This window comes from Tribolium castaneum, chromosome 1 (assembly GCF_031307605.1).
Source record: "Tribolium castaneum strain GA2 chromosome 1, icTriCast1.1, whole genome shotgun sequence".
NCBI lineage: Eukaryota > Metazoa > Arthropoda > Insecta > Coleoptera > Tenebrionidae > Tribolium > Tribolium castaneum.
This window is the reverse complement of record NC_087394.1, coordinates 26,101,683-26,390,040: the sequence shown is the minus strand read 5'-3', so window position 1 is coordinate 26,390,040 and position 288,358 is coordinate 26,101,683. Positions and strand designations below refer to the sequence as shown.

At 33.9% G+C, this 288,358-nt stretch overlaps 17 protein-coding genes and 1 long non-coding RNA gene across 34 annotated transcripts in view; 9 read left to right on the top strand and 9 right to left on the bottom strand.

Annotated features, from left to right (window-relative positions):
• Window positions 1-2,165, top strand: part of LOC103312759 (uncharacterized) — a 4,514-nt gene extending 2,349 nt beyond the window's left edge. Inside the window, exon 2 of the long non-coding RNA XR_511408.3 lies at window positions 1,473-2,165. This is a non-coding gene — a long non-coding RNA (uncharacterized LOC103312759). The remainder of the gene's footprint in view (window positions 1-1,472) is intronic.
• Window positions 2,166-28,997: 26,832 nt separating this feature from the next.
• Galk (Galactokinase) lies at window positions 28,998-45,244 on the top strand. The gene is made up of 7 exons (XM_966809.4): window positions 28,998-29,242; window positions 29,292-29,462; window positions 30,719-30,920; window positions 33,208-33,316; window positions 36,710-36,867; window positions 41,625-41,880; window positions 44,836-45,244. Exons 1-7 carry the CDS (start codon window positions 29,112-29,114, stop codon window positions 45,186-45,188), a joined length of 1,380 nt encoding a protein of 459 aa, XP_971902.1. The 5' UTR covers window positions 28,998-29,111; the 3' UTR covers window positions 45,189-45,244.
• Window positions 45,245-49,735: 4,491 nt separating this feature from the next.
• Window positions 49,736-161,855, top strand: LOC103312561 (uncharacterized protein). Of its 2 annotated transcripts, XM_015978018.2 has the most exons (9): window positions 49,736-49,899; window positions 51,193-51,344; window positions 88,627-88,771; window positions 88,987-89,072; window positions 89,126-89,221; window positions 89,273-89,335; window positions 89,383-89,466; window positions 160,935-160,988; window positions 161,073-161,855. In XM_015978018.2, the coding sequence occupies exons 2-9, from the start codon at window positions 51,270-51,272 to the stop codon at window positions 161,412-161,414; spliced, it is 945 nt and encodes a 314-aa protein (XP_015833504.1). In that variant the 5' UTR covers window positions 49,736-49,899; window positions 51,193-51,269; the 3' UTR covers window positions 161,415-161,855. The 2 variants fall into 2 exon arrangements, with proteins under 2 accessions (XP_015833504.1, XP_008191717.2); XM_008193495.3 differs by lacking the exon at window positions 160,935-160,988 and having other exon boundaries at window positions 49,737-49,899.
• A 1,432-nt stretch (window positions 161,856-163,287) lies between these two features.
• Window positions 163,288-170,479, bottom strand: DUBAI (Deubiquitinating apoptotic inhibitor). 2 transcript variants are annotated; one of them, XM_064355780.1, is made up of 3 exons: window positions 170,117-170,479; window positions 168,837-170,053; window positions 163,288-164,645 (listed from the first exon to the last, which is right to left on the bottom strand). In XM_064355780.1, the coding sequence occupies exons 2-3, from the start codon at window positions 170,047-170,049 to the stop codon at window positions 163,852-163,854; spliced, it is 2,007 nt and encodes a 668-aa protein (XP_064211850.1). In that variant the 5' UTR covers window positions 170,050-170,053; window positions 170,117-170,479; the 3' UTR covers window positions 163,288-163,851. The 2 variants fall into 2 exon arrangements, with proteins under 2 accessions (XP_064211850.1, XP_972008.1); XM_966915.5 differs by having other exon boundaries at window positions 170,218-170,478.
• Window positions 170,480-172,947: 2,468 nt separating this feature from the next.
• Window positions 172,948-182,920, bottom strand: LOC660763 (uncharacterized protein). Its single transcript, XM_966969.4, has 3 exons — window positions 182,489-182,920; window positions 174,664-174,820; window positions 172,948-173,424 (listed from the first exon to the last, which is right to left on the bottom strand). The coding sequence occupies exons 1-3, from the start codon at window positions 182,601-182,603 to the stop codon at window positions 173,319-173,321; spliced, it is 378 nt and encodes a 125-aa protein (XP_972062.2). The 5' UTR covers window positions 182,604-182,920; the 3' UTR covers window positions 172,948-173,318.
• Window positions 182,921-194,147: 11,227 nt separating this feature from the next.
• Window positions 194,148-195,073, top strand: LOC135266675 (uncharacterized protein). Its single transcript, XM_064357830.1, has one exon. It carries the CDS (start codon window positions 194,313-194,315, stop codon window positions 194,901-194,903), a length of 591 nt encoding a protein of 196 aa, XP_064213900.1. The 5' UTR covers window positions 194,148-194,312; the 3' UTR covers window positions 194,904-195,073.
• A 2,721-nt stretch (window positions 195,074-197,794) lies between these two features.
• Window positions 197,795-205,761, top strand: LOC660868 (uncharacterized protein). The gene is made up of 4 exons (XM_015977780.2): window positions 197,795-198,215; window positions 198,267-198,481; window positions 198,535-198,607; window positions 203,205-205,761. Exons 1-4 carry the CDS (start codon window positions 198,024-198,026, stop codon window positions 203,910-203,912), a joined length of 1,188 nt encoding a protein of 395 aa, XP_015833266.2. The 5' UTR covers window positions 197,795-198,023; the 3' UTR covers window positions 203,913-205,761.
• Jarid2 (Jumonji, AT rich interactive domain 2) lies at window positions 205,750-216,539 on the bottom strand. Its single transcript, XM_008194238.3, has 7 exons — window positions 216,220-216,539; window positions 215,285-216,166; window positions 210,802-213,598; window positions 208,904-209,341; window positions 208,653-208,848; window positions 206,104-206,795; window positions 205,750-206,057 (listed from the first exon to the last, which is right to left on the bottom strand). Exons 1-7 carry the CDS (start codon window positions 216,297-216,299, stop codon window positions 205,842-205,844), a joined length of 5,301 nt encoding a protein of 1,766 aa, XP_008192460.2. The 5' UTR covers window positions 216,300-216,539; the 3' UTR covers window positions 205,750-205,841.
• A 1,735-nt stretch (window positions 216,540-218,274) lies between these two features.
• Window positions 218,275-222,759, bottom strand: LOC660982 (peptidoglycan-recognition protein LC). Its single transcript, XM_008194325.3, has 5 exons — window positions 222,605-222,759; window positions 221,896-222,560; window positions 220,679-221,096; window positions 219,687-219,884; window positions 218,275-218,980 (listed from the first exon to the last, which is right to left on the bottom strand). Exons 1-5 carry the CDS (start codon window positions 222,636-222,638, stop codon window positions 218,445-218,447), a joined length of 1,851 nt encoding a protein of 616 aa, XP_008192547.2. The 5' UTR covers window positions 222,639-222,759; the 3' UTR covers window positions 218,275-218,444.
• Window positions 222,760-222,894: 135 nt separating this feature from the next.
• Window positions 222,895-228,881, bottom strand: LOC103312794 (peptidoglycan-recognition protein SC2). Of its 3 annotated transcripts, none has more exons than XM_008194315.3 (2): window positions 228,578-228,881; window positions 222,895-223,760 (listed from the first exon to the last, which is right to left on the bottom strand). In XM_008194315.3, the coding sequence occupies exons 1-2, from the start codon at window positions 228,879-228,881 to the stop codon at window positions 223,033-223,035; spliced, it is 1,032 nt and encodes a 343-aa protein (XP_008192537.1). In that variant the 3' UTR covers window positions 222,895-223,032. The 3 variants fall into 3 exon arrangements, with proteins under 3 accessions (XP_008192537.1, XP_064215075.1, XP_015833415.1); XM_064359005.1 differs by lacking the exon at window positions 228,578-228,881 and adding an exon at window positions 224,350-224,407; XM_015977929.2 differs by lacking the exon at window positions 228,578-228,881 and adding an exon at window positions 223,899-224,281.
• On the top strand, window positions 224,500-225,648 carry LOC103312792 (uncharacterized). The gene is made up of 5 exons (XM_008194301.3): window positions 224,500-224,597; window positions 224,648-224,671; window positions 224,725-224,736; window positions 224,790-224,822; window positions 224,967-225,648. The coding sequence occupies exons 1-5, from the start codon at window positions 224,529-224,531 to the stop codon at window positions 225,531-225,533; spliced, it is 705 nt and encodes a 234-aa protein (XP_008192523.1). The 5' UTR covers window positions 224,500-224,528; the 3' UTR covers window positions 225,534-225,648.
• Window positions 226,870-231,566, top strand: LOC103312790 (uncharacterized). 6 transcript variants are annotated; one of them, XR_010335472.1, is made up of 9 exons: window positions 226,895-227,007; window positions 227,076-227,099; window positions 227,166-227,177; window positions 227,236-227,274; window positions 227,686-230,244; window positions 230,302-230,374; window positions 230,438-230,528; window positions 230,588-230,626; window positions 231,168-231,566. XR_010335472.1 is itself a non-coding variant. In XM_064359011.1 (5 exons), the coding sequence occupies exons 1-5, from the start codon at window positions 226,942-226,944 to the stop codon at window positions 231,513-231,515; spliced, it is 489 nt and encodes a 162-aa protein (XP_064215081.1). In that variant the 5' UTR covers window positions 226,870-226,941; the 3' UTR covers window positions 231,516-231,566. The 6 variants fall into 6 exon arrangements, 2 of the variants coding, with proteins under 2 accessions (XP_064215081.1, XP_015833423.1); XR_010335473.1 differs by lacking the exon at window positions 227,166-227,177; XR_010335469.1 differs by having other exon boundaries at window positions 227,166-227,274; window positions 231,175-231,566.
• Window positions 231,567-232,798: 1,232 nt separating this feature from the next.
• LOC103312564 (uncharacterized) lies at window positions 232,799-235,098 on the top strand. The gene is made up of 5 exons (XM_015978093.2): window positions 232,799-232,915; window positions 232,965-233,012; window positions 234,273-234,600; window positions 234,654-234,873; window positions 234,925-235,098. Coding segments are annotated over exons 2-5 (618 nt in total). The 5' UTR covers window positions 232,799-232,915; window positions 232,965-233,011; the 3' UTR covers window positions 234,994-235,098.
• On the top strand, window positions 233,019-234,255 carry LOC135265206 (tubulin delta chain-like). The gene has a single exon (XM_064357823.1). It carries the CDS (start codon window positions 233,042-233,044, stop codon window positions 234,221-234,223), a length of 1,182 nt encoding a protein of 393 aa, XP_064213893.1. The 5' UTR covers window positions 233,019-233,041; the 3' UTR covers window positions 234,224-234,255.
• Window positions 235,099-235,606: 508 nt separating the features above from the next.
• Window positions 235,607-276,893, bottom strand: bma (black match). Of its 8 annotated transcripts, none has more exons than XR_001574622.2 (17): window positions 276,671-276,893; window positions 267,213-267,493; window positions 260,716-261,063; window positions 257,931-258,051; window positions 256,162-256,257; window positions 254,393-254,538; window positions 253,185-253,315; window positions 251,301-251,415; window positions 250,850-250,995; window positions 249,769-249,922; window positions 248,446-248,695; window positions 246,052-246,402; window positions 245,739-245,989; window positions 241,662-241,724; window positions 241,427-241,444; window positions 240,743-241,228; window positions 235,607-238,730 (listed from the first exon to the last, which is right to left on the bottom strand). XR_001574622.2 is itself a non-coding variant. In XM_015978077.2 (17 exons), the coding sequence occupies exons 2-16, from the start codon at window positions 267,390-267,392 to the stop codon at window positions 240,992-240,994; spliced, it is 2,607 nt and encodes an 868-aa protein (XP_015833563.1). In that variant the 5' UTR covers window positions 267,393-267,493; window positions 276,671-276,893; the 3' UTR covers window positions 235,607-238,730; window positions 240,990-240,991. The 8 variants fall into 8 exon arrangements, 7 of the variants coding, with proteins under 7 accessions (XP_015833563.1, XP_015833566.1, XP_015833562.1 ...); XM_015978077.2 differs by having other exon boundaries at window positions 240,990-241,228; XM_015978080.2 differs by having other exon boundaries at window positions 241,088-241,228.
• Window positions 276,894-282,931: 6,038 nt separating this feature from the next.
• Window positions 282,932-284,244, bottom strand: LOC661254 (serine protease P41). Its single transcript, XM_967427.5, has 7 exons — window positions 284,113-284,244; window positions 283,997-284,058; window positions 283,855-283,946; window positions 283,666-283,807; window positions 283,378-283,491; window positions 283,175-283,327; window positions 282,932-283,121 (listed from the first exon to the last, which is right to left on the bottom strand). Exons 1-7 carry the CDS (start codon window positions 284,198-284,200, stop codon window positions 282,972-282,974), a joined length of 801 nt encoding a protein of 266 aa, XP_972520.3. The 5' UTR covers window positions 284,201-284,244; the 3' UTR covers window positions 282,932-282,971.
• LOC100141789 (serine protease P40) lies at window positions 284,241-285,491 on the bottom strand. Its single transcript, XM_001813951.4, has 7 exons — window positions 285,345-285,491; window positions 285,226-285,290; window positions 285,091-285,182; window positions 284,893-285,040; window positions 284,729-284,842; window positions 284,528-284,680; window positions 284,241-284,470 (listed from the first exon to the last, which is right to left on the bottom strand). Exons 1-7 carry the CDS (start codon window positions 285,397-285,399, stop codon window positions 284,318-284,320), a joined length of 780 nt encoding a protein of 259 aa, XP_001814003.1. The 5' UTR covers window positions 285,400-285,491; the 3' UTR covers window positions 284,241-284,317.
• A 2,541-nt stretch (window positions 285,492-288,032) lies between these two features.
• smid (smallminded) overlaps window positions 288,033-288,358 on the bottom strand; it is a 6,090-nt gene continuing 5,764 nt past the window's right edge. Inside the window, exon 9 of the mRNA XM_008194259.3 lies at window positions 288,033-288,358. This exon is cut by the window's right edge and continues 147 nt beyond it. The gene's annotated coding sequence lies outside the window, so the exon portion shown is untranslated.

Sequence of the window (288,358 nt, the reverse complement as noted above, 5' to 3'; positions counted from 1 at the left end):
ATGCGAGTCAGTCTTTCACTGAAAAATGTCGTAAATTTAACAAAAAAGTCACTAAAAAGGTTTCTAAATTCGGAAAATTTTTTGGAAAAAATTTCAAACTTGATTTAAGTTTTAAGTATTTAAGTATTAAGTTTCTCGCCGGAAAATAAAGTCTTAGGACCGGTTTATAGAAACATCAATAGTTTAATCTGCAATTAGATGCATGATTAATTGATCACGTGACCACGTTAAAGCAATTTGATTAGTCCAATCGCGTTGATAACCTTTAACAACGAGTTAATTTCAACAGAGCTATAAACCGGCCTTAAATTGATGAAAATAACACATTTCTGTTAATTTAAGAATTTTTTGCTTCGTTTTTGCAGAATCTTTACAAAAAGTAGAGAATTTTTCGTCAAAAAATGCTCTAAATCTAGTGAAACATTACATATTACAATGAATTTATTTTGTCTTTTTTTTTAAATTCCAAATGTCGAGCACAAAATACACTTCAGAGCTATTTTAACATTTTTCCGTTTAGTATTATCAAAATCTTTTACATTTTGTATGTTCATATAGTGAAAAAATGATCCCAAATAGATCATAGAAAGTCGTATAATATCTCAATTTAGCAAATTTTTTTATAAATCGGGTTGAGTTTAATGAGTTTCTTTATAAAAATTAATAAGTTTGTCGGGACAAGAAAATATTTTCTGCATAGTTTAAACAAAATTTTTCGACTTGAGTGAATTTCTGTTTAAAAACGCCAATACAAGCAAGTACCGCATTTCCGACTTTTGTATTAATTAGTAAAAAAACTCACACAAAATAACACATTTTAGACATGATTTAACAATTTTGTTTTAATACAAAAGTTACCTATCCTATCCTTTGTTATAGTAAAATATTTCAAACTATTTTTTCAGCGATTTTTTGCTTTTGTTCTGAGTTTCTAGACACTTCGAACTTAATGCTATGGTTTCCTGTCTTTTTGACCTAAATAAATTATGTCTTAAAACATTGAATTTTAAATGGAAGACACACAGTTAAATAATTATTTTTTAGGGCAATTAATTGTGACACTGTGATAGAAGGTGTAACAAGTTATTATTCGTAAACAATTGTTATTATTAGAGTTCGCATTTTTTGCGTTCTTTGCTAAATATTATTAATATTGAAAAGGCCACTGAACTTAGAACAAGACTACTGAATAAAATGTAGTCTGAATGAAGCCTGTGAGAAATTCTAACTTTATTTGAGAACTAAAAATTCACAAAAAACGTAATTAAATGGCACTTAAGATTAAGCCAATAGTAATTTAGTCTTGTTCCTCTAATTAAAATAACATGTTAATTACTCAAATAAGACAAACTAAAAAGCTACGTAATATGCCTGAACCATTATTATTTCCATCAAAAAATATTTTGATAAATCATAACTTGATGTTTTAGTTTTTCTTTTATTGTCTTCTATTTTGAATTTGTTGTTTTCAGGATGACGGTGATTGAAATAGAAACTGGGTAAAGCCCTGAAAACGTGGTTGCATTGTCCAGTGTTCGATGTTCGAAATCTCGCAATTTTCAAACGCAAACCATTCTAATCAATGTTGGAACAAGCAACAGAGGAACACAGAAACAGCTAGCACAACATCGACCGACCCTGAGGCACAGTTTGATCAACTTCTCTCTCCAGTCATTTGTACGACACGGGTGCCAACAAATCCAGTCGCAGTGGCTTTGTCCTTCAGTTGAGCGAATTTTCCGTCGGAGTTTCAACATTACGCTAATTTTCCATCTCTAGCTTTTCCGTTGGCATGTCACGAGTGGAAAAAAGACAGAACGTTTGCTAGTTTGAAGTATCTGAAGCGGAAAAGCCCGTTCCATCAGATATCACTTGTAAAATGGCTCTCTACGTTGGAGAAATAGGATCTATTGTTACCGCCAGGTGAATAGCGTTAGACATGCTGAAATCTGTAAATGAAACTGTTATCGGCGGCGAACTCGGGAGAAGTTTCCACCAAAGGAAAATGGGAGCTTTCAGAGTGCCAACTTTCCATCTCGTATTAGTTTTAAATTGGAAATGTACTTAAATGATTAGATTTGTAAAATGAACACCAGGGACTTCGTCAAATGTATTTTTCTCTAATTAATCTTGATTAAACCATTGCGTATTGAAAATCTGATGAACACCTGTCGCCTGTCACATTTATAACAAAACCACAGAAATTGGTCATTACAATTCGATCGTTAATGGTAATTGGACCAAACACTAAATAAACGAGAAAAAAACATTAAATTCTTATTTATGGTAGTAACATTAAATCCGGCTATGTTGTTTTATGTCACTCGCACATAAAAAGCAAGATATTTAACATAGAGCAATGCTGTAATTGTAGATATCCATCCCTCGACTTGCTTTATATCATGACATTTATTAAAGGGCCAAGTTCACAACACGCAGCAATTAGGTTTAATGTAGTGCCGGCCTGATAATGTGTCTGGGCTGTACTACACATGTAAACAGCACCGCCCTCTGTATACCGGAAGTAAGTGGAAGCCATTACGCAACACGTATTTCGATCCGGTTAGCGGTGACCACCCCTTATTTTTATTATTTTTAGAACAAAAAGCTCGAAAGCTTGCAGTTGTGCGAAAGCTTTTGAAATAAATTCACCCACATTGCGAATAAATGTACGGCTTTTTACGTTATGTAATCGCATGGAAAATAGTATTTCTAATCAAGCACAAAATTATGTTCCAGAAGGAAAATCTACATTTTCTTAACAAAAACGACGAAAAACACTTCTTTATGTAAAATTATTCTAACATGAAATTAAGTTATTTTGTTTTTTTCGAAAATTTTTATCACAGATTTACAAAAACAGCTTGCAGTTGTGCACTTACACCTACTCGCTTGGAAAACAGTATTTCTAATCAATTACAAAATTATGTTCCAGAAGGAAAATCACCATTTTCTTACGAAAAACTACACAAAAACAGTTTCTAAATAGGTACATACCTACATTCTTTTTTATGTAAAATTATTATAACATCACCAAATTACTTTTACGTTGTATGAAAATACGTAATTTTGCTTTTTTCGAAAATAATTTTTATCTCAGTAATTGAAAATTGGTAATAATTTTGTTTTTTTTAAAGAGAAACAAACCTAACACGAGTACCTAATATTCATTATAGTAGTAGAAAAGTTAAGTTTTCAGACCATTTTACTGCAATCAAATTTTAATTTTCAATGGATTTGTTTAATCCTGAATTTGAGTTCCATTCGTTTTCTGTAAAAAGAGCCTAAACAAATTCGTTTAAAAATATACTAGGTAATAGAATACATTATAGGTAGTATAATAAGTAATATGTTTGCTTAATATTTTACAAAATTTTAAGCATTTTATTGCAAAATTTTATTATTAAGGGTGGTTTTTACAATCGTCAGATTGGCTAAGTTATTTGTATAATTAATTACTATGGTTACAATTGTTATAACAATGTAGTTTTCAAAATACATTGCCCGACGTTTGTAAAATCTACCCTTAGATAAATAATTGTGTGTCTAATATTATTGTCAGTTAAAAGTTAACAGTTTTTCCTCAGATTTTTCAGAAACATAAAAAAATTCTCGAAGGAAACTCTTCACCTTTGTGAACAAATCGCTAGTTTACAGAAAACTCTTGGCATAACTAAAGTTATACGTATTATATGTTTTTTTTATTTAACAACCCTTTGTGGTGCAATTAACTACTCATATAAAAGTTAATGCCAAGATCACGTCACTTGCACTACAATGGATTTTTAAATAAAAAAAAAACAGATATTGTATTATTTCAAGAGGCAACAAAACTTAAAATCTTTATTAACTTTTATTTTTTAATTTAAGAAATTTAAGTTGCTTGTGTAAAAGCACCACAATAAAATTGAGAGCTTAGTTTCTATTATTATTATTATTTCTAATTTTTATAGAATATAATACAAACTTCACTTTCAGTTCGCCTGCTTTAGGCATGTTTCTAATTAGGTTTGTATTCAAAACAAAAAAAGTTACCGTTTCTTGCATTAGACGTATAAGAAGAACACCTGTTTTATTTTTATGGCCATGTTTTACAAATATTTGTTAATTTTAATGGTCATTTTCGTCTCAACATTTTAATAACCCAAAAACGTGAAATCATTTTACTAATTATAACAGAAAAAAATAATTACATCGCTATAGCAATAAATAACATGATTCCGACTATAAGAGTCTTTGAAATGATAAACCCAACCAACATTATAAATTATTAAAATGTATAAAAATTAATATTTTATCGCTCGATTCGAGTAAAAAAAATAAAAAACGAATCAATTAAGTCGTTAACGAAACGTTTTAATGTTTTAAATAAATAACAAGAAGCTAAATTTATAACCGTGTCAAGCGGTGCTTCCACTGGAATATCAAATTAAAACCGTGAATGTTTGAAATTTTTAATTATGATTTATGTCGGTGGAAATAACATAATTGGGTGTGAAATCATCGTTTACTGCTTAAGATAAATCGATAATTATAGCCCATACGTTATATTAGAAGTCCGCTCAAAATCTGATACGGGTCTAACACATGTTTCCGGTCGAACACCTCGCTCGAAATGGACTGAATTGTGACATTAATCATTATTAATTCTTGCTTGCTAAAATTTCGATGAAAAATGATAAGAATTAGGCTCAATTTAGTGTCGAATGATGGAGCGAAGCAGCATCGATACTCGACGGTGCGATAAGAAAAACAAATTCGCCAAAAAAGGTGAAATTTAAACCAAGCCACCAGAATAAAGTTAATTAAAGTTGAATAAACTACCCATGTATATTACGGTTTGATTATCTTAATGACTGTATTTTAAATGATACGAAATTTGGTCGAAACGACCGGTTTCTGGTAACAGATAAGAAGGCAAATGAATATATTTTTCGCCGCAAATGATCGGTTGTAAAATTTCTAATTGCTTTTAAATGAACTTAAGAATAGTGTAAGGAGCTGGCGGCACGCAACGCTCGCTGATGCATAATATCGAACTGAATAATTGCCAGCTTTTTGCATAAAACGCGATTTATTCGACTCCTAATGATCGACGTGTTTATTTCGCAATCGGAGGAGCAACCGGTCGCTATAATGAGATATTTGTAGGAGAGCAGAGGACAGGTGGTGCTCTCTTTACACCTGTTCTGACACATACACATGTCATACGCTGCATATTTAATGTGAGCTGAGTTTCTTCTAATTTGCTGCATGCAACTAGACCACCAATTTGGATAATTAATTTAATCACTTCTTTGAACTTAGAGACAGGTAAGCTCCAGACGCTTTATGCGCTAAGTCGCAACACGTGTTTTCATCAATCTTTTTAATAGCTTTGCACATGAACGGTGCGTTTATGGTACCACTTGTAGCGATTTGTAACTACAACTTGCACCTTCATGACGACACCGCAAAAGATCTCTAATTAAAACGAACATAAATCCGAGGTGGACAAAAAACTGATATGCTGATTTATGGGTGAAAAGCTGGTTTATTACCACTTTGCCAAGGAATTATCGTTTTTGAAGGAATCCTGTTCATCCTCTGCCATTATAAAATTCCGAAAGTTTTTTCTGAATCATATCCTCCGGATGCGATGCAAAGTTTCGAATACCTTTCAACATAGTTTACACTCCAGACGATGAAAAATTATTGATTTATGGCAAAACCTAGCGAATTGTTTAATACATACAGGGTGACCTAGGGGTGCCACAACTGTTTTCTATGCAAACTATCATTTTTTTACGATAGGGCTTACAATAAGGCACATTCTAAAAATATTCTAATTTGTATATAGAGTGTTCCAAAATAAAATACTCAACTAAGTTTTGTTTTTTAAATGAAAACCCCAGTTTTCTGTGACTAAATTGTCTATATAACGCACCCGGTTTCTTAAACTTATCTGTCATAGGTTTTGACCTATGTCAGTTTATTTGTGCAAATATCGTCGTGCACAGACTCACAAATAAATGTATAGCTTCAAAACCATTTAAGATAACTTAACTAACTTTTTTCCACTCGATTTCCTAACATTTAAGGCATCTTTCGCAATAAAAGTGAACTCTCGGAGTCGATATTTCATCGCCTACTACGATTTTACGAAAATGATAAACAACAAATGGCAATAACTCAATTTTTTTAAATGCAACACCCTATATCTTATTGCATCGTTGAATGGAATTTTTTATGAACTTTTTGTCGATATAAGGTATGTGGGGTATAATTTGTAAAATTTGTAAGATTTTTGCGAAATAAAAAATATTGACGGTTTTTTAGGAAAGAAAAATAATCGGGTAGGCTGTTGTAAAATTTAACACTCTCATACAATTCTGAAAAGAATATCTTTTAACACATTCTAATAGAAAAAGAAACAATTTTATTATTTTTTATAAAGCCAGGTAAAAAAGAATACAATGTACAAGTTTCAGGAAAAAGCTATTTATAAAAAAATGCTTAAAATCTGATAAATAAGCTCTGACCTCTAGCAAATAAGAGAACACGATAGTGATCTATTTAAGCATCTTTTCTAAGTAGTCTTTTCTCAAAAGTTTTACATTGTTTCCTGTCAATCATACTTTTCTGTTTTTATAGACTGCTAAAATTATTTTCTTTGTGATGTACCCTTGATTCTATTACAATTTACAATTTGTTGAAAGATATTCTTTTAAGAATGTTAATATATTTTACGACAACGGCTTACTCAATTTTTTTTTTTTCAAAAAAACATTAGTATTTCTATGTTGCAAACATTTTACAAATGTTACTAATTAGACCCCACAAACCTTAAATCGACAAAAAGCTCATAAAAAATGCCATTCAACGATGCAATAAAATATAGGGTGTTGCATTTGAAAAAATCGAGTTATTGCCACTTGTAGTTTGTCGTTTTCAAAAAATCGTAGTAAGCGCTGGAATAACGACTCGGTGTTCGCTTTCATAGCAAAAGATGCCTAAAGCTTAGGGAATGAAGAGGAAAAAAGTTGGTTAAGTTGTCTTGAACAATTCTGAAGTTACAAATTTTTTTGTGGGTCTTTGCACGACGCTATATTCACACATAAATAGTCGTAAGTAAGTCAAAAACTATGACAAATAATTCTATGAAACAGAAAACAGAAAACAATTTACTCTTAATTTCTAAAATGTAACAAAAATTTGGGGATTTCATTTAAAAAAACAGAACTTAGTTGGGTATTTTATTTTGGAACACTCTGTACACAAATTAAAATATTTTTAGAATGCGCCTTATTGTAAGACCTATCGTTTAAAAGAAAATCAATAGATACTTGCAAAGAAAAAAAGTTACTTAGCCTGCACGCACCCCTTGGTCACCTTGTATTTGTTGAGAAATGCATTGTTTTGAGTGTTAGGATAAATTAACATAAATTTTTAAGAATCTTATAGCCTGGAGAGACGATCAGTTCGTCCGATTATGAGACGCGTTTTTTGCTTTAAAAAAAGCCCTTGTGTAATACGTCGCGGTTGGTTGGAGTAAATCCCTTCGTCGTACGAGAGAGCTCGTGGTAGTACATGGCAATACATCGATAATACACGGCCCTAGCGGGGGGCAGGGGTTGGACACGTGTTGAGGTGCCGTCGACTACTGAGACGACATGAAAAGCACATTAGAAGCTGGGAACCCCCCGAGCTGCCCCCCGGACATCAGCATCTGCATGTAAGTAACAGCTCTCCGTTCTCAGGATGAAGTGCTATCCGGTCCTTAGCATGGCTCCGGACAACCGAGCGCCTCTTTCAACCAACCACCGGATCCGTGACAGGAATACCGGATCGCAACCTAATCCAGAATTCAGTGGCGAACCCTTTCAACAGTCCTGGATTATGCGGCGAAACGCGATCATAGTGCAGGGAAAGAGGTGATTTGAGATGGGATGGCCACCGGAAATTTGGCACTGTGGAACGGTTATGGCGATAGGCACGCAGAAAGTGAAGGGAAACACAAAGACAAGCAGAAAACAGGACTGATTTAGCTAAAAGTCACTAAGATCTGCAGCATAAACCAAGAAATTTCTCCATTGTACAATTATAACCCTATTACAGTTATGAATTACTAACATCTTGTTAAATAAAGTTTTTAGAAAAATATTATAAAAGAGTCTAATTTTTTAGAAAACTGTACCTTTAAAAATAATAAAAATAAAGCCCATACCTAATATCAAAATTTCCAACTTTAAAATTTGATCATAATTTTGCATTCAAAACATGCCTCTTTGAAAACTAAACTGTGATTAAAATGGTTTTCAGTAGATATTTCGAAATGGCAGCTCAAAATTTATAAAAATTCGATAAACCTTTCACTTTTACATAGATACACTTCAAAGCTCAAAAGTGCGAGAAGTCCAAACTAAATTTTGAACAAAATGTTATGTATTTTCGACATTGACAAAAAAAGGACAACAGATTATTTTTATTAACACAAATCAAGAAATTCAGTTTTAAGAAAAAATTCAACTTCAAGAATTATTTGATGATGAAAGCTCGGACAAAAGTACGACTCATATTTTTAAAGACTTAATTAAAAATACCGCAGTTTGTACAATAAAAATTAAAAAAGCTGTCAAAATACTGTTCAATGTGATTCGAAATATCAGCTTTCGGTTAAAAATGGAAAAACACGTGTTTCAAGATTTTCAAAAAATCAACCCCTAAGGTTAAATAGAGTGCTAAAATTTGAATCTCAAACCGTCGTTTAATATCCAAGAATATTCGTATTTGGTGTTTTAAGTTAAAAATAAAGAAAAACATGTTTCAAGATTGTTTTTAAATTAACCTCTGACTGGGTTAAATGAGGTGATAAAATTTGTATAAAAATCCTTAACTTTTGGAGTTGTTATACTTATTTAAGCTTTCGGTGAAAAATGAAAAAGGTATTTTAGTTTTTTTTGTTGGAAGTAACACACTCTCAAGGGGGTTAAGAGGAGATGGGATTTGTATAAAAATTTGTATTTTTTTTGTATTCATGCATTTTGGTACTTGGGCTTTCGGTGAACTGCGAGTTTTAGAACTTTTGGAATTTCCAGTCCTAAGGAGGTTGAATCTAAAAATTCGTCATTTCTTAACTTTATAGATATTTATTAGAATTAGGAATTGGTATTTTTGTGGACATGTGTGCAAAAACTGCAAAACCGCAAGAAACTATTAATATTTAAATAATTATTCAAGGTTTGATGAATATTCGGATTTTTTTCACTTAGAAAACTAAAGAGGTCTCAAGAAGCTTTTTAGTGTTTCAAATTAGCTGCTCAAAAGCTCAAAGCTCAATAGTCTGGAAAGTCTCAACTAATTTTAAATGAAATACCATTGACCTGTTGACTTAGGAAATAAAAAAAATCGTATACATGAGTCCTGTAGGTATTATTCCTAACAAAAAAAAATCAAAAATGAAAAATCTGGCAAACCGATTTTTTTATCGTTAAAACCACGTTTTTCTAAATTAGAATCAAATATTTTTTTTTATTGTATTAATGCAAACTGGTACTTTGGCTTTCGGTGAACCGCGTGTTTTAAGACTTTTTGAATTTCCACTCCTAAGCGAGTTGAATCTAAAAATTCGTTATTTTTTAACTTATATTTATTAGTATTAGGAATTAGTATTAGGGCTCTGTAGACATGTGTGCAAAAACTGCAAAACTGTTGGAAACTATTATTGTTTAAATAATTATACTTGAACATTATTCGAAATTCTTTCACTATGAAACCTAAAAAGCTCTCGAGATGCTTTTCAGTGTTTCAAAATAGATGATCATAAGCTCAAAGCTCAATAGTGTGGAAAATCTCAACTAATTTTTACATGAAATACTACTGACCTACTTATTTAGAAAAATACAAAAAATATCGTATCCATGGGTCCTGTTGGAATTATTTCTAACAAAAAAAATCGAAAATGAAAAATCTGGCCAAACGATTTTTTTATTATTAAAGCTACGTTTTTCTTAAAAAAGTATCGAATAAAAGTTTTTGTTTTTGAATAAATGTTTGGTTTCGGAATTCGTGAAAGGATGTAATGTTGCAAATTCGGTGGAGTTTTATCTCTCTGAAATGAGTTAAGCTTGGCAAGAAGTGGTGGCTTAAACAAAACAATCATACAACAGTGAGCAACAGCAGTAATCTGTTTTTATTTTATTTCGTATTCATCACATCTCCCCGTTGTCAGTTGTGTCAGCAGACCGCCGGCGCGGAAAATTAAAATGCTTCGTTGAAAGATTAAATAAGTCAAGATGAGGGACATGCTTTCATCTCGAAAAGTAGCATCGACCATACAAACCCCTGATACGTTCCATTACATCATGTATTTTATTTCCCACATGTAGTCCAGCAGGTAGCTAAATTAGCACTCCCGCTGAGAAATAATACGTTATTTAACATCTTTTTTACATAAACGACATGTCGAAACTTGGGGTAATTGTGTTTGAAAACGGTAAGTAAACCTCCACCACCTGCTAACATAAACAATTATTTAAAACCGGTAGCAAAATATTCTTTTATCCCAAATTAGCGAGTTATTTAAATTAGGCAACTAATTGGCTCTGCTCCTTAACCTTATCGTAATTTATTGACATATTAAGTATATTTGTATGATGGTTGGGCTCATTAAGCCTCATGAATTTTTCTTCCCGAGTCAATCGCTTCACAAGAACTGCTGTGTCGAACTAATTGGGTGGCGGGATGAGCACTAGTTTTTCAAACGAATTAACGAACACTTTGTGATTATTGTGCGAGCCAGACATGCGAGATTTTTTCTCCGAGTGGAAATTTGGCCAGAAGCCGTGTTGTTTGGGGTTAAGTGGGTAAATAATTTGTAAGGCACGTGGACCGATCGCCTGGGGCTGTGTATTAATGAGGCACTCTTTGACGGAGTTTTCCATCGTTTCACGGTTTGTTCCCTACATAAGATGTTCGCATTGTATTTACATTGTGTAGAAACATCGACGCTGTTTTTGCGATCCGTTCGGAACACAGCAGCGCACATTTAATTTGGCCCCGGGACCAGTTTGTTTATCAATATACTCTGAAAACATGTCGGATCGTTAGTGATGTTGTCCTCGGGCCCTGATCATTTTTTATTCATGTACATTTTGCAATTTAAAATTTTATAATACAATTTTATATAATGGCGCGCATTGAGGGATTTTAATTAAAATTTTTGCCGGATTTTCGAATACACGCCATTGTGCACTACTCGAATTTATCATGAAAATGTAAATGCATTGTTTTAATGGACCCGTGTTTTTGTTTTCGATATTCAAAACACTATAATCTAGCCGAATACAATTTTTTAACAAGATTCGTTCATTAACATTATTCCGATATTGGGGGATTATAAATTGCGAAAATTGTTTTTTCCAAAGCTTTTCCCACATAATTCTCCCTCGTTTGTTCGGTCTGAGCATCTCTCAGTTTTCAACTAATTGCCGCCTGAAGTTGCTCGCTAATGGCGCACAGGAAGTAAACGTCTACACTAAGAACATCCATTTACCTTTTAACAATCGTCAATAATGAACGCAAAACTAGTAAGATACAGCAACAGGTAAAAGCGCATTGTTCACTTCACTCGCTCGTCATTTCCAAATGTTCTTGAGAATCTACATCATTATTAGATCCTGCAGGAAAGGAAGTCACTAATTACACAGAAATCGTTGAAAAATCGTATTCTGCTGCCCCCTGAATGTATTAAATAGCCCCTTAGGCACCTAAAATGCCCAGATACAATCACAGCCACTTTTTCGCCACATTCTTGCAGTTCATAAATATTTAGCTCCAACAACTGTTTGATTTATTTAACAAACCCACATATCCGGATATTTGCCATTAGGTTTTTGCCCGTCGTGGACATAAATTGCCGACATGTGTTTTGTATGTATCTGCGATCTAAACGCATCAAATTTGAGGAATTTATGGCCCTTTGGTTCGAAAATTTGGCAAAAAAGTGTCTCGTTTCGCGCGTTTCTCCTCCGAGTAAAAATTTATTTGGCAATGGTAATTGTAAATAGAATAGAAAAGTGACATATGTTTGAAATAGGATAAGATATTGTCGTATCATGAACACATTTTGTTAATTGCTGTGAAAACATACGACTGTTTGCGATGTAAAATGGTAACATTATTTTAGCATAAGTAACGTCTGTCATACAATTGAAATATGTTGTTTCTGACATATGGAACATATATTTCGTATTAGATCAAACCCAAAACTACTGTTTAAATAATGAATATTTATGTGTTTGCTGCTTGGTTTTATAGTGGTGAAGGGTTTAATGTCAATCAAACGTCCAGAACCGGAACCAGCGGTTTTGAGCTGAACTTCTGGGCTCTCACTCTACCATCACAGATTACAAGTGTCACAGGACGAAATACCACATATTATTAAGTAGGAAAGGCTTTATGGGAGAATTACACTTGGATGGACTTTGTATTACAACTATTTCAAATGTCAGAGAATATTTTGTCTTCGCTTGGAGAGATTAGAATAAGGGGATTTGAGTGACGGTTATTAGCTACGAAAAGGTGAAGTTTTATGTAGATACGGACATCAGCTGCAACGAGGTTTTGTCAGCACAGAAATCTTTATTCTACTTAAACTAAACCACGCATTAACATTCCGACAAGACAAAAAATGATCCTCATACACGGTGTGATTCATACGAATCTATAATCTTACACAGCACACTACATGAAAGGGAGGAATAGAAAAATAGAAGTTCGGACTCAACAATTCAATGATTTATTTATTCCTGTCTTAATGTTTCTACATTTCTAATGTTTTTTTATCTTTTGGCCTAGTTTATGGCCTCACGTTTATCGCCACTTTTATCCTAAAAATTAAACCTAGAATATTTTAAACATAATCAAACACACTTAAACAGTAGTAACAGTTTCCGTAAAAAACTTCAATTTTTGTTAAAACAGTGATAACAAATACCAATAACAACTTTGGTTAAAAATATTGAAATAAAATTTCAAATATTACCAAAACTACCGCAAATTCTCTGCGAAGCAAAACACATTATTTTTTTACTTTGGAAATAAAGCTTTTTTATGTCTTGTGGGATATATTTAATTTTTGTAAAAAATCTTATTAAAAAAATGTTGTTATTAATAATGATAACTGTCGATCAAACCTTTGAAAAGCTCTCCGCGGTTCAAGGATGAGTGAGTTTTATTTCTTGAATCAGTCTCTAGCGAGTAGGCATTACAATTATTTCTGCTTTTTTTCACAAATTATTAAATTAAGTTCTTAGGCATATTTCGAAAAAGGTTCATGGCGATAGACTTATTTTTAAGAACCACAACACTCATTTTTCCATTCGCTTTTCCACCGATATCGATTATGATATTTGGCTTTGTCATATTTAAATCGTTCAACAGAAATGGGTTTCCTTGTTAGCTGTCCAAACTATTGCAAAAATTTTAAAAAATATCCATTTTTTGTGTGCCCCTACGAAAACCATATTGTCATGTTTTTATTTATTTATTATTTATTTATTTTCTAGAAAACAAAACTTTTTGCGTTGTACTAATTAATAGTGCTGCCAGAAGAAAAGTATTCTTTACTAAGTTTACCTCAAAAACGAACATTCACACAGAAATCAGCGTTTGCTATCAAAAACTTGAATTTTTTCAGTATTTTTTTTACAATTTCTTCAATAAATATTAATTAACTAACAGTACTTAATAAAAGTAAAAAATACTAAGCAAAAATGACAGTTGTCATATACAAAAATTATAAATGTCGTAATTACTCAAAAACGAATGACGACAAAAATTGTGGTCAGTACCTAGTGTCAAAATGTAGCATTTAAAAAAGTAAAACGGATTTGTTTGCAGATTTTTTTTAAAAAAGACTTTTAACAAAGATATGAATTTTGAGCATTACTTTTGATTGTTACGACCTATCAACATTAAGTAGTAAACAAAATATATAAAAATAGAATAAAATAAATCAGAAAAGAAAATTAGACTTGTTATCCACTAGACGTGAATATTTTTTTCAATCGTACATTAATGAACATTTTACTTATAATTTTCATGCCGGAAAGTAGCATTTTCCCGGACTACTCCGGTAAAAACGAGACAATGAAGTTGAAAGTTTAGTGATTTATTTATTATAAATATTAAATGTACAGTTATGTGCAGAAATGCTATATGAAGCATGAGGTATTGCAACTGCAGTCGTGTTTTTAATATTGTGTGGCGCCCTCTGGGGAGGGGACGTCAGTTCTCAAGTCCCGCAAAAACAAAACCGCGTGTCGCGTAATCAGCCTCCATTTGTTATTTTATATGGTTGTACGAATACCGTGTGTGAATAAACCTTGTGTAAAAGAGAAACGTATTTTAAGTACCTCTTAAACCTCCATAACTGGTGACCCCGACGATAGTTCAAGAACACAAAACAAAAAGAAAAAACCGTGCAACATGGCGACCGTCGAAGAGCAAGCCGCGACTATTCAATTGCTACAACAGCAGTTAGCGGACGCCCAAAAACTTTTAACAGAGCGGGGAGCAAACGCAAATCCACCTGACGCCGCACAGGGTGATCCCCCAGCGTCAGGGACACCCAGGCCTGAAGTGGAGGAAATCAATAGTACCCCAAAACTGCCGCCATTTTGGCACAAAAATCCAAGCCTGTGGTTTGTGCAAGTAGAGGCCCATTTTCACGCCAGCCGGGTCAAAGCAGATCTAACCAAGTACTGTAACGTGGTCGCAGCGCTGGACTCTTACACCCTGCAGGCGATAGAGGACTTCCTGCGGAACCCGCCGCAAGCTGACAAGTACGAACGGCTGAAGGCCAAGCTCATAACGACGTTTACGGAGTCCCAGGAACAGCAGCTCCGCAAATTGTTAAAAGAAATTGAGCTGGGGGACAAAAAGCCATCACGCCTCCTTTGCGAGATGAGAGCGCTTGCCAGGGAGCAGGTGAGCAGCGAGGTGGTGAGGACGCTGTGGCTCCAAAGGCTGCCCCCACACATCCAGTTGGTCCTTTCCACTATGGACGGGATGGATGGAGAGAAATTGGCCTCCGTAGCAGACAAACTTACGGAAATTCCAATGGCGAATGTAATGGCGGTAGGCGCCGACGCCAGCGACGCCAACGGCATCTGCGCCGTGCGCACCTCTCACAGCGCATCCGCGCATCAAGCGGCAGCAACTTTAAACGCTGGCGCCACCAACGCGCTTGCGTCTCTACAAAAACAGGTAACTGAATTATCGGCCAAGCTCGACAAACTTTCTGCGACAAAATGGCGGCAGCGTAGCCGTTCTCAATCACGAAGCCGCAACCCTCTTCAACAGCAACAAAATGGCGACAATGTCTGTTTCTACCACAATAAATTTGGTGCTGAAGCCAGGAAATGTCGGCACCCTTGCAGTTTCCCGCAGGGAAACTAATTGCACCGTCCCCAATCGAGGCAATGGGCGACGGTCTCGAACACCGGACACATCGCCTCTTTATCACCGACCCGCCGTCAAACATTCGCTTCCTCATCGACACCGGCGCCGAGGTGTCAGTGCTGCCCAAATGTTTCGCTACAAACTCGGCAACACCAGGGGAAAACGTCCTATTCGCCGCCAACAACACCCCTATTCGAACATACGGCACCCGACGCCTGACCTTAAGTTTAGGGCTCCGCCGGGCTTTTAGATGGGAATTTGTAGTCGCCGGAATTGCCAAGCCAATCCTAGGGGCAGATTTCCTCAACTTCCACAACTTATTGCCAGATCTCCGGAACCGGAAGCTAGTGGACGCTACCACGCAGCTACACACACGTGGGGTCGTCGCCGCAGGACAAAGTGAGGTAATCACCACGGTGGCGAGAACAACCCCATACCACGAACTTCTGGCCGCTTACCCAGAAATTACCAGACCACATACCCCCAAGCCCAAAAGCCAGAGCACCGTGCGACACCACATCTTCACCCAGGGCCCCCCAGTGGCAGAAACCCCCCGGAGGTTATCGCCGGAGAAAATGAAAGTCGCGCGAGCAGAGTTCGAATTTATGAGCGAGCAAGGGTGGTGCCGACCTTCAAACAGCCCGTGGGCAAGCCCGCTTCACCTGGTGCCCAAGAAAGTTCCCGGACAGTGGCGTGCATGTGGTGATTACCGGAAACTCAACAGCATCACTGTCCCGGACAGATACCCAATCCCCCACGTACAAGACTTTGCATACAAATTGCAAGGAAAAAAAGTGTTTTCGACAATAGACCTAGTGCGTGCGTACCAACAAATCGCGGTCGCGGACGAGGACATTCCCAAAACCGCAGTGTGCACCCCATTCGGTCTGTTCGAATTTACAGTGATGTGCTTCGGTCTCCGAAACGCGGCTCAGACTTTTCAGCGTCATGTTAACGCAGTGCTCGGTGACCTGGACTTTTGCCACGCATACATCGACGATATTTTGATAGCCTCGGAGTCCCCGGAGGAACATAAACAGCACCTGAAGGAAGTATTCGAACGGCTGAGGCAGCATAACTTGGTGGTAAATCCTGCCAAGTGCGTGTTCGGTGTGGAGGAAGTGGAATACCTGGGCCACCGAATCACCCCCTCAGGCTGTCAACCACTGCCCAAAAAAGTTGAAGCCGTCACCAATTTCCCCAAACCTAATACGGTGAAGGAACTGCGGCAGTTTTTGGGTATGATAAATTTTTATAGACGTTTTGTGAAAAACGCGGCCCAAATACAAACCCCGTTACTCGAGTACCTCAAAAATTCCACCAAAAACGACAAGAGGAAAATCGAATGGACCCCGCAAGCAGAAGCTGCTTTCTCACTGTGCAAATTGGAGCTGGCAAACGCAGCCCTCCTCGCTCACCCAATGGAGGCTGGCGCGCTCACGTTGACAACAGATGCCTCGGACAACGCCGTAGGTGCCGTTCTCGAGCAGAAGACCGAAGGCACATGGCAGCCTCTGGGCTTCTTTTCAAAGAAGCTGAACCAAGCTCAGAGGAACTACAGCACGTACGACCGCGAGCTCCTCGCCATTTATGAAGCCATAAAACATTTCAGATACATGGTGGAAGGTCGACAGTTCGTGATCAGAACGGATCACAAACCTTTGATTTACGCTTTTCAGCAAAAACCGGATAAAGCGTCCCCGAGGCAGTTGAGGCACCTGGACTTCATCGGTCAATTTTCGACCGAAGTCGTGCACATCGCGGGGGAAAGTAACGCCGTCGCCGACGCGTTGTCACGTATCGACGAGATTGTAACCCCGACAGCCCTCTCGCCTGAGGAGTTGCAAGCAGAGCAAGAGACAGACCCCGAGCTGAAGGACTTGCTCAAGTCTACCACAACCTCACTGAGATTAAAAAAGTGTACGCCAGTGGGAACGACTGCATCATTTTACTGTGATACGTCGACCCAATTTGTCAGGCCTTACGTCCCTTTTCGCCTGAGAAAAGCAGCGTTCAAACTCTTCCACGAGCCCGCGCACTCAGGAGTTCGAGCTACCAGTCGGGCTATAAGACAAAAATTCGTTTGGCCTAGAATGGACGACGATGTGAAGAGATGGACCCGAGTTTGCATACCTTGTCAACGCAGCAAGGTAACAAAACACACCCGAACCGAGCTAAAAAAGTTCAACGTTACAGGGACTCGCTTTGAGCATGTACACATCGACATCGTGGGGCCTTTGCCCGAAGCAGAGGGACACCGATATTGCCTGACTATGACAGACAGGTTCATTTAATGACGTTAGACGCTCTTTCGAGATGAATATATCCTCATCACGGTTGCAAAAAAAATATTGTACTTTATTTTCTTCTCCAAGAAAAATATAGAAAAGAACTGTAATAAAACCCACCTACAACACAAAATTTGTCCGATCTTAATAAAAAACTCAGTGACAGGACTTTCACCTCTTTAGTACAGACACCTCTCTGCAACATTATGCTGTATTCTGCTAACTACCCCTATGACTTTCCAACTTATTGAATTTATTGCATGAAGTAGATATTAGCTAGACTCTACTGGTTTCCAAAGTATGAAGTGCCAAATTTTATCTATAATTTTTAGAAACTGTAGAGATTTAACATTTTACTGTTTTTCTTACTGTTCCACTGATTTTGACTTTGGAATACAGTTTTTCGTCTTCTTTTTACGAATCGTTCGTATATTTTGTTAAATGAGTTAAAACATTGTTATTTTTCTCTTTGACGCAAAAATTAAGTATCCATAATCATACAACAATGTTGTTTTTTTGGTTTAGCACAAAGGCGATTTAATCCCCTTTCAGCCACTCATCTAATTCATAAATTTGATTCTGGCTGTACATTTGCGCTGCGTATCATGGACGAGATGAAAATCCCTTACAAGTGTGAAGGATTAAGGATGCAATAAAGTGGCAGCAACGGTACAACAAACAATAACAGTGTTGGAGCATGCAGCACGTGACGGTAATGAATATAGCTGAAGGCGATGGCTGTGAGGGAGGCTCGTTTACTTTCTGCCGCGTGGCGATTCCATTTGTCGCGCCCTCCAAACCACTGAACCGAGCTAATGCATCCAGCAGCACTAAACCTCGAGACTTTGAAAAAAACTCCTCGCTGATTTTGTCATAATGTTATGGTTTATGACAAGCAGGGCGACGGCTCCGTATTATTAAAGCCTTGACTGTGATTAATTCTGCTTACAAATTGATTGATGATCGAGAATTTCCACGCAAAAAACGCCAATTTGCATCATTAACACGCGTCGAGGGTAATTTGGCAATTAGAATTTCGGCGTCTTTTCAATGCATTAACGGGGGTGTGAACGGCAAGAGTTTGGACCGTGGGATTGCAACGGGAAAATTCCTCTGGGAGGAATTTTATGGCAAAAGGAGCAGCAAGGATTGATATCAGACACGAGTTATCTCAGTACGTACATAAAAATCAACGACTGATTGGTGTATATATTATGTAGCGGTGTGTTATCGAGAAACATCAGTTAGCGGTGGCCAATTTACATGAAATTATGCCTTAGTTGGGAGCGGCGTACAGGTTGTGCCTAATGGGGTTTTTTGTCCGGCGATGATAAGCAAAATTGTCAAAAAGCAGATTGTTGTTCACCTTTTAGGATGCGATTCGCTGGGACACGCTGTATACAAAATGTGACGACCGGTTCAATTCGCTACAACGGAGGGGGACGAATGAATATTAACGCAATTTTAATTAGTTGGAGAAAAATGAGCGCGCGCGCTGACAGTCGAATTAAAAATTCAAATCCGCTTAATAATTTTTATATCCAGCATCAAGGAGCTGATAAAAGATTTGTTTGAGTTGTAAAAGTTAGACGGTTCCAGAACGACGATGGCTAATGTAAAATATCCATTAAAATTCTCCGGAATTAACCAAATCCAATTAAAAATTGAGTGCTTTTTCATTTCGCGTTTTCCTCTCGAGAGATTGTTAACGGAATAAATTCAAAATAATATTATTAATTAACGAAGCTGTCGCTAATCTCGGCAATGACACCGAAACCATGCATTTCACATTTAATTTGCAATTTGCCTACTTTAAAGCCTACATTCGTGTAAAAAGCTAAAGCCACATTAGATCATTATAACGATCTGCATGTTCAATTGGGACATCAAAATGAATTAAAATTAAAGCGAATGCATTTAACTCGTCGCTTGTCTATTTAATATTCCATACCATATAACGCTATTAACCCTCACTCCTTTTATTCTTTATAGACAGCAGATAATAATACATCAACACACTGTAACAACCGATGCAAACACATTTTTTATTTGTCTCTGATTATTCTGTTTAAAAACTGCGCATGGATGTAAAGTTCGCCGTGATTAAAAAGTTTCAACCTGCATGTAAATTTAAAACACGCCGAGTTAATAAAATTAATAGGTTAGTTGCGACCAGGTAACTTTTATGCCAAACTTTTTAAGGATTATAACTTAATATTTATGACGGGGCTGTTGCAGCAGCTTTCATAAAGTTTATGCCTCGTTGGGCGCACTAAATTTTTCTTCGATAATTGCCACATTTCGGGGGCCGTAATATACTTGTTTCAGCGGTATATAGAGTTATGGTGTTAAGGCGGTACAGATAGCTTATCATTTATACCGGAACATGGCGGCGCTCCGCCCCGGAAGTAAACTGCGTGACATATTTCATTATATCAAATTGGTGTCGAGGCAGGTAATGACTGCTTCGGATCAAAATATTGTTCGAAAATTGATAATTAATTTAATTAAAGGAAGCGACGAGGGTTAATCTAGAGACGGAATTCTTTTAATATGGATTATTTGGGATATTTTAATGCATTTAGAAACACGTTCGCTGTTGAGATGCTTATCGGAAATGTTCACAGGCATTCGATTAAACGAATTTAGGAATGTTGGGAAATATTACCGGGTCAGAGCACATGTTATGTGACTCGAACGTTAATACCAGGTGACCCACTATTAGGACGGTGATTGTTTCAACAGAATTGCTACATTTTATCTCCGGTAACTACTAACTGGACATTTTGTTGAGGAATGTCCACGTTGGTTTTAGTTAGAGGAGATAATTAAATTTACTGGCTATCGACTATAAAATATAATTAGAAAATTGTGGATAATTAACGTAATTACGTTAAAATTTGGAGCTTTCGCTAACAAGTATAGGTATACTATATGACAAAAAAACCTACTTTTTATTAGCAATTCCAGAAAAAAACAGAAAAAATATCACTACAGCATAGAAATGGCAGATACAAAAACTTGATATTTTATAGTTTAATTGACCAAAATCTTTGCAAAAATCGAAAAAATCTAACATCTTAAACAAACGTTTCAAATACAGTACGATAAATAACTTTAGAACAAAAAATGGTTTAAAATTGTTCAAACAACATGCTGGAGTAAGTTGGCTCATCAGCTAAAGTTTAGGCAAAAAATTTCAAAAAACTAAAATAATACGGAAATAACGTACATTAATACCTTAATACGTAACATAAACCATAGAATAATCCGTTGAAACAAAACGTTATGCTCTAGGATAACTAATTTTGGAATTATGTCGTATTTTTTTAGTGAAAAACAAAGCAGCCTCAGTGAAGTGAGTCAAAAAACCATCATACTTTTAAGCAAAAAATTTTAAAAAATCAAATTCCGTAAACCTGACGGTTTTTTTATGTTGAAATTTTTTTTTATTTTCTCAATTACAGCAAAAATAATCGAAAAAATAAAACCATGTATTTAAAAAAATCAAATCCAACAAACCAGGCGGTTTATTTTTTTGAAGATTTTAATTTTTTTAATTCAATTATGGCAAAACTAATGGAAAAATAAAATATTTTTATGTAAACCTATACCTATAAAATGATCCACGGAATCGATTGACATCGAACAGTTACAAAATTTTTAACAGTTTTCAAATTATCAACACAAAATCCACCTATAAACATTTGTTGTTTTGGAAATTTTTTAGTCGGGGGAAAAAGATCTTTTTTAAAAAGGAATTATAATTAATAGAACTTTCCAAAGATAATAAACTTAATGGAACACATTTAATAGTTCCGAAATTATTATCCGATAAATGCTCCAAGTATCTACCGGAAATCGACAAAAATCTAGACAAAAATCGGAAAAATCAAACGTTTTCAAATCAAACCTATTGACGTTTTGGTGCACTTTCAGAAACTTTAAGGAGATCTAAAGACCTCGAAAAATCCATAAAACTACAGTATGTTTAATTTTTTTAAGGTACCTAAAAGGTCAGTTGAAATGACCACTATAGATAGTTTACCTAATTAGTTAATTACCTAATTTACCTTATTACAGCTAAATTAAATGTTAAAAACTAGTATAATTCATAAAATGAATGGTAGAATTCGCCGTCTGACACTTTTAGATTTCGAGTTACAATTTTTCTATTGAAAAATTTAAAGTGCCTCTGTAACAACCCGAGGTTTTGACCATTCGATAGATAAAAAAATCTTTTCTTCTATTGTTCCGAAAAATAACTAAATTTACAACAAATTATTCATAATTAAAAATCACTTCTATTATAAAAACTATAATTGCTCTTTCATAAAAACTCCCTAAGACATTATGACATTATTCTACGTTGTTTTGTTAAATTTTAATATTCAAGTTTGTTGACCATTAGACCTTTTTTGACCTGACCTGACTTAGTGTGACCTTAATTTAATTAAAAAAATTGACTTACCATTATTTTGGAGCTTCTGATTAAAAAAAAATGATTTAGTGGCTCTCGAATAACATTTCTGGACACAACAATTCTCCGGTTTTTTGTATATTATGAGAATTAGTCGTTGTGAACGCCTTAAAGCTTTCCGTATAACTGACCTATTCCATTTAATACATTGCGATAAAAGCAGCATTTAGGTGACTAACTTTTTAAAAATGTTAATGTGTTTGTACTTAGTAATGTTTGGATTTTTCTTTAATCAAAAATTTGCTAGTGGTAGCATATGGAAGCGGCATTTATCTCTCCCATCTCCCATATAGTATCCAATCTCTACAGCACAATCCTTTGTAGCCTCCTCACAGCATTTAAATATTTTATTTATTGTAGTCTCGTCTCGAAAAGTTGTACTTCTCGCGCTATGCAGCCTCTAAATATCATCTGATAACATTTGTTTGCATATTTTCCACACATAAGCATTCTGCAGACTGGGAATCTGCGGCAAGTAAGATGTAACGTACTCCTACTAGAAGGCAGATCTCGGACTGATAGGAGCGCACATACCGTTCGCATTCAATGTGCTGATTTATGCCGAACTGATAATGTATCAGCGACACCACAATGTAAATTACAATAGGCCAACGCTGTAAATATGCTGTTTTTGTATCCACCAAAATATTCTAGCCGCGCTTTACACGCACCCGATCGCCGCTAGATGGACCACAGGAGCGGAATCAGATTTATTCAAATTTATTAGGTTCGATTTTCGAGGCACAAAAAGCCTGAAATTTCAGTAATTTCAAGTTGGACGGCTTTTTCGGAATAAAATTTGTTTGGTTTCGAAATTGTTTCGATTCTTTGAGCGAATTCTGTGGGAATACCGTCCTGTGAACAAGCATTTGCCTTCGCACCGCATGTTATTAGTAGTTTTGTAAGGTAACAAACTACCTCGATCGGCTAGCCTTTGTGAACTTTGCCATTTCTTTTTGTGATGTACGATAAGCAGTTAAGCTCAAGAAGTCTGAAAATAAATGAGCGGACATCTAATAAATATTGAAACAGCCAAGTAAGGTTTGAAGAAGCATGTCAATGTGACAGTCGGTGGTACTGACTGGACCACCCGTATACTATAAATCGGGGCCGTGGAATGAAAAACCGCGTAAGTAATTCCATTAAAAATAAACAATACCGTAATTTGTTGCATACTTTTTAAAATGGCACGCATCCAGATTCTTTAAAACGGTAGTTTCCAGTTTCTTATGTCGAACGAAAACAAATTTATCTTTAATATAATGAGGCGAAACAGGATTCTCTACGTGATTAAAAAGATAAGCAGATTTTTAGCCGATCGACGCTCAAAAATCGAAATTAGTATCCACCGCGATGGAACGCAACCGACTTTAATTGGGTGCTGTATAAATTTGCAAGTGTAACACCATAACACAAAAAGCAACAGAAAAGATTTTAATTGCAACTACAAGCATTTGGATTCAGTAAAAATAAAGAGTGTCTTTATTTTTTTAATTTATGTTCTCCACCAATATAAACAGAGGATACTACAATACTAAAAGCTTTAAAACTTTTTTCAAAATGGATTGAATTGTAAACATATCTTTCTCAAAACTTATTGTGATGACCACTGTGAGCACTTTTGAACTTTAGGTAATATGACTAAATGTCACTCTGTTTGTAATTGTGCTTTCAAATGATGAATTTACTATAAAAGCAGTTTGAAACCGTCTACGTCTTTAAAAAATCTTTTCTCGGTTTTATTTTCTTTTTTACATTTGTCTTTTTTAGTTCTTTCTTTCGTTTTGGTTTCTCTCTTGCATTTTTTTATATTCCATTTCACTTACATTCATACTTTATTTTATTAGCTATATTTATAATATCACTTTTAATTTTTCGATGTTCTTCATTTTTTTCTCTTCGTCCTTAGATAGTATTTATTATCCATTTTTTCTAAACCTAAAAATAAATCTTCTTAAACGTTACTCGTCAAGCATTGAACAGTTTTTGAGTTTTCGTTTTTGAATTCTAATTCTTTTATCTTTTGGTCTTCTTTTAATCCTTCTTCTACATTTTGTTTCCTTGTATGTTCTTATTTTTTATTTTTTACTAATTTATTGTATTCAATAGATACGGTGACCACAAAGGTGGTCGTAATTCCCTTGCGGTAGTTATAGGAGGGAATTATGAATCCTTAATTCCCTCCAACTAGTTTTCTTCAACCATTCCTTCTTGGGCATTGTTTCGAACTTTGCCGGAACCAAAACTGAACGTGTTTTCTTCGTCTTTTTTCCAATTGTCCAAAATTTTACTTTTCTAACTCACTTGTATTAAGCGACAAATTTTTTATACTAAATTGTCGGTCATTGTCAATACAGTCAAAAATTGACAATTTTTTTATATTTCGTAGAAATTTATTTTAGCAAGAAATAAATGAAACACAGGCCTCTCGCGGCCCTCTGACCAGTAAACCCATTGCCCACGATTATTAAGACCCATATACCAAATTTCCTTGGTATATAAATAAAATAACTACTACAAGTAGAAGTAATTCCTTAATTGTTTCCCAGGCTTCTCACTTGCTTTATATTATTTGTTCTATCCTGTGCAAATAATTAACCTCCTCTTTTAGGCGTTTGGATTTTGTTAGTCATTAACACCAATCTGTTTACAAGTCTTGTTTTTTCTTTTTTCATTGTTCTTCGTATCTTCAATTTCTTTTTTCAAATTTCACAGCTTCTCAAAAATAATAACGTTTCACTTTTGTTCTAGTCAAAATACGAGTAATATTGAAAAATGAGCATTCAAACATTTATAATTAATGAATTGTTTGAATTGTAGTTGGTGAGGTGAGTGTGGAGGACGGTAAAAGTCCATTAAGCATTTAAAAGTACAAAAGGTGAAGATTGGAAAAGAGTTTGTAGGTTTATCGGTGATCTAACGCGTAATGAAGTGGAGACATTGATTAAGAGCCTATTTTAAACTCAATCTTTAATTCAATCGCATTAAACAAGGCGATCGCAGACAGGATTGCATTGAGGACAACTTTTTTAATCAGTTGATTCCGGAGATTACTTCCTTTGATAAGAATTGATGTTAATGGAATTACTATCGATGTTTTAATTTCGCAGCCTCCAACGTTGAAATATAGAGCTTAGGTCTTAATTAAAAAGTTTCATCTTCTCCGGAACTTACATTGTATTTTAACCCGGAGTTTTTATCTGACAGCTTATTGTAGCACAAAAGAAAATTATGGATGGATGGATGGAAAAATTTCAATAAAATTCTTTAGCGAACCATAAGAGTCATAATTTTCTGGGAAGAAGCCGTACGTTAGTTGACCGGAAAGCGGTGGTAAATAAGAAAAGCGGCTATTGTTTTCATCCTTGTGCCATTATTCAGTTTCCGCCACAAAAGCATTGTGAATCACCCCCGAAAAGCATTTCCTCTGCGGTCGAACATTTTAAATCGGAAGTAGCCATTTGCTCCGAACGCAGACAAGTGTCATAAACCGGAACCGTGATTTTGAATTATGTAATTTTTAATGTTATTCGAGAGTGGTTTAGGGCGTGTTTTCCACTTTTTGCGACCATAACTCTGCCGGTTCCGTAATGAAAAGTGGTCGCTTGGCGTCAAGCCAAAGGGAGGCCCCGGACAGACCCCAAAAATTAACCGCGAGATTTTCTCATATATCAAGTGATTACGCGCTGCGATGATTTTCGGCACTAGGCTATTTACTTTCCCACCCCAATGGATTACAATCGAGTTAGGGACCTCTTCCTTCGCTATTAACTCGAGTAATACACACAACACAGAAGCACACATCATTCTAATCGCTAGGAAATAGTTTTGTGTCCGAACGCTTTTCGCATTATTTATTGATATTGCCATACTAAGGGAACAACGGTATTTAGAACACAACTAGACACAGATTCATTGCCTCACATCACAACGGCCAAAATACACCCAGACAAGCACAGCAAACAACATTTTACAAAAATCGATTTTTTTATTTCATCATTTATTTTGTCGCTGAAGGGGAATCATCAGAAATGATTGTAACACTTAATATGGTTTAAAAGCAAGAAAAGTCACAAAAATAAGCATTTCCTAAAAGGTAAAATTGCTCAATAAGAAAGTGCGTTATTAAGTCAAAATTTACTGCGAAAATAAAGTTCTACTGGCGAATTTTAACATGGGCTTAAAATATAAAAAAATGTTTATTAAAAAAATGTGCAATCACCAAAATGGTCATATTACAAAATGACCATTTTGAATTGCATCTTTTAAGCGCTACCTACTCATGTATAATGTCCTAAGAAGACGAAAAACAGAAAAAGTAAAGAATTTTTGATACATTAGAACATACTTGTATAGACGGAAACACAAAACACAATCATTTTATTTCTCATACACACTCAAATCTTATTAAAAGACAATTAAGCGTAGCAATATTTTTTATAATGCAAGTGAAAAGTAAAAATAAAAATCTGAGCAGTGGTTTTTCTGAAGGTACAATAAGAAGTATGTAACAAACGTGTTAAAAAATTGATTTTATCATATTTTCGAGTTTTATAAGTTATTGGATAAATAAATGAAAATAATGACAAAACACAATATCTATTATGCAAAACAATTAGTGCAAAATCAACGAATTTAGAAACAATAATATCTTTTAATTATTTTTGTATTAATTTTTTTGTGACTTATAGGGATCATTTGTTTCACAACTTTAAAAACAACAGTCACTTTTCACAATTGGTTTTCTCATTTAATTAGTGGGTTTTCATGAAGTTAAATAATTACTAAAGTCCACTTTAACAAAGAATCACTCGCAAAACAATGAAAGTCTTAATTTGTGACCTATTTGACACCAAAAAATGTAAATTCGCTGTTGTGATTTTTTTTATAATTTTTAAATAGATGAAGGCATTATATACGTAAAGAAAAGTTGGCACAATCTGCTCATGATTCCTCTCCTTTTGATTGTAAAAATTGTGAAAATAAAAGTTCGTTGTAAAGTGTTTCACCAGTCAAACAATTTTATGTTCGGAAAAAAACTCTTCGTTCAAAATATTAAATTTGTGAACTAAATTGTGTTAGAGGCTTTTTACGACAGGTATAATTATGTTTTATTCTGACCTTATTTCCTTCATAGTAGAAACAATTGATATGCTTAGTTATTAACATAATAAAATTTGCCAAAGATATTTTAAAAATTAATGAAATAGACAAAGAAGTAAGTGAGAGTACACTTTTTTAAGAAGTCATTTTGTATAACTCAAATATTTTTAGTGTAATGTTACGTACAGTTTCATAAATTAAAAAAAAAAGGTCATAATACTCGTATATAACATAGCTAAGGATTAAGAAAATCTACTTTTTTACTTAACTCCTTCTATAGGAAACATGGGTACAGTCAGAGCCTTTATAAATGCGACCCCACTCGCGTCGATTCTACTCTCGAATTCGGTCATATCGATATGAAGAAGATGACATTCAAGATGTCTTTGAGTGTACGAGTATATAGTTTGCGAAAAGTATATCATTACTGCATCTCAAAAACTAATAATCAATGACACAAGAATTTTTCTACAATTTCTTGTAATGAAAATTAATTAATTATTTATTGATGGGTTGAAAAAATATTTTTGTAAACAAGAAGAACAAAGCATTAAAACAAATTCTTGTTACAAAAGTATAGAGAAATATTTTGTTTTTTTAATAAACAAGAGGTGCAACATGGAAAATGAAAATTCATGATAATAGCCCCTCGGTGAGCAAACAATCTAATGACATTTATGTAAATACGCGCAACCCAAATTGCGTCAATTTCCTGCGGTCATGAAGATAACGACACGGAAACAATCGACATGAATAAATGCCTGCCATTATACGAGAAAATCCAAGAATCAAAATGTGGCGTAACGAAGTTATAGTCATAATAAAAATCCTGTTTCTGCAAATACAGCAGTTCTAACCCCCTTACACTGATAAAACGCGAACGGGGGGATTTGCTAAAGCTCCCTGAAATCGGTTACATACAATATGGATACAAGCACCCGACCCGCTATATTTTCCGCGTCGCTAAACGTTAATTTGCTTGCACTGTCGTCCCAGTTTTGACCTTTCTTCCATCATCGCTCACGTGGAAGATGTTGGGATTTACTCTGCACGCAGTTTAAAATTGGATTCTACACGAGGACGAGCAAGGCTATGATTTTTAAACGCTTTTTGATATTTTACGAGATTCATTCATCATCCACCGCTCGGCATTGAATCCGCAAAGAAATATGCGGCGATATTACACTCTGAGCCAAGTTAAGCAAAATTTACAACCCCAGTACGATATCAAAAACTCCAAAATCCCTTCAAAATATTCTGATAAAAGTGCTAAAAAATTGGAATACGACAATTTTTTTCAAAATGAACGCAATTTTCTCTGGTGGAGAAGAGCAAAACTAGAAATGTTATAAGAGTTGAGCTTTCCTACAACCTTAAAGATCAAAACAACATAGTTCTCCTACTCGTCGGTAGAGGACCAACCAACTACGAACTTCGCATTTTCAAGTGAAAGACAAAATAACTTTAAAAAAATTGCTAAAGTCTGTAAGTTATCACATGCGACATCCTTGATCTGAAAGCCCAAATTCGAAAAATCAATATTTAAAAGTCCATATTGCGCAAAATCATTGTTGACGATTACAGAGCTCGCCTCTGCCTTGACTTTGCTTAAGCTACCGGTCGCTAGATGCCTCCGTACTTACAATTCGTCCACAATTGTTAGCCGATAAGCTAGGTTATGTTGTCTACGTGTAAAATGATAAAATTCCACAAAATTCCTCTCAATAATCGCGTAATTTAATCATTCACTAAACAAATATTTTCCAAGATAGACGTAAAGTTTCGCCGCTTCAACTATGCCAAGTGAGAATAGCGGCAACGTTCCCATTCGTGAACTTCCGCAAACCGATCGTTTTAAAGAAGTGGCGCAATTATTTGCCGCTCATTATGCGAAAAAACCGGATTTTTACGTCCGGGTTCCCGGAAGGTAAGTAATTTGATGAAATTAACTAGTAATTAATTTTTAATTGAGACAGGGTGAATCTTATTGGCGAACATATCGATTATTGCGGATATGGAGTATGTCCAATGGCTTTGGAACAGGATGTTGTGCTTGCTGTTGCGGTGGACACAAAAAAATCAATCCTGCGACTGCACAACGCTGAAAAAATCTACGGGGATTTTGAAACCGATTTGAAAAAATTTTCGTATGTTTTTTTTTCAATAGTGTCACATTGAGCCAATTTGGGCGGGTCTCCCCTACGACAATTGAATTTTTGTTGTTATTAAGGGCACGATGTTTATCTTTCGCAACTAGATATCGATAACATTCTAAAACTGATTAACAAAAATTTGAACTCAATTCAGGTGTTTACACTTAGTTTTAAAATATATTTTATCGCAATTAGTTGTCAACAAAAGACTTGATTTTAATTATTTGTTGACAACACTACAAAATCGGTCTTCAGTCTTAAGATGAAATATTTTAAAACAAAATCATAAAACATGCCTTTTTAATTAATTAAAGAAAGGTAGCGCTAAATGCCACCTATAGGGTTTGTGGAAGATATGTTTTTTTGTTTTAAAGGCAAAGATAATATTTTCAAAATTGAATCTTTTCGAAGCGTTTTAGACAAATTTTAATTTGCTGTGATAAAGTTTATAAATGCTTTTTCTTAGATTTGGGCTTATAAAAAATAATTACTTTTATCTCAATTAATTAATGTCAACAAAAGGCCCGATTATGATTCTTTATTGTTTTATTGCCCGGCACTTGAATCATTACAAAATCGCTCTCGAGGTGAAATATTTCCACTTGGATTGGAAATTAATTGGGCGCAATCGTCGAGCATTTCCGCTTCTCGTTGCATATAAATTCAGCGTCTTGAACACATTTTCAGATATCAAAAACGCGAATTGCTTTTCGCAGCAAGCAGCAAAGTATTGTTCGTTTATGCAAAAGTCTGCTCATTATTGTTGTATTCCGAGACAAGTCTGGATCGACTGATTTTACGTGCTTCATTGTATTCCACCAGGAAATCAACGCAGATGAAAGAAACGTTGTTAACCCATTTCATGTCGATTATTTATTATTTTATTACAACGAAACGAAATTTATTTTCGTTGCGAGATAATTATTTTATTAAAAAAATATTCCACACTTGTTTACCTTCGGGGATAAAAATACTTTTGTGGGCGTTTTAATATTTATCAAATTTATAAATCAGCGATTTAATCCCATTTCAACATGTTTTCTTCCCTCTCATCCACTCCCATCTTCTAATCGAAATAAATGTGGATGCTGAGAGTGGAGATGTTAGATAAGAACACTGACACAAACATAAACATTTCTGGATTACATTTTTCACCCCAAATTCTCAATTTCTTGTTTGGCACACTAAAGGCAGCAGCCGTATTTAATTTTATCGATTGATTAATAATTTACGACCCGTTTCCTCCCAAGGATATCAATCGGGGACGGAGCACCCGACTGGCATCAATATTTCCTGTGTGGAATTAAGGGAATTTTTGATATTTTGCCTAAGGACGTCGATTTGCAAGGAATGAACGTCGTGGTTAGTGGCAAGATACCTCCAAGTGCGGGGCTTTCAAGCAGCAGCGCTCTTGTCAGTGCTGCAGCCCTAGCAACTGCTCATGCACACAATGTAAGTAAGACACGTGCCCCCTTTACTACGGTCAAGGTTAAAAAAGTGAACGAATGTTTTCTTAAACTTTTTTTTATAACTTTTTAATAACTTTTCGTTGGCCGTCTTGCTAATGTCAGTACCTACTAATGAAGTAATGAAAAATTTAGTCCAAAGAAGCATATACAGAGTGGTTCAAAAGAATCGGGCAAAACTATTGAATGGTGATAAAAACGTTCCGTTAAGTAGAAAATTGTACAGATTTTTTCAATCAACTTAATTTTTTATTTTTAATATACATTTTTTAATTTGTTTTCCTTAGCAACGGTATTGATTGTTAATCTTATGTTTTCTATCATGCCGAATTTAACTTATTGTCAAATTTGCAAGTTATTTAAAAGTTTTATACATCATAACTCATAAGATATTAATTGGAGACTTAATTCGACTGTACATTAGTGTAAACGGTCCGTTTGGGCTCCTGGCGCCCAGTTCTTGAATAAATTTTCAGAAAACACTGCCCGCATTTAAAAAAAATAAAAATTATGTCTTACACAGTTTTTTAACAATTGTGATCACACACAACTGATAATTGCCAAATTTACACCGTATTTCTTGCATTTAATTCAGAGTAAATTTTAATCATCAGAATAAAAAAGTTTGCCGTCAGTGGAACTTAGTGAAAACATTTGGTAATCGCTCGTTTGTTAATAAAATTTAGAAAAAATACATTGTTTGGTACACAATGTAACTAACACACGTGTCTCTACTCTTTGCTAGGTTCAAGGTTGAAAATAAATACCTAAGTATATTTTGTTGGCTTTTGATGTGAAAGTAATTTTTCTTAAAGAACTTTTTTAATTGCTTTCGGACGAATTATCAAAATTGTGATTTAAAGTTGTTGCGGGTTTCTAATTTGATACACCCACTAATTCTCTCTCTTGTGCCACAATAAGGACATCAAGGGAATAAGTAAACACAAATTCTCTTTGAAATTTTGTATTTTAGACTAAATTTAGATTGCAACTCAAACGTAACTCAGACGTGCTTTAGCCATGTTTACATCTGCAAATGTAAACAAAAAATTGCACTGTGGAAGGGGAGAGTGGCTTATGTTGGACCTACTTGGACTTGATCGAAATTTTATCTGTCTTTAAGCCGATTTTACACGAAAATATAAACACTAATATAGTAATGAAGTAATAAGTAATTTTAGAACTATACACTCACAGGGTGTTAGAGACTTGGTTAGTAATATTTTTTTGTTGGTAACATTTAAACCTTCTTTTTTATATCTGAATGCTAGATTATAAAAACTATTTTAAAACACGCTTCGCAACGTGTTTTAAATTAAATTGTTCCAACAAAAAAAAAGTATGCAACGCATACGCTCATCGCATAACAATAGTCCTCGAACTTTAAGCTTGCATTTTCGATAATATACTCGAATTTTACTAAATAGATTCATTTTGCGATTCTCTATCTACCTTAAAATGTTTGCTGAACCATTCCCTAACACGCCGTATTTATGGACGTCTTTAGTACACTTTTTTATAACGTAACTCTTGTGATTTTTTTAATTCCTGCTTTATGACTTTATGAGGCTTGCGTATTTTAAAAAATGCCTTAAAATTCACCACAATTCTTTCAAGTCAGCAAATTTACATAAACTGTACCCTAAACAATCCGATGAGGTACAATTCCCGTGCCTCCTGACGATTCTTGGATAGAATTTACAAAAAATATCGCTAGTACTTGAAAAAACGCAAATATAAAAACATACAAAATCTAATCAAAATTTTAATCTTTAATTTTGAATTCTATTCAAAAAACTGAAATTTTGCTTCCATTGTTTGCTTTCTTTCTTAATCCCTTGCAATTACACGAGCAAATCGTCCAGTATTTATATTTGTGCCCATTTAGCGTCAGCAGTGAAATTAATTATATAAATTAATTGGATTTAAATACGATTGTGTTGAACCGAGTCCGGGGTGGTGCAGCATCCCGCCGTAATCCGGAGAATGTATAGCCGTGCCTCAATTATGTGAATTATACAACGGATCAATGGCTGGAAACGAGTCGCCGGATGTCGTTCGAAATAATTTCACTCAGTTTCAAATAATAAATTTCGTCTGAGTGAGAGAACGAGTCGAAAGTACTATCTCTCAGGAAATTGATATAGACGAAGCGAAGAGTAGAGAAAAAATACGGTCCGTGTCGCTGGTGTCTACCACCACAAAAGCTACATCTCGCTTATCTGCAAATTACTCGCGCTATTTGAATATTTACGGTGCTCATAATATTTTAGTTCCCAATGTCCAAAGAGAAGATCGCGAATTTGTGTGCGGAATGTGAACGTTATATCGGCACTCAGGGAGGTGGAATGGACCAAGCTATCGCTTTTTTAGCCACTGAGGGTAAGTTATCCTTTATATGTTTGTGATAGTGTTAAGTTATGAATTATTTATGAGACGAATTTCGACGAATCCTTTGTACGTACTAAAATCTATTGCGATATCTCTGTTACGTGATAAATGTCTCGACTTGGATTTAACTCTCCAAATTGCCCGGCTATTGACACATTTTTAGTATTTTTAGGGGATAATAATGTCACAGTTCCGATATTCCCGTATTTTCTTCCCGTCATTCCTCAAATGATTAATAGCTCCTATAACTTTGGCAAAGTTCAAAAATTAAACGCTTCAGCTGAGACAAATTAATCAACAAACACATTCGATTTTTAGTAAAACCTGGCGACCACTTTGATTTGCAAATTGCTCATTAAGTCGCATCTGCGGTTTATTCAGCTCGATAAAATTCCATTTTTCGTTTAAATCCTGGCGATATTGGCCCTGTATGTGACTACCGGATGACACGATCACGTATCTCATTAAAAGCAACTTCGTTACGGGACGATGTCAAAATGCATAAAATCGGAAGAAAGAGATTTTCTTAGCCAATTTCTAGGCGGGATATTAAGTTTTTTTGCGAAATGGATCGAGGAATTCAGATTATATATCGATCAATTACAGTTTCTGCTCGACTTTCTTTGCAATTTTTAAGAAAAAAGGACGCTTTTTTGTTGGGAATTTGAGTGATTAGAAAATCCAGGGATTCGAACATTAATTAACAGCCAAGAGAACGCGGCGTATCAGTGCGACGTTTTGTTTACACATTTTGCTGCTGGAAAGTGTGCAAATTAAATTTCTGTTTGTTCCGATGGCTGGGGACATTTGTTAGATACTTTTTTTAATCATTAATTTTATAATTGACTAAATATTAAATGAGAGTTGATTACAAACAGATACGGCACCCAATAGAACGGCAGATATTGCACCCTCTTGATTATGAACTATTCAACGTAAAATCTGCATTCCTGTTATAGGGAGAATACGTGTGATGTTATAACTGCAAATCCATTACTCGAGAGATATTCCAGGATCGAACTTGTGGTATTAAACGCGGTATTAAACATCTTGCAAATTGGTACTAAATCAAACAAATTCAAGCAATTAGCATAAGAACGTTACAACTTTGTAAGCTTCTTTACTTCTGAAAATTGAAACTCAAAAGCAAAAAAATCAATAAGCTTAAGAGAATGGGCATTAACAAGCAGTAATGTATTCTTTTGTTACTGATACGACAAAGATCGGGAATTTTAATGGCGTTACACACAATATTCGTATAAAGCCGCTTATAGACACAACAGTTTGTGTTGACAAAGCGAAATGAGCGTTATTTTTTTCCTAATACATGCAAAGTATTTTATACTTTTATACTATAAACTGCAGTGGAACTTTTTAAATTAGTCGATAAATATCTGTTGCCAAAAATATTCGAGTTATCGAAATATGAAATAAATAATTCGGTTTTATTTAAATATTATAAAATACTCATGTATACCAAAAGTAACTTCTTATGGTATAAAATACACACGATCGCTGAAAAGTAATAACCAATAACCAAAAATCTGACAGATATTTGAACATTTTTCTTAAATCTTTCACAAAATCAAAAAGTTGCCACTTTCTTGGCTTCTTTCTGTCCTAGATTTTGTCTTGAACTTTGTGCAAACATTGTTTGTCAAAAACCATTTGATCTTAAAATTGGACAAAATGCTCGAGAGGCGGTTACGACGTCATAATTCTAACTTTAAATCGAAATAACTCGAGTTAGAGAGCAGATATAAGAAACGGTTTTCACTTCTGTAATAAGCGTTGTCAGTGCTATTATTTAAGACAAAGTTGTTTTTTAAGTTGCCAATGCCTTTAAGTTTCGATTAAACTAAGACATGCATGTGTTAACCATAGAACCCAGAAAAAAATACTGATCTTAAAAATATTAAACATATACTCGCATATACCAAATTTCAATGAGCTTTGATAAACAGTTTTTATATTAAATAACAGCAGTTTTCAGAGTTTTCAAAGCGTTTATAGCATCTTTGACTGAAGGTATTGTCAACATATCAGGTTATTGATTTAAAAAATCAAAACAAAAAGCTTGAACACTCTTGAAGAATGAATTTTTAATTTTGTCTCAAAGTTCTGTATTCTCGAAAAAATTAATCTACAAAGATTTTTGCGCTGGGTGCTTGTATTTTCGCCCGAATAATTATACGAGAGCTGCCAAAGTTCTAAATTCAATTAGTTAAGTAATACTGTAGTATCTAAATGGAGAGTAAAATTAATTAAAAAGTTACCTAGAAAAAAGGACGACATCGGGGCCAATGCGTGCACTTTACGTATTAAAGGATGACCTAACCGAGTTTAATACCGGCTTAAAGTATTACAGCAGAACAGTACGCAAATGTGGTCAAAAAAATTTCTATAATAATGCCATCATCTTGGCGTATAATTGAAACAGTTTATCGTCGAATATACTCATGGAAGAACAGAATTGGGGTCCGCAAAGCGGCTTAGTGTGTATACACTAACCTGCCTGCCATCATTCATTGACCATTTCACGGTCTATAGCTTGAAGCTTTGGGCATATCACCGAATCGGCAATTTGTTGAACGGCTTCAAAAGCTTCATATGCCAACCCAATCATACAAAAAGCTCGCCTCTGTGTACACACTTTTCCTAGTCTCGTTTGATCCTCCAATTACAGCTGGCTTTTTTCAAATAAATATACTACATAAAAATTAATTGCGCTCAACTCGGCCCATCCTCGAGGAGTTATTACCGTAATTTGTCAGAAAACCTTGGTCACAACGTACTTCGTAACCCTCTCGAGGGTTGCTAAACCACCAAGAGCTATTGGCTTATTTGCTCGACGCTTTCGCCAATGTAATTATTTATCTTGATTTATTCGCACTGTCGATTTTGATAGTTTTAGTCTATATAATAAATTTGAAAATTAAGAACAAGAGCGGCGTAAATCCTGATTAAACGCACTAAACGAATCGGAAAAGTTTATTGCGAAATTTGCCAAAAGATCCCCAGAGACGAACTTATTTAATTTCTCCTAAAGCGGTAATTAGGCGATTTGGCTCCGAGGGAAATAACGCACTTATTCAATATTCAGCTCGTTTTGTAATTTTTTATTTTAATTATTAAACAAAATGCAAAGCCGGCAATTTACATAATTCTGTAATAATTTAAAGCCACAGGAAGCAATACAAACGGAACTGTAACAATGTTTTAGCTCTAGTTCAAATAATTACGAACCGAATTATTTGCATGGTCACAATTAATATATTCGTTGTCGTTTCTAAGCGCTCGTGGCAATCCATAAATCGGGATCATTTCGTTGTAAACGCCTCATAAAAATTTCCACCTTCCACATAATTATGTCAATATTTTCAGGTTGCGCTAAACTTATTGAATTCTCTCCCTTGCGATCGACCGATATTACGCTACCTCCAGGAGCTGTGTTTGTCATTGCCCACAGTTTAGCTAAACTCAACAAAGCTGCCACAGCTGATTTTAACTGCAGAGTTGTAGAATGTAGACTTGCGGCACAGGTAAGTGAATTAATGTAGTGAAAAAAAACCTTTTCTTTGTTGGGGTATTTACAAACGATTTTCATTTCGAATCCGGGGGAATTCCCCGAGGAATTAGAAAGCTAGGCGGAATTGCGTGTTGGGACCAGAAACGTGATTTAAATCTGACCGATGGGATGCATGTTACTGAAAAAAAGGATTTGGGCAAAGGATTAAACGTGAGCGAGGGTTTAAGGGAATTTAGTCAAAATCAAAGAACAAAAAGTGACTGAAAGTGATTTCTGATTCCAAAGTTTTGATTTACATTCGTAAGGAGATAAATGCAGGGAAAGTTTGGACGGAGTCTTGGCCATTTTTCAAATTTACTGAAGAAAAAAAATCATTTGGAAAGTGCATTGAAAATCAGTGGCAGAACTCGCCAAGTTGCAGGTTTTACTCGTTTTTACACAAAGGTCTCAAATATTTTAGTAAATTATCAGAATTTATAAAAAAAAATTTAACAATTGGTAAACCCGTGGGTAAACTCGAGTTCTGTTAGTTAGCTTCTAAAATAAAACTGCGACAAACTTTTAAATACAGATTCGTTATATATTTTCTCGTAAATAATTATAATCGTCATTAAAACAAAAAACTAAAAATCAGTTTTTAACGTTTTTTACCAATGGATGAAACCAATGTTTACCGGTAGAATAATTAACCTTAAGTTTTATACTGAAGTCGAAAAAGAAATAGGACGTCAAGTTTTTAAAATATTCTTTATAATAAGTATTAGTATTTTACAATATTTGCAACATCAAAAATGTTACAAACTGCTTCTTCTTTTGTTCTAACAGGGTCAGTTTATCTCAGTGTAGACTAGAAGTAAACGAATAACATAGTTTTATCCCAAAAACCTTAATATCTCTTTTCACAAGACTTTAAATCTTGATGGAAACATTCACGATGTTCATCGCTTTTCCAGGCTAGGATAATTTAAACACAAACAGAAAAAGTTGTTTGGAGTTAAAATTTACATTCACTTGATTATATTTTAAAGCAAATAATATATTTACTCAAAAAATTGTTAATCACATCAAAGTCGAATCGCAAAGACACCAAAACACCTTGGTATAACTCTTTTCATTAGACTTTAAACCTGGATGAAAATGTTTATCATTTGATCGCTTAAGTTTCTCAAGTTTTATTAGGATAGTTTTACCACAAACAAAACAAAAGCTGTTTTGGCTTAATCTACCTACATTCACTTGACGATATTTTAAAGCAAACAAAATGTTTAATAATTAGTTTATCACAAACACAACGAATGCCAAACTAGACACCAGAAACAAATTTTTTGTACTTTTAGTGAAAATATTAAATAAACTAGACGCGATAAATAAATGTGACATATATTTTAGTTATAAGGCAGAAAACAAAATTAGCATAAATTACTTCTTGGTAAAAAAAAATTAAGCTAGTATAACTAATAATTAAATTAGGAAATCAAAATTATTTGAAAACAGGTATTTGTACCTACACCTATTTAGGACAGTGGGTTTTCTCTGGTATGTATGTATTTTTCACATATTGCGCATTTCATTCCGGTTAAAGCCTCGCTGTGTCCCGACCATCCTGTAAATAATTTTCAAGCCGATGCACTTGTTATTTATTCGTGACGTGCTGTTAGAATCTATACGAGGCCGTTATAGTTCCAGTAACATAAATAGGTCAGATAGCAGTTTGCTCCACAACTATGCACCAACTTGGCAAGCTTTATATCTTGATAATAGACTTTGCGTTGCCGGAGTGTGCATAAGTTATTTCTCAGTAATAGAAGATGTTAGCAGCAAGCACAAGGTGAAGGCAGCATCAAGAAATTCTCTTCTCTAAAAGCTTGCAGCTGGATTTTTCTCCCTGCATAAAGCTTTCAACGGAACATCGATCGCTTTGTTCAAAATTATTTTAACAAGATTTTGCTTGGGAGTGTAATTTTTGCCCGGAGGGCCTCTTACCTGTGTGTACTTTGTACTTGTCTCCCGTTTGTTTACACAATACGTAGCTCGCTGTTTGCCAAATTGTAATTTTTGGGAATTCCGCTTTCGGGTATAAAGTATTCGTCTAATGGACTAATGTCCATTCGAATTCATTTAAAAGCACCCCACGTTACGCCCGCATAAACACTTTACAGCGATATTGTATGTTTCACCCTCGACTCCACTTAGGTCCCTACCAGTTTGTTTATTAAGGCAACGAGTGTCTTCTAGTGCACCGAGTGGCCGTTCTAACTTCTGTGTTGTTTAATTAAGTTTGAAGGTGCTTTCGAATTGCAACTGTCGTCTCGATTTTATTCCAGCAACGCAACAAGTCCGCTTCGATATTGCCGCAGTTTTCTAATAACACTAACAGAATGCGCCAATAACGAGCTAATTACGACTAAATGCCTTTTATTAAATTTTAAATACGGTTAACATCAAGTCATGCTAATTAAGCTAACGACTTTGTTGATGTTGCTGATATTAAAATTATCGTTTTATTGCTAACTAACCATATTATACACAATACAAAGACCGGTAGTACACAAATTTCCTCATAATGAAGTGCAACATGAATGCAATTTAGACGTATTGTCGACTGGGAATAATAAAAAAGGATTTTTTGTTTTCGAAATACCAGTTATGGCAGCCGCTTTATGGCATGTCAGATGTGAATATCCTCAATAGGTTCTTATTGCGGTAACGTGGGTTACTATAATTAAGCTACACAAAGCTGCGCTTAATTAGAAACTGAACTTATGCTTGACAATCGATTGTCAAAGCCAAAGGCTCAGGGGTTAGTTAATTTAAGTTAATTAATCAATTGACATAAACAAATTCTTGCAAAAGTTGCTGAAAGAAATTCAACACGATTGTATATAAAATCATATACAGTGTATACAGGATGACCGTTTTTGGAGCTACACCATGCGGATCTCAGTCATTATAACAGATACAAATTCAATTGTCTGCAAGAAAATTTGATGTGTCATTTTTTGTTTTTGAATTATTGGGAAAAATAAAAAAATTTAATTTTCATTTTTATTTTTTCAATCGAAAAACAAATAAAGTACTACGTTTTTAACCAGGACGTTTTTCAGGCATTTTTTTACAAAGAATCTAAATCTGTCATCGTATTTGCGAAGGAGTTCTTGATGTCAGATTTACAAAACTCAATTTTTGGTTTTTCTTATGAAAGCTATATTCGCTTTTTGTATTTTTGAAAAGTGGTTTTTCCACTACAACGATGTATCATCAATTCATCACATGATATAAATGAACCTTACATGGTGATCAAAATGGAGAAAAAAGCATTTTTGCGAAGAGTGCTTTAGAAAAAACACCAACAATTTTGTTTTTAAACAAACTAGATTTTGAAGGTCAGAATTTAGTTTGTTAAACAATATTTATCACGCTTTTCTTAATTTTAATCAGCATGTAAGACATGTAAGACAGATTTAGATTTCTTGTAAAAAAGTGCCTGAAGGATGTATTACTTAAAAACGTCTAGTTCTTGGTTTTCCCTTAAAGAAATTAAAAAAAAACAATTTTTTAATTTTTTTCAATAATTCAAAAACTTAAAACGCCTTAATTTAACCGACCTCGTATCTGTTATTACAACTGAGATCCCCATGGTGGAGCTCGAAAGACACCTGTATAGTCGTTTTTACTATTAAAATGGAGTTTCGGTTTTAATTAATCAATTACATTTGTACCTCCCATAGAAACATTCTGATTTTGAAATGCATTGTTTTGCAGTATTTGAAATAGGTAGTAACCTGGCCCATTAGTGTGGATTTAACGAAATCAAATAATCAAATTATGTAATTATTTGTGAATGTAATTGTTTCAACTCCAAATTGGCTTGTTTACGTGGTTTTGTGCTTTTAAAGAATTAAAATAAACTATTCAATTGACTCTAAACAAAACTTTGTTATGTTTGTATTTATTGATTTGTACTATATTAACAAATTTATTAAAATAAATTACAAATGAAAAAAACATTCCAGATTAAAGGTAATGAATGAAATTATGCATAGTTAGAGTGCATTTTGAACCAAACAAAATCCTTTTATAATTTCGGTGTAATCTCTCTGTCTGTTTCGAATTCAAAATGTAATTTATTTGTTAGAAATGTGTTTTCGAGCCTCGTCCGAAATTGGACACATCATGAAACGTAATAAAATAGAGGCGTTACACCGGAAAAGTTAATTTTCTCGAGACTTTCCTTCCGATGACCCTTCTATCTTGAAAATCTCTCGGATTTCATGTGGGAACTGACGATTAATTGACGTGTCGAAAGTTCCATCAGTGAAAATGTCCGAAATAGTTTATAAACCCTTTTTGTGAAAAATCAATGACCAGATAATCGTCACGTAATCCCATTATGACTTTCACTTTCAATTAAAAACAAACACAAATTTGCCCGAAACAAGAATAATATTAATCCGTTCCTCGCCCGATTTGATCCGTCCCAAATCCTGCCTTGTATCGATTAGACGACAATTCCCACTTAGCCTAAACACATTCGCACGAAAATCCCACTTCGAACACATTGATCTCGTTACGTTGCTAAACAGCATGAATATTTCACATTTTGTAAACAAGCATCAGGTGCAACCAACATTCAACAAGGAAATTTATTTCCCCGTGCTGTTAGTACATCTAAAGTCTATATTTACATCAACCAACACCCTTGTTTCAAAAATACCCATCTAGCCATTAAATGTGCACTGAAATGTGTAAGCAACCCTTGTAAAATTTCAGCTAATCGCGAAAAAACGCGGCTTGAATTGGCCCAACATCAAGCGACTCGGTGATTTGCAAAAAGCTCTCGGAGTCGACCTGACTCAAATGATAACGATTGTACAGGAGACAATATCCGAGGAACTCTACACGAAAGAGGAAATCATAGGAGAACTTGAAACTACTTCCGACCAACTGAGTCAAACGTCGCTGACGCAAAATACCACACATATACAGAGTTTCAAGCTGAAACAAAGGGCGCTCCACGTCTTCCGAGGTAAGTAAGACCGTTGTTTTTGCACTGTTTATTTTAAACAAAGCAGCCATTTGGGAAACGCACCTTTAATGGATCCCAAAGGCTAATTTTATTGCAACCGGCTGGAACAAAAGACTCGACAGGTCGGAGGTGAAACTTAATGATCACGGGATAAGAAACTCGACAGCGCTGTATTAGCAGATAAGGCCCATTTCCTGCCGTTTTGCAGGCTTTTATGTTTTAATCTTCCACAGCTTGAAGATTTAGTGCTTGGATTTTTTTCAAAAAATTTTAACAGAAAAACTTATTTTGGCATTGATTTTACTACACAACAAACTTGAAATTTTTCTTTGTTCCCAAAGCGAAATATAAACTTTTCCGATTTCAAATATGATGCCATTTTGAATTCATAACGTCACGTCTTATTTTTTTTTTAATTGAAGGGGTTAATGGATGAAGTGGCTATGTGCCTAGAACAAAATTTTATACTACGCTCTTCCAAGTTTCAATTCGAAAAATTTCTTTAAATTTGCTATTACGTTACCTATAAAATTTTCTATATTCAATATGAAAAAAAACACATATCAAAACATTAATTTAAGTTACCAATAATACGCAAAAATAATTATTTGATGTCAAGTTATTCGCATGAATTAGAAGTCATTTCGAATATTTTTTATTCTTACCTGTTGCTGTTAGCAGTAGATTAAAAATTTCAAAAAATTAATTCTTCGTTACATGAATAATCCTCCAAGATTTAATTGTCAGTTTGAGATTATTGACACCACATTGACCAATACTCGCAATGCATTGATGTGTTTTTTCTCAAATTGAACATAGAGAATAATGGGTATGTTCAGAGTTAAACAATAGAGTTAATAAGCGTTCGTGTCTTCAAAACTATGTGTCGTAGAGAAATTCTAAAAGCACATTTATGTCTCATTATTATTTTCTATTACCATTTAAAAGATTGTCCTTCCCTTTTGAATCACGGTGTATTTGTTAAACAAGAAAATAGACAGCAGCTTCCTAAATTTTAGTTTAAACTAAATTTTGAGCATACTTATGAAATCAGAAAGGGAATTTATTTTTACATTATTTATAATATTGATTAAAATTTTCACGGTAGACATGAGAAAAATATTTAAGAAATTTTAAATCTACGTTCCGTCCTATAGTTTCCGTTACGACTATTTGGATTTGTTTATTTAGGGCTGAAAATGGTGTTCTATGATTGAACCATAAAAATTACTGAAGTTAACAAATCCGCGGGACCATAATTCTTTCTTTAACGCTTTAGGCCCCAAAAATATTAAAATCGTTCAAGTGGTTCATTTTTACTAGGGCAATTATTATTTGATGAAAATTTAATTCTCTACAACTTTGTTCCTTACACTTTTTGCGCAAATTGAATTTTGAATTTTTTATGAACACAGTTTTCGATCAACTTCTTGCATTACCTTTATCTCTTAACATTTAGTGCTTCATCCACCTGTGATTTTTTTATTTTATTGGGAACCGCAACTAAAATTTTTAAAATGTTTTTTAGTGGCCAGGTGGTTTTGGAAAGAAGGTGTCTTGATTTAAGCCGTTTAAATGCGAAGCTCACTGTTTGCTAAAAATGCGAAAAATGGCTTCATGATTCTATTTTTTACAAAATAAATTTTTTAATACATTAAAACTATACAAAAGTTTTGAGTTTAGCACAAAACTCACTGTTTGATTTGACACTTCGGGTGCACTAATCCTTCACTTTTGGAACCAATTAAAACTGTAGGAAAGCGTCATGTGATTTTTTTAATTTTCTTACATCATTAATTACTGACATAAAAATTTAAAAAGAAAATTTAAGGAAGATTGCTCTTCTAATATTATTACAACTTTCCAAAATAGTTTTTCGCAAATATCTTAAAAATGATTCATTGTCAAAGAGTAAGTTTTGCATTTAGACGACTTATTTGTTGGTGCACGGCTCTTTACCACTTTTTTTACTTTTACTTAACATTAAAGTGCCAGTAAAATTGTTCAAAAAAAGCCCTAAAGGGAACTTTTATGGCATCGAATTTGTTCAATAAACACACAGTACAGAGTGTAAAGAAGTTTATTAATTCAAATCCAGTTGAACCAAAAATCCTTTTACAGTCGTAACAAATATTTTTTGATTTAGTTTTTTGCATTTCACGCTCATACTATGAAAATTTGGAATAAAACTACCTAGAGCACCAAATTCAAGCGTGGTAAAAACGCAAACGATAAAACTTTTTTCTTTTGGGCAACTAGAAGTAAGTATTTATTTTTTGACTTGCACCAAAACCTGAAACACCCTGAATGTCCGTAAGTAAATTAATACGCAATGAATCAACATTTTTAAGTTGTTATTTTAACGCGACACTAAAAATTAATTGGTCATAGCCTCTTTAGCAACAACTAACTTGAAACTCTACAAAAAATTGGAATGTGTATTAAAATAATTTAAATTTGTAAAACAGTTAATGTAAAAAAAATATTAAGTAGTCCCTTCATCCACTAACCCTTTCAACTATTGCTCGCAAAAATTATTTTAATACAATTGAACACAAATTGGCCCGCAAATGTAGCAGAACGAATTAAGATGATTTTTGCAAGTTATTTCCATTTTTATGATATTTTTACAGAGAAAAACGACTTGAACAGTAAACTAGTTTTTGCCAGAAGGGTAAATGCACACAAAAATTATTTTGAGAACTAAGGTCTTCAAGATATGTTACAAAATTTGCTATTATTATTATAGTTTTAATAAATTAACAAAACAAACGTTTAAAAGAAGTTATAGAAATAAAAATATCGTAACTTGGAGTTATAAAATGATAAACCAAGAAAAGAAGTGATGTGATATAACAAAATTTTTATCAAATTCGTAAATTATAGGCCAAGCAGTAGCAAATTTTACTCAAATTGTATTAAATAGTGATTTTTATGCTAAAAACTCCATTTCAGAGGCGCGTAACGTGGAGCAGTGGGCCTCCTTCTGCACCAGCCCCCCCGACTCCACAACCCTGTCAAAACTGGGCCTCCTCATGAGCAAAAGTCACGAGAGCTTGCGAGACCTCTACGAATGTAGCCATCCTCAACTGGACAGGTTGGTGGAATTATCAAGGGAACTGACCTACGGAGCTCGTTTAACCGGTGCCGGATGGGGTGGATGCATCGTGGCCTTAGTGGCTCCAGAGAACGTTGACAAATACATCAACATGTTGAAGGAGAAATTCTATTCGCACTTGCCACCGGAACAAATCGATTCGGTGCTTTTCGCAACATCGCCTAAAGCTGGTGCTTGCATCTTTCAATAATACATTTTTGTATCTAGGTTTAACAAAACCGCAATAAATTTTAATACAGATTAAAAGGTGTTTTAGTTTGAACGCAGCTGGGAATATCTATTTCAGTTTTTAATCAGAAACTTGGCTAACAGTTTTGTAGTAAAATTTTATGTCAACTAGAACAACTACAAAGTAACATTCTAGGGAATACTATCCGAGTTTATGGTTTATTCCGGTCTTTTACTAATATTTTATTATATGCAATTCACTTTTTATTGCGTACGTATTTATTAAACTGTCGGTATTTGATCGTTATCGCTTCTATAATTACGAATCAATAGTTTCTTTATTTTTGTCTGATTGTATGCCGGGTACAGCATACGTGGAGGTGTCAAAGTCCAACAATCACAAAATCCTCTACATTCGATTATTTTTCGATGCGAAGCAGGAAAATCACCTTCTCACCTTATGAATACAAAGGCGTTCAGTCTTTTGTCTACAGAGAGACTTTCCAACTACTGGAGTGATTTACGAGAGACATTTTTAAAATAAGTTGAATCGGAAATTAGATACATTATATTGGGTCCTAGTTCCAGACGTAATATATCACCTTATAAAAGCTAAGTGGTTGCATAACTCTTCTCACGTGTAAAATTTGACGATAACACAAGGACGAAAATTGCACTTGCTCCACGTTTTTATCAGCATTTTCGCTCGAAATATTTGTTGTTATGAAACGTAAACATATTGGTTAAAGTGGAATGCTCCTCGAAAAAGTTGTATTTCGTATTCTCGAGACAAAATATTATTACACCAAAAAGTAATCTAAATCCTTTACATTTTTTCATATTTCTCGAAAAATTGAATTAAACTCCAAACGCGCACATTTAGTATTTCGGTTCAAACTTTAAATTGGATGTACTCCAACTTGAAAATACGCTTCCTAAAACTAAAGCCACAAATTCGGTGCCGCGATATTTTAATTCCAGCTGATATATGAGGAAAAATCCTTTTTTCCGTGCGTGTCCTGTTTACTTCATAAATAATTCCACAACACAAATATTTTAAAATCCACCATACGTATCGGAATTCATCGTGATTTATGCCTTTCATTACCCACAACCTATTTTTAGCGACTTCTTCCTTGCTCCGTCACATTATAAATTTATCAGTGCTTTTATTATTAAAACTCGTTACTGAGGCACGCCTCGGCCACAGTCTGACCAACCAAATTTAAGCTCACTTATTGCCAAAAGTCACGACAACAAAGAAAATCTCCATTAGACGATTATTAGTCGGATCCGGCTTTCGATCGAAAAGAAATTGTTTTGCTTGCGAACGGAAGGAAGTCGTGAAAATACTCGCAATGTTCTTAATAGAATAAAGTCCACTTCAATTATCGGAAACACTTTCAGCGAAAACAACCTAAGATGAGGCGGTGGATAAAAGCCGGCAAAGCTGCCGAAAAATGATTTTTATGCAAATTGAATATCTGGACGAAATAACGCGAAAACAATTAATTTATTCAAAATTATGCGTATCATTTGTACCGTGAAACGATGCTATTTTTAGTTGCGAAAAAATATTTTGTCGGAAAACACTTTGTGATGCTTTTATTTAGTTTATGATATTACGTGAAGCACAGATAAACACTGTTATTAAAATAATAAAACAATAATTATTTTCGCAAATAAACGTTAATTAAATAAATGTGTGTGAAAACTGATACCGGTCTATACATACCCTTTTTTCATTATAACATACATAGAACAGTATCATTAGAAACATCTGCCTGCAAACGAGATATGCTGATTAAGACCGACGCTGTTTTTTGTTTGCTCCCGTCTTCTAATGTTACTATTAGCACGGGAAAACGTAATAAAATACGAGGGCTAAAAGTCTCTTACAATTTTCAAAACACGAACGTTGGCCACGACTTAAACCGCTCAAAAAATTTCATTACAAATTCAAGCGTGTTCATGTTTCCCGACGTTGGAATGAATACAAATTAATACAAACATTTGTGAAATCAAAACTATGCCGAAACAAAATCCTAAGTTTTTATAAATTGAAATTTCAAATATTTCGAACGATGACACCACGATTTGGAACATTCCTCACATTTTCAGGGCAGGTTAACTAATTACGTAATTAAAAATGTGTTGTTTTGTTTGTATGATATTGTCTAAAAATCGATAAAACAAATAAAATAACCGTGACGTTTGTCGTTATTTATCTGCGATAATTAATAATCAAGATAAACGCCGCAAACCTCAAAATCTTTTCACTTAATTAAAACGCCACTTTTCCTCCACTCCTCAAACACGCATCAATCTCTATCAATCAAAGAAAAATACAATGCCATTTTCAGAACACAGCCTTGTATCTTTACCAACTTTGAGCTCAACATTGATAATTTATTTTGATAAAAGTTCGCAGTTAGTTCCATTAGTGGAACATTGGCCATTTCTGCGTCGCATGTTACTTCACCATAAAGCGTCTTCGATTCCTAGCTGAGTGACAGAAAAATATTATTTGCAAAGTCTAGGAAAAAATGAATTTCTATCTAAACAGAAGAACAAAGAAAATTACATCATGTGCAAGGTTTAAAATATTGCGGAAAAAAATTGACGAAATCTAGTAATAGAAATTTCAAGTATCATGTTGTAAAAAATAAAAAAAAACAAGGATAAAGTAGCAACTAGAATTAGTATTTGATTTAAATCATGGAAAAATATAACGAAAAAATTAATTTGTGTCAAAAGCCATCTTGTCACCTTACGAAACATAACTACTTTTAAAATTGTTATTCATACCTGAAAATTTGAAAATAGGAAAAAAAATCATATTCATATTAAATAAAACAGTTTAAAGACGTCTGCAGAACTTAAATATGAAAGTAAAACTTCAAACCAGCAAAAGAATGAAGAAAAATGAAAAGAAGCTAAACTACTTCTTGTTGGATTTCCTCGATGTAGAAATGAAGAATACAAATTTAATTTAAACCGTCACCAAACTTTTATTATAAAGTTATTGAATTTTTCATTATTTAAAGAAAACTAGAAATCTAATTGCCTGTATAACCACGCTATTTTTGCTAAAGAGAAAACTAAAAAGGCTAGACATCTTCTGAAGTAGTAAACAGAAGAAAATTGCTAGCTAAAAAGCTAGCAGTTTCTTTTAGATCTTGAAGTAGTATCGAGTTGCCAAAAGAAAGAAAAAAGATGCAATGAGAACCATAGACTGTAGACATATTCTACCTTAAAAAGACAGAAGATTCTGGTGGTAAAGGACGTTTTACATTTCCTTTGAAGGTACACAGAAACTGAACAATAAATCTGGGAATAGCAACAAAAATTCTGAAACAATGAAAAAAACGAAGAAAACAAAACATATAAACAATACTAAGAAATTTCTAAGGCGGTAGAAATTGAAAAAAATTGTGAAAAACGATAGTAAAACATAATTTGCAAGCACTACAAAAGAATTAGTTATTATCCAAAGCTGGCAGAATTACAGCTTTGCCACCGCATCCGTGTCCTTAATTAAGCGGCGCTTAAAAGTGTGTAAACGACATGGAAGCTTAATAAATTAAATAAAAAGGGTTTGTTGGTCTCGTGTGTAATTTGTGGAGGTCATCGAGGACACAAAACCAAATCATCGGAATTATTTTTAAACTCGAATAAAATTGGTGGAGGTGCCGGGTTGGTGTTAACACGGTCAAACAGTTGTTACATGCTGAACATCTGGCCTTATTGACATATAACCACGTACTGTAACCTCTGATTTGTATCGTGCTCAGCCAATTCAACGGAAAAGGTTTGTAATTATGAAAACAGCCAACTCTCGTGTTAAAGTAAACGATCATAACTTAAATATTTATCAAACAACTTCACAAATTATTTATAAGATATAGAGGTAGCAAGGTTGTAAAAGTGATTTATATCGCGGTTAAGTTTAGCTAAATTTATTTTTGAAACGAAGCGAGTCTAATTAAGGACAAGTCGTAGAAACGTAATCGGTGATTAAACCGGCACATTCCAAATTAATGCTCATTTAACCTGGAACTTAGATCACCTGAAAGCGTGTCGCCTACACGAATGATTTCCTGTCAAAATTTATTACGCTGGAGGTAACTTAGTTAAACTTAAATCCACTTAATACCAACTGAAATAATCCAATAAATAAGTGCACATGTTTACGACTTCCGAAAACTAAATATTGAGCTTATTTCACGATGTAATTAAATTTTATTATATCCAAGTCTGACTATCGTCAAGTCGAGCTTTGACCAGCTTTCAAAGATAAATATTGGTAAAATTACCAAGTTCTATTTTATGTAAACAAACCGGAAAATTGCGTATCGGATACTTTGATAATTTGTTTCGAAGAATTAAGTGCTGTAATCGGATTAATTTTCGGTGGGTCCACAAATTTGGATTAATTTTTTTCACCACATCAAGAGCTTAAATCTCGGTTAACGGTTAGGAAATAGTTAAACTATCTACTCGTTCGGTTTCAACCACCTGCGGCATAAGCATGCGCTTGTGAAATTTCAGGATCGGCCGAATATAGCAGTTTCCTCCAGCGGCGGTTTCAGTGGTCTGTCAGATTTGTGCTCGACGACGACGGCTGAAACTTTGCTCTTACTGAAAAACACGTGTGTTTCAGTGTGCGATTTTTCAAGCCGACGGTTTAATCATGTAGGCGGTGGCAAGTTCCCACCTCTCAAAAGTTTATGGTAATTTTTTCATGTGTCGATGTTTGAGTGTATGTTATTTAAAAAAATGACTTGCTTTTTTATTTTACTCGTAATAAGCCACATGAACAAGAGCTGAAAAGACAGCATAAAAAATTAAAAAATAAATTTTCTCCACAACAAAACACGCAAAGTGGATACAAAGCGAAGTATTTTCTTTGATCTTTGAATTAGTTAACTAAAAATAAAATTCCAAATTATATAAAATGTAACGGTTCAAACGGGTTTTTTATGTTTTCAATTACGAATAAATGTAAATTTGAAACGAACGCACTTTTATGGAAACGAAAATAAAAATAATAGCGGCAATATTTGTCATAATTAATTCGCCTCTGAACTGAAATTTTTATTATAAAATTCTAATAACTGACACAGAAGCGAAACTTAGAACGTTCTAAATTTTAATGCAATTTTTCACATTTATTTTCGCTTGTCGCTCTTAAAATTTCCTTTAATGATATAAAAACGTAACATCGTTCATTACAACTCTAATTAATTATAAAAAAGCGGTGTGTTTGTTAAAGTGGGTTAAAATCCGTATTAAATATAACAAAGTTCAAGCAAAAAAAATTACATTAGGCTTAAAAAATACAAAGTTTTTATTCGTTATTTGCTTAATTATTGTTGAGTTTTTAGAATGTGCGTTTAAAACTAGAACTATAAATATTTTAATTTCGTTTGAGAAGTTTTGATAAGTTCTAACAATTCCCTAGGCTATTTTAAACGTAAAACGCCGTGAAACTTTGAAAGCTCCAGTTTTCGTAGTTTTTTATTTTGTCGATGCAATTTACCAAAGAATAAAGTGAAATTATAAGGAAGTAAAAAGTTAAGATGAACTTGCCTTATCAGAGTATGGAAACTAGTTACTGTCGGAGATAAATTAGCATAACTCAAACTTTTTTTATTTCCTGGTATTCTGACAGCTGCTGAAAATTCGGATTTATAAGTTGGCTGAAGAAACCAGGTACTAGACATCTGTTCAACTGAAATAACTCTTAACACCGCCATTTACACGTGTAATCATTTAGTAGCTCAACCTGAAAAACGAGTTTAAAAAATGTGTGCTTGATGTTTAATACTGAAAAATTTTCAGCAGCTGTCGCTCAAATTGTTCGCTTTTCGGGAAAAAGACTATTAAAAATGCATCACAATGCTTTCGACAAAAACATTTACATTAAGTCCTCGTGATAAATGTTGGCCATAACTCTTGCAACATGAGAAGACATTAATGAACCTTTTAAAGTCAGTCGTGAAGTTATTTTCTGTTATTTTCAGCTGACACCAATCGACCGGGAATTTTCTCAATCAACGACTATTACAATTAGGAAACAATGAAGTGAAGAAGACAGACGATGGCTATATTACACTCTTGGTGTTGTTGGAGGTCGGTACGAAAAGGGAGCTTCGCATGTGGCTTTTACACAGCTGTAAGTCTTGATTGCGAGGGTATTTTTAACCCGACTTTGATCCCACCATTATTTATTTACAATAAGCTTGATGAAACGTCCAACTTGTAAGAAAGTTGCCGTAATTACGCCGGAAATCAAATATTTGACCAAACTTGGGCAATTTTCAGCTTATTTTCAAGTCTTAACGACTTTATTACGTCTTAAACTGTTCACACAAATTGCGAAAATGTGTTTCCCTCACGAGACACAACTGTTCAATATTCCGCCAGGCAAAAAACTTCCATTATTGAAAAAAATTACACAACACACATTTTCCTAAATTAAAATTTCAGTCGGTGTCCGAGAGTGGAAAAAAATTAATTCCGCTTGTGTCATGTTTGATCAACTTTGTAAGAATTTTGGTTCTTTGAAATTCGACGCTGGAAACGAATTAGTGCTTCTTGTTGACGTTAATTTTATAAGACTTCTTCACTACAAAATTAACGAGCCTTCGGGCTGTCAAACAAACTGGAATCTTTTTTTGCCTCAAACTTGCGCCATAATTTCGTTTACTTCCGACATTACCTCGAGTAATTTCATTACAAGTTTGGATATTTAATTAAATCATAACTCACGTATGGCCACAAAGTAAAAATTATACTTACACGTTAGTTTGGGAGCATTTATTACAATTATTTACCCCCGAATCTCCCTTTCTGCCATTGCAATAACCCAATTACTGTGATAGTTTAGTTCCTTCTGTTCTATGAAGCCGTATAAAATGATTAAGTTGGGTTGCGAGCGAGACTTCAAACAGGCAGTTCCTGCCCTTAGTGTGCCATCAAAGCGACTTTGTCCCAAATTTAAATAAGTTCCTGATTGATACAGGTTAAAGAGCTTTATAGAAACTATCACGCCCAAAATCACTTCCAAACAACTCCGAATGATCCATCGAATATCGAAACAATTTGTCTTGTTGTTATAGGCACGAAACAAGCAATTTCTTTTTCTTTTTCACTTCGTTACCCGAATCAATGTTTGTGAATTTTTTCCTGTATGTTTGTGAATGTTGAACATTTATATAACAGTGTGTGTGTGTGTCGGATATTTTTTGCGCGCTCTATCCCTTGTCAACAAAACTACTAAACAAGAAAATTATTCGCGAGATAAATATCAGGAAATAAGAGTTTCGCATCGGGTTGCATGCTTTGTTCTTGCCGGTTTATTGTACCCAACAATAGACCGGGGTTGGATATCAAAAAAATTCAAGGGTGGCGACACTTCTTGGAACTTTATGGAAATTTGAACAAGTTAATTGGTTTTTTATTAAATTCGAGACATTTACCACACGCAAAGTACTCATTATTTCACCAACTCTAATTCAAAATTATTTGTTACAACCCACCCTGTATACAGGGTGTCCATTTTTTGAGCTCCACCATGGGAATCTCAGTACTTATAAGAAGTCGGTTAAATAAGGGCAAAGTTGCGCATTTTTATGCTGAACTATTTATTATCTAAAAGTAAATTTGATGTACCAATTTTAGTTTTTGAATTATTGAGAAAAATCAAAAATTTTTATTTTTATTTTTTAAGCAAAAACCGAAAGAGCTAGACGTTTTTAAGAAGGACGCCATATTAATACTTGTATTTTTGAAAAGTCTTTCCTGGTTATAACGATGTATCACATGATATGATCGAAACTTACATACTGACTTAAGTTAAGAAAAAAGCGTTTTTGTAAAGAGTGCTTTGAAAAAAATCAAAAATTTTGTGTAAGAAACTAGATGTTGACAGTTCTATTAAATATGTGAGCAGATTTTTTTTGTTTTGTTTTGCAAAGAATAAACTTAAAGCTTATCATTCATTTAGTTGTTAAATCAGTAAGCTTGGCGGAAAAGTGGTCCTTTCATATCCAAATTCAATTAAACCTCTAAAATCTAGTTTGTGTAAAAACGAAATTGTTGGCGTTTTTTCCAAAGCATTCTTCGCAAAAATGCATTTTTCTGCATTTTGATCAGCAAGATTCGATCATATCATGTGGTCCATTGTTGTAATTAGGAATAAAAACACTTTTCAAAAATGCAAAAAGCGAATGTAGCTTCTATAAGAAAACCCAAAGTTGAGTGTTGTCAAAAACGCTTTAGAAGATACGATGACAGATTTAGATTCCTTGGTAAAAAGTGCCTGAAGAATGTCTTAGTTAAAAACGTCTAATTCTTTTGGTTTTAGCTTGAAAAAATAAAAAAAGCTACAAATTTCCATTTTTTTCCAATAATTCAAAACCTAAAAATGACTTATTAAATCTTCTATCAGATAATTGTTCAGCATAAAAATGCGTAACTTTGCCCTAATTTAGTCGACCTCCTGTCTCTTATAATAACTGAGATCCTCATGGTGGACAGCCTGTATATTCAGTCGGTTTTATCACAATTTTTGTCTTGCTATATCCGGATGATTTGTTGGTTCCTGTCCCGGCCAAAAAGCCAAAGTTGATCAATAAATTTTAATTTCCGGCCGCATTAAATGTGTTTGTAAAAATTACCATCAATTTCAATTTTAATTTTGTGTTGTTTTTAATGCAGAAATAATACCACATGTTATTTCGGCCCAAAACTCCGCGCATGCAATAATAATGTGTGATGGGAGTTTGGTCCCATTTGAAATAAAAAACCACAAGTTTTAAGCCTCTTGTGGCAAATATCTTTGATCCTTACGAGGAAAAAAACCAAATAAAAATGTAAATTTGTGGATGTTTTGCTCTACTTTTCCATTAATCGATTAATCGTTTCATTAGGAACCGCCAAACTGCTTTCAATAGTAGCAAATTAAGTGGCACTCGCTTTGTGATTCTCAATTGGTGACACATAAATCTTATCATGAAAGGCACTTTTAGCGCTGCGACTGAAAATAGGTGAGTTTTTATCGATGTTGCAGATTCATCAATACATTAACGTAAATGACAAGTGGCGTTAAATAAATCAGTGATATCAGTACGAAGCAGAAGCTTATTACCATACATAGTGTTTGCTGTTTACTGCCACTAACAACCTTCCATCATGGCTAAGTTTAAATTAGTGGATGAGCAATTTTCAGTGTATTGTTTCTCGAGTAATTAGAAATCAGAAATTGACAATTTACTTTCTTAATTATTACACAAGTTTAATGAGCAATAAAGATGCAAACACCGTCCCGGCGCATCCACCATTATTACACAAATGGCAACAGTTTTTATTAGCTACTCTATAAAACTCAATTCTCAGTTACACGACAATCGATATTTAATTTTAAGTCAAAATTAAATTTCAGAGAGTTAAAAATTCAATTAAATTTAAAGCGCGATAGCAACTTCAATTCACAATTTGGAAGGTGTCAACATGAGAGCGTTAACGCTTTACACTGAAAATTTCATTCTTGCCAGTCAGTCACGAGAAACAATACAAGCCATTCAATTAACAGAAACACGTGCCACCACTTTGTTTATATTTACATTCGGTTAATAAAACCAAATTGGACGTATTATTACGTCCGCATGACATTTTCGCCAAACAAAATAATGAAGGTAATCTCTTTGTAGCCACCTTTTTATGGCACACATGAGGCGCTTGTTTTGTTAGTGGTGGGCAGTTGGACGTGGTTAAAAGCAGGGTCGCCCGGTTTGATACTAAAAATATAATCTGAACCACACAGGGTGTACCAGCCTTTTAAAAATAATCCAAAATTGTAATCAAGTTTAATGGATAAGAAAATCAGCTCGCAATAATATCTATTAATTTCAAACTCTTAAAAGTTATTGAAAATATTTCCAAACTTTTACAACAGCTTGTTGTTCGAAAGAACCTGAGACCGTAATAAAATCGATTTTTTCTAAAAATAAAGTCTAAACAGAGACATCAGTCTTATAACAAGAAAAATTCTCATCATTCTTGTGTGACATAATTGTGTATTTCGTTTTTTATTAATTTTTTTCGGAATGTACACATTTCATTTTGTAACTTGGTTTAAATGGGGTTTTGAATCCACTAATTAATTTAAGGACTAAAAACAAATTTTAACATAAGGAGCTATCCTGTGTGCGCTGTTCTGTGTACGCAACAACATTTTTTGCTGTGAAAATTGATTAAAAAAAGGATGAGAAACAAGGACTTTTATTTGAATTGGCATTTTTCCAGAGTGCTCGACTTGAACAATTCCAGTCACGTAAAACAATAAAAAAAATCCTAAAAATGTTATGTGGTGATTTTTAATTGAAAAATAATCGAAAAATTTAGGGTAAACATCCATTTAGCCAAGGCTAAACATTCTGGTTATATCGTGATGATTACCAGAATTTCTGAACAAACAATAATGAATAATAAATTTAATTTCCTTTAACACACAAAAGTCAAGATCGATAATATTCGACACTCGACAAACCATGAGAGTGCAAAAGATATAAAAATTTCCTCGGGTTTGTTACCTGCAATTATTTGTGTTTACAAAAGCATTGAATATTTGTTATATGGTTTCTAATTTTATTATTCATTTTATCCACCAACCTAGATGCGGCTTTACAGATTGATTTCGACTCTTTTATCTAATTCAAAAAAAAATTAAATGCCTCGGCTTTACTGTTTTACGATTGATTAATTGGTTGTCTGCCCTATAAATCTGTAGCATTTTGGTTATAATAAATGTTTCTAAGACAAAAGCAAATGCACATTTAGTGAAAAATAGATTAAAATAAATAAAGAGATTCTATTAAATTTCTTACTATCATACAAGGTGTCTCAAAATTAGCAAATTGCGAGTTCAGAGCGTAATAGAAAATCACTACAGTAGCTCAAATATAGAAAAAAATTAAAATTGGGGGCTTTCCCATCTGGGACACCCTGTATAGAGAAGTCTGTTTGTTCAGTCGAAATCTATTAACTAGAGTTAATTTCTCCTCCAATACTTGCCAAAAACACTCGTAATTAAATAAAACAACAAGGAATTTCAAACTTTGTTGCTTTGCAAACATCTTGGAAGATTTCTGTACTTTTTCCGTTAAAATTGTATGTCATACAGACAAAAGATCTCATTTTCTTACTACACATTATTAAATATTGCCAACTTAATTTTAAAGTCACATGCCACCCTGCTCAGAAATTTATTTAGACGTGTCCACGAAGCGACAAAGCCGCGTTTTACATTCAGATTCCATAGCTAAATAAATAATTCAGATATTTGTAAACATTGTGTTAACCTGTTATTAAAAATAATTGTTTTGACAATACCATTTTCAGATTAACAGGAGGCGTTGCTTTTAGCAATTTCCTGCGACTTTCATTTCAAAAACCCCGTTTATTTATTTTTCTACTTTTTCGTACTTATTGGAGAGTTTCACGTTCATAAAGACATGATCCACGTAAACATACAAGCGTAACATTATAATTTTTCATCACCCTGTACGAATAAACACTGAGAAAAATAATAAAAAGTACTTACATTTCTGCGATGAAATAATCCATTCCCATTTAATTTCATCACCAGCAAAGTCTTTCACTGCACACATCACAAATCACCAAAATGTCTTTTACGAACTGTCAAAAAGCAAAACTGAGAGCCGCCTTGATCTCTTTGATGGAGATTAAATCGGAGAAAAACGCAGGTCATTGACCTCCAAGGGTGCAACAAAAAAGTATTATTTCTCAAATAAATCAGAGTTTTTTGTGTTTTCCATCAATTCTAATGTGAAAATCGGCGATTTATACACACTTTCATCTAATTCAAACGCAAAAAATACTCGTTAGTCTGTGACGTCAATTTTCGAATTTTGGTTCCGAACACCTGAAATAATTAAAAAGTCACTCATAATTGTACTCATTAGTATAATATTTAACACGAAGTTTTAAATCTTTGCAAAAGTCTTTACCCAAATGTCAAAAGCGCGAGACTGCAAGACGCCTAAGATCACTTGATTGAAATTAATTCACTCTGTAACGTTACTTTTCCAATTTTGTTTCCAAACAACTGAAAAAACCGAAAAGTCACTCACAGTTTTGTTTTTTAGCACAAAATTTAGCACGAACTGCGACAAACTTGTAATAATTGTTGCAAAAAGTCTTTTCCGAACTGTCTGTCAAATGCGCGAGATTGCAAGACGCCTATGATCACTTGATTCGAATTAATTCCAGGAAAACCACAGGTCAATGACCCGCAAGGGTGCATCAAAAAAGCATTACTTTTCAAATAAATCGGCACATTTTGTATTAAATCACGGTGATTGCATTTTATTAAACCTATTTTCTGTTCTGAAGAAGGGACAAGCGATTTCACCGAACTTTCATCTAAATCAAAACTCGAAACCACCCCAAAAAAATGAAATAGGTTTACATCACATGAAAATTTTGACTCCAAATGACTCAAATAGTTATAAAGGCACTCACAATTTCGCTTTTTAACAATATTAAGCACGACACTAACTTTGGATCAAAATTTTGCAGATGGAAGTGGATAGGGTAGCGAGTTCAGGAAAATTAAATAAGTCCACATTGGTTTGTAATTTTGATTTTAGTTAATTTAAGTAGTGAAGTGGTCACAAAACACCTAATCGCTTCTCTGTACCCTATTAAACACAAACTGAACCAAATAATTTTTGCATAACTGTTGGAAGTGGATGGGGTGCCGACGGCCAAACACGGGCGCGTGATTTAAAAAAAATATTAACGAGATTAACAAAGTTATTTTTATAAAAAGGGCCGGCGCGTGTTTCCAATTTTATAAAAACTCGTGGTCTGTTTTAGTTAATCAATTTATTAGGTGTGAAATTGGAAGTGGATGAAGAGTGCAGGTAGGTGGAAAAATATCTATCTATTCAATCCAATAGAGGGGAGCTCTTAAAGAAATTAAAAAGAAATTGTTTAGGGGAGATATGGAATTGTTAGTCCGTGCTTTATATGAATTTAATTCAGTCGCTTGTGCATTCATGGTTAATTCACGAATATGCACATAAATCCTTAGCGCTATCTCTGAGTAGATAATATGGACAAAAATGGATTGTCGCGCCCATTTGTAGTGGCAATTTCTCACTCTCACAATACCCGACAAAGGATTGTAAAAAACAAACACTGACAAATATCATTTAAGTCTGAATTTATGTGATGCATTAGGGCCGATGTCGCTACATCGTTTAACGCTTTCGGAAAATACTTCCAACGACGTTATGTTCATTCGGCGATAAAATTCCTATATCAAATTTAGCCCTTAATATAAAAATTTATTTCTCCGATAGAGTGGAAAGCAGTTTAAGTTACCATCTATTATCAAGACACAACATTTTTGAGCAAAATGGGTCGCTACTGAACTGTGTATTCGGTAACTCGATTACGCTAATGACATAAATACGCTAAAAGCCTCTAATGTTATCTCCAACGAGGAGTTTATCACTCTTGCATTTCATGCACTGAATGTAATGCAGAGTTGGAATAATGATTCCGTGCTGATATTCTGCCAGTTTCTAGCGCAAATTTAATAAACAGTTAAATTGGCGCATGCAGACAACGGGGACAGGATTTGCCTCTAATCAAAATAAAATAAGGAGTCTTGAATTATTTGAAATCAGAAATCAAAGCGATTGTTACGTATCAGAAATGCCTTTCGACGGAGTTGGGAACAAGAGAACGAATGGAATTAAACATTGCTTTTATCCTGCAATATTTCAACAGAGAAAATTAAATAACATTTCATTGAAGCTGTCGTTCTGGTTATTAGTGCATTTTTCTTTTCATAAAATACACCTATACAATACAATTCTGGCAATTAACTAGACGAGACGGTCAAATGTAATACAGTGAAACCTCCCTTAATGGACAACTCCGAATAACGGACACTGCTTCACAACGGACATTTAAGTGAGCTTTTCTCCACAAAGGACATTTAAAAATTCTCCATCGGTGTTCCTTATTGAGGGGTTTTACTGTAAACACTTTAAGAAAATAGATGCTTTTTAGTTTGAAATAAAAATTACTCGTACCTAATATTCTAATAGGTTTGTTCTCTATATTTTTTTTCTTTCAAATATGGATTTTTCTGTGATTTTGATAAGAAACAGTGAACTGAATAATTAAATGATCCGATTTACTACATTTTCTAATAATTTTGAGGCAAAGCAACGTTTTTTTAACTTGTTTCGTCAAAATCTGTTAATTTCTGGCAGCAAAATGTGCCAAAAACATTTGATTTCTGGTTTTAGAAAGTCACAAAACTGCTAAAATATTGACGATTTTCGCCAAAATCTTTCGTATAAAGTCTATTTCTGAGTTAAAAAACCCTTATTCCGGCTTTTGTACTTAGTACTTGTTTTTTTAGAATCTCTCTCAACAGATTTTCGTACTTGTTTTACCAAATCCTCTGAATTTAAATTTATTTCTGGATTCAAAAAGTATCAACTCGCTTGAAATTGACTAAATAATTCGAACTTTTTAGCACAAAAATGACGGAAATAAGCGCTAAAATAAGCTTAAAATTTAAGCAAATGCATAAAAAATGCTCAAACAATGAACCTCTTTCAAAAATTATACTCACAATTTTTTTCAAAAAAACTTTAGCGCTTTTAAAAACAAAATTTATTTATTAAATGTATGTTTAACAAAAACAAACCTTTATAAATAAATAAACTGGTTATGTAATAGGTAGAAATTTTTTTTTAAATTCCATTTACTTTTCGAGTTAGCTATTAAAATTTTTTTAATGACATCTTACTATGGCAATTTTTTTAGTAAAAGATTTTGCTCTAATTTTAAAAATGACTTGTAATTCAAAATATTGCTTTTAATAAACCGCAGTGTTTTTATTTCATTCTCAACGGCGCCTCAAAACAACGAAAGTTTGTTGGTTCGAAAAATTATAAATTTTTTAAAGTATTAGATAATATTAAAGCTAAAAAGCCTGTAAACTATAAAAATTTGCATAAAAATAGCACAAAAAATGTATTTTAGCAAAAAAAAACACCAAATAAGCAATAAAAAATTGGTCTATTTAAACAGAAAACTGAAATTTGCCAATGTCGACAAAAAATGTACATAGCTTATTAATATAACGGATTAACAAAATACTAGGAATCCGAACTTTACAAATAGTTTAGTCCTCCTTTCCTTAAATTTTTTATATTTAAGTTAATTTTGAGCTCTAAAATGTGTGAAAAACACTTAAATTTGGTTGAAATACGGGTCTAAATAGCAAAAAAATACCAAAAAATTGATTAAAATGGCATTATTTTTCTATTAAGCAATACTTTTTGTACTTTTTTTGGTGAAATTTCTCTATTTGAATAAATTTCTGGTTTCAAATTATAACAAAATATTCAGCTTTGGCTGGAATATTAATTATTTTAATGCTTGTTTTGGCAAAATCTCTTATTTACAGACAATTTCTAGGTCCAAAAATCAAAATATAGGTCTACTTATCTATTTAATAAAGGCCAAAATGTTTCAAACATGGCTAAAATAACCTATAGTTTCAATTTGGTACTAATTTGTTTAAAATCTTTTAATTTTAGCCAGTTTCAAGTATTAAAACGTGAGAAAATTAATTGCACTTGGTCAAAATAGCGACCATTTTTGTAGTTTCTTCGCCAGAATTGTTCAACTTAACTCAATTTCAAGTACTAAAACGTAAAAAAACAATCGTGCTTGTCCAAAAATGTACCAAAAATTAGATAGGACATTATTTTTAACTAAATAGGGAATTCATTGCGATTTACTACAAAGTCTGTCTATTAGAGTTAATTTCTAGTTTCAAAAAGTGTTAAGAAATGTTCAAAACTGGCTAGAAAATTAACAATTTTTGTACCTCTTCCGGCCAAATTTTAAAATTTAAGGCGATTTTTTCTAGATTCAAAAAGTGTCAAAAACTTAAAAAATTTTGCCCTAAAACGACAATTTTCGTATTTCTTCAGATGAAATCTTTATTTAGGTTTATTTCTGGTACGAAAAAGTGCCAAAAAACGCTCAACATTGGCTGAAATATTGACGATTTTTTGCTTATTTTGACAAAATTTTAATTAGAGTTTATTACTGCTTCCAAAACGTACGAAAAACATGAAACGTTGAAATAACATTATCCTGACCTAAGATGCTGATTTCTACCTGCACAGAGACGATTTTGCATTTTTGCTAAACTCCGCAGATAGTGAATATTGACTTAAATAATAATTTTTACAATAATGTAGTTTAGGCCAGAAGATTAGAATTTTCTCGGTTTAAGATATTTTTATTGTTTATTTCGTCAATACGCCGTTATTGAATGAAACTTTAATTTGCATTTTACTGTAGAATAATTATCTTCTGTCCTAAGCTGCATTGTTTTATGATATATTATTTCAGTTAATCTTCGCTACTTGGGTTGAAAGAAAGTACTTGTTTTGCAAAAATCGTCGGAATATAACGATATAACGAGAATTTTTCATGTGCTTAGCCATTTTAAGTCAATTTTTGATTCAAAATGTGCCAAAACCCTAGGAAATAGCAAAAACAAGACAATTCTTTATATTTTTTCTATTAAAATATTTTTGATTTGATTTAAATTTCAGCTTTAAAATGTACCAAAAACTACCAATTTTTCGTAGTTTCTTCGTTTCAACTCGATATCTAGTACCGCAAAGTACCAAAAACCAAAATAGTCTTTGAGTTGAATTGCTAATGACTGAAAAAAATCGGGACATTTCAATACTTTCTTGCTTGCTTTGTTTTGAAGAAATAGGTCATACTTGTTATAATTCATCGCATGAAAGGCGTCACACAACATAACTGAAAAGTTAAGAGCGCAAATGAAGATAAAGTATCTTCATATTAAATTAATTTAAGTTGTTAGGTAAGCGTTTTGTTTTATTAAAAATTATATGAACACACTGCCACTAAAAATGAAGGCTTTAGATAAGGGGTCCGATTTCACGCTTATGAAATTTTCAAACAAACACAACTTTCGTTGATAATTTTCCGCGACATGTTGAACAACTTCAACTCAAGAGTCTTGTTACTGTTTAACATTTTGCGGAGGTGTTTATCTAAAAGTTTTGCGATTATAAGCTCTTGTTCCGAACCGAACAATGCTCTTATTGCGCCATACAAACATTTAATAAAATATGAAAAAGCTCAGCGGTTGGAGCACATATTTATTTCAATTCCATCACGAAATATCGGATTTTCAGGTACAGTAATTAGCTTTTGTCCAACTGATTTGCGCTCAATTTGCTCTCCCTTTGCACAAAATCACGGCTGTGTGTCCGCTCAAACCGCAATTATGAAAAAATGAACAAATGTGTTATTTGTATTTAAATTTTCAAAGATTGGGGTGCGGTCGGAGAGAATAAATCCACTGACCTTCCCCTCTACTATCTTTTACGAAACTGTCAAAATAAATTTGCACAGCCTTTTCAGAGTGAACGTTTTAATCTCGCAATATTTATTTATCGCGTTGGTGGACTGTATTTAATATTGTTTCGCTTTTTACGATTGCCGGTTTAATTGAAATTCAGAGAATGGCTATTTTTAGTTTAAAACGTTGGTATTAAGATTTCCCTAGAGGGTCTTAATACACGGGAACAAAATATGATTCACTTGAAAATTATTAATTTAATCTACCTACATGCACGCCCGTGAGTCATTTCAATTTTAACAATAAGGTTAAGCTTAATTAGAAAATCAGTCTTTGACATCTTCCCTAAGAGATTATTAACGCCGAACAAGTCAGCAAAATTCCTGTTAATATCTCGCAATTTTTATTTATTCCGCTTCACTCACAACGAATGATACAAATCAATAATCACGAAATATTTTCCTCCATAATTGAAATGTCTGGAAATTTGTTTCCAATTTTAAATAATTACACCGACAAGCTGATCTCGTCTCGGCACGAAAACAGCACTAAATGTTGTTCGGCGAAATTCCTCTCCGACTTTTCTCCAGTTTTATTTTAACGTCAGCCACGGAAATAATCTATCACGAGATCTTTACAACGCGACGAAAAATAAGACAATGTCAGAGCTCAAACCAACATCACTGAGTTGATCATGCAAAATCGCTGACAGCCGCTTTTCAGATAAGTTCAACCCAATTTCGCGAACAAATAGTTTTATTTCATTCGTTTTTTGCAATTTCTTTGAAAAGTAGAAACGGCATTACGACGGTTTTCGCGTTATTAACTTTTCATAAGAAATATTTATTTGCTGAAAACTGCTCTCAGATAAAAAAATTGCACATAATTGGTCTAAAACCTCCACCGTCAGCTGTGTTTCTGCGTTATTTTCGTACAGCCTTCGTCGATATTGGATTCCTGCAGAAACATGTAAAATCCACGTTACAATGTTGACATTGTGCGGGTTTAAGTGTTAAGTGAAAAGTTTAACAGACCTGAAATTAACATTAACAAAATCTCTCTGAGATAATTAATTTTTATCACATATTATTGTCTACAAGGCAAAATTAGGTCGTCTTAAATCGACAAGAAATATAAAAATTTGAAATTAACAAACTTACTTAGTTTTTAAATAAATCTGGGTGCCCAGAGCGCTCCGGAGTTGGCAGTATTTTATGCAAAATGGTCTCAACATTGTAAATTCATCAAAAGTACAAGGGAAATAAAATTAAAAATGATTTATTCTAGTTTTGCCAAATATATAGCTCAAACAGTTTTCTTATTTAAAATTAAAAATTAGGTACAATTTAACGACAAAACACTACTAGTAAAGCAGTATACAAGTGCTTCGTTTTAATTATTTTTTTCGAAACTTTCTTAATAATTAAGTAATATTAGTCACAGAACGATGATTTTTTTTGTCGTAAAGATATAAATTTAAGAGTGCTTTCCAACTAAAAATAATCCTAGAAACTAACAAAAATTTTCAAACGTTGCATATTTGTAAACAAGTTTGGTAAAAACCACTATAATTCTCCAGAAGGATTATGTAAAAATTATAAGAAATATTAAACAGTAAAAAGACAAACAAACTGATGCAATTGTTTATTGCAAAAAACACTAATAACAAGAAAAAACGCAAATAGATCATTCATAAACTTTCTCCAAATTCTTTCTTACAAGTACATTAGATTCTACTCAGTGTCATTTCAACTTTATTTTTTAGTTTTATTTAAAATTCTTATAATTTGTTCTTCTTACTTCATTTTCGGATTTACGTTAAGATGCTTTTGAGATTCTTTACTAAAGCCATTTCCAGATCTGAAATTTGGATTCTTTTCGAGATTGTTTTACAAATCTATCTTTAGATTCGTTTATAAATTCTTCTCTAAATTCTTCTATAGAATTATTTTGTAGACTGTATTAAAAATTTTTTTTACTTTTTTACTTTTTTACATACTCCAAATTTTAGTTTAGAGTCCACTCTGCGTCTTTTCAAAATTCATTTATAGTTCAATTTTGATTTTTTTGTTTAATCTTCATTGCTTCTGTACCTACCCTTCTCAAGATTTCCATTAAGATTCTTTGAAGAAATCTTTTCTAAAAACTTTTTAGCTTTGTGCCTAAAGATAGATTAATTCCGAAAGCGCGAGTGCAAATAAACTACATTTGTATTTGAAAGGGAAGACTTGAAGTTTTTTCATTTATTCTTTTGTTTCCTTTCTTTGATATCAACCGTATATATTTCCATTTTCTAAAACCGTCTGGAGAACTAAAATTTTTTTATAAATTTTTCTTTACAACAGTATTTTTTAGATTGTAGTCAAAATTATTTTATAAAAACTTTTTTTACAATTTCTCTACTATCGAAATCCTCTTTTATGTTTTACTCAGCATTTAAAATTGTTCTAAATTATTCTTTAGCATTATTTTTGTACTTTTTTCTAGCTACTTTCAGATTCATCTGTAAAGAATCTTCCAGAATCTATTGTAAAGCCGGATCTAGATTTAAAATCCGGATTATTTTTATTATACTCACAGTAATTTTTTTAACGCTTCTTCCACATCATTTCTACATTCTCCAAATTTTCTTTCAAATTCTACTCTGCATCTTTTTGAAATTCGTTCATAGTTACATTGAGAATTCTTCCAAATTATTTTTTGGCACCGTTTATGTACTCTTCAAAATATTCTTAGGATTCTTCTCAAATTATTTTATAAAGCCGTCTCTATACAGAGTGAGTTTAAAGTAACGCATAAAATTTATATTTTTATTATCATAATTTATCAGAAAAAGCTTTTTATTGTACATTTGTATATTATTGATTTTTTTCGTTTATGATACAAGTTATTTAATCTGTTTATGATGCCATAGGGCCATAATAAGCGGGTGTAATGATTTCGCCCGCAAATTCCTACTAATGCTGACATTTATAAATCACTTAATTTTCATATTCCAATTGGAAAATAAAACTGAAAGCCTTTGACTTTAACTGTTGCTCTTGAATATAAAAATCTTCATTATGCTCTTCGTAGATAAAATACTATTATGTAGATTATGTATAATTATGAATAAGTTTCTTTTACATTTTTACAGTATTTTTTTTACTTGTTTTTTAATTTAGCAGTATTTTTTCAATTTCTTTATATTTATCAGAAATATCAGATAAAAATGTGGTTACCATTAAAAAAAATTAAATATTACATCATTACTCAAAAACCATTGAAGTCACAAATGTTACAGAGGTGTCAAGATGTAGTATTTTTTAAAACAAAATCGATCTGTTTGAGAATTTTTTTTTAATGACTCACAACGAAAATATGAATTTTATGCGTTACTTTAAACTCACCTTGTGTAAAAATTCTGAACTTCTCTTTAGATTAAGTTATAGATCCATCTGTAGGTTATTTTATAAATAATTTTCTAGATTTTTTTTATAATTTATTATTATAATGGACTGTAGGTACTCAAAATTGTTTTCTAAACTCTTCTACATATTTTACGTTCATGAAATTTAATTCTTTTAAAATTCTGTTATAAGTTTATTTTAGACTTTTTCTACACCTATTAATTTTTAGCATTGTTCCTGTAGAAAACTTATCATTCTAAAAACATGGTTGACAAATTCCATTATATCAGCAAAATATTTGGAATGATATTAAAAAAAAATTCTTTATATGAGCACCATATTAGTGAATCCTAATCCCAAACGGTTTTAAATGTTCTTAAAATATTTTTCACCAAGTTAACACTACTGTCACCGTAATAAGCTATACAGGGTTTGAAAGTAACTATCTAAAAAAATTTGCAACTATTTTTTTAGATACCATTTAAAGAATTCGCCTGAACAAATCGCTACTGATAGCTTTGGTGTTATGAATTTTTCGAGTGTAAAATTTGCCATCAAAAAATTTGCACATAATTGGCCTAAAACCTCCACCGTCAGCTGTGTTCTCGCGTTATTTTCGTCGATATTAGATTCCAGTCGACAGAAAAGCTCCAAACATGTAAAATCCAAGTAACAATGTTGACATTGGTGGAAGTTTAAGTGTTTGTCGCAACGCGAGCAATGAATGAAAGGCCCGAAATTAACAAAACGGTGTTCTCGAACATCAGGTTACTGTTATTGCAATCTCGAGCTAATGAAATTATCCCGAAACCTGAGTTTTTTCGCAATAAAATCCCCCACAATACAAAACGATGCTAAATTGGTTTTAAGAAACGGAGAAAACGCCATAATATTTACAAATCCTGCGTTTCTTTGCACACGAATTCACATAAGGGTGGTTGTTATTGTCGAAGTTGCCTTCCAACTATTTCCTCCTCGTCCATTAAGTCGCTTGTGGAAAAGTAGGAGATATGGCTCAAGCTGCTTTATGGCCTTGTTTCCTACCTTAAAGTTCCAAATATTTCTAATGTATGTTGTTTTGAAACGACTGACATTTCGAAACATAAATAAATAATCACCTCGCTGAAACAAACTAAACATTTCTGCTTGCTACATACACAAATCCTTTGAGAGAGCCTCGGGCTTGATGTTTTAACTTATTGTTGCCAAGCTTAAGGGTTTCTTTGCCTTAATTCTTAATTGGCGAATTTTTAATAAAATTAAGCACAGATCGGTGCAAATGCATGCAGCTTTCAAACAAAGCAATTACAGCAGCACAAAGCTGCATCAGGCATTTGAGGAATTGCAATTAATTGATAGTTTTTACCAGCTCTGACATATTTTTAATATATATGCAAAAACCGTAATTTAACTGCCATAATTTACATTCAAATTACACAGTGAATCGAAATAACATATAAAATTTGGACGTTAAAGGGTAATTGTCCAATTACAGTTAATCGATAGTCATTATCAATAATAATGTAACAATTAATCGTGCATGCCAGTAGCAGATGTTTCAATCAATGCCATTTCCCGGACGTAACAATAATTAAAAAATTGTAACACAATTAAGGGGAAAGTTTTATTTACTCATGTTGCTGGAATATATTTTTAGAAATAAAAATCGTTGGCTGAAACCATAACATCTCGCTTCCTTTATGAAGTAAATGGCATAAAAAGAAAATCTCGTGATTTTCATTTATCGTCGACTTTTCATCGCGATATTACGTACTCCAAGTAGTGCTTTCATGGGTTTCCGAAAGCTTGGCTACAGTATTTCCAGACACAATAGTCTCGGCGATACCGACATAAGATTAAGGGCAGATGATTTGCGGGTTATTAGCTTTAGAAACAAACATTTTTCGTATTAAATAAATACGAGCGATTAGTTGCAGGGACGTTCATGTGTTGGCAAAAAACCGAGGATATAAAGTTGTTCAATTATTCAATGTGCGGTAAAGACAAGTATAATAAAACAATTTTTCTGTTTTTATTACGGTATTTGAAATCCAATTTTTATTCTAAGAATAGAATTGCGGCTCCTTAGAACAGATTTTGAATCTGAGGCAACGAAACCAATTTTTGAAAAAAAATATTTACTTAAAAATAAGGTACTGAATGCTGTCATAAAAATTAAAAATAAGAATTATTAAATAGTTGTTGGACTAATTAATATACAGATTGATTCATAAGTCTCTGCTTTTTTTCATGGGATATATAGCTCTTTAAAGTTAGATGTTTAATTTTAATTTTTTGCACTTCAGGTGAAATTTTTTTGAATTCATTTTGCGGAAATGACAAATCTACAACATTGAGCATACATCTGTTAAAAAAATCACCAATTAGTTTTATGGTGTTTAAAAGATTTAATAAACTCGGAAATTAGACAATAAATTAAATTTGACATCAGTGGACAACAATTAAAAAGAAAGCAAATAAAAAACTTCATTTTTAAGCTTTACTGAACGTCCTTTAATACGTGAGTTGGTTAAACACTTTTGAATCACTTTATATAACACATCGTGGTCTCGATATAACTTGCCAACAAGTCTGGAAAACTTTTTTTGTTATGACAAAAATAATGAAAATAAATCAATTTACATCCACACACATTCGACGCTACTGATTACAGTCATAGTCAGGAATTAATTGTTAGGGCTTGTAAGGATTCTAAACAATCATTTGTTATCAAAAATATTTAATTTTCTTGCCAATGTGTGCGATTTTTTTTCATTTATTTTACAGTTTCTTGTAATAATTAGGTATTAGTTAATTAAAATTAAAGCGCTGCTAAAAAATGTCCCTTTAAAACAAACAGTGTTCAAACGTTGATTTATAAAAAATAAGGAAAAAAAATGTCAGTAGACCCTAAAAATTTATAATTTGTTTTAAAATAACACTAGAAATAATAAAACTTATGTTGATAAATACTTTCATATTTTTGTTTTATTAATATTCATATGTTTAATTCAATATTATTTACAATAAGAAATTGTCGAAAGATTTTTCACAGAGAAAATAATAAAGTCTCAATTAGCAAACGTAGATTTCTGCTTGATTATTAGTTTTTGAAACATAAAAAAATTCTTTTAGCATATTCACCTAGAAGTGCTCATTAATTCTGAAAATTGTGCAAAGAATCTGAAGAGATAAATAAAAATATAGTTTTTAATACATACATATAATTTATTTGTTATATGCAAAGTAGAAGTATATAAAATAGAAATAAAACAATGATTAAATGACTTCTATAAATTGAGATTAATCAATATTTTGAATCTCTAATTTTACCTAATCTAATCTAAATACAATACAAGTATGTTTTTTCATTTGTTAGGGTAGGGTGGGGTAATATCGCACGTGGGGCAACTCCAAACATTTTGAAATTAAGGTCTATCGCTATGTTTGGTTCTTTACCAGTTTGTAAAGTAGTTCGAAACAATGTCCATGGTATGTGTCTGAAAGTTAAGAACTCACTGAAGCAAATTTTTGCGACTAGTTTCCCTCAACATTTTTTGGATATTTGATTTTCATTTGTTATTATTTGCATCAATATTCTATAGATACGAAAGTTGGTTTAATTTCCTACATTGTAACTCCGAAAATTATAACGTATAAAGATGGTATGTACGTTGACTGGATGAGATCATAGGGGCACATGGTTTTGTAATTTGAAAATTTTTAGCTGAATGAGGTTTGGTTCGGACTATAGTTATGAAGCGCTAAAACATTGAGGAAAAATTTTCCTAAGCAATGGGAATAAACATTTTCCCAAAAAAGATTTCTACTGTTCTCCAAGCTGATTTTGATTCATATTGTTACTCAAACTTTCTAAAATAAGTGGATCGGCACGATTATCTTTTTTTTTGGAGCTTAACGTAATTATTTTCTATACCGAAAAATATTCTTCCATAAGTATTTTTGTTTAGTTTGTTCACCAGTTTGTATCTCCATTCATGTCCAAAATGTGTCCCACCGGGGCACGTCTAGACAAATGCATTATTATTTAAATTAATATCTTTACTCAAAAACTATTATTTGAGTATACATTAGTGGTTGACAATTTTAACAAATGTAGTTAACTGTATAGGTGTTTCAAAAGCGCAACGACTGAAACTGTGAATCAATTTCAAATTTTTTGAAGAGTTTCAAAAAAAGTCGGCCGAAGCTGCTCCACCGTACCCTACTCGAACAAAGTTTGTGTTTTGATACCTTTTTTGTATTTGCAATTGCATATTTTTCTTCAAATGTTGTTTTGCTAATATAAATAAATTTAAAGTATTATGTGGGGATCATTTTAGTAATTAGAAGTAAACATGTACTGCGTTTTCTGCTCAACTATTATTTTTGTTTTTTAATTATTTTATTATTTTATAGTATTTATTTTTATTTTGTAACCACATTTAGACTTTTGTCTGTTCGGTTATAAAGTATTATTATTATTATTATTATTACTATTGTTTATTTTTTTAAATATGTTAGTCAAAATTTAAAAAGTCTTACCTTGGACAAATTTAATTAAGATTCTATTTACAAAACTATTAAAACGTTTTCCTTAAGTCAGTCTTTTAACTAGCAAATTCGTTGGTAGCAATTTTAATAAAAAAATTGTTCCCATTTTTGATTTATATTGACAAGAAAAAAAAGGAAAATTTTTGTTGTGTGAAAATGAAACTTAACCTTTTTCATTTTCTTCAATTTCCAGAATTTACGCCAACTTTGCGAATTCAATTAACTAATTACAATGTACGTGCCTTGGGGCTGCAAAATGTTATTCACAATAGTTTCGAGCAAGTGCAAATACATGTATCGTGTCTAAATTAATACAACTCTGCGATGTAGACAGAAATTAGTGTTTCATTTGTATGAAAAACGAGCTAATTTTTATAAATTTTTCGCTGAAATTAGATTCTAATTACATCCTTGGTGAATGTTTCAACTTCATTAAAACCGCCTGTTTACAGCGAGCTCATTTACCTCCGCATTTTTAAATATTTGACATTCTTATTAAAAACTCCAGTTTAATAATAGTGCGACTTTTATTAATTTCGTTGTGGAATAATAAAAATCGTAATCGGCTTAAATGCTTTGAGTCCCTCAAAGATTTTTTCGACTAATAAAACTCGCGATAAACAAGCGACTAAATATATCAGCCCGGACCAACAACCTATTGATCTGAAAGTTCACAATGCGACATTATAAATTCATTTGTATTCGCGAACAAACTGAAATAAGCAACTAATATTTAAAGTTTGATTAAAATGCCGAAGGGCCCTTAAGCTAAAACGCACGCTTTTACGAAAATGGGCCATAAAAGACTGTTTAGTGGCGGAAGCCACTAAACTGTAAGACTGTGCACCTCCTCCTGGAACTAATTAACAAAACGGGCGAAAAAATTAATTGGGTTCTTTGAGGTGCGATCGATCCTCCAAACATTAAAGTGGCCTAAACAAACACACTTTTACATTTTTATTACAGCATTTCTCGGAGGAATGTTTATGTTGGCAAGATTTTCATTAAAACACGTGTTGGAACAATTAGATTGGCCCAAAAAATTAATTAGTCCAAAACACTCGGCTGTTATTGCCAGGCCGATATTGCGGAAGCTGCGGTGTAAATACGGCCTTATTACCCCCATAAACGGTCCCATAACCGCCGATAAGGCACGCAGATTAATACATGTTTATTATTTTGTGGCTTATCTCCGCTTAATTAACCAGCTCGTCGTTTAGGCCGTCGCGACAATAAATCTGGTCCTTGCCTCCGAATCGACATATTCCATTTATCAAACCTGCCAGAGCTGGAGTGTGTTACTCTGCAGATTTTTTCCGAGGAAGCCATAAATAACCAACATGTTATAAAACGTATCATTGGAATTCTGCCCGAGCAATTATGAGCGAATCGAATTTAACTTTGTTCATACATTTTCTCAAATCGGAAAAAGCAATAATGCGGTTTATGCGTCGTAATTCTGTTATCAGTCGCCGTTTTGCATCATAAAGACACCTTTTATTGGAAATATGTGCCGATGGATGGATGGGGCTGACCCATATCGCACACATAAAAACTGGAAATTTACATTTCAGAGGGAAGCTTTCACGCAGAAATGAAACGCTACATAAATTTCGCTTGAAATAAAAAGAATCGGAATTAAATCGGCGTTTTTGGACCAACGGTATTAAAAAGATCGAAAAATATTTGCGTTGAGGTAAAAGCAATAAAGACAAGTCTGCGACCGGTTTATATGTGCATGAAAACCCTCACCTTTTATTTCATGGGGCTTCAAAAGCAACGCTTTCTCCCGCCAAGCTTAGCATTTTTTATAACATGCTCACTGTCTGCAAATGCATTAAAAGTTCCAAGACGAAATCCTACGTCTTAAATACGTAAAATTGCATAAAAATTAATTTCATTGGGCGATTATTAGTTGATTCCAGTCAAAAATCTGGCGATTAACGCTCCGGAATTGTCAGTATCATTGGACTTTATTAATAAATTGATATAGTTGTTTAAAAACGCAATTTTAGAAAATTTCGGTTTTCAGGCTTAAAAATTTGTGAAAATTTCAATGAAGTAGGTTATGAAAAAAACATCCGCTAATTGCGGTAATCAGACGATAAGGTTTTTCGCTTCCGGGAAAACTTCGGGAATGTGCTTGCTGTCTATTTTTATTAATAAATTTAAATGTTTGTCAAAAAACCGCAGCGCGATTTCAGAAAATTTTGTCTCTGAAAACAGTTTGCAGGCATCAAATGGAATCTAAATAATGATTATACAAGGTGTATTAGAATGATCTTCATTTAGTCAAAGTTAACTGGATGAGAATCATTTAAACACACCTTGTATACAGGTTACAAGAAAAAACGATCAATATTTTATTCGTTTCTGGGAAAAATCTGGCGATAAGTTTGCCGTCAATTTTTTATAATAAATTTAAAAGTATGTAAAAAATCTTTTACAAATTACACTAAATAGGTTGCGAGTACCTGTCTAAAAATCCGACTGTTTCAAATTATATTATCAGACGATATATTTTAAAAGATTAATCAAAATAAATCAAAAGAAATCAAAATAACTTTCTTCAATCGAATGATTATAGTTACTGAAATATAGAAATATGCCACCTCCACTTTATTCTTGTATACAGGGTTCACACAAAATTCACATGTTTGTTACATGTTTTAAAAAAAACCTCGAACAAGCCGATTTTATTTTTTATATGCAACATTCTGACATAACAATTATATTTATGATCTTATTCGTTTTTGAGTTGTGAGGTCATTCTTATTGTTTTTAAGTGACAACCGACATTTTTGTTTATTGCTTTAAAAACTACACACCATTATATTTACCTCTGGTAATGATAAAAATATAAAAAATAACATAAAAATTAAACAATAAATTTAATTCAACAGAAAATATTAACAATGAAACATAATGGGTTTTACCTTTTTGATATTGACTTTTTTTGTAAGCGGCAAATATATTTTTTTATATACCTATCTAATTAGCATAAAAATACTTAATAACACACCTAAACACAAAAAATTAACAAAAAACAACCACTAAAAGATAAAACTCTCTGTGTAATACTCTCAATAACTTTTCTCCTCTTCTTTTTCAAATTTTTTTTTTTAATTTTTTCAATTTCTATAACTTTTTTATACTTTCCAGAAAGATCAAAATGTGTACTATCTAAAACACGAATTCAAAATGTCAGTTATTATTAAAAAAAAAATTATTGTTCGGTGGTATCTTCAACAACAAAATTATGCAATTTTTTTTATCATTTTTTCATTATAAGGACACGTCTATTGTTGTTTTTGATAACTTTAATATAATTTAATTCAATAACTATGTTATAGAACTTATAGATTATATATTTATTCACCATTTTTGTAAGTAAATTTTAAGACTGCACCCTAAATTGAGTAAGATAATAAGTGTATTTGACAACTAAAACTCTCTATTTCTCAGACACCATTCAGATAAATTAGTTGAGTAATTTTAATTTTTTTTGTGCTCCAATATACCCCATAAAATATTTTCACAACTACCAAATTTACACTGTAGACTAGCTTATTTCTCGATTTCTCGAATTTTTCTACACCTTTTTCTCGTCTCGACCAATGCCTGAATATTTCTCGAGAATTATCGCTTCAAAAAGTCTTGAGCAGAAACCCTAGTGGAGTTAGTAAAGAGATAAGTTGGTAAGTTCGGTGTTAGCAAACCTTCTGGTTCCGTTTGGTCTTCATCTTTTTGTTATCTGTACACAAAAGTATCCTCAAAAAATAACAATCACACAAAATTCAGCGTTTTCTATTAAATACTCTATATTTTTCTGTAAGTATGTGAATTTTTCTACAATTTCTGACAACTAAAAATAATTAATTAATTAATTAATTCCATCATTAAAATTCTAATTTTCTCTCGGAACAAGCGATTATGCTTTTAAATATTGTGTTGTGCAAAAAATACGTAACAAAATATCACTGGTACGATTTTCCTCCAAAACTAATTAATTAAGTAAAAATAAAAAATTCAAATAATTGTATAATTTTGGGACTAGTAAAAATGTTTTTAAGAATTTTTTGTTCAAATAAATCATCATATAAGCTTCGTTTGGTTTAAAATGCCAATAGAAATAATAAACGAGCGATTAATTATTATTTTAAATTTTTAATTTTATTTCTGGGCGAAGTAAAAAATACTTTTAGCAGACTTGTCTTGTACTAAGAAAAGGCCCAACAAACCTGTCACGTCTGCGAAATTAATTTCAAGCCATTACAATGAAACGATGCAATTTCGGTGGTTAAGTCCGATTATGGATGTTACTGTGCCAAATGAAAATTTTCGGCGTGTTTGTTTTAACGCTTGAGAAAATTCCGGAGAAAATTTTGCAATTAACTTGTCAGTGTGCACTTTCGGATCGCATTATTCGCATCGCGAGCAGTCGGAGAAAATTTAACCTTTTTAGTATTGTTTGCGAGAAAAAAATTCAAAGTGTAATCAAGTGTCACAAACACTAACTCCGGATTAAAAATCCAAACTAATCATTGATTTTAGAATCGATACGATGTCATGCAAGCTAAGCTAGACGGGAGGAAGTGTGCTCTAGTTGAACCGGATTGAAACTATTGAAAGGTTTATTTCGGGGAGTAAACACGCCTGTCTGGGCTTTAAATCCAAATTTAAAATTGCGAAATGTTGGCCGCTTTAATTTACTACAATCTGATTGATTCGGAATGCCGTGGAAAGTCTAGGGTTTATTTACATTTCCCTATAATGGCCTCATTTAGGCGGAGGTAGTTCAAATTTCACGCACTAAATTTATTTCCCCAGATTACGAAAGGGTTTAGATTGGATTAACTGAATTTGGTTTGGGAGGCCAGTGAATAATTCGCAATTTTTTGTCCTGTTGCATCGCTAATGACGCGATGGAGCGCTAAACACTCGTGTAATAATTAAAGCTCGAAAAAATAGCGTCCGGAAAATCAATAAGGCGCTCATCCATCTCAAATTTCCCACAGTTTTTGTTACTTAATCGAACTCTCGGACTTGATTACAAAAACTCTGATGTCTTGTGGGGTTGTAAAAAGTTTCCGGGAAAAAATACATACACGGCTGTCGGCTTGCAACTAATTGACCCGAGCAGGGAAAATTTTGTGTTTTCAGCGTAATTAAATCCGCTGAACAACGATTGATTCCTATTGTAAGAAAGTGAATGAGGCCGGATTTAATAAAGCCATTCATCCCCAGTTTGAGGGTTGATGCAAACTGAACACTTGATGATTGACTCAATTCTTCCGAAGTTTTGTTTCAGCTTTGACAGTGAGATAAGTAATTTTAGGTAAATGTGTCCTTGCCTCTATTTCTGGCAATTATTGAAGATGTTATCTGTCGTTAATGATGGCAATGAATTCCGGGCTTGGCCACAAGGCTGGTAGATAACGACCAAGTGACATTATAACCCCGGAACAGAATATTCAGCAAACGCAATCAATTCTCTGCTAATAAAAATCCTCAACGAGATACAGCTGCAGTCGTTTCGTTAATACAAATGCAATTTTTCCGCGACTTTTATTCGTCATAAAGCGAAATAATTCATGGAACAACATCAAAAATTTATGGCTTTTAATTTATGTGTCATAAAATTACTGCCGAGAGGATTCTAGAAGAGATTTCGTGTAACGTTAGAAAACGACATGAACAAATCGTGAGGATTCTAACTTAAGATTTACGAGCCTGATAAAATATTTATTTATTTTCTCGGGTTCGGGATTTGCGCTCATAATTTCTCCGAAATTGTTGCTAACACACATTTCTCGATTTGTAACTCAAAGCATGTCTGTTCGCTTTGAGAGGAACTTATTTCAGCGAGCACACGTGTACCATTATTCTATTGAAGTCGAGCACACGTTCCCAATATCGTAGATCTTGACCACAGGCCAATAACAACACCAATTAGGTTTTTTCGCCGCAAACACTACTATAACACTATTTAAAACCGTGTTATCTAATTTACTCGCGCCCTGAAATAACTCACAAATTGTTTTCCTGTCTGTCAATCACACCTAATCGAATAAACCCAGCTTTATGGGCGATGCTTTTTTATTGGGTAATTTATTTTGGCTTTTGGGATGCGTCCATCACATTTTTGCGTGATTTATTGCGAGGGTAATTATTCAAAGCCGTCCAGCACACGTTGTTGCAATAATGTGACTTAATTTCGTTTTAGTTAGTTTCAAGTTTAATAAAAATTTATTACAATGGATAAACTAGCGCTGCAAAATTATTTGAACTTTGACACATATAAAGTTGAGCAATGTCTGAGTATAAAACGGTTTTATTTACGTCGGCTGCTCGTTTTACATTTGCAACAAAGTCCTGTTCATGATAGTTACTGTTAGTTAGAGTGGTAGTGAGTAAATCTTACGCCACTTTTATGACTAGTCTGTGAATAGTGTCTGTAGTAAACATTTATTACGAATATTAGACTTAATTTAATAGTTGTGTTTTAAAATGCTTGCTCCTTACAAAATTGCTGTCTGGCACTTAATTTAGCGGAATTCTTTAGCCAAAAGCCTGGCTTGAATGGAGCAATATTTCACCTCAAAGCGAATTTAAAGTTTTATCACTTTTAAAGCTATTTCTGCCGATTACTCGAAAACTATCAGCCGTTGGTGAAATCCCACGATGAATTCGGACTTCTTGGACGATTTTGTATGGAATAATGACGATTCCGGAGCGCTCCGGGTGCCTGGACTTGAGAAAAATGATATCAAGTTTACCTTCGGATTTCGACCGACAAAAATATCACCTAATAAGGCGAAAACTAGTGTTACGTTACTAAACTGCAATTCTCACTTGGTTTTACGTCGAAAAGGAGTAATTTCTGAGTTTTGGACTAAAAAACCGCTTTACGGTTTTATTAGGTCACAAATTTCAAAATTATTTGAAGACAAGTATTTTATTTCTTTCGATTACTCGAAGAATGACAACAATGGTTTTACATTATGGATGATTTTGCATAAAAACTGATGAATTCGGAACGCTAAAAAACGGCTATAAGCTTACTTCCGGAAACGATCAAATCAGCTAATAATAATTTAAAAACTTTTAGTTGTTGGACGTTTTACTGGTAAGCTATTTTAATACAGCAATGTTTGGATAATCCAAACCCCCTATAATCTCTCGGACTCTATAATCCAAAAATTGTATCCATAATCTGAACTCTCTGAATTCCATAATCCAAACTACTACTTATTTATTTATGTTTGAAATACATTTTTAATTTTGTGTTTTGAGGTTTTTTGTAATAAATAAATTTGAAAAACGTGTTATTTTAAAGACTATGCAATCTCAACCAATAGCAATCAAAATCTTCAGTGTGCAAAAGTATAGGGTGTTTTATTTAAAAAAATAAGTTTGCTAATTTCAGAAACACTCTGTATGCTTGAAAATAATTTTGCGGAAGTTAGGCAGTTAGTATTTACGATTTTCCTAAAAAAAGATTAATTTTGTAACATTTAAAGGGCAGTAATGGTCATTTTCAAATCGTTGGGTTACTCTGTATATGTATTTGCATGGTTAATTGGTTATGTAAGGTATCTATAAATCGAGCGTATTCGGATTATTGGTATCATTTATGATGGAGTCTATAATCCGAACGCTTTCGTAATCCGAATATGGTCTGCCTACTTTTTGTTTGGATTATTCAAACATTACTGTAGTAATTTTCACACAACTGACGACAGAAAAAGAATTATGCAACAGTACCTGTAAGAGATCAATTTAAGAACATTGTAGTGGTCTGAAAAAAGTTCTGATCTTAATCTTATCGATTATGTTTGAAATCAACCTCAGCGAGGCTTGCAAAAGCAGCGAAATGAATTTTGGTCTCTACAAGAACTGTTAAATGCCCTTCTGCAGAGATGGGAAAAATTGGTTCAAAGTTATGTTGTTGACCTCATAGCAAGCATTCATAGAACAATGGAAGCTGTTATTCGGACTAGAAGTGATAATACACAGTGTTAATGTTAATTTTTTATAAAAATTTTTGATAAAAATAAATTTTTGTCTTTAAAATCAAATTTTGTTGCAAAAAATTTTTTCGTTTCATTTCAACTCTTATTGTATTTCAAAAAGCAATAAAATATTTTTTTGTTTCTAAATTATTTAAAAAAATTACCCGTGTTGCGATAATTTTTGAGCGCAGTTTATTACTGCAGAGTTTCGACAAACATTAAATGTTATTACTGAAAAACGATTGCCGGTTTTTTCCCGGAAACGATCAAAATATCGGGTGAAAATAATTTGAAAACTACCAACAGCCGTAATTTTCACACAATTTTGTGTCACAAAACTGTTTTTTGACACACAATTTTCTCAATTTACACTGCTATTTTTTACCAAACATTTAAATTTATTAATAAAAATCGACTGTAAGCATATCCCCGGATTTCTCCTAGGAACGATCAGAGATATCGTCTGATAATTTGAAAACTACCATCAGCGGATTTGTACTTATTACATTATTAGATTTTTACTTAGAAAACTGTTTTTGTACCCAAAATTTTCTTAAATGAAACAAACACTTAAATTTATTAATATAAATTGTCTTTAGGTATATTCACGGATTTTTCTTGGAAACGATCAAAGAGTTAGTAATGCAGTTACTAAAGAAAAACGATAATAATAATTGAACTTTATCACTCTCTAACCTTTAAACGGTGCAACTTGTTAAAGAAATACATTAAAAAAGTTAAACCTCTTTTTTTGACCTGATCTCATCCCTTATTGTTAATACATCACTTGATAAGGGTGAATTCCCTGATGCTTTAAAAACTAGTACGATAATTCCAATACCAAAAATTGCTAATACTTCAAAAGCTGAAGAATTTAGACCTATTAATACATTACCCACATTTGAAAAATTGATTGAAAGAGCAGTATATGAACAGTTAGTAGAATATTTTGATAAAAATAAATTACTGTTTACAAATCAGTCAGGTTTTAGAAAAAATCACTCTTGTGAATCAGCCCTGCAGTTAACTGTTACCAAATTTAAAAGAGAAATTGACGGTGGTAGATATGTGGTAGCAGTTTTTTTAGATCTTAAAAGAGCATTCGAAACTATCGATAGAAATATTTTATTAACTAAATTGCGGTGCTATGGTATTGGGGGTAATGTCATTAAATGGTTTGAAAGTTATCTAACAGACAGGAAACAAAAAGTTAAATATAATAACGTTTTGTCTGATGAAGTGTCTAGTGAATTTGGTGTACCACAAGGTAGCGTTCTTGGCCCTCTTTTATTTTTAATTTATCTTAATGACATTGTAAACTATTGTGATTGTGATTTTGTTAATTTGTTTGCCGATGACACATTGGTAGCATGCTATGACACTGATCTTGATAAATGTATTCAAAAAATGAACAAGGCTCTCGAAATACTTGAAAAATATTTTAACACAAATAAACTTAAAGTAAACGTGTCCAAAACTAAAGCTATAATTTTTACAACTAAATATAAATACAACCAAATTGATTTTGCCAACATTAATTTAAGCATATATAACATAACTGTAGAGTTTGTTAATAAATGTAAGTATTTAGGATTTTACCTAGATAGCTTGCTCGATTTTGAGAGTCATCTCGATTATGTTTGTAAAAAAATTAGGACGAAATTGTTTTTTTTCTTAAGAATATCTACGCATGTGTCAATGCAAACAAGAATTTTAATTTACAATTGTATTGTCCAACCACATTTTGATTATTGTGCCACACTTATGTACCTGCTACGGCCTAGTCATGTTGTACAACTGCAAAAGCTTCAGAATAGAGGAATGCGTATAATTTTAAGATGTAACCGCTTAACACCTATAAAATGTATGTTATCGGCCCTAATGTGGTTTTCTGTGACGCAACGACTGTATTATTCTACCATGATTTTTGTATATAAAATAATTAAGCTTGGAGTGCCAGAGTATTTCAGTGAATATCTTATTTGCAGAAATAGTGTACACAATTACCAGACTAGGGATTCTTCCAAAATTAATGTTCAAAGTGTAAATTACCGACAAACAATGTTATCTTTATTTTTTAAGGGTATTAATGAATATAATAAGTTACCAAACAATATTAGAAATGCAGGTACTCTATCTATATTTAAATCAAAAATCAAAGATTATGTGAAGATAAATGTGTAATAAGTGTGACTTTTATCCACTAATGTAATTTTTTTTATTTATTTTTAACTATTGTAACTAGGTTTCCTATTTTTTGATTTGCTCAACGTTTAAGTTATCTTGATACAGACAGAGAGCGTCTAATAGTTGGACGTTTGATCCATTACGCTTTCAGCTCATTTTCTATTCAATTAATTAAAGCACTTTTTTAATATTGTGAATATGCATAAAGCTCGTCAGTTTGAATTTTCACATTGCCGTGCAATTTGAAATTGTATCGCTTTATCGATCGGTGATTTTCTTTTTATACATTGGCCGCCTAATATCCATTAGTGTCCGTAATTGTGTTTGCTGCTAAACCCTCGTCTATTTACTCAAAATACTTTCCCCCGATTAGAAATTGAAAAAATACAGTTTTTCATCGACCGCTCCAGTAATTCCATTGCCTCCGGATTGATTTCAAGCGGTTACAGGATTCTTCGGTTTTCCATTCCGCTGGAGGTCCTTAATTCTCCCACACAAAGGAAATTTCTCCAAAAAGCTCCGATAATAGATCAAGATGTGCACGTACTCGTGGTCATGTAGGTCATAACAAAGAAAAGAGTCGAGTTCCAGAGAATGATTACAACAACGGGAAATAATCTCGCTTAATTGAGAGATTGGTCTTTGTTTTGATATTCGGAAATTAGTTCCACTTAAAAGCTGGTGAAAAGATGAAGTGAAACGCTGTTTCGTGCCAAGAGATAAGCGCGCTATTATATTCCCACTGGCGGAGATTTAAGCTACGATTTGGGCCATTTTGTTTTTATCAACATTAATTTCCGCCTGTAAATTGTGTTCGAGGGGACTTAACTTCCACTTTGAACCCAATTAAATCATCAGCACAATTAATTGTATCTAACAATCTTGGAGCAAAACTAATACGGCGCTTTATATGCCGGCACATGCAGCTCCATATGAGGGAACAGAAATAAAACCCAAAAATAAACTGCAGGATTCACGTTTCTGTCCAACTGCAAGCTGAAACCGCTTGTTAGTACAAGTTGCAGCTCCGAATCTTTTTTAATTAAAAACCATTTTATTAAGTCCAAAATAACTTAAATGTGTTCAAGTCCCTTTCGTATTATGTAAAATACCCACTGCACGGCATTTAACCTCACAAGGTTATTTATTAAACGTGGGTTATTGTCACGAATTCATCATCGCACCTGAGGCTTGAAGTCATACCGTGATTAAGCTCGAGAACACACGTATTATAACACTAGGGTTAATTTTAACCCGGAGTATGCATGTCCGGCGAGTGTTGTAATCCTTCGAGGGTCGTCATAGAAACAGGAAGCTTATTTAACTCCTACTGATCCATCCATCACGGATGAACTTACCTCAGGATTTACAAAACCTTAAACTAAACACATATCGCTTTTTCAAGGGTTTGTTTATTTTTGTTGAGAGATGAAAATATTAACTTTTCAATTTATTCAAAATACGAGCCGGAGGCTAATATGTTCTTCGTTTTTTAACAATCTGCAGTTGTCTCGAATGGTTTGAGGTGAAAGCAGGAGGGTTTCACCAAACTCGATTAAACTTTCGTACGAAATGGTTTGTTTAATTAAGTCCAGATGGCCAACTAAACCTAAAATTTCAACAAATCTACACAAGACACAAAACTTCCAATTAAAATATAAACCGAAATTTATTGTCTTAAACATTCGATCATTAAGGTTGTAACTGTTACATTCAACATTTAACTTATAACTTTTTACATTTTATATTCAATATTATTAATCACCCAACATTCTACATTTTTTACACAACAATCTACGTTCAATTTTTTATACTCGTAGGTACAGTCACGGTCACAAAAAATGACACCCCTATAAACCGAGCCGGGTAGCAAGCCACAAATCTTTTACCAAAAATTTAATATTCTATTGAAGATATATCCCCGATTTTGACATAATTGAATTCATTTTATTATCTTTTCAATATTGTAATCGTATAAGTTAATTTACTGAAAATGTTTAAAATTGTATTCCGTAAATTAATTGAGTAACTAAAATAAGATTTTTATTTCCTTTTCTGAAGAAAAAAGATGATAAAACGATTTTAGGCTAATTATTATTTAGAAATATTTGGTTACGTATCTGTTACTACTGAAAGAAATAAAAATTCAGAAACTTTATTAAAACTAATTTTAAAATTTTAATAAGTTTAAAAACAGCAATGTATTACAACAGATGATACAATACATTGTTTTTAATGATACTCTAATGAATACTCCAAACCATTTTTAAATTGGTTATCGTAATTAACGACTGAAATATCATTGATGTTAAATGCAAGTAAATTAAATTATAGCGTTATTCAGTGTTTTTTATGAGTTTTTATAGAAATCTGATAACTAAAATAATTAATGACTTTAACAAACTAATGATTTTCTTAAATTCACAAAAAAAAATAATTAAAACAGTTTTCTAGTTGAAAATGTAAAATACATGGTGTGTTAAAATGATTTTTACAATTTAACTTTGAAACAGGTATACATGTAAAAAATTTGTGCCGCTCTACTCAAATGAATTAATAAATGTCAAAATTGTCAGTTGTCAAAGTCACAAATTGTTAGTTAATTAAATTAAAAAAATTCGTTAAAGAGAAAAAATCAACTAATTGTACAATAAACCACTTTTATTATCAAAGCTTATTTCCGAATTAAATGGAGTAATGTAATTTTCCATTATTGAAAGCTTATCATTAGTGCCTTAAAGTAATATTTCTGATTTTACATGAGAAATTCACAAGCAACTAGATGAAAATAATTCTAATACACTTTGTTTAGAGATTTAAACCAGAAATATGATTGAATTTTTATACAATTGGACTTTAATGCCATCATAAATGCCAAAATTGTAAATTATCTAGGAAATCTTTTAACTTTATATGATTTAAAAAAGACTTATGGTTGCGATTTCGTAAGGGAGTCATTTTTTTTTGATCGTGACTGTACATTTGCCATTCAACATTTTGCACTAAATATTTTTTTGTTGACTTTTTGATAATGTCAAAAAAATTTTATCTAAAAAATAATGTAGGTATTTACACTATCAATACATGCACGTATTTTTATAATACAACTTTTTATGTGATTTTAACGTTTAATAATTTAGTTCTTGCTTTATTAAAGTTCTGATTGCTATGAAAACGTTTTACAAGTCACTTAAAATAATGCAATAAATATGTCTTAAACATTATATTATTTTTTAATCACCCATGACAACTGAGTATTATTTGAGTCTGATTGATAAATTTGAATAACAGTTAGTTGAAATTGAAGTTAATTGAAGTTATAAACGATGCGATGAGATAGATGAACACAGATCAAGTATTAATTTCATATTTTGTCACTAGAGTAAAGAAGTTTGCGGTCTACGAAAAAATGTTGTAATCACTCGCTATCGTTCGTTCGTGCTTTAAACATTATAATTTGTTAATGCCTTCATTGACAAATTTGTTTATAAAATAACTGTTTTTGTTGAATATGTACCTATTTCAGTGCTAATTCACCCTGTATCGCATATATTGCCATTTAATTTAATTTTTAAATAAATACCTTAAAAATTGATGACAGAAAATGTCGTAAATCTCTGGTAAAGTAAAGAAGATAATCTTGGAAATTTTGCAAAACTCCAACTTTGTGTTGAAATAAAAGAAGTTTGCACAAAACCGCCCACAACTTCCCGTAATTAAAATAGAACTGAAACGCTGTAAAATTTATTGCTTTGACTGCCTTTTGGGATCACGTGTTTATAACCGTGGCGCTTTGAAAGTCCCTAAAAACTTTTTAATTGTCCTTGAACACAATCGACGATCTTATTTGTCAGTTGGGGTGAAATTCCGCCAATTTTCGTTCAGTTGCCAACTTTGCAAGGCTAAAATATGAGAAAGGGTCATGGTTCGATTGTGTCGATTTTTCTCTAAAGAAAAGTGGAAACGAATTAATTTCCCACCTGTGAAAAACAAGCAATTTAAAAGTTTGATTGCAAAACTCATCACACATACACACAATCAAAAGTTGCCCAATCATGATGTTTTGGCTAAGACGCAGCTAAATTCGATCGATTCATTAACAATTTGTGCAAGTTTGTGTGCATTAATGCACGAGTGGCTCGAGAAATTGCAAACATCGTGTTAATTACGTTTTTATGTTTGGGTTCCGGGAAGTTTCATTCATTGTGTCAAGTTTACGAAGAGCAGTAAAATTTTAAACAAGACTTTGTCATTACGTCGAACGTTTTTATTAAAACGTACAAAAAAGTTTTGTCGATAAAACTTGAACCAATTTATGAAATGTTTACTGTTATTTTATCCCAGAAATCGATTAAGGTCGGGGGAAATTTTCGTTCAACTTTGACACAACAATCAATATCGTTTTACATCTGCATTAATTGTTTATTATTGTCTGTTTTACGTCCAGTTAGGCTTTGTGGTCGTAAAATGGAAGAATAAATTCTTTTATTGCCCAGGACCTTATTTGCCGAAGCATAATCGTATTGTGTGCTAAGTGGACGGTTTCAGATAACCACTATATTTTTGCTATTCTCTAGAGTTTTATGCCGTGTCTCCTTACGTCCATAAAGTTCTAAATATGCTTCTGGCGTAATAAACTGGACAAAATTAAACGCTTCTTTGGTGTAATTTTGGTGGATGCGCCGGGCGAGAGCCATGCAAAAATAATTTTGTATCGATCGAGCTTGTCGAGCAAATAGAAAATAAATTTTTGGCCGGAACTGTTGCGAATAAATTTTACAAGAAGCCGACTTTCTATTCACTTACTAGAATCTATCGGCGAAAGCTTTTAAGGGATTATGTGTGTGTTTAAAAAACATTCCGGTGAAAAAATGACAAAATCGTCGATCGTTGAGATAATTTCACCTTTTTCCAAGTTTTATGGTGCCAAAGTTCGGGAAGTTGCTCAACTTTAGTTCAATCGAGAGAGCAAAAACGACTTCGATTTGGCGTTCAAGATAATTAAAAGTTGAGCGACAATAAAATAACACGAAATAATTAATTATAAAGACCTGAATCGCCCTGTATTGTTTAAAGTATCTCATGCGTCCAATTCGGGACACTGCTTTAATAACACAAAAGTTTCGGATACACAAAACCAAAACAAGCAGACAGCTATCGACCGTTTTACGCTCTGCTAACTTGAGGAATTTCTGTTTATGGAAATTAGGTGATAAATGGCCCAAGCAATATGAGGTTTTTCCGGTTTTGGGCCAACATTTTTTGATTTATTACTGTCCTTCATAATTTTGTAATATCACGAGTTTATTTTTTAGTTACGTTGTACTTGTATTATAAAATATGTAATAAATGAGTATAATAAATATTACACTCTTTGTCATAACGTGATTTTGACGTTTAAAAATGATTTTTTGTTTTATGGGCTTTCGGAATATAAAAAACGCTTTACGATTCAACACAAACTCGTACCTCTTTCCACGGAGCAAATGAAAATAAATTACACACTACATGGTTGAGGTACAATTACCGTGGCTCCTGGTGACCAATTTCTTGGATACTATTCAAAGACTACAACATAGAAAATGCTAAAATAACGTCTCACACATTACACTTTATCATTTTTTAATCACTCATAAGTGGATATTACCAAAAATCTACCGTTTTTTTGCATTTGATTTATAGTAAATTTTATTTATATCTAATGATGTAAGACGGTGCAATTAAAACTTTTACATAGACACATAATTATACATTACAAGTGTCAATGTTGAATTTTGTTTAATGCTAATCATGTGAACGTGAGTAAAATTTATTCGATGAAAAAATTGATGAGTATCTGAACTGGAGTTAAGCCTCATATTATAACAGTTTATAATTTTATTCTAATTTCTTGTATAAAACCACTTGTACAAAGATCAGCAACTTACTAATACGTCCGAATTTGGCATAAAAATTATAGTATTTCTTTGTGTCTTAGTTTCCTTTTAGAAGGTGGCCCTATATCTCAAAAATAAAAAATGGAACATACTTTTTTTAAATTTTTTTTAAAGCTTCCTAATCTCTAAACCATATGACAATCTTATATTTGAACAGAATTTCAACATAAAAGAACACTTTAGGGCTATTTGAGTTACTCGCCTTCATTAACTAATTAGTTTTTTTTTAAGGTAAACGGAAAAAGCAGAACAGAAAAAACTTACAAAAAACAATCCACAAACATAAAAATCCACATAGAAAAAAACTCGCATACACACACGGAATAATGTCTACTAAGAAAAAAGTTTACGTCAAAAAAATTCACATGGAAAAAGGCTCACACTGAAAAACACCCATTTACCAACAATCCTACACAAGATTATAATTTTATTTAGAAATTTTTTTTTCAAAATATTGCCTTGAAATCTATGGCATTTTCTCATAATTTAAAAACTAAAAGTTCTACAGCAAAATGGTTTGTTCTACTGAATTCTGCGACTTATTTTACGCATTATACTTGCTTTTCACAAAATTTAAAATTTTGAATTTATTTTGCTTACATTTTTATTGTTAAAAACGAAAAAAACTCACTCTAGCAAAGTTTCTAGCAAAGTTCTATAGACTTTTCTAACTGTGTTAAAACAACTAGTATTAGATTTTTTTAAATAAAACAAAACCATTTCAAATGAGTTAAATCTTAAAACATAACAAACTAAATTTGTTACTTTTTTGAAAATACATATCTCGTATCATTTTTTGAATTTCTTAATTTTTTAAGAAGAACATCAGAACAACAATTCAACAAATCAGTGCAAAAAGAATGACAAATGGGTAGAGATTAGTTATCAATCAATAGCCATACGTAAAAAAGCCCTTATAAATTTTTCAAATTTTAAATTTTTTAATAAAACTAAAATAATTGTAATAATAAAATGTTATTGAGTTATCTGCCTAAAAAATTTTACACAGTTACACTTGTGGTTATCCTAATTTTCTCTTTTCTTGAATCAGCTTGAAACAGAAGTTGTTACTAAAAGATTTTTATTGTTATCTGAATAATTATTATAAATTTATAAATTTATCCACGAATGCAGGGTTTGATTTTTAGTGAGTTAATTCTTCTGTGAACTTTTTTATGTGGGGTTGTTTTCATGTGAGGTGTTTTCTCATCAGTGAGCTTTTTCTATTTCTCTTTTTATAGTGTGCATCTGCTGTTTTAATAAAAATATGGGTTTTACACTTTGTTTATAGCACTGACTAGCTGACTGAAAATAAGTTGGTAACAAAGAAAAAACTGATTATAAAATAAAGAAAAACAAGTACGTGGACGCGAGTTTTAAATCCTTTTGTTCATAAAAAAGATATATGAATATAAGAATTCAATTACTAAAAAGTTGTTCTTCGAGTGGTTTTGAGAACTACTACTTATTTCCTAATTGTTTTCGTATATCACAGATTAGCTGATTGAAAACAGACAAATTTCTCATGTTTTTGGCAGCATTTGGAAGCAATATTTTATGTATTTTTTTTAGTTTAATTTTCATGTTTAGGGTAACAAAGAAAAGTCAATGAAAAAATAATTAAAGAGTAAGTGCATGACCGGGTTCTGAAAAATGCTTTTCTTCGAAATGTTTTTTTTTCATAAAAATTTGTGAGAAACTATTGAATAGTGGTTTTTTGAGTGGATTTAGGAACATTCATTCAGAGTTAGTAATAATTTTTTTCACTAAGTATGTATGTAAATTTTTTCAGAATTTTTTTTACAATTTCTTTTCTTGCTTTTTCATTGTAGGTTTTTTCTAATTGGGTTTTTTTCTTGTGGGCTTTTTTTTCGGTTATGTAAATATGTAATTATTATTCTAGTTCTACTACACCATCACCGCAGCGCACTCTTCCATCGTCCTGCACGAAGAACTGGAGTTTTTCAAGCAATGTCCGCCCAAATCTAGTAATAACTGTTCAGACATAAAGCAAGCAACCATCCTCGACCCCGATACGACGTCCGAATGTGAGTACACCTGTGTGAAATTACGTTTTGACCGTAACATGCCCATAAAAATGAATATAAAGTGTTCATGAATGCCAATTTTATTAATTTGCATCAAAAAACGCGCATTCCCCAAACAGTTTGACAAGTTCAGCTCACAAAGGCTTCGGGCGGCCCCGAACTTATTATTAACAATTTGTCTACAAGAAGCCAAGCGAAATTTAAATATTTTTCAGCTTCCATCATCTTCACTCTTCTTAGTTTATCAACGTCATCCTCCGGCATCCTAACGTCTTGTTTGCTACTTTACGGCCTCTACAAGGTGATCATTAATAATCCCCTAACAGAATATTTAATCACTTGTCTTGTTTACAGGACTGTAAATTTCTTTTAATCCCTTGGATAATAAATATCATCCTATTCACATTACAAGATGTCGTCTACATCTCGCACCAATTCTACGAACACGCGGTAAGTTTTTCAATCGTCAAGACCCGACTTTTAATTAAACCTTATTTATAGCTTGGGTTTAACCCGAGCATTGCAATTTTAATAACGCTAGACTTTTTTATCACATCTCTAAATGTAAGTATCAGATTCTGGCTTGATTCGTTATTAAGCGAATTTTTCAGGTGTATGCCTTATTATGTGTGATATCTCAGTATCAAGAATTGAAAGCTGGACGCGGAAGGGCACAAGACGATCAAAATAACAGGGTAAGAAGTGACACGACCCCACACAAAATTAATTGAACCTTTCGGAAATGATTTATTGCTGCTTGTTTACTACACATTTTTTTTCAAATATTAAAAACGACTGTTTTGGTTACTGAAATTTATCGGGCAAGTTTTCATTGTTTCGTATTTGTCGTTTGGCGCATATTTTTCAATCACGTTGATGTATCGGGGCTTCGAACTATCCGAAAAACGTCTAAATAAATCAGGGAATATTCAAATCGTGTTTTGGCGGCGCTTGGAATCAATTATTTATGTAATGAATTTTTTAACAATTTTCCTGTTTGGGTTGATTAAAAAATAATAAATGTATAAGTGCATAGACGGGACTTAAATCCTTTTGTTCATAAAAAACTTATTTATGAATTTGTGAGATCAATTACTGAAATGTTTTCTTGAGTGGATTTAAGGACTTTTAGTTACTGTTATTGTTTTGGTGTAAATATAGATTTTACACATTGACTAGCTGATTGAAAACAGACACATTTTTCGTAAAATTTATGTTTTTGGCGGCGTTTGAAATCAATTATTTATCTAATGAATTTATAACAATTTTTCTGTTTGGTAACAAAGAAAGGTTGATTAAAAAATAATGAAAGAATAAGTGCATGGGCGCGGGTTTTAAATCCTTTTGTTCACAAAAAAAATATTTATGAATTTGTAATTTCAATTACTGAAAATTGTTCCTTGAGTGCATTTGAAAGCTTTTATTTACTTATTTTTTTAAAAAAAATATAGGTTGTACACTTTGATTCAAGCACTGACTGGCTGATAATAACAAGCAAATTTTTTGTAAATTTGTGTTTTTGGCCGCGTATGAAATCAATTATTTATGTAATGAATTTTTAACAATTTTCTACTTTTGGGTAATACAGAAAACTTGATTAAAATATAATGAAAGAATAAGTGCATGAACGGGTTCTGAAAGAGGCTTTTCTCTTAAATCCTTTTGTTCATAAAAAAAATATTTATGAGTTTGTGAGTTAAATTACTGAAAAATTGTTCTTTAAATGGATTTGTGAACTTTTTTATTATAACGAAAATATTGGTTATATTTACATTTTTTTAAGTAGATGCTTACATCCATATACATAAAATTATAAGTCTATACTTTTGTAGTAATAAGTAGATGCTAATAGTTATGTTGTACTAGCATATGCATAAAAATTATAAAAAAATAAGTATCGACTTATGACTAGAGAAATTACTAACAAATATTAGCATGTACTTATAAAATTACTAATCTGCTATTTATTAGACTTACATATCCACAGAAAAATTTACTATCAATTCGCATAGAACACGGCTTTAGAGTGACCCATGCGTCATTTCGAATGCAGGCAGCAAGGGTCTTCATTTTTGTACGAGAACATTACAAGACCTTCCTCTACAATATACTAAAAAATTGGAGTCGTCGGGCTTTTTGTTTTCTTTTTATTATATCGGGAATACTGGACAATATTTGAAAAATTCGTATAAAGCACGGCTTAAGAATGATCCATGCGTCCTTTTGAATGCAGGCAGCAAGGGTTTTTGTTTTTGTACGAAAACATTACAAGACCTTCCTCTACAACATACTAAAAAATTGGAGTCGTCGGGCTTTTTGTTTTCTTTTTATTATATCGGGAATACTGGACAATATTTGAAAAATTCGTATAAAGCACGGCTTAAGAATGACCCATGCGTCCTTTCGAATGCAGGCAGCAAGGGCCTTCATTTTTGTACGAGAACATTAGAAGACCCTTCTCTACAACATACTAAAAAATTGGAGTCGTCGGGCTTTTTGTTTTCTTTTTATTAAATCCGGAATATAGGACAATCTTTGAAAAATTCGTATAAAGCACGGCTTAAGAATGACCCATGCGTCCTTTTGAATGCAGGCAGCAAGGGCCTTCATTTTTGTATGAGAACATTACAAGACCTTTCTCTACAACATACTAAAAAATTGGAGTCGTCGAGCTTTTTGTTTTCATTTTATTATATCGGGAATATTGGACAATATTTGAAAAATTCGTATAAAGCACGGCTTAAGAATGACCCATGCGTCCTTTCGAATGCAGGCAGCAAGGGCCTTCATTTTTGTACGAGAACATTACAAGACCCTTCTCTACAACATACTAAAAAATTGGAGTTGTCGGGCTTTTTGTTTTCTTTTTATTAAATCCGGAATATAGGACAATATTTGAAAAATTTGTATAAAGCACGGCTTAAGAATGACCCATGCGTCCTTTCGAATGCAGGCAGTAAGGGCCTTCATTTTTGTATGAGAACATTACAAGACCTTTCTCTACAACATACTAAAAAATTGGAGTTGTCGGGCTTTTTGTTTTCTTTATATTAAATCCGGAATATAGGACAATATTTGAAAAATTCGTATAAAGCACGGCTTAAGTGTGACCCTTGCGTCGTTTCGATTGCAGGCAGCAAGGGCCTTCATTTTTGTACGAGAACATTACAAGACCCTTCTCTACAACATACTAAAAAATTGGAGTTGTCGGGCTTTTTGTTTTCTTTTTATTAAATCCGGAATATAGGACAATATTTGAAAAATTCGTATAAAGCACGGCTTAAGAATGACCCATGCGTCCTTTTGAATGCAGGCAGCAAGGGCCTTCATTTTTGTACGAGAACATTACAAGACCCTTCTCTACAACATACTAAAAAATTGGAGTCGTCGGGTTTTTTGTTTTCTTTTTATTAAATCCGGAATATAGGACAATATTTGAAAAATTCGTATAAAGCACGGCTTAAGTGTGACCCTTGCGTCGTTTCGAATGCAGGCAGCAAGGGCCTTCATTTTTGTAGGAGAACATTACAAGACCTTTCTCTACAACATATTAAAAAATTAGAGTCGTCGAGCTTTTTGTTTTCTTTTTATTATATCGGGAATATAGGACAATATTTGAAATAATCGTACATAGCACGGCTTAAGTGTGACCTTTGCGTCGTTTCGATTGCAGGCAGCAAGGGCCTTCATTTTTGTACGAGAACATTACAAGACCTTTCTCTACAACATATTAAAAAATTAGAGTCGTCGAGCTTTTTGTTTTCTTTTTATTATATCGGGAATATAGGACAATATTTGAAATAATCGTACATAGCACGGCTTAAGTGTGACCCTTGCGTCGTTTCAATTGCAGGCAGCAAGGGCCTTCATTTTTGTACGAGAACATTACAAGACCCTTCTCTACAACATACTAAAAAATTGGAGTCGTCGGGTTTTTTGTTTTCTTTTTATTAAATCCGGAATATAGGACAATATTTGAAAAATTCGTATAAAGCACGGCTTAAGTGTGACCCTTGCGTCTTTCGAATGCAGGCAGCAAGGGCCTTCATTTTTGTAAGAGAACATTACAAGACCTTTCTCTACAACATATTAAAAAATTAGAGTCGTCGGGCTTTTTGTTTTCTTTTTATTAAATCCGGAATATAAGACAATATTTGAAAAATTCGTATAAAGCACGGCTTAAGAATGACCCATGCGTCCTTTCGAATGCAGGCAGCAAGGGCCTTCATTTTTGTACGAGAACATTACAAGACCTTCCTCTACAACATACTAAAAAATTGGAGTTGTCGGGCTTTTTGTTTTCTTTTTATTAAATCCGGAATATAAGACAATATTTGAAAAATTCGTATAAAGCACGGCTTAAGAATGACCCATGCGTCCTTTTGAATGCAGGCAGCAAGGGCCTTCATTTTTGTACGAGAACATTACAAGACCTTCCTCTACAACATACTAAAAAATTGGAGTCGTTGGGCTTTTTGTTTTCTTTTTATTAAATCCGGAATATAGGACAATATTTGAAAAATTCGTATAAAGCACGGCTTAAGTGTGACCCATGCGTCCTTTTGAATGCAGGCAGCAAGGGCCTTCATTTTTGTAAGAGAACATTACAAGACCCTTCTCTACAACATATTAAAAAATTAGAGTCGTCGGGCTTTTTGTTTTCTTTTTATTATATCGGGAATATAGGACAATATTTGAAATAATCGTATATAGCACGGCTTAAGTGTGACCCTTGCGTCGTTTTGATTCCAGGCAGCAAGGGCTTTCATTTTTGTACGAGAACATTACAAGACCTTTCTCTACAACATATTAAAAAATTAGAGTCGTCGGGCTTTTTGTTTCTTTTTATTAAATCCGGAATATAGGACAATATTTGAAATAATCGTATATAGCACGGCTTAAGTGTGACCCTTGCGTCGTTTTGATTGCAGGCAGCAAGGGCTTTCATTTTTGTACGAGAACATTACAAGACCTTTCTCTATAACATACTAAAAAATTGGAGTCGTCGGGCTTTTTGTTTTTTTTTTTATTATATCGGGAATATAGGACAATATTTGAAAAATTCGTATAAAGCACGGCTTAAGAATGACCCATGCGTCCTTTCGAATGCAGGCAGCAAGGGCCTTCATTTTTGTACGAGAACATTACAAGACCCTTCTCTACAACATACTAAAAAATTGGAGTCGTCGGGCTTTTTGTTTCCTTTTTATTAAATCCGGAATATAGGACAATATTTGAAAAATTCGTATAAAGCACGGCTTAAGAATGACCCATGCGTCCTTTCGAATGCAGGCAGCAAGGGCCTTCATTTTTGTACGAGAACATTACAAGACCTTTTTCTACAACATACTAAAAAATTGGAGTCGTCGGGCTTTTTGTTTTTTTTTATTAAATCCGGAATATAGGACAATATTTGAAAAATTCGTATAAAGCACGGCTTAAGAATGACCCATGCGTCCTTTCGAATGCAGGCAGCAAGGGCCTTCATTTTTGTACAAGAACATTACAAGACCCTTTTCTACAACATACTAAAAAATTGGAGTCGTCGGGCTTTTTGTTTTTTTTTTATTATATCGGGAATATAGGACAATATTTGAAAAATTCGTATAAAGCACGGCTTAAGAATGACCCATGCGTCCTTTCGAATGCAGGCAGCAAGGGCCTTCATTTTTGTACGAGAACATTACAAGACCCTTCTCTACAACATACTAAAAAATTGGAGTCGTCGGGTTTTTTGTTTTCTTTTTATTAAATCCGGAATATAGGACAATATTTGAAAAATTCGTATAAAGCACGGCTTAAGTGTGACCCTTGCGTCGTTTCGATTGCAGGCAGCAAGGGCTTTCATTTTTGTACGAGAACATTACAAGACCTTTCTCTACAACATATTAAAAAATTAGAGTCGTCGAGCTTTTTGTTTTCTTTTTATTATATCGGGAATATAGGACAATATTTGAAATAATCGTACATAGCACGGCTTAAGTGTGACCCTTGCGTCGTTTCAATTGCAGGCAGCAAGGGCCTTCATTTTTGTACGAGAACATTACAAGACCCTTCTCTACAACATACTAAAAAATTGGAGTCGTCGGGTTTTTTGTTTTCTTTTTATTAAATCCGGAATATAGGACAATATTTGAAAAATTCGTATAAAGCACGGCTTAAGTGTGACCCTTGCGTCTTTCGAATGCAGGCAGCAAGGGCCTTCATTTTTGTAAGAGAACATTACAAGACCTTTCTCTACAACATATTAAAAAATTAGAGTCGTCGGGCTTTTTGTTTTCTTTTTATTAAATCCGGAATATAGGACAATATTTGAAAAATTCGTATAAAGCCCGGCTTAAGAATGACCCATGCGTCCTTTTGAATGCAGGCAGCAAGGGCCTTCATTTTTGTACGAGAACATTACAAGACCTTCCTCTACAACATACTAAAAAATTGGAGTTGTCGGGCTTTTTGTTTTCTTTTTATTAAATCCGGAATATAAGACAATATTTGAAAAATTCGTATAAAGCACGGCTTAAGAATGACCCATGCGTCCTTTTGAATGCAGGCAGCAAGGGCCTTCATTTTTGTACGAGAACATTACAAGACCTTCCTCTACAACATACTAAAAAATTGGAGTCGTCGGGCTTTTTGTTTTCTTTTTATTAAATCCGGAATATAGGACAATATTTGAAAAATTCGTATAAAGCACGGCTTAAGTGTGACCCATGCGTCCTTTTGAATGCAGGCAGCAAGGGCCTTCATTTTTGTAAGAGAACATTACAAGACCCTTTTCTACAACATACTAAAAAATTGGAGTCGTCGGGCTTTTTGTTTTTTTTTTATTATATCGGGAATATAGGACAATATTTGAAAAATTCGTATAAAGCACGGCTTAAGAATGACCCATGCGTCCTTTCGAATGCAGGCAGCAAGGGCCTTCATTTTTGTACGAGAACATTACAAGACCCTTCTCTACAACATACTAAAAAATTGGAGTCGTCGGGCTTTTTGTTTCCTTTTTATTAAATCCGGAATATAGGACAATATTTGAAAAATTCGTATAAAGCACGGCTTAAGAATGACCCATGCGTCCTTTCGAATGCAGGCAGCAAGGGCCTTCATTTTTGTACGAGAACATTACAAGACCTTTTTCTACAACATACTAAAAAATTGGAGTCGTCGGGCTTTTTGTTTTTTTTTATTATATCGGGAATATAGGACAATATTTGAAAAATTCGTATAAAGCACGGCTTAAGAATGACCCATGCGTCCTTTCGAATGCAGGCAGCAAGGGCCTTCATTTTTGTACGAGAACATTACAAGACCTTTTTCTACAACATACTAAAAAATTGGAGTCGTCGGGCTTTTTGTTTTTTTTTATTAAATCCGGAATATAGGACAATATTTGAAAAATTCGTATAAAGCACGGCTTAAGAATGACCTATGCGTCCTTTCGAATGCAGGCAGCAAGGGCCTTCATTTTTGTACAAGAACATTACAAGACCCTTTTCTACAACATACTAAAAAATTGGAGTCGTCGGGCTTTTTGTTTTTTTTTTATTATATCGGGAATATAGGACAATATTTGAAAAATTCGTATAAAGCACGGCTTAAGAATGACCCATGCGTCCTTTTGAATGCAGGCAGCAAGGGCCTTCATTTTTGTACGAGAACATTACAAGACCTTCCTCTACAACATACTAAAAAATTGGAGTCGTCGGGCTTTTTGTTTTCTTTTTATTAAATCCGGAATATAGGACAATATTTGAAAAATTCGTATAAAGCACGGCTTAAGTGTGACCCATGCGTCCTTTTGAATGCAGGCAGCAAGGGCCTTCATTTTTGTAAGAGAACATTACAAGACCCTTTTCTACAACATACTAAAAAATTGGAGTCGTCGGGCTTTTTGTTTTTTTTTTATTATATCGGGAATATAGGACAATATTTGAAAAATTCGTATAAAGCACGGCTTAAGAATGACCCATGCGTCCTTTCGAATGCAGGCAGCAAGGGCCTTCATTTTTGTACGAGAACATTACAAGACCCTTCTCTACAACATACTAAAAAATTGGAGTCGTCGGGCTTTTTGTTTCCTTTTTATTAAATCCGGAATATAGGACAATATTTGAAAAATTCGTATAAAGCACGGCTTAAGAATGACCCATGCGTCCTTTCGAATGCAGGCAGCAAGGGCCTTCATTTTTGTACGAGAACATTACAAGACCTTTTTCTACAACATACTAAAAAATTGGAGTCGTCGGGCTTTTTGTTTTTTTTTATTATATCGGGAATATAGGACAATATTTGAAAAATTCGTATAAAGCACGGCTTAAGAATGACCCATGCGTCCTTTCGAATGCAGGCAGCAAGGGCCTTCATTTTTGTACGAGAACATTACAAGACCTTTTTCTACAACATACTAAAAAATTGGAGTCGTCGGGCTTTTTGTTTTTTTTTATTAAATCCGGAATATAGGACAATATTTGAAAAATTCGTATAAAGCACGGCTTAAGAATGACCTATGCGTCCTTTCGAATGCAGGCAGCAAGGGCCTTCATTTTTGTACAAGAACATTACAAGACCCTTTTCTACAACATACTAAAAAATTGGAGTCGTCGGGCTTTTTGTTTTTTTTTTATTATATCGGGAATATAGGACAATATTTGAAAAATTCGTATAAAGCACGGCTTAAGAATGACCCATGCGTCCTTTCGAATGCAGGCAGCAAGGGCCTTCATTTTTGTACGAGAACATTACAAGACCCTTCTCTACAACATACTAAAAAATTGGAGTCGTCGGGCTTTTTGTTTCCTTTTTATTAAATCCGGAATATAGGACAATATTTGAAAAATTCGTATAAAGCACGGCTTAAGAATGACCCATGCGTCCTTTCGAATGCAGGCAGCAAGGGCCTTCATTTTTGTACGAGAACATTACAAGACCTTTTTCTACAACATACTAAAAAATTGGAGTCGTCGGGCTTTTTGTTTTTTTTTATTATATCGGGAATATAGGACAATATTTGAAAAATTCGTATAAAGCACGGCTTAAGAATGACACATGCGTCCTTTCGAATGCAGCCAGCAAGGGCCTTCATTTTTGTACGAGAACATTACAAGACCTTCCTCTACAACATACTAAAAAATTGGAGTCGTCGGGCTTTTTGTTTTCTTTTTATTAAATCCGGAATATAGGACAATATTTGAAAAATTCGTATAAAGCACGGCTTAAGTGTGACCCTTGCGTCGTTTCGAATGCAGGCAGCAAGGGCCTTCATTTTTGTACGAGAACATTACAAGACCTTTCTCTACAACATATTAAAAAATTAGAGTCGTCGGGCTTTTTGTTTTCTTTTTATTATATCGGGAATATTGGACAATATTTGAAAAATTCGTGTAAAGCACGGCTTAAGAATGACCCATGCGTCCTTTCAAATGCAGGCAGCAAGGGCCTTCATTTTTGTACGAGAACATTACAAGACCTTTCTCTACAACATATTAAAAAATTAGAGTCGTCGGGCTTTTTGTTTTCTTTTTATTATATCGGGAATATTGGACAATATTTGAAAAATTCGTATAACGCACGGCTTAAGAATGACCCATGCGTCCTTTCGAATGCAGGCAGCAAGGGCCTTCATTTTTGTACGAGAACATTACAAGACCTTTCTCTACAACATATTAAAAAATTAGAGTCGTCGGGCTTTTTGTTTTCTTTTTATTATGTCGGGAATATTGGACAATATTTGAAAAATTCGTATAAAGCACGGCTTAAGAATGACCCATGCGTCCTTTCAAATGCAGGCAGCAAGGGCCTTCATTTTTGTACGAGAACATTACAAGACCTTTCTCTACAACATATTAAAAAATTAGAGTCGTCGGGCTTTTTGTTTTCTATTTATTATATCGGGAATATTGGACAATATTTGAAAAATTCGTATAAAGCACGGCTTAAGAATGACCCATGCGTCCTTTCAAATGCAGGCAGCAAGGGCCTTCATTTTTGTACGAGAACATTACAAGACCTTTCTCTACAACATATTAAAAAATTAGAGTCGTCGGGCTTTTTGTTTTCTTTTTATTATATCGGGAATATTGGACAATATTTGAAAAATTCGTATAAAGCACGGCTTAAGAATGACCCATGCGTCCTTTCAAATGCAGGCAGCAAGGGCCTTCATTTTTGTGCGAGAACATTACAAGACCCTCCTCTACAACATACTAAAAAATTGGAGTCGTCGGGCTTTTTGTTTTCTTTTTATTAAATCCGGAATATAGGACAATATTTGAAAAATTCGTATAAAGCACGGCTTAAGTGTGACCCTTGCGTCGTTTCGAATGCAGGCAGCAAGGGCCTTCATTTTTGTACGAGAACATTACAAGACCTTTCTCTACAACATATTAAAAAATTAGAGTCGTCGGGCTTTTTGTTTTCTTTTTATTATATCGGGAATATAGGACAATATTTGAAAAATTCGTATAAAGCACGGCTTAAGAATGACCCATGCGTCCTTTCGAATGCAGGCAGCAAGGGCCTTCATTTTTGTACGAGAACATTACAAGACCTTTTTCTACAACATACTAAAAAATTGGAGTCGTCGGGCTTTTTGTTTTTTTTTATTATATCGGGAATATAGGACAATATTTGAAAAATTCGTATAAAGCACGGCTTAAGAATGACCCATGCGTCCTTTCGAATGCAGGCAGCAAGGGCCTTCATTTTTGTGCGAGAACATTACAAGACCCTCCTCTACAACATACTAAAAAATTGGAGTCGTCGGGCTTTTTGTTTTCTTTTTATTAAATCCGGAATATAGGACAATATTTGAAAAATTCGTATAAAGCACGGCTTAAGAATGACCCATGCGTCCTTTCGAATGCAGGCAGCAAGGGCCTTTATTTTTGTACGAGAACATTACAAGACCCTCCTCTACAACATACTAAAAAATTAGAGTCGTCGGGCTTTTTGTTTTCTTTTTATTAAATCCGGAATATAGGACAATATTTGAAAAATTCGTATAAAGCACGGCTTAAGAATGACCCATGCGTCCTTTCGAATGCAGGCAGCAAGGGCCTTTATTTTTGTACGAGAACATTACAAGACCCTCCTCTACAACATACTAAAAAATTAGAGTCGTCGGGCTTTTTGTTTTCTTTTTATTAAATCCGGAATATAGGACAATATTTGAAAAATTCGTATAAAGCACGGCTTAAGAATGACCCATGCGTCCTTTCGAATGCAGGCAGCAAGGGCCTTCATTTTTGTACGAGAACATTACAAGACCCTTTTCTACAACATACTAAAAAATTGGAGTCGTCGGGCTTTTTGTTTTTTTTTATTATATCGGGAATATAGGACAATATTTGAAAAATTCGTATAAAGCACGGCTTAAGAATGACACATGCGTCCTTTCGAATGCAGGCAGCAAGGGCCTTCATTTTTGTACGAGAACATTACAAGACCTTCCTCTACAACATACTAAAAAATTGGAGTCGTCGGGCTTTTTGTTTTCTTTTTATTAAATCCGGAATATAGGACAATATTTGAAAAATTCGTATAAAGCACGGCTTAAGTGTGACCCTTGCGTCGTTTCGAATGCAGGCAGCAAGGGCCTTCATTTTTGTACGAGAACATTACAAGACCTTTCTCTACAACATATTAAAAAATTAGAGTCGTCGGGCTTTTTGTTTTCTTTTTATTATATCGGGAATATTGGACAATATTTGAAAAATTCGTGTAAAGCACGGCTTAAGAATGACCCATGCGTCCTTTCAAATGCAGGCAGCAAGGGCCTTCATTTTTGTACGAGAACATTACAAGACCTTTCTCTACAACATATTAAAAAATTAGAGTCGTCGGGCTTTTTGTTTTCTTTTTATTATATCGGGAATATTGGACAATATTTGAAAAATTCGTATAACGCACGGCTTAAGAATGACCCATGCGTCCTTTCGAATGCAGGCAGCAAGGGCCTTCATTTTTGTACGAGAACATTACAAGACCTTTCTCTACAACATATTAAAAAATTAGAGTCGTCGGGCTTTTTGTTTTCTTTTTATTATGTCGGGAATATTGGACAATATTTGAAAAATTCGTATAAAGCACGGCTTAAGAATGACCCATGCGTCCTTTCAAATGCAGGCAGCAAGGGCCTTCATTTTTGTACGAGAACATTACAAGACCTTTCTCTACAACATATTAAAAAATTAGAGTCGTCGGGCTTTTTGTTTTCTATTTATTATATCGGGAATATTGGACAATATTTGAAAAATTCGTATAAAGCACGGCTTAAGAATGACCCATGCGTCCTTTCAAATGCAGGCAGCAAGGGCCTTCATTTTTGTACGAGAACATTACAAGACCTTTCTCTACAACATATTAAAAAATTAGAGTCGTCGGGCTTTTTGTTTTCTTTTTATTATATCGGGAATATTGGACAATATTTGAAAAATTCGTATAAAGCACGGCTTAAGAATGACCCATGCGTCCTTTCAAATGCAGGCAGCAAGGGCCTTCATTTTTGTGCGAGAACATTACAAGACCCTCCTCTACAACATACTAAAAAATTGGAGTCGTCGGGCTTTTTGTTTTCTTTTTATTAAATCCGGAATATAGGACAATATTTGAAAAATTCGTATAAAGCACGGCTTAAGTGTGACCCTTGCGTCGTTTCGAATGCAGGCAGCAAGGGCCTTCATTTTTGTACGAGAACATTACAAGACCTTTCTCTACAACATATTAAAAAATTAGAGTCGTCGGGCTTTTTGTTTTCTTTTTATTATATCGGGAATATTGGACAATATTTGAAAAATTCGTATAAAGCACGGCTTAAGAATGACCCATGCGTCCTTTCAAATGCAGGCAGCAAGGGCCTTCATTTTTGTACGAGAACATTACAAGACCTTTTTCTACAACATACTAAAAAATTGAAGTCGTCGGGCTTTTTGTTTTTTTTTATTATATCGGGAATATAGGACAATATTTGAAAAATTCGTATAAAGCACGGCTTAAGAATGACCCATGCGTCCTTTCGAATGCAGGCAGCAAGGGCCTTCATTTTTGTACGAGAACATTACAAGACCTTTTTCTACAACATACTAAAAAATTGGAGTCGTCGGGCTTTTTGTTTTTTTTTATTATATCGGGAATATAGGACAATATTTGAAAAATTCGTATAAAGCACGGCTTAAGAATGACCCATGCGTCCTTTCGAATGCAGGCAGCAAGGGCCTTCATTTTTGTGCGAGAACATTACAAGACCCTCCTCTACAACATACTAAAAAATTGGAGTCGTCGGGCTTTTTGTTTTCTTTTTATTAAATCCGGAATATAGGACAATATTTGAAAAATTCGTATAAAGCACGGCTTAAGAATGACCCATGCGTCCTTTCGAATGCAGGCAGCAAGGGCCTTTATTTTTGTACGAGAACATTACAAGACCCTCCTCTACAACATACTAAAAAATTAGAGTCGTCGGGCTTTTTGTTTTCTTTTTATTAAATCCGGAATATAGGACAATATTTGAAAAATTCGTATAAAGCACGGCTTAAGAATGACCCATGCGTCCTTTCGAATGCAGGCAGCAAGGGCCTTCATTTTTGTACGAGAACATTACAAGACCCTTTTCTACAACATACTAAAAAATTGGAGTCGTCGGGCTTTTTGTTTTTTTTTTATTATATCGGGAATATAGGACAATATTTGAAAAATTCGTATAAAGCACGGCTTAAGAATGACCCATGCGTCCTTTCGAATGCAGGCAGCAAGGGCCTTCATTTTTGTACGAGAACATTACAAGACCCTTTTCTACAACATACTAAAAAATTGGAGTCGTCGGGCTTTTTGTTTTTTTTTTATTATATCGGGAATATAGGACAATATTTGAAAAATTCGTATAAAGCACGGCTTAAGAATGACCCATGCGACCTTTCGAATGCAGGCAGCAAGGGCCTTCATTTTTGTACGAGAACATTACAAGACCTTTTTCTACAACATACTAAAAAATTGGAGTCGTCGGGCTTTTTGTTTTTTTTTTATTATATCGGGAATATAGGACAATATTTGAAAAATTCGTATAAAGCACGGCTTAAGAATGACCCATGCGTCCTTTCGAATGCAGGCAGCAAGGGCCTTCATTTTTGTACGAGAACATTACAAGACCTTCCTCTACAACATACTAAAAAATTGGAGTCGTCGGGCTTTTTGTTTTCTTTTTATTAAATCCGGAATATAGGACAATATTTGAAAAATTCGTATAAAGCACGGCTTAAGTGTGACCCTTGCGTCGTTTCGAATGCAGGCAGCAAGGGCTTTCATTTTTGTACGAGAACATTACAAGACCTTTCTCTACAACACATTAAAAAATTAGAGTCGTCGGGCTTTTTGTTTTCTTTTTATTAAATCCGGAATATAGGACAATATTTGAAAAATTCGTATAAAGCACGGCTTAAGTGTGACCCTTGCGTCGTTTCGAATGCAGGCAGCAAGGGCCTTCATTTTTGTACGAGAACATTACAAGACCTTTCTCTACAACATATTAAAAAATTAGAGTCGTCGGGCTTTTTGTTTTCTTTTTATTATATCGGGAATATTGGACAATATTTGAAAAATTCGTATAAAGCACGGCTTAAGAATGACCCATGCGTCCTTTCAAATGCAGGCAGCAAGGGCCTTCATTTTTGTACGAGAACATTACAAGACCTTTCTCTACAACATATTAAAAAATTAGAGTCGTCGGGCTTTTTGTTTTCTTTTTATTATATCGGGAATATTGGACAATATTTGAAAAATTCGTATAACGCACGGCTTAAGAATGACCCATGCGTCCTTTCGAATGCAGGCAGCAAGGGCCTTCATTTTTGTACGAGAACATTACAAGACCTTTCTCTACAACATATTAAAAAATTAGAGTCGTCGGGCTTTTTGTTTTCTTTTTATTATATCGGGAATATTGGACAATATTTGAAAAATTCGTATAAAGCACGGCTTAAGAATGACCCATGCGTCCTTTCAAATGCAGGCAGCAAGGGCCTTCATTTTTGTACGAGACCATTACAAGACCTTTCTCTACAACATATTAAAAAATTAGAGTCGTCGGGCTTTTTGTTTTCTTTTTATTATATCGGGAATATTGGACAATATTTGAAAAATTCGTATAACGCACGGCTTAAGAATGACCCATGCGTCCTTTCGAATGCAGGCAGCAAGGGCCTTCATTTTTGTACGAGAACATTACAAGACCTTTCTCTACAACATATTAAAAAATTAGAGTCGTCGGGCTTTTTGTTTTCTTTTTATTATATCGGGAATATTGGACAATATTTGAAAAATTCGTATAAAGCACGGCTTAAGAATGACCCATGCGTCCTTTCAAATGCAGGCAGCAAGGGCCTTCATTTTTGTACGAGACCATTACAAGACCTTTCTCTACAACATATTAAAAAATTAGAGTCGTCGGGCTTTTTGTTTTCTTTTTATTATATCGGGAATATTGGACAATATTTGAAAAATTCGTATAACGCACGGCTTAAGAATGACCCATGCGTCCTTTCGAATGCAGGCAGCAAGGGCCTTCATTTTTGTACGAGAACATTACAAGATCCTTCTCTACAACATATTAAAAAATTAGAGTCGTCAGGCTTTTTGTTTTCTTTTTATTATATCGGGAATATTGGACAATATTTGAAAAATTCGTATAAAGCACGGCTTAGGAATGACCCATGCGTCCTTTCAAATGCAGGCAGCAAGGGCCTTCATTTTTGTACGAGAACAATACAAGACCTTTCTCTACAACACATTAAAAAATTAGAGTCGTCGGGCTTTTTGTTTTCTTTTTATTATATCGGGAATATTGGACAATATTTGAAAAATTCGTATAAAGCACGGCTTAAGAATGACCCATGCGTCCTTTCAAATGCAGGCAGCAAGGGCCTTCATTTTTGTACGAGAACATTACAAGACCCTTCTCTAAAAAATTGGAGTCGTCGGGCTTTTTGTTTTCTTTTTATTATATCGGGAATATTGGACAATATTTGAAAAATTCGTATAACGCACGGCTTAAGAATGACCCATGCGTCCTTTCGAATGCAGGCAGCAAGGGCCTTCATTTTTGTACGAGAACATTACAAGATCTTTCTCTACAACATATTAAAAAATTAGAGTCGTCGGGCTTTTTGTTTTCTTTTTATTATATCGGGAATATTGGACAATATTTGAAAAATTCGTATAAAGCACGGCTTAAGAATGACCCATGCGTCCTTTCAAATGCAGGCAGCAAGGGCCTTCATTTTTGTACGAGACCATTACAAGACCTTTCTCTACAACATATTAAAAAATTAGAGTCGTCGGGCTTTTTGTTTTCTTTTTATTATATCGGGAATATTGGACAATATTTGAAAAATTCGTATAACGCACGGCTTAAGAATGACCCATGCGTCCTTTCGAATGCAGGCAGCAAGGGCCTTCATTTTTGTACGAGAACATTACAAGATCTTTCTCTACAACATATTAAAAAATTAGAGTCGTCGGGCTTTTTGTTTTCTTTTTATTATATCGGGAATATTGGACAATATTTGAAAAATTCGTATAAAGCACGGCTTAAGAATGACCCATGCGTCCTTTCAAATGCAGGCAGCAAGGGCCTTCATTTTTGTGCGAGAACATTACAAGACCCTCCTCTACAACATACTAAAAAATTGGAGTCGTCGGGCTTTTTGTTTTCTTTTTATTAAATCCGGAATATAGGACAATATTTGAAAAATTCGTATAAAGCACGGCTTAAGAATGACCCATGCGTCCTTTCGAATGCAGGCAGCAAGGGCCTTCATTTTTGTACGAGAACATTACAAGATCTTTCTCTACAACATATTAAAAAATTAGAGTCGTCGGGCTTTTTATTTTTGTGCGAGAACATTACAAGACCCTCCTCTACAACATACTAAAAAATTGGAGTCGTCGGGCTTTTTGTTTTCTTTTTATTAAATCCGGAATATAGGACAATATTTGAAAAATTCGTATAAAGCACGGCTTAAGAATGACCCATGCGTCCTTTCAAATGCAGGCAGCAAGGGCCTTCATTTTTGTACGAGAACATTACAAGACCTTTCTCTACAACACATTAAAAAATTAGAGTCGTCGGGCTTTTTGTTTTCTTTTTATTATATCGGGAATATTGGACAATATTTGAAAAATTCGTATAAAGCACGGCTTAAGAATGACCCATGCGTCCTTTCAAATGCAGGCAGCAAGGGCCTTCATTTTTGTGCGAGAACATTACAAGACCCTCCTCTACAACATACTAAAAAATTGGAGTCGTCGGGCTTTTTGTTTTCATTTTATTAAATCCGGAATATAGGACAATATTTGAAAAATTCGTATAAAGCACGGCTTAAGAATGACCCATGCGTCCTTTCGAATGCAGGCAGCAAGGGCCTTTATTTTTGTACGAGAACATTACAAGATCTTTCTCTACAACATATTAAAAAATTAGAGTCGTCGGGCTTTTTGTTTTCTTTTTATTATATCGGGAATATTGGACAATATTTGAAAAATTCGTATAAAGCACGGCTTAAGAATGACCCATGCGTCCTTTCGAATGCAGGCAGCAAGGGTCTTTATTTTTGTGCGAGAACATTACAAGACCCTCCTCTACAACATACTAAAAAATTGGAGTCGTCGGGCTTTTTGTTTTCTTTTTATTAAATCCGGAATATAGGACAATATTTGAAAAATTCGTATAAAGCCCGGCTTAAGAATGACCCATGCGTCCTTTTGAATGCAGGCAGCAAGGGCCTTCATTTTTGTACGAGAACATTACAAGACCTTCCTCTACAACATACTAAAAAATTGGAGTTGTCGGGCTTTTTGTTTTCTTTTTATTAAATCCGGAATATAAGACAATATTTGAAAAATTCGTATAAAGCACGGCTTAAGAATGACCCATGCGTCCTTTTGAATGCAGGCAGCAAGGGCCTTCATTTTTGTACGAGAACATTACAAGACCTTCCTCTACAACATACTAAAAAATTGGAGTCGTCGGGCTTTTTGTTTTCTTTTTATTAAATCCGGAATATAGGACAATATTTGAAAAATTCGTATAAAGCACGGCTTAAGTGTGACCCATGCGTCCTTTTGAATGCAGGCAGCAAGGGCCTTCATTTTTGTAAGAGAACATTACAAGACCCTTCTCTACAACATATTAAAAAATTAGAGTCGTCGGGCTTTTTGTTTTCTTTTTATTATATCGGGAATATAGGACAATATTTGAAATAATCGTATATAGCACGGCTTAAGTGTGACCCTTGCGTCGTTTTGATTGCAGGCAGCAAGGGCTTTCATTTTTGTACGAGAACATTACAAGACCTTTCTCTACAACATATTAAAAAATTAGAGTCGTCGGGCTTTTTGTTTCTTTTTATTAAATCCGGAATATAGGACAATATTTGAAATAATCGTATATAGCACGGCTTAAGTGTGACCCTTGCGTCGTTTTGATTGCAGGCAGCAAGGGCTTTCATTTTTGTACGAGAACATTACAAGACCTTTCTCTATAACATACTAAAAAATTGGAGTCGTCGGGCTTTTTGTTTTTTTTTTATTATATCGGGAATATAGGACAATATTTGAAAAATTCGTATAAAGCACGGCTTAAGAATGACCCATGCGTCCTTTCGAATGCAGGCAGCAAGGGCCTTCATTTTTGTACGAGAACATTACAAGACCCTTCTCTACAACATACTAAAAAATTGGAGTCGTCGGGCTTTTTGTTTCCTTTTTATTAAATCCGGAATATAGGACAATATTTGAAAAATTCGTATAAAGCACGGCTTAAGAATGACCCATGCGTCCTTTCGAATGCAGACAGCAAGGGCCTTCATTTTTGTACGAGAACATTACAAGACCTTTTTCTACAACATACTAAAAAATTGGAGTCGTCGGGCTTTTTGTTTTTTTTTATTAAATCCGGAATATAGGACAATATTTGAAAAATTCGTATAAAGCACGGCTTAAGAATGACCTATGCGTCCTTTCGAATGCAGGCAGCAAGGGCCTTCATTTTTGTACAAGAACATTACAAGACCCTTTTCTACAACATACTAAAAAATTGGAGTCGTCGGGCTTTTTGTTTTTTTTTTATTATATCGGGAATATAGGACAATATTTGAAAAATTCGTATAAAGCACGGCTTAAGAATGACCCATGCGTCCTTTCGAATGCAGGCAGCAAGGGCCTTCATTTTTGTACGAGAACATTACAAGACCCTTCTCTACAACATACTAAAAAATTGGAGTCGTCGGGCTTTTTGTTTCCTTTTTATTAAATCCGGAATATAGGACAATATTTGAAAAATTCGTATAAAGCACGGCTTAAGAATGACCCATGCGTCCTTTCGAATGCAGGCAGCAAGGGCCTTCATTTTTGTACGAGAACATTACAAGACCTTTTTCTACAACATACTAAAAAATTGGAGTCGTCGGGCTTTTTGTTTTTTTTTATTATATCGGGAATATAGGACAATATTTGAAAAATTCGTATAAAGCACGGCTTAAGAATGACCCATGCGTCCTTTCGAATGCAGCCAGCAAGGGCCTTCATTTTTGTACGAGAACATTACAAGACCTTCCTCTACAACATACTGAAAAATTGGAGTCGTCGGGCTTTTTGTTTTCTTTTTATTAAATCCGGAATATAGGACAATATTTGAAAAATTCGTATAAAGCACGGCTTAAGAATGACCCATGCGTCCTTTCGAATGCAGGCAGCAAGGGCCTTTATTTTTGTACGAGAACATTACAAGACCTTTTTCTACAACATACTAAAAAATTGGAGTCGTCGGGCTTTTTGTTTTTTTTTTATTATATCGGGAATATAGGACAATATTTGAAAAATTCGTATAAAGCACGGCTTAAGAATGACCCATGCGTCCTTTCGAATGCAGGCAGCAAGGGCCTTCATTTTTGTACGAGAACATTACAAGACCCTCCTCTACAACATACTAAAAAATTGGAGTCGTCGGGCTTTTTGTTTTCTTTTTATTAAATCCGGAATATAGGACAATATTTGAAAAATTCGTATAAAGCACGGCTTAAGAATGACCCATGCGTCCTTTCGAATGCAGGCAGCAAGGGCCTTTATTTTTGTACGAGAACATTACAAGACCCTCCTCTACAACATACTAAAAAATTAGAGTCGTCGGGCTTTTTGTTTTCTTTTTATTAAATCCGGAATATAGGACAATATTTGAAAAATTCGTATAAAGCACGGCTTAAGAATGACCCATGCGTCCTTTCGAATGCAGGCAGCAAGGGCCTTCATTTTTGTACGAGAACATTACAAGACCCTTTTCTACAACATACTAAAAAATTGGAGTCGTCGGGCTTTTTGTTTTTTTTTATTATATCGGGAATATAGGACAATATTTGAAAAATTCGTATAAAGCACGGCTTAAGAATGACCCATGCGTCCTTTCGAATGCAGGCAGCAAGGGCCTTCATTTTTGTACGAGAACATTACAAGACCCTTTTCTACAACATACTAAAAAATTGGAGTCGTCGGGCTTTTTGTTTTTTTTTTATTATATCGGGAATATAGGACAATATTTGAAAAATTCGTATAAAGCACGGCTTAAGAATGACCCATGCGACCTTTCGAATGCAGGCAGCAAGGGCCTTCATTTTTGTACGAGAACATTACAAGACCTTTTTCTACAACATACTAAAAAATTGGAGTCGTCGGGCTTTTTGTTTTCTTTTTATTAAATCCGGAATATAGGACAATATTTGAAAAATTCGTATAAAGCACGGCTTAAGTGTGACCCTTGCGTCGTTTTGAATGCAGGCAGCAAGGGCTTTCATTTTTGTACGAGAACATTACAAGACCTTTCTCTACAACACATTAAAAAATTAGAGTCGTCGGGCTTTTTGTTTTCTTTTTATTAAATCCGGAATATAGGACAATATTTGAAAAATTCGTATAAAGCACGGCTTAAGTGTGACCCTTGCGTCGTTTCGAATGCAGCCAGCAAGGGCCTTCATTTTTGTACGAGAACATTACAAGACCTTTCTCTACAACATATTAAAAAATTAGAGTCGTCGGGCTTTTTGTTTTCTTTTTATTATATCGGGAATATTGGACAATATTTGAAAAATTCGTATAAAGCACGGCTTAAGAATGACCCATGCGTCCTTTCAAATGCAGGCAGCAAGGGCCTTCATTTTTGTACGAGAACATTACAAGACCTTTCTCTACAACATATTAAAAAATTAGAGTCGTCGGGCTTTTTGTTTTCTTTTTATTATATCGGGAATATTGGACAATATTTGAAAAATTCGTATAACGCACGGCTTAAGAATGACCCATGCGTCCTTTCGAATGCAGGCAGCAAGGGCCTTCATTTTTGTACGAGAACATTACAAGACCTTTCTCTACAACATATTAAAAAATTAGAGTCGTCGGGCTTTTTGTTTTCTTTTTATTATATCGGGAATATTGGACAATATTTGAAAAATTCGTATAAAGCACGGCTTAAGAATGACCCATGCGTCCTTTCAAATGCAGGCAGCAAGGGCCTTCATTTTTGTACGAGACCATTACAAGACCTTTCTCTACAACATATTAAAAAATTAGAGTCGTCTGGCTTTTTGTTTTCTTTTTATTATATCGGGAATATTGGACAATATTTGAAAAATTCGTATAACGCACGGCTTAAGAATGACCCATGCGTCCTTTCGAATGCAGGCAGCAAGGGCCTTCATTTTTGTACGAGAACATTACAAGACCTTTCTCTACAACATATTAAAAAATTAGAGTCGTCGGGCTTTTTGTTTTCTTTTTATTATATCGGGAATATTGGACAATATTTGAAAAATTCGTATAACGCACGGCTTAAGAATGACCCATGCGTCCTTTCGAATGCAGGCAGCAAGGGCCTTCATTTTTGTACGAGAACATTACAAGATCCTTCTCTACAACATATTAAAAAATTAGAGTCGTCAGGCTTTTTGTTTTCTTTTTATTATATCGGGAATATTGGACAATATTTGAAAAATTCGTATAAAGCACGGCTTAGGAATGACCCATGCGTCCTTTCAAATGCAGGCAGCAAGGGCCTTTATTTTTGTACGAGAACAATACAAGACCTTTCTCTACAACACATTAAAAAATTAGAGTCGTCGGGCTTTTTGTTTTCTTTTTATTATATCGGGAATATTGGACAATATTTGAAAAATTCGTATAAAGCACGGCTTAAGAATGACCCATGCGTCCTTTCAAATGCAGGCAGCAAGGGCCTTCATTTTTGTACGAGAACATTACAAGACCCTTCTCTAAAAAATTGGAGTCGTCGGGCTTTTTGTTTTCTTTTTATTATATCGGGAATATTGGACAATATTTGAAAAATTCGTATAACGCACGGCTTAAGAATGACCCATGCGTCCTTTCGAATGCAGGCAGCAAGGGCCTTCATTTTTGTACGAGAACATTACAAGATTCTTCTCTACAACATATTAAAAAATTAGAGTCGTCGGGCTTTTTGTTTTCTTTTTATTATATCGGGAATATTGGACAATATTTGAAAAATTCGTATAAAGCACGGCTTAAGAATGACCCATGCGTCCTTTCAAATGCAGGCAGCAAGGGCCTTCATTTTTGTGCGAGAACATTACAAGACCCTCCTCTACAACATACTAAAAAATTGGAGTCGTCGGGCTTTTTGTTTTCTTTTTATTAAATCCGGAATATAGGACAATATTTGAAAAATTCGTATAAAGCACGGCTTAAGAATGACCCATGCGTCCTTTCGAATGCAGGCAGCAAGGGCCTTCATTTTTGTACGAGAACATTACAAGATCTTTCTCTACAACATATTAAAAAATTAGAGTCGTCGGGCTTTTTATTTTTGTGCGAGAACATTACAAGACCCTCCTCTACAACATACTAAAAAATTGGAGTCGTCGGGCTTTTTGTTTTCTTTTTATTAAATCCGGAATATAGGACAATATTTGAAAAATTCGTATAAAGCACGGCTTAAGAATGACCCATGCGTCCTTTCAAATGCAGGCAGCAAGGGCCTTCATTTTTGTACGAGAACATTACAAGACCTTTCTCTACAACATATTAAAAAATTAGAGTCGTCGGACTTTTTGTTTTCTTTTTATTATATCGGGAATATTGGACAATATTTGAAAAATTCGTATAAAGCACGGCTTAAGAATGACCCATGCGTCCTTTCAAATGCAGACAGCAAGGGCCTTCATTTTTGTACGAGAACATTACAAGACCTTTTTCTACAACATATTAAAAAATTAGAGTCGTCGGGCTTTTTGTTTTTTTTTTATTATATCGGGAATATTGGACAATATTTGAAAAATTCGTATAAAGCACGGCTTAAGAATGACCCATGCGTCCTTTCAAATGCAGGCAGCAAGGGCCTTCATTTTTGTGCGAGAACATTACAAGACCCTCCTCTACAACATACTAAAAAATTGGAGTCGTCGGGCTTTTTGTTTTCTTTTTATTAAATCCGGAATATAGGACAATATTTGAAAAATTCGTATAAAGCACGGCTTAAGAATGACCCATGCGTCCTTTCGAATGCAGGCAGCAAGGGCCTTTATTTTTGTACGAGAACATTACAAGATCTTTCTCTACAACATATTAAAAAATTAGAGTCGTCGGGCTTTTTGTTTTCTTTTTATTATATCGGGAATATTGGACAATATTTGAAAAATTCGTATATAGCACGGCTTAAGAATGACCCATGCGTCCTTTCGAATGCAGGCAGCAAGGGTCTTTATTTTTGTGCGAGAACATTACAAGACCCTCCTCTACAACATACTAAAAAATTGGAGTCGTCGGGCTTTTTGTTTTCTTTTTATTAAATCCGGAATATAGGACAATATTTGAAAAATTCGTATAAAGCACGGCTTAAGAATGACCCATGCGTCCTTTCAAATGCAGGCAGCAAGGGCCTTCATTTTTGTACGAGAACATTACAAGACCTTTCTCTACAACATATTAAAAAATTAGAGTCGTCGGGCTTTTTGTTTTCTTTTTATTATATCGGGAATATTGGACAATATTTGAAAAATTCGTATAAAGCACGGCTTAAGAATGACCCATGCGTCCTTTCAAATGCAGGCAGCAAGGGCCTTCATTTTTGTACGAGAACATTACAAGACCTTTCTCTACAACATATTAAAAAATTAGAGTCGTCGGGCTTTTTGTTTTTTTTTATTATATCGGGAATATTGGACAATATTTGAAAAATTCGTATAAAGCACGGCTTAAGAATGACCCATGCGTCCTTTCAAATGCAGGCAGCAAGGGCCTTCATTTTTGTACGAGAACATTACAAGACCTTTTTCTACAACATACTAAAAAATTGGAGTCGTCGGGCTTTTTGTTTTCTTTTTATTAAATCCGGAATATAGGACAATATTTGAAAAATTCGTATAAAGCACGGCTTAAGAATGACCCATGCGTCCTTTCGAATGCAGGCAGCAAGGGCCTTCATTTTTGTACGAGAACATTACAAGACCTTTTTCTACAACATACTAAAAAATTGGAGTCGTCGGGCTTTTTGTTTTCTTTTTATTAAATCCGGAATATAGGACAATATTTGAAAAATTCGTATAAAGCACGGCTTAAGAATGACCCATGCGTCCTTTCGAATACAGGCAGCAAGGGCCTTCATTTTTGTACGAGAACATTACAAGACCTTTTTCTACAACATACTAAAAAATTGGAGTCGTCGGGCTTTTTGTTTTCTTTTTATTAAATCCGGAATATAGGACAATATTTGAAAAATTCGTATAAAGCACGGCTTAAGAATGACCCATGCGTCCTTTCGAATGCAGGCAGCAAGGGCCTTCATTTTTGTACGAGAACATTACAAGACCTTTCTCTACAACATATTAAAAAATTAGAGTCGTCGGGCTTTTTGTTTTCTTTTTATTATATCGGGAATATTGGACAATATTTGAAAAATTCGTATAAAGCACGGCTTAAGAATGACCCATGCGACCTTTTGAATGCATGCAACAAGGGCCTTCATTTTTGTACGAGAACATTACAAGACCTTTCTCTAAAAAATTGGAGTCGTCGGGCTTTTTGTTTTTTTTTATTATATCGGGAATATAGGACAATATTTGAAAAATTCGTATAAAGCACGGCTTAAGAATGACCCATGCGTCCTTTTAAATGCAGGCAGCAAGGGGCTTCATTTTTGTACGAGAACATTACAAGACCTTTCTCTACAACATATTAAAAAATTAGAGTCGTCGGGCTTTTTGTTTTCTTTTTATTATATCGGGAATATAGGACAATATTTGAAAAATTCGTATAAAGCACGGCTTAAGAATGACCCATGCGTCCTTTCGAATTCAGGCAGCAAGGGCCTTCATTTTTGTACGAGAACATTACAAGACCTTTCTCTACAACATAATAAAAAATTGGAGTCGTCGGGTTTTTTGTTTTTTTTTTTATTATATCGGGAATATAGGACAATATTTGAAAAATTCGTATAAAGCACGGCTTAAGAATGACCCATGCGTCCTTTCGAATTCAGGCAGCAAGGGCCTTCATTTTTGGAAGAGAACATTACAAGACCTTTCTCTACAACATAATAAAAAATTGGAGTCGTCGGGCTTTTTGTTTTCTTTTTATTATATCGGGAATATAGGACAATATTTGAAAAATTCGTATAAAGCACGGCTTAAGAATGACCCATGCGTCCTTTCGAATGCAGGCAGCAAGGGCCTTCATTTTTGGAAGAGAACATTACAGGACCTTTCTCTACAACATAATAAAAAATTGGAGTCGTCGGGCTTTTTGTTTTCTTTTTATTATATCGGGAATATAGGACAATATTTGAAAAATTCGTATAAAGCACGGCTTAAGAATGACCCATGCGTCCTTTCGAATGCAGGCAGCAAGGGCCTTCATTTTTGTACGAGAACATTACAAGACCTTCCTCTACAACACACTAAAAAATTGAAGCCGTCGGGCTTTTTGTTTTCTTTTTATTAAATCCGGAATATAGGACAATATTTGAAAAATTCGTATAAAGCACGGCTTAAGAATGACCCATGCGTCCTTTCGAATGCAGGCAGCAAGTGCCTTTATTTTTGTACGAGAACATTACAAGACCTTCCTCTACAACACACTAAAAAATTGAAGCCGTCGGGCTTTTTGTTTTCTTTTTATTAAATCCGGAATATAGGACAATATTTGAAAAATTCGTATAAAGCACGGCTTAAGAATGACCCATGCGTCCTTTCGAATGCAGGCAGCAAGGGCCTTCATTTTTGTACGAGAACATTACAAGACCTTCCTCTACAACACACTAAAAAATTGAAGCCGTCGGGCTTTTTGTTTTCTTTTTATTAAATCCGGAATATAGGACAATATTTGAAAAATTCGTATAAAGCACGGCTTAAGAATGACCCATGCGTCCTTTCGAATGCAGGCAGCAAGTGCCTTTATTTTTGTACGAGAACATTACAAGACCTTCCTCTACAACACACTAAAAAATTGAAGCCGTCGGGCTTTTTGTTTTCTTTTTATTAAATCCGGAATATAGGACAATATTTGAAAAATTCGTATAAAGCACGGCTTAAGAATGACCCATGCGTCCTTTCGAATGCAGGCAGCAAGTGCCTTTATTTTTGTACGAGAACATTACAAGACCTTCCTCTACAACACACTAAAAAATTGAAGCCGTCGGGCTTTTTGTTTTCTTTTTATTAAATCCGGAATATAGGACAATATTTGAAAAATTCGTATAAAGCACGGCTTAAGAATGACCCATGCGTCCTTTCGAATGCAGGCAGCAAGGGCCTTCATTTTTGTACGAGAACATTACAAGACCTTCCTCTACAACACACTAAAAAATTGAAGCCGTCGGGCTTTTTGTTTTCTTTTTATTAAATCCGGAATATAGGACAATATTTGAAAAATTCGTATAAAGCACGGCTTAAGAATGACCCATGCGTCCTTTCGAATGCAGGCAGCAAGGGCCTTCATTTTTGTACGAGAACATTACAAGACCTTCCTCTACAACACACTAAAAAATTGAAGCCGTCGGGCTTTTTGTTTTCTTTTTATTAAATCCGGAATATAGGACAATATTTGAAAAATTCGTATAAAGCACGGCTTAAGAATGACCCATGCGTCCTTTCGAATGCAGGCAGCAAGGGCCTTCATTTTTGTACGAGAACATTACAAGACCTTCCTCTACAACACACTAAAAAATTGAAGCCGTCGGGCTTTTTGTTTTCTTTTTATTAAATCCGGAATATAGGACAATATTTGAAAAATTCGTATAAAGCACGGCTTAAGAATGACCCATGCGTCCTTTCGAATGCAGGCAGCAAGTGCCTTTATTTTTGTACGAGAACATTACAAGACCTTCCTCTACAACACACTAAAAAATTGAAGCCGTCGGGCTTTTTGTTTTCTTTTTATTAAATCCGGAATATAGGACAATATTTGAAAAATTCGTATAAAGCACGGCTTAAGAATGACCCATGCGTCCTTTCGAATGCAGGCAGCAAGGGCCTTCATTTTTGTACGAGAACATTACAAGACCTTCCTCTACAACACACTAAAAAATTGAAGCCGTCGGGCTTTTTGTTTTCTTTTTATTAAATCCGGAATATAGGACAATATTTGAAAAATTCGTATAAAGCACGGCTTAAGAATGACCCATGCGTCCTTTCGAATGCAGGCAGCAAGGGCCTTCATTTTTGTACGAGAACATTACAAGACCTTCCTCTACAACACACTAAAAAATTGAAGCCGTCGGGCTTTTTGTTTTCTTTTTATTAAATCCGGAATATAGGACAATATTTGAAAAATTCGTATAAAGCACGGCTTAAGAATGACCCATGCGTCCTTTCGAATGCAGGCAGCAAGGGCCTTCATTTTTGTACGAGAACATTACAAGACCTTCCTCTACAACACACTAAAAAATTGAAGCCGTCGGGCTTTTTGTTTTCTTTTTATTAAATCCGGAATATAGGACAATATTTGAAAAATTCGTATAAAGCACGGCTTAAGAATGACCCATGCGTCCTTTCGAATGCAGGCAGCAAGGGCCTTCATTTTTGTACGAGAACATTACAAGACCTTCCTCTACAACACACTAAAAAATTGAAGCCGTCGGGCTTTTTGTTTTCTTTTTATTAAATCCGGAATATAGGACAATATTTGAAAAATTCGTATAAAGCACGGCTTAAGAATGACCCATGCGTCCTTTCGAATGCAGGCAGCAAGTGCCTTTATTTTTGTACGAGAACATTACAAGACCTTCCTCTACAACACACTAAAAAATTGAAGCCGTCGGGCTTTTTGTTTTCTTTTTATTAAATCCGGAATATAGGACAATATTTGAAAAATTCGTATAAAGCACGGCTTAAGAATGACCCATGCGTCCTTTCGAATGCAGGCAGCAAGGGCCTTCATTTTTGTACGAGAACATTACAAGACCTTCCTCTACAACACACTAAAAAATTGAAGCCGTCGGGCTTTTTGTTTTCTTTTTATTAAATCCGGAATATAGGACAATATTTGAAAAATTCGTATAAAGCACGGCTTAAGAATGACCCATGCGTCCTTTCGAATGCAGGCAGCAAGGGCCTTCATTTTTGTACGAGAACATTACAAGACCTTCCTCTACAACACACTAAAAAATTGAAGCCGTCGGGCTTTTTGTTTTCTTTTTATTAAATCCGGAATATAGGACAATATTTGAAAAATTCGTATAAAGCACGGCTTAAGAATGACCCATGCGTCCTTTCGAATGCAGGCAGCAAGTGCCTTTATTTTTGTACGAGAACATTACAAGACCTTCCTCTACAACACACTAAAAAATTGAAGCCGTCGGGCTTTTTGTTTTCTTTTTATTAAATCCGGAATATAGGACAATATTTGAAAAATTCGTATAAAGCACGGCTTAAGAATGACCCATGCGTCCTTTCGAATGCAGGCAGCAAGGGCCTTCATTTTTGTACGAGAACATTACAAGACCTTCCTCTACAACACACTAAAAAATTGAAGCCGTCGGGCTTTTTGTTTTCTTTTTATTAAATCCGGAATATAGGACAATATTTGAAAAATTCGTATAAAGCACGGCTTAAGAATGACCCATGCGTCCTTTCGAATGCAGGCAGCAAGGGCCTTTATTTTTGTACGAGAACATTACAAGACCTTCCTCTACAACACACTAAAAAATTGAAGCCGTCGGGCTTTTTGTTTTCTTTTTATTATATCGGGAATATAGGACAATATTTGAAAAATTCGTATAAAGCACGGCTTAAGAATGACCTATGCGTCCTTTCGAATGCAGGCAGCAAGGGCCTTCATTTTTGGAAGAGAACATTACAAGACCTTTCTCTACAACATAATAAAAAATTGGAGTCGTCGGGCTTTTTGTTTTCTTTTTATTAAATCCGGAATATAGGACAATATTTGAAAAATTCGTATAAAGCACGGCTTAAGAATGACCCATGCGTCCTTTCGAATGCAGGCAGCAAGGGCCTTCATTTTTGGAAGAGAACATTACAAAACCTTCCTCTACAACATACTAAAAAATTGGAGTCGTCGGGCTTTTTGTTTTCTTTTTATTAAATCGGGAATATAGGACAATATTTGAAAAATTCGTATAAAGCACGGCTTAAGAATGACCCATGCGTCCTTTCGAATGCAGGCAGCAAGGGCCTTCATTTTTGGAAGAGAACATTACAAAACCTTCCTCTACAACATACTAAAAAATTGGAGTCGTCGGGCTTTTTGTTTTCTTTTTATTAAATCGGGAATATAGGACAATATTTGAAAAATTCGTATAAAGCACGGCTTAAGAATGACCCATGCGTCCTTTCGAATGCAGGCAGCAAGTGCCTTTATTTTTGTACGAGAACATAACAAGACCTTCCTCTACAACACACTAAAAAATTGAAGCCGTCGGGCTTTTTGTTTTCTTTTTATTAAATCCGGAATATAGGACAATATTTGAAAAATTCGTATAAAGCACGGCTTAAGAATGACCCATGCGTCCTTTCGAATGCAGGCAGCAAGTGCCTTTATTTTTGTACGAGAACATTACAAGACCTTCCTCTACAACACACTAAAAAATTGAAGCCGTCGGGCTTTTTGTTTTCTTTTTATTAAATCCGGAATATAGGACAATATTTGAAAAATTCGTATAAAGCACGGCTTAAGAATGACCCATGCGTCCTTTCGAATGCAGGCAGCAAGGGCCTTCATTTTTGTACGAGAACATTACAAGACCTTCCTCTACAACACACTAAAAAATTGAAGCCGTCGGGCTTTTTGTTTTCTTTTTATTAAATCCGGAATATAGGACAATATTTGAAAAATTCGTATAAAGCACGGCTTAAGAATGACCCATGCGTCCTTTCGAATGCAGGCAGCAAGGGCCTTCATTTTTGTACGAGAACATTACAAGACCTTCCTCTACAACACACTAAAAAATTGAAGCCGTCGGGCTTTTTGTTTTCTTTTTATTAAATCCGGAATATAGGACAATATTTGAAAAATTCGTATAAAGCACGGCTTAAGAATGACCCATGCGTCCTTTCGAATGCAGGCAGCAAGGGCCTTTATTTTTGTACGAGAACATTACAAGACCTTCCTCTACAACACACTAAAAAATTGAAGCCGTCGGGCTTTTTGTTTTCTTTTTATTATATCGGGAATATAGGACAATATTTGAAAAATTCGTATAAAGCACGGCTTAAGAATGACCTATGCGTCCTTTCGAATGCAGGCAGCAAGGGCCTTCATTTTTGGAAGAGAACATTACAAGACCTTTCTCTACAACATAATAAAAAATTGGAGTCGTCGGGCTTTTTGTTTTCTTTTTATTAAATCCGGAATATAGGACAATATTTGAAAAATTCGTATAAAGCACGGCTTAAGAATGACCCATGCGTCCTTTCGAATGCAGGCAGCAAGGGCCTTCATTTTTGGAAGAGAACATTACAAAACCTTCCTCTACAACATACTAAAAAATTGGAGTCGTCGGGCTTTTTGTTTTCTTTTTATTAAATCGGGAATATAGGACAATATTTGAAAAATTCGTATAAAGCACGGCTTAAGAATGACCCATGCGTCCTTTCGAATGCAGGCAGCAAGGGCCTTCATTTTTGGAAGAGAACATTACAAAACCTTCCTCTACAACATACTAAAAAATTGGAGTCGTCGGGCTTTTTGTTTTCTTTTTATTAAATCGGGAATATAGGACAATATTTGAAAAATTCGTATAAAGCACGGCTTAAGAATGACCCATGCGTCCTTTCGAATGCAGGCAGCAAGTGCCTTTATTTTTGTACGAGAACATAACAAGACCTTCCTCTACAACACACTAAAAAATTGAAGCCGTCGGGCTTTTTGTTTTCTTTTTATTAAATCCGGAATATAGGACAATATTTGAAAAATTCGTATAAAGCACGGCTTAAGAATGACTCATACGTCCTTTCGAATGCAGGCAGCAAGTGCCTTTATTTTTGTACGAGAACATTACAAGACCTTCCTCTACAACACACTAAAAAATTGAAGCCGTCGGGCTTTTTGTTTTCTTTTTATTAAATCCGGAATATAGGACAATATTTGAAAAATTCGTATAAAGCACGGCTTAAGAATGACCCATGCGTCCTTTCGAATGCAGGCAGCAAGGGCCTTCATTTTTGAAAGAGAACATTACAAAACCTTCCTCTACAACATACTAAAAAATTGGAGTCGTCGGGCTTTTTGTTTTCTTTTTATTATATCGGGAATATAGGACAATATTTGAAAAATTCGTATAAAGCACGGCTTAAGAATGACCCATGCGTCCTTTCGAATGCAGGCAGCAAGGGCCTTCATTTTTGTACGAGAACATTACAAGACCTTTCTCTACAACATAGTAAAAAATTGGAGTCGTCGGGCTTTTTGTTTTCTTTTTATTATATCGGGAATATAGGACAATATTTGAAAAATTCGTATAAAGCACGGCTTAAGAATGACCCATGCGTCCTTTCGAATGCAGGCAGCAAGGGCCTTCATTTTTGTACGAGAACATTACAAGACCTTCCTCTACAACACACTAAAAAATTGAAGCCGTCGGGCTTTTTGTTTTCTTTTTATTAAATCCGGAATATAGGACAATATTTGAAAAATTCGTATAAAGCACGGCTTAAGAATGACCCATGCGTCCTTTCGAATGCAGGCAGCAAGGGCCTTCATTTTTGTACGAGAACATTACAAGACCTTCCTCTACAACACACTAAAAAATTGAAGCCGTCGGGCTTTTTGTTTTCTTTTTATTAAATCCGGAATATAGGACAATATTTGAAAAATTCGTATAAAGCACGGCTTAAGAATGACCCATGCGTCCTTTCGAATGCAGGCAGCAAGTGCCTTTATTTTTGTACGAGAACATTACAAGACCTTCCTCTACAACACACTAAAAAATTGAAGCCGTCGGGCTTTTTGTTTTCTTTTTATTAAATCCGGAATATAGGACAATATTTGAAAAATTCGTATAAAGCACGGCTTAAGAATGACCCATGCGTCCTTTCGAATGCAGGCAGCAAGGGCCTTCATTTTTGTACGAGAACATTACAAGACCTTCCTCTACAACACACTAAAAAATTGAAGCCGTCGGGCTTTTTGTTTTCTTTTTATTAAATCCGGAATATAGGACAATATTTGAAAAATTCGTATAAAGCACGGCTTAAGAATGACCCATGCGTCCTTTCGAATGCAGGCAGCAAGGGCCTTTATTTTTGTACGAGAACATTACAAGACCTTCCTCTACAACACACTAAAAAATTGAAGCCGTCGGGCTTTTTGTTTTCTTTTTATTATATCGGGAATATAGGACAATATTTGAAAAATTCGTATAAAGCACGGCTTAAGAATGACCTATGCGTCCTTTCGAATGCAGGCAGCAAGGGCCTTCATTTTTGTACGAGAACATTACAAGACCTTCCTCTACAACACACTAAAAAATTGAAGCCGTCGGGCTTTTTGTTTTCTTTTTATTAAATCCGGAATATAGGACAATATTTGAAAAATTCGTATAAAGCACGGCTTAAGAATGACCCATGCGTCCTTTCGAATGCAGGCAGCAAGGGCCTTCATTTTTGAAAGAGAACATTACAAAACCTTCCTCTACAACATACTAAAAAATTGGAGTCGTCGGGCTTTTTGTTTTCTTTTTATTATATCGGGAATATAGGACAATATTTGAAAAATTCGTATAAAGCACGGCTTAAGAATGACCCATGCGTCCTTTCGAATGCAGGCAGCAAGGGCCTTCATTTTTGTACGAGAACATTACAAGACCTTTCTCTACAACATAGTAAAAAATTGGAGTCGTCGGGCTTTTTGTTTTCTTTTTATTATATCGGGAATATAGGACAATATTTGAAAAATTCGTATAAAGCACGGCTTAAGAATGACCCATGCGTCCTTTCGAATGCAGGCAGCAAGGGCCTTCATTTTTGGAAGAGAACATTACAAAACCTTCCTCTACAACATACTAAAAAATTGGAGTCGTCGGGCTTTTTGTTTTCTTTTTATTAAATCGGGAATATAGGACAATATTTGAAAAATTCGTATAAAGCACGGCTTAAGAATGACCCATGCGTCCTTTCGAATGCAGGCAGCAAGGGCCTTCATTTTTGGAAGAGAACATTACAAAACCTTCCTCTACAACATACTAAAAAATTGGAGTCGTCGGGCTTTTTGTTTTCTTTTTATTAAATCGGGAATATAGGACAATATTTGAAAAATTCGTATAAAGCACGGCTTAAGAATGACCCATGCGTCCTTTCGAATGCAGGCAGCAAGGGCCTTCATTTTTGGAAGAGAACATTACAAAACCTTCCTCTACAACATACTAAAAAATTGGAGTCGTCGGGCTTTTTGTTTTCTTTTTATTAAATCGGGAATATAGGACAATATTTGAAAAATTCGTATAAAGCACGGCTTAAGAATGACCCATGCGTCCTTTCGAATGCAGGCAGCAAGTGCCTTTATTTTTGTACGAGAACATAACAAGACCTTCCTCTACAACACACTAAAAAATTGAAGCCGTCGGGCTTTTTGTTTTCTTTTTATTAAATCCGGAATATAGGACAATATTTGAAAAATTCGTATAAAGCACGGCTTAAGAATGACTCATACGTCCTTTCGAATGCAGGCAGCAAGTGCCTTTATTTTTGTACGAGAACATTACAAGACCTTCCTCTACAACACACTAAAAAATTGAAGCCGTCGGGCTTTTTGTTTTCTTTTTATTAAATCCGGAATATAGGACAATATTTGAAAAATTCGTATAAAGCACGGCTTAAGAATGACCCATGCGTCCTTTCGAATGCAGGCAGCAAGGGCCTTCATTTTTGAAAGAGAACATTACAAAACCTTCCTCTACAACATACTAAAAAATTGGAGTCGTCGGGCTTTTTGTTTTCTTTTTATTATATCGGGAATATAGGACAATATTTGAAAAATTCGTATAAAGCACGGCTTAAGAATGACCCATGCGTCCTTTCGAATGCAGGCAGCAAGGGCCTTCATTTTTGTACGAGAACATTACAAGACCTTTCTCTACAACATAGTAAAAAATTGGAGTCGTCGGGCTTTTTGTTTTCTTTTTATTATATCGGGAATATAGGACAATATTTGAAAAATTCGTATAAAGCACGGCTTAAGAATGACCCATGCGTCCTTTCGAATGCAGGCAGCAAGGGCCTTCATTTTTGTACGAGAACATTACAAGACCTTCCTCTACAACACACTAAAAAATTGAAGCCGTCGGGCTTTTTGTTTTCTTTTTATTAAATCCGGAATATAGGACAATATTTGAAAAATTCGTATAAAGCACGGCTTAAGAATGACTCATACGTCCTTTCGAATGCAGGCAGCAAGTGCCTTTATTTTTGTACGAGAACATTACAAGACCTTCCTCTACAACACACTAAAAAATTGAAGCCGTCGGGCTTTTTGTTTTCTTTTTATTAAATCCGGAATATAGGACAATATTTGAAAAATTCGTATAAAGCACGGCTTAAGAATGACCCATGCGTCCTTTCGAATGCAGGCAGCAAGGGCCTTCATTTTTGTACGAGAACATAACAAGACCTTCCTCTACAACACACTAAAAAATTGAAGCCGTCGGGCTTTTTGTTTTCTTTTTATTAAATCCGGAATATAGGACAATATTTGAAAAATTCGTATAAAGCACGGCTTAAGAATGACTCATACGTCCTTTCGAATGCAGGCAGCAAGTGCCTTTATTTTTGTACGAGAACATTACAAGACCTTCCTCTACAACACACTAAAAAATTGAAGCCGTCGGGCTTTTTGTTTTCTTTTTATTAAATCCGGAATATAGGACAATATTTGAAAAATTCGTATAAAGCACGGCTTAAGAATGACCCATGCGTCCTTTCGAATGCAGGCAGCAAGGGCCTTCATTTTTGTACGAGAACATAACAAGACCTTCCTCTACAACACACTAAAAAATTGAAGCCGTCGGGCTTTTTGTTTTCTTTTTATTAAATCCGGAATATAGGACAATATTTGAAAAATTCGTATAAAGCACGGCTTAAGAATGACTCATACGTCCTTTCGAATGCAGGCAGCAAGTGCCTTTATTTTTGTACGAGAACATTACAAGACCTTCCTCTACAACACACTAAAAAATTGAAGCCGTCGGGCTTTTTGTTTTCTTTTTATTAAATCCGGAATATAGGACAATATTTGAAAAATTCGTATAAAGCACGGCTTAAGAATGACCCATGCGTCCTTTCGAATGCAGGCAGCAAGGGCCTTCATTTTTGAAAGAGAACATTACAAAACCTTCCTCTACAACATACTAAAAAATTGGAGTCGTCGGGCTTTTTGTTTTCTTTTTATTATATCGGGAATATAGGACAATATTTGAAAAATTCGTATAAAGCACGGCTTAAGAATGACCCATGCGTCCTTTCGAATGCAGGCAGCAAGGGCCTTCATTTTTGTACGAGAACATTACAAGACCTTTCTCTACAACATAGTAAAAAATTGGAGTCGTCGGGCTTTTTGTTTTCTTTTTATTATATCGGGAATATAGGACAATATTTGAAAAATTCGTATAAAGCACGGCTTAAGAATGACCCATGCGTCCTTTCGAATGCAGGCAGCAAGGGCCTTCATTTTTGTACGAGAACATTACAAGACCTTCCTCTACAACACACTAAAAAATTGAAGCCGTCGGGCTTTTTGTTTTCTTTTTATTAAATCCGGAATATAGGACAATATTTGAAAAATTCGTATAAAGCACGGCTTAAGAATGACCCATGCGTCCTTTCGAATGCAGGCAGCAAGGGCCTTCATTTTTGTACGAGAACATTACAAGACCTTCCTCTACAACACACTAAAAAATTGAAGCCGTCGGGCTTTTTGTTTTCTTTTTATTAAATCCGGAATATAGGACAATATTTGAAAAATTCGTATAAAGCACGGCTTAAGAATGACCCATGCGTCCTTTCGAATGCAGGCAGCAAGTGCCTTTATTTTTGTACGAGAACATTACAAGACCTTCCTCTACAACACACTAAAAAATTGAAGCCGTCGGGCTTTTTGTTTTCTTTTTATTAAATCCGGAATATAGGACAATATTTGAAAAATTCGTATAAAGCACGGCTTAAGAATGACCCATGCGTCCTTTCGAATGCAGGCAGCAAGGGCCTTCATTTTTGTACGAGAACATTACAAGACCTTCCTCTACAACACACTAAAAAATTGAAGCCGTCGGGCTTTTTGTTTTCTTTTTATTAAATCCGGAATATAGGACAATATTTGAAAAATTCGTATAAAGCACGGCTTAAGAATGACCCATGCGTCCTTTCGAATGCAGGCAGCAAGGGCCTTTATTTTTGTACGAGAACATTACAAGACCTTCCTCTACAACACACTAAAAAATTGAAGCCGTCGGGCTTTTTGTTTTCTTTTTATTATATCGGGAATATAGGACAATATTTGAAAAATTCGTATAAAGCACGGCTTAAGAATGACCTATGCGTCCTTTCGAATGCAGGCAGCAAGGGCCTTCATTTTTGTACGAGAACATTACAAGACCTTCCTCTACAACACACTAAAAAATTGAAGCCGTCGGGCTTTTTGTTTTCTTTTTATTAAATCCGGAATATAGGACAATATTTGAAAAATTCGTATAAAGCACGGCTTAAGAATGACCCATGCGTCCTTTCGAATGCAGGCAGCAAGGGCCTTCATTTTTGAAAGAGAACATTACAAAACCTTCCTCTACAACATACTAAAAAATTGGAGTCGTCGGGCTTTTTGTTTTCTTTTTATTATATCGGGAATATAGGACAATATTTGAAAAATTCGTATAAAGCACGGCTTAAGAATGACCCATGCGTCCTTTCGAATGCAGGCAGCAAGGGCCTTCATTTTTGTACGAGAACATTACAAGACCTTTCTCTACAACATAGTAAAAAATTGGAGTCGTCGGGCTTTTTGTTTTCTTTTTATTATATCGGGAATATAGGACAATATTTGAAAAATTCGTATAAAGCACGGCTTAAGAATGACCCATGCGTCCTTTCGAATGCAGGCAGCAAGGGCCTTCATTTTTGTACGAGAACATTACAAGACCTTCCTCTACAACACACTAAAAAATTGAAGCCGTCGGGCTTTTTGTTTTCTTTTTATTAAATCCGGAATATAGGACAATATTTGAAAAATTCGTATAAAGCACGGCTTAAGAATGACCCATGCGTCCTTTCGAATGCAGGCAGCAAGGGCCTTCATTTTTGTACGAGAACATTACAAGACCTTCCTCTACAACACACTAAAAAATTGAAGCCGTCGGGCTTTTTGTTTTCTTTTTATTAAATCCGGAATATAGGACAATATTTGAAAAATTCGTATAAAGCACGGCTTAAGAATGACCCATGCGTCCTTTCGAATGCAGGCAGCAAGTGCCTTTATTTTTGTACGAGAACATTACAAGACCTTCCTCTACAACACACTAAAAAATTGAAGCCGTCGGGCTTTTTGTTTTCTTTTTATTAAATCCGGAATATAGGACAATATTTGAAAAATTCGTATAAAGCACGGCTTAAGAATGACCCATGCGTCCTTTCGAATGCAGGCAGCAAGGGCCTTCATTTTTGTACGAGAACATTACAAGACCTTCCTCTACAACACACTAAAAAATTGAAGCCGTCGGGCTTTTTGTTTTCTTTTTATTAAATCCGGAATATAGGACAATATTTGAAAAATTCGTATAAAGCACGGCTTAAGAATGACCCATGCGTCCTTTCGAATGCAGGCAGCAAGGGCCTTTATTTTTGTACGAGAACATTACAAGACCTTCCTCTACAACACACTAAAAAATTGAAGCCGTCGGGCTTTTTGTTTTCTTTTTATTAAATCCGGAATATAGGACAATATTTGAAAAATTCGTATAAAGCACGGCTTAAGAATGACCCATGCGTCCTTTCGAATGCAGGCAGCAAGGGCCTTTATTTTTGTACGAGAACATTACAAGACCTTCCTCTACAACACACTAAAAAATTGAAGCCGTCGGGCTTTTTGTTTTCTTTTTATTATATCGGGAATATAGGACAATATTTGAAAAATTCGTATAAAGCACGGCTTAAGAATGACCTATGCGTCCTTTCGAATGCAGGCAGCAAGGGCCTTCATTTTTGGAAGAGAACATTACAAGACCTTTCTCTACAACATAATAAAAAATTGGAGTCGTCGGGCTTTTTGTTTTCTTTTTATTAAATCCGGAATATAGGACAATATTTGAAAAATTCGTATAAAGCACGGCTTAAGAATGACCCATGCGTCCTTTCGAATGCAGGCAGCAAGGGCCTTCATTTTTGGAAGAGAACATTACAAAACCTTCCTCTACAACATACTAAAAAATTGGAGTCGTCGGGCTTTTTGTTTTCTTTTTATTAAATCCGGAATATAGGACAATATTTGAAAAATTCGTATAAAGCACGGCTTAAGAATGACCTATGCGTCCTTTCGAATGCAGGCAGCAAGGGCCTTCATTTTTGGAAGAGAACATTACAAGGCCTTTCTCTACAACATAATAAAAAATTGGAGTCGTCGGGCTTTTTGTTTTCTTTTTATTAAATCCGGAATATAGGACAATATTTGAAAAATTCGTATAAAGCACGGCTTAAGAATGACCCATGCGTCCTTTCGAATGCAGGCAGCAAGGGCCTTCATTTTTGGAAGAGAACATTACAAAACCTTCCTCTACAACATACTAAAAAATTGGAGTCGTCGGGCTTTTTGTTTTCTTTTTATTAAATCGGGAATATAGGACAATATTTGAAAAATTCGTATAAAGCACGGCTTAAGAATGACCCATGCGTCCTTTCGAATGCAGGCAGCAAGGGCCTTCATTTTTGGAAGAGAACATTACAAAACCTTCCTCTACAACATACTAAAAAATTGGAGTCGTCGGGCTTTTTGTTTTCTTTTTATTAAATCGGGAATATAGGACAATATTTGAAAAATTCGTATAAAGCACGGCTTAAGAATGACCCATGCGTCCTTTCGAATGCAGGCAGCAAGTGCCTTTATTTTTGTACGAGAACATAACAAGACCTTCCTCTACAACACACTAAAAAATTGAAGCCGTCGGGCTTTTTGTTTTCTTTTTATTAAATCCGGAATATAGGACAATATTTGAAAAATTCGTATAAAGCACGGCTTAAGAATGACCCATGCGTCCTTTCGAATGCAGGCAGCAAGTGCCTTTATTTTTGTACGAGAACATTACAAGACCTTCCTCTACAACACACTAAAAAATTGAAGCCGTCGGGCTTTTTGTTTTCTTTTTATTAAATCCGGAATATAGGACAATATTTGAAAAATTCGTATAAAGCACGGCTTAAGAATGACCCATGCGTCCTTTCGAATGCAGGCAGCAAGGGCCTTCATTTTTGTACGAGAACATTACAAGACCTTCCTCTACAACACACTAAAAAATTGAAGCCGTCGGGCTTTTTGTTTTCTTTTTATTAAATCCGGAATATAGGACAATATTTGAAAAATTCGTATAAAGCACGGCTTAAGAATGACCCATGCGTCCTTTCGAATGCAGGCAGCAAGGGCCTTCATTTTTGTACGAGAACATTACAAGACCTTCCTCTACAACACACTAAAAAATTGAAGCCGTCGGGCTTTTTGTTTTCTTTTTATTAAATCCGGAATATAGGACAATATTTGAAAAATTCGTATAAAGCACGGCTTAAGAATGACCCATGCGTCCTTTCGAATGCAGGCAGCAAGGGCCTTTATTTTTGTACGAGAACATTACAAGACCTTCCTCTACAACACACTAAAAAATTGAAGCCGTCGGGCTTTTTGTTTTCTTTTTATTATATCGGGAATATAGGACAATATTTGAAAAATTCGTATAAAGCACGGCTTAAGAATGACCTATGCGTCCTTTCGAATGCAGGCAGCAAGGGCCTTCATTTTTGGAAGAGAACATTACAAGACCTTTCTCTACAACATAATAAAAAATTGGAGTCGTCGGGCTTTTTGTTTTCTTTTTATTAAATCCGGAATATAGGACAATATTTGAAAAATTCGTATAAAGCACGGCTTAAGAATGACCCATGCGTCCTTTCGAATGCAGGCAGCAAGGGCCTTCATTTTTGGAAGAGAACATTACAAAACCTTCCTCTACAACATACTAAAAAATTGGAGTCGTCGGGCTTTTTGTTTTCTTTTTATTAAATCGGGAATATAGGACAATATTTGAAAAATTCGTATAAAGCACGGCTTAAGAATGACCCATGCGTCCTTTCGAATGCAGGCAGCAAGGGCCTTCATATTTGGAAGAGAACATTACAAAACCTTCCTCTACAACATACTAAAAAATTGGAGTCGTCGGGCTTTTTGTTTTCTTTTTATTAAATCGGGAATATAGGACAATATTTGAAAAATTCGTATAAAGCACGGCTTAAGAATGACCCATGCGTCCTTTCGAATGCAGGCAGCAAGTGCCTTTATTTTTGTACGAGAACATAACAAGACCTTCCTCTACAACACACTAAAAAATTGAAGCCGTCGGGCTTTTTGTTTTCTTTTTATTAAATCCGGAATATAGGACAATATTTGAAAAATTCGTATAAAGCACGGCTTAAGAATGACCCATACGTCCTTTCGAATGCAGGCAGCAAGTGCCTTTATTTTTGTACGAGAACATTACAAGACCTTCCTCTACAACACACTAAAAAATTGAAGCCGTCGGGCTTTTTGTTTTCTTTTTATTAAATCCGGAATATAGGACAATATTTGAAAAATTCGTATAAAGCACGGCTTAAGAATGACCCATGCGTCCTTTCGAATGCAGGCAGCAAGGGCCTTCATTTTTGAAAGAGAACATTACAAAACCTTCCTCTACAACATACTAAAAAATTGGAGTCGTCGGGCTTTTTGTTTTCTTTTTATTATATCGGGAATATAGGACAATATTTGAAAAATTCGTATAAAGCACGGCTTAAGAATGACCCATGCGTCCTTTCGAATGCAGGCAGCAAGGGCCTTCATTTTTGTACGAGAACATTACAAGACCTTTCTCTACAACATAGTAAAAAATTGGAGTCGTCGGGCTTTTTGTTTTCTTTTTATTATATCGGGAATATAGGACAATATTTGAAAAATTCGTATAAAGCACGGCTTAAGAATGACCCATGCGTCCTTTCGAATGCAGGCAGCAAGTGCCTTTATTTTTGTACGAGAACATTACAAGACCTTCCTCTACAACACACTAAAAAATTGAAGCCGTCGGGCTTTTTGTTTTCTTTTTATTAAATCCGGAATATAGGACAATATTTGAAAAATTCGTATAAAGCACGGCTTAAGAATGACCCATGCGTCCTTTCGAATGCAGGCAGCAAGGGCCTTCATTTTTGGAAGAGAACATTACAAAACCTTCCTCTACAACATACTAAAAAATTGGAGTCGTCGGGCTTTTTGTTTTCTTTTTATTATATCGGGAATATAGGACAATATTTGAAAAATTCGTATAAAGCACGGCTTAAGAATGACCCATGCGTCCTTTCGAATGCAGGCAGCAAGTGCCTTTATTTTTGTACGAGAACATTACAAGACCTTCCTCTACAACACACTAAAAAATTGAAGCCGTCGGGCTTTTTGTTTTCTTTTTATTAAATCCGGAATATAGGACAATATTTGAAAAATTCGTATAAAGCACGGCTTAAGAATGACCCATGCGTCCTTTCGAATGCAGGCAGCAAGGGCCTTCATTTTTGGAAGAGAACATTACAAAACCTTCCTCTACAACATACTAAAAAATTGGAGTCGTCGGGCTTTTTGTTTTCTTTTTATTATATCGGGAATATAGGACAATATTTGAAAAATTCGTATAAAGCACGGCTTAAGAATGACCCATGCGTCCTTTCGAATGCAGGCAGCAAGGGCCTTCATTTTTGTACGAGAACATTACAAGACCTTTCTCTACAACATAATAAAAAATTGGAGTCGTCGGGCTTTTTGTTTTCTTTTTATTATATCGGGAATATAGGACAATATTTGAAAAATTCGTATAAAGCACGGCTTAAGAATGACCCATGCGTCCTTTCGAATGCAGGCAGCAAGGGCCTTCATTTTTGTACGAGAACATTACAAGACCTTTCTCTACAACATGATAAAAAATTGGAGTCGTCGGGCTTTTTGTTTTCTTTTTATTATATCGGGAATATAGGACAATATTTGAAAAATTCGTATAAAGCACGGCTTAAGAATGACCCATGCGTCCTTTCGAATGCAGGCAGCAAGGGCCTTCATTTTTGGAAGAGAACATTACAAGACCTTTCTCTACAACATAATAAAAAATTGGAGTCGTCGGGCTTTTTGTTTTCTTTTTATTATATCGGGAATATAGGACAATATTTGAAAAATTCGTATAAAGCACGGCTTAAGAATGACCCATGCGTCCTTTCGAATGCAGGCAGCAAGTGCCTTTATTTTTGTACGAGAACATTACAAGACCTTCCTCTACAACACACTAAAAAATTGAAGCCGTCGGGCTTTTTGTTTTCTTTTTATTAAATCCGGAATATAGGACAATATTTGAAAAATTCGTATAAAGCACGGCTTAAGAATGACCCATGCGTCCTTTCGAATGCAGGCAGCAAGGGCCTTCATTTTTGTACGAGAACATTACAAGACCTTTCTCTACAACATAATAAAAAATTGGAGTCGTCGGGCTTTTTGTTTTCTTTTTATTATATCGGGAATATAGGACAATATTTGAAAAATTCGTATAAAGCACGGCTTAAGAATGACCCATGCGTCCTTTCGAATGCAGGCAGCAAGGGCCTTCATTTTTGTACGAGAACATTACAAGACCTTTCTCTACAACATAATAAAAAATTGGAGTCGTCGGGCTTTTTGTTTTCTTTTTATTATATCGGGAATATAGGACAATATTTGAAAAATTCGTATAAAGCACGGCTTAAGAATGACCCATGCGTCCTTTCGAATGCAGGCAGCAAGTGCCTTTATTTTTGTACGAGAACATTACAAGACCTTCCTCTACAACACACTAAAAAATTGAAGCCGTCGGGCTTTTTGTTTTCTTTTTATTAAATCCGGAATATAGGACAATATTTGAAAAATTCGTATAAAGCACGGCTTAAGAATGACCCATGCGTCCTTTCGAATGCAGGCAGCAAGTGCCTTTATTTTTGTACGAGAACATTACAAGACCTTCCTCTACAACACACTAAAAAATTGAAGCCGTCGGGCTTTTTGTTTTCTTTTTATTAAATCCGGAATATAGGACAATATTTGAAAAATTCGTATAAAGCACGGCTTAAGAATGACCCATGCGTCCTTTCGAATGCAGGCAGCAAGGGCCTTCATTTTTGTACGAGAACATTACAAGACCTTTCTCTACAACATAATAGAAAATTGGAGTCGTCGGACTTTTTGTTTTCTTTTTATTATATCGGGAATATAGGACAATATTTGAAAAATTCGTATAAAGCACGGCTTAAGAATGACCCATGCGTCCTTTCGAATGCAGGCAGCAAGGGCCTTCATTTTTGGAAGAGAACATTACAAAACCTTCCTCTACAACATACTAAAAAATTGGAGTCGTCGGGCTTTTTGTTTTCTTTTTATTATATCGGGAATATAGGACAATATTTGAAAAATTCGTATAAAGCACGGCTTAAGAATGACCCATGCGTCCTTTCGAATGCAGGCAGCAAGTGCCTTTATTTTTGTACGAGAACATTACAAGACCTTCCTCTACAACACACTAAAAAATTGAAGCCGTCGGGCTTTTTGTTTTCTTTTTATTAAATCCGGAATATAGGACAATATTTGAAAAATTCGTATAAAGCACGGCTTAAGAATGACCCATGCGTCCTTTCGAATGCAGGCAGCAAGTGCCTTTATTTTTGTACGAGAACATTACAAGACCTTCCTCTACAACACACTAAAAAATTGAAGCCGTCGGGCTTTTTGTTTTCTTTTTATTAAATCCGGAATATAGGACAATATTTGAAAAATTCGTATAAAGCACGGCTTAAGAATGACCCATGCGTCCTTTCGAATGCAGGCAGCAAGTGCCTTTATTTTTGTACGAGAACATTACAAGACCTTCCTCTACAACACACTAAAAAATTGAAGCCGTCGGGCTTTTTGTTTTCTTTTTATTAAATCCGGAATACAGGACAATATTTGAAAAATTCGTATAAAGCACGGCTTAAGAATGACCCATGCGTCCTTTCGAATGCAGGCAGCAAGGGCCTTCATTTTTGTACGAGAACATTACAAGACCTTTCTCTACAACATAATAAAAAATTGGAGTCGTCGGGCTTTTTGTTTTCTTTTTATTATATCGGGAATATAGGACAATATTTGAAAAATTCGTATAAAGCACGGCTTAAGAATGACCCATGCGTCCTTTCGAATGCAGGCAGCAAGGGCCTTCATTTTTGTACGAGAACATTACAAGACCTTTCTCTACAACATAATAAAAAATTGGAGTCGTCGGGCTTTTTGTTTTCTTTTTATTATATCGGGAATATAGGACAATATTTGAAAAATTCGTATAAAGCACGGCTTAAGAATGACCCATGCGTCCTTTCGAATGCAGGCAGCAAGGGCCTTCATTTTTGGAAGAGAACATTACAAAACCTTCCTCTACAACATACTAAAAAATTGGAGTCGTCGGGCTTTTTGTTTTCTTTTTATTATATCGGGAATATAGGACAATATTTGAAAAATTCGTATAAAGCACGGCTTAAGAATGACCCATGCGTCCTTTCGAATGCAGGCAGCAAGGGCCTTCATTTTTGTACGAGAACATTACAAGACCTTTCTCTACAACATAATAAAAAATTGGAGTCGTCGGGCTTTTTGTTTTCTTTTTATTATATCGGGAATATAGGACCATATTTGAAAAATTCGTATAAAGCACGGCTTAAGAATGACCCATGCGTCCTTTCGAATGCAGGCAGCAAGGGCCTTCATTTTTGGAAGAGAACATTACAAAACCTTCCTCTACAACATACTAAAAAATTGGAGTCGTCGGGCTTTTTGTTTTCTTTTTATTATATCGGGAATATAGGACAATATTTGAAAAATTCGTATAAAGCACGGCTTAAGAATGACCCATGCGTCCTTTCGAATGCAGGCAGCAAGGGCCTTCATTTTTGTACGAGAACATTACAAGACCTTTCTCTACAACATAATAAAAAATTGGAGTCGTCGGGCTTTTTGTTTTCTTTTTATTATATCGGGAATATAGGACAATATTTGAAAAATTCGTATAAAGCACGGCTTAAGAATGACCCATGCGTCCTTTCGAATGCAGGCAGCAAGTGCCTTTATTTTTGTACGAGAACATTACAAGACCTTCCTCTACAACACACTAAAAAATTGAAGCCGTCGGGCTTTTTGTTTTCTTTTTATTAAATCCGGAATATAGGACAATATTTGAAAAATTCGTATAAAGCACGGCTTAAGAATGACCCATACGTCCTTTCGAATGCAGGCAGCAAGTGCCTTTATTTTTGTACGAGAACATTACAAGACCTTCCTCTACAACACACTAAAAAATTGAAGCCGTCGGGCTTTTTGTTTTCTTTTTATTAAATCCGGAATATAGGACAATATTTGAAAAATTCGTATAAAGCACGGCTTAAGAATGACCCATGCGTCCTTTCGAATGCAGGCAGCAAGGGCCTTCATTTTTGTACGAGAACATTACAAGACCTTTCTCTACAACATAATAAAAAATTGGAGTCGTCGGGCTTTTTGTTTTCTTTTTATTATATCGGGAATATAGGACAATATTTGAAAAATTCGTATAAAGCACGGCTTAAGAATGACCCATGCGTCCTTTCGAATGCAGGCAGCAAGGGCCTTCATTTTTGTACGAGAACATTACAAGACCTTTCTCTACAACATAGTAAAAAATTGGAGTCGTCGGGCTTTTTGTTTTCTTTTTATTATATCGGGAATATAGGACAATATTTGAAAAATTCGTATAAAGCACGGCTTAAGAATGACCCATGCGTCCTTTCGAATGCAGGCAGCAAGGGCCTTCATTTTTGGAAGAGAACATTACAAGACCTTTCTCTACAACATAATAAAAAATTGGAGTCGTCGGGCTTTTTGTTTTCTTTTTATTATATCGGGAATATAGGACAATATTTGAAAAATTCGTATAAAGCACGGCTTAAGAATGACCCATGCGTCCTTTCGAATGCAGGCAGCAAGTGCCTTTATTTTTGTACGAGAACATTACAAGACCTTCCTCTACAACACACTAAAAAATTGAAGCCGTCGGGCTTTTTGTTTTCTTTTTATTAAATCCGGAATATAGGACAATATTTGAAAAATTCGTATAAAGCACGGCTTAAGAATGACCCATGCGTCCTTTCGAATGCAGGCAGCAAGTGCCTTTATTTTTGTACGAGAACATTACAAGACCTTCCTCTACAACACACTAAAAAATTGAAGCCGTCGGGCTTTTTGTTTTCTTTTTATTAAATCCGGAATATAGGACAATATTTGAAAAATTCGTATAAAGCACGGCTTAAGAATGACCCATACGTCCTTTCGAATGCAGGCAGCAAGGGCCTTCATTTTTGTACGAGAACATTACAAGACCTTCCTCTACAACACACTAAAAAATTGAAGCCGTCGGGCTTTTTGTTTTCTTTTTATTAAATCCGGAATATAGGACAATATTTGAAAAATTCGTATAAAGCACGGCTTAAGAATGACCCATGCGTCCTTTCGAATGCAGGCAGCAAGGGCCTTCATTTTTGTACGAGAACATTACAAGACCTTTCTCTACAACATAATAAAAAATTGGAGTCGTCGGGCTTTTTGTTTTCTTTTTATTATATCGGGAATATAGGACCATATTTGAAAAATTCGTATAAAGCACGGCTTAAGAATGACCCATGCGTCCTTTCGAATGCAGGCAGCAAGGGCCTTCATTTTTGGAAGAGAACATTACAAAACCTTCCTCTACAACATACTAAAAAATTGGAGTCGTCGGGCTTTTTGTTTTCTTTTTATTATATCGGGAATATAGGACAATATTTGAAAAATTCGTATAAAGCACGGCTTAAGAATGACCCATGCGTCCTTTCGAATGCAGGCAGCAAGGGCCTTCATTTTTGTACGAGAACATTACAAGACCTTTCTCTACAACATAATAAAAAATTGGAGTCGTCGGGCTTTTTGTTTTCTTTTTATTATATCGGGAATATAGGACAATATTTGAAAAATTCGTATAAAGCACGGCTTAAGAATGACCCATGCGTCCTTTCGAATGCAGGCAGCAAGGGCCTTCATTTTTGTACGAGAACATTACAAGACCTTTCTCTACAACATAGTAAAAAATTGGAGTCGTCGGGCTTTTTGTTTTCTTTTTATTATATCGGGAATATAGGACAATATTTGAAAAATTCGTATAAAGCACGGCTTAAGAATGACCCATGCGTCCTTTCGAATGCAGGCAGCAAGGGCCTTCATTTTTGTACGAGAACATTACAAAACCTTCCTCTACAACACACTAAAAAATTGAAGCCGTCGGGCTTTTTGTTTTCTTTTTATTAAATCCGGAATATAGGACAATATTTGAAAAATTCGTATAAAGCACGGCTTAAGAATGACCCATGCGTCCTTTCGAATGCAGGCAGCAAGGGCCTTCATTTTTGTACGAGAACATTACAAGACCTTTCTCTACAACATAATAAAAAATTGGAGTCGTCGGGCTTTTTGTTTTCTTTTTATTATATCGGGAATATAGGACAATATTTGAAAAATTCGTATAAAGCACGGCTTAAGAATGACCCATGCGTCCTTTCGAATGCAGGCAGCAAGGGCCTTCATTTTTGGAAGAGAACATTACAAAACCTTCCTCTACAACATAATAAAAAATTGGAGTCGTCGGGCTTTTTGTTTTCTTTTTATTATATCGGGAATATAGGACAATATTTGAAAAATTCGTATAAAGCACGGCTTAAGAATGACCCATGCGTCCTTTCGAATGCAGGCAGCAAGGGCCTTCATTTTTGTACGAGAACATTACAAGACCTTTCTCTACAACATAATAAAAAATTGGAGTCGTCGGGCTTTTTGTTTTCTTTTTATTATATCGGGAATATAGGACAATATTTGAAAAATTCGTATAAAGCACGGCTTAAGAATGACCCATGCGTCCTTTCGAATGCAGGCAGCAAGGGCCTTCATTTTTGTACGAGAACATTACAAGACCTTTCTCTACAACATAATAAAAAATTGGAGTCGTCGGGCTTTTTGTTTTCTTTTTATTATATCGGGAATATAGGACAATATTTGAAAAATTCGTATAAAGCACGGCTTAAGAATGACCCATGCGTCCTTTCGAATGCAGGCAGCAAGGGCCTTCATTTTTGTACGAGAACATTACAAGACCTTTCTCTACAACATAATAAAAAATTGGAGTCGTCGGGCTTTTTGTTTTCTTTTTATTATATCGGGAATATAGGACAATATTTGAAAAATTCGTATAAAGCACGGCTTAAGAATGACCCATGCGTCCTTTCGAATGCAGGCAGCAAGGGCCTTCATTTTTGTACGAGAACATTACAAGACCTTTCTCTACAACATAATAAAAAATTGGAGTCGTCGGGCTTTTTGTTTTCTTTTTATTATATCGGGAATATAGGACAATATTTGAAAAATTCGTATAAAGCACGGCTTAAGAATGACCCATGCGTCCTTTCGAATGCAGGCAGCAAGGGCCTTCATTTTTGTACGAGAACATTACAAGACCTTCCTCTACAACACGCTAAAAAATTGAAGCCGTCGGGCTTTTTGTTTTCTTTTTATTAAATCCGGAATATAGGACAATATTTGAAAAATTCGTATAAAGCACGGCTTAAGAATGACCCATGCGTCCTTTCGAATGCAGGCAGCAAGGGCCTTCATTTTTGTACGAGAACATTACAAGACCTTTCTCTACAACATAATAAAAAATTGGAGTCGTCGGGCTTTTTGTTTTCTTTTTATTATATCGGGAATATAGGACAATATTTGAAAAATTCGTATAAAGCACGGCTTAAGAATGACCCATGCGTCCTTTCGAATGCAGGCAGCAAGGGCCTTCATTTTTGTACGAGAACATTACAAGACCTTTCTCTACAACATAGTAAAAAATTGGAGTCGTCGGGCTTTTTGTTTTCTTTTTATTATATCGGGAATATAGGACAATATTTGAAAAATTCGTATAAAGCACGGCTTAAGAATGACCCATGCGTCCTTTCGAATGCAGGCAGCAAGGGCCTTCATTTTTGTACGAGAACATTACAAGACCTTCCTCTACAACACACTAAAAAATTGAAGCCGTCGGGCTTTTTGTTTTCTTTTTATTAAATCCGGAATATAGGACAATATTTGAAAAATTCGTATAAAGCACGGCTTAAGAATGACCCATGCGTCCTTTCGAATGCAGGCAGCAAGGGCCTTCATTTTTGTACGAGAACATTACAAGACCTTTCTCTACAACATAGTAAAAAATTGGAGTCGTCGGGCTTTTTGTTTTCTTTTTATTATATCGGGAATATAGGACAATATTTGAAAAATTCGTATAAAGCACGGCTTAAGAATGACCCATGCGTCCTTTCGAATGCAGGCAGCAAGGGCCTTCATTTTTGGAAGAGAACATTACAAAACCTTCCCCTACCACATACTAAAAAATTGGAGTCGTCGGGCTTTTTGTTTTCTTTTTATTATATCGGGAATATAGGACAATATTTGAAAAATTCGTATAAAGCACGGCTTAAGAATGACCCATGCGTCCTTTCGAATGCAGGCAGCAAGGGCCTTCATTTTTGTACGAGAACATTACAAGACCTTTCTCTACAACATAATAAAAAATTGGAGTCGTCGGGCTTTTTGTTTTCTTTTTATTATATCGGGAATATAGGACAATATTTGAAAAATTCGTATAAAGCACGGCTTAAGAATGACCCATGCGTCCTTTCGAATGCAGGCAGCAAGGGCCTTCATTTTTGTACGAGAACATTACAAGACCTTCCTCTACAACACACTAAAAAATTGAAGCCGTCGGGCTTTTTGTTTTCTTTTTATTAAATCCGGAATATAGGACAATATTTGAAAAATTCGTATAAAGCACGGCTTAAGAATGACCCATGCGTCCTTTCGAATGCAGGCAGCAAGGGCCTTCATTTTTGTACGAGAACATTACAAGACCTTTCTCTACAACATAATAAAAAATTGGAGTCGTCGGGCTTTTTGTTTTCTTTTTATTATATCGGGAATATAGGACAATATTTGAAAAATTCGTATAAAGCACGGCTTAAGAATGACCCATGCGTCCTTTCGAATGCAGGCAGCAAGGGCCTTCATTTTTGTACGAGAACATTACAAGACCTTTCTCTACAACATAGTAAAAAATTGGAGTCGTCGGGCTTTTTGTTTTCTTTTTATTATATCGGGAATATAGGACAATATTTGAAAAATTCGTATAAAGCACGGCTTAAGAATGACCCATGCGTCCTTTCGAATGCAGGCAGCAAGGGCCTTCATTTTTGTACGAGAACATTACAAGACCTTCCTCTACAACACACTAAAAAATTGAAGCCGTCGGGCTTTTTGTTTTCTTTTTATTAAATCCGGAATATAGGACAATATTTGAAAAATTCGTATAAAGCACGGCTTAAGAATGACCCATGCGTCCTTTCGAATGCAGGCAGCAAGGGCCTTCATTTTTGTACGAGAACATTACAAGACCTTTCTCTACAACATAGTAAAAAATTGGAGTCGTCGGGCTTTTTGTTTTCTTTTTATTATATCGGGAATATAGGACAATATTTGAAAAATTCGTATAAAGCACGGCTTAAGAATGACCCATGCGTCCTTTCGAATGCAGGCAGCAAGGGCCTTCATTTTTGGAAGAGAACATTACAAAACCTTCCCCTACCACATACTAAAAAATTGGAGTCGTCGGGCTTTTTGTTTTCTTTTTATTATATCGGGAATATAGGACAATATTTGAAAAATTCGTATAAAGCACGGCTTAAGAATGACCCATGCGTCCTTTCGAATGCAGGCAGCAAGGGCCTTCATTTTTGGAAGAGAACATTACAAAACCTTCCTCTACAACATACTAAAAAATTGGAGTCGTCGGGCTTTTTGTTTTCTTTTTATTATATCGGGAATATAGGACAATATTTGAAAAATTCGTATAAAGCACGGCTTAAGAATGACCCATGCGTCCTTTCGAATGCAGGCAGCAAGGGCCTTCATTTTTGTACGAGAACATTACAAGACCTTTCTCTACAACATAATAAAAAATTGGAGTCGTCGGGCTTTTTGTTTTCTTTTTATTATATCGGGAATATAGGACAATATTTGAAAAATTCGTATAAAGCACGGCTTAAGAATGACCCATGCGTCCTTTCGAATGCAGGCAGCAAGTGCCTTTATTTTTGTACGAGAACATTACAAGACCTTCCTCTACAACACACTAAAAAATTGAAGCCGTCGGGCTTTTTGTTATCTTTTTATTAAATCCGGAATATAGGACAATATTTGAAAAATTCGTATAAAGCACGGCTTAAGAATGACCCATGCGTCCTTTCGAATGCAGGCAGCAAGGGCCTTCATTTTTGTACGAGAACATTACAAGACCTTTCTCTACAACATAATAAAAAATTGGAGTCGTCGGGCTTTTTGTTTTCTTTTTATTATATCGGGAATATAGGACAATATTTGAAAAATTCGTATAAAGCACGGCTTAAGAGTGACCCATGCGTCCTTTTGAATGCATGCAGCAAGGGCTTTCATTTTTGTACGGGAACATTACAAGACCTTTCTCTACAACATACTAAAAAATTGGAGTCGTCGGGCTTTTTGTTTTCTTTTTATTAAATCCGGAATATAGGACAATATTTGAAAAATTCGTATAAAGCACGGCTTAAGAATGACCCATGCGTCCTTTCGAATGCAGGCAGCAAGGGCCTTCATTTTTGGAAGAGAACATTACAAGACCTTTCTCTACAACATAATAAAAAATTGGAGTCGTCGGGCTTTTTGTTTTCTTTTTATTATATCGGGAATATAGGACAATATTTGAAAAATTCGTATAAAGCACGGCTTAAGAATGACCCATGCGTCCTTTCGAATGCAGGCAGCAAGGGCCTTCATTTTTGGAAGAGAACATTACAAAACCTTTCTCTACAACATAATAAAAAATTGGAGTCGTCGGGCTTTTTGTTTTCTTTTTATTATATCGGGAATATAGGACAATATTTGAAAAATTCGTATAAAGCACGGCTTAAGAATGACCCATGCGTCCTTTCGAATGCAGGCAGCAAGGGCCTTCATTTTTGGAAGAGAACATTACAAAACCTTCCTCTACAACATACTAAAAAATTGGAGTCGTCGCGCTTTTTGTTTTCTTTTTATTAAATCCGGAATATAGGACAATATTTGAAAAATTCGTATAAAGCACGGCTTAAGAGTGACCCATGCGTCCTTTTGAATGCATGCAGCAAGGGCTTTCATTTTTGTACGGGAACATTACAAGACCTTTCTCTACAACATACTAAAAAATTGGAGTCGTCGGGCTTTTTGTTTTCTTTTTATTATATCGGGAATATAGGACAATATTTGAAAAATTCGTATAAAGCACGGCTTAAGAATGACCCATGCGTCCTTTCGAATGCAGGCAGCAAGGGCCTTCATTTTTGAAAGAGAACATTACAAAACCTTCCTCTACAACATACTAAAAAATTGGAGTCGTCGCGCTTTTTGTTTTCTTTTTATTAAATCCGGAATATAGGACAATATTTGAAAAATTCGTATAAAGCACGGCTTAAGAATGACCCATGCGTCCTTTCGAATGCAGGCAGCAAGGGCCTTCATTTTTGGAAGAGAACATTACAAGACCTTTCTCTACAACATAATAAAAAATTGGAGTCGTCGGGCTTTTTGTTTTCTTTTTATTAAATCCGGAATATAGGACAATATTTGAAAAATTCGTATAAAGCACGGCTTAAGAATGACCCATGCGTCCTTTCGAATGCAGGCAGCAAGGGCCTTCATTTTTGGAAGAGAACATTACAAGACCTTTCTCTACAACATAATAAAAAATTGGAGTCGTCGGGCTTTTTGTTTTCTTTTTATTAAATCCGGAATATAGGACAATATTTGAAAAATTCGTATAAAGCACGGCTTAAGAATGACCCATGCGTCCTTTCGAATGCAGGCAGCAAGGGCCTTCATTTTTGGAAGAGAACATTACAAGACCTTTCTCTACAACATAATAAAAAATTGGAGTCGTCGGGCTTTTTGTTTTCTTTTTATTAAATCCGGAATATAGGACAATATTTGAAAAATTCGTATAAAGCACGGCTTAAGAATGACCCATGCGTCCTTTCGAATGCAGGCAGCAAGGGCCTTCATTTTTGGAAGAGAACATTACAAGACCTTTCTCTACAACATAATAAAAAATTGGAGTCGTCGGGCTTTTTGTTTTCTTTTTATTATATCGGGAATATAGGACAATATTTGAAAAATTCGTATAAAGCACGGCTTAAGAATGACCCATGCGTCCTTTCGAATGCAGGCAGCAAGGGCCTTCATTTTTGGAAGAGAACATTACAAGACCTTTCTCTACAACATACTAAAAAATTGGAGTCGTCGGGCTTTTTGTTTTCTTTTTATTATATCGGGAATATAGGACAATATTTGAAAAATTCGTATAAAGCACGGCTTAAGAATGACCCATGCGTCCTTTCGAATGCAGGCAGCAAGGGCCTTCATTTTTGGAAGAGAACATTACAAAACCTTCCTCTACAACATACTAAAAAATTGGAGTCGTCGCGCTTTTTGTTTTCTTTTTATTAAATCCGGAATATAGGACAATATTTGAAAAATTCGTATAAAGCACGGCTTAAGAGTGACCCATGCGTCCTTTTGAATGCATGCAGCAAGGGCTTTCATTTTTGTACGGGAACATTACAAGACCTTTCTCTACAACATACTAAAAAATTGGAGTCGTCGCGCTTTTTGTTTTTTTTTTATTAAATCCGGAATATAGGACAATATTTGAAAAATTCGTATAAAGCACGGCTTAAGAATGACCCATGCGTCCTTTCGAATGCAGGCAGCAAGGGCCTTCATTTTTGGAAGAGAACATTACAAGACCTTTCTCTACAACATAATAAAAAATTGGAGTCGTCGGGCTTTTTGTTTTCTTTTTATTAAATCCGGAATATAGGACAATATTTGAAAAATTCGTATAAAGCACGGCTTAAGAATGACCCATGCGTCCTTTCGAATGCAGGCAGCAAGGGCCTTCATTTTTGGAAGAGAACATTACAAGACCTTTCTCTACAACATAATAAAAAATTGGAGTCGTCGGGCTTTTTGTTTTCTTTTTATTAAATCCGGAATATAGGACAATATTTGAAAAATTCGTATAAAGCACGGCTTAAGAATGACCCATGCGTCCTTTCGAATGCAGGCAGCAAGGGCCTTCATTTTTGGAAGAGAACATCACAAGACCTTTCTCTACAACATAATAAAAAATTGGAGTCGTCGGGCTTTTTGTTTTCTTTTTATTATATCGGGAATATAGGACAATATTTGAAAAATTCGTATAAAGCACGGCTTAAGAATGACCCATGCGTATTTTCGAATGCAGGCAGCAAGGGCCTTCATTTTTGGAAGAGAACATTACAAAACCTTTCTCTACAACATAATAAAAAATTGGAGTCGTCGGGCTTTTTGTTTTCTTTTTATTATATCGGGAATATAGGACAATATTTGAAAAATTCGTATAAAGCACGGCTTAAGAATGACCCATGCGTCCTTTCGAATGCAGGCAGCAAGGGCCTTCATTTTTGGAAGAGAACATTACAAAACCTTCCTCTACAACATACTAAAAAATTGGAGTCGTCGCGCTTTTTGTTTTCTTTTTATTAAATCCGGAATATAGGACAATATTTGAAAAATTCGTATAAAGCACGGCTTAAGAGTGACCCATGCGTCCTTTTGAATGCATGCAGCAAGGGCTTTCATTTTTGTACGGGAACATTACAAGACCTTTCTCTACAACATACTAAAAAATTGGAGTCGTCGGGCTTTTTGTTTTCTTTTTATTATATCGGGAATATAGGACAATATTTGAAAAATTCGTATAAAGCACGGCTTAAGAATGACCCATGCGTCCTTTCGAATGCAGGCAGCAAGGGCCTTCATTTTTGGAAGAGAACATTACAAAACCTTCCTCTACAACATACTAAAAAATTGGAGTCGTCGCGCTTTTTGTTTTCTTTTTATTAAATCCGGAATATAGGACAATATTTGAAAAATTCGTATAAAGCACGGCTTAAGAGTGACCCATGCGTCCTTTTGAATGCATGCAGCAAGGGCTTTCATTTTTGTACGGGAACATTACAAGACCTTTCTCTACAACATACTAAAAAATTGGAGTCGTCGGGCTTTTTGTTTTCTTTTTATTATATCCGGAATATAGGACAATATTTGAAAAATTCGTATAAAGCACGGCTTAAGAATGACCCATGCGTCCTTTCGAATGCAGGCAGCAAGGGCCTTCATTTTTGGAAGAGAACATTACAAGACCTTTCTCTACAACATACTAAAAAATTGGAGTCGTCGGGCTTTTTGTTTTCTTTTTATTATATCGGGAATATAGGACAATATTTGAAAAATTCGTATAAAGCACGGCTTAAGAATGACCCATGCGTCCTTTCGAATGCAGGCAGCAAGGGCCTTCATTTTTGGAAGAGAACATTACAAGACCTTTCTCTACAACATAATAAAAAATTGGAGTCGTCGGGCTTTTTGTTTTCTTTTTATTATATCGGGAATATAGGACAATATTTGAAAAATTCGTATAAAGCACGGCTTAAGAATGACCCATGCGTCCTTTCGAATGCAGGCAGCAAGGGCCTTCATTTTTGGAAGAGAACATTACAAAACCTTTCTCTACAACATAATAAAAAATTGGAGTCGTCGGGCTTTTTGTTTTCTTTTTATTATATCGGGAATATAGGACAATATTTGAAAAATTCGTATAAAGCACGGCTTAAGAATGACACATGCGTCCTTTCGAATGCAGGCAGCAAGGGCCTTCATTTTTGGAAGAGAACATTACAAAACCTTCCTCTACAACATACTAAAAAATTGGAGTCGTCGCGCTTTTTGTTTTCTTTTTATTAAATCCGGAATATAGGACAATATTTGAAAAATTCGTATAAAGCACGGCTTAAGAGTGACCCATGCGTCCTTTTGAATGCATGCAGCAAGGGCTTTCATTTTTGTACGGGAACATTACAAGACCTTTCTCTACAACATACTAAAAAATTGGAGTCGTCGGGCTTTTTGTTTTCTTTTTATTATATCGGGAATATAGGACAATATTTGAAAAATTCGTATAAAGCACGGCTTAAGAATGACCCATGCGTCCTTTCGAATGCAGGCAGCAAGGGCCTTCATTTTTGTGCGAGAACATTACAAGACCCTCCTCTACAACATACTAAAAAATTGGAGGCGTCGGGCTTTTTGTTTTCTTTTTATTATATCGGGAATATAGGACAATATTTGAAAAATTCGTATAAAGCACGGCTTAAGAATGACCCATGCGTCCTTTCGAATGCAGGCAGCAAGGGCCTTCATTTTTGGAAGAGAACATTACAAAACCTTCCTCTACAACATACTAAAAAATTGGAGTCGTCGCGCTTTTTGTTTTCTTTTTATTAAATCCGGAATATAGGACAATATTTGAAAAATTCGTATAAAGCACGGCTTAAGAGTGACCCATGCGTCCTTTTGAATGCATGCAGCAAGGGCTTTCATTTTTGTACGGGAACATTACAAGACCTTTCTCTACAACATACTAAAAAATTGGAGTCGTCGGGCTTTTTGTTTTCTTTTTATTATATCCGGAATATAGGACAATATTTGAAAAATTCGTATAAAGCACGGCTTAAGAATGACCCATGCGTCCTTTCGAATGCAGGCAGCAAGGGCCTTCATTTTTGGAAGAGAACATTACAGAACCTTTCTCTACAACATAATAAAAAATTGGAGTCGTCGGGCTTTTTGTTTTCTTTTTATTATATCGGGAATATAGGACAATATTTGAAAAATTCGTATAAAGCACGGCTTAAGAATGACACATGCGTCCTTTCGAATGCAGGCAGCAAGGGCCTTCATTTTTGTGCGAGAACATTACAAGACCCTCCTCTACAACATACTAAAAAATTGGAGTCGTCGGGCTTTTTGTTTTCTTTTTATTAAATCCGGAATATAGGACAATATTTGAAAAATTCGTATAAAGCACGGCTTAAGAATGACCCATGCGTCCTTTCGAATGCAGGCAGCAAGGGCCTTCATTTTTGGAAGAGAACATTACAAAACCTTCCTCTACAACATACTAAAAAATTGGAGTCGTCGCGCTTTTTGTTTTCTTTTTATTAAATCCGGAATATAGGACAATATTTGAAAAATTCGTATAAAGCACGGCTTAAGAGTGACCCATGCGTCCTTTTGAATGCATGCAGCAAGGGCTTTCATTTTTGTACGGGAACATTACAAGACCTTTCTCTACAACATACTAAAAAATTGGAGTCGTCGGGCTTTTTGTTTTCTTTTTATTATATCGGGAATATAGGACAATATTTGAAAAATTCGTATAAAGCACGGCTTAAGAATGACCCATGCGTCCTTTCGAATGCAGGCAGCAAGGGCCTTCATTTTTGGAAGAGAACATTACAAAACCTTCCTCTACAACATACTAAAAAATTGGAGTCGTCGCGCTTTTTGTTTTCTTTTTATTAAATCCGGAATATAGGACAATATTTGAAAAATTCGTATAAAGCACGGCTTAAGAGTGACCCATGCGTCCTTTTGAATGCATGCAGCAAGGGCTTTCATTTTTGTACGGGAACATTACAAGACCCTCCTCTACAACATACTAAAAAATTGGAGTCGTCGGGCTTTTTGTTTTCTTTTTATTAAATCCGGAATATAGGACAATATTTGAAAAATTCGTATAAAGCACGGCTTAAGAATGACCCATGCGTCCTTTCGAATGCAGGCAGCAAGGGCCTTCATTTTTGGAAGAGAACATTACAAAACCTTCCTCTACAACATACTAAAAAATTGGAGTCGTCGCGCTTTTTGTTTTCTTTTTATTAAATCCGGAATATAGGACAATATTTGAAAAATTCGTATAAAGCACGGCTTAAGAGTGACCCATGCGTCCTTTTGAATGCATGCAGCAAGGGCTTTCATTTTTGTACGGGAACATTACAAGACCTTTCTCTACAACATACTAAAAAATTGGAGTCGTCGGGCTTTTTGTTTTCTTTTTATTATATCCGGAATATAGGACAATATTTGAAAAATTCGTATAAAGCACGGCTTAAGAATGACCCATGCGTCCTTTCGAATGCAGGCAGCAAGGGCCTTCATTTTTGGAAGAGAACATTACAGAACCTTTCTCTACAACATAATAAAAAATTGGAGTCGTCGGGCTTTTTGTTTTCTTTTTATTATATCGGGAATATAGGACAATATTTGAAAAATTCGTATAAAGCACGGCTTAAGAATGACACATGCGTCCTTTCGAATGCAGGCAGCAAGGGCCTTCATTTTTGTGCGAGAACATTACAAGACCCTCCTCTACAACATACTAAAAAATTGGAGTCGTCGGGCTTTTTGTTTTCTTTTTATTAAATCCGGAATATAGGACAATATTTGAAAAATTCGTATAAAGCACGGCTTAAGAATGACCCATGCGTCCTTTCGAATGCAGGCAGCAAGGGCCTTCATTTTTGGAAGAGAACATTACAAAACCTTCCTCTACAACATACTAAAAAATTGGAGTCGTCGCGCTTTTTGTTTTCTTTTTATTAAATCCGGAATATAGGACAATATTTGAAAAATTCGTATAAAGCACGGCTTAAGAGTGACCCATGCGTCCTTTTGAATGCATGCAGCAAGGGCTTTCATTTTTGTACGGGAACATTACAAGACCTTTCTCTACAACATACTAAAAAATTGGAGTCGTCGGGCTTTTTGTTTTCTTTTTATTATATCGGGAATATAGGACAATATTTGAAAAATTCGTATAAAGCACGGCTTAAGAATGACCCATGCGTCCTTTCGAATGCAGGCAGCAAGGGCCTTCATTTTTGGAAGAGAACATTACAAAACCTTCCTCTACAACATACTAAAAAATTGGAGTCGTCGCGCTTTTTGTTTTCTTTTTATTAAATCCGGAATATAGGACAATATTTGAAAAATTCGTATAAAGCACGGCTTAAGAGTGACCCATGCGTCCTTTTGAATGCATGCAGCAAGGGCTTTCATTTTTGTACGGGAACATTACAAGACCCTCCTCTACAACATACTAAAAAATTGGAGTCGTCGGGCTTTTTGTTTTCTTTTTATTAAATCCGGAATATAGGACAATATTTGAAAAATTCGTATAAAGCACGGCTTAAGAATGACCCATGCGTCCTTTCGAATGCAGGCAGCAAGGGCCTTCATTTTTGGAAGAGAACATTACAAAACCTTCCTCTACAACATACTAAAAAATTGGAGTCGTCGCGCTTTTTGTTTTCTTTTTATTAAATCCGGAATATAGGACAATATTTGAAAAATTCGTATAAAGCACGGCTTAAGAGTGACCCATGCGTCCTTTTGAATGCATGCAGCAAGGGCTTTCATTTTTGTACGGGAACATTACAAGACCTTTCTCTACAACATACTAAAAAATTGGAGTCGTCGGGCTTTTTGTTTTCTTTTTATTATATCGGGAATATAGGACAATATTTGAAAAATTCGTATAAAGCACGGCTTAAGAATGACCCATGCGTCCTTTCGAATGCAGGCAGCAAGGGCCTTCATTTTTGGAAGAGAACATTACAAGACCTTTCTCTACAACATACTAAAAAATTGGAGTCGTCGGGCTTTTTGTTTTCTTTTTATTATATCGGGAATATAGGACAATATTTGAAAAATTCGTATAAAGCACGGCTTAAGAATGACCCATGCGTCCTTTCGAATGCAGGCAGCAAGGGCCTTCATTTTTGGAAGAGAACATTACAAAACCTTCCTCTACAAGATACTAAAAAATTGGAGTCGTCGCGCTTTTTGTTTTCTTTTTATTAAATCCGGAATATAGGACAATATTTGAAAAATTCGTATAAAGCACGGCTTAAGAATGACCCATGCGTCCTTTCGAATGCAGGCAGCAAGGGCCTTCATTTTTGTGCGAGAACATTACAAGACCCTCCTCTACAACATACTAAAAAATTGGAGTCGTCGGGCTTTTTGTTTTCTTTTTATTAAATCCGGAATATAGGACAATATTTGAAAAATTCGTATAAAGCACGGCTTAAGAATGACCCATGCGTCCTTTCGAATGCAGGCAGCAAGGGCCTTCATTTTTGGAAGAGAACATTACAAAACCTTCCTCTACAACATACTAAAAAATTGGAGTCGTCGCGCTTTTTGTTTTCTTTTTATTAAATCCGGAATATAGGACAATATTTGAAAAATTCGTATAAAGCACGGCTTAAGAATGACCCATGCGTCCTTTCGAATGCAGGCAGCAAGGGCCTTCATTTTTGTGCGAGAACATTACAAGACCCTCCTCTACAACATACTAAAAAATTGGAGTCGTCGGGCTTTTTGTTTTCTTTTTATTATATCGGGAATATAGGACAATATTTGAAAAATTCGTATAAAGCACGGCTTAAGAATGACCCAAGCGTCCTTTCGAATGCAGGCAGCAAGGGCCTTCATTTTTGTGCGAGAACATTACAAGACCCTCCTCTACAACATACTAAAAAATTGGAGTCGTCGGGCTTTTTGTTTTCTTTTTATTATATCGGGAATATAGGACAATATTTGAAAAATTCGTATAAAGCACGGCTTAAGAATGACCCATGCGTCCTTTCGAATGCAGGCAGCAAGGGCCTTCATTTTTGTGCGAGAACATTACAAGACCCTCCTCTACAACATACTAAAAAATTGGAGTCGTCGGGCTTTTTGTTTTCTTTTTATTAAATCCGGAATATAGGACAATATTTGAAAAATTCGTATAAAGCACGGCTTAAGAATGACCCATGCGTCCTTTCGAATGCAGGCAGCAAGGGCCTTCATTTTTGGAAGAGAACATTACAAGACCTTTCTCTACAACATAATAAAAAATTGGAGTCGTCGGGCTTTTTGTTTTCTTTTTATTATATCGGGAATATAGGACAATATTTGAAAAATTCGTATAAAGCACGGCTTAAGAATGACCCATGCGTCCTTTCGAATGCAGGCAGCAAGGGCCTTCATTTTTGGAAGAGAACATTACAAAACCTTCCTCTACAAGATACTAAAAAATTGGAGTCGTCGCGCTTTTTGTTTTCTTTTTATTAAATCCGGAATATAGGACAATATTTGAAAAATTCGTATAAAGCACGGCTTAAGAATGACCCATGCGTCCTTTCGAATGCAGGCAGCAAGGGCCTTCATTTTTGGAAGAGAACATTACAAGACCTTTCTCTACAACATACTAAAAAATTGGAGTCGTCGGGCTTTTTGTTTTCTTTTTATTATATCGGGAATATAGGACAATATTTGAAAAATTCGTATAAAGCACGGCTTAAGAATGACCCATGCGTCCTTTCGAATGCAGGCAGCAAGGGCCCTCATTTTTGGAAGAGAACATTACAAAACCTTCCTCTACAAGATACTAAAAAATTGGAGTCGTCAGGCTTTTTGTTTTCTTTTTATTAAATCCGGAATATAGGACAATATTTGAAAAATTCGTATAAAGCACGGCTTAAGAATGACCCATGCGTCCTTTCGAATGCAGGCAGCAAGGGCCTTCATTTTGGGAAGAGAACATTACAAAACCTTCCTCTACAACATACTAAAAAATTGGAGTCGTCGGGCTTTTTGTTTTCTTTTTATTAAATCCGGAATATAGGACAATATTTGAAAAATTCGTATAAAGCACGGCTTAAGAATGACCCATGCGTCCTTTCGAATGCAGGCAGCAAGGGCCTTCATTTTTGGAAGAGAACATTACAAGACCTTTCTCTACAACATAATAAAAAATTTTTAGTCGTCGGGCTTTTTGTTTTCTTTTTATTATATCGGGAATATAGGACAATATTTGAAAAATTCGTATAAAGCACGGCTTAAGAATGACCCATGCGTCCTTTCGAATGCAGGCAGCAAGGGCCTTCATTTTTGTGCGAGAACATTACAAGACCCTCCTCTACAACATACTAAAAAATTGGAGTCGTCGGGCTTTTTGTTTTCTTTTTATTAAATCCGGAATATAGGACAATATTTGAAAAATTCGTATAAAGCACGGCTTAAGAATGACCCATGCGTCCTTTCGAATGCAGGCAGCAAGGGCCTTCATTTTTGGAAGAGAACATTACAAGACCTTTCTCTACAACATAATAAAAAATTGGAGTCGTCGGGCTTTTTGTTTTCTTTTTATTATATCGGGAATATAGGACAATATTTAAAAAATTCGTATAAAGCACGGCTTAAGAATGACCCATGCGTCCTTTCGAATGCAGGCAGCAAGGGCCTTCATTTTTGGAAGAGAACATTACAAAACCTTTCTCTACAACATAATAAAAAATTGGAGTCGTCGGGCTTTTTGTTTTCTTTTTATTATATCGGGAATATAGGACAATATTTGAAAAATTCGTATAAAGCACGGCTTAAGAATGACCCATGCGTCCTTTCGAATGCAGGCAGCAAGGGCCTTCATTTTTGGAAGAGAACATTACAAAACCTTCCTCTACAACATACTAAAAAATTGGAGTCGTCGCGCTTTTTGTTTTCTTTTTATTAAATCCGGAATATAGGACAATATTTGAAAAATTCGTATAAAGCACGGCTTAAGAATGACCCATGCGTCCTTTCGAATGCAGGCAGCAAGGGCCTTCATTTTTGTGCGAGAACATTACAAGACCCTCCTCTACAACATACTAAAAAATTGGAGTCGTCGGGCTTTTTGTTTTCTTTTTATTATATCGGGAATATAGGACAATATTTGAAAAATTCGTATAAAGCACGGCTTAAGAATGACCCAAGCGTCCTTTCGAATGCAGGCAGCAAGGGCCTTCATTTTTGTGCGAGAACATTACAAGACCCTCCTCTACAACATACTAAAAAATTGGAGTCGTCGGGCTTTTTGTTTTCTTTTTATTATATCGGGAATATAGGACAATATTTGAAAAATTCGTATAAAGCACGGCTTAAGAATGACCCATGCGTCCTTTCGAATGCAGGCAGCAAGGGCCTTCATTTTTGTGCGAGAACATTACAAGACCCTCCTCTACAACATACTAAAAAATTGGAGTCGTCGGGCTTTTTGTTTTCTTTTTATTAAATCCGGAATATAGGACAATATTTGAAAAATTCGTATAAAGCACGGCTTAAGAATGACCCATGCGTCCTTTCGAATGCAGGCAGCAAGGGCCTTCATTTTTGGAAGAGAACATTACAAGACCTTTCTCTACAACATAATAAAAAATTGGAGTCGTCGGGCTTTTTGTTTTCTTTTTATTATATCGGGAATATAGGACAATATTTGAAAAATTCGTATAAAGCACGGCTTAAGAATGACCCATGCGTCCTTTCGAATGCAGGCAGCAAGGGCCTTCATTTTTGGAAGAGAACATTACAAAACCTTCCTCTACAAGATACTAAAAAATTGGAGTCGTCGCGCTTTTTGTTTTCTTTTTATTAAATCCGGAATATAGGACAATATTTGAAAAATTCGTATAAAGCACGGCTTAAGAATGACCCATGCGTCCTTTCGAATGCAGGCAGCAAGGGCCTTCATTTTTGGAAGAGAACATTACAAGACCTTTCTCTACAACATACTAAAAAATTGGAGTCGTCGGGCTTTTTGTTTTCTTTTTATTATATCGGGAATATAGGACAATATTTGAAAAATTCGTATAAAGCACGGCTTAAGAATGACCCATGCGTCCTTTCGAATGCAGGCAGCAAGGGCCTTCATTTTTGGAAGAGAACATTACAAGACCTTTCTCTACAACATACTAAAAAATTGGAGTCGTCGGGCTTTTTGTTTTCTTTTTATTATATCGGGAATATAGGACAATATTTGAAAAATTCGTATAAAGCACGGCTTAAGAATGACCCATGCGTCCTTTCGAATGCAGGCAGCAAGGGCCTTCATTTTTGGAAGAGAACATTACAAGACCTTTCTCTACAACATACTAAAAAATTGGAGTCGTCGGGCTTTTTGTTTTCTTTTTATTATATCGGGAATATAGGACAATATTTGAAAAATTCGTATAAAGCACGGCTTAAGAATGACCCATGCGTCCTTTCGAATGCAGGCAGCAAGGGCCTTCATTTTTGAAAGAGAACATTACAAAACCTTTCTCTACAACATAATAAAAAATTGGAGTCGTCGGGCTTTTTGTTTTCTTTTTATTATATCGGGAATATAGGACAATATTTGAAAAATTCGTATAAAGCACGGCTTAAGAATGACCCATGCGTCCTTTCGAATGCAGGCAGCAAGGGCCTTCATTTTTGGAAGAGAACATTACAAGACCTTTCTCTACAACATACTAAAAAATTGGAGTCGTCGGGCTTTTTGTTTTCTTTTTATTATATCGGGAATATAGGACAATATTTGAAAAATTCGTATAAAGCACGGCTTAAGAATGACCCATGCGTCCTTTCGAATGCAGGCAGCAAGGGCCTTCATTTTTGGAAGAGAACATTACAAAACCTTCCTCTACAAGATACTAAAAAATTGGAGTCGTCGCGCTTTTTGTTTTCTTTTTATTAAATCCGGAATATAGGACAATATTTGAAAAATTCGTATAAAGCACGGCTTAAGAATGACCCATGCGTCCTTTCGAATGCAGGCAGCAAAGGCTTTCATTTTTGGAAGAGAACATTACAAAACCTTCCTCTACAAGATACTAAAAAATTGGAGTCGTCGCGCTTTTTGTTTTCTTTTTATTAAATCCGGAATATAGGACAATATTTGAAAAATTCGTATAAAGCACGGCTTAAGAATGACCCATGCGTCCTTTCGAATGCAGGCAGCAAGGGCCTTCATTTTTGGAAGAGAACATTACAAGACCTTTCTCTACAACATACTAAAAAATTGGAGTCGTCGGGCTTTTTGTTTTCTTTTTATTATATCGGGAATATAGGACAATATTTGAAAAATTCGTATAAAGCACGGCTTAAGAATGACCCATGCGTCCTTTCGAATGCAGGCAGCAAGGGCCTTCATTTTTGGAAGAGAACATTACAAAACCTTCCTCTACAAGATACTAAAAAATTGTAGTCGTCGGGCTTTTTGTTTTCTTTTTATTAAATCCGGAATATAGGACAATATTTGAAAAATTCGTATAAAGCACGGCTTAAGAATGACCCATGCGTCCTTTCGAATGCAGGCAGCAAGGGCCTTCATTTTTGGAAGAGAACATTACAAAACCTTCCTCTACAACATACTAAAAAATTGGAGTCGTCGGGCTTTTTGTTTTCTTTTTATTAAATCCGGAATATAGGACAATATTTGAAAAATTCGTATAAAGCACGGCTTAAGAATGACCCATGCGTCCTTTCGAATGCAGGCAGCAAGGGCCTTCATTTTTGGAAGAGAACATTACAAGACCTTTCTCTACAACATAATAAAAAATTGGAGTCGTCGGGCTTTTTGTTTTCTTTTTATTATATCGGGAATATAGGACAATATTTGAAAAATTCGTATAAAGCACGGCTTAAGAATGACCCATGCGTCCTTTCGAATGCAGGCAGCAAGGGCCTTCATTTTTGAAAGAGAACATTACAAAACCTTTCTCTACAACATAATAAAAAATTGGAGTCGTCGGGCTTTTTGTTTTCTTTTTATTATATCGGGAATATAGGACAATATTTGAAAAATTCGTATAAAGCACGGCTTAAGAATGACCCATGCGTCCTTTCGAATGCAGGCAGCAAGGGCCTTCATTTTTGGAAGAGAACATTACAAGACCTTTCTCTACAACATACTAAAAAATTGGAGTCGTCGGGCTTTTTGTTTTCTTTTTATTATATCGGGAATATAGGACAATATTTGAAAAATTCGTATAAAGCACGGCTTAAGAATGACCCATGCGTCCTTTCGAATGCAGGCAGCAAGGGCCTTCATTTTTGGAAGAGAACATTACAAAACCTTCCTCTACAAGATACTAAAAAATTGGAGTCGTCGCGCTTTTTGTTTTCTTTTTATTAAATCCGGAATATAGGACAATATTTGAAAAATTCGTATAAAGCACGGCTTAAGAATGACCCATGCGTCCTTTCGAATGCAGGCAGCAAAGGCCTTCATTTTTGGAAGAGAACATTACAAAACCTTCCTCTACAAGATACTAAAAAATTGGAGTCGTCGCGCTTTTTGTTTTCTTTTTATTAAATCCGGAATATAGGACAATATTTGAAAAATTCGTATAAAGCACGGCTTAAGAATGACCCATGCGTCCTTTCGAATGCAGGCAGCAAGGGCCTTCATTTTTGGAAGAGAACATTACAAAGCCTTCCTCTACAACATAATAAAAAATTGGAGTCGTCGGGCTTTTTGTTTTCTTTTTATTATATCGGGAATATAGGACAATATTTGAAAAATTCGTATAAAGCACGACTTAAGAATGACCCATGCGTCCTTTCGAATGCAGGCAGCAAGGGCCTTCATTTTTGGAAGAGAACATTACAAGACCCTTCTCTACAACATACTAAAAAATTGGAGTCGTCGGGCTTTTTGTTTTCTTTTTATTATATCGGGAATATAGGACAATATTTGAAAAATTCGTATAAAGCACGGCTTAAGAATGACCCATGCGTCCTTTCGAATGCAGGCAGCAAGGGCCTTCATTTTTGGAAGAGAACATTACAAAGCCTTCCTCTACAACATAATAAAAAATTGGAGTCGTCGGGCTTTTTGTTTTCTTTTTATTATATCGGGAATATAGGACAATATTTGAAAAATTCGTATAAAGCACGACTTAAGAATGACCCATGCGTCCTTTCGAATGCAGGCAGCAAGGGCCTTCATTTTTGGAAGAGAACATTACAAGACCCTTCTCTACAACATACTAAAAAATTGGAGTCGTCGGGCTTTTTGTTTTCTTTTTATTATATCGGGAATATAGGACAATATTTGAAAAATTCGTATAAAGCACGACTTAAGAATGACCCATGCGTCCTTTCGAATGCAGGCAGCAAGGGCCTTCATTTTTGGAAGAGAACATTACAAAACCTTCCTCTACAACATACTAAAAAATTGGAGTCGTCGCGCTTTTGTTTTCTTTTTATTAAATCCGGAATATAGGACAATATTTGAAAAATTCGTATAAAGCACGGCTTAAGAGTGACCCATGCGTCCTTTTGAATGCATGCAGCAAGGGCCATCATTTTTGTGCGAGAACATTACAAAACCCTCCTCTACAACATACTAAAAAATTGGAGTCGTCGGGCTTTTTGTTTTCTTTTTATTAAATCCGGAATATAGGACAATATTTGAAAAATTCGTATAAAGCACGGCTTAAGAATGACCCATGCGTCCTTTCGAATGCAGACAGCAAGGGCCTTCATTTTTGTGCGAGAACATTACAAGACCCTCCTCTACAACATACTAAAAAATTGGAGTCGTCGGGCTTTTTGTTTTCTTTTTATTAAATCCGGAATATAGGACAATATTTGAAAAATTCGTATAAAGCACGGCTTAAGAATGACCCATGCGTCCTTTCGAATGCAGGCAGCAAGGGCCTTCATTTTTGTACGAGAACATTACAAGACCTTTCTCTACAACATAATAAAAAATTGGAGTCGTCGGGCTTTTTGTTTTCTTTTTATTAAATCCGGAATATAGGACAATATTTGAACAATTCGTATAAAGCACGGCTTAAGAATGACCCATGCGTCCTTTCGAATGCAGACAGCAAGGGCCTTCATTTTTGTGCGAGAACATTACAAGACCCTCCTCTACAACATACTAAAAAATTGGAGTCGTCGGGCTTTTTGTTTTCTTTTTATTAAATCCGGAATATAGGACAATATTTGAAAAATTCGTATAAAGCACGGCTTAAGAGTGACCCATGCGTCCTTTTGAATGCATGCAGCAAGGGCTTTTATTTTTGTAAGAGAACATTACAAGACCTTCCTCTACAACATACTAAAAAATTGGAGTCGTCGGGCTTTTTGTTTTCTTTTTATTATATCGGGAATATAGGACAATATTTGAACAATTCGTATAAAGCACGGCTTAAGAATGACCCATGCGTCCTTTCGAATGCAGGCAGCAAGGGCCTTCATTTTTGGAAGAGAACATTACAAAGCCTTCCTCTACAACATACTAAAAAATTGGAGTCGTCGGGCTTTTTGTTTTCTTTTTATTAAATCCGGAATATAGGACAATATTTGAAAAATTCGTATAAAGCACGACTTAAGAATGACCCATGCGTCCTTTCGAATGCAGGCAGCAAGGGCCTTCATTTTTGGAAGAGAACATTACAAAACCTTCCTCTACAACATACTAAAAAATTGGAGTCGTCGCGCTTTTGTTTTCTTTTTATTAAATCCGGAATATAGGACAATATTTGAAAAATTCGTATAAAGCACGGCTTAAGAGTGACCCATGCGTCCTTTTGAATGCATGCAGCAAGGGCCTTCATTTTTGTACGGGAACATTACAAGACCTTTCTCTACAACATACTAAAAAATTGGAGTCGTCGGGCTTTTTGTTTTCTTTTTATTATATCGGGAATATAGGACAATATTTGAAAAATTCGTATAAAGCACGGCTTAAGAATGACCCATGCGTCCTTTCGAATGCAGGCAGCAAGGGCCTTCATTTTTGTATGAGAACATTACAAGACCTTTCTCTACAACATACTAAAAAATTGGAGTTGTCGGGCTTTTTGTTTTCTTTTTATTAAATCCGGAATATAGGACAATATTTGAAAAATTCGTATAAAGCACGGCTTAAGAATGACCCATGCGTCCTTTCGAATGCAGGCAGCAAGGGCCTTCATTTTTGGAAGAGAACATTACAAGACCTTCCTCTACAACATACTAAAAAATTGGAGTCGTCGCGCTTTTTGTTTTCTTTTTATTAAATCCGGAATATAGGACAATATTTGAAAAATTCGTATAAAGCACGGCTTAAGAGTGACCCATGCGTCCTTTTGAATGCATGCAGCAAGGGCTTTTATTTTTGTAAGAGAACATTACAAGACCTTCCTCTACAACATACTAAAAAATTGGAGTCGTCGGGCTTTTTGTTTTCTTTTTATTATATCGGGAATATAGGACAATATTTGAACAATTCGTATAAAGCACGGCTTAAGAATGACCCATGCGTCCTTTCGAATGCAGGCAGCAAGGGCCTTCATTTTTGGAAGAGAACATTACAAAGCCTTCCTCTACAACATACTAAAAAATTGGAGTCGTCGGGCTTTTTGTTTTCTTTTTATTAAATCCGGAATATAGGACAATATTTGAAAAATTCGTATAAAGCACGGCTTAAGAATGACCCATGCGTCCTTTCGAATGCAGGCAGCAAGGGCCTTCATTTTTGGAAGAGAACATTACAAGACCTTTCTCTACAACATAATAAAAAATTGGAGTCGTCGGGCTTTTTGTTTTCTTTTTATTATATCGGGAATATAGGACAATATTTGAAAAATTCGTATAAAGCACGACTTAAGAATGACCCATGCGTCCTTTCGAATGCAGGCAGCAAGGGCCTTCATTTTTGGAAGAGAACATTACAAAACCTTCCTCTACAACATACTAAAAAATTGGAGTCGTCGCGCTTTTGTTTTCTTTTTATTAAATCCGGAATATAGGACAATATTTGAAAAATTCGTATAAAGCACGGCTTAAGAGTGACCCATGCGTCCTTTTGAATGCATGCAGCAAGGGCCTTCATTTTTGTACGGGAACATTACAAGACCTTTCTCTACAACATACTAAAAAATTGGAGTCGTCGGGCTTTTTGTTTTCTTTTTATTATATCGGGAATATAGGACAATATTTGAAAAATTCGTATAAAGCACGGCTTAAGAATGACCCATGCGTCCTTTCGAATGCAGGCAGCAAGGGCCTTCATTTTTGTATGAGAACATTACAAGACCTTTCTCTACAACATACTAAAAAATTGGAGTTGTCGGGCTTTTTGTTTTCTTTTTATTAAATCCGGAATATAGGACAATATTTGAAAAATTCGTATAAAGCACGGCTTAAGAATGACCCATGCGTCCTTTCGAATGCAGGCAGCAAGGGCCTTCATTTTTGGAAGAGAACATTACAAGACCTTCCTCTACAACATACTAAAAAATTGGAGTCGTCGCGCTTTTTGTTTTCTTTTTATTAAATCCGGAATATAGGACAATATTTGAAAAATTCGTATAAAGCACGGCTTAAGAGTGACCCATGCGTCCTTTTGAATGCATGCAGCAAGGGCTTTTATTTTTGTAAGAGAACATTACAAGACCTTCCTCTACAACATACTAAAAAATTGGAGTCGTCGGGCTTTTTGTTTTCTTTTTATTATATCGGGAATATAGGACAATATTTGAAAAATTCGTATAAAGCACGGCTTAAGAATGACCCATGCGTCCTTTCGAATGCAGGCAGCAAGGGCCTTCATTTTTGGAAGACAACATTACAAGACCTTCCTCTACAACATATTAAAAAATTAGAGTCGTCGGTCTTTTTGTTTTCTTTTTATTAAATCCGGAATATAGGACAATATTTGAAAAATTCGTATAAAGCACGGCTTAAGAATGACCCATGCGTCCTTTCGAATGCAGGCAGCAAGGGCCTTCATTTTTGTACGAAAACATTACAAGACCTTCCTCTACAACATACTAAAAAATTGGAGTGAAAATTATTAGTATAAATATTATAAATTAGTATAAATAATTTTGAAACAGCTAATATATGATGTAAGTATTTGCTCATAAGAATAAGCATTTTTTTATGAATATGGATTCAATTTTTTGCAAGAATTACGTAAAAAAATTGATACTATCCTCAAAAAAATACGCCCAAAAAAGTTTATTTGTTGTAACATTCACTTGTAACCAAATTCCAATTTTGGATTAATTTAACCTTTCCTAGGTAATAAATGGCAAGTCAGTTTAGATGAGTTTAAGTAAAGCATTAAATACAGACTGATCCAGAAATACTGAGTCTGTTGGCAACACATTTGAAAGTATTTGTGCTCGTAATTTGCAACACTGTAACCGAAATCGATTTTTCTTGACAATTATTTGACGTACAACCCCACAAGAATGTTAAATTGTTGTTAACTGGAAGAGTACTCCATTGGTATCCTTAAAAATGTATTGGGTAAAAAATAAAATAAGTTCATTAAAAAATGATGAAAAAATAGATGCATGAACTGATCCAAAGCATTGATTAGGTGTTAAAAAAAAGGCAAATTTTGCAATTATAATGAAGGGATTTTTATAATTTTTACACTTGACACGTGCCCCCTTCAAATATTTACTGAAAATACTCTCTTTAGGCCATCCCTCGCGACGACGATGAGTTGCCCACCACGGGACTGCTCCACGGCCGGGTAAAAAGGGGGCCCTTGGCCCCGCTTTGCATGCGTGTGTCGATTCCGTGACACTGCAGGGGGCTAACACTGGCTTCTTTCCAGGTCCCTAACATCCACTACAGCTCGCAGCCGACTGCGACTAGTTACCTAAGCACTCGCCGACCCATCACCTACCACGAGACGCGCCCCACGCCCACCCAGAGCCCCACCGGGACTGCGCCCCACACGTCCCTGGGCACCGACGAAACCTCCCCTAGTATTTTCAATAAAGGACCAAGAAAGTCGGTCAAGTTCCCGGACCATTCCAGTCCGAACCACAATGGGCCCCAGCTGCTGGAGCCCTGGACCATTGACGTCAAGTCGCCCATGCTAGTGTCAAAAGGGGCCGACACGGCCCCCTTGATCGAGACGAACACCGACACCATTCTACAGTCGAACTTGTAAATACTTTATTGTAAATAAAAGAACGATATTTTGTGTTAAATGTAAATTGTCCTTCCTACAAGATTTTCTAAAGTTTCTAAGATTTGTAACTAGGTCGGTAAGCAATCAAGTAGCGAATTTACAGGGTGTTTTTAAATAAATCAAAACGATTTTAATGTTTGAAATATTGGAATTGTTTTAACACAGAGCCCAACATTAAAAACACACTGTAAGTTTTTCATTCTAGAGGGTGCCTAGACCACATTTTGGACGAAATTAGCACAGCCTTTGTTCTGTCATTTGTGTACATAAATTCTGACAGTTTTGCGCTTTGTCCAAGGTGAGGTTCGCAGCTTAAATCGTTGTAAATATTTTATTTCATGACAAAATTTATTGAATCATTGTTTATTTTGTTTTGTACTTGCAAGCTATAATTAATAAAAAATGTTATTCAGTTGGAAAGCGTTTCGTTTCTCGTCATAAATTAAAAATTTTCATTTTATCATTATATAGAACAGTAATTAATGAATATTCCGTCGCAGCAAAAAAATTTTATTTCTTACGCCAATCTAAAAAACTATTTATTTGAAACGGAACTAGGAATTGTAGAAAAAATCGTAAAAAATTGATAAACTTAAAATCAAACGCAGACTGTATACAAATTAACGCATACACTCTTCAGTACACTATAGCACACGTTCAAAAAACTCTAGAAAGATAATAAAAAAATCCTTCTCAATTATTCTTAACAAAAGTAAAGTGAAGTTTTTTTCTTAATTTTTAAAAATATTTTTAATTAACATTAAGACCAAGTTAAAATGGACATTTCTAAAGAGGTTAACATTATACTTTTTACAAAAAAAGTCACAAAGATATTTAAAAACAGATAAATTTTTCTATTTTACCCGGCGCATCCACCAATTTTGACACACTCAATTGTTTAAGTTGCAAAAATTTAAAATTGAAGAGGTTTATTGGCAGTAGTTCTTTATGTATTAATTGCAAATGACATTATACGCAAAAAAAATTAACAACTATTTTGTTTGTAAAAACTTTATTATTTTTACATAATTTACTACTTATTTCAATCATATTATAAAGAATTTTTAACTGAGAATGTTAGTCATTTTTGACTCTTTCACTGTCACTAACCAATAAGATAAAATTTTCCTTTTCCTCATAACTGAAGACTGACCAACTTTTAAATTAAAAAAAACAGTGTGGTCCAGCTCAACTCCATTCTTCTAAATTACTAAAATTGGCGTACTATTGATATTTTGTAGACGTTATTTATACTCTAGGACGCATTTTAGGAAAACAGTTTTAATTATAGTGTCCCACGAAAAGTATGACGTCATAATAATATTTTTTTCAATGACATGCTATTATTTTTTGTGCTCATTAGAATACCCTTTTAGCTTCTTACATATCCCTGCAGTTTTTTTTAACAATTGAGAAATTTCTGGTATAAAAAAAAATTAGTGTTAAATGTTCACAATTTACTTCCAAACTTTTAAACTTTAGACCCTTTTATTTTTAGTAATTTTAAATAGCAAACCCTGTTTATTGTTATATCAATGGATGCGAAATTAGAAAACAAACATTTTTTCTTATTGCAATTATTATTCACAAACGTAAATCTAAACATATTCGGTTTGCTAAGAACTTGGATAAGGAAAAAAATAGTTTCAAGTCATAAAAACTTTAATTGAAAGAATAAAAATTACAGGTAACTGTAAAAGAACTATTCTATGCCATTGCTTTTAAGACCTAGCATAGACGCTGTAGCCTCGTACCCACCCAAAAAAAAACTTTTTAAATGTATAAAAATAGTTGGCGACTCAATTATAAAAAACTGGGATACTGGATATTTCTCAGGATGTCACAAAATGCGTTTATGAAAAGAACAATTTATTGTTATAAATATACAAGCGTAGAATTTGTGTACAGACAGACGGTATGGATAATACCAGCAGTAAACAAATTTGTTATCTACAATATCCACAAAACGTAAACCTATAAATTCACAGACTTATAAATAAGTGTAAACAAACCTAGACAATTGATGGAAAGCAAATTAATCACGATTTCGAAAAAAAAACAATTCAGTACGTTGTACTTTCAAAATAAAACAAAAACAACAATAAAACAACAATACTCCGTGACTATTTTTGAAACAATTCCTATTTATGTGTGAGTGTGAATAAAACTAATATTTACAATCGTATATGTCACTGGGCGAAAAGTTATCCACCGGCAAAATAACCAGGGTCGGGTGGGGCACACTATGAAATCAATCATCCCAACTGTATTCCGAATATTAATTGAGACCCCTAGTTAACACTTACCCCACCTGACCCTATCGCCAAATTGCCAACAGATGAGTTCAGTTCGTTGTTCAACATATTAGAAAGAATTCAACTATGTAATAACCCAAATCCGATATATATTGAAACATTTAGCATACATACATATTAGATGAATTACTAGAAAACCCAGGCCCTCCACACCCCGGAGGCGGCGGTTCATCGTTCCGATTTTGTTTGCTGTTGTACGTCTTGATCGGCCTCCTTCTCTTCTCAAGCTCGAACTCAGTGTGATCATTATTAATCACTAACTGTAATCTCTGCGACAAGACAGTCCTCGGCAGCGCCTCGGGATCCGAGCAGTCCTGCCGACTATAAAACAAAATATACGGCGTTTCTGGCGGCTTCAAACTGCAAAGTTCCTCCGCCATAGTCCTCATAACGGAACAATCGTTGAACTTGAACCACTCGTCTCCGTCTCGTGCGAACGTGTAATAGTGCCCCGAGTCCACACTGGAGCCGCAGTGGACCACCGCCGCGTAGAGCACGTAGAGGCCGGTGTCGAGCTGCACGTGATTGTCGAGTTTGATGCTCTGGAGGAGTTTGGTGCGCTGCTGGGAGGCCTGGTCGTAGCGGAAGTGCTTCAGGGTGAGGATGAGACGTGGGGGAGCCTCTTCGATGCAGGTGACGCGCTCGCCGTCGGTGAGACAGTCGCACACCTCGCAGTGGTATTGGTTGTCGCCGCTGAGCTTCTCCGGTTGGAGGTAGTAGTTGAGGAGGGTCTGCACGGACTGATTGTCGGTGGTGTTGGGGAAGGAGAGTTGCAGCTCCCAGAAGTTGTCGACGCGTTCGCTTTTTGTGTCGCATTCGCCGCAACGCGAAACCGACACCGTGCGACCGCCGAAGGCTGACTGGACTATGGTGTTGTATGAGGGGGGCACATGGTCTAGAATTAAAAAAAAACATGCTAACAATATTATCAGTAATACATGTATTTGAAATACATGGGCTGAAATTAAATACATTTATTTTTTTGTAATTCAAATGTAATTTAATTACAATTGTCCCCGAAATTTTAAATATTTGTAATTAAATTTAAATATTTTTAAGGGTTACGGAGAATTTGCAGTGCGGTATAGAGTGTGTACCGATACCACTTATCCTAACCCAAGGCAGGTAGACAGATGATCCGAATTGTCGGGACCGAAGACTTTCCCTGCATTATCTAAAGATCTATTTCCGAGAAAAAATATTTGTTATACAAACTATGAAAAACAAATTTCAGTTCGTCTTAAACACTCAAGTTGTGAACACAAGCGAATTATGGAAAGTGTTAAACTGCCCGCCATTTTAACAAACGATATTTTCGAAGTTATATCCTCTTCAGAAAATAAAATTACAGCAAAATGTTTATTATGTGTTGGTGCTAATAAAACTTTAAAAATTACAAAAAAATTAAAAATTAAATTAGATGGTATTATGAACATGTAAATAATTTTGTATTGGTATTGATGTATGATTGTATATTGTGATTGTAAGCTCTACTGACTATTTTCCCGAAAGAAAACGTAAATAAATAGTTTTTTTAATCTTAGTGTTTATACTTTCCTATCCTTAAATTTATAATCCCCACTAAGTATTTAAATACCTTTATTCTTCGACACTGTCAAAATTTACGGTTTTTCTCCTGTGTAAGGAAGTTTTGACAACTGTTTGGCATTTCTCAGTACGAAACGTCAGATTATTTTTAACAAATTTAAAACAATTTTAAGCCTTGCTGAGTCTATTTCGAAGAATAAAATGTTGTATTCAACTGGTTTTTGTGTAAATCGGTTCATTTATTTCGCCTCGTGGATGATAAACCACTCGTTTTCACTCGTGGTTTAAAAATCCACTCGTGAAATAAACCGTCCGATTTACACTCAAACTCATTAAATAAATAACTATTAAATACATTACTAATGTAATTGTATTTGGAATTAAATACATTTTCAAAAATTGTATTTAAATTACATTTAATTACTTTGCCAAAAAAGTATTTGTATTTGTACTTAAATACTTCTAAAAATGTACTTTTAACAACACTGAATATTTTTAAACGAGGTGTTTAGTACTATAACGAAATAATCCCCTGTTCTATCGTTAGATCAATTTTATCGGTCGGTTAGTTGCTAAGGTAGAGATGACGTCATAACCGCCTATCGAGCATTTGGTCCAATATTATGATCAAATGGTTTTTGATACTGTCAAAGTTTATGAAAACTTTACAAAATTTCTCAGATGGTTTCGCAAAGTTCTAGACAAAATTTAGAACAGAAATTAGTCGAAAAAGTAGTTAATTTTTGATTTTGTGAAAGATTTGTAAAAAATGTTCAAATATCTCTCAGATTTTTGGTGACTGAGAAAGTTCAGTGATAAGAAGAACCTGTAATAACAGACGATTGTAATGTTACGATTTCTTTTTTTTTCGAAGCTATTATCTATCTGGCTTTGAAAAGAATCCGCTGGTTTAGAATGAACGATTTTTCAAATTCCGTTGAAACATAAAACAGGTAAAATATGTTACCAATGCCTTTAAATAGACTAGTTTTGGGTTACGAAGAAACAAAGTTGGCTGATATTTGCAAATCTGTTTCATATTAGGAGATATGGTTTTGACGTAATAATAAAAACTAAAAAACAACATAAACTGTACAAAATACCTAGTTAGGACTATGGTTTATTTAAAAATAAATAAATGAAAGTTATTATAAAACGAGGATTGGAGAAATGCAGGACAGAATTTATTTATTTATTGATTTTGTTGAGGTTAAAACAAAGACATAAGTTTTTTTACATGGAAAGTTCTTTAATTTTTAACCCGTTAAAGTTTTTTCCATTCAATGTTACTACGCCATTTTTTCCTCTTTTTTTATAAAACCTTACTTCGTGATAAGTTTTAATCCGGAAGTGTAAAGATTTTCTCTACGCTCTAAACTTGAAAATAAATTATATGTAGTCTAAATAAGTATACTTAATAATTCAGCTTTATAGCGGACGAAACACAGGTCAAAGTTTTTATTTTTTTTTTAATTTGTCCATCAGGACGTGATCATACATTAATAAAATTTTTACAGTAGCCTCTAATAGTGACGTAAATATTATAATATAATTTTTGATGTATTACAAGTATATGAACATTGTTTAATAACATTAAAATAGACCTATCAATTACAAAACCAATTATTGCATTTGAAAGAGAAGATTTTTTAACATACGTTTATAAAGTGTGTTAGAGAATGGTTTAACACAAATTTGAAGGTAGATAGAGAATGGCAAAACGAATCGATTAAGTAAAATTTGTGTAAAATTAAATGCATAGTTTTCCCAAAAATCACCCTCTACATTTTTCTCAAAATGACTAAAATCGTATTTACGAATTTCGTTATAGCATAAGAACACATTAAATATTTATCTGATAAAATCCTAGGAAAAGCGAGTTATCACATTCGATTTGTTATCAAATAAAAATTGTTAAAAATAACAAATTTTGTGTGTTACGACAGGACAAACTGTTTTATTTCCTGAAAATTTATTGAGCAAGTTTTTCACTGTTTCCCAGAATATTTCTCAATAAAACTGATATATTGAGACTTGAAACTATTTGGAAGATGGATAAATATTTAAATTCGTATCCATTTCTCTGTTTTGATGCTTCTGGAAATCAATTATTTATGTGATGAATTTTTTAAAACAATTTTCCTGTTTTAGATAGCAAAGAAAAGAAAATTAAAAAATAATGAACGAATAAGTGCATGAACAGGTTCTGAAAGGATTTCTCTTAATCCTTTTGTACATGAAAAAATATTTAAAAATTTACGAGTTAAATTAGGAAATCTAAAATTTGCTTTTATGGTGAATTTATTATAAAGTTCACACATTTTAGACAGTTGTTACAAAAGTGTACATGAAAGGCCATTTCCTTAGAGCATCTTCTTATAAATCCTAAGAATAAAGTATATAACTGAAACTTTAATTTTCACATTTCGAAAGGGAAATAAAATAAAATGTTATGGTTTTCCTAATTTGTCTTAGCTCCAATAAATAATTAATAAAATATAAATTCAAGAAAACGTAAACTTGGAGCTAACAACAATTTTTTTAAGTATTTTTGTTGCTAAAAACGTCGTCATTTAAGCATCCTCTGTTTTAAAATGGCACTAATTAAAATAATAAAATTTCAAATTAATATTTTATAATTATTATTGTTAAAAAAATCAATAATAATCAATAACTAAACAGATATTGATTTATATTCTTACACAATTCAGTTTGTCTCTTTTATAACGATTCCTTATTTAAGAACGTCCCTGAAAATTATACTCAGTGATACCTTATTAAAATGAAGTTTAAATCAACCAATTGTGGAATGTGTTTCGTTGAATTAGATTGATTTCTTTAATAATTAGCTTAAAAACGAACAAAAAAATGTAAACATCGTCACTTTAATTTCTTTAATTTTAGTAGATCCGTTCTATGAAGATGTAGGAGCTCTAAACAGAAGATGTCATCGGTTGGGTGCATCTTCTTGTATTTTTTCTTCTTATTGTAAAGCACAATATGTTCAGGAGTGTAACAAATTAATATTTAATAATTCGAACAAAAATTAATGTGTAATAAATAAAATGCATTGCTAATCAGTTAGACAAATACAGAATGATATTGAATTTTTTATAACAACTTTGCCGAAAATTTATTTTATTTTGCTAATTGCCAATTGAAGTGCGTTGAATATGCGATTTATAATTGTGTGACACATTGCGCAAGTAACTAATAAAAGTTCAATAAAAATTGTGTTAGGATGTGCATATGACTAGGTACACATATTGTTAATGATTCTTTAAAAACTAAAGAGGCAAAATATAGACAAACAATCACCGAATGATTCTATTTATAAACATTTTTTTACCGATTATTGGCTTTTTGGCCATATTTGACCTATTTCTCCAAGTCTGAACAAGAATTGCGTTCTTATCAATTTATTGCCAATTGTAAAATAACAACAATTTTCTAATAAATCTTAATAAAACCTGAACTTTGATTAGAAACATTGGATCCTTTGAAATGACGCAACGCAAATAAAACTTTTAAACCCTACCTGCTTTGGTACCATTCCCACAAACGGCCGTCTTCTCCTGCTCGTGCAAAACATCCAACAAATACCCCAAAAACTCCGAACTGTCATGCTGATGCCCTGGCAAAAACCCGGGCGGCCTCGCCAAATTCGAAATATCATGCGGCGAGATGGAAGCCCTCTTCGAGTGTTGCAACAGCGCAAACAGCGTCTGCAACTTGGACAACAACGACGTCATATCCTTATTATACAAAAGAATCTCATTGCGGAACGGCTTCGTCATAAACAACGCCTGGAGGACACTGTTCATGTAACAGGTGTTCCCCAGGTTGTTCAACCCCACCTTCCCCGACGCTGAATAAACGGTCGCCACGGAATTCGACGGCCCGTTCTCGATACAATTCGCCGCAGGAAGATGCTGCTCCAGGTCCTTCTTCAACTGGACGTAGCGATTTGAATAGTCGGAGAAGTGGTCCATTAACAGAAAACACACTTTGACGATGTCGCCGAAATATTCAAGACTAGAATCGGACTTTTCTTTGTACAAGTAGGCGACGACGCTCCCCACGTGGGGGACGACCTTGTCGAAGGACACGGGGTTGCTTTGCGACAACATGGAGAACAGCATGTACTTGACAATGGGGCCCACGCTTTTGCGGTGCTCGGGCAAAATCAACAGCCTGAAAAGGGGCTCAATCGTGGCCTCCGTGACCTCGAACACGATCTCGAGCTGTTGCTGGGCCTCCAGGCCCTGCATGAAGGTGAGGACCAACCGGCCGAGGTTCTCCGTCCAGGTCCATTTCGGCAGCCAATTACACAGCGTCATGAGGGCTTTTTTGTGGTTTTCGGGGGAATACCCCGTTTGGAGGATCCAGTCCACGGCCGTCGGGATATAATCGACTTGGATAAGGGTCAAAACTATGGACATGGCCGGCGAGAGCGGCTTCTGAGACGTGGAGATTTCGTGGTAAAGCGACCTCAAGGTCAGGTAGACCAAGTCGTTCTTCATGCATTCTTTGGTGAGGATCTCCTGGACGCTCTTAATGCTCCCGATGAACTGCTTGTAGTCGCTGGGGTCCGTGGGCACGTGGATGGTCCCCAGGAGGCTGACGATGTTGGCGCACTTCTTGTCCTGGAGCCCCTGGGCCGTGAGGTCCTGCAGGGTGCGCAGGATGAGCTGGAGGCGCGCCTCCGCGCTCTGGGCCACGCATTCCACCACCTTTTGCTTCACTGCCATGTTTCTGGAAGCCCAAGTGAATTTCAACCGTGACACATGCTTACTTCAATTTCGACAAACAACACACTTGTCATTTATTTTTGGGATTCCCGAAGGCGTAAAAATAGCGATGACGCCTCAAGGATGGGGCATGAATGGGAAGAAATTACTGACACAATTTAAACTAACCTTACTGGGAGATGATAGCAATGAATGTCATCCAGGTGAGGGTTTTTCGACGGTCGTTGGAATCGTAGCTGCGGTGGAGGAACTTGGTTTAGGCACACTTTGGGCGTTCGTTAAGACTTACAAACGCATTTTTCGAAGGGTGATGATAGCAAAATAAATAAAACACAAAAAGAAATTAATTAAACGGCAAAAACGGGAATCATAATTAAATGGCCTTGTGTGGGCGCGTGCGCGGCAACTGTCACGAGCTCGGTCGGTCAACAAATTTTTACGTGTTCGAAATTTAGCGCCAAATAAACTCAATTCAACAATTTATTTTGCATTTACTTACGATTTTTTAGCAATTCCTTGAATATGTGTTAACAGGAATATCAAAAAATTTTAATTAAAAGAATTTTTTAATTTTTATTAGCATAAGGTAATGCTTATTTCTGTTTTAATAAAGATAAAGATAAGCGTACAATATTAAGCAAATGCTTTTAAAAATATAAGTCTTCTAAATGCTTGACTTAAAAATTATAGACACGACTGGCAGGCGAAAATAAAATACTCCTTTTAGCTGCAGCCACATACAGAGCTTAATGTGTATTTTTTATACAATTTATAATAAGTTATTCTTTAAAATAAAAAATGTTTTGTGCAATATCAAAATATTTATTGCAAAAAGTCTACGTCTTCACAAATACTCGCATTCACGTTATTTTGATTTTTTTGCAGCCTAAAACCTTTTAAATTCTCTAACAAAACTAGGCACTGTAATTGAGCATTTAAAAATTTTTTCGTTTTATCTGGTTCTAAAATAAAGACGTTAATAGTTAAAGATCTAACAAATGGCAGTGGCAATTTTATATAGTATTTCGTGTTAAAGGAAACTCTTCTTGTTTTCCTTCTTCTAAATTAGAAACTGCTCCAGTAGCTACTTCATTAGTAATTTTTGATAATATAAGAACTATTTTCCTGTTTATCTTGCATAATATCCAAGAGTATTGTTTTGTGGGTGCTTAGCTTTATTTTTTTATTGCCAGTTACATCTTTATCTGTTTTCTTTTGTATTGTGATGTTTAAATTGTTAATTTTTTTCATCAGCACACGTTTATCAATTAATTTTTCCATTCCAGTGCGTACTTAGTTCCTTAAGCATATTCACAATTGCTTTCTCTTTGTTTTAATTTAGTTGAGACTAGTGGAGAGCAACTGACTTTTATTTACGAGTAAAATAATAGGCTGTTTATTAATTTTACTAAAACTGTTAATTCGGATTCTGATTCAACTTTATTTGCACATACTGAACATTTTTCGCTTTATTAGAAAAAAAATCAACAAATTTTTAGTTTGAAATCACATAATTTTTATATAATTAGCTGATTTTTTGTCTAAAACAAATAATTTTTTAACAATGAAACAAATTTTTGCAAAATAAATAATTTTAATATTCACAAACAAAATAAATCTAACGAAAGAGCAAACTTTGCTTTGTAATTATTTGGGTTGTTTTAGCAGGTTTACGCAAAATAAGTAATGGGTAAAAACGTGTCATAAAAAAAAGTTACGTCGTCATATACTAGTCATAATATTCAAACTTTTTTGAAGAAAGTTTATCATAAAAAGATAGAAAATTGTTGTTTTGTGCATAAATTACATTATTTCAAACTGAAAAACGTCAAATGTTGATTATCCAAAACTAGTAATTTTCAAATCGCCCGCCTTACGTGTCGATAAACTCACAGATGAGGCTGTCAAGAAACCAGCCAATGACGTATCGTTAACTTGACAACACGCGTCAGTGTATGTTGAGCGTCCTTTAGTTTTTTGTGTTTGTGGGTTATAAATACAGTGTGTTTTGTACCAAAATGACTTAAATCGAAATATTAACTATTAATAAACATAAAATTGCTGTTTTCTGTGATTCATATGCTACTGTGGGACGTAAACTGAATTGCATCGTTCCTAAAATTTATGGGTGAGTTTTTTAAATTTATTTAAACCTCATCGACTGACCCTTCAACTTTCTTGTAAGGAATATCATAAAAATATTATTGATAAAGATATGAAAATGTAATCTTCCTACAATATTATTGTAACTAAATATTCGTTTAGGTTTCATCAAGTTGTACTTATTTTCTCATAAAGTCATAATTATAAAGCAAAATCGCCTTCAAATAATTTACCAGACATTAACATTAAACATGGCAAGATGTATGGTTGCATAACTTGATATCGTCATCTAATTTAGCGAAAAAAGGGCAAAATTAAATTTAGTATGGCGTTTTCTTTTACTTTTCTGAAACCAGAGAAAATTTTGCTAAAACCATACAGAAAATCGCAAAATTTATTTTTAATTCATTTTTTCAACTGCCTCTGGATTGAAAACATTTTTAAAAGCACAAAGTTAACTATAATGCTTAGAAATGCAATAAAAAAGGCATTTTTTTTATTGAAAACCCACTAAATTTGAGAAAAAGAATGAGTTATTCTATAAATTTTGGGGTGTTTTCCGAAAATTATTCGCCCAAACAAGATAGAACTAGAAGTTGAAATGGGTTTTTTGCTTGCATTTACAAAATTTGAGCGTTTTTTTCTAAAAAACTGATCAAATGTGGGAAAAATTTTGACCAAATTAATTATTTTCATTAAATTGTATATTGGATAATTTCTGTTAGCTTGTTTAATTAAATTACGTGCAAATAATTACGGAATTTTCTCTCATTAAATTCGAATAAAAACAACTGCTCTATATTCATATATTTGTATATTTATAAAATGTACAATATTTAGAGATTACAACCTACATGTAGCTCATTTACACTGAAAACCATAACTTCCTGACAATCAATGTTACAATAAAATACTATAGCGCAGCGCACAACCTAACCAGTAGCAAAGTAGCACGGTTTAAAATAAAATTTAGGAATGTTGTTGATAAAATCCCATTAATTACCTGGCCTGACATGCTTTTATCCTGATAATACCTGAAGTGGTGCCACCGCAAGAGAGAAATTACAATAAATAAGTATAATTATAAAAATGCACGATTTAAATGAGTATTAATGGCATATGGTATTAGTACGAATAGACAAGAGACGAAATGTGGTGAATGCGATTTATCGTCGGTATTTTCCAAGATATGCTTTGCAGTTGGGGCAGGTGTGGTGGACGTCCATGCAGTTGTCGATGCAGCAAGGGATCAAACAGCAACCGAAGGCACATCTGCAAAAATATGCACACAATAATTACAGTTATTATTAATAATACGAGTGCGAAAACACAAGCTTAACGTTTGAGGGCTGTCGTTATGCAACGAGCGTATGCGAGTTGCATACCTAGACACCCGAGATCTTTTAGCATTATTCAAATTTTTTTGTTCGAACATTTTAATTTAAAACACGTTGCTATGAGAAGCGTGTTTTAAAATAGTGAAAACATGGATTTAAAAGGAATTTAAAATGGAAGGATCTAATCTAGGATTCAAATATTAAAAAGAAGGCTTCAAATGTTACCAACAAAAAAAGTTATTTTTGAACATCATAGTTTTATGTAAGTGTGAATCTTTACTAGAGCCGTAAATTTGGCGAATTAGTGTAAATATTTAGTTTAGTGAAATTGGCAAACACTGCTGATTGGCTAATCTAAGTTCTATAATTACACTTTCGTGTCCGTAATCGGATTAAATATCAAATTTAAATGCAGTACGTTCGATGAATGAAACATCGAATCGATTACGTGTCCACTATGTGATACGAATTTATTGTTGTGGAAAAAATCCAACAAAGGTAGACAGAACGTCTGGAATTTTTTGACCAGTCTCTGCATTTTTACATCCAAAGGGAGTTCAAGGTGCGCACTTTTCCTCCCAAATTTCAAGAGCGTCCACATTTCCGTAAATAGTTTTTTGCATTATCAGCTTTGCAATGCAAATTTTTTACCATTTGTTCGAGTGAGTTTAATGAGTGTAAGGATCCTAATTATGAAAGTACTAATTAAAACAACCTGACGTAAGTCGGTTAAATTGGTCAGAAAATCGGTGCGAATTCCTGTAAGTCATTTTGCGAAAAAAATTACTGACACGATACATTAATACATTGTGTTTTCACAAAAACAATTTGCATTTTAATTCGTATAATGAAACAAACTTGTGGCTAATATTTATAATTGTTTAATTATTATTTATGCCGATTACACGATTAAAGTGATCTGGATTTCCGGTTTCTTCAAACGATTTTTTGCAAATTTGAAATCGAGTCTCAACAACAAGCTATTAATTTATCAACGTTCGAATACAAAATATTATGAAATACTCACAAGGTTACCGCCTTCAATAATTATGTCATTTCCTATATTACATATAAATAAATAGCCGTTTTATCTTTCTGGTGTCAATATGTTTGTTAATTAAATTTTGTTGTTGCATGAAATCTTATCAGATTTTTTTTCATTTACTAAACCTACCCCATGAGACATATCAAAGTGGCGGCAATGTAGGCGATATTCCCAGGTCTGGTGTACGTCGTGGTGTCTATTTCTGCGTGACAATGTGGACAAATCATGTGTGTGGGCTCGGGTCCTACAGGGACTACGGTTGTGAGGATTGGAGGGCCTTTCATGACTGAAAAAAAACTGTGTTTATTAAAATATTCCCTCTGCGGTTAAGCTTATAGAAAACTATCAACTTTTTTTAAGCTAAGTTACAGCAAGTGAACTATTATTATTTTGGATGTGACCCTCTAGTTAGTCTAGTTTCAGCTACTCAAAACTATTTTTGTTTCAATTAAAATTTTCATACAAATTTTATTTTTTGATTTGTTCCCTTAACTTGGGCCGCTTCTTTAAGGATTATTTATCAATGGGAAAACGAGTAACAAGGAATCTTAAAAAATAAATAAAAACTAGGTATATACTAAACTGTTTTTCCTTTTCTTTTTATAAAAAACTATCTATTTTTTAAATTACAGCGATGGTAAATGGAAAACTTTAATTACAAATGCAAATTAATTTTTCTTATTTACTTATTTTAATTATCTTATTTGTGATACCTATTTGAAAAATAGTCTAAGAAGCGGTGCCGTGATTAATTAATTATAAAAATTCTGAAATACTTCCATTGGTGCAGTCACAATTTTTTTTGTTTTTTTTTCTCAAGCGTTTTCTCAGTTTTAAAACTGCTTATAATATTTTTGCAAATACGAAGGGATGTAGATTTCAAAACAGAATTTTGAATAGATTTATGTTGCTTTTTCGCACTCATTACAATTATTCTTCAGAAGGTTTAGAACACCTTATGCACAATTTTCAAAAACTAGCTTATATTATAGTTTTTCGGCGTGTTTTCCCACAAATTTCGGAAGTAATTTACTGCTTTATGTTCTTGTAGATAATACTTCTAGTTTGTTCTAAACATTCAGAATGATTTTAACACTGTCTCAAAAATGTTGAGCTAGATTTTTGCCTTTTTGTTTTGTAATAAACGGTTTGACAGTGCTACCCAATTGCAAATTATGACCAATTATTACAAAAAGTAGACCAAAATAAATATAAAGGAAAAAGGAATAAAAGCCAAATATTTTTTTTATGAAGGAATCATCAATTTTGTATGCGATCCTTTACTTTCAAGTTTCATTTTTTTTTCAGCAAAATTACGAATTTTCTTTTTCCTTTTTTTTGAACTTCGAAATTGGCAATGAGCAAAGGAAGCATTAATGATTATTATTTTACGTATCAATACGATCCTTACATTAGGTCTTTTTTACTCATTTTACTTTTTAAAAAAATATTTTTTTATGCTTACTAATTCATTTTGGGGCCTTTTTGATTATTCAATAATTTGATTCCAGAAAAAAAGGCAATAAATGAAATCCAACATCAGTTTTATGTCTAAATTAATAATTTTTCAAGTCTTCAATAAATTGTGATTTTTTCCCTTTTTTTTTCAAAATGTAGTTGTTCACGCTTAAATTTTCTTTATTGTTTTTGCCAAGTACAAAGTACTATCTTCAATATCAATTCCCCACAGTAAATAATATAATTATGGAAAAACCATATTCTGATCGAGTTACAAAAATGACATAAAACTTATCAAGTATTATTTAAACGATTGAAAAAATTAAATAATAGATACTTATTAGTTATTAAGTCATTTCATTAGTCATTACAATTCTTTTCAAGGTTTAGAACACTTTTTCCAAGATTTTCAAAAACTAATTCTTTCATTTTGCCATGAAACATGTAAATTACAAGCATTTCAACTTTGTCCCTAAAATCTTGAGCTAAAATTTTGCCATCAATTCTATAATTATTGAGGCAAAATTATAATTTTTAAATGTTTTCAGTAAACTGTACCTAGGCAAATGTTCCCTTTTTTTCAGAGAACTTTTTCTAAGAAACAACAAAATTATTTAAAAATTTATTTGTTCACACTAAAACTTTCTTAAGACGTTTCTCATTTTTAAAACTAGTTTTCAGCTTTTTGCAAAATACGAAGTGGTATTGACAACATAATAAACACCACGATATTTCAAGACATTTTTTAATGTATTTATGTAGCTTTATGTATTCATCATAATCCTTTTCAAGGCTTACAACACTTTTTCTCTTGACCTGTAAATCACTCCTCAACAGCACACAGAGCTTCGTTATTTGGTGAAAATATTTCTTGAGTTTTGGAAACAAAAACACCTAAATCCATTGCATATTTTTTACAAAAACAGCACACGTTTAACAAATTATTCAAACTTTTAAACACTTAATATCTAAACCAATAATTATTAGAACTTTGAGAAATCTTGAGCTAAAATTTGTTTCGTGATTTGATTTTGTTTCTTTTTACCCAAAATGTAACATTATTACAAAAAGTGGACCAAAATAAACATAGAACTAAAAGCAATAAAAGCAAAATCGTTTTTTTATTAAGCAACCATTAATTTTGTAGTTGATCTTCTAGTTTCCGGTTGTCATTTTTTTCAAGTCTTGTTCAGCAAAATGACAAATTTTCTTTTTTCTTTTTTCGAACCTTGGATATCAGCAATAAACATGACAAATACAGATTATTTATTTATCAATGGCAAAACGATACAGATTTTTTTAAATTACATTAGATCTTTCTCGCTTTAAAAGATTCAATGTTTCGAACTACATAAATTTTCTTGAGACGTTTTTGATTGATTCTGGTAGATGAAGCCCTCAGAAAAATTCAGTTTTATAATTATTAAGTTAGAATTATGATTTCTCAGGTTTTCTCAATATATTATCTTCTTTCCTAAAACACTAAATGAAATCATAATGTTCACACTTAAATTTTCTTTGTTGTTTTTTCAAAATACGAAGTACCTTCAATATCAATCCCCCATCATAATATGGAAAAACCATATTGTGATCGAGTTACAAAAAAAAGACATAAATCTTGGCGAGTGTTCTTTGAACGAATGAAAAAATTAAATAATAGACACTTATTAGTTATTATTACACATCAATTCATCATGTTTAAAATGCGAAAACCCAAACACGTGCACGAGGCGATAAGAATGCTATAATTAATAAATTGCGTTCCGTACATAATTAAATTGATAAATGCTCCGCTCGTAAAAATATTCAATCCCTCGATTTGACATTTGCTGAAATGTCGAAGGATCAATCTAATCGATTCCACATTATTCTAGTTCCCGCCATAAAAAATTGACCATTTTTGTTAAAACTGAAACAATCTGGAGTGGTCCATATTGGGTGTAACTGTTTTAATTAAATAACAACCAGCTGGGTGTCACGCCTACAATAATTACTGTCACAGTATTTTCCACACTGGACAAATATTTTGAATTTCAATTTACGAATTTAAACAAATGGGAAAAAACACCAACAACAGCATGCATTGTTAATGAGTTATTACACCATCAACGCCCATGGAATGTAAACATCCATCATCTACATACTCTGCTTTATTTTTTCACATACCAGCTAATTTCGCTGTAATTAAAAGCGATTAAATCAAAACTGTGCTCTCATTCCAACTTGTTACTCCAATGAGACTAGGAAACACTCAATTTCAGTTTTATGAAGTCATGATTTTTTATAGTGGAAACGTTTATTCAACGCAATTAATTGCAGGGAATACCAATCGGTGAACAATTACTAAAATCGTAAATTATGAAATTTATTCAAGCTTCCAGACCATTTTTTTAATTTTTAACCAGAACAAAACGAGCATGATTTTCAGTAATTCGTTTCGACTGAAATATTCCAGCTGAATTTTTGCACCAAGCAGACGACTTAAATCGTTTAATTAAATCAGCTGATATTTTTACACAATAATGGAATGACGCAAACAATTATTTCCCATTCACGACGAAGACTCAAAGAAAATATAATTATTATTGTGCACAAACAAATTTTTGTTCAAGGGCAGACAAGTGGAAAACTTCATTTTTCGATTAATCGGGCACTTTCACTCGCTGATTTTACTAAATTTGTTGACCAACCAGTTGCAGGTCTGTGATCTATTTTCAGCTGTGTTTCTCAAGAGATGAAACATAATGGAAAGTGGACACCAATCGACTTCAAACAAGCAAAAAAGCGATTTCTAAAATTAGCAAGAGAAAATAAAGCTGATTTCTCAGACCTAAAATTTGGAAAAAACCTGATCTACCGCAAAATAATTGTATGTAATTCAATCAAGGTTTCCATAAAGTGGACGAACACGAATCATTACTGTTATTAACAAAATCACGTCAATATTTTGCTCAACAATTTGCAAATTAACCTGTTTTATTGCAATATTTGTGTATCGATGTTTTATTACAGCTATTACTAGATAAGTGGACTATCATAATAAAATTATTAGTTGTTACATTGTTTAAACAAATAGTTTCCACTATTTTAAATTCGCGTTTTTGAAAAACTGCCATTAACATAAGGTCAGCCAAACAAGTTTAAAAAACTAGTGTTGCTAGTCTAAAAAATTTCTAAAAATCCACTCGAAATATTTCAGTAATGAGGCAAATTTTAAATTCTAATCTAAACAACACTATCGGGCTTCGGTTCAAGTCTGGGTTAATTTACCAACAGCAAATGCAATTATCTAATCATAACATAAACTAATAGTAACCTAGAAAATTAAAAATATAATAATGTAATAGTTTGAAGATAGAGATGACGCAGGAAACATGTGTGGAGCCTTGTGAAAAAATATTTTTGACCCTTGATGCTTTATTCTAACGAGCAACATCACAGTTTTTTAATTAATTCTGACACGTGATAAACAAGATTTCAATTACACTTATCAATTGTGTGATTGTTTAATTGAGTTATTGCGAATAATATTAATAGAGGACGGATTTTTGTGTCGTTAAGGTCAACATCAAAAATGTAGAGAGGGTTTTAAATTAATAAATACTAAAAATACGTATTTACTGTTTAATAATATTTTTAAATTTTTTTAATAAATTTCTATTTTCGTATTTTTTTTCTGATAATGTTAATGTATTTCAATGTATTCAAGACCACGCCTCTTCTTTGTTTCAATGTTTTCAATTAGGTACTTTGATATCGTAACTTTCCTTTTACATTTATCTTTTTCAAGGTGTTGTGATCGTCTTCAAGGCACTTTGACTTATTTGAAAAAAAATACAACACTATTAAATAAAAAATAGTAAAACATAATGGAAGGAGTAAAAAAATGTAAAAACATTTTCCAAAAATATTATACGTATCTTAAGATTTTTTTACATTTTTTTCGAGCGATGTGATCTTAATGTTAGGCAAAAAATAAATTGTAACGTATAGTTGAATTTTTATGCAAAAATTGTAAATAACTCCAACCCCAATTAACAAAGCAAACATAGCTCAAGACCAAGTTATTCAGTTTTTTATTTTTTTTATATTTTGAGCAAATTCCTGTGTTGTAATGATTTCATTAATGAATTCAATTCAAGACTAAAGTAAGTTTCCATTTATTTTGTTGTTCATATATAACACAATAAAAAAAACTGGAAGTTTCTGTTAGAAATGTTTTACCATTCGTGCTTTACTACCAAATACTTGTAGACAAGTTTTCATTAATGTAAATATAAACAAAACAGGATTTATTTAGTGTAAAAAATCGGGTCAAAGTGCCGGAATTTGGCTTGATGTTATCTAAATTTTACCTCGGAAGCAAAAATGTATTTACAATTTAACAACAATAATAAACGAGCTGGAATGTATTGAAATTTTGAGTATTTGTGGCTAATTTGAATTAAAAATCATGGATAGAGGAGGCCAAAATCACTTTTTTAAAAACATTCACCGAAGGAATAAACAACATCTAACAAAGAATAATAGGCACTTTAGGTGATAACTGAAAAAAATAACGTTCATCTAAATTTGACTGAAATGCCCTTAAAATAGTAGAAAACCTGAAATGTAACTTAAAAAACTGTCCAATAAGTTGCAGATTGGGCTTTAAGGCAACATAACGAATGACATGCACTTTAGGTGATAACTGATAATGATAACAGTGATAACAAGTGGACATTAAAACTAGATATAATTTTTCCTAAAAACAAAGTTTATCCAAGTTTAACTAAAATGCCCACAAAACTGAAAATAGTCAAAAAAGACCTAAAATGGGACAAAAATTGTCAAATAAGTTTCAAATTAGATTTTTAGGATAACATAAAACTGATATGAAAACTTCTTCTTTACTTCTTCTCAAAAATGATAAAACTTATCTGAGTTTACAAAACTGGAAATAGTCAAAAAAACTAAAATTGGTTAAAAATTAGGTACCTGTTTTTAGACACCAGCACTTAAAACAGTCATTTTATTTATAAAATTAACATATAATCAAATATCATTGAAATTTGTACAAAATTGAAAATAGTTAAAAAAACACAAAAAATTGACATATAAGTAGTAGTAGTAGTAGTAGTAGACAGCATGATGTAAAATAGTCAATTAAGATATAACAAATGAGTGTCAAAATAGTACATTTTAAAAATAAAGTTTTTTTGAGTTTCAATTAAAAAACTACAAAACTGAAAATAGTCAAAAAAGACCTAAAACTGATTAAAAGATTGTCAAATAGGTAATTACATTTTTATGATAACGAAAAATGGGGATTTTAGGCGATAACTAACGAATTAGGAAAATTTTCTTACTTTTTTTAAAAATAAAGTGTATCCAAGTTTGATGAAATGCTTACAAAATAGAAAATAGTCAAAAAACCTGAAATGTAGGTTAAAAATTTGTAAAACAGTGAACAAATGGGCATCAAAATTGTCTGTTTTTCCAGAAATAATGTTTATTCGAGTTTCAATTAAATTCCTGCAAAATTAAAAATAGTCAAAAAACATAAAATTGAATAAAAAATTGTCAAATAGGTAGCATAAGTAGGCAGTATGACGTAAATATTCGAGTTTTAATGAAATTTCTACATAATTGAAAACAGCCAAAAAAACAAAACTGGTTAAGAAAACAAAAAAAAAATAATCGAAAAACCTAAACCTAGGGTTGACCTAGGTCAAAAAGGTTACACATTACGCTTTTAGGCAGTAAATCATAAAATAGTGATTTTGGGCTATAGTATAAGCTAGGCATACGAATTGTCTATTTTTAAAAGAATGTATAATAATAACGTGAATGTCAATAAAATGACTACAAATCTGATAGAAATCAGTCTAAAAACCTGAAGTAGATTAAAAAATTGTCAAATAGGTTGCAAATTTGGTTTTTAGGCATTAAAATATAAAATTATTTTGAGCTAAAACAATTGGCATAAAAATTGTCTATTTTTTTAATAAATTTTATCCAGAATTTGAATGAAATGCCTTCAAAACTAAAAAAACCTGAATCCTCGATTCTAAAAATATGTCTAAATGTGTTTTACGACTGTTTTTTGATCAAAATACAACAACAACGTTGTTTATCACACAATATAAACGGAAAATAAATATTTAAATTTGTACAAAAAACTGGAAATTTCTAGAAGTGCTTCGCCTTCACCACTTTCGTACAAGACAAATTTTCATTAGTATAGATTTGTAAACAAAACAGTATATAATCTAAAAGAAATTGGGTCAAAGTGTTGGAATAGTTTCAAAAAATAAAGTCTCAAAAGCATCTGTGTTTAAAATGTAGTAATAATAAACGAGTAGCTAAAATTGAGCATATTGTCATACAGTGAAATTTTGAATATTTATGGCTACTTTGAATAAAAAGTTATGGAAAGAGGGGGCCCAGATGACGTCAAATCGCACTTATTTATGTAACACTTAAAGAATTTAGCTTTCACTTGCGGAAAACTCACAGTTGTGGTGCGGTATATAGGGGCTGGTCGGGGGCACACCCCCGACCGCCTGTGCGTAGCTGGGGGGCGCGGACGGGGGCGGACTGTACGGCGGGGGGGCGGCGTCCTTGTTCATTGTCCCACAAAAGAAACTGACCGAATTTCAAGTACTGTTACAACGGATGTGTGTCTAAATTTAGGTCCTCCTGACCTAATAGCCAATTATTAGGTTAAGGGCCGCACCAGCACTCCACCACAGTCTACTTTCAGTAATAAAATGCGCGACGACGACGAAATGCGGACGCTTTATGAAAATAACGCGAGGTTAAAGATGTTTGGAGCGCGACTGGGACTACCATTCGCGGAAACCAAGAGTTCGTGATGTAAGGCGGCTGCTGGTACTTTCTATACCATTGCGACTACCTACGAGCTCGGCTGCGTCTAATAATAAGACAAACTCGGATTCGGTTTCTATTTTTATGGCGCTAATTGCGTAAAGACAAAATTTTATTAGGTGTAAGCAAGTTTTAGGGACATGTGTGGGCTCAAGAAGATGCTTTTTTATGACCTGCGTGCGTCATCTTCCGTAAATAAAGAGCAGGAGATGTGACGCAGACATCTCAGACTTTTTTTTTTAAATTAGTGACAGAGAAAATTGATGCAGGAAAGGTTCCTGCAGCTAGATTGTAACGAGGAGTGTAGATGGCGATGGCGCCGAGTTCCTGCAACTGTTGCAGGAATAAATTTTTGCTCCTACTAACTGTTGCAGGAATCGAATTTGACTCAAAGTTGCACAATTAGAAATTCGAGTGCATTTTTGACACAATTTTCGATTAGTGAATTTCATAATTTTAATTGTTCCCCAAAGCAATGTCTTACTTTCGTTCAACACATCATTTCCTTGATTTATAACCAGTATCTGTAGCTCCGGGCTATTGCTCCGCAATATTTTCAAGAAATTACTATCTTTGAACCAAATTTGACAAAAGGGTGTGCATTGTGTTTATTTTAAATAAGCAAAAATAAATTCATTAAAAATAAAACTAAAATTTTATATAAATTTTTTTCTAGATTCTGATTTTTTATTTTATTTAGCAATTTGTTTACTAGATCACATTTCCAATGGGAAAATTTTTTTTTGTAGAAGCAGACGGATCAAAATAAACTTCTAAACATGAAAAATCTTTGCAGATACATATAATTTTTGATTTTAAGACTAAAAATTAAAAAAATGTCGCATTTAAACTTGAAAAAAAATATCTCATGGCTCAAGACTGTTTCGGAAATGAGCTACAATACAAAATTATGTTTTTTTAATGGAACACCCTATATTTTTTGCATTATAAGATGTAGCTTTTAAAACTAATAATTTCGACCTAAATTTTCATTGGTCGACTGTGCTTAGTTTTTGGAATGATTTGATTTTTTTAATAAAAATACGCTTTTTTTAATGTATTACTCAAAATCTATAAATCCTAAAAAAGTGAGATTTTCATCAATTTAAAAATATATTTTTATATATTATAAATATATTTTTAACTGCAATCAAAAAAAAAATTTGAGGTTTGTTGAAAGTTAAACAACTTAAAAATTTTAAGTGGAACACCCTATTTTTAGTTTTTTTATCAAAAAGATCTTAAAACAACAACACTAAAGTGTCTCTGGCTCATTACTTATAAGATATTTAACTTTAAACATTAAAAAAATATATTATAAAAAATATTAACTATTGTTCCAGTATTTGAAATTTTCAGCAAATAGTAACTTTAATGTTACCCTTAGGTCATAATTAAATAATAATTAAATTAAATAATTAAAATTTCAATATTTATGTAAAATTTTTGAATCCCCTTATAAACTCCAACAAATAATAATTCGTACTGTAGTTGCTATAGGTATGGTATGGTTAACCTTGGGAACGGCAAAACATATGAATAATCTGCATTGTTGCTAAAATTAATTTGAAATTTTATGTTTTTAGATATAGACATTTTAATAATCTTTGAGAAGCAAAAACAAAAGACAGGATGTTCTTTTAAATTTTTTAAGTTATTTAGACTTTTAACAAACTTTATAATTTGTCAATGTTCCTAATTGCATTGCGTGAAGCAGTTGGTACTGATTTACGTTTGAACATTGTCTTAAAATTGGTGAAAATCCTATTTTTCCAAGTATCTGAGTTTTTGAACAGTATATTTTTAAATAGAGCGTGTTTTTGTTAAAAAACTGAAATATACTCAATGGCTATAATCAAAATCGATTAATAAAATTTTAGGTCAAAATCAATAATTTTAAAAGCTACATTCAAAAATGCAAAAACATAGGGTGTTCTATTAAAAAACCTAAGTTTGTATTGTTGCTAATTTCGGAAAGAGCATTGTAAAATATTTTTTTTAGATGAGCAGACTTAGAAAAAATAAACAAAAAAATGCTAATTTTAAAATTAACAATAAAAAAATAGTAACTAGTTATACATTTTTGTATTTAATTAAATTAATCAAGTCATCTGGGTTTGCTTAAAGATATAAAAACTACATTATCTGCTTCATTGTATAAAGGAAAATTCTCCTAGCAGAGACTTTGCTCATTAAAATGTCATCAAATTTAAGAGGTTTGGAGAAATAAATCATTAAGTATGTGTTGCACTACTAACTTTGTAAAAAAAAATTATGTATGGATTAGGTACTTCTCTCCAATTATAAGGGTAATATGAGGGCATATTCTGTCTATTTTTTATTGCGTGCTAAATTTTTTCTATTTTTTAGTTTTAGAACGTTTTTATTAAAAACAAAAAATTACTTTTAGATTTAAACAAAAATTTGCGAAAAAATATACAGAGAGAAAATAAAATAAAATTAAAAAGTAAGCACACAACATTCTATTCGTTCGTAAAGAAACTGCAAAAAATCCAATCTTATTTTAACTTTAACAAGCGGGCCTTTCCGAAGCTTTGTTGCACTACACTTTCCTATTATAGAAAAAAAAATCAACAGAAATGTAGTTACACTTTAATTATTGGAAATTACTTGTGAAAACAAACACCAAGTAAATAAACAAACAAGTAATTAGGGGAGATGTTTTCATTGATTATTATTATTTAGTCGTTGAACACGTTTCAACCAAAATGAATTTACTTCCCAACACTCCTCTACTTCTGCAACACATTTACAAACTTTTAGGAATCACACAATTTTTTTCCAACGATTCAATATATTCAAAAATATTTGGACGCCTCTTGTGTTTACCACTTTACGTGTACTATTTTTACACCCACGTTACATTTTCAATTTCGTTTTACCACTCGAATTTGGTGATAATCCTCATCGGAAGATTCATTCAAAATATGATCAATTTTACCTACATTTTAATAAGTTTGGTGTTTTTCTACAAAAGAAGTGATAAAATACGATCTTCGCTAATAACTTTACACAAATTAAATTTGGACAAAAACACCAATTCTTGGAACAAATGGATGAGAGTTATTTTAGTACTTTTGTTTGCTTCAAACATTCTTCAATTTCCGTTCTTTGGCGAATCATTTGGATACGCATTTTGCTCGTGTTACACTGGCACAGTCTTCCTTTTTGAGACTCTCTTCTTAGACGATATTTTCAGTCTTGTTTTAATCAAATTCAAATCAATTAATCAACAAATTCCCTCATTACAACATATTGACGAACTGGACAACATAACACACCATTATTGCCTCCTCGTTGATTTAACAAACGAGATTATTAATCATTTCGCAATGAATTTATTACTGACGTTCTTATTTTGGTTTGGTTATTTTGTAGTTACAATTTATTTTGCCCTGTGCTTTGTAACGCTCAAAGTGGTTTGGTGGAGGTCATTTTTTTCAGTTTCGGCTTTTATTTTATACGAAACTCAATGGCTTTTTATGGTAATCAACAGTTTTTCCCAAATTCAAATTGAAGCTGAGAAAATTGGCTCTCACGTGCACGAAATTTGGAATCAATTTACAACAAAGGGAAAAATTGATAGAAGGATACGACATTTAGAACTTCTCTCGATCAGACTTTTTTACATCAAAGTGGAACTGACAGTTAATGGTTTTTTCAACCTGGATTGGGCATTTTGCCACTTGGTACAAATTAATTAATTTAGTGTCACTTTTCTATTTGTTTCTTTCAGATAATTGCAGCACTTGCCACTTACAGCGTCATACTTATCCAGTTCTTAATGTAGTCTTTGTTACAAATTGTTGAATAAAAATTAAATTTTGTTGAAACTACCAACTTGAAACACTACGTTATTTGTAACCAGACACTGGTTTTTTCCAAAATTTGTTTCCAAAATTGCACCACGAACTATTAAATTACATAAAGTACATAAACAGATAAAACAAATAATTGGAAATTATGTTTTCATTGATTATTTAGTCACTGAATACACTTCAACCGAAATGAACTTACTCCCAAACACTCCTTTTCTTTTGCAATGCATTTATAAACTTCTAGGAGTTGTGCAATTTCCTCTCAATAATTCGGAATCAAAATGCTCGAAAATTTTTGGCCGAGTTTTGTGTTTGCCTTTTTACATTTATTATTTTTACAGTAATGTCGTGCTTTACTTGTCGTTTTTCGATGAAAATTGGATGATTATTCTTTTTGGAAATTTTATTCTACATCTGATGAATTTATTCTACAATTTTTTAAGTTTGGTCTATTTCTACAAAAGAAGCCAGAAAATAAGAAATTCGCTAATACAATTACAGGAAATAGGTGTAGGTCAAAACACTGTTTATTGCAACAAGTGGATGAGTATTACTTTAGTGATAATGTTTGCGTTAAACATTTTTAAAATTCCGTTCTCTGTTCTATCATTTCGTTACTTATTTTTTTCGTGTTACACCGCCACAGTCTTTCTCGTCGAAGCCCTTTTTCTGCTCGATATTTCCAGTTTAATTTTCCAAAAATTTAAATCAATTAATCAACAAATTCAAGGAGATATTGAAGAAATGGAAAACATGTCTCACAGTTATTGTCTTCTGGTTGATATAACAAACGAGATTGTTACTCATTTCTCTATGAATTTATTAGTCACATTTGCGTGCTGGTTTGGTTACTTCCTAGTAACAATGTATTTTGCTCTGTGTTTTATATCGCTCAAAAAAATATTCGTGAGCACATTTACCACATTTGGGGTGTTTTTGTTGTACGAGATTTACTGGCTTTTCATCGTGGTCAACAGCTTTTCCCAAATTCAAATCGAAGCTGAGAAAATTGGCTCACACGTGCACGAAGTTTGGAATAAATACACAACACAGGGAAAAATTGATAGAAGGATACGACATCTGGAACTGCTCTCATTTCGATTTTTTTACACCAAATTGGAGCTAACTGTTGATGGTTTCTTCAATTTGGATTGGGCATTTTGCCACTTGGTACGAACTAATTAATGGAGTGTTATTTTTCTATTTGTTTCTTTCAGATAATTGCAGCTCTTGCCACTTACTCTGTCATAATTATCCAATTTTTGATGTAATCTTTGTTACAACTTACTAAATAAAAAATATTTTTTTGAGGCCTGACTACGGATTTCTAAAGGTTAGGATAAGAAACGGCCTACAAATACAACGTTCCGTCCCCGATAGTTTCGTTAATGTCGCCAGAGGGAGCAGTTATTCCATTATAGTCTTAGTTTTCAGAGCAATGAATTCGAAAAAATAGTTGTATTTGTATAACGGTTAATACATGATCAGTAAAAAAAATACAGGTTGATAGAACATTAAATTCTAAATAGTATGGCATAAACATAATGCAAAAACTTTATCGTAAATTATATTAAAATTTTTTTTAACTTTTACCAATTTGTACTCTGCCTCATATTTTTTGAAACGCTGCGAATACGGTTAAAGATGCAAGAAAAATGTTCGGATGAAAGTTGTAGAGAATTTAATTTCTTACAAAAAAGTCTGCGAGAGCATATCCGTTTAGGCCCTAAAGTCGTTCAAAGACACTCAAGTGACTTCATTTTGATGGTCAAGTATTGGAAAGTTAATTTATACCCAAACCGATGAATATAGAAATATGGTTTCGTTGACTTTTTTGTAGAAAATTTAATTCTCTACAACTTTATTGCTTACATTTTTTTGTATCTTTAACCGTATTCGCAGCGTTCGCAAAAATATAAGGTGGAACGCACATCGATAATTCTTTACGCATCGTCGTTTATCAAAACGCTGGGAATACGGTTGAAGATACACAAAAAGTCTAAGGAACAAAGTTGAAGAGAATTAAATTTCCTATAAAAAAAGTCCGCGACACCAAATTTCTATCTTTTACAGTTTACGTATAAATTAACTTTTCGTTATGTGACCATCGTTTCAATGCCTTTGAATGTCTTTAGGGCCTAAAGCGTTGACGATAGAAATATGGTCTCGCTCACCGTTTTAAAGAAAATTTAATTATCTGTAAATTTCTTCCTAACGTTTTTCTTGTAATACTTTAATCGTATTTGCAGCGTCTGGCAAAATACGGTACGAAGCACAAATTTTTTTGAAATTATTTTTTTTATGTTTTTTCATGAAAATTTTAGTCGTCAGTGTTTCTCTGTTTGTTAAGAATGCAAAGCTCAACATTCCTGCTTTTTTTTTTCAAGTAATAAATGAATTGGTTGGATTTTAATTAATTTAAAACAATTTTATGTTGTAATAACGCTTGAAGCGCCCTCAGCTTTACTCCGCCGTACTATTATTTTGGATTCAGAAAATCCTGCCATTTTGTATCTCGTTTTGTCTCCTAAGTTATAATTCTCCGGAGTCCTGACGTCAACCCTCTACAATTTCAACCACATGCGGAAATTCATCAGTCACGCAAAAATCGAAGCAATTAAAATAATAATTATTCTAATTTTTATGAAACACTCCGTGCTAGTAAAGTGTCTGCTTTCCACTTCGTTTTTTTTATTTGTATCCCAAAATGTTGGAATAATTCAGCTTTCCCCAAAACACAATCTTTCAAAATTTTACCAACGTCTTTATTGACTTCTGTGTTTTTTACGTTTATTTAATTATTTTTAAATTTAGGTGACAACACTTCTTCGTATTCTGCGGAAATTATCCTCTGGAATGTGCTAAGCATTCGTACAATTTGACAAGTTTTTTGTGTTTTTACAACTGAAATAACAAAATAAAATTTCTTTAATAATCCTGCAAACAACACCATTCGAAATCGAAAACTCAAGAAATTTGTCGAAAATTTTGTACATTTTGCGAAAATTTTAAGCTCTCGTCCCAAACGTTAATTCTCTTAATATTTACCGTTTTTTATCCATTTTTTTGACTGCTGCTTTATTTGGAAGCGATATTTACGACCCCATTTTCCAAAATTTTAAGACACTTACTTATGAAATAAAAATCAAATTTTTTGGCGAACGAAATGTTCAAGAACTGTATCAAGTTATCAAACGAAATATTTAAACAGTTTGAAATCAGTTAATTGGCAACTTTGATTTACGGTTTTGGGCATCTGCTTTATACGATTTCTTCCTATTTTTACCCAAATGCTTCTGCTTCCGTAATTAAACACGGTATTTTCTACAGCATATTCTTCCTACTGACTACATAATCGTAAGTTGTGTTTTTCGAGTACAAAGAGAAGCAATAAATAAATAAAAAAAAATAAACTGTTTATTACGTACATGAAATGTGGAACGAATTTGCAACAAAAGGAAGAATTGATTGGAGAATTCTCCACCTGCAGGTGATTTCAAAAAAAAATCAGTCGAATCAATTTGATTTTTAGTTGATGGCAAAGTTGCACCAATTCGGTGGTTGATCAGTTTTTTATTCAAGTAAGATTGAGCTCAAACTTCACCCTATTCATTTCCTTAATTGCTAATCCACTGAAAGCGAAACAGATCGATACTTAATTCGTTTGAATAATCTAGAGTAACAAAGATGTGCATACTCGAAGACCTCCCTTTGTTGTTTAACATTTTGTTCAAATGCTTTGGCATTATCCAATTTACGTGCAAACCCCCAAACAATCGTTTCGTAAAAATTATTCCACACTTGTGGCCACTACCCTTGCACCTACTTTTACTATTTTCGTGTTACAAGTTTGTGGTAAAGCCCGAAGAAGCAAGAGACCTTTTTTTCGTTAGTGTGGACGCACTGATTACAACTTTTTGTTTCATTCCTCTAATTGTAATAATTGCAATGTTAAATTTTCGGGGCAACAAACTCAAATCACTTCTGATCGAATTAGACAAGTTTAGGAATATTGCACCGACGAATAAAACCCAAAGTTTTGATTACTTTGAAATTCTTCTACTGGTTTTGTTGACAATTGCTGAATTTTATGGTTTATTTATAAACGACTGGACTGTGTTTGTTTATTGCATTCCTCCGACAATGGGCTGTTTTGATCATTTGTTCCTCAACGAGATTTTGAAACGTTTCCGCAACTATTTCAACACAATTAACGCGAAATTGGAGAAAGAGGCAACGAGTATTGACCTGAACAAACTTTTCCCTTTGACAAAAATTGATAAAATTAAAAAACTGGAAGAAGTTGAGACACATTTTCAAATCAGGTGCATTCAAGACTTGGCGCTTTTGCGCCACGATTTGGTGGATCTGGTTCTCGAAATTAACAAAATTTTCAGTACTATTACAATAGCTTCGATGGTTATTTGGTTTAGTTGCACTGTTGATTTGATTTATCTCATGATCAATATGTTGGTACACAGTGGACAGACCGATTTTTTGGAATTCTGGTTTCCGGTTGTTATTATTTTTTTGTTCGTTTTGTGGCTGCTGGTGATGGTGCGAATGTACAGTCGGACGCAACAATCGGTAAAAGTATAAATACATTTTGAATTATTTGAAAAGTTTAAGTGGTTTTAGGCTAATCGAACGTTTATTTATATTCACGATATTTGGAATCGATGCGATCTCAAGGGAGAAATAAATTGCAACGTAAGACATCTCCAATTAATTTCACTTGGATTACTTAACAATCGATTGGAATTTACGGCTGAGAATTTCTTTAGTTTAGACTGGACTTTCTGTCAAATGGTACTACTGTTAAACTAATGGATAGATTTTACAGTGATTTTTACAGATGCTGGGTGCTGTTACAACCTATGTCATTATTTTAATCCAATTCCAACTTTAATACAGTTTTTTGAAAGTCAGATTAATTTAAGTATCCGTTAAAAAAAATTTATAAACAAAAAAATTTTGAATTACCTGAACGAAAATTGCATTAAAAAAACACAAAAATTGAAAAAATCTAAAATTTTAAAATCGAAGGATGTCATTAGGGCGTAGGTAACATATTTAATCAGAAACGCACTATAGCTTAGCAAAAATTTAACCAGAAACCGGGCCTATGTCGTTTGAAAAAAATAATTTTTGAGTTAATTATCAAAGGCTGGAAGATTGAAAAAACTGGTCAAATCACTTTTTAGCTTGCAAAGAAGTTTGAAATCAATCGTCTGGGTTTAAAAAATTGTTTTACATACAAATTTACATCAAACTTAATACAGTAATATGCAAATTTTATCTGGGATGTCGCTCGTTTTAAGCTAAAAATAAAAGTGTTGACATTTTTTTAGTGTAAAGATAAAAGTCCTGTAGCCGAAATCGTAATCTAGAGCAACTCTGGGTTTTTTTCCATTCGATAAAAGCGAATTCAGATGGCTTCTTAATTTATGCGCTAATAATCGTATACTTTTGGAAAATGTGTGTTGACAACGTAAACTGAACAAACCGTTTTGCTCTAGGAATTTTAGTTTTCGAGTTATGAATTTTTTTTAGTGAAAAACTTAAATTGCCTTTGTAACCGGTCTCCATTTTTACAAGAAAAGAGATAATTTAAGAACATTCTGATGGTTTTTTGGATATATCAGGGACTTTTTCGATGCAGAAGAAAGTATAATCATACTGCACCACTTTTGTTCTGAAGAAAATACCTGATATAAATCAAGATAAAAAAAATTCTAAAATAATTTTTAATACAAGAAAGTGTCGAAAATGCGAATGAGACAGAAAACAATCATTTAAAAGGATGTCTGATGGTTGCACTTATGATGAGGAGAAAAGAATTTATAACTAAATTAAACTTTAAGCTTATTTCCAATATATTACAGAAAATTTATAGCCAGTTTTCATATTAGTAGACACCGGTTGTATCTTTTACCGAATAATTTTTCTACGAGAAGCTAGTTTTTGACTATACCATTGTTCTTATACGTGCAGTCAGCTGTAGTAGGTAAGGAATAATTTCTCCTGAGAAACCTAACGTATTCAATAATAACGCGTTCAAAAGGCAGAAATGCTCCAAAAAAACATAAAAGTCTTTTTGTCAAAAACTTCAGAACGTATAAACGTAAATTATTTAACGAAATTTTTAGGTACAAAACCAATAAATTAACAAAATTTGTGGCAATTGGGATGTGCTGCTGCCAACTTTTTAACTGTAATTTTGACTTAGGGCATTAAGGACCGGTTTATAGAACACTTTTAGTTCTAATGGAAGCCATTTACAAAAACAAAATTTATTAAAATTGAATGGTTTCAAATTTAAACTAACCATTCTCATTATAATTCGCATTAAATTATTGAATGAGTTCAAAAGTTCAAACTGATTGGTTTCTCATTTCATTTTAATGGCCGACCTTAAAAGGACCAATCATATCCAGAATAAAATTTTTCAATGAAGCAAAAACTCTAATGTGATTGGTTTTCTCCGAAATTCCAATGGCCGACCTCAAACGGCCCAATCAAAATGCTTACAAATTTTACAACCAACTTACAACAATCATTAAAGTGCTTTACGTTCATTCATAAATGGAAGAGTCTGTCTTTGTTGCATCTCACTTGTTCAGTTTTTCTTTAATTTCTACCCCCCTAAGTAATGTTGGACGGTCTGCTAGATGAAAAACTCAAAAATGAGAGGCAACAAACAACCAATATTGTATTGAAACTTCTTTATAATAGTCAAAAAGGTTCAAATGACAAATTTTCTAAAAGTTTAAAGCGCATGCGCGTGAATTTTTTCAATTTGACAATTGACGTTTCTTGAAAATCCCGTGGAAAGACTAACAAAAAAGACAAAAAGTTGGTGGAATCGGATCTCCAGGATATTCAAAGGTGCGAAAGGAGCTCATGGGGTATGTGATTGTTGTATTTTTACTTTTTCAAATTATACTATCCCGAAGCTGATTGAAATGTGAAAATTTTTTTTTTTAGAAAAGTGTGGTATTTTAGTACAAAACTTTCGTCAAGTCTAGATTATAAGGTCCGGTTTAATTCGCGGATAAATCCGTTGACCGAAAATGGGTCAGAATTACGAAAAAATCAGAAAAAAGCGATACACTTTAAAAATGAAAAAGTGTAGAAATAAAGTGTTATCTATAGAATTTGGAAAAAACGGTTTTGTCTTTCTGAAAATGTGTAGCATCTAAAATAGAAAAATAACAGTTTGTTTTTCAAAAACTAAATTTCCTTTGTGTTTTTTAATTTATTTTTTGAACTGGTACGCCCCCTATACACTTCCACTCGAACAACTCTATTATTGCGCACTTAATCTAGGAAAACACTTTTTTATTATAAAATTGTGTTCTCGAAAATCTACGCAATTAATTCTTAAACGATTCACAGTACGCTGTTTTTAATAATTAACCGTAAAAAAAAAGAAATAGTGACACAGATCCCCTCAGTACCGACCCCTGTCCCATCGCTGCCAACCTTGCAGCGCCAAACCCGTCATTTGACGTCGGCCACTCGAACAAGTAGCATCTAATGCGCCTTTTCTCGCAATTCCCTAAAATGCCCTCCAAATTCCCCCCTCATTAACTCCCAAATCCCGTCAAAATGGACAGCAATTACGTCCAAATCAAGGACATGCGTCCAGGCCTGAAAAACATAGCCGCAGTGTTTATCGTGTTGGAGGTCGGACACCCCACTGTGACGAAAGAAAACCGCGAAGTTCGAACTTTCAAAGTGGCCGATCAAACGGGGTGCATTAACGCGAGTGTCTGGGACGAAGCGGGCCAACTGTTGGTCCCCGGAGACATTGTGAGACTCACCAAAGGCTACCTCTCAATCTGGCGCAACTGTCTTACCCTCTACACGTCCAAAGGGGGCGATCTGCAGAAAATCGGCGAGTTTTGCATGGTTTTCAACGAACAGCTGAACATGAGCGAGCCCAATCAGGCGTTCCCGCAGGCGCCCCCAGCCTGCGGGCCCCCCAACAACCTCCCGTTGAACAACGGGACGAATAATGGGGCTGGGAGGATAGGGCCCCCAGCGCCAGTTACTACCTCCTCGCCTTTGATGAATAATACAGCGGGCCCTATTAAGACAGCGCCAGCGACCAATAGGGGCCCCCCGCAAGACAATCAGAAGAGACAAAGGGGGTCCAGAGGTGGACAGCATAGGAATAGACATAATAGGGCTAATTGAGCTGTGGACTTTTTCATCAGGATTATTGTACTAATTGTTGATAAGTGTTTAAAAGGGACTTTTATCAAGACGCGATCAGTATAGGATTTATTAACGTTTATTTTGTTTGATACAAGTCGTATATAAATGTAAATATATTATAATTATAAGGAATATAAAATCTGATTTTTTTCATTTTTTTTCTTTACGAAAAATCCTAAAAACAAACCTAAGTTGTAGATTTGAAAGACAACCTAATGACAACCTATTTCATTTTAATTTTGCAAATGCTTCAACATTTTTTCCCATGTCGTGTTTATCAACTTTTGAAACATTTCATAAATTTCGAAATGAGTATAAAGGTCTTCTTTTTTTAATGTTTGAAGAAAAAAATAATTATCATTAAAAAAACTACCAGTGTAATACTACAACAAAAAAAGTTTTAAAAAATATGCTAATTTTTTTTTGGTAACGTTTTAAGCATTCTTTCTAATATCTGAATCCTAAGTATAATCACTATTACGTTTCCCACAGAATCATTTTTTCAGTATTTTAAAACACGCTTCCCATAGCAACGTGCTTTAAATTAATGCTTTCACTATTTTAAAACACGCTCCCCATACCAACGTATTTTAAATTAAAATGTTTCAACAAAAAAAATTTGAGTAACACTTATGCGGAAACGAAAACTGGGGTATCTAGGTTTGCAACTCGCATACGCTCGTTGCATAACGACAGTCCTCGAACTTTAAGCAAGTGTTTTCGAACTCGTATTATTAATAATTATAACGTAATTTTACCCTTTATTTAAGTTAATAAAAAAATCTTTTTTTAGTTTTTTAGTTACTTAGAAAACTTGGCAGAGCAAAAATCACGACAAAAATAGAATAATAATTTAGCAAATTCACGGTGTTATGAATTTCTTTGTTGCAAAACACTCAAAACTGATATTTTTTTAACATGACAACAACTCAAATAAAGGTAGTATTTAGACATTATCATAATGAAAATACATATTTTCAAAAAAATTGATTCTATTTTTTAATTTATTGTCTTATTACTTAAAATTTGTAAAATTGTTTTTGTATTAAAAAGTAAATTTCTGTTTTTTTAAGATTTAAGATGAGATAAGCGCTGTTTATTGTGTCAACTACGTATGTAAAAACCAGAGAGGCAACACAGCAATGTTATATTTATTGTTAGAACTAATCAAGAATTTTTGATTGTGTACAAACACAAATTAGTCAAAAATTATCTGTTACTACTTACAACACTTATTTTAAAAAAATTTCATTTGTCATTTTCGGCTTATTTTACTCAAATTTTACGTTTTTTTTTCACGTATCGAATTGATAAATTTTGTTAATAACATAACTTATAATTTTCACGCAGTGTGATGGTGAATTGGTGACTGTGAAGTCTTATCAGTTAATAAGAAACAAAATATTTTAGTTATGACCTGCCTCAATATGATTAATAGGAGAAATCGATACAATGAAATTTGAATGACTAAATGAAATTGAATACAAGTTGTTTTTTCGTTTAATTTATTACTAGAAAATTTTCGAAAAAGACATCCGGTGTTGTCAAAGTTTTTTTATTTTATTATCTACAGAATTAAGTACTGCAGTGAAGCTTTCCTTAATGGACACCTCAGGAAAGCATAATGTAAAAAAAACCTCTCTACAACGGACGCTCTGTATAGGCAGACGCGAACAAAAAGTATTCGCCAATTTAATAATTTACCTCTTAAAAAAAAAAGACAAACCGAATGAGTGATGCTGCAAAGAACGAACATTTGTTTCATGGACTATGTAGATATAAAAAATTCTCTAACCAAAATCCAGAATTACAAAAAAATAAAAATAAAATAAAAATCGATTTGTTTGGAAATTTTTTTAGAAAAATTTGATAAAAAAATTGATAAAATGATTGATAAAGACGATAGTAATAGAGGAAAAATTTGTCTTAGCATTACAGTCAACTCATGCTGTTTAAACATTTTTTGAAATTGTTTGTTAAATACACTTAACGCTACACAAAACATATTTAACCATTCAAGAATTCTGCATACGAGTAAAATATTTTTTTGTAAAAAATATTTTTACTGCTGTTTTAAATTTGAATAAGTTTGGTGGACAGCTTATTGAATAATGCTTTTGTAGCTCTATCTATAAATAACGCTTTTTTTCCCTTAACAGTTATATTATATAAAAAAATAATAACAATTTTTTATATTAATGAAATTGCTCATCTCCCATTAGTGGACACATCTCTACAACGGACGATTAAAGATACTCCATCGATTTCCATTGTTGAGAAGTCTTACTGTAGGTGGTTTACAGTTACTATCATTTGAAATAATAATTATATGTATATGAGGTACAATAATTAATAAATACCACAGTAAATATACATATTACACCTAAATAAATAAATGTAAATGAATATAGGGGGTTGGTTATTACGTTATTAGTTATTTCCTATTAGAAAAAAAGCATTATATAGATAAAGATTGGCACTTTCGTGATGATTATTAATTCTTTTATATCACTTAAAAAACAAACACATTATATAGTCATGTCGGTATTGTGTCATGTCCTTACTCAATAATGTTATAATTGGAAAAAACGACAAAATGAATGAATGAAATTATTGTTTACTTAATAAAATGATTTTTATGGTGTTAACAGGGTTTATTAATTTGATTGTTCTAAAAATTACATTTGCTGGGCCCAGTAATACTAAGTTATTTAACATTTTTTGTTTCCCATTGTGATGGCTTAACTAATTTAAATGTTTACAAACACTTTTACTGACATCCTAACTGTTCTTGTAACAGTTTTGAATTCAGTGCTTATCATTGTGGAGTGGTTAAACAAGTTTTGAGATAAATTATCCAATTTTGGTGGCCGCGGTCCCACTTGAAATTTTAGGGACTTTGCTCCCAAAATAGTGATATCTCAAACGTCACTCGGTCCTGTCAACTTGTCACAAAACAGAAAAAAAGTGAAATAAACCAAAAAAAGTGCATTTATTCCACGTCTACGGAAAATGTGACCTTATCATGGATTTTCCGCGCCACGAAACCTTATCTTCGCCCACAAACCACAGTAAAATCCCTATCAACATGTAAACAAGATGTTGGGCCGTCAAAAATTAAAATACGAAGCTGTGGACAGCGACGATGAGCCCCCGAGTGATTTCGAGGAAAAGAAACGTGGTTTTTTCAACAACAATTGCTTTTGGTCCAGTTTATTTACAAGTGTTTTGATTGGAACTTACTACATTCCTTCCATATGTTTGACGTTCTATCAGCGATGGCTTTTCCAGGTACTTTACTCAAGTTTCACAAAGAAAAAATCATTGAATGGAGTGTTTCAGACATTCCATTTTCCGTTAGTCACGGTTTTGGTTCATATGATTGTCAAATTTCTACTAGCTGCGCTAATCAGGGCTGTGTTGGAGCGAAGACAGGGCAAACAAAGGGTTATGTTGGAGTGGAGGGAGTATCTGGTCGCAGTGGCCCCCATGGGGGTCTTCAGTGGCCTAGACATAGGCTTCTCTAATTGGGGCTTAGAACTCATTAAAGTCTCATTGTGAGTTTGAAAATAAAACACAGTTAGGGGCTAATATTGTGCTAATTTTTTAGATATACAATGACCAAGTCCACGACAGTTGTGTTTATTTTGGGATTTTCGATGCTATTTAAGCTTGAAAAAAAGGTAAACAATTGATTTAATAACAGTTATCATATCGTTCGTTTTGACACGGTCGCGTGGCTTCTTTATTTAGTGTAATCACTTAATCAGGACAAAAATGGTGGTATTTTTTGTATTTCGAGTGTTAAAGCTCTGAAAAAACATCTTTTACATTATTTTTTGTTTATGATGTGACTTGAAGCTGAACAAACTTATTTATTGCTTTTCGTATAGGCGTTTAAAAACTTCTCGTAGGTATATCTTTAATACTAAACGTGTAGGAGTAGGAAGATAATTTTTCCATGTATTTGGTATCAATGAAGAAATGCAGTGTCGTTTCCTAATGATTTTAGCTATTATAGCCAAGTCGTTTTTTAGCCTTACTTTTTTCAAACTTCAGAGTTTGAAAGTCAAATGATTTGCCACACTAATTACATTGGATATCTTCTGGGTACTTATAAGAATGAGACGCAACACAAAAAAAATTTTGGTTCTCTAAGCACTATAATTCCTATTTTAAAACATAAAATTCATAAATTTCATAGAGGAAAAATATTCGATGGCATAGGTATTTTTCAGAAAATCGTTGGGTGTTAATGTTTTAAGATTAAACAAGAGAATAATGTAATATAAAGTAATAATGTAATTATTTACTAATACCATAGAACCTATGTATTTGTAAAAAACAATTTCCCAGGTGAGCAATATGTTTACAGCACAAGCGCTGCGAGTGCTGCATGAATTAAGAATGATTTTTTGTGTGGAATAATTCCAAAAATCAATAATTATTGACCGATTAAACTAGAATTAAACTGCACTAAGAATTATCGTATTTAAATTTCTGGTACTTATCGTTAAAAAACATACTCTATGTCGACGGTAACGCTACTAATCTAATAAATGGCCCTAGGTGTTATATAATTTTATTCCCGAACATTTTCAAATTTTCTGTTTGTCTTTCCATATTTTACGAATGAAAAAGAGTGGAATTGTGAACATCTATAATTTTTTTTCGTGTATTGTTTTTGGAGTGCCGTATTTTCATAACAGACAATGTCAATTTCATCTTAATTTAACAATAAACGTTCAAATTTATTTCGCCATCTACTTTAGTATACGATCACTGATCAGACAGTGAGCACTTCATGAACATATTTTAAAGTAAAAAAAAAACAGCTGAAATCAAAATACCTTTCAACCTACGGTCCTTTTAAAAGGACAGTTTACTTCTTTTTCTAGCTACTCTTAGATAGGTGGACACACTTAATTATACATTACAAGTGTCAATGCTCAACGTCAAATTCTGTTCAATGTTAATCAAAACTTTTTATAGTTTATAAACATTAGCACCATTTCAACTTAACATTTCGGTGAAAAAATGCATGCGTATCAAAACTGGAACTAAGTCTTATAATATATCAGTTTATAATTTTATTCCAATTTCTTGTATAAATACACTTGTACAAAGATCAGAAAATTACTACTACGTTCGAATTTGGCATAAAATATTATGTTTTTTGTAAAATTTTTGTAATATGCTTCTGAATCTTAAAGTCCTATATCTCAAAAATAAATAAAACATATTTTGTCTGTAGCTTCCTAATCCTAAACCTCCGTGTTATATGGGTACTTTTGAAATTGTGAACCTACTTCTGTAATACAGCCCCAAGTCTTATGATCCAACATATTTCTAGTCGAGTAAAAAAATCATTGAATTACCTAATTGATGGAAACTTGAATACACTATAATTTGATGCTTTGGTATCGTCCTAATTTTAGAAATATGGCTGTGAGATACTAAAAACCAGTATGTAAAATCAAATTTCAAGTTACTGGCATCTTTTCTACTTGATAAAATTCCTTGAATTTTTATAGCGTTAAGTTCTAAAAGATAAATAAAATTCCAAAAAAAGCAATTTTGAAAGGTTTTGAGTAATTAACATTTTATTATTTAATATTGATTTGATTTTTGTCAACTAAATAGAAAAATGTAATTTTGCTTTGACCATATTTGACTGGAGACACGTTGTATTACAAAAGGGGTAGGTGCTAGAAATTTCAAAAGTACACAAAAAGTGTCCTCCTGTAAATAGAAATTTTCTTGTCTCGGGGTTTTTTATTTTTTTTTGTATTTTCTGTAATATCCACTATCCAAAGTGGCTTGTTTAAAAATAACACAACAATAATAATTAAAAGTTTGGCTACAAGGCTAAATTAATAAGAATAATAAGAATTGGATCATTATATTTATCATTAACCATTGCGTGAATCATTTTGGTAAGAAACAATGCTCGTAAAGTTTAGAAGTAGCTATTACTCAGATTATGAAATTTTTGCTGATATGACACATTCTCTTTGTTGGTCTTAATTATTTTAAGCATTTTTATCAAAAGAAATGGTGCAATTAAAAGTGTGTTTGATTCGTTTCTGACAATATTATACGTTAAAAATAAAAACACATTATTTGCGATACATAGAACAGTTTATGTAAAAAACGTCCATTGAAAAATGCTTTTGTTAAACCTTTTACTTACTCCTAGATTACGTACCAGGTGAGGCAACCTTATCGCGCATTTAAAAAAATCGTGATTTTAAATCAAATAAAAAATGCATTTTACACGCCTGACTGTATGTTCAAAAGGTATCTCCTCTAATTTTGTTAGTAATTTTTCACTTACAGATGAAGATAATAATTGAAAAAGAAGGAATTTTCAACCAAGAAGTCAAATTCTGAATTTTATACTTAACTACGCGTATTCACTTCAAATAATTGTTTACGAAATTAGCAAAAAAATACCAATAAAATTTTAACTTAAAAGTTGCTAGTTGTGTTGTAAATTTAGGTAACAATGTGAACTGTAATTGAGGTAGGATTGTAAAAGATTTCGTTGGGATATTTGAATATGGACATCAGTTTTTGTCAGTTTTATTTTATTAAAAAGGTCGGCTACTGGTAAGTAATCCCTTTGTTGGCAAATTATACGATCTTGTAACAAATCACGCGTCTGGTTTGGGACTAAATAAAAAGACCGATTATTTAACCAACCACTAAATAAAAATTTATAATTCTGATACCAGAGTTCGATGGGCTAACAGGTAGAGGGATTTACTTTGTCTAAAAACTTTGGCCCGAATTCTTATCCCATTCAGAAATAAAGTTAACTAGACGCCCTCTGGTGATGACTTTTGAACTATGTCGAAAACAGTAAAGAAATTTTCGTAATTCCACATTTAACTGACATTTAATGAATTGTTCAACAATTTTGCGTGTATAGTGTTAATTACTTACAATAGAAAGAATCACTTTGAAAGTATGTGGTGGTAAATACTAGCGTTCACTTTGGTTCTGTAGTTTTTCGTGGTATAAAGTGTTTATTGTTGGAACTTGAAAGTGGATATAAAGTGAAAAATATTTAAATTTTGATTACAAAGTGTTATCAAACAGTTGTCTAATTAAAGATTATAAGTAATGGATCACAGCGAACACAAAGTTTGGCTCAAGAAACCAATAAATTAGTGAAGTGTGTGAATTTTAGGTTAGAATTTTCCACTGAAAAAATCATGAAATGCTGCGGTAAATCTACAAAACTGCAATAAAGATTAACAACTGCTGATACATTTAAACGTAAATTATTCCAAAAGGTAGGCTTTTCAATGTCTTTGTAATAATTTTCCAATAAAGAAAGTGAACCAAACAGCCATTCGTTATTCGTGTTTTCCTCGTCATCTCTCATTTGTCAACATAAGTTTCTTGTATCAAAGATACAATAATCATTCCGCATAGGCAATGCAATCATTGTGAAGCCCCAAAATTCGTACAACGCTCAAAATATCCGAATAAACATTTTCCCGCCATTTATAGTTACTGTTTTCGACCTAGCTCAGTGGCACCCCCAACGGTAATTTTACTTCCGAATTATTAAATTTAATAACGTCTCTAACTTCCATGGCAACGTTTGCATCTCTTTCTACAGCATTAGATTTACATAAATCTATATCGTTTTATGTTTAGTTTAATAGCGTATTTAGCTAATCACATCCTTAATGATGAGATAAGAATTCGGTCCATTGTAGTTAAATTAACTGTTACTACCAAAAAACTTATTTATTAACAAAAAAAATTGATAAAAATCGAGAATGGCCCTTATAAGTGTACAGGCTGGTGTGTAAAATTTCAGGATTTTCAATTCATTAGAAGTTGCGATTTTCTTGGGTGCGCGATAAGGTTGCCTCACCCATCATTTAGACCACAATACGTAAAGAAAAAAGAAGTAAATTCATATAATGTTCAACTAATAGGCTTTCTCTGGAAACGTGGTTCTTTGGGCTCTTGTTTTTGATTTTACCAAAGAAATACTACCCAGACCATTAATTTATAAAAATACACAAAAGACAACCAAAAGGATGCAAAACTTATATCAAGTGTAAAATACTGTTCGTTTAGCTTCAAGTAACTAGACTACTGTAATAAAAGTGGGAATGTAGCTTTACGTCGAATAATAAATTTATTATGTCATCTGGTAGAAATATGTATTTTTTTGGGCTGGCAACTCTGGCCGTGTAAAAACGAAGCTCCCTATGCATCACAGCAAGCACAGAGATTATCACAATAAATTTTCAGTCATGGAGTCTTGCCCTTATCGTTGGGATGATCACAACGGGATTAATCCTCTTTACTTACAAAGCGACCCAATTTGACACTTTGGGCTTTTTGTTGCTTTTATTGGCCTCGATGTCCAGCGGAGTGAGATGGACTTGCGTCCAACTCCTCCTCCAGAAGTCCAAAATCGGGATGAGAAACCCCATCGATATGATCTACCACATGCAACCGTGGATGATCATCTCAGTCCTACCATTTGCCATATGGATGGAAGGCCCCTCAGTTGTAAAAAATTGCCAACTAATACGCACCACAGACACCTCAATAATAATCACAATGATTTTCAAAATTTTACTCGGGGCCTTTATCGCATTTTTCATGGAAGTGTGCGAAGTCCTAGTGGTGGGCTACACCTCAAGTCTCACGCTCTCCATCGCTGGAGTTGTTAAAGAAGTGTTTATCCTAGTCTTAGCCGTAGAATGGAACGGGGACCAACTATCGCCCATCAACGTTGTTGGCTTGCTTATTTGTCTCTCTGGAATCACGTGCCATGTTTTCCACAAGTTGAGGAACACTCCGAAGGTGGCACGTGTGTATGAGGTGCACGACGAGCGACGCGAGCTGGGTGAGCATTTAATAGTCAGTGAAGATGGACACGTGTCGAGTGATAATGACGAGAAGAACGACACGCAAGTACTGTTCGATATTTTGCGCAATCGGGACAGGTAGTCGCGAGTTTTTTTCATGACTGGATAGTACTTAAGGAAATGTGGGTGTGAGTCACCCAGATTTTTTAATTTAATACTTTTATAACAACATAAGATTATGTTTTGTGATATTGTGTAATTTAAGGCTAAGTGTATGTGTGACAATGTGATTGTTTTTTATTGAGTGAGGGGTAAGGTTGCGATGTGGCTAAAGTTACGTCTTTTTTTAATTATTCTTCTACCGGACGATTTTAAAAGCCGGTAATAAAATTTTCGAATCTCCCTTAAAAAAATTTTTTTGCCCATTTTGGTGAAACTTTGGACAATTTTAAGTAAGTTTTGAGCTCCACCTGTGTAAAGTGTTCCGAGGAGTTGATAAAATTAGATATTTTACGAGTTATGAATGGATTTAAGTTTAACACAAGTGCATTAGCTCATACTCCAAACATACACTATTATCCGAACACTTCATAATAATTATTTTTTCAAAGATGATTAAACTAGCGAGTTTATAAAATAAATCTTTAAATGGTGAAATATTTAAGGTAGTACTTTAATGTGCATTTACTTTTTATTACTAATTGTTACTAGTAATTTTCGTACTCAAGTCTTAATAGCTGTTAGCTATTCGGCCGTTATTGTATATATTTTTTTGAAAATGGCTTAATTTTTAAATATCAATTTAATATCAAACGCTCAAGGCAATCTAATAGTTGCTGCCATGTAACACTCATTGGTCACAAGTTGTCCTCGTGGTCACCACACTGCATTCCCATTGGTCAGGAGCCCGTAACTTAATGAAAAACCTGTATGGTAAAAAGTTTCATTAAAGTACAGATTACAGACATTTTATCAACCAAATAAAGCAAGGGAATAGAAAAGACTACAAAATTAATACATAAAAACCCTTTGGATCATCTCAATTCAGGGTGTTTTAAAAATGTTTTTTTGGAAAATAACTTTATTTTTTTAATTATTTAACCTGCAACGACTGAGCTAATTTCACGAATTATAAAAATTCCCCATTTATTGTGAATTCAATGAAATTAGAAGACTTTTGGAGCATAATTTTGCATGTAACATCACCTTGTGTTTCAAAAAAAAAATTTGAAGGTGGAAACTAATTTAGAAGTTGTTTGGTTTCAGTTAAGGAAAGCAGAAGTACGAAAATTATATTTTAAAACAAATTGTACAGAAAATTTGAAATGTGGTAAATTAAAAAAAAAACAAGAAAGCCTTCAAATTTGTCTCAATCACTCGTTCAACTTGGAAATAAACGCAAACCCATCAATAAAGCAAAATACGATAACTTGATGACACAGCTTAAATGGATACCAGAAGAATGTCACGAATATTACAGAAATCTTCCTTCTGTTCAAAATGCTGAAGATTTTCCGGAAGGCAATTAATCTTCCTACTTAATAACTATTTAAATTGTTTAAAAAAATTAAATACAATTACAACTTGTTAAAAACCAAATAACTGGAACATCCTAGTTTTCGTTGTTGCTCCTCGGAATTGAAAATGAAAGTTTCAAATGTCTAAAATAAAAAGAGTTTTCATTTAAAATTTTAAATTCATTTTGAATGATGGTATTTCCGTTTTTTATCATTTTAACTAAGAAAAAACTTAATAATCAGCAAAACCCCTTAATAATAATTAGAACGGTGAAGAGGGAAGTTTTATTTTAGTTTTGATGACGTGACTGTTGACTTTATTTATGGTAGTTTAAATTTCTCACCACAAGAGACACAAAAAATCTCGTAACCTTACTCACATCCTACATCAGTTCGTTCACATCTAGTTACCACTAAGTTAATTAAATACTTATAATTTATGTATAAATAAAAATACACCCGTTATGACTAAAATCGTTTATGTAAAGAAAAATCCACACAATACCAACCTAAAAAAATACATCAATCTACAATAAAATATTTGCACGCTGAATTCATTTAAGCAACGTTGGCATCCCTGTAAATCGGTTAGGTACTTTCTTTTGCAATTTGTTACAAATCGCCGACTTGATTTTATCAACCAGTCCATCCAACTCCGTATCATCGTACGTAAAACTCAAAGTACAGTTCTTGCATTGTATTTTCTTCTGTTCGATTTGTTCAGCCGCATGGTCTAGACAATAAACCAGGTCTTCCTGCGATTCGATCACCTACAAGTCAAACATAAGAACCAGTCACGTCAAGTCACAATTTTACCATTGAAACAAAAAGATTCATTCTGCAAATTTCACACTCGTACTCCCCATCTTCATTATGAAGCTTCTTTTTCTTTTTTGGGGCGTCCGGCAGAGGCAATTTTTCCGTCGCTGACACGCCCAACTTTCTAACCCTTTCTCTCGCCGACTTTTCCTTATCACATAGCTCCTGAACCGCTGGTATAATCTGCTTCAAAACCTCCACATTCGACCTCGCGTCGTTCACTATACTTAACAAAAGTCTATCGAACGAAAACATCGACGGTTCGCAACTGTTTCTCAGCTCGTTAAAAACAAGTCTGCCGGTCTTCAGCCAATAGGAAGGCGCGAAATACACACTTTCGGACACCACGTAACCGGTACTTAAACTCGAGGTGAACGCTTTAGGAAAAACTATAATAAACTGTCCCGGTTCTTGCACAATTCGAGACAGTGAGACTCCATTTTCGACTAGGAGGTTCGGTGGTACCATCACTGTGTCTGATGGTAACCAGAGACTCTTATTTCGACAGTAATTAGGTACTAGGGTTTTCAACGCAGTGTGAAAAGCACCACTAGTCGAGTCGGGAATACCGTACCAGATTTTGTTACCCCCAGTGTGGAGGTACTCGATCCATGGGAGGCTGTGGGGGTCGCGGTACCAGCAGCACGAACTGAACACCATTCCCACGTGCAGGGTTGGTACCGTTACGCCTAAGAAAGAAATGTAGAAAAAATACGAAAATACCTAACAACTAAATACTATTTTTTTCGTGTGCAAATAGCGTAAAGGTGTAAATTTTAAACTTAAATAAAGTGATAACACTGAACAAGAAATATTGAGGTAAAAAGCTTTCTTCGCGGACGATTTTTAGAACCTGAACTACTCCAGGATTTATTTAAAGCATGTACGGTTCAGAATCAGTTACGAATTTTCGTCCACCGTGAACGATAATTTATCGTTGTCAAGTACATAGTAAATGTTTAAAAACTAACAAACCACAAAAAATTTTCCCTAAGTTGGGAATGAGTTATCAGAAAAACCGTGACACGAAAAAGTATAAATTATAGAAAACAACTTAAACAACCCATTTTCCAATTAACAAACGTTATTTTATAAATAATTTCAATTTAGTACGGAATTAAATAAATCCCGGTAACCAAAACAAACTATTTTTTTTATTGTGATTCAAACCCACTTCCTTGAGTAACTTCGCAAAAACTTCAGTAAATACTTCACGATGAAGCAAACACTACTGATAATTAGAAGTTTCCATAGTATTTTTCTCTTTATACCAAAGTACAGTAGGGTGATTTGAAAATGTCATGCCAATAAACCCCGGTTTGGGATCGGTAGGTACTCGAACCGCAAACATCTGTGGCAATAAACTAAACTTGGGTGCACGAAATAATTTTACTTTTTAATTTGAATCCAATTGCTTAAAATAAGATTTAGTTTTATAATGTTCTTAGTAATTTTAAAAATCACTATGTTAATAAACCCGTTAATCCAATAATTCTATTCCCTTTTCCGATTCTAATGAAGGTGTCGTTTAATTCTCAATGTGAAATAAAATTGATTTCGAAATAAAAAAATTAATTTATGAATTAAAAAAAAATTGATTGCCTCTAAAGGCCTATTTGTGAATTATGCGTTTTAAAATTCCACCTATTTTGATACTTGTTCAGTAATTATTACTATTTCTTTAACAAGAAATAGAATATATTAAAAGAAAACATGGCTCCAGTTAAAAACAAAACTGTTTTTTATTTGCAAGTTTTTATCAGAAATTTATTTACAGTTTGTCACTTTGGTAATCGTGTTTGGATTTTTGCTACAAAAAGGGATGCAATTAGTTTTCGCTGAATATCATAGGAAGAACAAATTTATTTAGCAACGCGAATTAAACAACATCTTTATTGAAATTGGTTTCATCGACCAAAGGTTTCGACGGTTAAATTTACTAGAAACATCAGATATTTTAAGGCAATTGTATTCGAGTCAACTGTTGGAATCAACAAATAATAAAATTTCCATTTTTGATTAATTTTATTCTCAATACGAATTAAATGACAATTGTTATTGGAATCAGCTTTATTATTACTTGCATTGATTACGGATTTCGTCAACATAATGACTTTGAAATTTACTAAAAACATCAAATGAAATCTTGTTTTAAGTAATTGTATTCAAGTTGAAAACTAAAATTATTTCGTGGCATCAGGTTTACGACTAAATATAGTTTATTGCCACCGATGGTTGCGGTTGGAGTACCTACCAAGTGCTGGGGTTTATTGGCATGACATTTTCAAATCACCGGCCGTACATAAAGCATGTCTAAAGTGTTTACTTTTACTAACTCCAAGTATACTGCGGACTAAATTCTATGTGATCAAACTTTAAAAAAATATCACGAAACAGTGAACTAACTTTAAATTTTTATGCCCATATTTAAGTTTTCCGACCCAAAATCAGCTAGGCTTAGTACAAGAAATGTGCGATAAATTTGTTGTTCAGTAATTAGAAAGGTAAAAATAGACATCAACTTGCAAAAAATAAAGAAGTCATACCCATAACTGGACCCATGGATCTTAGTACCGACCCACTATTATTCGTTAGCACTTTAAGATTCCACGCGTGTCTGGCAAAGGGGCTATTTTTCGAGACTGCAAACCCGTAGCCCCAATTCCCGGAGTCAATCGAGCCCGAATGGACACAAATATGGTTTTGTTTCACAGTTACATGTTTCCAGAACTCTTGCTCGACCTGAAAACCGCCATTATAACACACATCACGAGGCAAAGGCGAGCCATTCATTCACCTCTTCGGCCGGCGGTTCACAAGTCCTGAACCACATACTCATTGTATTTCTTGCAATTCGGTAAAACGCATTCAGTGCCATACTGCGCCCTTTGACAATACACTCTTCGGCTTCATCGTCGGATTCCGACTCGATTTCAGTGTTGTTATCGTCGATGTTTTGTTGGGCTTTGAGGAGGGATTTTGACTCACGTTTTGCCCATTCGGTTTCGACTTCGTCAAATAATTTTTCGCGTTCGGCAGGTGATAAAGTATCGTATGGTAATAGATATTTGCAATAGATGTCGTCTAGTTTCGTGACTCTGTCTTGTGCCGACTTTGGTATTTTCATGAGGTCGGAAACTTTCGGCCATTTCTTCTTCTCGATGACTTCTTTGAGACCGCCGAGGGACTGGACGGTTTGGTAGAGACGTGGCAAGTCAATCTCCATACCGCCAATCTTCAAAGCGATAAGATATAAATTTGTTATTCAATAACAATTTAAACAAGAAAATAAATAATTACACATGTTGTTAAAACTGAGAATTCAAGACTTGAATTTTTCTGTAAAACTCTGATGTGTAAACATAAAATCTTAGGAAAGAAAAATATCAGCCATTTCATTTAAACGGACGGGACACTGATTTGATATATTGTTTTTAAAATATATGTTTTAGCCACTGTCTTTTTATGTTAGTTTGGTCATTTGCATTGAGAGTTCTCTCTCCTTTGGTTTATTTTTTAAGTGAACGTTGCATCTGCATACATAAAGCCTCATCAGTCATCAAACAGTTTAATGTGATGGAAATAGCCTATACTTCGTAGATTAAGTAGGTATGCAAACTGAATCCAATAAAGAGAGAATGTCAACATACGGAATTCAAATTTACAAATTTAAGGATTTAAAAACTATCCTTTCAGCTGTCTTTACATTTCATACTTAAAACTTAATAATAATTTTAAAGAAATAAACGTAAAAAGAGAAGAATATGGAAACGTTTACGTATGAAAGTTTGTAAATAAAAAATAAACCCAAAAATACAAAAAAAGTTTTAAAAAAGAAAGTAAGAATATAAAGACTTAATGTATTTAGAGTTTCAAACAGAATTTAAAAATTAAAGGAAAAAATGCTAATTCTTATAAAACTATCACATGAAGTGGTATTTTGAATTTGTGAAATTGTTTTTAAATTGTCTGAACTAACAAAAAATTTTTGTTTATTTTATATATTTATTTTTGTTTTTTTCATTTACATTGAATTATCTCTCATTTTGTTTACTATTTTAAACGATCGCTGCATATACATGCATAAATTCTCATCAATCAGTTAAATGTGATTAAAGTAGCCTATAATTCTAAGATTAGGTAAGTGTGCAATACTGAATCAAATGAAGACGGAATGTTGACCAACATATAGAATTTATATTAACAAATTTTATAAGCATTAGAAAAGTAAAAAACTATCCTTTTCGTTCTCTGTGCATTTCATATTTAAAATTTAAGAATTTTTTAATCGTAAACGAAGAAGTTCAAAATAAACCTAAGAGCTGCATTAAAAAAGATGTGTGAACATAAACACAAGAGTATAGAAAAATGATAATCGGGAATGAGAACTAAAAAAATCAAAGGCAAAAGAAAACCTTTTCCTATTCATATAAAACCCGGAAAGTGCTCTTGCTCCGGAAAATTTTTACTCTCTTTGCAGACTATTTCGAATTTACATTTATTCTTTTCTTTTCTGTGTAACATTGTCGTCTTTTTGTCACTTAAGTCGAACGAATTATCCTTTTGTTTTTATATAATTTATGATCAAAGTAGCCTATAATTCTCAAATCAAGTTTACAACACTGTGTAAAATACAAAATTCGGGTCATAGGCTACTTTGCTCAAGAAAAAAAAAATATTTAAACTGCCACTAACCCATGGTGGATGAGTCAGATTAATATTCTGCGTGGACAGATACTTCTTAATCGCCATCAACTCCTTAAAGTTGGGCCCCCACCGATGCAACATTTTATGAACGTACTGATTATACGCAGTAAACCTCATATCATCGGTCACTTTACACTCCGGTTTAAAAGTACTCGGTGGTACAATCCGACAAATCCCGAACTGTTCAGCTTTGGGCCGAATCTTCTCGATATATTCCAACGGATCTTGAAACTCCTTCTCACTAGGATGAAAAGTCGGTCCTTCCACTAACTGTGCCCCGTTGACTGGAAAATCTGGTAACTTGACCGGAACCACTTCACTCGCCCGGATTTTAGGTTTAGTGCATTGTCGTTTGTACAATTTCGCACTGGATGAGGAGCTAGCGCTCGGCGAACTTGGTACTTTGTATTTAAACTCTTCCGAAGCGTCAGAATTGCACGATTTGGGGGTTTGTTTAAGGGGAGGTTTTGGTGGCACCATGGGTTTTTTGTCGATTTTTGGTTTAGTTACCCTCTGTGGGGTAAAGAAGGGGCTATCTTCGGTGCCACCAAGAGGTAAGTTATCTTCAGATTCTTGCTTGACAAGGGTTGGTTTGCGGAATTTTGCAAACTCCTCAAATTTTGAGGACTCATCTTCCGATCTTGAAGTGGCAGTGCTTGATGGACGTCTAGTTGGCCTCCTGAAAGGAGTCTTCATTACGTCCTCCTCTTCACCAAACGCATAAACACTGCTCTCGTTACTGACGGAGAAGGCGTTGACATTGGGGGAAACCCCTACAACGGTCCCGACTCGATCTTTATTGCGGAAAATTAATTTCCGATCGGTGATCATTGGTTTGGCCAAAATTGCCTTAATTTCGTTCGGAAGACCTTTCGGTGACACTTCCTTCTTTTCGATGTTTGTAATAAGCAACGATTTTAGTTTCTCCGTGTCAATGGAATTGGCAACACTGTGCGAGGTCTCAGTTGGTATTTTTTCACCAAACTTCAACATAGCGTCATTTTCATTTTTGACGCTACTTCCAGCCATGGCGGAGTCTTTGAGCCACTTTTCGATCTGTTCGGTCGACATGTTGACCTTTTCTTTGCCGAAACGTCGGCTTATGTCTTTAAGGTCCACAGTGGTGTTGGCGTGAGAGCAGCCAGGCGATGGCAGTTTGGTCGTAATTTTGGGTTTTTCAGGTTTGGTTTTGAAACCTTGAAAGTAGTTTTCGTCTTCGTCCGATGATGAGAACATCGGGAGATAGTTTTGGGGACGTTTGGCGCATTCGCGCTTCGGTTTGGTTTCTTTTTCCCCACTTTCTTTCGGTTCTTCCTTAATTGCAATATCTTTACCATCACTAGGTTTATTTTGTGTTAGTTTCGAAAGTGGTTCTTCGTCCGAATCGCTGAAGCTTTGTTCCCCTTTTTGCACACTTCTCGTTTTTGTAAATTTTTTGGTTTTATTAACTATGGTCGGTTTTATATCGGAGGTGGTGGACTGGTCAGATTCACTCGAACTGCACTCTCTGTAACTCCTCGAATTCGTTCTTAGCGATTTTTTGAGAGAGTTTTTGTCGTTCTCACTGTCACAGTTTTTTGAGACTTTACTTCTGGTTATTTGTTTTTTCCTCGGTATCCTTATGTCAGCACGAAAGGACTCGTCGGAATCATCAGTATCCTCCAAATGCCTGATGTTTTGTGACGAGTTTCTGGTTTGTCGTTTAGTCCCTTCATCACTTTTTCCACTTTTATCTTTCATTTTCAAATTATTGTCAGAGACGTCCGAGTTCGAACTTTCATCATCTTCGAATTTTTCTTTGCCTTTCTTCTCTTTCTTCTTCTCGGAAGTGACCTCGATCGCATTTATGTGCACCTTAAGTTCCAAGGGTGAAGCGACCGCCGATCGGGTTTTACGATCACAAACCGGTTCTTCACTTTTCTTAACCTTATCTTCACTTTTCTTCACCTTTTCTTCACTTTTCTTCTTATCACTACCAGACCTCAAAACTTTACTTTCCACCTCCATTTCCTTTTTCGGTGATTTTTTGGTATCACTTTCACTCTCCGATGTTTTCGTCGTTTTTGCTTTCGCTTTTAATTCGTTTTCCCTCTGTTCGGTTTTTTTCACATTTGGCAATTCTGGGAAACTGTCAATTGAGACATTATCGTCATCGAGTCGACTCTCGTTTACTAATTTGTGACTAAGAATTTCCATATAGATGGCGGCAGCTTCTTTGGTTTTGCGAGTCGGTCTTTGAGAAGCTCTCGATTCCATTTGTTCGGTTGGTTTATCAATTTTCTTATCTTCATCCACTTTTTTACTGGGTGGGTCTTTGCGTGGTGGACTTTCGGCCGGTTTTTGAGCCGTTTTCTTCATTACAGCTTTCTTCTTAACCAAATCTTTCTTCTCACTCGATGTTTCGTCTTTTTTTGGCGTTGGTTTCGGAACAATTTTCGTTTTCTTCCCACTGTCTACGTCTTTTTTGACGTTTGGTGGTGGTTTTTCCATTTTTGGAGAAACATCTTTCTTTAAACGATCTGATTTTTTAAGAGCTTCAACTTTTAATTCTTTCGTTTTTGTTTCTATTAATTTCTTTACAACTGTTTCTTTTTTACCAACTTCTTTGCTTTTTATTAAAACTTTTTTGGCCGTTTCTATCTTTGATTTTTGCGCAGTTTGCGATCTTAAAGTTCTAGGCTTGACTGTTGTTTTCGGTGTGGATAACAACATCCGTTGTTTGATCTGTTGTCGCCTTGAAACGATTTTGTTGTTCAGAAATTTATTCGAACGGGTAATTCTGAAACTAAAAATAGTTCTTTGTAAAACAAGACATGAACATGGAAAACGTTAATCTTGTCTTTTTGTGCTTTGAGGTAAAAACTCAATTTTCTTCGCGAGATTGTGTCGAAATTAGCGCAAAATTTCATAAAAAAAAACAAGTTGAAAATTTATCAAATTAGGACAAAATTATAGCGTTTAACCATTTTTGAAATAAAACTAAGTCTTTTTCGAAAAACATTTCTGAAATTGCTTAAGAAATACTTAAATGAGATCGATGTTGATGTTACTTTAGTCCGTTTCACTGGATTTAGTTCGTTATTGAACCAAAAATTTATTTTACAAAATGTTTAAAACTCAATGACAATTGACATTTTAATTTTAATCTATTTTAATTGGTCTGACTTGGTTTTCCGTCAATAATAAGTAGAAAAACGTTGAAATTTGACTCAAAATAGTGCTGTTTTTAACTCTTTTTGTACTAAAATTTCACATTTTTTATGAGATACACCTAAAACAGACCAGACAATCACGAAAATAAGTTTAAAGCACATCTGTTTTTGCTGTTTTAAAGCGTTTTATAAAAGTTATTAACCAGAAAAGCAATTATTTCGCAAAATTAAAAAAAAAACAAATCGAAAATTTATCGAATTGGACCAGGAATTTGTGTTAAATTGAAGTGTTTAACCACGATTTTGAGACAAAACTAAGGTTTTCTTCGATAAATATTGTTGAAATTGGCTAAGAAATCATCAATAAGGTCAAGTTTGATAACAAATTGAACTAAAATCTCAATTAAAAAGCCCACACATTTTATGAAGTTTTTCCGTCAGAAACGTAATTCTTCAACAGAAGTCAAAAAATCACAGAATTAAGAAGAAAATAGTAGTTTTTCTGTCTAAAAAATTTATTTTTATCGCGAGATTTGGTTAATAAGGCCGAAAAAATAATAAACTATTAAACAAAAAGTTATAGTCTTCAATTTATAAAAAAAATCGTAAAACTTCACTATTAGAATGATTTAAATGAGAAAACAATGAAACACTACGAGAGTAGATTTACTTTTATAATAATCTATTTTTTTTAATAAGGGCTGAAGATGAACCAATTGGTTCAGAAACATGTTCCATCTTTAATATTTTTTTAACTTTAACTTTCTGACAATAAACTCTCGGGCATTTTTTTCCAATTTTGAAATAGCATACCACTTTGGAAATAATGGAAATGTACTCTTCAAAATACAATCTTTTTACAATTTTTCAAGATATTGTTTATACACGCCTAAAACACACAAATTAATGGAAATTGATGGTCTTTTCTATCTCAATTAATCGGTCAATTTTTTTGAGGGAAATTGCATAAAAAATAAGACAAAAAATAATAAAACTGAGTCAAAAATAGTGTTTTTTTTTTAACTAAAATCTATCTGACCTTTTTGTGAAATCTCGCTTAAACAGACCCGAAAACTACCACAGCAAGTCAAAAGGCCATGTTGTTTTGCATTTTAGAACGTTTTCAGGTAAAAAAATAATTACTTCGCAAAATTGTGTTAAAAATGAGCCGAAAAATCACAGAAATAATTTAATAGTGGTCATATCTCTTCCTTTTTTTTTAAGTAAAAGACTAAATAATTTTAATAGGTCGGGAAAATTACTAAATTGTTGTTTAAATCCGAGAAGATAATAACGCCGTTTTTTTACAAAAAACATACTTGATTTCTATTGGTTTTTTGGGCCCCGGCGCCGACTTCTTCGCCACTTTAGGGACCACACTTTTCGACGTCTTCAACGGTTTATCATCATCTGACGAATATTCACTCGTTTCTTCACTCTTCTTAACCGGTTTTTTAACCGGTGGCAACGGCCTTTTCTTCACATTTCTAAACTGCAACTCTTTCTGCACAAACCGTCCCCTGAAACTGCGCAAACACATTTTTTGCTTGATCTGCGGCCTGAGGGCGGTTTTAACCGAACGCGTCGCCACTTTCACTTGTTTCGGTTCAACGCTAACTTTACTTTTCTGAACCGTGGCGTTTTTCTTAACCGCTTCGGTTTTCGACACGGAATTCGAGCGAACTAGCGTTTTACTGGCGACTTTTTCCGACAGTTTGCTTATGGTAACAGCCCGAATTTTCGCCATTCTTTGCTCCTGGTACTTCCTTCTCAACGCTTGGACTGCGAGAGCATGCCGCCGTTTTTTGTCCATTTGGCGGCTGATAACAATGGGGTCCGCGCGTTTTCGGACCCCAAACGCAATGAACGGCCGGTCGGAGGACCCCGAGCCCGCTTTAGCGATCGTGGAAGTGTCAATGGGGCCGTTTTTCGGGGATTCACTCTTGATTTCGTGCACTTGGCCATTGGTGTCCACTATCGAAGCCGTGTTGAAGAAATTCAAGCTCGGGGGGAGGATTGGGGTTCCCCTGAAGCACAGAAACGTCAAGAAGTCTTCGGTGTTTGGTCTCTTGATGGGGAGCAGCTCCACGGGTTCGGGAAGGACGTCCACTTCTTGTTTTTCGATTTCTTTGACTGGGGTTATAACGGGGCTGTTTACGTTGGAGCCTTGGGCGAATTTGCGCTGCGCGTGCACTTTGGTCCTTAAGAGCGAAACGAGGGGTTAGTACTAAGTTTGGGGGGTTGGAGGGCTCACCTTTTGGGGCTTTCGTCGAGTAAGGGGGATGAACACTCGTCGCGGCGTTTGCGTTTCATTTCGCCCCGGTTTATTACCATTTTTTTGAAAAAACCCACGATTTCTACCAACACATTCTCACTTACATAACCTAACTTTTTTATTCAATTTCTTCATTAAAATCTCGCATAAACTATATAGAAATACTCTACAACACACAGTGAAGTGTTTATCACATTGTAATTACCTTAAAATTGCTTAATACTGTTTAAAATTAACACAAAGAGTTTTTTATTTTTGTTTATGGCCGCAATGTGTTGGCCGCACTGATGTTACCAACGCTTTCGGTGGTCTTTTCTGTTGGTTGCCCGAATTTTTACTTGAAAACTACCGCCAAGTGAAACGTAAGGGCCAAAAAAGAGACTGCAAAACGTTTATTTTGAAAGCTGGACAATAATCGAAATACGCAAAACGCAAAATAGTAAACGTATTTTAATAAATTCTTTAAATTAATAGATAGTGACACTTTTTTATTCGCGTCTTACGCATGCGCGTTTGGGTTATTTCAAAAATCAAGTGACAAGTCGGCTTGGTGTTTTATTGTTAGAAAAGTGAAAAAATTGTCTTGTGCGTGTGTTGTGCCAAAATTGACTGAAAAGTGGTGTTTTTGCATGGTTTGCGGGGGCTCAAGCTTCACATGGAATGCGAGGTAGGTTCCTTACTTAATTATTACAAACTGGACGTAACAACTTTATATTTTAAATATATTTTAAAAATGTTCCTAAGCCACAATACGAAGCTTCCTGTTTGTAGACCATAAAACGGTGTACTTAGATCAGTTTAAATGGTTAAAATTGAAAAAACTTACACGCGTTCTTTTACGACGTCCGCATGCGCATTTGTGATATACCTAATCAAAAATTTCAAAAAATCAAGTGGCTAGTCAGCTTGGTCTTTTATTGTTAAAAAATTGAAAAAATTGTGTTGTGCGAGTGTTGTGCGAAAATTGACTGAAAATGATGTTTTTACACGGTTTGCAAGTGCTCATCATTCACATGGAATGCAAGGTATGTTCCTCACTTTATTACTTATACTTTAATTGTATTTCAAAAGTTTTCCTAACACATAATATGAAGGTTCTTGTTTCTAGATCATCAAACAATAATATTTAAATCTTTTTACATAGTTAAAATCATAAACTAGGTCGTCCGCATGCGCATTTGTGTTATAAAGAAAAAATTCAAAAAATCAAGAGGCTTGGTTTATTGTCACAAATGTCAAAAATTGTGTGTTGTGTGTTGTGTTAAAATTGACTAAAAAATTGTATTTTTGGTCGGTTTCAAGTGCTCTGGATGCCTTACTTGGAGTACAAGGTAAGTTTTTTTCATTTTTATTATTTTATTTTATTATTACGCACTCTTGGGACATCCTGTATATAGATATTAGCTGCTTCAAAACTATAAAAACGCCAATGTCTCATTTTACCAAATTATTTTTTAAATAAGATTGATAAAATTGTAAAATAGTTATTAATGATCAGATTTCTCATTGAAAGTATAAATTATATCGGCTATTATTGACCACATTCACCATAACTTTAGAACCATTTCACCAAATATTACAAAACTTGGTAGACTTACTAACGAAAACATGCCCTTTACTCTGGAAATTACGACAAAAAATACGACAAAAACTAAAAAGTTGATCATTTGATTAAAAAAGTGCAACCTGTTTTACTAGCAGTTTTTTTAATCAAAACAGAGATATTTTTGGCGCCCGCCTAAAATTCTGCCGCCCTAGGCTATAGCTCATTTGGTTCATATGTAAATATGCCACTGTTAGTTTATATTTAATACTAGATTCGAATTTTTAAAATGGTATATAATACAATGTATTATTGTCCTTTTTTTTCTGTCATACGAATATATAGTTCCTAATTTTGGTGAATCATAAAAAATTGTGTTGTGCTAATAGTGGCGAAAAAATAGTGTTTTTTTACTGATGGTCCGAAAGTGCGCAGGCTTCATATAGAGTGGAAGGTAAGGTAAGTTTATTCTTTATTTATTGTAAAATCAGTAAAATTAACTTCTTTATTCATGTTTTGATAGTACAATAAAATATCAGTCTTATCTTAAACTTATTAAAATATTGAAAACAGTTACGAGTAGAGTTAGAATTGACCTCTTTAGTTCTAAGTAAAAATCACAATAAATTTGGACGTGTTTTTATGGCAAATATCTTCAAAATTACGGCGTTTTCGCCCAATGCTCCCACGTCTTCATCTCCTCATAGAGCGCCGCCCCCGGACTTTGGGTCGTTTCCAGCTGCCTGTGCGCTAGCAACTTATAATCTTTTCTTATGAACCCCAATTCCACCCCTTTTGCAATCAGTTGTTTGCAAGCCGTTATCTGCCTCTCCGGTGGTTTAAAACTATTAAAAGTGCCAATGAAGGCAATTCCGATACTTTTGGCGTTGTATCCGTACGTATGTGCCCCTTCTGATTTCCATCCCCGGCCTTCGTAAGCTTCTCCGTCGCCGCCCACCAGGAAATTGTATCCAATGTCCCACCAACTTCGGCTTTCGATGTGGAAGGTTTGGATGAAACGGACGTGGAAAATACATTGGGCTTGAGAGGAACAGTTTTCTGTGGCCGTGTGGAGGATTATGACGTAGGGGACGGGAACAGCGAGAGGGTTGGCGGGTTGGACTGGAGGTTGGGCAAGCCATTCCAGACGGGAGACAAGTTTAAGTTTGGGGGGAAGAGTCAGATTTGCCTGGGGATCTGAAACAAAGAATGCATTCGTATCAGGATCACCTTAAACCTTCCAATCAAAGAGTCAATAACGTCAGGTGGTGACTACCTTGAGCAATAAATCTTTTTTTATTATTGCATTGTGTTCTTATCTTTTAGAAAATTCTAAGTGTTTTATAAAGCTAGACTCTAAATATTTTGCCAAAAAAACAATGAAATTAATTAAATATTTGTTTAATGAAACTAGACGATGTGTTATAAAGATATAAAGTATTCTATATTTAAATATGTAACTGTAAAATATTTAACATTGCACGGTGCACATAACTTGTCCTTCCTTTGAACAATATAAACAGTATAAACACAACCTTGACGTTTGATTTTCTATGAAAATTGTATTGTTACCTCTTCTATCTTTGTGGACAGTAATTTTTATTTAAATTGGTTAAAATAACGCTGAAATTACTAAAAGGATATAAACATTTCGAACAGTGATGTACAAGTATTCACAAGTAGACAGTCAAATTAGCGACTCATTTTTAGTTTCCACAAAACCGTTGAGACTTTTTCAAAATTTTTGGTATGTATTGATAAAGGAATAGCGGAGGTGTATCATTGGGAAAAACCCAAGTGATTGTATGATAATTATTATTCTATGACCCACCTCAATAGCAAGGTCGGTTCGGGTCAAAATATGGCAAACCCACTTTTTGAAGAGATTTAAAAAAATGATTACCTATTGGCGAGTCGACTGGTGTATTTTTCTCCTGTTCATCCAATTTTTCCCTAGTTATTTGATCGTCTTCGATGGGATTAGGACTATGTCTTAATAATAACACAACCATTAAAATTGCTAATGATACAATCAAAACTGCTAGGAGGCTGACTAGAATCACAACGTTTTCTTGAAAGAATTTCTGTAATCGTCGAAATCCTGGAAAAAATTTAAATTAAACAATTAACTATGAAATTGCTATTGTTTACGTTATAAATTAACACTGACTACAAAAATGTTCAGTCAATATTGGACGAGATATCTTTATAAAGTAGGCCCAATTCGCTAATTTAACTCAAGGCAATCAAGACCCGAAATTAATCAAAGGTAATTAAAGGAAATGAAAATATCTGCATTTAATAAACTATAATTTTAGCTTAATTTGGGTTATTAATGTTTTCGTTGTCCATCTGTAATATTTTTTATATTAAATAAACTAAAAATGTCTATTTTTAGAATTATAATATGATAGTGTGCAGGAAAATTATTGAAAAAGTGCAATAATTTGCAGAAATATTGTTACAAACTACAAGTGTAGGGACTGTAAATATCGCAAAAGTAATAAATTAGATAAATGTAAAATGAATACGGAGAAAAATTAAAAATATTTATCACGTAAATGAATCGTAAATTACTTATTTAAACTGAATGCAATTAACATTATTGTTAAGCGGACGAAAAATTGAACAATTCTATATAACAAATTGTAATTTTATATTTTTGTTTCTTCTAAGGGAAGTTGAAAGATTTTAAATATGGAGCGTGTGCAATAAGTGATAACATGACTGATAAACTTCAATTATTATATAGTATATCATTATATCAAGCATTCCTTGAATTTTTCTTCTTTCATTTTGTACACGTAAACAAAGACACATCATTTTCCTTTTAATTATATTATTATGTTAACATGATTAAAATAATTGGTACTAACAACAGTCATTAATTATTACCTTTAACAATTCCTGAACTATTTTCCTGCACTGCAGGTTTACTCGCAGCATTGGTCTTCTCCGACGCAGTATTGTTATCATTCACAAACGTCGGATTTTCAAGTCCACTATCTGCAAGTGTCGTCGCATCTAATACAACTTCACTATCACTCTTGTCACTAGTGGTTTTACCATTCGCGTATAAGAACTGTTTAATAGTCACTGGTCCTTGATAGAACGTTTTATTTCCAAAGTGGATATCATTAGAGTTCATCACCGAGATATTGCCAAACGACGGTACTTCCGGTCTGTCGTCTTCGTGTAAGACGACAGCACCATCACACTCATTGTCATCCTCTGAAGAAGTACTGACCGTATCCTCGCCATCGCTGGTTAACGGGTTAGCGAGCGTTCCTTCCGGTTGCATTCCAAAAAGCGTTCAAATCACCGATGCTTTAGCACCAGAGATCGAACACGTCACACGAACATAGCACTATCAGGGTTTACACTCAACTGCGACTGTGCAACTTAACTTTCTTTTAACATAAACAACTCGATGTGTATTCGAGGTTTGCGTATTATCATCAACTCATCAGGAGCGTCGAAAGTTTTCGAAAATTTTTACTTGTTTTCAAGACTTGCTACTTTTAATTTTATCATTGTGTATTTTCATTTAGTTTAAAATAAATATTGATTATGTTGTGTGATGTTCACGTTTACGTGTTACTAAAGCAATAAAAAATTTCATTGTGTTTCAATGACTAGTTGTAATCACTTTATTTTAGTTATTAGAAGGTAATAAAACTATATCAACATCAGAATTTGGTCTGGTGTTTTCAAGATTTTTTATTACAAAAGTAACGCCACTGGTCACAGTTAAACATGAATAAATTATTGTTTGTTCATAAAGTGAAACTTGTTCGACTGGTTTCAGTTTATTTTAATTTAAATTCTACTTATGGAAACACAATTAACAAAATATATTTTTCATATAAAAAATATCTTCCAACGTTAATGGAATTAATTATAATAAGAGTTTACACTTTTGGTTCTTAGAATTTAGAATTATACAACAATAGTTCAAGGTTTGGATCCAGTTTTAGATGCTTATGTGCCTTAGGTCTTTTTGCGTTAAAAAGTGAATTCCGAACTTCCTCTGAAACCGAGACTGAAATCTTTCTATAATTTGATAACAGTTTCTAATAATAAACTTTGGTCCTTGAATTAAAAACAGATTAGTTTTTCAATACACCAGAGCGGAAATGGGGCCAGGTTTTCACAATTTTATATACATTTTTACCTGGACTTAACGTTGCCTTGGTTTGATTATGACACATTATTTTATATTTTTTACTCAATTTTTCTCCATTAACACCATCAATCATCAGTTGTTGGAAAGCATCAATCATATTTAAATTTAACTCATCCAAAATAAAATTACCGATAAAACTAACACTAATTGAGTGATTTCTTTGAGAATTTGCAACATCCCAACCCCGCCCTTCATAAATATTTCCATCACCTCCGATTAAAAAATTGTACGCAATATCTGACATTTTTAATTCGAGATGATAGTTTTGAATAGCTGCAACGATGTGTGAACACTGTTCGAAATTCCAGCAAAAATCGGTGACGGTATGTCCGATTATAACTAGATCCACTGGGTGTTGGAGACGGGTTTGGTTAAGGGGAGGTTTAGCACCCCATTGTTCCCGGTTGAAAAATTTTTGAGGGATTGTCCATTTATCATAAGGAAGGATCAAAGGATCGTCCTTGGTTACACTGAAGTGAATCCCGATTGCCGAAAGTGCGAAAATAATAGCCAACATGGCTAAAAATACGACGAGAAAAAATGCAACGCATTCTTTGAGGTCGAGGATCACCAGCGATTTTTGTTTATTTTCTAAAAGCAATTATCTTTATTGGGGTTATCGTTGGTGCACTTACGTTTTAGCTCTGGATTCGTTGCGATAAACACCATAATTGGTTAGTACTGATGGTAGTGACATTACAACAGAAACTAATGTTAATTTAAACTCGGCACAGATTTATATAACGCGTGGATTTCAGAAAAATCCCCGCAGTGTTATTATTGTATGATTCAGCTGAACATTGTGGATAATCGGTAGACAAAATGAACCGAAAAAAGTTGTTTGTTCATTCTGACAGTTTCAAGAAATGGGTACGAGTCCATAAATATTTGATTAATTAGCTTTGTTGAAAAATCACGATTCTGATTAAGAAACACAAAATATTAGCCAATTTATTTACACAAATAGCACAATTTATCAATTCACAAGTTGTGTATTTTATTATAAATACTAAATCAACAATAGCGACTAACAATTAACACAATTTTATTTCACTTCCTGTCACTATCGCGAGTAATAAATTCCCGCATCAAAATGCGGCCAATTTTTGATCTCTTTGTAAACATTTGGCCCCGGACTTTCCGTTCTAAACGTCTGATTGTGAGCTACCAGTTTATAATCCCTGGCCAATTTTCCACTCTTTACCCCCTCATCTAGCAATTTCTTCGCCACGCTGATCATCTCCGTCGTCAAATGATCATGAAGAAAATTCCCAATAAAACTAATCCCGATCGAATCATCCATGTGAAAATTCCTGATATCCCAGCCTCGTCCAACATACGCATTCCCATCTCCACCAATTACGAAATTGTACCCAATATCGGGACTTTTCAAATTGCCCACATGGTAGTCCTGCATGGACTGCACCCTTTGCGAACATGCAGGAAAGTCGCTACAAGTCGGGGTAACAGTGTGTGAAACGATGACAAAATGAGTGGGATGTGGCAGTGGTTTAGAGAAGTTTAAGGTGGCACGGCCTCCCCAAATTTTTTTCTCGATGATGGCACCGGGGCCCAAAGGAAGTCTTGGAGTCGCAGTGTTAGTGTCGGGAGTTTCGGGAGACTTTTCAGTTTTCCGTGGGAGTATTAAAACGCAAGTTGTGGTGACGAGGATTACGATTACGACTAGAGAAATGCCCAAATATTTCACATGTTTGGAGTATAGAAAGGAGTTTTTTGGTTTTTCAGCGTGGGGAGAGTCGGAACAGGTGCTTTCAGACTTGACGAGTTTACCTGAAAAATTGATCAATTAGAGATTGGATTAGTAATTGCTTTAATCTTATCTAAGTGTGAGTAAATATTTGGGTGTGCTAAATAGAGCGAAAACAAAACTGGGGACGATTGTTTTGGCATTGTTTATTTTGAACTCACCGCTTTGGCTTCGCGAAACCACGTCGCTTTTTTGCCGATATCGGCTTGAATTGACTCTAATGAGCTTCATGAGAGGACACATTACTGTCATACTCATTGACGCAAATTTCGATTTGGATGCTGAAATTAATGCGACTGAACCGTTCTTCGGTTTAGTTACTGAAAAAGAACGCGGCCTTCCGTTTAGCATCAGTGGGAATTATGTAAACATTTTCTATATTGGTTCGATGTTTTCATGAAAAATATTTAACAAAATATACATGAATCTTTCAGTTTATTACGCATTTTTGTCTTATAACTTTTGATAAATTCGTGTTTACAGACCGAGTGGAAATGGAAAGATCTGTGATTCAATAAATAACGGAGTTTATTTTTTAAGTAGGAAATTATTTTTGCAGATCTACGTAAATTATTTTTAAGTGAACTTTTAAGAAAATAACTTCTTACATACCTTGAGTTCCTGCGGCAGTAGCCATTTTATCGGAAATTACTTTTTTTATACACCTTAAAGAGCAATTAGTAGTTTTTGGATAATATTAAAAAGTTAGTGGCCACATCAAATTTTTTATGTGTGAAATTAAAATCTGATAAAATCTATAAAAGCCAAGAAAAGTTTTCAACCTAGCAACAATGAAATTTACTAGGTCTACAATCGTATTATTCGCTGCTTGCAGCATTGTTTTTGGTGGTACTGGTTTGGTGAGAATATTTCACATCTTTAATTAATTTTTAATTTTTTTTGTAAACAGGCAAAGACTAATGTAGAAGATAAAGTAAGTAGGTAGTTCAAATATTGCTATTACTAATTTATAATTTGGTATTACAGAGTAATACGGTGGTATGTTAGTAAAATATTTAAAATCGTTATCTGATATTATATTTCCCGAACAGGAAACTTCTGGACGACATGATGTTCAACCTAGAGTAAGATTGCTTTAACACATTTAACTGCACTCTATAAACACGAAATAGTCAATAAAATTAAATTTTTATGCATATTTGTAATATTTTTGGCTTATTTTTTGTGGGATTTACCATTGAGTTACTCTATTTTATTTCTTTAATTAGGTTCTTCCACTTGCTGTTCCACTGGTTGTGGGTTTATTGGGTGCTTTAGCCGGTGCTGGGGTAACTCATGCAGTTCACAAAGCACATGATAAAAATAAGGAAAAGGTACCTTCTACTAAAAAAACAACTCATTCATCAAATAAGAAAACAATCCCGAAAGTGTCTTCTGGGAAAGTAGTAACTAACAAAAAAAATAGCAAGAAGATATCTCCTGTTGACAATCAATCTCATGCAATTAATGAGAAAGACAACGATAAGATACTTTCTGTCAATAAAAAACATCAAACGATTGATGGGAACAATAAGAAGGTTGTTTCTTCAGATTCTACGAAAAATAACACGAATGTGTCTCCTGTTGGCAAACAGTCAGATGCAGTTAATAAGAAAGACAACAAGAAGATACTTTCTGTCGATAAAAAACCTCCAACGATTGATGGGAACAATAAGAAGGTTATTTCTTCTGATTCCAAGAAAAATAAGCCTACCCATGTGAGTAGAATGCTAGGGCCACCGGAAGAAATATCGGAAGAAATACAGGAAGAAATACTGGAAGAAATACCGGAATAAATACAGGAAGAACTAGAGACATAACCTAATTATGGCAACTTTTCCGAAAATTGTAAACTTTTGTAAATTTAATTTTGGTTATTGCTGGGTTTGTCAATAAAGTATTACAAAGGAACTTTTTTTATAAAATTAATCATACAAATTATTTTAATTCTAATAAGTCCTATTACTCATTTTCTTAATCCATAAAACAGTTCAAACTATTTTTAAAACCTGGCCAAAAAAAAGATAATTGCCAATTTTGCTTCTATATTTTCAATGACTAGAGATTTAACCATTAATAACTATTTTAAAATTTTATGGATCTTATTTAAGGAAATAATTCGGTAAAATGCTACACTGGCGTTTTTATAGTTTTGAAACAGCTAATAGTTTATTAACAGTTAATTTTTTTCTTAAACAAAATGGAAAAAGTCCAGCGTATGGACGTTTTGATTTTTTTTAAATTGTGGTTAGCATGCCCATTTGTGTGGAAGGTTCGAAGTGTTCGAACGTCAGTTCTGGCATAAATTTCTTTTTGTTTTTTTTTTGGTAAAATTTAATATCTAAACACAAATTGAAATAAAAGAATTACGACGGAATGGACTAAGAAGTTAATTTGCCTTTTCCGTTCTGTCGATAATTTTAAAGTACACGCTAATTTTTATCATTCTTGTTCAGCGGTTCTCAAAATTTGGAACCTTAAGTACAGAAGGAATTTTTGGGGGAAAAGTATGCATTTTCGATGTACAGAAATGTTACTTAATCGATTCGTTTTATGCCTTCAAATTTTTGCTAAGCCATTCTCTAACAGACTCTAACAGCTAATTAAGCATCATCAAGTACAAATGTGATAATTTTTTTTAATCAATTTTTTCGAAATATTTTTTTATTTTTCGAGTTATACCATTGCAATACTATTGCAATGGAAGTCAATTTTTTACTCAAAAAATCGTATTAGTGTGCCACATATTTTTTTTAAACTCTAAAACTAAATAGGTATCTACAAAAGAATTTGATTATACAAGTGACAAGTAGTTTTATGAAACATGGATTGACTATAGCAAACTGATGAAAATTGCAGATTGAAAACAATTGGGTATTTTTTGTTTTTTAGTTTAATAAAAAAAAGTAGTTACATTATCAATTCTGTAACTGTTAAAACGTCCTAACGAAAGTTTAATAGCTTTGTGTTTCATTTTGTTTCACACGTGCTTCATTATTTATTGTGCATTTTTAAGTCGCTTTAAACATAATTGTTTAATCATCAAAAAATGTTTATGGCTATTGATTTAAAAAAAGTAATAAATCACTACAATAAACACTTTAAGCAAAAAATTAATAACTATAAAATATGATAACATATTTTATAAAAGGGGGAAAAGTGAGTGAAATTAGGTAGCAAGTCACTTTTAATTTTAACTCTATTATGAAGTTCAGCTTTATCATCCTATCGGGCGGTGTATGTGCTAATATTATAGCCAACAATCATTTGGTAAAGATTAAATTAACATTTTATTTTAAGATCAATAATTTTTTATCTTTTTCATATGGTATCCACAGGGAAATCAAGATGTGGTGGATAAAGTAAGTAGCTTTAATCATTTACACATAAGGATATTTTTATTTATAACTTTTTATTTATATCTGCAGACCAAAAGTTTGGTATGTATACCAACTACAATATTTATAATAGTTGTCCGAAATTATGTTTCCCGAACAGGAAAACCAAGCTTCTGGACGTAATGATGTTCAACCCAGAGTAAGATTGTTTTAATTATAATAACAATAACCTCCCAATACTTAGGGCCGATTTACAGAAAGCTAATAAAAGTTCAATCTTAAAATAAAATGGATGGTGTTGGTGTTGATTTGCTTAACATTAACTATCAAATTAATCGTGAGTTTAGATGATATCATTGTAACTAAGTGATTTGGTGAACTGGCCCTAAATATTAACATTATTATTTTATTAATTTAATTATTCAAATTAAATTGTGCAATTCAAAAAGAAATAGTAATTAATAATTAATTTGCCCCTAACATTTTCTTGAAGAAACCCGTATTATTTTTGGTTTACCTTTTTTATAATAAATACTACACGTATACCTACGTTTGAAATTTCATAATTACTATAGGTACTATAACTTATGAGTTTTACTTCTTTTACTAGATCTTTCCATTTCTTATTCCACTATTTGCGGCGCTAGCGGGTGGTGTAATAGGCGGGGCAACCCGCGCTGGAGTATCTCATGAACTTTCTAAAAAAAATAAGAAAAAATCAACCAAAAAACTAACAAGAAAACCAAAGAAAAAACCAACTCACACAGTCAATAAGAAAAATAACAAAAAGGTATCTTCTGGGAAAGCAGCAACTCCTGCAGCTAAGAAAAAAAATAACAAAAAGGTATCTTCTGGCAAAACAGCAATTCCTGCAGCTAAGGTGAAAAATAACATAAAGACAACTCCTGCAGTTAATAAGAAAAATAACAAAAAGGTACCTTCTGGAAAAAAGGCGACTCCTACAACTAAAAAGCAAAATACCAAAAAAGTATCTTCTAATAAAAAGGCAATACCTGTAGTTAAAAAGGAAAATAACAAAAAGAAAATTACCCAAGGATCAAAAACCCCTGTAATTAATACAAAAAATAACACGAAAGTTGTTTCTTCTCCCAAATAAAGGCAAACTTTAATTGTAACTGGCATTATAAATAAATAAATTAAAGTTATCAAAGAATTATTGTAATAAATTTTCTTATTTCTTGTGCCTTGTGAGATTCTTTTGAGCATTAATTAATAATTTCTACAGCTTTTTGTAATACCATAATGAATCATTGGAATATTTATTGAGCCATTATTTAATTATTTATTTAAAATAAGTTTAGACCTTAAAAAGAACTATGTATTTGTATACAATCAAATGAAGCTTCCAAATCAGCTCTATTTACTTACAGTGTGCATCATATTTACTTATTTCGCGTTACATTTATCGTATTTAAACATGATAATTCGCAGAAATGCACTTGCACCACCGCAAAAGATAAACAAGCCGTTTAAGTTTATACCATTGAGATCAGTTGTATTAGCAGATCCATTTCCTATAGTTCCTCTAGAAGCAGATGATTGTGTCACATTTTGATAAATCGTGACCGGTCCATGGAATTGAGTTACAGGCCCAATGATAACATCTTTTGAGTTTTCAACATTTATAGCAGTTGGTGTAAAACTAGCGTCACTAGAACAGCACAAATCTTCTAATTCCGTTACTGCACTATCTTCATTTTCACTTTTTAACACTACTTCAGAATTGGGCATTCCCAAAGGAAATACGTGAAACGCTGAATTATCAGACGCACTGATTAAGGTCATTTAGTCGCATTATAACTAATTTTGTAAGTGTTCTTACATTTTTATTTAATAAAACTTTGTAAATGTATCATGTTTCACAAGACACGATAATAATTGGGTACCACATTCTCGTACTAGCAACAAATTGTTAATTTAGTTAACATTGAGCGCCAGTGAGTGTTTATGGTGGGGAAAACCATAATGTGTGCAATCTCAATGCACATATTTTGTCTGATGATCTAGTGTTATTTTTTTTTATTTTTTAATCTAAAATTTTCCAATCCGTGCTTAAAATTTGAGACAAACGAAAAAGGAGTAAATAAATTTAATTTTGAGTTTTGTTTTGTTTTTATTTTGTATTAGTGTATTGTATTAGTGGCGCTATCTATACCTGAATACCTTTTACTTCGATAAGATCGCTACATTATTAATTATTATTTAGATTAAATTTCAACGTTTCTCTGAAATCCAATAAATCTTTTAAGTTCATTCACGTGGTTCACTTTTTGCCAGTAAAACCAAAATTAAAACCGGAACTTTGTACTCAGTAAATTACCGGTAATAATTTTCGAATGTCGAACAAAAAGCCGCTAATACGTACAACAAAAAATAATAGAAAATTTGATTGAGTGTATTAAAACCTTGAAAACGTTAATAAATAATTCATCAAATATTACACTAGCATTTGATAAAAACTCATGCAGGTAACAAGAAAAATGACACTAAGTTTGATAAAAAAAACTCAAAATAATAAGAAAAAATTCCCTTTTCAACAAACTCTAGTTTAATTGCAACAGGGGGTTTGAATATACACTGAGATTTTTATTTTATTGAATATCACATAACACCATTATTACCATTATGTTCAATTTAAAAAAATACATATCAAAGAATTACTAGAATTCTTAGATCTTCTGTATTATATGGTAAAGAGTTTATTTCACTAATCATTACATAACAAATATTACACATAATATTGTTAATTGTACTATCTTTTGTTGAGTTTTAATAAGTCCATGTCATGCACTGCAAACAGTTCCATAGAAACAACAATGTTCAGCAAAATAAAATTTTCAGTGTATAATAGTCACGACTTTAAATTTCATAATATTTTTTTCGTTTTATACTGCAATGATCAACATATTATAATAAAATAATTCAAATTTGAATTTTTTTTGTAATAAAAAAATTTGAAATTCTCGTGAATGTCAATAATTTATAACACTTTCGATTTGCTGGCACGTATCACACTATTTATTATTGGGTTTTTTATGTTTACGAACATATTTATTAGTATTAGTGCAACAAAAAATATTTATAACTTATTTTTGACAGAATAATAAGTTACACCATATTTAATACTTAAGCACAAACTTTATAAAAGGTAAATACAAGAGTAAAATGTGGTAATAGTAAGATTAACAGTTTATTTTAACTTTAGCTCCACCATGAAGTTCAACATTATCATCCTGTCGGTCGGTGTTTGTGCTACTATTATAGACAGTAGACATTTGGTAAAGACATAATTAACATTTTAAGAGACATCATTTTTGATCTTTTTTACATGGTCTCTACAGGCAAATCAAAATATAGCGGATAATGTAAGAAGTTAATAATTTACACATTAATTATTTCTAATGTGTTACTATCTTTTAGACAAAAAACGTGGTAAGTATAAAACACTACAATATTTAAAATGGTTGCCCGAAATTACGTTTCCGGAACAGGAAAATCGAGCTTCAGGACGTAAGGATGTTCAATCCAGAGTAAGAAAAATTGTTTTTATTATAGCCTAACAACACAATCACTCTATCTGCAGAAAAACAAACTAAAGTTACTTCAGAAATTAAAAAGTAATGAGACTAATGGGAATGAATGGTGTTATTTATTACTCATCCATTAACAAACTAACTCACGTGAAATAAAATTTGTTTGAAATGAAATGTTCTGTAAACTAGTTCTAAATATTCTTTTCTATAATTATGTTAAACTATTAGCTGTTTCAAAACTACAGAAAAACCAACAGTTCATTTTACCGAATAATTTTTTGAATAAGGGTTGATAAAATGTAAAATAGATATTAATGATTAGATGTCTTACATTAAATAATTTATTTAAATTATTTAAAAATTTATAATTTAGAGAAAATGCGACGTTGGCATTTCGAAACTTCTAGTAAGTTAACAACAATATTATTATTGTTAATTTTAATTTGCATAACATTTTTTGAACATACTCATTATTATCTTTAGTTCAGCTTTTTCATACGATGAAATTTTTGTAATTATGACTTTTAACTCTTACTAGTTTTTAGGATTGATGGTTTTGCCATTGATTACTACTGGGTTGGCCACGGCTGGTGCGGCTAGTGCTTTTGGTGTGGCTAGTGCAGCTAGTGCAGCTGGTGCGGCTGCTGCAGTTGATATGGCTGCTGCACACAGCCCGAATCCGTCGCAATCTGAGCGTCCTAGTGCAGCTGGTGCGGCTGCTGCACAAAGCGCGTATCTGTCGCATTCTGAGCGTCCTAGTGCAGCTGGTGCGGCTGCTGCACTTGATATGGCTGCTGCACAAAGCGTAGATATGTCGCAATATAAGAAAGTGTCTTCAACCGAAAAGTATGAAACTCCAACAGATGATTTATGTTGTTGTTTATAAACTACAATAATTTCAATAATTTCTAGTAATAAAATAATTTGTACTTGGAAACTATTTTTTATTTATGTCATGAGATTTCTGTGAAAGTCAATAGTTCTTCAAGCTTGTTAATACCAAGTTGAATCATATCTGATTGTATCTGTTCACACAATAGAAAGAACTATGTACGTATTTTTATCGAATTCTGTCAGTTAGGAGTCACCTACATAAATATAGTCTGGTTGCTATATATAATCATATAGCTATGATTTGTTGAAACCGTTTACAATATTATAGCGGCAATTTTACCTATCGATATGTTAATTTTACGTACCTAAAGTTTCTACTCAACAAACTGCCCTTATTTTTGCCGTAAGGGTATTGATATTATAGGTAGGTGTAGTATAGCTTTTTAATGACAATGAATATTGTCTGTGTCGAAAAAATAACAGAAAATTTGAATGAGTGTATTAAAACATTAACATTTGAAACGTCTATAAATAATTTCTCGCAAGTACCGCTCTAAAATTTGATAAATTGAAAAATTGTTTTCTGGAATTTTTCTCAAGCGTGTTTCCAGGCAATATTTCCGAGACATTACTAGTGAAAAATGCGATATTCTAAAGAAAATTTTAATCATTGTGTTATGATTTTGATAGAAAAATGATTTTTTCGACAATTGTGATTTTACGTGTATATTATTTACTATTAGAATACGATTGGCAGTAATATAAAAGTTCAATAAAAAAAGTGTAAACGCAAAGTAGTTCGTGTTTAATACGTATTTAACTATTCATTGTGTTTTTGAAAAGTTTTTTTATTTGGAAACATAAACTTTTAACCATCAAATATTTTACAAAAATCATATCAATAAATAGTTTTGTGTAATAAACTATGAAAAAGGAAAAAGCAGCGTGGTTAATAACAGTCAGATTTAACTTTAAATCCATCATGAGGTTCAGCTTTATTAATATCGCTATTAATGATCGGTGTTAACGCCGCTATATTAAATAGTGGTGTTTTGGTAAAAAAAAATCATTTTAAACTAATCAACTTTTATTTTTTGTCTGTAGAGGGAAATCATAAAGTAAAGTCAAATTAAATTAAGCCAAGTATACTTAACTAGTTAAAAACCTATATGCAAATTGGTTATATGTAAATTTGTTTTTGGTTGCAGACCCAAAATTTAGTATTGATAATGTTTAATTTGAAATTTAAGATTGTTACCATTTATTTGCTGTTAGGCAAAAGTTACCAGTTTATTGAAAAATGTATTGGCTTGGTTTGAGTTGCGTCTTTCTTTTGTTCTGTTTGATGGCGCCCTCTAATTACAGGGAACTGCAATGTTTAACTGTCAAAAATTGTTTTTGTTGAGGTTATGTAATTTTTAAATAGTATAATTTTTAAACGTTTTGGACTTGGTGAGTATCCCAACGACATGCGATTGTTTCTAACTCATTTAATTTTTAGACTGTTTTTTATAAGACTGATTTTGGAGTTTGCTTCTAGAAGGCAAAAGTACGTAATTTTGCTTTTATATTTGCAGTATGAGCGTCATTGGGTTATTTTATGGTCAATGTGGCAACCAAATCTGTGATTCCTTCTATACTAACATTTATAATGACTTATCTTTAAATCCCAAACATTGTGATTACTACAGTCAAAGTTTAAACAAGTGGTTTAACGTAACTAAAACCAAAAAACTGGTTCCAAAATCTATACTAATAGACACTGAAAGTAAAACAATTCTTCATAAAAAATCCTGTTATCAGTTCAGAAATATAATCTCAAAATCATCTGGGGGGTCAGCTAATAACTGGGCTTTTGGGTATTTCCACCAAAGTAAACTACTGTTAAACGATACTCTTGAATGTGTACGAAAAGAGTTGGAAAAAACGGACTTGTTGAGCAGTTTTTTAAACGTTTTTAGTTCGTCAGGAGGCACAGGTTCTGGCGTTGGAAGTTGCATAGTCGAGCATTTAAAAAACGAGTTTCCTCATAAAACATTTGTTAACGCTTTAATCCTACCATATTCCAGTGGAGAGGTAGTAATTCAAAGTTACAACAGCTTACTCACTCTGTCAAAGATATATTCAATTAGTAACGCAATTTTGATGTTTGAAAACGATAGATTGCACTACAATTGTATTAATTCCCTAAATATAAAAGACGTCACTTTTGACGACATAAATAATTTGCTATCGCACCAATTACTCTCCGTTTACCAACCATTAAACGCTCAAACATCCGATCTGTTGACAAAATTGTGCGACAATTCGCATAAATTATTACAAATCAGATCGGCTCCACTTTCAAAACTCGATTGTGCGTCCAACTGGAAGTCTTTACTGACGTCAATCTCTCGCCAATCTCGCTTCGACTTTTTACAAAAAAACCAACATAAAAGTTTGTCAACGGCTTTGATATGCAGAGGAGACCATAATCCGAACGAGAATGATCTGAAACCGTTTAAAGACTCAAATTCCTCCAAAACGTTCCAACTTTACCACCAGAAAAGAAAACTGTTTAATTTGGAAAATTGCCTCACTGTCGTTTCAAACACTAATAATATTTGCGGCCCCCTTGACTCGATTTTACAAGACGCGAAGACTCTTTACAAGTTTGGTGCTTATTTGCATCATTATGAAAAGTTTGGAGTGGGCCAAACGCATTTTAAGACTGCTTTCGATACTTGTGAATCAATTTTGAATGATTATAAAAAATTGTAATTTTTTAATTTTGTAATAAATATTTTATTGTGGTTTGTGGTTTATTTAGTGAACACGTGGAGTGTGGCCGAAAAGAGGAAACTCTTGCTAGCTTTGCGAGAATGCGGCACAAATAACATCGCCGCAGTTCAAAAATTTCTCCCCAATAAAAGCATAACTGAGATCAGACTCGCGTTTGAACACTATGCAAAATTAGCAAAGCAACGAATAAGTGACGAGGAAACACCCAAAGATGAGGATTCCGCGATAAATCAGTGGATTAAAATCATAAAAAAGAGTCAAGAAAACAGCACTGGCGTTTCCGATATTGTAACAAGGGTTTTGAAATATATCGCTTTGTTTGAAAAGCGGCCAAATGACAAAGATGTGAATTTGAGGTATTTTTGTATTTTGTTTTTGTTGCTGTGAGTACGTACAACGCCCTTTTCAGGGATTGTTATATGGCACTTTCGGAAATGTCAAACAGTGTAGTCATCACAAATTTAAATCCGACGACCAGTTATTTTTTTTATGAAAATTTGGCCCGATTGGCGCTTAAAATAAAAAATAGTAATGTTGACAATAAAAGGGCGTTTGTTAAAAAAATGAAAAATTTGGGACATGGTCACAAACCTGAAAGTCTTAAGACTTACAGCAGAAAGAAGAAAAAGGTAGCTAGCAATTTCAACTGTATTTTTTTACTAATTACTATTATGTTTTAGGTGAATGTGATTTTGAATCCGTTATATATTCCAGATAATCTTTTAAAAACTGGCGATGATAGCAATTAGGAAATAAAAACTGATTCCCGAACTGATCGTTTGATTTTATTGTTCTTAAAATTGTTCCATTGTAACTTTCCCATCACCTTTAAAAATAAAAGATCTTGAGACAGACTGCAACGTTTATTTTTACTTTTTTTTATCATTTCTTGTTAAACATTTTCTGAAAATGTTTTACTTTTTTTTGGAGTAGTTAAGCTTCAACTACTAGACTTACGAGTTTCTTGCATATTAAGTATTAAAATACAATCTGCAAATGAATTACTAAAACCGCTTTAAATCGACGTTTCACTTTTTCTGTTGCCGTTTTTTTATTTTTGCAACTTCTGGTCAGAAAAATGGGGCTAGAACTTTTTCGTTATTATTTGTCAACGTTTTGAAAGAAACTTGTCCAGATTTTGCCCAAAATTAGTATTCCGTGTCTCCAAATGCGATTAGCATTCTGTCAACTACTTAGCAGAATTTGCGTATGCTGTTTGAATAGCAAGAGGGTCATTTAAGTTTTGTGGACTAAAATAGCAATTGTTTCGAATGCCACAATCCCGGTGATTAAATATTGATTTTCCGCAACAAGTTGCCGCAGTTTGAAGAAATCTTTTGGTGAGGGAAATAAAACACGGAATGAAACATATCACATTTTAATAATCTCTCATTGCCTCTGCTTTAACATTTCTGTCACATTATTGAAACAGTTGATGTGGTAAGACAGACAAGGTTTCACCACGTGGTGAATCGTTGTCTGCCTTTACAATCGGAATGTTTTGTACTTTCTGTTTTGATTGTATTTCTGACCTACAGAGTCAACACACATTAGAGCTATATCCGAACTATTTACACCGAAAGTTATAAGAAAATGTTTAATTTACAATTAATTAAGTTGATATGAACAGTCGAGAATTGGCATTTCATACATTTAGTGTATTGACATTTCATATAGTTAAAGATGGTTTCATAATTGTGCATTATACAGATTGTCGAATGGTAAACATGGAATATTGATTGATAAATTCGAAAACGCTATACACTTTCCTATTTACATAAATAAACAAATTTTAAATATGAGTGCAGAGGAGTTCGGCTGGTTTCCAAGTCCAGCATTGATCGAAAAAAGCCGAACTCTCTGATCGACAACATTGAGCAAATGGCACAACCATCGGAGGGATACAACAAGCTAATCCGACAGGGAATCACAGCAGGAACAATGACAATGACACGATATAAAGAAAAATATTCATTTAAATGCTACATATCATGTTCATCGTTTTCTTAGATGGAGAAATATTTTCGCCACTTTTTTATTATCTAAAGGTGTTCTCAATCACGTAAAAAAATAAATTATCAGAGTCACAACTCTATGTACAATAAGTACCTAAAGGAAAACACGTATCTACTTATCACCTAGTTTCCTGGGCACTTGCTTTTTACCATTAACAGCGGCCAACGTAAAAAATTCATGGATCTGTTATTGTTTGTAACGGGATCAATTGCACCGCAAAATGCATCGGAAATTGGTCTCTTCAAATTCATTTAATGAAGGTGCGGAAATGACAACGAAAAACAACGATACGAAATTTCTCGGGTGAGTACACAAATTAGGGATTTGGGTATTTGCCTTCCACCGCAGCAGTTAATTCGGAAATGGACAAAAAGGGGAATTTTTACGTTTACAAAGCTTTAAATATTGACTTTTTATTTTTGTTTGGGAAATTTTAAAACAAAAATTAGGCCTAAGGTAGGCTTTTTTACAAAAACAATTACTTGTTTTTAATTGACAACTGGCTTCATTATGTACAAGTTTTACGTAATTTGGATACTTATTATCCATTGAACGGTCAGGTTAGGGCTAATCCTAAAATCAATTTTTAATTATTCAAGTTAATTTTAGTTTGTTTGGAAACAACCATCGAGAGCCGTTTTTGAAACATTTCAACGCCCAAAATTTTTGTAAATGATATGTTTTTATTGTTTTACTATATATTCTAACTTAATGTGTATTTAGTATAGTCACATCCTTGTTTTTACAAATTTTTAAAATGTGAATTTATTTTGCGCTTTCGTTATTTCTACGAAATACATGTTTTGGAGATTTTGTGAAGGAGCCGAATCATGCTACTGTGTGATATTATTTTGTTGTTTTTATTTCAGTTGATTTGTTATTCGTACTCGTATACAAAAAATTGTCGTGAATTACTTTGAGCTAGATTGAAATTGTGCGAGGAGCAAATTTCTGGAATACTTTTGCGATTCAGTGCAAAAAGTGCGAGGTGTAGGTGTAGAAAATGTTAAGGGTATGGCGGGTTAAAAATAAACATTTGTATATTGATTTCTGGAGATAGCAGGGAAGCTACGTCGAAAACAGCACATGTCTATCGTAGTTATTAAAAGTTTCGCCAGACCTGGGTATCATGAATACACTAAACTTTCTAATTATGTAGTTGATTTCTGCTATTTGGTGATATGTAGAAGTGTAAGCACTTTTTGGCAGTAGTGTTATGAGGGAGTATGTCTGTGTGCGTTCGAAATTGATCCACTTGACCTGAAGCAAGTTAAATTACTAGCAAATTAACAAGTTGCGCTGATATAACCTCGCCCATCTATTTTGCGAGTGATTTTCCGGTTGAGTTGTTTTAATAACAAATTGCTCAAGATACAAAGAAGAAACAAGAAGCGTCGAATTAATTCGAAAATGAATTGCAGCGTAGGCGATTAATCATCCGAAACAGACGTACAGTTATCCAATTTGGTAGTTTTGCAGCAATTCGAATTAGCGAACACATGAAGCTTTCTAAAATATTTCTCAATCTAATTTGCATTGGTGTCATGAACACTCGTCGTCAGGACGAGCTTTTAAAATCACACAAACGTCAATACGATTACATGCACAAACACACAGAGGAGATTTACGAAATATGCATATGAAAAATATGAAATTGTATATTTTTAGACGATTGTCGAGGGTGTATTTTTACAAGGCTAGAAGGGCACAGAGTCGCAGGCATGCGGAAGGTCGCTTTCCAATGGAACACTGTGCACGGTTACACGCCATCGCCAGATTTACTCTCAGTCAAATGAACGCAATGCTTGACTCGGAATTTCGGACTTTCTACTGGAATCAGAACTACACAACAAAGACTGAACAATAGACACGGACACTACGTGTTTTATCCGCAATTATTACCCAAAAACCATTTTTTTAATAAAACTTCTACGTGTTTTATGTGCAATTATTACCAAAAAATCAATTTTTTGAATCAGATTAAAAAAACCATTTTGTTAGGGGCTATTGTCCAGCCTCGGCCGGAATTCGTTTCAATGGCGTTACAACTCCATCGAGTGGTTATTGCTAATCACGAGAGTGCGGTACCCTCAACGTCGAGGAAAGTGATGTACAATGCGAGTATAGAATGAGAAAAATGTCGTTGAGATCTAAGACAGTGGATAAATTCGCTCGGTGCGTTTGTTGAAGCTTCGCACGACTGCCTCCAGTTCATTTGACTGGTGAGACGCCTCGAGATATAATAAGTATTGCAGTGAGATAGTTATCGGACGATGGAGAGAGTTAAGAAACACTTCAATGGACACACACAACAATTAAACATGTCTGGATTTTGTGCGGTCGCCTGTGATTGTCGCTCGGATTGCCACTTCCGGTCTTCATTGAAACATCCACAAAAAATATAAAAAATAAAATCGAGCTCGAATCATCAGCGTGGGGATGCTTATTGACGTCCGGCAAATAGCTGGTACTGGAACATCAGAAAACAATTATGCGGGGGTTATTGGAGGGAAGCGGGCGACATTTAACTACTCTATCGCTGGTACTGATTCAAGTATTTGAATGTTCAAGAATACGAGACACTCCCCCCCTTGGAGTCTTCAAGCACCGATATGCAAAGTCAACAATTACATTACAATCCTCACCTAAAATAGCAAATTACGATTACGTAAACTTATTCATCGATTAAGTCCTCGAAAGCGCACGTAATCGTCCTTTGCGTCAACGGCGCGCAGGAATCAGCTAATATGGGTTCGCTGCGATTTATACGCTTTCATTAGCTAACAACTTGGAGGCATAAATGTAACAGATAACTTGGATTTTACGGCTATATATGAAAACCCTCTTTATAACTTGTGTCAACAGGTAGCCGTATTGATTGGGGAATAAATTTGCTGAAAGCTGAAACTTTACACCTAAATATGTCGAGTTGAGAGGGGGACGCATTTTCAAATGGAACGAAAATGCTGCAGAACTTTTGTTCGGTTATAATACCACCAACGCTGGTTTAGTAATACACGAAATGGGGCCAAAGCCCGATATTTATTGTATTCACAAAAATATAAAATAGGTTTTTGTTTAGAGAATAACTTGGTTTCCACTGTATAGTAAAACCTGAGGTGAGGTTTTGCTCTCGGGTCTCAAAAGGGGTTTCGTTTGTAAGTGAATATTTGATTCTAAGGGTTAAATGTTAAACTACCTTTTTTGTTGACCATGTGTTAATGTTTGTACATATTAAATGATTTAGTTCATAAAAGCATGTATTTATGGACGACTATTTTTAATAATTAACTCTTTTTGTGATTTCAGCGTTTAAAAATTTAAATCATTCTTTATGGGGCTTCTTAGTCCTAGAAACGCTTTACAGTTCAACACCTACGCTCTTTTTAAATCAGCAAATGTTCATAAATTGTACCTTAAACTGTCCGTTTTACAGAAAACAACGCCCGCATTTAAAAAATGCAAAAAGTTCGTTTCACAGATTACACTGTCACTTTAGATACATCCAAAACTAATTTATTATTATACAGGTTAACATTGAAATTGGCTTAAATTTGGAATAATTTTAAATTTTGTGACCAAGATAGGAGTTTGCGATCAACGAAAAAATGTTGTAATCAATTCGCTAGTTAATGGACGATTAATATTCTTAACTGTTAAAAGCACTCACTCGCTCTCGCTGGTTTAAATTAGTCTGGTAAATAAGTATTAAGTAAAAAACGCTTTATACAATTTTGGGTAGAACTCGTTAACTTTAATTACGAGTAAAATGATTTTGATTCGTTTAGATTTTGTAATAAACTAGCTAAAATGTTGAATTTCTATCTGTTCTCAAAAACACATTCTCTTAAAAATGAGATTTTAGAAGAGGACAAAAAGTTTATAGTTTTGCATAATTAGTACAGTAAATACACAGGGGTATGACTTTAATTCAAGTAATATGAGAAACATAGAAATATTAATTAATTTTGTTCTCTTTGTCCGTTTATGTTTATTATTAGTCTTTTTGCAAAACTATCATTTTTTTGGATTTAAGGATCAATTAGAGAAAAGTTAATTTAACGTTAAAAAGTGCACAAATTACAAGTTAATTTGATATAGTTTAAGTTGGAATTTATGCTAAATCTTTGCTAAAGATAGAGAAATCGATTTATTAAAAATTTAATGGAAAGCTCATTAATAAGTTATCTTTTCTTGTTTTTTTGGTTGGATTTGAGGTCGGATAAAATAATTAATTCTGTTAAGACTTTTTAAAGAGCCGGTTCGTTACCGGAATTCTAATTTAGCTTTCAGCGATCGGGAACCCATATTACGTGATTCGATATCGTTTTATTTTTTTCATAATTATCATATTGTTTAATGATCGATGCTTTTATAAGAGATTGTTATGGTCGCTTATTTATTATGTTTTCTTTACCATTGAGTTTTAAGCTGGATCGGAGTTAGTTGTTGGTGCGTGTTAAAAACGTAGAAAAGAGTTACCTGTAACAGTGGTATTCCTCGCCGTTCTACAAAATAAACATCTAAAACAGTCTTAAGTAGTCAGTCTCAATAAAGATGTAATTTAGGCGGAGGTGGGTTTCGTATCTTGAGTTATCATCCCCTATCCATAAGAGAAATAGTTTCAATAGCCCCCGCCAGGTGAATGAAATGCACGACAGAGACATATGACTTGTGTGGGATAAGCAGGAGTGTGACTGATGTTAATACGACGGTCATACGTACGTACATTCAGCTAAATGTAATGTTCAGGGAGGGGCATTTCCTAACCGAGCTACTAGAGAACGTTCGGCCGTTGGTCGGTTGGTGTGAAGAGGTGAGTCTTACCATGCCAGAGCCGAGCTGCTGCAGCAGCCCTGAGCCCTGAGAGCCGCCCAACACTGCCGACGGCCGTCTGGAACGGATGCTCTGCATGCTACTGCTGAGCAGGAACGGGACGCTGCTGCTCGTGTTGGGCATCGAGCCTCCCTGAAACCCCAGCACAGCTCAGAACCTCGTCCGCACCGCAGCTCTGCCAAACACTAGATTTTCTATAAGATTTTGGCAAAACTGCATTCCTCGCAACTACACATCGACTACTCTACTGTGGCTGTGGTGAGGCTACGTGGAGCCGCCTCAGGCGGCCCGTGTGGTGTCCTTATGATAACAACAGATACAGATACTCACTATCATGCTCCGTGCAAGCTGAATAGAGACAGAGCGCAATCAACACATTGCACATGATCCAAGCGGTCGGACGGCACAAATGAGAATGAACAAATGATTAACAAAGTGATATGAGTGAGCGTGTAGTGTCGTGCATGATTCCGTGGGGAGGTTTCTGAGCAAAGGAACCTCTCCGCGGGTGCACGAACTCTTCGTCGGACATAACACACCACACGACATACACGGGAGCACTTACATAGGTGGATGGCACCGATAGGCTCGAGCCCTCACGGGACACAGAGCTGTACCCTATAGCGCCCTGTGCGAACAAGCGCTTCAGCATTTTTTCTTTGTGAAAAAGGTGGACGAAATACTCTTTGCGCAGGAGGGAACACGTCTTAATGCAATTTTTTAATTATGTATTCATAAAAAACATAACAAAACTTTTTGCAAAATTGGTGGATGCGCCGGGTCAACACAATAGTATTTATGTACTTTTAAGTTTTTTCACGTTTGATCAAACAATATGTTTGTTTAAATGTTAATTAGTTGCTAATTAAATTCTGGATTTCATGAAAAGATGAGAGCTTCTGCACAAACAGGTCGCATAAATGTTAATTATGGATGTATCCAGCAGGGTACGTCCGAGAACGTGGGATTGCAAAATGGTGATTGAAAGACGTGCTAATGAAAACATGTCAAAATTCCTCCAAAAAAAAAAAACAGGCTTCAAATTCGTATTTTCCTTCAATGAATTTATTGATTTTTTTCATTGTTATTATGAAAAACATAACAAAATTTTTGGCGAAACTGGTGGATGCGCCGGAACAATTAGTTGTATGTACTATAGGTTTTACACGTTTAATCAAACGCTATTTTTGTTTAATTAGATGCTAACTAAACTTTAGATTTTGTGAAAATGTGACAGCTTCTGTACAAAGAGATTGCATAAATGTATAAATGTTAATTATGGATGTCTCCAACAGTGAACGAGGGTGTGTAAAATGGTGCCAGAAAAACGTGGAAAGCCACAAATAGATCTATTTGTAAACCTAGTAATTTTTGCATTATTTTATTGGAATGCTTACCGCTATAATAAAAACTAAGGGAATTTTGTCCCATCTTTTGAAAACATTGTTTGATTTTAGTGTCGCACGCCCTAAAACCTAAAAAACTAAACTAAAACCTATCTAAAAAAAATTAACAGAAGTAAAGCACCACTCTGTACGAACTTTATTCTCTATCATTTATGCTATAAATTTTTGCTTTTATTCAACTAGAAATAATTACCTACTTCTACATCCTTTTTCGTCTGAAGTTTAAGGACAAGTTTTATGTTGGACTGAGATATTGGAATAGTATAAATTGACTTTAATTTAATTTAATTTTGTTGTTTTTAAATATCATTTCGAATAATGGGCAGAATTACTATGTGCATTTATGATTAAATAAATAAATTCCGTTTTAATTATTAATTCCATAAATTAGTAATTCAGAATTCGCTAAACAAATTTTGCATCTGGTTGAATCTCCGGCCACGTTTTTCCCGATTCGCATTTCCCGTTTTATTATTTATTACATCTTCTTTAAAATAACATATAAATATTTGAGTTCGTTCTTTTCATGCTCTCCTAAATTAAAACCGGAGTAACTTACGACGCCATGCAAATAAATTTAAGTGAACTGTTTTGAAGAAAACACGTCTGCATTATCTGTCTTTTTAATTATTTAGAGGTGAAGTTTTGCAAAGCATCCAGGCCGATTTTTCGCTTCGACTCAAAGAAAAACTTGCTGAACTTTAACGTAACACTAATTTAGCCTGAAGCAATAACCTGAATTATTGCCCTTTTCATGATTATTGAGTTCAAGGGCTTAAAGTTAAATTTCCCGAATATTGATCAACTCGAAGTTCACAATGAATGGAGCTTTTTATTTATTAATGAACAGGAGCTATGAAAGCTGCTTTTCCATTGTTAAACAAAATTCCAACTTTACCGTAAATGGAAATGTTTTGCATCTGAGTTTTTCCCGGCTTAAACGCAGCTCAATATTTTTATTATTTTAAATTGTTATCTACTTTTCTCGTGTTTCATTGGGTTTATGCAAAATACAATACAAGTCTAGAACAATGTCTACATTTCTTTATCTCGTTTCGCCGGTGTTTGTTTAGGTTCGTTTGTTCGGGTGTTGTGTTACATATTTTGATATTTGAACGCCCGACTCAAAAGATCAAACAAATCTAAGCTCTATAAAATAATATTTTTCATAAGTTATTTCGAGTTTAATTTCGCGCTTCCTTTGCAAAGAGTATTTCCAGGTTACAGTGTTGCAAATATGATTATAAATTTTTGATGTCGTTTGTGCTAAGTAATTATCAAGTGTGTAAAGTGGTTTCTACCGATCTAATTTTGCAATTATTGACACACAGTTTAAACAGTGTGTAAGCGTGATGTGTACGCTGTTAAAATTTGTAAACATATCAACACTGCTACAGTTTGCGTTTCAGATAATTTTTTTTTTAATTTAGCATCAAAGTGCCGTAATAGTTATTTATTCGACTCATCGGAATATTAATGCATGGCTGTGTTGTGTTATCGGAAATAATATTAGTGTTGAAATTGTAAAAATCGCTCAACATTAATATTATTTGAAGCGACAATCTACATGCTTTTATCTAGTGGAAATCAATTTAATAATACCTGACAAAGCGTCTACGGAAGTTTAATACAGGCAGTTAAAGTTTGCATTATGCTTCCATGTAGTCTCCTTGAAAATATTACTTTTCAAGAGCATTCCAGCAAAAATTGTATGTTCGATGTAGCAGCAATTCGCCGAGTATGTGGCGCTTTTGTAGCTCGTTTTGCTCGCAACAATTTGATTTCGGACTACTTCCAAAGAGAATGAGAGCTTTTTTAATATCGGGGAATTCTTCTTGTTATACACACATCTCCAGTCAGCCGGAGGCCTCAGGCGCTAATTTCGTTTGCAACGCGAATTAAAATAAAAATAAGCAAAATTTTTCAATTGTCGGTGAAAATATTTGAATTGTACGGAAAGTAAGCTAATTTGCCTAAGTACTTTCCGATCTAGGCTAAAATTAAACGCTCGGTGTGTTGTAATGAATTTGTGAAACGTCTATTAGTGTAATTGGAGTTGGGAAAACATAAAGGGTCGATGTCGAAATTGGGCCAAGTTTGGCGGGAAATTTTTCAAGCGGTTCGGTCGCAGACCCAGAGTGGTTGACCACAAGGGGCGATATCAGTATTTTATATTAAAACAAAGACTTGCTTCTACAATGTTTTGTCTTTGTGAATATTGTTTTTGAAACCTTTTATTCCTTGTGTACCAGCTGACAATTTTGTCCTACTTTTCCCTGAAATATGTACTTACTTGTTTATATACAAAAATATTATTTATTCCATCGTACACGATAAAATGTTATTTTTTCTACTGTTTTATTCATGGTATAACAAAACAAATTCTAGTATTTCACACGTCTTAAGTATGTTTTTTCTGTTCACTCATTGCGTCCTAGATTTACTGTTTTACTGTATTTGTATTTATTTTGTAGTTTGTGTTCTTACGCTTTTTAATTCTATGTTAACAAAATTTTTTTTTTCAGGTGAGTCCTCATCATGTTTGTTAATGCGAGCTGAGCGTCTCATCAGAAAAACGCTTGTAGTTAAACGGTAAGGTGTTTGTTCCTTACTTTACGGTTTTTTCATATGCTAAATTAATATTGTTTGTGGATCTGGGGTTAAATTTCCAATTAAACCGTTCAATAAATAATTTTTGGACGCCACCACTGGTGCCGATAAATTTTTCATCGCCTTGTTGACCTAAAAATCGCTAGTTGCCGCACGTAGTTTTATAATACAAAAAGAGTTTGGAATAGTTCTCGTTTATTACTTTTCCGGACGTTTAAAGAATTTATGTAGTTGTTATATAAATTGATGAATTACAGAGTTCATCCTCACATAATAAACGTCGAGCGTTGCCTACATCGTCTTATAAAAGTTTCACCGTGCGAATAATCTACGAAGCCGCCTGTATTAAACTTTAAATCTGTAATAAATAACTATTACTGAAGCTTATGAATTACCAATATCTAGGTTGCACTTAAAACCTTGCGGCATGTAGCGTAAACGTTTTGATTCGAAAGTTAGAAATTCGGAGACGCACTTAGATCCAATTTTCTCCTCATTCGGAATTTTCGTCTGATCTGGATTTAACGAGGATGTAACGAAGTTTCGACTTCGAGCCACGAAACCACAAATTCCGGACCGTTTACGCTACATTTTGTGTCTTTTGCCCGATTGGTGTTTTTGCCTACCGTTGGTGGTGACAGATTAACCGTGGATCCTCTCCTCTCCTGTGGTCCAATACTCGAGTGTCTCCTGATGGGCAAGCCCCCTCCTGGGGTCCCTCCCGGCGAGGAGGCGCACGAGGGCGCGATGCGTATTTTCGGCGTCATCAGCGTGTTGTCCGAGAGTCTTCTGTTGGGGAAGGCGTTAACCACCCGCAGGAAGTTGCTGTCTGGGGACGAGGGCGAACCTCCGAACCACCAGCCGCCCAACATTCCGCCTGTTAAAGCCCCCAAAATTAATGGAGTTGTCGCACGAAAAAACGATAATAAAATAACGGACCTGTGGAGTTTTTCCGGGCCATGTCTTCGGCACTCGACGTTTTGCGCTGCTCTATCCGGAGATTAGGGATATTGAAGGGTGGCACGTGCATATTATCGGAGCTGTATTGGTGACGTAAGGGCCGGTGACGTTCCGGACTTGGTAAAGAGAGGTTATCGAGTTTCAGTTTATTGCGTTGGTTTCGGTCAATCTGATCCAGCATTTCTTGTAACACCTCCAGAAGGATCGTAAATTGTTCCAAGTTTAAGGAGGGATTTACCGTTTGCGGCAACAACGAAGGCATTACTTTGGTTGCCATTAAATTCACGGATAATCCGTATTTCTTGTCGCTGAGCATTAACCGGTAGATGTCTGCGAAAAATTACCAAGGTTAAAATGGGGATTACGGGATATTAGTTTCAAGGGATTTTATGAAGAAGAGGGCTGCAAGAATTTTATCGGAAATGCGGGTCTATTAAACTTTACACTTTTAACAAGGAATGCAAAAATAGTTAAGTCTTACAATTATTGTCGATATCATTTTCTAAACAGCTTCTAATATAATTGTCGCAAAAACCCTTTTTTATCTTTATCAATAAATCCGTGACCTGGCGTGCCTTTTTCATACTAAATTAAATATTCGGAGAAAAAGGACGCAGAAAGAGGAAATTTGGAAAAGATGCTCTTTTAAAATAAATGAGGTAAAATCAAATCAATCATTCTCAAAGTCTGCCAGTGGCGTAACGGTCTGTTATGAGGCAAAATGCTTTCCTGTTTCTTTTAGAGGAAATCTTTAAATTCGATGGAATCATCCAAAATCTTTTAAAATTACCAATTTAAAACAATCATACAAGATGATTTTTTTTAAGTTTTTTGGAAATTAAAAGAAATAATAATAAAACCTTGAAAATCCCAAGACAAGGAAGCACTTTATGGCATTTTTCTAAATCACGCTTTTTTTTTATAAAAATCACCTTTTCAAAATTTTATGGTATTTTTTGTTGTAGTTTGAACGGATGGGACACTGCATAAATTTTTAGATTTTATTTTCAGTTTTATGATCAGTATCAGCAGAGGTGAATGTTCTTTATAGGAACTTAGTACCAGTCAAACTATTTGCAATCTACAATCGGAGCTACATTTGTAAAATTTGTAATACGAGCAAAAAAAAATAATATTAATTTATGACGAACGGGACACAAAAAGACCTCACATTTTTATCGTTAAACAATCGTTATAAAATTGTATTAATTTAAAAGGCACTAATTCCAACAATTATTTTTGAAGCATAGGTGGAACTTTTGAATCAATAAGGCAATGTGAAACGACTTCTGATTAATTATCTTTTTGTTTACACATGACGGACGGGACAAAAAAAATTCGTGTTTGAAAATAACTCAAAAAAATTTATTCAGACAAGTTTTAATTATTACAGATCTTAACAATATCAAACTTAGACAGTGGAAATTGAAAATTATTGGTTTTGTAAAAACGATGTAAAAAATAGAGCAAAAGTTATATGTTTGTAATAACGAACGGGGCAACAAAATTTACGAAGATGAAAAGTAATATTACTAATCACTTTATTTATCGAACTCCATTTTCTAGACTACTAGAAACTATATGTTTCTGTATGTAAATTTTAGAACCTAATTAATTACTTCACTTTAAATGATTATTCTCTCCCATTTTAAACCCAAAGCAAAAACAAAAAATTTGTAGCACAATACATTAAATATAAATCGAATCATGCATTTTGATAGAAACAGTACCTACTAAAAGTATTTTGAAAACTTCGGTGGCAAGGAATTAAAACATAAGAAAAAAATTAAAAATAAACATTTCAATTTCATTTCTGGTTTTCATACATTAGAATTTTTAGTAAAAGAGTACCTGCAACTTTATTAAAAAATGATGAAAAATAAATACATTGTAGTGAAATTAGCATAACAAACGTTGTTTTTAATTTCTACAAGTTCTCCACCAGTTATTTTTTAACATTATTATTAAAATTACCTTTTATTTGAGGTATCACTTCGGAAGTCTGGCCGTTTATAATTTTAGGGGGTTGTTTGTATTACAAATAGTGTCTCTTGCCTTAAGATTTTCAAAACAAAATACCCTGTATAATCCGAAACAACTTCATTTTGTGAACCAATTTTTAAAACGAGAAAGCTATGATCTGAGTGATTTGATGTAAATTAATATTCTCTATTGATTCGTTGGCACCCAGTTTTTTTGTTCCGTCCCTGCCTTGAGCAAAATCGTAGATCTCGCCCAAATTGAATTTTACGAGAGAAAGAAATGGCTGTGAATATGTCCCCTAGGAGCTGTTAAACTGGCCCCCTTTTCCGACAGGTGTCCGTTTAAAATAGATATCCAAGCCTCATTCATTGATAGAAACTCGTCACTTACTTACGACCCTCAGCGTTATTTGCGGATCCGATAATCGTATGTCGTACAAAAGCGGTAAAACCTCGTCGATGATTTGGCTTTTGTCCAGTCGATCCAACGTCCTCTCAACACACGACAGTACGTTCGAAACGATTTTCAAATCGGATTGGTTTTTTTCGTAAATGATTTTTGTTTTTGGCAGTATCATTCGTCTGATTGCCGTTTCGTCCAAATATTCCGAAACGTTCGTCACTGCCACCAAGGCGGCACTCTGAAAAATCAAAACGCAAGTTGTGATATTATAGTGACAGAACTGGGGTACATGAGAGGATGGGGATTTGTCTCTCTCACCACAAACGGTCAACTGTTGATTATTGGTTGTTGTGTTTGCTTTGAAATAAAGAGCAATGTTTGTGGAAGGCGAGCATTTGCTTCCAAAAGCGATTGTGCTTGTTTTTAATTCGCTGCTGAATTTTACATTAATGCTTTTTATGCGGGAAACGACATTTGTGGCATTGCGATTAAAACGTCCTGTATTTATAAATAAATTCATTTCACATTATTTATTTGTACTTGTGATATTTAATTATTCGATCGATTATGCGCAAAATTTATAAAAATATGTCGTTAATTGAGTGAATTAAAATTTTGCGTACATACCTTAAAATTAGCGGGAGATTTAATTTATTCACTGTTGCATAGTATTGGTTAATTTAAAATTTAATTGTAATAAAATCATTTCATTATTTTCATTAATTCAACAATCAATTAATTCAAATGTTAATAACATTTCATGACTGTTCTTCGTGACATTAATTTATTATTTAATTAAATTTAAAATAGCTTATAACTTATCCACACATAATAAATGAGGTACAATGAATACCACTATAAAACTGTCAATATTGAAGCAATATTTTGAGTTTTTAAGGCTCATTCTGTTAATTAAATTTCTTTGAGATAACGCTTGAGAGAACAGCTTTTAGCCTAGTTTTCTACAACAAATTCCTTGCATATAGTAGAGGAGTGCTTTTACTCAATTTTCTAGTTAACTAGCGAAACAATTTAACGACGAATACAAGCAAAATAAAAATATTTTTCATTGTCTTATTATTTCTTCTTTGGTGAGTTTTGTTTTTGCTGAATATGGAAGTAATGAGTTAAAAAAAAAACCTTATCTGATACCATTTTGTTTCAAGCAGAAATTTTAATTAACTTTCGAGTAACATATTAGGTCAGGAATATCGAAAACAAATGCAATTTCCTGTTGGGAATTTTATCACGAAATTAAGATTTCAATTTCCTGTCAATGTTTATGTTTTTTGGTGAATTTTTAATACGTACCTGAACTTGTATCGTGGTGCTTTCGAAGGCATTGTATAACATTGGCAACACTTCAGTGCGAATATCGTCTCGCGGGGTTTTCTCTAATATTATGTGCAAATTTTCAAGGAGTGTGACGGTGGCTTGAACCGTTTTCGGAGCTGAAAACACTCCCCTGAAAATCGAAAACTAATTTAAAAATTGAACAGTGGAATCCAATTCGGGCGTACCTGTGTCAGCGTTTTTGATAACGGTCATGATTCATAATTAAAGTGCTTTGAAAATAGTGGCGAAATTGTAGACGAAAAAAACAAGCGTGTTTGTATTTGCATGTTAGTAAACCTCGGTTTAATTAAATTAGACCCTGTGGAGCCGTTTCCTAAACACCAACAACGCGTTGGATATTAAAAGGAGCAAGAGTTATATCGATTGAAATTTGCCGTCAACTTTTATTTTGGTTGGAAAAGATTTAATGCAGTAATAGTGGAGTTTAGTTTCGCCCGGCGCATCCACCAAATTTAAAAACTATTTTTTTTTCAAATTAAGTTAAATGCTATCGCAGTTTTAAGACCCTTGTCTACGATGAAATCTTTTTCTTTTTTTACTAACTTTGTGGGAAAGTTTTGTTGATTGAGACGTGTCTGTAGACACGCTTTTTTAGTCAAGTAACGCGAAGAAACTTAAATTAAGTTGGAAAGTTTCGCATGCTTTGCTTGGGATAATAATTATTTAAAAAACGGATATGTATAAGCTTACTAAAGCTTTAGATTTATAAAATAAGACTTTACAAATATATGTATATGAAAAGTTTTTAATGCAAAAATAAATCCAATTTTGTGCCATTTTATAAAACTCTCTCAAACTTTTAGAACGAATTTGTAATGAATTTAATTTGAGTACCAATCGATTTGTTTAAATTTGTTAATTAAGTGAAGCTCTGGAAGAGATCAATTTTAATATGCACTATTGTTTTTTGTTAAATTTAATAACCTAGAATCATTTTCTGTTCAGATAGATAAGGGGTAATTGAAATATTAGAATAGTAGAAACGAGTAAACAGCTTTGTTTTGAAGTGAAAATCCATTTTACCTGTTGAACTCACCTAAAGGACGGAAGAATAATGGACTCGTATTCTTCTATAGTCGAGTCTTGAATTAAATAGAGCACAGGTTGGAGAACGGCGGCTAAAACCTCTTGCGATCTCATTTCCTGCTGGAGCGAAGGCCACACATGTTGGTACCACAATTTCTGTCAGAATTGATAAATCACAATTAATGATATCGTGCGTTGGGCTTAATTGTAAGCTTCCGAACGCAGTATTTATTTTATTCGTTTCGTAAATCCACGAACAGAAACACTCACAGGGATTTAGTGTAATAGCGGCGGGTTTACGGTTGAGCCCCTTCATCTGGTGAGACGCTTTTTTACCCGTGACAGGGCGTTTGTAAAATCTTTGTAACATTCTTTACGTTGGCGTAATATTGTCAAGTGACGTTGCAAGATTAACTTTATTAATGCTTTAACAACATTTGATCCGGATTTTATTGACTTACCTTTGGTATGAAAGGCAAAGCTTCTTTCAGCGTATTGCGGTAGAAATGCGCCTTTTGCGTGGGGTCCTTCATGTTGATGACATCGAGAAATTGAAGCGCGTGCACCGCAGGATCACTGCCAAATAATTTGCTTTGTGAGTGAAATTGATTAGAGAAATTCCAAGTTAATTAGAATAATTGACCTGTACGAAACGAGTAAATGGTTTTTTTGAAAGAACTCCAAGGCCTTTGATATTGTTTAAAAATTTATGATTGGCCGGATCGATCCGCTTTCATTTATATGCAGCAAAAACCATCACCTTTTTACCCAAAAGCCCAACATAAAAGCATAAAGTATCTTCGCTTGAAATATGAATGACTGCGCCAAGTTTCAACTTGCGGATTGGCTTTATGAAAATTTATTTATTTGAAAAAGCGCGATAACACAATAATCAAACATTGTGTACTAAACTTTTAATGAAACTTTTGTGTGGCTTGACAACTTGGAGATGTTTTAAAATTGTAATTAAAATTATATTGCCCTAACTTAGAGAAATGATATCAACTTTAAAGTAAGCAGGAAGTTTAATTAGGGCAATAAAAGTAAATTATTAGTTGTTAATTAAGTTGTTCACCGGGGCCTTAATTTAAATTAAAGCACCTGTAACACGAGTTTTATGTATTTTTTTCAGTAGATTAATACTGAGATTTTGCGGGATTTGGTTGAAAGCAACACAATTAAAAACACGATTTGAATCTGCCGCGATATTTTTCGATCACATGACTAAGAAAAGAATCTCATTTAATTGATTTTAAATTAAATTATATAAAATACAGGGTGACCCAAGGATGCGTAATTTAGAGTCCACAAACTAAAAATATTTATATTATGTACAGGTCTACAGGTTGCTTTTTTAAATGGAACACCTTATATATTTTTGCAAAATAAGATTCTACGCAAAAAATTATATAATTTTATATAAACTATTATATAAACTATGTGTCTATCTATTTTTTCGTTTCGGAATTATTCAACTTTTCGATAAAAAAGTCTAATTTTTGAAAAATCTCTGCGAAGTTGCCTCTGAATATTTTCCGATAAATTTGCAACAGAAAAAATATTCTGTAGTTTTAACAATTATACCTATCGTATAATAAAAACGTCATGGCAATATTTTAAGTAACAAAAAATTTATAAACCGATTACACACCCTCGGGTCACCCCGTATAATTCATAAATTATATTTTTTATACAATTGATCACAAAATTGGGACTGGAATCAAAATGTTTAGCTTCCTCATCTAATCCCGTTGTTTAAGTGTTGGGTAAATTTGTTTGTTTTACGAAGGCAATAAATTAATTATTTGACGTTTTGCAACCCAGCTTCTACATTAACTCCTTTATTATCCATTTTATGGCCACCTTACAAATTTATTTAGTGGATACACGGACACAAGTCCCACTAATGCACCCAAGCGTGTCATTTTTGATAATTCACTGGAGTGTTACAATTTAGAACATCATTTCTGCAGGCAGTTTAGAGCGTTCGATGTAAGCTTGCAAGCCACAATATTTAAACGAAAATCGCGTTGAGGCAATAAAATAATTAATATGCTGCAATATGCGGATGTTTGCATTTCCTATTTTAGCGTGTTGCTGGGAAGTTAACCTCGTTTGTATCAAAAGCTTGGAGAGTTATTGTTGCGTAATTATTTTTGCAAATTGAGGGAAAATACATGGATAAGCAACACGAACTCGAGTTATTGTAGTCAAAAAATTAATTAGCCTAATTATAAGTTTAGTCTGTGGCAATTTGTTCAAGTCTAGGTGAAATAAATGTAATTAGGGCGGGATTGAAATTTGGGCTCAAAGTCGTGCAAAATTTAAAATAAATGGAAGCTTACCTGAAATATTTAATTAAGGTAAGGAGCTGCGCCGTGGGTCGTTGTCTAGTATCTTTGCTTAATAGCCTGACTGTTGCCTCTTGAAGCGGTAACGGGATTCTAGGCATAATATTGTGTACTTGATCTTCCAACTTGAACAAAATTTATTTTATTGGTACGAATTGGACGATGCAGGAAAAATATTCAGATTGCGATTTTTACACGTAGAGAAAAAATATTTCATGATCAGACAAACATAATCTTCAGCTACCTCCAGGGAGTTTTACAATTCCATTTTCCGATTACCATCGGGAGGCCGTAATAAAGCTGTAAAAGCTTTTTGCCGCAGGGATAGAACTTTAAACACGGAAATCCACAAGTCGGTCTCGTTGATTAACTTCATTTTATTATTTCACTGAGCTTGGCATCGATATTCAGCGGGTCATATGACCCGGACTTATTATAAATGAAACAAAAAATAAACCTGATCCATTGAAAAGCTCTGCAGGTGCCGCGGGTTAAAGCTGGTGAACAGAAATAGACATCGAATCGGGTTTAAATTTTTTGTTTCAGTTTTATTTAAAGCCTATTTTCACTTCAAACATTTTTTATAATATTTTGGACAATAGTATTTTGTGTAATTTCCTTTAAACTTTCTCAGATTTTGAGAAAAGGTGAAATAAAAAAATTCCAAGAAATACAATTTGTCTGAAGATGGCACAATTGTTATCGAAACGTTGCTTAAGAATTATAAATACTCATAGTTTTCTTCAAGTGTCTTTTATTTCATATAGTGCCTTAAATATTACCACTACAGGACACGAATTCAAACCCTAATTAAAAAATACTGGATTCGATTTTTTAAATTTCGTAATATTTTTTTATAAATATTTTAAGTTTTTGTGTTTGGCTGATTTTTCAAGACTTTTATTAATTCGATTGATGAAATAAAGTTGGATTTTTTTGAGTTGACCGAAACTTTATCGAAAATATTGTGAAAAGAGGGTATTGATCATTTTTAAATATTTGTGTTAGTTTTTGTGGACCTAAAGGGGATTTTCTCCGATAGTCTGGATAAATCCCGTGTAAAATCAGCCACAAGTGGTACAGAGAAGAGAAGTGTTTGTTCATCCAAAGAAAACTCATTTTTTTACGTCGTTGTTGTCGCGCGATTGGATTTCAAAGCTGTAAATTGCGCAAGAAAAATTTAATTAAAACGAGTGACTCACCAGCTCTAGTTGCTTAAGATACGCTGAACTAGAATTTCCAGCTTGAATAAGTGGTCTGCCATGATTAAATATTGCACATATTACCATTCCTAGTGAAAACATATCGCTGAGTATACTACAAATTGACTGCGTCTGGGTTTCGGGCGCTGAAAAAGTAAAACACTTGATTTCAATCAAACAGAATCGAAAAGACAAAATGATTGACTTTTCCCACCCAACTTTCTTGAATCCAAGTGTATCGAGAGCTAATTACGCGAATGCTTTGTAAATGTTAAACTAAAGAAAGAACTGTCGCTAAAATATTGGAACACGGACAAATTTAACAATAGATCAGCTTCAAAGGATATTGAGCGCTTTGATGTAAAACAAACAAAGAATCTAATGAGTTTTTGACGCTAGTCAGCGAAAGTAGAGGCGTTTAACGAAGTGCATGTAATTTAATCGTTTTATTTTAGCATTTCAAAGTGCGTCAACTTTAACACTCACGCAAATTAATTGGGAAAAGACGTGGGAAAAATTTAATCAAGCTCAAATATTCCGACAAGTATTTGATAGCTTTATAAATAAAATATTAGAAATTGTTGTGGCGTATAAACATTCTCAAACTTAGAAGCAAATTCCTTCGAAGGATTAGAACTAAACCAATAAAAGGGCGCTGAATCAACAACTCGCTACACAACTTTTCAACATGTCGCCGTAATTGATTTTACATTAATTAGTTACATTTGAGCAAATCACCTCTTCGAAAATAACTTGTCAACATCATTTACAGCCACAATCTGCGGGCGGTTTAATTATGGGCTAGATGCGTATGCTTTATACTAGTTCGAGCTCTAGGCGTAATACGAGGGCACATTTTGAATTTCACTTCAAAAATACCGACTATTTACTTTTACTGGCGAGCTAAAAGTGAGATCGGTGACGTAGAGGCAAATCAACTACTGGTGCGTGAAGATTTGATCCAGAGGCTTGATGTTTATTCAGTCGAGGCGGTTTCGAAGCTTTTTAATTTCTTTATCAAACTTCGATTACAAGTGGAACAAACCTGTTTTTTATCCCTCTTTGATTCTCTCAAACTAATCCCTTAATCGCTTTTGTATTAGCTCAAGCTTCTTTTACACAGATTTTGAATCGAATAACGAGCATTAATCGGTCGGCCACTTGAAAATTTCAAGTCACCTCAAGCTCATTATTTAGTAAACACGAGATGATCACTTGAACAAGAGCAGTTCGGCGTCAACAACAATTTATCTTTAATGAATATTATACGTGTAACGTTATCAAGGCTATAGTAGACACTTGACAGGCACATCCGACAGGGAGTTTCTTATCAATTTACAAAACGGATGTGGAGTACAACGTGATGCTCGCTTATGGCGAAAACGTCGATTCTATTCGCAAACAATTCGAAAAAATCATTTTTATTCACTCATCTTTGCTCAAGAAGTATTTTTTTCATTAAATTATTTCGTAAGTTCAGAAAAAATATTGATTTTAAATTGTCCCAATTTATTTAATTTCTCTGAAACGTAGTTTGAGCATGGCTCTAGAAATAGACGAGCACTATTTTCCAATAAGCTGATGGAATTTAAACAAAATTCATTTTAAGAGGAGAATCCTTCAAATGAAAAATAGAAATTCTGTTTTGTTAGCAAGACATAGATATGCGTCACATCAACAGTTCTGGTGGGTTTTCAGGTAGGTAGGTCTGAGCTTGGCCTTTTTTCTTTGCAACTAGTTGGATGGAGAAAGTTATTTCGGGAACTTACCGGTATAGTCCAAGTTCGGTTGTGCCATTTTGGAGAGTCTCGAGGTCCAGGGCTGGCAGGGAACCGGTTCGACGCCGTCGACGTCATTTACCCTTTCTGAAATAATTATTCTGGCAATAATAAAAAAAATCCCGGCTATTTTAGCAGGAGCGCAACTTAATACTGAGTGAGTGTGGGATTGAGGCGCATCTGTCTCGTCGCATCCCACACAGTCCTCCCGGAAATAAATCGGGCGTTGCTATTTTTACCATCCTAACATAATTATCCTTCGAAAATGTCAATCTCATTAAGGAGCATTTTTAATATCGGGTAAATGGAAACCGGCTGACCTGCCTTGTGCGCGTGTTGCGCCGTACAAAATCAATAGCAACTGGCCGGAAGATTCCCATTTACCTCTGCAGACAAATTACCGACGATGCCATATTGAACTTTTGTTTTATACCGGTTCATTGGAGGGCAATTCGCGACGCGCTGGGACCTGGGGGACACTTACACGTGAACGCGCCCAATTGCACTGATCGATGGGAGGAAGGGAGGTTTATGAGTATGGGGCCATAGGGGAAGCGACTTATTTTTCACGAGGGATGGAGGATGCACTCAGGTTTCAACGTTTATGGCAGGTGGAAGTTTGAACACAGGGGTGTAAAACTTGGAACCAGACGGTGAAGGAACGAAAGATTTGATACAAGGGGTGGACTCAACAATAGTTTTCGTCTTAAGAAAATTCCAGGAGAGACTCGTGTCGAAGCAAAAAACATAATTTCCAAATATCTTTATGGAAACTGGTTTTCAATCTTCCTTCATGTTTTTCAAATTCTATTTGACAATGTGTTATTCTTACATAAATAATTGTTTTACTAAAGGTTAAACAATCACATAATTTTGTCCAATTTTCCCGGCGCCTCCACCAATTTTGGCCCGAATTTAATGACCTATTCGGTTTACCTTGACCTAATTTTTTAACTTGTCTCCCATTAAAAATTTATCAAATTATATTGATAAATTAATTACAGAATTATGAGTGTATCTATGATCTAGAACATTTAGTAACAACATTTTTACCTTTTTCACATAATAAAAACCCGTCAAGTAAACAACATGTTGCATGCATTTATGAGTATAACGAAATTAAGGAAAGTCACGATAAACGCTTTATTTGAATTCAGAAATATTTATTTTTCTCTAATTAAGGACTTACAACTTCAAAAGAAATTGTTATTAATGAACGGTTCTGTTTATAGAGTTTATGGTCTCAACTATTAATTAATTGATTTCCACTCTGTTGAATTTCTCAAAGCTGTTGTTTTTGCCAATTGGCGCTCCTCATAAACCCGTAACCTGCGTAGGTGTTGAATTTATTATGTTCCGTCATCGTATAACAAACCTTGATTGTTCATTCGCGTCGATAATTTGATTTATATTGCGAATAATTGACTTGTAAACTGGCACAACGGAACGCATAAAATTCTTTTTTATTATATCAATTTAGCGCTCGAAATAACTCGACAAAACGAAGCCTTATAAAATTCGAGCAGATCGAAAGTTGTTAAAATCATTTAATTGAGTTTAAACATAATTACAAGTCACGTTTCAACTTCTTAAGATATTTGTAGGTAAATCAGTGCCAAGTTGTCGAGTTTGGAATTTCAAACTAACTCATCAGACTGTTGCCGCAATTACTCTTCGATTTTTCCTCCTCTAATTAAATAACAGACACGCCCATTTCCCGGCTTTTAATTCTGTTTGTTTGAAATGGGAAAAATTCTCACCTGTGAATTCCAGTCCTGCCAACTTCCACGTGCCTTTTTTCGTTACTAGAATACTCGCCGGACACACATTGCGATGCAACACATGCCCAGAGTAATGCAGAAACGATAAAGCTTCTGTTATCTGAAATGAACAGTTAATTAACATTTGAATTTGGACCGCGTGGATCCGTTAATCAGATCAGGTCGATCATACGAACAATGGTTTATTATTAGGTGACAATACACTTGCTGTAATCTTATTAAATCGCAGCTTAAATTTGATAAAACGCGTACATGTGCCACAATATTGCTGATTTATATTTAGCCGGAGGCAATCTGAAACTGGCTTTTATTTTTCACATTGAAACACAACTTGCAGACGAGTTACAGCGTTAATTATCTTGCTTTAAATTGTGATTATAATTGCAACATCTGCAAACGCAAATTTGGATTATTAACGACGAGCTTTCTTTGAACAGGACTCGAGCTGGCTTAACAGGGGAAAAAAGTGTTGACGTCAGTGACATTATCGCACATCAAAGAACTCTAGTTTTTACTTTATTCAACACTTTTAATTGTTGAATTTACAAATAATTGCAAAAAAAACTGTTTCGGTAATAACATTAAAATAATAAATAGCCCCTCTTTCCCGAAATTACGTTGTTTGAAATATTCATAATTATTGTTTATGTGACCTGTTTGTACAAAAGCTCTTACGTTTTCATAATTTGGTATTTTAATTGCCAACTAATTAACATTTAAATGAAACACATTGTTTTATCAAACGGTAAAGTATTGCCCGGCGCCTCCACCAATTTTACCCCGACTTTTATTTTTAATTTTTTCTCTAACTAATTGACAAAGGCACATAAATCTAATCAAACCCTTTGCGATTTTAATTAACAATTTTTTAATTTTACTCTCGCATGACTGAAAACTTACTAATTTTGAAATCAAACCTTTTTATCTCGTTTTACATTTTAAATCAAATTAGTGACCGGACGGAATGAGTAATTCCATTTTTTGCACAGAAATTTGGAATATATTTTTTTATTAGTGGTGCAAAGGTCAAGTTTATAAAAACGAGTAGTTAGTCCGGGAGTGTAATACCGGGATGCAAAATTGTGGTTTTTGCAAGTTTAATTAAGTGCTAAACGAGCTCTTCATTTCCTGATGAAAATTTATTTTTTAAGTGCAAGTTATCACAATTAGTTGGAATAATGGTTTTTATAAATCATGCGTGTGATGTCACTGATGTGTTTGTGAGATAAATGACTTAAACTTATGATAAATTGACTTTTCTGACAACTGCTAGGGTGTATAATTATCGCACCAGTGAGCACATCGAAGCTTTAATCAATATTTAATACTTTATTAATGATGCCGGAGGTTTTTCTTTTATTTTGCGGATAAATAATTGATTGTTTTATTAATTAAACACAACTTGAGAATTCAGGTGTTTTAACAAATTTATTATTTAAGAGACTTTCACACTTTACTTTTATGTAAAAGTAACGTGCGCGTTTTAGTCCTTTTACGGCTTCATTTTCACGAAAGCTCACGTAAACGTTTTTCGTTAACTTTTAAGGAAGCACGAACGACATAAATGTGTATGTTGGTCTAGAACTTGGGCGATTCTTATGACCATTGAAGCGACAATTAAGTCCTTAAGGCGTTATTATCCCAGAAGCACAACTTTTATGCAATTTCTTAGAGGTGAAATTACTGTTGCTCAAAAAACTTGCTGCGTGCCTCAGGCAAGCAGTTCAAGTTGCCACTCAGTATGTAATAATATGTTATTTTATCCTTGATTTAGTTCCAAACAGCAGATCTGATTTGGTAAAGTTTAGTCAATAGAAACGTGCGGTTTCTATAGTTACATCTCTACCACTGGGTCTATTCAAAGTTATGGGACATTTTTGAGTTAATCAAGTATAATAAAATAACCCACATTGTAAAAAGCTCAATTTTATCGGTTTCATATGCTTCAATTTATTCAATGCTCAACAGGTTCATAATTATTCACAATACAACAAAGCAAACCGCTGCCATTCCACGTGGTTGGGAAAACACAAATTTTTCCTTTGATCCTCATTACAAATCGTGAACAACGTTAAGAAAGTTTTGAAAACTCTATTATTCAGTTTTGACGACCACTTTTATTAAAATCAAACACAAATACGTAAAATTCCGTGAACACCAATGCTAATATTGTTTCTTTTTGTTTCCCGTGCAATCAAGGAAGGCGACCTGATCAAATATTTGGGCAACGGAATAGGTTTACGGGCTGAGTACATCATTAAGCACTTGTTGCATTGCTTTATTGATTGGAAGAGGCTTAAAAAATTCAACGCTGCTTTATTGCGGCGAGATGCGATTCTAACTTAATCAATTCTTTATTACACTGTTGAGGAAAAATAAATAAAGCTGAGTTTCGACTCGATTTCAAACGAAGTTAGGTGAGATTGAATTTTTCTAACGGAGGCTTTAATTTCATTATTATTGAAGTGGAATTTAGTGATGAAATAAGTGGTTATTGCCGATTCGGACCGCACAAAGCTTTTAATCAATAGTTATTAGAAGTTGTAACAGCCGTTTTTTTTATTGAGCGCCTTTTATATTGTATTTATTTTTTGTCTTCGTATTAATATTTTTTTAATGTCACTCCTCGAGTTGTCAGTTTTCCGCTCAGTTTAGTCGAAAAAGACCACCATTTAAGCCACTACTTATATCTTTCGAACCTTTTAAAAATTGATTTTCCGTCACCTGTGACAAAATGACGCAAAATCGTTACCTGAATGATTACCTGCAATATTCCATACTTGTACTCGATGTCCAAAAAGTTGTACTCTCTGGCATGTGTCGGCCTCACGGCGGGTTGCTGGGAAGCCCCTGTGGCCGTAATTCCCCCATGATTGGCACTTCCTTCCTGGTGCGCCAATATATTAGCCAAACTTGCAAACACTGGCTCGGAAGCGAAAGCCAGTGTGTCTGCGCATTCTTCAATCGGGTGAAGAACGTGCAAAATTTTCGGATGCCGAAACCTTTCCAATTGTCTAACGGAACTTCGAAGGATTTCGGTCACTGTTTCTTTGCGTTTGGGTTTGTGGAGCTTTTCAGCGCAGCGTTTCTCAAACAGGAAAACCGAACATTCCTGCGAAAACGACAAGATGGGATTTTTACTGTAATGAAATTAATTAAAGGCGGGCGCAAACAAGCTTTTAATGCAACGGCTTAATGAAATTTTACAAGGAAATTATGATATTAAAAGGACTTGGACGTTGAGCGGCGGTTTTTCAATCAATAACGGGTGGCCTAAAAGTATCCCGAACGTTTTTGAACCGAAATTAAAAAAAAATACCAAAAATTGATTGAATTATTGTCCAAAATATTTGGTAAAGTTTAAAAAAAATGAGGAAGGAATTTAATTTTTTTTACTTTGAATTGTTAAATTTTGTATGCAATTCCATTAAAAATGGCGCATACTCTTTGCTCACCCCTTATTTTTGTAATTAAAGTTTAATTTAATTACTTTTCCGCCAAATCAATTTTAATTTGAGTCGAATAGTTTGGACGAAAACAAGTCAGAAAAACAATTTTTCTAAAAATGAGAAGTTTTTCGCCAAACAAAGCGCGTCTCAAAGTAAATTAATTTTTATGCTTTATTGTAAAGAACAAAATAATGAAGAAAGACGAGATTACTAAGCCGTCAAAACTTTACGCTATTGAAGATCTTTGCTTTGAGATATTTTATCCGATTTTATGCTTTAACAACTCTAAAATATTTATAATGAGAGAAGTTTATTTCAACCGCAAGTACAGACAACTATCAGCGTTCAAAAAATTGAAAAAAAAATAGACTTTGGTTAAGAACTCGTGATACACCAATTCCTGGAGCAAGTTTGAATAACATAACTCAACGAAATGCTGTGGAAACTCCCTGCTCTATCTCCCGCCGACACAATCTTACACGATAATAATATAAAGTCAACATGTTATGTGTGTAGTAAATTTGATTCACAGCAACGTCCATTTAAAGCGTGTAACATCCCTTTCGTGTAACATCTGGCAATTTAGCCGAAGGAAATGTAGAGGTAAACCCTGGCTTAAGCAAATAAATCAAAAATTTCTCTCGGTTTTAATTCTTAACAAAGCTGCAAGGTTAATTAAATTGTAAATTTAAACATCATTACGTATCGTCTGGGTTGAGATGAGTGAAAAAAAGACGTGGAGGAACTCTGCTTCTCGCCATAAATTTGCATAATAAATCCGATTTCGCGACATGGTAAATATTGATTTGGCGAAATTAGTGTTTGGAACTGGGTTAAGGAGATTATCATTAGTAATGGTTTTATGAAGTTATTTCGTCTGGAAGCATTAGTGGCCAAGTTAGGCAACATTGTACGTTTAAACCTAAACAAAAATACACTACAATTAGGATTTGTAATCCTGTAATCACAGCATATTGAAACATAAATTATCAAAATCACTCTCTGGGATTTGGGCATTTATTATGTATTATCTTTATAGCTACATCACAGTACTATTTGGATTAGACGAGCCGTCCCATGTGGCTAAAGGGGTAGTTTACCAAATTAGGACGACAAAATTATATCCAAATTTTATTAAACAAATTGCAAGAAATTCAATGATAGGTATTAGCGCGCAGGGTTTAGGGTTTCAATTAAAATTTAAATAAAGTCAATAATAAAATTATATTGCTCACTCTCGAGAAATAATCAGATAACGTAAAACTGAATTTGTAATGACTTTGGATGAATAATTTATTGCCGAGGGTTTGAAATTCTTGTTTTGTCAAATGGGTTTTTTCTAAAAACTGGGTAAAATATTGCTTGGTGATTCAGCAGTTCGCAGCGAGTTTCTTAATTTTCTAATTGCGCTAGGTACGTTTTAATTAACTCAAGTTGTCGAGTTCAAATGTGTTCATTTGAAATAAAATTCAACTGTAATTAACCTTGGTGTTTAATTACCGATATTCGGGCATAATTACTGTTTATTGTAATTAAATATCTCTCTCGGAAACACAACAATCGTTGGTATTTAGAGAACAATTCGTTTTTTTAATTGTAATGTTAAGTACAGGTAAACTGGTTTTAATTCAACATTTACAAACACAAACTTGGCGAACATCCGGAAGTGTTCAATTAAGCAATTCGCTGGATTGGTAAAGTCGCTTCAAAGTTTCGTAAATCCAACATTAAGCGTTGTTGATTCAATAAAACAATATTTTTAGGAATAAGTGAAATGAAATTAAAAAAGTAAACATGATTTAGTAGCTAAATGTTAGAGATCTGCGTTGACAAATGTGGTTAAGCTGAGCTTAATTTGCAAGATAAAAGCCGACAATAAAAATTTAATCGTTGGTTTAGCACACCGGCGCTCATTACAGGTCTAATACAAAACTAATTAATTTTCAGTCGTAAAAGCTATTTGCGGTCATTTGGTGTTGCTGTGGCCCGGCGCATCCACCAAAATTGTGACCTTCTTTATGTTCAAAGTAAAATTGTGTTGATTTTAAAATTTAATCAATCTCGTCGTCCATCAGTGACAGGATTTATGAAATATTTAGTAACAACACCTGTAATCTGGGCTGAGGTTTCAAGTGCTAGCCACCGAGTCTGAATATATCAAGCGAAACTTAATCCGAGTTCTGAAACTTTTCTCTTAATTTGTTCCATTTAAAAGTTTAAAAATCTAACGAGAACGTCGGTTTCTGCAACAGATAGTGTCACTTCCAGTTTGTTATTCAATAGCAAAACGTTGCAATGGAGGTTGGAAAGTTCGTCGACTTCAAACTCTGAATTTATTTTACAGACAAAGGCAAATATTAATGTTTGACTTGGACAAGAATGGATCAATGCGTGCATTCTCTTCGCGGAAGCACAGTATTACGATAAAACGTGACGATATCTTACATCTCATAACGATGGAATACAATAGAAGGAAAGTTTATTTCTTAGAAGTGAATAATGAACACAATTCCAAGTAAATTTATGCAACTGTGCCAATTAACAATTTTTAATTAATACTGATAATGACTGAAACCGTAAACTGGAATAATTTCTATAGGCAATGATAAATAGTAAAAATGTACATTTTGTGTCATTGTAAACAGGAAATAAGCCAGCGGATTTAATTTGATTCGGTCTAAAAATGTACATCCAGATAATGGCAGTGTTAACCATTTTTACATTTAGAGCATCACGAGTGGCTCATAAATTTATCGAATTATTTAGCGTGACATTTCAGTTTTGTTTTAGAAAAATAAATTGGGTTTGAATGTGTTTCGCTAAAAGCGACCTAAATAATTTTATAAAATAACACAAGTTGCATTTTTTCCGTTCAATATTATTCAATTAGTTGCTTCTTAATCTGAGTCGACAATAGCGACCTGAAGGAAATCTGGGCCTGAATACGTGATTCAGTAACAAAGCTCGGCGATATAATTGATTTGTAAGCGAAATTCGGAATTTACTCTCGGTATACATGCCCGTCTTGACAACGGAATGCTCTAGATTAGCAGCTCCTAGTTGGGTCTTGTCGGAAATCCCGACCTGCGAGAGTCGTTAACGGAAGTGGGAGGATATGTCAATTTCAGGTCAAGATCAATTTACTCCAAACATGATATTTACATGATGACAGCATAGACCGAACATTAATCTATATCGCTATCGGTTGTGAAACACCAGGGGCTATATTTTTATTCCGTAAAGACTTTAGAGAGAGGAATTCGGCTCTTTCTATGTAAAGTTATGTTTACAAGTTCAGCTCACGCTTTTTAGGCCTTTCAAAGCGTCCCACCAGCTAGCAAAATATCCAGTAAGAAGATTGGTCGCATTGTTGTTTTTGCACAAATTTAAATCTTTCTTTCATTTCACTGAACCTGAAGTTGTAACCCGATTTTGTGAATTTTTATAGAAAAACATCCATCTTACAAAATGGAGATTAAATGTAATTTTAGGCTCTAGTAGACTAGATTGAGAGTGTTATTCCAGAGCGAGATTACTTCAAAGAAATTCCGTTTGGAAGTAATTTAATTCATAATCTTAGAAAGGTAGTTCTCTAGGATTTCAATTTAGATTGAGTTTGTGATTTATGAAATTGTAATTTCGGAATCCCAACATCAACAATATGTGAAAAAAATAGGACGCGCTCGAGGTAAGAAACTCTTTTTTTGTGGTATAACTCCGGCTTGAGTTTGCCAGTATATAATGGATCACACCGATCACATTTCGTTGACACTGAAATTACCTATCTGGAGATGTTTCGTGGGGTTATTAAATTGTCACATGTGTTTCTATCGAGAAATCTTGTTTGGACAAATTAATTTTATTTCCCGTTTTGTTTGCTTGCATGTGAAGCCTTAATATAGACAGACAACCTTTTCGAGGACAAAGCAACACTGGTGTCTTTATGATTTATTACCAACCTAGAAATAACATAATAAAGAACAAAACTAATTCTTTTTGTAACAAAGAATCAAGACAACTTACAAATCCTTACTATCATTAAGCAAAATAATTTGTTTTAGCTAGAATACAGATCACTTTGCTAAACTAAACTCAAACAAAACGCCTGCGTTGCAACCTAGATTTGTAGTTTATAGGAAGAAAACATTTCGTCAAGCTTGTAATTGAATTAAAAGGCAAGCAACAAACCATTATACATTTATAATTGTATTACCTACTTGTAACTAATGGAAAATATCGGATCTTGTGGACTATTTATAGGTATTTGCTTTTAGTAAAAACACACAAAGCTTACGTTATTGCTCGAAATAAACAAAGCCCAAATTAAAAACAAATAAAAAGACCAAGAGCTGCTGCGACGAAAAAATGTTTCAGCATTGTTTCTCGCAAGAGAAAATCTAAAAGTACATTATATTAGAAACTAATAGAATAAAATACACGCGCGGAATTAATAGCTATTTAATAATAGTTATTTATTTTATTTCTTGCTAGGCTATGGTGGTCAAATATTGATTTAGTTATGGTAACCAGAAAGATGGTCATAACTGCTTTAATTCCCTCCAACCAGTTTTTTCAATCATTCCTTATTGTGCATTGTTTCAGACTTTACCCAACCTAAACTAAACGTGATTTCTTTGTTTTTCTTTGCAATTTGTCCGAGATTTTACTTTTTGAACTCATTTTTATAAAACATCACATTTTATTAAAAAAAAAGTTGTCAATAGTATTGTAAGAAATGTCAAAAAAAAAAATTTTTGTTGAAATTTAATTTATTTTATTATCTTAGAAATAAAATTATTTATCTATCACCTGAATTATTGGGTGTTAGTAACTTTGGGCAATGTATGTCTTCGGGTCTAGTGGCCCTCTGGGCGGTAAACCTAGTAACCCACGGTCATTATTATACCTTTATAAATTCTTTGCTATCTAAATAAAAGAACTATAACGAGTTTGAGTGTAAATCGGTTGCTTTGTTTAACGACTGGATTTTTAAACCACGAGTGATAACGAGTGGTTTATCATCCACGAGGTAAAATAAAAGAACCGATTTATACGAAAACAAAATTTTAGTCTTCGAATTAGACTCAACAAGGCTTAAAATTGCTTTAAATGTGTTAAAAATAATCTGACACTTTAAATTAAGAAATGCCAAACAGTTGTCAAAACTTTACATAGGGGAAAAACCGTAAATTTTGACAGTGTCAAAGAATAAACTAATTTGTTAATGAAGGCGAATAAATCGATAGTGTTTAAAGTACAAATGAACGACTGCATATGAGTGCCTTAATAGTTGAGATTATTAATCGCCAATGAACAAACGATTTGATTGGCTGCAAACTCTTATTCTGATGACAAAATTAATCTCAATATTCTTTTTCTCTGCACTATATTTAACTCCAATTTCAACTTCAACAGGTGTTGTTAAACTTACTGTGAACTAAATGCATGAAAAACACTAGGAATTCGGTAATAATCAGTTGTGGGTGATCCAAAAGTGATAGTGTATTGTGTGAAACGTATTTTTTGATTACTTTTTACATTGTGATTTTTATTCCTCAAAATATTTTTTTAAACATTTTTTTTTTCTCATTTGGTGTAATTTTGCCAGTAAGCTCTTATTTAGTAATTAGGAAACACAATTAAACCCTTCCTCAACCCCCCAGTTACGCCACTGGCGCTATTGTTTTGAAAGTAAACCCAATTAGAGAAATAACAGTTGCACATGAAACGTAGCTTAATTAAGTTAATTATCTTTAATTAAATTGCAGAAGCATTAGTTATTGACATTAGATTCAAGCGTCTTTTCTCTCACCTTTCCGTCGCTTTTCCTATAGGCATCGTGAATTCGCCACACCAGCTCCGGTCCTGCACTTGCTGTTTGTTTTCCGATTTCGAAAAATTGTCCAATCGGATTTGTTTCGAGGGGGCTTTGTGCGGCGCCCCCGCTCTTAAATTTTGAAAACATCGTCGTGGTAGGCATTGACAGCTTCATAGGTACGGCTACATAAACTTTACACGAGATCTGTACAAAATTCAACGTTTAGCGCGACGAACTTGGACGATAAATAAAAGTTGGTGCATTTTCGCCTCCCCCTGAAACAAAGATTTGTAAGTTAGTCAATGATAATATATCTGGAAATTTAAGTGCGATTTATGAGGCAAGTTTTCAAACAAATACGATGTTTACGAGTATTGATCCAGATCTAGGTTTGTGTTGGTTACAGCGAAATTTAGAGTTGAGTAAACGCTTGTGTCTTTAATGCGCCACCTAAGTGGTATTTATAAAGACATTCACTCGTAATTCTCGAGCATTTGAAATGTAAATTGCACCGAAGCGATACAGCGAAATTATTCAACAATAGAATTTTTGAATCGTTTAACGGTTAGTTAACTAAATTATCTGCATGTTATGACAAACAGGCTCTTGATGTTCGACTAAGTTATTTATGCATCAAGTTAATAACCAACGTTTCAGAACCGTTAATATGCTTGAGTTCGGTTGCACTCTATTGATTACTCAAAGTCGCACAAATTTTTATGTTTCCTCGACTGTGACTCGAAATTTGATCGGCAGAGCATAACGCGTTTAATTTCAATGCAAACACAAAAACATTTTCTGTAAGACAAAAATGTTTAGCCTGTTGAATGAAACATCAATACTTTCCCTCCAACATGTTAGAACTCGCGAAACTCGGAGAGAAATAAAAGTACTCTAGGGTTGTTCTAATTGCCTTCCAAGTAGACATTAAATCGTCTGATGGTCTACACCAGACGACTTTAGCTCGGATATAAATCTTAATTTAAGCACAGACAAAAAGGAAAAAAACTTAATTAAACGTAATGCATTTTATAACTAGTTTTAGCTTATCGAAAAAGTTGCGGCTTTCTGAATTTTACGAACGCTGGGAGTAATTAACACGAAATAAATGGCTCTAAAGGCGTTACAACATTGCATAATTCAATAAGTTTTATTTTAAGGTCTGTAAATACTAGTTTCAACTGGCTGTTACACAAGTAATGAAATTTTTAAGGGAAATGTAAACGCTACATTAAAGTTGCATTTAAACTCTAACCAATTTAAAGACGAAACTTGAACTTTGCTAAGTATGTAAAACTGCACCAAACACAAACAGAAACATAAACCATTCTTTAAAGGGTTTAATTTAAATTAAATGAATATAGTAAAAAGCTGAATAATTTTTGTTTAAATTGGTTTTATCTCCTGAGAGAGACGTCCATCTTTTTGTGCCAGCTGGACTTGTGTGAAACGACCGCATCATCCAGGCCCGCAAAACTTTTTGATAAAAAATGCGAACAGAAGCTTCACCCAAACAAAGACTTTATTAAGTGCAAAATAAAGCAAGTTTAAAATTTAATTAGGCGTCTATATCTCGGATGCCATAAAGATGATAGCTTTAATTTAAGCAAAGATATCTCACCTAATCAGATGCGAATGTTTCCGAGTAATTTACGTGCTTTCAGTTTAATCCAGACATTTGTTTTCTCTATGACTTGTTCATCTATCACCTCATGCCGACTTTTGCAATCCCGGCTCTCCGCGCTCTATTATTATGCATTAAATTGCTAAAATTTGATCGTATTCATACGTTTCGCATCTGGATGAGTGACAGCAGTTGGCGTAATTTCATTGTTGCTTTGAAACGATTTTCATATTTTTGTTCAATATTTCATGAAGCATGAAGATTGTGTCTTCTTTTTTTTCAAATTGCAATGATTTTGTGATTGATGAAGAAAGTTCGTGTTTGGCGACTTTGCACTATCGATAACGGGGAGAAGATTAATGAAATGGCACCGAAGAATAACTTTTGATTTGAGACGTTTAGTGGTGTTTAGGAAAGTGAGATGTTCAGTTGCATGCCCTTTAGGAAATCTCTGCACAGTCAGCGCTTTTCGAACTCAACTGCTGCAGTTATTGTGGCGAGAGAGCCAGCCAGACAAAAGATGCATTAACTTGGGGATTGTTTAATTAATGTTGTTACAGCTAAGCCGGGATACAATGCCCATGTAACGTTTTGGTAACTGGACAAAAAGACGACTGGAGCCGAATTCAACAACATGTGCGAACAGACACTGGCTTTAGTATTAAACTTTGCGCAGTTTTTTGGCCAAAGTGGCTGTTAACTAGTTGTGATTATTTACAAAACATGAACAATAACAAAACTGCAATGCTGGAAGAGATTAAATTATCCTTTAAAGAAGGAAAAAAACAGATGTGATTGTTTTTGCACAACTTGCGATCACTGAATACGGTTCTGGAATAATGGAACGTCTCAAATATTGACTTAATACGAGTAGTTAAGTTAGTTCCGACCCTGTATATTCCAGTAATTAAGTTCCCTAAGGAGGGAACTTTTTTCATTTCAATTTGCAAGTCTTCAAAATTCATAAACGTTCTTTCAAACTTTTCAGACTTGAACTGTCTTTTTTGTAATCTATAAGAATAAAGCGGTGAGCGACCTTATCTCATTAGTTTAATAGAAGAATAAATTTCTGCAATAAAAAATGTGTTAGAATTTTAAACCTCCATTAATAACCAAAAATGCCCCACATTTTTCCTTTTATTACAAAAGCGAGGAAGAATCCGAGCAATGCAACCGCCTCTTCGGGCCCGATTATAAGATAAACATTGTATCTTTAACGAAGCTTCCTTCAGTAATGAGCAAATACCGTCAAGGCTGACGAAATAATTAACCTGATTTTATCCACCCTAAATAATTAATTGGCGTACATCTTTCCGATATTTTTGTCTTATAGGTACAAAGAAAGCAGCGAATTTAAATTTAGATAAGTTTCCGTATTGCCAGGGCGTACAGCCGTAATTCGTTTTGTGGCAAGAACACAGCAAAGGAAGCTTTCATATGACTCACTCTGAAAGCACTTTTTCCCGAATTAAACGGAAAGTAATGCAACAGACAACGGACCCAAACAACTTGTAAATTTGTGTCGCTGCAAAGGGATGAACTTAATGATTTGGAAAACGATGTTTATTTAGGTCGAAGGGTTGCGAAACGGATCCATTCGGAAACAAATTAAAAACTGACTCGAGCTTTCCGATGAGAAAAACTACGATTTATTGTGACTTAATTAGATAAGTTTAAGAGGTTTTCCGCAAGAGGTTCTATTTTCCGGAACGCAGGCAGAATAATAGTGTGTCATAAAACATTATCCTTTATTACATGATTTCCACGACAAGTACTTTTGTCTTTTGAGATGACAGCGTCAGGGCACGTATGCGACAAGGCAACAGTCGTAAAACGAAAATTAGACAATAAATTTTTTCAAAGAGAAATAATTTTTATTTTGTTTTATTGCTTGAACTAGAGGAATTTTAATATTGTCTCTGATATGTAAACTTAATTTTCTTTCCATCTAGACGAGAATTTGCTGAATTATTATTTCACTGAAAAACTCCAAGAAGAACGTTAAAACAACATGAACTTTATCTCACACAAAAATTGATATCTGTAGCCGCCAGTGAAACCGTTTCCTCAAAAACACCAATTTTGTTAGATTGAATTGGTGCTCATAATCTTGCAACAATTTCAATTCTAAATAAATCATCACGTGAAATATTTGAGCGTCCAGCAGTTTGCGTTCCCTTTATCCTTGAAGGAAGGCCGAAGCGTAGACGAGTCGGTCAGGTTATTTTTAGTCGCAAAGCAGGGTGTATAGAGGTGGTGTAAAATACGCATTAAGCGATGATAGTAACAAGGATTTAAGCCTGATGGAATACCGCAACTGTGGGATCAATCTGGGCATGAATTAAACATGCCGACGCGAATTTACGACAGTTATTAAAACAAATTTCGACCGAAATTGCAACTATTCGATTACAAGTCGAAAGCATTTCGGATCGAGTAGAACGCGCAGTCTTTTAAGTTGAAAAAATTTAATAAGTTACAATGAATGGGAGCTGGAAGCATCTCGGCTATTGCGGAGGAAAATCTCTCAATGCTAATCAATGGAATGACCTTTAGCTTGAGGAAATTGTTGCAGGCGCGGAAATCGCATTAACAAGACAAATTTTGGTATTTATGAAAGTCGCTATTGATCGTGAGAATGCGAGCTCATCTTTAAAATCAATCGAGCGATTTCCTCGATAAAAATTGTAATCTTTTGAGTATGGTTGCTTTTTATTTCCTTTCAATGACACTGATTAAAATATCTCACATCGAAAATTCTATAGAAAATTGATTCTCTCGTGTATGGCAAACTGATTGACGTTTATTAGAGGCAAAATTGATATCGATTTTAGGTTTCGTGTAATTTTTATCATTCAGCACAAAAATGTTTTGTGTACTTTATTTAGACACAATGTAATTTTATTTTAACGGCAAAAGTGGAATAAACTTTATAAGTATATCGACATGAGCGCATATTATTTTGCTTGTAGAAAGAGGCCCATGTAATTTTTTGTTATTTTATTTCAACTCACTACCTAAAAAATGGGCACTCACCTTTGAATCACCTTGTATATAAGGTTTATTGCGTCTGATTGTTTTACTAATTTTGTTTTGAAAAAGTTAAAACCTTGAAAAGCAAAAAATTTGTTTGGGTTTAGTTTTAAAAACAATATTTTATTATTGAATATTTGCAAAAATGTTTTACACGTTATGGATACTTTTTGAGCCAAAAGTTTAACGTAAGCAGTTTTAGAAATATTCTTTATGCATGAATTATTAAATTTGTGAACATTTTTATTTATATTAATTTTGGTGGATGCGCCGGGAACAATCTGAAAGTTACATATAAATATCTCAAATATTGTTTTATAATTTACTGTACTAGGGCTACTCAAATAAATACAAGTAGACAAATAAAACAATCAGAGAATTACGTAACTGTTTATGTAAAAATGAACAGTTGGTACTTCTCGTACTCGAGTAGGAGTATAAATAAAATTTGTATATTGAATGCCCATTTTTTCAAAAAACATGCACGCGGAAGCAATTTGTGCAAAATTGATATCGATTTTGCGTTTCGTGTAATTTTTATCATTCAGCACAAAAATGTTTTGTGTACTTTATTTAGACACAATGTAATTTTATTTTAACGGCAAAAGTGGAATAAACTTTATAAGTATATCGACATGAGCGCATATTTTTTGCAGCACTGCATCGCTGGGGAGTTGTAAAATAAACTTGCAAGATAAAAGCGGAAAGTTTTAACATCTGTTGCGACTTTTATTCATTGAAGCATTATTTGGATAATGGACAAAGCAACTCGTGTTGATTTTTGCGCATTTTGTGATATTTTAATTAAACAAAATAAAGCTTTAGTAAATATGTATCAGTCCATTCAACATTTTACAGGGTATTATTGCAGGAAGATTGAAGTGCACTAGTCTTCTTACGCTAGAACAATTTATCTTTCTGAATAATGGTAGAAAATGCTGTTCTAAGTTTCGTTTTAGAAACTCAAGACGTGGTATTTATTAAACTGACAGACCCAGACACAAAAGCTCTTGTTAAATAAAAAGGGAAATATTTTTATGGTTTCCTAAATTTTTGTAAAGAAATTAAGCTGTGGTGTTCCCAATTTCGTTATCCTCTCTGGAACAAGGACTCTCACGGGCTTATTCAGCAACTACAAACTGTTATTGTATGTAAATTATCTTGTAGAATCAATTGAAAACAGTCACAAGGTTCCGAGTCTGTACATTCATTAAAACAAAACATTTCAGAGTCTGAAACAAACTTATCGGAAAAGCTATTGTATTGGCTCTAATCTGAACAAAAGTTTTATTTTATTAACAAAAAAATTGCTAACTAGTAATGGGTTTACAGCATTTCTAGAACCATCCAATTAGTGTGTAAGTGAGGACAGTTTGAGGTCGGATTAGATTTTAATTAAGCTTCGAGTTGATTTTCATATATCGATCTGGCGGCAGCCGATAAATGCTAATTTTTACACAGAAAAACAATTAGTTAATTCATTCTTCCCCGTTTAATATCGTGCTTAATAGGATTTTGTGACTGAACAAAGTAATAAATCTTTTTAATTGTTTGGTCAGGAGTTTATCCATTGTCTTGTATGATTTATGTCGTCTTAATGGACTAACTTCATAAGTCGGTGCTTTGTACGCATCGTCCTGTATGTAGCACATTTATGGGATTATTCGTCGTATCAGCTTTTATCACTCGAAGCTCCCAATAAAAAGCACACGCATAAATGGACTCTACGAAAATTGTATCGACAGTGACAAATTTAAAGCTTAAAGCGAAAGCTCGGTAAGCACAAAGAGAATCAGCGTATAAAATACACCTCGAGGATTTTTTCCCTTCGAACGTGCGACTTTTACATAATTTTCGATGTAGAAAAATTCGATTTGAAAAGTCTCGAATTCTTGGTAATTTGCCGCAAAATAACGCATCTCGGGTCAATGGAACAATTTTTTATCAGATATAATAAATATTTCACGCAAAGTTATGAGAATATTACCGAGCTGTCTCCGCCAGAGGTGACGATGGTCATAAATCAAACCAGCAGATCGAAAACTCCATTTTTACGTCTAGGGGAAATTTCATCACGATATTAAAATTGGTTAGTGAAATAGACTCGACACTAAATCGTTTTATTACGCTTTTTTCATAAAATATTTATTTTTGTTCGCGGGAGCACTTTGACTAAATGTGTTCGTTAATAATTCTATTTCGTTATTTGATACAAACATACAGTGAAGGTTTAAAATAAAACTAGTGCTCGTTTGAAAAATTCCTTTCTAGTTAAAGCTTCTAAATGGACTGTAGAGAAACTGCATCGACACGAATAAATTTAAAGCTTTAAACGAAAGCACGGTTTGCATAAAGAAGAATCAACCCGGAGTGTACCACTGGGGATACTTGCTGAAACAATTCTGCGATATCTACAGAAATAAATGAGTGAAATTACAAAACACCATCGTTTTAATATCTCATATTTTTAATGTTTAAACACAGCGATGAAATTTTTCATGAAAGTTACGTAAACAAGGGCAGTAAATAACACTTGTGATAAATGTTTTCTTTATTTTTGTGACCAGAAAGATTTACGCTAAAAATTTCAGTGTGTTACCATTGCACTACTGATTAACCTTTTAAAATATGGATACATGAAGGCGTAGCAGAAACTCTGCTTTTTAAGTAAATTTGCTCAAGAAGTTGGTTTTAAGGAGCGGTTTTATATTAATTTGTGGAGTGACAGCGGCAGCTTGGAACAATTAAAAAGGTTAAATACTCGCTCTTATTAAAAAACTGCAGAATAAAACTCTGTAATATTTTTATTTCGACGAAAAGAAATTAAAAATTTAGTTGCTTGTAGAAAGTATGTAATTTTTTGTCATTTCATTTCAACTCACTACCTAAAATTGGGCACTGACCTTTGAATCACATTGTATATAGGTTTTATTAACTTCCTAAGGTTTATTGCGTCTGATTGTTTTACTAATTTTGTTTTGAAAAAGTTAAAACCTTGAAAAGCAAAAAATTTGTTTGGGTTTAGTTTTAAAAACAATATTTTATTATTGAATATTTGCATAAATGTTTTACACTTTATGGATACTTTTTGAGCCAAAAGATTAACATATGCAGCTTTAGAAATATTCTTTATGCATGAATTATTAAATTTGTGAACATTTTTATTTATATTAATTTTGGTGGATGCGCCGGGAACAATGTGAAAATTACATAGAAATATCTCAAATATTGTTTTATAATTTACTGTACTAGGGCTACTCAAATAAATACAAGTAGACAAACAAAACAATCAGAGAATTAAGTAGCTGTTTATGTAAAAATGAACTGTTGGTACTACTCGTACTCGAGTAGGAGTATAAATAAAATTCGTATATTGAAAGTCCATTTTTTCAAAAACATGAACGCGGAAGCAATTTGTGCATTTGTAAACAAAAATTCAAAAACATAAATTATTTAAGTAAAGGAAAGTTAAATTTTATAATTTATTTATAAGATTTCTCGTTTATTTATAAAATATCTTTGTATAGTTTCCACCAAAGTTAAAGACTTAATAATATTGTTGAATATTAAGGGGCTAGTAGTTTTATGTTTTTGACAACTCATAACTTTTAATCGAAACAGTCAGTTCATTTCATAGTTAGATAAACTGAAATTTGGTAAATTTTTAAATACAATAACAGGTTTTTGGCAAAAATGTTATTTTATCTTTATTGTTGCTTATTACTTACTATTGATTACAACTGATTTAAAAAGTTAGAAAGATTTAAGTAATGAATAAATCTTAATGTTTCAACATCCTTTTATACTGTATTTTAAACACAATAGAATGGAATTATCTTATCTAAATTAGAATATTGTGCGATCATTTGGTCACCTTTATACGCTATACATATAAATCGTATTCAATTTGTACAAAGAAAATATTTAAAGCTGTTTAATCCTGAAACAGGATGTGACCAACTAATGATTTATTGTCAATTCTTTATAAATCGGGAGAGCTATTTTAAGCATCGCATTTTTACATAAAATACTTAACAATAAAACAGTTTGCATTAATCTGTTGAATAAGATATTTTTTTGGTTCCTAAAAAAAGATATTCCATAACTTTTTACTGTAAACCACTGTCATACTAATATATTTTTAAAATCGCCTTTGTATCTATTGTGCAGCAGTTTTAACAAAATTTCTAGCGTTTTTAATCGTTTTATAAAAAAAAAATTTTTAGATTTTTTTGGCTTAAATTCAATATTTTTTAGTTTTTCTCTTCCTTTATATTGTTTCTATTAGTTTAAATGCAGTACGTTTATCTTATTTTATTTTCTGTAATTGGAGATTCACGTGTTGAAAAAAAAGTAAATGTTTAAATTAAAATGCTACATTTTTTGTAGAAGTGTTTCAATGCTTTTAAAGCCAGGTTAGATAACAAGTTGTGCTTTTATCAAATTTTTGTTTGATGAAAAATGCTTGCAATAAAATATGAAAAGTGGTAGTGCAATGGCTGACAGCTAATGGATGCCTAAAAGACATACATTAATCGTACTTATATTCATAAAGAGGTGTATTTTTATCAATATTCCTTTGCCAGAAGTGGTAGTGTAAACAGTCTTTTGTAGCCTTTTTCCTTTTCTAATTTCAATTTCATTCTTTTGTATTTTTCTTATTTCGAAAGCCCATTTATCAAAGCATTCAACAGGAGGCCCCCGCGTCGACTTATTCCCATCGCGTTAGCAATTCAAGAAAATCTCCCCGAGCAAATACCAATACATCAGGCTTGTTTCCAGTCGTCGCACTTACCGCAAAACTTCACTCAGTCGCACCAAATCCTTCCGTTGTAAATAAATTCGTCGTCAAAGTGTGTGCGAACTGGCCGGTGTGAACGCGCTAAATTATAGTAGGGTATATATCGGCGCGCACATGCACTAGGCTACCTGTTGCGAGCGTCTCGACGGTGAGCGTCGGTCGGCTAGATCGCGAACTGGATGAGCTGCGCCGTTATTCTGGGGCCCGGCCAGCCCTGGTCGCTTTACCTGCCAGCCAACGCGCCTGCTCCCCCTCGATGCCGACGTTTTCACCTGCCTGGGACGACTCTCCCCCGAATTCATCACCAGAACTAGGTTAGTGGAGGACTTGGGACAGGAATAAGCCGCCAGATGGGTCATGGCATGTGCAACAGCCAAATTTTAGAAAAATTGAGAGCGAGCCGATCGAGAGGTCTGATTAAGAGAAGTTTCAGCAGAGGTGGGAATGTGGGTCAGGGACATGGTGACCCAAAGTGCATTGCTAAAGCCACTTTTGAAGACGGCTTGAATTTGCTCAAAGGATCAAACGGGATCAAGGAGCAACTAACGGAAGGGTTAAAAGTAACCGGAATTTTTTAACCGCATTACTGAAAAATCTACCACAGTTTTCATATTTCTTTTGTTAACAACAAACTGAGAATGGTTGTCTTTTTTCTTTTCTTAGTTTTTTAGTATCTCTTATACTTGTGACTCTATTCGACCTCCTCTAGGCAACAATTTGTTAAATTTTTTAATTTCTTTATTTTTTGCTTTTATAGAATGCATGAAATATTACATATTTGCTTCAGGAGCAACACAAGATTTATTTTTATTTAAAACTAATTTTGGTGGATGCGCCGGGATACTCTGAAAATCGTAGGAATGGAATACCAGAGGAATAGAAAGTATAGAAGTAAGCATTTTTTGTTTTTGTTTGTAAATACAGTGGAGTCCGGTTATAACGAACTTCCGGATATAACAGACGAGATTTGGCTTTAGGCTGAACTATACTCGTAATAAGAACATCTGAAGCGGAGCTGTTTCAATAAGCACGTGAACGCAAAATTTAAAAACGAACTTTTATGAAAAGTAATTAACAAAACGGTTTATTCACAACTGGGTGTTGTTCCTAAGTTGAATAATTCTCTCACAAGTTGATTTGTACTCTTTTTAAATATTTGTAACTGAATTTAAACCAGTTAAAAAACTCGACTGATTTACTTTTATCGTAAAAATCGTAACTTTCTGAGGGCCTTAGCAACAATATATAGGGTCAGTCCTGTAAATACCTTTTAGATTAAGTTAGAACATTTTGAATGTAAATCAATTTATTTACGTTTGACTAAATAAAATTATAAAATTGGAGTAATGTCAGTATGACTGATATAGATTTGACAAAAATAAAAATACGATCACTATGTTTATGTAGTGTCGGTTGCTTCAAAAAATTTTTCAGGCTTATTATTACTCGTGGATCACCGTGTATAATTGCAATAATTCACCTACAACGCAAATACGTTCAATTTATAAGTCGGCGAATTAGCTCGAGAAAGCATTTTTTCCACTTTTTTCAATTTAATTCTCTAATTTTTCACCACATTTCATCAAAAGATACTGGGCGTATAAGTTGATTTTACAATTTTGAAATTGTTTTTACCTTGTTTGTGACTTTCAGCACGTTTTTGTCCGAAAATGGACATAATTTCTCCGAAAATTACCAAACATGTGTATTTTCTAGTCAAAAATAGTGGACGTGCGCAAATCCTAGTGTCTTCGCTGTTTCCATGATTTTTATTAACAATGTTTTTCGGGACTTTACTACTTACTTAACTAAAAATTCTTAGAGATACATTAAATATTTTCGTTTAAGTTCATCTTTTTTTCTCTCTAGACAAAAGGTATTTTTCCTTTATTACGATGTGCTCTTCCGTTTACAATTTGGCGCCTTTACGTACTTTTACCTTTTGCCGCATTATTTTCTTATTTCTGTCAGTTTTATGCTCCGCTTTACGTTTATACGTCTATGTGTTCTCTCAATCTCTCATTTTTGTTTACGTGTTGTTTTACTTACCTTTTCTACACTTTTTTTCATAGAAAAATTTTCACACCTGATCCGGGTTTGAACACCCGACCTCCCCCGTCGAAAGTGGCGCTTATACCACTGAGCCACCGGGTCCCAGGTACTGACCGTCTTTTGCAGATATTTTAACACAAACTTTTTAAATAAATCAACATTACAATCGATATAATTGCAATAATTTACCTAAAACGCAAATACTTTCAGTTCAAAAGTCGGCGAATTAGCTCGAGAAAACATTTTCTTCCACTTTTTTTCAATTTAATTCTCTAAGTATTTACCAGATTTCATCAAAAAATACCGGGCGTATAAGTTGATTCTACAATTTTAAAATTGTTTTTACCTTTTTTGTGACTTTCAGCACGTTTTTGACCGAAAATGGACATAATTTCTCCAAAAAATCACTAAATTTGTGTATTTTCTAGTCAAAAACGTTTTGAATGTAAATCAATTTATTTACGTTTGACTAAATAAAATTCCAAAACTGGAGTCATGTCAATATGACTGATTTAAATTTGTCAAAAATGAAAATACGATTAGACAATAGGATTCAAGTCTTTATTATTTTTATTTTATTTTATTTTATTTATTTTGTCTCATTTCATATTGTAAATGAATTGAAAATAATAAAATTTAAAAAAACAAGATGGACAATGGTTTTCCGTCCTAATTTTTTTTATTTCACTAAGCAACTGCAAAGCTGACCGGTGTTCTTTTGGTGCGTTTTCGGGTTTTGAATAGGAAAATATTAGGTACTGTTTCTCCTAAAATTACGCGTTTTCAGTTGTTGAAACCACACATTAGTTGGTACAATTTGACGTGAATTTGAATTCCACCCACCTTTCACTTCATAAATTTGATTCGCTTCAAGTGTTTATAAAAATCCCTCACTCAGTAAGTGTAAAATAATAGCAGCATCCCACACGTTCACATTCAATTAAAATTTGAAGCGAATAACTTTTGATATTTCCAGCCAAAATTGTTAATTTAGAGTTGACTAGTTTGCAAATAATAATCAGCGGAGTATTTTAAGCCTATAAATTAAAGTAAATTCTTGTTTACTCCTCTTTTCACTCTTCTCTTTATCAACGAGGAATATTTATAGAAAAGCTCAAGCTCAATTTAAGTTTTATGAAATTTTCTCTAATTTTTTCGAGCTTAAACGACCAATTTTTGCAAGTCTTTATGAAAGCTTTACGTGACTCGCTGCCTCGATTCTTATTTCATTGGAATTAAATCGGCTTACTGAAGAATAGTCCGGAGCTTATTTAGTGTGGATGGATGGGCATCGATGACGTGAACAGTGCCACGAAATTAACTTTGAAATTGCCACACTACATTAATAATAATCATGAAAATAATTTCCGCTGCTTTTAATTGAAAATTCTTTGTCTTTGATGGTATCTTAGCACGTCTTTTTTATATGTAATAAAATAAAAGACAGGTTATTTCCCAGCCCAGCAGGATGGAATAGCTCAAATTCGTGCAATTTTTATGGGAATGGCTCATCGGAATCAAACGTATTTTTTTATTTATTCACATTTTATGAATATTTCATCTATATTTGAATTTAACTCGAGAAGCTCCCGGGTTAGATATCACAAAACATCGATTGAGATTTTATTTGATCCGGCAAACAGCGAAATCCGAACCGAAGTCAAGCATTTTTGCTAATTTTTAAGTCAGGGAAAATTACAAGTCGTAGGAAGCTCCTCCACTCCTCAAAGTTTGATATTGAAAAATTGTATAAAAGTTGTGTGTTTCTTATTTGTGTAGGTGGATGTTATCAAATGTTTTAAGATTGTCGCAATAATATGAGCCGACACAAGCCGATAAAAATAAACCCAATTTGATGAAAATAGCGTTCGGCATGTGGGCGTCCTCTGGTAATTTAATGAGGGTTGAAAAAATACCACCCTCGATGACATGGGTGCGACTGAAGACATTCACATGTGGGAGGAGCAAGTTGAAAATTGCAACAAATCATTAAATCCGCTGCATTCTAGGTCGATCCCTGACCCACATTTCCAATGCATCAGAGAGTAAAAATTCCATCCATTACACACTGTCGGAGAGCAATAAACACATGTTTATTGAAACATTCGCTTTAATCATGTGGAACAAAATGATGCAAAAGGAAAATTTCGACTTTTAGTGAGATTTATTCATTATTTCGGCTACCGCTAATTGTGCAGTAAAAACGAGTTGATTACAGAACAGGATATAAAATGATCGATGGTGATTGGCTAACTGTGATACATTAGCCTTGTTTTGAAACAATTTGCTGGTAATGTGGCCGAAACTAGATTAGATATCAAAAAGCGATATTAATCGATTGATTTGGTGTAATAATCATCTGCTGCGATCGTTTCTGTGTAACGTCCGACTCTTTTCTTTTATTGTAAAACTTGTGAAGCGTTCCAAGTTTGCTTATTTTTCGTGTAATGAGATCGATGAATAATGAAAGCGTCTTCATTATCCTTGAAGCTAATTAGCCGTCAAAGCCAAACTCGTCGAAAATATGTAATAAAAGTCCATTTGACGAGCCCATCATGACCTATATTCAATGACCAATTAAATACCGCTGAAACAAGAATTGGGTTGCCCGGAAATGTCTCTCCCAGAGGGGAAACTGAAAGTGGTTAGGGCGAGCGCCCGTGACACGACGTTAACCTACTTTCAGGCCTGCAAGAGGCCACTCTCTATATTTCCATTATTAGATATATGCCTATTCCCGGTTCTATTTCATTCGATATTTTGATGTATCCAAACCAATGCGTTGGTTATGCGCATAATACAACACCAGTTGTGTTGGAAAACGCGAGAAATTCAAGATTGGTAAAGTTGGAAATGTGCAAAGCGAAGACAGGAGCAATTAAGAGTTAAATAAAAAATGAATACAGGGTTCAAGACACCCACATCGTAACCATGGGCACAAATCGGATTAAAGCCAAGATTCAAATTTTCTCTCTTGGGAAAACATATTTTTGCATCCGAGTTTTTATCATAGGTGTCTGACTTTATTTCAAATGAAATTTTAATTAAGTCGGAATTAGAATTTTCAACGAGGAATGACGGGAAAATGCAATAAAAGACGTATTATCGAGAAAACTTTCAATCTTGTTCAGTCGATAAAAATCTCGTAATTATCGGGAAGGTGGTCGTGAAAGTCGGAAAATTATTTCACAATTAATTAACGTTTCGTTTTATTAATTGACAATGTTTTGCTTCTGAAGGCAATAATCTCGCTATAATGAAGAAATTGTTTTTGCAAGCGTTTATTTTTCCAACAAAAGCGACTTTTTTCGACGGCGGTTGCAGAGGTGCACCAGCTTTGGAACATTAATCACATTCATTGATTTTGCAAAGTTTAAATTAAACTCTATCGTAATCAGTTATTCAAAATTCTGTAACCCGAAAAGTCGTGTTTAAACTTTGCAAAGAAGAATTAAACTTCAATCTCCATTAACGTGAAATATTTTAGTGAAAAATTATTCATTTTTGAACAAAATTGAGGCAAATTTCTAGTCGCATTACCATCCTTGATAGTATTTTGTAATATCCGGGAAATGACTGATACAGATTTTTTGATAAGATTCTTAGATAAAATAACACTAAGCAATATGACTATAAAAAATTCCACACCTACGATCGTATGAGAATAAATACGGTTTTACATGTCACAGCAATCTAAAATAAGTGTTTTTTGAATTTTCGATGGTATTTTATCCAATCTGTCTATAAATGAATTTGGGATCATAGTAGGTATCAAAAGTTTGCCATTTCTTTCAAGTAAAAACGAACAATGTTAGCATATGAAAAAATTGGTTTTACTGGTTGATACTTTTCAGAAATATCATAAAAATAAAATAATGAATATTTATTTAAATAAATTATATTAAATTCCAGAACCACTCTGTATAACTTTTGACTCAATTCGGTCGAATTTTTAAGCTTTAAGAAATTCATAAGTAGCATATGTTTTATGTAAAATCGTTCGTGGAATGCAAATCTGTTCTTATTTTAATTTTAGAATTGACAAATATGGAATTTTCAGAAGATTTTAATTTGAAAATATTAATATTTTAAATGTTTCTGAACCTCCCAATCGACTCTCATTTTCACTGTAATATTTTTTAAACCGCATAAGTTATTTCTTTGACTTTTGTTTTACATTGTTTTGAAATAATCGACACAACGTTTATGGTTTAAATACTTTATTTCTTTTTTATATAATTATTTATTTAAACATGTTTTTATTGATCCACTCCACATAATTAGCAACTTTGGCGAAAACCCCTGGATAGCCTTTAACAGCACACGGCTTCACAGACCATGATACTGTTCCGACTAGTACCCCATTGACCGTCAAAGGACCACCAGAGTCACCCTGTAACATTTGTTTATTTGAAAAATTAAAAAAAAATGTATAAAAATTATTACATTGCATTGTCCTTTTCCACCTTCAGGTATTCCAGCACAAACATGGTACTTTCTATTTGTTGGTCCTGTTCCTTTATGAATCCTTTCACAATCATCGTCAGAATAAACGATAATGTTTACTTTTTGCAAATGTGTCATCAAGTCACCACCAGACTAAAATTATTAATCCAATTAAATAATTAATGCGAATCTTGAAAACGTACAAATGGTAAACCCCATCCTGCTAACAAAGCTGAAGAGTGTTCAGGAGTGGCATTGAAAGCTTTGGGGAGTGTGACTGGTTGAATGTTTTTCCCAAAAACTATTGGTTTAGCTAGCTAATTAAACAAAATGTGAATTTAATTTCGTCCTTTAATAATTTATATTTATTGTTTTTTATTGAGACTGAGAACTTGTTTTGCGACAAGTTTTGATTTTTTTGTCCTGAATCCCAATAAAAAACAAATTAAGATTAAAAAATTGATTATTTTAATTAATCACTTATTATTTACTTCGATAATTGCAACGTCGTTTTCATATGCGCCACTATATGGGTCGTAATCATCATGGTAGTTATACCCAGACACTTGAACTACATTGTCACTGGAATTTATTTCTAAGACACCATATTGTACGCTCATATTTTCCATTGGACTAAAAATAAATGTAAAAAATAAAAATTAAAAAATCTACAAATTTACAGTAGATGTACGCAATGGGCTGCTGTTAGAATGTTTTTTTCGTTCAAAATGGATCCACCACAATTATGTTCACCAAAAATTCGTACAGATACCTTTAAAATTAGCAAATTTTGGGAAATTGTCGGAAAAGTGGTAGACTTACTATGTAAGGAAATTCACCTTCTTGGGCATCAGTACCGTTCACAATTCGAACGATTGGTGTTCCTTTTGTTAAAAATAAATAAAAATTGGAGACTATTTAATTAATTAAAGATTTACCTGAGGCGTTCGCGATAAGGAAAAGCCCTACAATAATAATTACTTTAGGAGACATTTTTACGTTTAGGGAATCGATTAATTGTTTCATCGTCTTATATAAGTGTCTTTATCTAATAAAGGAAACGCGATTGTGTGAGATTAAATATTTATTTGTAAGCAAAATAAAAAAATATATCAATTCATACAAAGATAAAGTGTAATTTTTTCAGGTGTTTGCAATATGCTTGCGAATCCAGGACACGTGGCTGGAAACTTTGGTGAATACTCCAGGATAGCCCTTGATAGCGCACGGTTTGACGGACCATGACACTATCCCAACCTGGACACCGTTCACAGTCAATGGACCACCAGAATCACCCTAAGGTGAGAATAGATTATAATTTTTTTTTTAATTTTTGACGATTTTGTGACTTACATTGCACTGACCTTTTCCACCTTCTGGTACTCCAGCACAAACGTGGTACTTCCTATTTGTGGGCCCTGTTTCTTTGTGAATTCTTTCGCAATCGTCATCAGAATACACAAAAATGTTTACTTTTTGTAAATGCTTCATTACGGTACCTCCTGACTGTAACCAATTCAAGTTAAAATAATTTTAAGTTGGTATTCGACATACATAGGGGAGACCCCATCCTGCCAGTAAAGCTGGCGAATTTTCCGGGGTTGCATTGAAAGCAATTGGTAGATTTGTTGGCTGGACGTAGGCCCCAAAAACTATAGGCTTCGCTAACTAAAATTTTAATATTTTGATTACATTTTTTCTATAAATAATTCACTTACTTCAACAACTGCAATATCGTTAATGTAGCCATTCCCTGCCGTATAATTTTCGTGAAAAGTGACTTTTGATACTTGAACTACGTTAGGGGCACTATCGCCTGAACTAATTTCCACGATACCGTATTGTACACTAAGAAGGGAAACATCACTGAAAAGAAAATAGAAACACTTTTTCCTTCCACTTCTTCTTTGACTTACTAACTGACAACACAATGGGCTGCAGTTAACACAGTTCTTGCGTTTAAAATAGATCCGGCACAGTTGTGATTACCAAAAAGTCGTAAAGATACCTTCCAAAAAATCAGAAGTGAAAAAAAAATTTTATATACTTACAATGTAAGGGAATTCGCCTTCTTTGGCATCAGTACCGTTGACGATTCGCACATTAATTGGTGTCCCTTTAAACAAATTATTTAAAATAATTGATTCAATAAATAATAAGAAAACAATACCTTGAACAACACCAAAAAGAGCGAGGAACAATGTTACAATTATTTTACTGATCATGTTTCAACTGTGACAAAGTTTTTTCCGTGGGAGTTTATATATGAAAAATAAACAAAGAATGTATAAAAGTGCGTCGTTGGTTGTTTATTAAAAAAATATATTACTAAAGAAAATCGTCTGGAGATGTTTATCAGTATTAGGTACTTATTTAATGTAAATTATTGTCTAGAGTAAAAAATAAGATAATAGAAGCATAATCAACGATTTGTTATCAGTTAACGTCGTTACAATAATGATGTAATTTGTCAATTTCCAAAATATCGTAATCATGCGACAAATTTTAAGCCAAGGGACAAGAATTTAATAAATTAAAGTGAAATTTTTCTTTGAATCAATATCTGGGACAAGGTGCTAAATTGCATGATCTAAACAAGTGCACCAAACACGCAAACGATTTATTACTTCCGCCAAAGAACTACTTTTTAAATGATTATTAAGCAGAATCAGCAATTTTCCACCAGAATCACAGACCAGTGAAGTTGCTCCAAGCCGTCATTAATATTTATTGCGAAGAAGGTAACTTTGTAAATAATAAAATGAAGGAAGGGTTGGAGATTATAGCAAGAATCGCTGACGACAATTGGCTTAGAGCGAATTCAGTTGAAAGCTTCTTGCTCTTTTCAAATATTTATCAAGAGCTTTATTAGGGTCCGGCTATATTGCTTCATTAGCTAAATTTGTCCTTTAAATGTCTACTTATTTATTAATTTAACTGTAATCAGGGTGATTCAATCTTTTTTCAGTCGCCGACGCTCGCACTGAATAATTTACACGAGTCTATTTGCTTGCTAATTTAGTTTAATTAAAAAAAGATGTTCAACTCAAGTGGTCCACGAGTAATTGAAGGATTTCGCAAGGGGATTAGTTCTAATTGTGGAATCTCAGAGATATTAACTACACCTAGAACTAGGATAAATATTTTGATCGATTAAAGAATGAAATGATAAATGAGAGCATTTTTTTGCGATTACCCAATGTTTGGCTTTTGTGGTAAACAAAAATACGGCTATATTTCATACTAATATTTTGAAACATGCAATGCATTGTCGTGTGTCGCTGTAGCTGTAGCAATTCCATTATCTTAACAATACAAAACCCATCTATTATTTATGGCAAATTTATCCTTTGTAGCTAACGTCCTATCTGCGTTCTATGACCACACACATTATTTAGCGTAGTTAATTCAGCTCAAAATTACCGAATTGCGTAATCAATAACGTATTTAATTGGTGAATAAATATTTCCAATTACAGCCAATACATATTTATCACTTTTGTTCAATATATCTATTTTTATTACGACACATTATTATTGTAGGTACCTCCGCACTTTCTCTCTCACTGTTTCTCTTATTCTTCTAGTACCTCTACCACTGTCGCCGATTGATCAAAATTTAGTACTCGATTTTAAAGTTTTTTACGCTTAACAAATTACCGCTACTTTAGTTTGTGGAAACACGCCAATTTATTTGTTTATTGTTTGTAACTATTGTGATATGATTAAATTGTAAAATTTTGTTTTTGGCATAAAATGCATAAAGGCGTTACGAAAAATTACAAGGTGATTCTGCTAAAAGTAGTTTTTACTTTATCTCAAAAACTAATAATCACAGAGAAATCAGCATTTACTATTGTCTTTTGATCGTGTATTTTTTTTTCGAATTTTTCTACATTTCCAAATAATAAATATATTACTCTTAGCTGTACTTTCAGCAAAAATACGTAAACGCCAACGTCGCTTTTTATTTTTTTAAGTAAGGTTGATAAGAATGTAAAACAGTTATTAATGATTAGGTCTCTCATTGAAACTATAAATTACATTACTTATTAATTTTTTGAAGTGCATAAAAAATTTATAACAACTAATAGTAAATATAATAAATTAAAAATGTTAATACTAATAATAAATTTAAAAGTCGATGCTTAAATGATGTTTTGTGAAAAAAAATACTTAAAAAAATGTCGAATTTTTAATTTTTATGTAATCATGAATTTTGAGGATTAGGGAATCTATTTTCTACATATCTAGCTCTTTGTACAAAATAAAATTTAGGAATTGTTTGCTTTGGAATAAGATAAGAACTAAGTAATTATTTTTGGTTGAGCGATTTAATACTAATTAATTAATTTTGATTATAAACAAATTTATAAAAAAAAATCTGAAAAATTGTATGTGCATAGGAAAAAAATATAAAATATTTAGTAGGAGACGCTGAACTCTTGTGATTAATTGATTAGTTGATTACTGAGTACTACAGACTCACCTTGTATTTTTTTATGAATTCGTCACGCTTTACTGTCTGATGTGTTTTATCAAACAATCTGTAATTGTTTTAAATGAGGGCCAATTCGTGCAAGCAAATTTTAAATTGCGTTTTAGCAAGGCAACGAATTTCTTCAATTCTGAATTTAAATAATTCGTTTTCTGTAAACCAACAACCCTTGGTATTTTATTTTTTAAAAACTTGATTTTCAGTGTTAGTAGTATAAATTTTTTAGAGAATTAAAATGAAAATAATCTAAAGTGTGATTTAAATTTTCCGTCGCGCAATCAGATACTCTGTTAGCCTTGATTTACTGAATTATCTTAGAAGAAAAGTAAAAAAAATAAAACTTTGCAAATAAACACGCACATCTACAGTATGAACTTTTATTTCACTCAATCTTAGCATATTTCTTCGTTATAAATTTTTTACAACTATTTGCACAATCTTTGCAGTGACACCCTTAGATAGAAGATACATAACTTAACTGGTAAGCGAGTTACCACCACAAAATATAAAAATACAATTTGTGTAAAACGTAAAAATATTTATTTGTAGTGTTTATTATTTAGTTCGCCTTAATGCGCCTACATTTTTTTAATAAGTAAACAAAATATTGGGGACAACAAATCGTTAATTATTGTACATTGTTCTAAGAAATAACACTAAACATAAGCACTTCAGTACCAAATCAAT

What these genes read in the sequence shown, in the direction of transcription:
- LOC100141789 (XM_001813951.4), bottom strand. Translation starts at nt 285,399, where the DNA reads ATGATCAGTAAAATAATTGTAACATTGTTCCTCGCTCTTTTTGGTGTT. An exon ending in TCTTTTTGGTGTTGTTCAAG is followed by an intron (nt 285,291 to 285,344) that starts GTATTGTTTTCT and finishes ATTTGTTTAAAG; the next exon opens with GGACACCAATTAATGTGCGA. An exon ending in AAGGCGAATTCCCTTACATT is followed by an intron (nt 285,183 to 285,225) that starts GTAAGTATATAA and finishes ATTTTTTGGAAG; the next exon opens with GTATCTTTACGACTTTTTGG.
- LOC660982 (XM_008194325.3), bottom strand. Translation starts at nt 222,638, where the DNA reads ATGGTGTTTATCGCAACGAATCCAGAGCTAAAAC. An exon ending in AACGAATCCAGAGCTAAAAC is followed by an intron (nt 222,561 to 222,604) that starts GTAAGTGCACCA and finishes AATTGCTTTTAG; the next exon opens with AAAATAAACAAAAATCGCTG. An exon ending in ACCAGTCGACTCGCCAATAG is followed by an intron (nt 218,981 to 219,686) that starts GTAATCATTTTT and finishes TCTTTGTTTCAG; the next exon opens with ATCCCCAGGCAAATCTGACT.
- LOC135266675 (XM_064357830.1), top strand. Translation starts at nt 194,313, where the DNA reads ATGGACAGCAATTACGTCCAAATCAAGGACATGCGTCCAGGCCTGAAA.
- LOC103312792 (XM_008194301.3), top strand. Translation starts at nt 224,529, where the DNA reads ATGAAATTTACTAGGTCTACAATCGTATTATTCGCTGCTTGCAGCATT. An exon ending in TTTTTGGTGGTACTGGTTTG is followed by an intron (nt 224,598 to 224,647) that starts GTGAGAATATTT and finishes TTTTGTAAACAG; the next exon opens with GCAAAGACTAATGTAGAAGA. An exon ending in GACATGATGTTCAACCTAGA is followed by an intron (nt 224,823 to 224,966) that starts GTAAGATTGCTT and finishes TTCTTTAATTAG; the next exon opens with GTTCTTCCACTTGCTGTTCC.
- bma (XM_015978076.2), bottom strand. Translation starts at nt 267,392, where the DNA reads ATGAAGCTGTCAATGCCTACCACGACGATGTTTTCAAAATTTAAGAGC. An exon ending in GGCAGGACTGGAATTCACAG is followed by an intron (nt 256,258 to 257,930) that starts GTGAGAATTTTT and finishes TAATTATTTCAG; the next exon opens with AAAGGGTAAATGACGTCGAC. An exon ending in TTAATCTGTCACCACCAACG is followed by an intron (nt 241,725 to 245,738) that starts GTAGGCAAAAAC and finishes TTGTTCGCACAG; the next exon opens with GGCGCTATAGGGTACAGCTC.
- DUBAI (XM_064355780.1), bottom strand. Translation starts at nt 170,049, where the DNA reads ATGGCAGTGAAGCAAAAGGTGGTGGAATGCGTGGCCCAGAGCGCGGAG. An exon ending in TGGGAATGGTACCAAAGCAG is followed by an intron (nt 164,646 to 168,836) that starts GTAGGGTTTAAA and finishes TTTTAATTCTAG; the next exon opens with ACCATGTGCCCCCCTCATAC.
- LOC660868 (XM_015977780.2), top strand. Translation starts at nt 198,024, where the DNA reads ATGTTGGGCCGTCAAAAATTAAAATACGAAGCTGTGGACAGCGACGAT. An exon ending in ATCAGCGATGGCTTTTCCAG is followed by an intron (nt 198,216 to 198,266) that starts GTACTTTACTCA and finishes GGAGTGTTTCAG; the next exon opens with ACATTCCATTTTCCGTTAGT. An exon ending in GAACTCATTAAAGTCTCATT is followed by an intron (nt 198,482 to 198,534) that starts GTGAGTTTGAAA and finishes CTAATTTTTTAG; the next exon opens with ATATACAATGACCAAGTCCA.
- LOC103312794 (XM_008194315.3), bottom strand. Translation starts at nt 228,881, where the DNA reads ATGACCTTAATCAGTGCGTCTGATAATTCAGCGTTTCACGTATTTCCT. An exon ending in TAATACAACTGATCTCAATG is followed by an intron (nt 223,761 to 228,577) that starts GTATAAACTTAA and finishes TCAATTTTTCAG; the next exon opens with GTAAACTCGTCAAGTCTGAA.
- LOC135265206 (XM_064357823.1), top strand. Translation starts at nt 233,042, where the DNA reads ATGAGCGTCATTGGGTTATTTTATGGTCAATGTGGCAACCAAATCTGT.
- LOC103312561 (XM_015978018.2), top strand. Translation starts at nt 51,270, where the DNA reads ATGGCTATATTACACTCTTGGTGTTGTTGGAGGTCGGTACGAAAAGGG. An exon ending in CATGTGGCTTTTACACAGCT is followed by an intron (nt 51,345 to 88,626) that starts GTAAGTCTTGAT and finishes TTATTATTCTAG; the next exon opens with TTCTACTACACCATCACCGC. An exon ending in CGGGACTGCTCCACGGCCGG is followed by an intron (nt 160,989 to 161,072) that starts GTAAAAAGGGGG and finishes GCTTCTTTCCAG; the next exon opens with GTCCCTAACATCCACTACAG.
- Galk (XM_966809.4), top strand. Translation starts at nt 29,112, where the DNA reads ATGCCAAGTGAGAATAGCGGCAACGTTCCCATTCGTGAACTTCCGCAA. An exon ending in ACCGATTTGAAAAAATTTTC is followed by an intron (nt 29,463 to 30,718) that starts GTATGTTTTTTT and finishes TTTCCTCCCAAG; the next exon opens with GATATCAATCGGGGACGGAG. An exon ending in GGCGCTCCACGTCTTCCGAG is followed by an intron (nt 41,881 to 44,835) that starts GTAAGTAAGACC and finishes ACTCCATTTCAG; the next exon opens with AGGCGCGTAACGTGGAGCAG.
- LOC103312564 (XM_015978093.2), top strand. An exon ending in GACAAAGATGTGAATTTGAG is followed by an intron (nt 234,601 to 234,653) that starts GTATTTTTGTAT and finishes CGCCCTTTTCAG; the next exon opens with GGATTGTTATATGGCACTTT. An exon ending in ACAGCAGAAAGAAGAAAAAG is followed by an intron (nt 234,874 to 234,924) that starts GTAGCTAGCAAT and finishes ATTATGTTTTAG; the next exon opens with GTGAATGTGATTTTGAATCC.
- LOC661254 (XM_967427.5), bottom strand. Translation starts at nt 284,200, where the DNA reads ATGAAACAATTAATCGATTCCCTAAACGTAAAAATGTCTCCTAAAGTA. An exon ending in AAGGTGAATTTCCTTACATA is followed by an intron (nt 283,947 to 283,996) that starts GTAAGTCTACCA and finishes CTAATTTTAAAG; the next exon opens with GTATCTGTACGAATTTTTGG. An exon ending in GCCCATTGCGTACATCTACT is followed by an intron (nt 283,808 to 283,854) that starts GTAAATTTGTAG and finishes ATTTATTTTTAG; the next exon opens with TCCAATGGAAAATATGAGCG.
- LOC660763 (XM_966969.4), bottom strand. Translation starts at nt 182,603, where the DNA reads ATGAACAAGGACGCCGCCCCCCCGCCGTACAGTCCGCCCCCGTCCGCG. An exon ending in CTATATACCGCACCACAACT is followed by an intron (nt 174,821 to 182,488) that starts GTGAGTTTTCCG and finishes GTTTTTTTTCAG; the next exon opens with TCATGAAAGGCCCTCCAATC. An exon ending in ACTTTGATATGTCTCATGGG is followed by an intron (nt 173,425 to 174,663) that starts GTAGGTTTAGTA and finishes ATATTTTTGCAG; the next exon opens with ATGTGCCTTCGGTTGCTGTT.
- LOC103312790 (XM_064359011.1), top strand. Translation starts at nt 226,942, where the DNA reads ATGAAGTTCAGCTTTATCATCCTATCGGGCGGTGTATGTGCTAATATT. An exon ending in TTATAGCCAACAATCATTTG is followed by an intron (nt 227,008 to 227,075) that starts GTAAAGATTAAA and finishes TGGTATCCACAG; the next exon opens with GGAAATCAAGATGTGGTGGA. An exon ending in GTAATGATGTTCAACCCAGA is followed by an intron (nt 227,275 to 231,167) that starts GTAAGATTGTTT and finishes AACTCTTACTAG; the next exon opens with TTTTTAGGATTGATGGTTTT.
- Jarid2 (XM_008194238.3), bottom strand. Translation starts at nt 216,299, where the DNA reads ATGGTAATAAACCGGGGCGAAATGAAACGCAAACGCCGCGACGAGTGT. An exon ending in AAAAAACCAATAGAAATCAA is followed by an intron (nt 213,599 to 215,284) that starts GTATGTTTTTTG and finishes AACTATTTTTAG; the next exon opens with TTTCAGAATTACCCGTTCGA. An exon ending in ATCCATGGGTCCAGTTATGG is followed by an intron (nt 206,796 to 208,652) that starts GTATGACTTCTT and finishes TTTCTTTCTTAG; the next exon opens with GCGTAACGGTACCAACCCTG.